Genomic DNA, 254046 nt, shown 5'->3' with positions numbered 1-254046 from the left:
GGACCATAAAGAAAGGGGTGTTAGAGGCGTTGGTTCTACATTACAATTGAAGAGATGGTTGGTGTCATGTGGGGACACGTTGCAAGCGGGGCATACATTTTGTATGTCGGGGTTGATTCTGGATAGGTAAGAGTTTAACCTGTTACAGTATCCAGAACGAAGTAGAACAAGAGTGACACACGTTTCCCTGGGAGTATGCGTTCCTCTTCCGCAAGTTTTGGATAATTTTCGTTAAGCAGTGGATTCACCGGGCAATTCCCGGCATAAAGGTCCGACGCCTGTTTATGGAGTTCACCAAGGACCTGCTTGTGTTTTTTCACTTCATAAGGCTGGGTTCTCAGGTGCCGTATTTCCTCAAAATGCTTACGGAGATGACTCCTTAAGCCCCTAGGCGGTGCTGGTTCATCAATCAGATGTCTGTTGGAATGCCCAGGTTTCTGGGTATTCAACAGGAACTGTTTGGTCAGCATCTCATTTCTCTCCCTGATGGGGAGTATTCTCGCCTCATTATGCAGACGGTGTTCTGGGGACATAAGAAGACAGCCCGTGGCGATTCTGAGAGAAGTATTTTGGCAGGCCTGTAGTTTCTTCCAGTGGGTGATTTTTAGGCTTGGCGACCATATGGGTGACGCGTAGCACGTAATCGGCTGGCTAATTGCTTTGTATGTAGTCATGAGCGTTTCTTTATCTTTTCCCCAAGTACTGCCAGCGAGGGATTTGAGGATTTTGTTACGGCTCTGAATTCTCGGAACAATTGCGGCTGCATGCTCACCAAAATGTAGATCCTGATCAAACGTCACACCCAAGATTTTGGGGTGTATAACAGTCGGTAGCGTAGTGCCATTGACGTGGATGTTCAAAATGGTCGACATTTGGGGCGTCAATGTTGTAAATAAGGTCGCGGAAGATTTAGTCGGCGATAATGCCAGGTTTCGCGAGGCGAAAAAACTGGAGAGATCAGGGAGGTAGCCGTTTATTTTATTGCATAGCGCATCGATCTTTGGGCCTGGGCCTGTGGCCATTATTGTGCAGTCATCGGCGTAGGAAACGATTGTGACTCCTTCCGGTGGTGAAGGTAGCTTAGATATGTAGAAATTAAACAAAAGTGGGGATAGGACACCACCCTGTGGCACCCCTTGTTTAATTCTCCTTGGTTTTGATGTTTCGTTTCTAAATTGCACCGATGCCTGCCGACCACCCAGATAATTTGCTGTCCACCTTTTAAGACATGGGGGAAGGGTAGACCCTTCCAGGTCCTGCAGTAACGAGCCATGGTTGACCGTATCGAAAGCTTTTGATAGGTCTAGCGCTACGAGTACTGTTCTATGGTGGGGGTATTGATTTAAACCGCAATTTATCTGGGTGCTAATGGCATTTAGCGCGGTGGTAGTGCTATGGAGTTTTCTGAAGCCATGCTGATGAGGGGCTAGCTGCAAATTTGCTTGGAAATAAGGGAGCAAAATGGCTTCAAGCGTCTTTGCCACTGGCGATAGGAGAGATATCGGACGATACGACTCACCTATGTTAGCTGGTTTCCCAGGCTTTAGTAGCGGGACCACCTTGGCCATTTTCCATTTCTCAGGTATGACAAAGGTGGAAAGAGACAGATTGAAGACATGCGCTAAATATTTGAAACCCTCTTTCCCTAGGCTTTTAAGCATCGGCATGTCTATGCCGTCTGGGCCCACTGCTTTGGATGGTTTAGCACGACCAATGGCGTCCTCAACCTCTTTAGCGGTGATGGTGATTGGTGACGCGCTGAATTTGTGTTTATGTGCGTGTCTATTGGCTCTCCGTCTATCTTTGTCGACCGTAGGATGCATTATATATTGTCGGCAGAAAGCGCTCGCGCATTTTTTCGCGTCCGACAGCACTTTGTCGCCAAAGGCGATGGAAACTTTGTCTTTGTGCTTAGTCGGATTCGATAGGGACTTTACGGTGGACCAAAGTTTACCCACACCGGTAGAGAGGTTACAACCTCTTAGGTGCTCCTCCCATTTCGCCCGCTTGTGTTCATCCACAAGCAATCTGATGCGTTGGTTTATATCCCTTATTTGGGGGTCGCCTGGATCAAGCTGTCTTATAAGGTCACGTTCTCTCGCTAAGTTTGCGGCCTCCGCCGGGAAGTGGGTCCGAATTTCGGAAATTCTACCGTTGGAAATGAAACGAGCCGAGGCGGATTCAAGGACCTTGCGGGAAGCACGATCCCCTTGGCGGGCATCAGTTGGGATAGGGAGAGCAGCAAAGCGGTTGTCTGTAAAGGATTTTTATTCGTCCCACTTTCCTTTTTTAAAGTTAATGAAAGTGCGTTTTTCTGCGACGATGAAGTCGGCGGAACGCTCGAGCGAAATAAGTATAGGCAGGTGGTCGGATGCCAATGTTACCATCGGCTGCCAGTTGACGCAGTTTACGCGTTCTGCGCTCACAATTGAAATATCCGGCGAACTGTGACAGCTTCCTACCATACGTGTGGGGGCGTCTCCGTTTATTGTGCAGAACGTCGTTTCTTCTATGTGATCCGCCAACATCTCACCCCTACTGTCCGCCCGCAAGTTTGAATGCCATAGATCATGATGGGCATTGAAATCACCTAAGATAATGCGATTGTTGCCAGTGAGTAAGGCCCTGATATTAGGGCGGTATCCACTGGGGCCACAGGTGGCAGGAGGGGTGTAAATGTTGATGATTTCTAGGTTTGCATCGCCTGACCGGACAGATAGGCCTTGACGTTCTAAGACATTGTCCCTGCGGTCGATGCCAGGATCAAATATATAATATTGCACAGAGTGGTGTATGATAAACGCGAGACCGCCTCCATTTCCGCTCTCACGGTCTTTCCTGTGGACGTTATACCCAGAGCAGGTCTGCAATGAAGATCTTGCTGTGAGTTTAGTCTCTTGAATCGCAGCAATGCGGATGTTGTGCCGCTTCATGAAATCGACTATCTCCGTAATCTTCCCAGTTAGTCCATTACAGTTTAACTGCAGGATTCTGAAGTGCATAAGGGGAGACGTCGCCACTCTGGGGGTAAGTGACGGGTGACTACGCCTGGGTTGTGGAAGGCCAGGACGCAATTGCTGTTGTGGCCCTGGGACTGGGCGTCCTTGGGCAAGCATTGGGGTACCCGGATGATTTGGGTTTGCGACCTGGCAACATGGCGCGATGAAACCCGTCGGGGGGTTGCCGTCGCGGAGACCAGAACATCTAGGAAAGTGGCACCACCCAAGGCAGGAGCTGCATTGGGCGGATGTCGCAAACATATATATTCTGTGCTGGCAGACGGTGCAAACGGAGGTAGGGACTAAGAGTCGGTTTCCCTGAACTACACGATTGCTGCCGGAAAAGAGGGGGGGGGGAGAAGACGGGGCAGGGGCTGATGCTCAGCATTGCTACCAGCTCTACTACGAAGGTAGTAGTTATGAGTGGTATCAGCTGACTGAGTTGTTGGCGCCGTGGGGCGCGAGCAGCAGCGGGTACTTGTTGTGGCTTGCTGAGCAGCGAGGCTGCTGGAAGGTAGTGGAGGGGCGCTTAAGCGTAGACTACGGGAAGCCCTTGGGCGTGAACAGCAAGGAGCCACAAAAGATTTATAAAAGTTACGTGGACGTCGGGTTTTGGGATCAAGCCCAGAACAACCTGTCCGATGCAACCATCCCTTGCACGAGACACACTGAACAGAGTATGACCGTCCTAAAAAGATTCTTTTCCGGAAGATGCAGCAAAACCATTTCTCAGGACCGGGGTCAGGAGACGGACCCGGATTGGATTCGATGTCTTCCCGGAGTAAGAGAATATGGAGCAGTCCTGTTGCAAGCAGCTGCTGGGAGGATGACAATTTGTGGGAGGGACGAAACAAATTAGATGGGGTCACACTGAAATGACAGTCCTTGGTCGGGAAAAATCCCGAGTCGCTTCGGTACATAGAACCGACAGCCTTGGGAAGCGTTAGAGGCGTTCGTTCCACACTGTAATTGAAAAGATGGTAGGTGTCATTTACGGACACGTTGCAGCAGGACATACATTATGTATGTCAGATGTCTGTTGGGATTCCCGAGTTTTCAGCAGAAACTTTGTTCAGCATTTCATTTCTCTTCCTAATGGGGAGTACTCTCGGCTCACTGTAAAGGTGGTGTTCTGAGGACATGTCTCCTTATGTCGTAGCAGTTCTGAGAGTTGTGTTTTGCCAGGCCTGTACTTTCATCCAGTGAGTAACCTTTAGGCTTAGCGGCCATATCGGGGACGCGTAGCATGCAAGCAGCCGACCAATCGCTTGTGGTGATGAGCGTCGCTTTGTCCTTACCCCAAGTGCTGCCAAGAGATTTTAGAATTGTTTTACGGCTCTGAATTTCACGTACAATTGCGGATGCATGCTCGCCAAAATAAAAACTGTAAAATCTGTGCTTAGCTGACTGTTCATATTTTCTCTATTTACTAAATTTTTAAAATGAATATATACCGAGTCTGATATTTGGTAGAGAACACAAAAGGGCATTTAATGGCAATTCAATTCATTTACCGAGAGCAAACGTTGACGGGTAGTTGTAATGGCAGAATAAAAAAAAAAGATTCTTCGCCTGTCGCTTTACAAAAGTACCTTTTTTCAGAGGAAAAAGTGTACTTAGACCTATACAAATTAATGTTTCTGAAAATTAAGCAAAGCAACGACTATGATGCAATTACAAGGTGACTGACGTTGGCAGCTTCTCTTTCTAATCCGCCATCTTGAACTCCCACTCTGAAATTCAATTTGCGAAACTACTTTTTCATTCAGAGGAAAAATTGTAGTAAAATGCACACAAATAAATTTTCCTGGAAAATTCTGCAACGGCATCACTTTTTTCTCTAATTCTATTTTGTGTTGACTTTTATATGATTCGAAGTTGTGACAATTTTCATAAATTCATCTAACAAAATTATAGAAATTTAAACATTTTCGATACAAAATGAAGGTATTTTGTTTAAAATAATATTTATGATACATATTTAAATGAGTATCCTAATTTGGGTTATTTGGTTTTCTTTTCCAGGTTTTTTTTTCCTGTTTTCGCTGTTCTAAAGTGCCTTCCGAAAGTACTTTTTCTTCAGCCTGTCGCAACATGGTCGGAAGACGAAACTATCGCCTTGCCAATATTTCAGATGTTGCAAAATTGAATTGCCAATTTATTGGGTGGGATATCGTCCTAGAGGCTATATTTTTATTGGGCCAGGTACACCTTTGATAACCCTCGCGTTAAAGTCGGCAAGTGTGTGGTGTTATATACAAGTAAAAGTGGTGTTATATAGTGGCAGAGGAGCGCTTGTATGTGCATTGCAAGCGCATGTACAATGCAATATGCTTCGTCGGCAGTGCGTAGATTAATGTTATAATGAACTACCCCCGGATCTCACACCAAATTTAAGCTTATCTACCTCGGTCTGGGAGCAATAGTATTATATTACACATTGTAATGCGGTCCATCAGAAAACCTTCAAATAGTTTATGACTGAGTGAACTTGCCTTGTTTTAGCCTTAAACACATTTTCATACTGATGGTCAGTTTACCCGCAGGCTATTCGATGGTGAATGGCGTTTAGAAAGTTTCATACTTGTGTGCACTCTTTTTAGCCCCCTAGTTTAGGGGTTGTTGTTTTTGTACCGATAAGAACACTCCCCGAAGGCCTTGTGAAGTGTTATCGATATTGATGGCCTTTTGCCGGATGCAGATCCCGTACGTTCCGGTAACAAGCACCATTAAGGCACTAGCCCGACCATCTCGGGAACAATTTGGTATGACAACATGAAGCCTGGGCCGTTCCGCCCTCCCTCCCCCTAGATCCATGAGGAACTTTTGGATTGGTTTGGGGTGAATCTCAGATGGGCAGTGAGACGTTCCCCATATGATGTAGCAGTCACATGATTCGGCTGCGTTGGCGACCTTCAGCCGGGCTTATAAAAAATTACCTTGGCCGGTCCACCAATGAGGTGGGATCATAATTAAATGCGTGCAAAATCCCTTTGTACACAATACCTTTTTCAGTGCACAAAAACATTACAAAAATCACATGAAAATTGCCAACTTCAACTGCAAATATCTCCGGACAGAGATACAATTTTTCTTTCCGCCTTCGGATTATTGTTGTCGAGGTCACCTCTCTCGATATTTTTGGACGCGTATTAGCAGTAGACTCCTGTTCTAAACTTTACCTGAATAAGTTAACATGCCCAATGAATACATTTCGTTATGGCATCTCCATTATTTACTAATGACATTTTTACGTGAATCGATTTAATAGTCGAGGTTTTGACGTTGAACGATGAATTTTGAATTCTGGATTGGATAATTGATCTTAGATTATTGATTTGTTGTTCTAGTCGATTTATCTTCCAAAAGGAGATTTTTATTTCCAAGTTAAGTATTTTCCTTCGAAATCTGAAATAAAAATCTCCTTTTGGAAGATAAATCGACTAGAACAACAAATCAATAATCTAAGATCAATTATCCAATCCAGAAGCTTACCTAACACGAATGATTTTTTCCGAACACAAGAAATTAGCTATCAAAATAGACACGAAGTAACCATAAATAACTTGAACACAAAGTACAACAAGCTAGAATCAACTCAAATACAAACACACATCACATCTGACACAACATGCTTTATACACAATGCAACAACTATAAATTTACCAAAAGACGTTATGCTCTTAATGGGCTTAGGCCCAAACTTTGGACTGCCAACAACTCCTAACAAGCTACCAACCAAACAGATAATAGCAGAAGTGGAGTGCATTATGCAAAATTGCGTAGATCCCCAAAACAGAAACGAAATCGGACAAACGGTGACACGCACAATATTACAAGCCAAATCAACAGCAAGAAAATCCAATTTAGAAAACTTCCTACTACAAAAAGAAAAAAGTTGCATACAGTTTTTTAAGAACAATCCTGAAATAATATGCACTAGATCGGATAAAGGAAATAAATCTGTGTTTATGTAAAAAAAAGACCTATTAAAACTTGGAGAGGAGATGCTCAGCGACACTGACACATACAACGCCATAACTGACCCAACAAACAAAATACAAATCAAAAACAATCTGTTTGTAAAAACCCTATTCAATAGAGGTAAAATAGACTCCCTAACTAAACGGAAACTTACAACGTACAACGCAAACCCACCAAGGATATACTTCGCACCAAAACACCACAAAAACGAAATTCCAATGCCACTTAGACCGATCTCCGCCGACTATGATGGACCAACAACAGCACTGTCGAAATATGCAACAGCGATTCTAGCCAAAATACCAAAATCGCAGTTCCACATATGCAATTCATTTGAATTTAAAGCATTCATCGCCCAACAAACACACGAACCGGGCCAAATACAAGTATCATTTGATGTAAAAAGCCTATTTACAAATGCGTCAGTTGATTCTATTTTAAGAATCTTAAACGAGAGGTGGAGGGAAATTGAATCCATCACAAATCTTTCGCAAAGTGAATTTATCGAAATGATTACTCTTTGCACAAAAAACAGCTATTTCCAATTTAACGAACAGTTCTATGCACAGAATTTCGGTTGCCCAATGGGATCACCCATCAGCTGTATTCTAGTAGAAATTCTAATGGACAACGTTTTAGAACGAGCCATTCAGAGAGTAAAAGAAGAACTAGAATTCAACATTAGCATAATTAAGAAATACGTAGACGACCTATACCTACTACTACCTGAACACATCCTTCCATCGGTCTTAAAAATATTCAATGCCATAGAACCAGGAATCGAGTTCACATTTGAAAAAGAACAACAAAATATGCTACCATTCTTGGATATGGTTATTTTCAGAAACGCACAGAACGGAACCTTTAACACGGACTGGTACCGTAAACCAGTCTCATCAGGTCGTATTTTGAATTATAGGTCAATACATCCATTAACCCAAAAAATCAGCACCGCAAAAGGGTTAATAAACAGAGTTCTTAACTTAAGTGATGAAAAATACCACAACAAGAACAAATTAATTATAAAAGGCATCCTCAAAGCGAACGATTATCCGCCAAAATTGGTGTCAAGATTAATAAATCATTATAAAATATCCATCAACAACAAAAACACCGACCCAATATTAACGAGCACCAACGCTCAACAACAATTAGCAGAAATTAAAACTATGACAATTTCATATTTCCCGTATATTACAAAATGTATTACAAACAAATTCAAAGAGTTCACTGCCAACGTCCGTTTTGCGTACAAAAATAAAAACAATGTTGGGAAAATGTACAACAAGATTAAAGACAAAATACCAACAAATAAAGAAAAGAACGTTGTATACAAAATAGATTGTATTGACTGCCAGCGAAGAAAAAGTTACATAGGCACTACATCTCAACATTTATACAAACGCCTAAATCAACATAGAAAAACTGTTGAGAAGAAAGAAACAGAAAAAAGTGCACTCGCCCTCCACGCTATTACTTTTGGACATAGATTTGACTTCGAAGGAACTAAAGTATTGGCTAGAGAGAAAAGTTGGGGAAAAAGAATCCTATTAGAAGAAATATTTATTAAAGCTGATAAAAACTGTGTTAATAAAAGAAGCGTAGAAGCTAAAAACATCAGCGACATCTATACGTGTATTTTCTAACAATGTCAACAATCATCAGCTGCTCTACATAGTACATCAAGCACGAACCGGCTGACAAAATATCAACAAACGTCAAATACGCATATATATATAGTTTGTTGTTTGAATTTTACATTGTGTTCATTTTATTACTTATTTCTTTTAAATTTTATTCAAATTTATAAATAAGTCCTATAATTTAAAAATTTTATATATGACCATTTCTGCACAATGCAGAAAACAAAACATCTATACAAAACAACTGGACAAGGAAGAACGCAGTAATTTTGAGTAAGAATCTGTGATTTCAATAATTGTGTTATATATGTACTTTTGTGTGTATATGTAATTAATAATTATTAACCCTCTTTTGCAATGCAAGGCCTTATATACTAAGTTTTATATTTTTTGTCATTAGACCCTGAAGAAGACCAAAATAAAAGGTCGAAACGTTGGCGATAAAATAAAAAAGGCGTTTTTCTGATTCATTGGACTGTAAACCCGAAACCAAAAAAAAAAATTTACAATAAATAAAGAAAACAGTCGGTAGTACAAAAATATGAATAATACGCCGGGTACACAGCGAAATCCATTCTTTGACAAGATTGGCATACAATATGGCCAAGAAACCAAAACTTTATTTAAGGCTTTCGCAACAAACAACATAAAATTAGCAAAACTTAGGGCGCGGAAATTCTTTTTACTCAAATGTCGGAAAAACAATATCATTCCAAAACATATAATAAATAACGTAAGCTGCACCTTCCAAAGTTTGGAAGATGACACACCATACAACAAACAGATTGGCCAGTTAATTTCAGATTTTCGAAGGAAAATACTTAACTTGGAAATAAAAATCTCCTTTTGGAAGATAAATCGACTAGAACAACAAATCAATAATCTAAGATCAATTATCCAATCCAGAAGCTTACCTAACACGAATGATTTTTTCCGAACACAAGAAATTAGCTATCAAAATAGACACGAAGTAACCATAAATAACTTGAACACAAAGTACAACAAGCTAGAATCAACTCAAATACAAACACACATCACATCTGACACAACATGCTTTATACACAATGCAACAACTATAAATTTACCAAAAGACGTTATGCTCTTAATGGGCTTAGGCCCAAACTTTGGACTGCCAACAACTCCTAACAAGCTACCAACCAAACAGATAATAGCAGAAGTGGAGTGCATTATGCAAAATTGCGTAGATCCCCAAAACAGAAACGAAATCAGACAAACGGTGACACGCACAATATTACAAGCCAAATCAACAGCAAGAAAATCCAATTTAGAAAACTTCCTACTACAAAAAGAAAAAAGTTGCATACAGTTTTTTAAGAACAATCCTGAAATAATATGCACTAGATCGGATAAAGGAAATAAATCTGTGTTTATGTACAAAAAAGACCTATTAAAACTTGGAGAGGAGATGCTCAGCGACACTGACACATACAACGCCATAACTGACCCAACAAACAAAATACAAATCAAAAACAATCTGTTTGTAAAAACCCTATTCAATAGAGGTAAAATAGACTCCCTAACTAAACGGAAACTTACAACGTACAACGCAAACCCACCAAGGATATACTTCGCACCAAAACACCACAAAAACGAAATTCCAATGCCACTTAGACCGATCTCCGCCGACTATGATGGACCAACAACAGCACTGTCGAAATATGCAACAGCGATTCTAGCCAAAATACCAAAATCGCAGTTCCACATATGCAATTCATTTGAATTTAAAGCATTCATCGCCCAACAAACACACGAACCGGGCCAAATACAAGTATCATTTGATGTAAAAAGCCTATTTACAAATGCGTCAGTTGATTCTATTTTAAGAATCTTAAACGAGAGGTGGAGGGAAATTGAATCCATCACAAATCTTTCGCAAAGTGAATTTATCGAAATGATTACTCTTTGCACAAAAAACAGCTATTTCCAATTTAACGAACAGTTCTATGCACAGAATTTCGGTTGCCCAATGGGATCACCCATCAGCTGTATTCTAGTAGAAATTCTAATGGACAACGTTTTAGAACGAGCCATTCAGAGAGTAAAAGAAGAACTAGAATTCAACATTAGCATAATTAAGAAATACGTAGACGACCTATACCTACTACTACCTGAACACATCCTTCCATCGGTCTTAAAAATATTCAATGCCATAGAACCAGGAATCGAGTTCACATTTGAAAAAGAACAACAAAATATGCTACCATTCTTGGATATGGTTATTTTCAGAAACGCACAGAACGGAACCTTTAACACGGACTGGTACCGTAAACCAGTCTCATCAGGTCGTATTTTGAATTATAGGTCAATACATCCATTAACCCAAAAAATCAGCACCGCAAAAGGGTTAATAAACAGAGTTCTTAACTTAAGTGATGAAAAATACCACAACAAGAACAAATTAATTATAAAAGGCATCCTCAAAGCGAACGATTATCCGCCAAAATTGGTGTCAAGATTAATAAATCATTATAAAATATCCATCAACAACAAAAACACCGACCCAATATTAACGAGCACCAACGCTCAACAACAATTAGCAGAAATTAAAACTATGACAATTTCATATTTCCCGTATATTACAAAATGTATTACAAACAAATTCAAAGAGTTCACTGCCAACGTCCGTTTTGCGTACAAAAATAAAAACAATGTTGGGAAAATGTACAACAAGATTAAAGACAAAATACCAACAAATAAAGAAAAGAACGTTGTATACAAAATAGATTGTATTGACTGCCAGCGAAGAAAAAGTTACATAGACACTACATCTCAACATTTATACAAACGCCTAAATCAACATAGAAAAACTGTTGAGAAGAAAGAAACAGAAAAAAGTGCACTCGCCCTCCACGCTATTACTTTTGGACATAGATTTGACTTCGAAGGAACTAAAGTATTGGCTAGAGAGAAAAGTTGGGGAAAAAGAATCCTATTAGAAGAAATATTTATTAAAGCTGATAAAAACTGTGTTAATAAAAGAAGCGTAGAAGCTAAAAACATCAGCGACATCTATACGTGTATTTTCTAACAATGTCAACAATCATCAGCTGCTCTACATAGTCCATCAAGCACGAACCGGCTGACAAAATATCAACAAACGTCAAATACGCATATATATATAGTTTGTTGTTTGAATTTTACATTGTGTTCATTTTATTACTTATTTCTTTTAAATTTTATTCAAATTTATAAATAAGTCCTATAATTTAAAAATTTTATATATGACCATTTCTGCACAATGCAGAAAACAAAACATCTATACAAAACAACTGGACAAGGAAGAACGCAGTAATTTTGAGTAAGAATCTGTGATTTCAATAATTGTGTTATATATGTACTTTTGTGTGTATATGTAATTAATAATTATTAACCCTCTTTTGCAATGCAAGGCCTTATATACTAAGTTTTATATTTTTTGTCATTAGGCCCTGAAGAAGACCAAAATAAAAGGTCGAAACGTTGGCGATAAAATAAAAAAGGCGTTTTTCTGATTCATTGGACTGTAAACCCGAAACCAAAAAAACAAATTTACAAAAAATCATTAAATTACTCAATCGTTTGCGAAATTGAAATATGTATATTGAAATCAAACTATAAATAAATAGTGAATAACATTTCCACAAACATTAACTTTCCTTTTTACATATATTCGGAACACTTGCGGCAGCTTGGTGAAGTCTGCAATATACTAGGGAAATAGCTGAAACAATAACATTTAAGTAATTTTTTTTTAACTTCCTCATCATCTGCTTAGATTAAATTTGAAACGTTTTAAATATTAAAATAGGTATGTCATAAATTTAATGTAAGCATAAATTTTTGGGTATATTTCACTGAGTTATTATCATTCCAATTCAAGGCATTCTTGATAAGTAATAAAACAAATACATTACTAAAAAGGACTGTATAACGATATCAAATGAAATAAATATTATGGACTTTTGTGATGATATCTATTGAGCTTTACGGCAGGTTTCAAATTATAAGGCAAAACACTGATTTTTTCTTTTTCTCCTATGCCTTTCGGTGCTATTTTGCACCTTCTTCAGGGAGCCTAGTTTATTTGACAAAACATAAAACAATTACAAAATAGTCAACAATTTCAAATTAAAATTTCACTTACATATAACATTAAATTATAACATATAAACAAACAACATTGAAAACAATGCACAATTTTTTAATAATAACTTTCGACTATTTCCGTGCGCATACATGTTTCTTCTCCGAAATCGCTGTTGAATGAGCGCAATTTATGTTGTCCACATCTTCTTTGAAATTGGCTGCATCTTTTATTCGTTATTGTATCCTCAGTCCTTCCAGTGTCAGTCGGGTTTTTTTTTTCTTGTTTCTATGTCTAGTATTCGTACATTTGTAAAGACCGCTGAATGTTTATTGTTTGTAAGGTGGTCAGCTAAAGCTGTATTCTTTTTATTATTTCTGGCGTCTGCTTTGTGCTTATTGACTCGAATTCCAAATGCACGTTTTGTTGTACCAATGTATATTTTGTTGCAGTTTTCGCCAACTTTACCATTGCATTTTATCTCATATATGGCATTGTGTTGTTGTTCTTTGTCTATTTTGTCTTTTATTTGTGTAAATATTTTATTTAGGGTACAGGGTTGTATGCAAAGCTTGTGTTGTTGTTCTTCATAATTTTGTTGTCCGTAAGGCCGGGTATATATGTGACTCCTGTGTACACTTTATTTTCCCGTTCTTGGTTTTTTCCCATAGTTCTGTGTTCCTGTTCTAATTTATTAATTGTTTTATGGACTTTTGTTTGATTCAACTCTTCACATTTCCCATCGAGAACAAATGTCTCAAGTCGTTAGGTATGTAGATGTTGATTTTATCAATAAAAAAGTTTCCATTAAGGAATCTTTTTTCGGCTGTATTGAAATACATGCTAAAGATGCTGCCTCGATCGGAAATACAATTTTAGAAAAATTTAAGTCTTACGAAATTTTATTAGCAAACTGCAGATCACAATGTTACGATAATGCTAACGAGATGACAGGTACTATATCTGGCGTTCAACAAAGAATAAAGGAAAAAAATCATAAAGCATTATTTGTAAATTGTGATAACTATTCATTAAATTTAGGCGTTACTGCAGCTAAAAAAGATCCAATAGTTGCGACATGTTTTGGAATAATTGAACACATATATCTTTTTTTCTCACGTTCAACGTCGATTGGCTAGAGAATGTAGGAGAACTCTTCTAGAACAATGAGCAGAGGACACTAACACCACAATGGAAGCTACAATTCCGTTGCAAAATATACTAATTTTTAGTTCATTTCTGGTATGAAATCTTAAGGAGGATTGATCGTGTGCAGCTCAGATTACAAGATCCGGGGATGAATTTTAGAGAAACGTATCATGATCTTAAATCATTAGGGACTGAACTATCCGAAATTCGAGACGCTTTGTGTGAAGAAGCAATAGAAAATATCTTTGTGAAAAATGGGATATTGATATAGTAAAACGGGTAAGAAGGCGCCGCAAAATGCCCGGAGAAAGGGCTAGAGATGTTGGTCTTTCCGCAGATTTTGAAATTTCTCGCGTTATGAAAAGTGTTAAATGACCATAATTTTAAATTTGGTTTTCCCTTAGACGTTGGAAATTTGTTAAACAAGGATTATGTTAAAGACTTATACTAGGTTCAAACACACACAAAATTGGCAATTTATACCATTTGGGCAATTTATTACGCAATTTGTCATATAATAAATTGTAATAATAAATTGCCAATTTAAAAAAAATTGCGCAATAAATTGTTTCAAACTGCAAATGCAACATTGTAAAGTGTGTTTATTGAGTATATTTAAACGTCAGTTACGCATGGCTGAACTATATGGTTGGCTCATCTCATCAGCTGATTTTATGTCTTTCATTTCTCTGGAGTAGGGATTGTCAAAAGAAGATGGCAAACTCAAAATGAAACCAAAACATTGAACACATTTTCTTACAGCACACAAAAATATCAAAGTTTTATGTTTTCATTCCATTCCATTCACCTAATACCAACACGCACATTTTGACAGTCTCAACAAAGACATGTTGTTACTGTAGAGATGAGCCAACCAGATATCAAATTACTATTGTATAAGCTAAATTAAGTTGTATGAACACCACTCAATTTAAATCGAAATTGTCTCAATTTATTTTTCTGTTTGAACTTATTATTAGAAAGAAATTGTAAAAACTTGGGTGAATTTTATAATACAGATTTCGATAGAACAGAACTGTTTATCGAAATATGTGACTGCAAAATATTACTTCGCAGTAGAAAAGAAATTGAACCTAAAACTCCTTTAGAATTACTTACTTTTATAATCTCGTATGGAGAAGATGTTTTTCCAAACTTGCGAGTGGCACTTCAAATACTCTTGACTGTCTCAGTATCAATTGTTAGCTGTGAACGTTCATTAAGCAAATTAAAACTGATTTTGACATATTTACGATCGACGATGGGGCAAGGTCGCTTAAGTGACCTAACATTTTTAAGTGTGGAAAAAGACAAATTGAACAATAAATGTTGATGATATCATTAATATATGTATTTGCTTCTTCAAAGGCAAGGAAAATTTGCACATAGATATTAGTTTTACCAATGTATTATAATCATATTATTATTAAATATGTATTTGAATCTACGTATAGATGATAGCTTCAGCGTACGACTTTATTGGGTTATTGATTTTTGAATATATACAATTATATTGTTTTGGTAATATAGGGGGAGGCGTTCAAAAAAAATAGTTTGCCCGGGCGCAGTAAAACCTCACTACGCCACTGCATGCAACTGCAATTGCATTTAAAGTTCAGAGCTGTAACAAAATCCCCAAGTCCCTCGCTGGCAGCACAAGAGCAAAGGTACTTATAAAGCAATTGGCCAGCCGCTTGTGTGGTACGCGTCTCCATACGGTTGCCAAGCTAAGAAACAAATAGGAAGAAGCTGCAGGCCTGTCAAAACACGGCAGATCATCATCAATACAGTGAGGCGGGAATGCTCCCATAAAGCAGAGAAATAAAAAGCTGAACAAACAACTGTTAAATACTCGGAAAACCTGGGCATACTTAGCCTTATCCACTAAGAGTCAGCAAAGTCGAGTGCCCATAAATTCCCGGCGAACCCCGTTCTCAGAGTCCAATACCCAAAAATTGCAGTTGAGAAAAACACACTTCACAGGCAGACACGTCACACTCGGACGCAAATTCTTAAAGTATACTTATCCTGAATCAACCCATACATACGCAATGTATGTCCAGCATGTAAAGCTCCTTCACATGCCAACAGCAACTTTTTCAATTGCAATGTGGAACCAACATCTCTGACACGCACATATTCTTGCTTCAACCCTATTGAAACTGCAAGTTTCCCTTGACTTCCGTTAGTGTGAATAATTCCCAGAAATAATTGCGATAGGGAAATACATAATTCTATAATGGATCCCCTGTTACATGAAGCGGATGAGCTAGTTAAGGGCACATCCCTGTTGTTGTGTTAACAGTGCTTCACCCCATTCAATGGGTGCGACCACTCACAAATGGTCGTCGAAGACCTCTAGCGGGAATCCCAGGAAACATGCAGTTTCAACAGGCGTGGGCCATAGGAAAGTCAGTGTTAGAGGCGTAGGTTTCACATTGAAATTGAAAAGATGGTTGGTGTTATGCGGGGACGTATCGTATGAAGGGCTTACATTACTTGTGCTGGGATGGATTCTGGAAAAGTAAAGAGTTTTACTTGTTATGGAATTGGTACCTTAACTCTATTGGAGGCGGGCTAGATCAAACAGGCGATTGAGAGGGCGTCCAGGTTTGGACAATTAAGCAAAAGCAGTCTATTCAGCATTCCGTGGCAGTTCTGAGTGCAGCATTTTGGCAGGCCTGCAGCCTTTCCAGTGCGTGCTTTTAAGAAAATAGATGGAATTGGGGATACGACACCATCCTTTGGCACTCCCTGTTAAATTCTTCCAGGTTTTGAGTATCGTTCCTTAATTCAACCGACGCTTTCCGACCATTTAGATACTTTGCAGTCAATCTTTTTAGACAACGCGGAAGGAGTGAGCCTTTTATGTCTTGGAGTAGTGCCGTGGCTGACTTTTTCCTGAGTCTTTGACTGGTCCTTTGATGAGGTTTTTCCTGCTTCAGTCCGTAATTTATCTGGGTGTTTTATGGTGTTTAGCGCGGTGGTAGTGCTATGCATTTTTGCAGTAGCCATGTTGAAGTGGGGCCACGCGAAGATTCGCAGTCAAATGAGGGAGCAGGACGGTTTCGAATGTCTGCGCTACTGGTGAAAGGAGAGACATCAATCGATATAACTCGCCTTCGTTAGCTAGTTTGTCAGGCTTTAGTAGTAAGATTATCCTTGCCATTTCATATCGAGTTGTCGAGTGAACGTGACCTAGCTCTTCCTAAGTTTGCAGCTTAGCCGGGAAATTAGGTATGCTTTCTGGTATTCGACCGGCCAGTATAAAGCGTGCAGAAACTGAAGCGATGATTTTGCGGTTGAAGGTTGTTTAGTCTTCCCAGTTAGCTTTCTTGAAGCGAAACGTGCGCTCGCCTTGTCGGAAATTAGTCGGAATGGGGCGAGCAGCAAGATTGGTTTGTGAGGGTTGTTTAGTCTTCCCAGTTAGCTTGTTTGAAGTTAATAAAAGTCCAATTTTCAGAGCTGATGAAATTGGCTAATCGCTGCGCTGACGACGGAAATGTCGCGAGATGTGACAGTTTCCTGAGTGGGGACATCGCCATTTATCGTGTAGAAAGTCGTATTGTCTATTTGCTGTGCTAGGTCCTTGGCTCTGGTGTCGACTGGTAAACTGCAATGACAGAGGTCGGTTATATCTGGGGGCTAGCCACTTGGACAGCAGATGGCTGGAAGAATATGGCTGTTAATTATTTCTAGGTCAACATCACCTAACCGGGTGGGCGTGTATTGACTTTATAAGGTTTGTCTCTGGGGCTGTTGTTGGGTTGAAATAGACTATATTGCACGGTGTGATGGGTGATAAAGGCAAGGCCTCCACCAATACTCCATGTGCGATCTTTTCTATAGATGTTGTAGCTTTTAGTTTTAGTAGTTAGCTTTGTTGTAATAATAATATGTAATATTAATGTAATTGTTAGCTTTCTTTCTTGAATTACGGCTATACGGATTTTGATTCATGTAATCAACTATCTCCGCGATCTTTTCGGTTAACCCGTTAAAATTTAATTGCAGAAATCTGAAGGGCAGTCGTCACTCTGAAGGATTCAGGCTTTGTAGTGTATGCTGCCCGGCTGCTGTTGGTGTACCTGGTGTTGACGGGCTGGTATTTGTATTTTGGCGGCACGGTGCAACGCCGGTCTGTCGGTTGCCATTGCTAATCTCGGAACATCTATGAAGGTGGCATCGGCCAAGGCATAAATTGCATGAGACCGATGTCGCAATCATAATTGTTCTTAGCTGGCATATGGTGTTGGGCACTAGGAGTTAGTGAATTGTAGTGAATGGTTAGAGCTGCCGCATAAGCTGGAAACGCCGCTTAGTGGGAGGAACAGCGGGTAGTGGATGTAGCCTGCTGGGTTGTTGGTGAATCACGGGGCGTCCTTGGAAGCGAACAGCAGGGAGCCACAAAAATTTTGTAGACATTTCGGGAACGCCGACCTCGCTTGGAAGCGAACAGCCCCAAACATTTTGGGAACGACGAACGTTGGGTTTCAGCCCAGAATATCCCGAAGTATGCAACCATATTTTGCATGTGACACACTGGCAATTTTATGCCTCTCTGAGGTAGATCAGTCTCCGGCATATGCGGCAGAACCGCAGCCTAGGACCGGCGATGGGTTCATGACTTTCACATCATGAACCAAGCAGTCAAGTCGTAGAACAAGGCACAGATCTACAAAGTGTCGAAGATCATGTGCAGGTCCTACGACATTAGTCTATGTTACTCTCATCGCTAAAAGGAGGGCACTGAATGCTCATGATGGGTATTCTGACTGGACTCTGTACTCTGGCGTCACACGCTTTTAAAGTAGGCCTCTCAGCGATAGCAGATGTAGCACAGGTTCTAAAAAGATCCTGGTATTTACCACTTTTTTTATATGGGTTTTCCCCTTACACTATGAAAAACATACTACATATATTGAGGTGTTATATATTTATTTGCTCTTTTTTCAAATAATTTATTTCGATGTTTCTATAATGGTAATACTTTTAAAATTATAATCACCCGCAGGTGAGTCAAGTTTTAGGTTAGAGATTAGTCTGCCCTTTTACTAGTTATTCTTAACTTAGCTTAGGTCTAAGAAACAACCATTTTGTTTAAATCTAATTTTCTTATTCTTAGGTCTTTAGCATAAAAAAGTATGTAAGTATATTTCGTTATTTTAAATACTTGTACACATTTTCTTGATTTACTTAATTTTATTATTCAGCTAAGGATATATAACATAAATATGAGTATACATACATAAATATACACGAATTACGATCATCCAAATACATATGTTAAAAATTGAAAATTATGTCATTCGCAACTTATATCTATTTTTGATAATAATTTTTATTTAAAATATGGCCAAATAAAACATAAATCAATTTTAATACTTATACTAGTTCAGATAAATGTATGTATTTTATTTTTAGGCGATGTTATTGGGTATTTTACAAATATACAGAGAAATTTGCAAAGAAAGTTTTGAGGAAGTTTTAATTTCCATATCGCCATATTTTAATTGAATAGGCTCGCATGCTCGAAAAATTTTGATTAATTTTTGTAGAATGTATGTATGTTTTAAAATTGTGGTTAATATGGTTTCAGCCATACATTAAACTATGTATATTTGAAACGAAAATTAGTAAAAGCTCTAGCTTGTAAGTATTCAATACCGTCCATCGGCAATGCACGTTTAATATACATATAAATAAAATAAAAAATGTAAGGCGCGATAACCTCCGAAGAGATTTTAGGCCGAGCTCCTCTTCCAATTTCATCTAGGACGACCATTGCAAGAAGGGAAATACATTGGTTTCGGCCTCCCAAATGAGCGCATACCGACTGTAAACGCTACAATTTAGATATTTTTTTTTATATTTATTATTATTATATTTTTTTTACTCTTTTTTGACTTAAAATGTTTACTGGGTAAACTTAAATTTTTGCAACGGCATGCACTATTGGCTAAATATTTTTGAAAAACGCTGGATTACAGATTAAAACTAATTGAACCGATAGCGTCATGGATATCTACACATCTATATAGGACAAATTGTGTACATTTTGGATTGAATTTGTGTGTTTGTCCCACATTTTCCAAATGATTATTTTTACCCTTCTTTTTGGTAAATATTTGGGTATTTACCCATTTTTACCATATATAACCAATTTACAGGGTATTTACCCTTTTCCCATCTCTACTCATTGGGTTACTTCTTACCAAAATATATTAAACAAAGTAATATTGAACTTAACAGTTCTCTCCCTCTCTTTCTGTAAGAGTTCTTGCGTCAAATGAAAAAATATTAGCCTTTGTATAATTTTTTTTGGAAATTTAAAAGATTTGAAATACAATAAAAATTAATAACGCATATATGTTCATTAGAGCGGGTAAAATTTTTTTCCATCAGGAGTATAACAAAAACGTAATCTACAGATGATTCTAAGAAAAAATGCTGAAGACACCATAGCTCTAAGTCCAATTTCGAGTCCCCCACTTATGCAAAATAGAAAAATAATCTTCATAGCTTCTTATAGAATCATAGGAAAAATATCATATTGGGCTTACGTATTTTACGTACATTTCAGAATCTGTATTAATATCTATAGTGTTTTTGAATTTTAGTAGAGATATCAGGCTTAAATTATAAGAAATTAGCCTAAAATGAACTTTTAACTACTATATTATCATTTTTAACAAATTTCTTATGGACATTTTTTTTTCTTTACAGCTTTTTGTATTTAAATTTAAAATGGATGAACCAAATCCTTCTACATCATCTGAATCCACTTTATCACATATACTTCAATACGATATTATTGCATTTGGTTTATCAAGTGAATTAAATAATCTGAATTTACCGTCTAGTCGTGACATTTTAAGATTTTATTTCTTTTTAAGTGATCATGCTAAACTTCAAAGTAAAATGTTTTCGCATAAAACTTAACTCCTCATGTAATTGATAAATTGGTTGAAATTTGGATAAATTGAATATTCAACTAATTGATAGACGTAGTATTAAAAGAAAACTAAATGTTTTAATTGAAAAATATCACGAAAGCATTAAACACAGAAAAAAAGTTCAGGAATTTACAGCATTCGTACAATCAACAAATGCATAATTTTATATTTGAAAATGTAAATGCAAGTTAAAAACAACAGAATACTCATGTGGTTTAATACCAAACCATTAAAGAGAATTTATGATGGCCCAACATAATGATAGAAAATTCACAATACCTGAATATATGGATGACATTGTAGAAGAAACACCTACAACAATACCAACAATGCCAACACTTAGTGATGATCCAACATACGAACCACTTGGAAAAGATATGGAAACAGGTCAAGCAAAAAGTGCAAATGAAGCAGTTGCAGAGGTATATATTACAATGAAACGAGGACATTATACTCAACGATACGATGCTATAAATTTTGCTGATGTGTGACAGATTCGGTGTATCAGATAGAGTTGCTTCATATTTAGCAACAGCCCTTTTCGAAGATATACATTTTCGAGATGTTCGTGTTGTCATAATGGATAAATCTAAAGTTGCAAGAGAAAAAATTAAAGCTAGAGATGAAGTGCTTGATACATAACTGCATATTCTTTCGATGGCAGAAAAAATGATTCATTAACTAGAGAGAAAATTAATGAGAAATTTCACACAAATATGGTAAAAGAACCCCATTTAGCTGTTCTAAAAGAGCCTAATGCTGAATTACTTGCATATGTTAATTTGGGTGAAGAAGAAAATGCAAAACACAAATTAAAAAAATTAAATGAATTCTTCAATAGCAAAAAACTGTCAATAGATCAATTAATTGTTGCCTCATTTCAATGAATTACCATTTGGTCATTTATTCAGAGAATTAGATAAAACAGTCACGAATGGACCAAGAGCAGCAAGTGGAAAAATATACAAAGAAATTCAAGATTGTGAAACATTTCATGTATGATCAGTGATGAATAAGAACGAGAATTATCTACAGATGTTAAATATTTATATCAAATGGCCAAAGCAATTTCAAATGGTGCTGTTTCAGTGGATTTAGCTAACATAAAACCAGGATCAGTTGTACATTCTCGATGGCTAACCAAAGCAAGCAGGGTATTACGTCTATATACAACAACTAATACACCATCGGAAAATTTGAAAACTATCAGTTTATATTATTGGAATTTATGTGCCAATGTATTTCAATGTAAAATACTATAATTCTGTTGTATACGGCAGTGTACTTTTTATCAAAGTTTATTCGTTGGACACGATACCTACCACGTAATTTACTTAATATTGTAGATGGTGTAATCCAAAATAATTCATATTACGCTCATCCAAAAAACATTTTATTAATAATGTTATTTGATGATAGAAAAGCCATACGTGATAGAGCTATCAAACAAATTTTATACTATCGAGAAAAAATGCTTGATCCAACTGAACTCAGAGTTTACAAAAAATATAATATCAATTTTAATGCTGCAGATTATACTGATATGATTGATCTGAATGACGATAATTTACTATCTGAACCGGCATTCACAAGAAATATTCCATCTTAATATTCCAATGCATATACAAGGAACAGAAAGATATGTACAGTTGTTAACATCTGTTTCCAAATGTGTTATAGAAAAAAAACGTGAAGGTGTTATGGCTGTTACAGCAGAAAGTCGTGAAAAACATCCACGATTTGAGAGCAAAAAAGATTAAAAAATAATCGAATAATCTTCAGCAAAGTACTATTTAAAGGCCGATGATAAGAATATAATAAAAAATAATAACATAACATTACTTTTATTTTGAAAAATACGTTGAAATGGTCAATTCTAAGTAAAAAAATATTTTTTTAAATAAATTACATTAAAATTATAAAAAATGTGTTTTTTGCTTATAACTTGAATATATAGGTTTTTATTGAACATTTTTTCTACTAAAACGAATTCGAAAAAAGAAAAACTGTCTGAATGAAAGTTGTTGGAAATGTTCTGAACTTATTTTAGCTGTAAAGAAAAAAAAAATGTCCATAAGAAATTTGTTAAAAATGATAATATAGTAGTTAAAAGTTCATACTCCGTATATATCATGTGTTAAAGATATGTTTTTTTGGTGGCAGGTTTAAAAGAAATTGGTATTTTTGCTTTTGTTCTATTTATAGAACTACAAAGAATTAACCAATGTTGTCTATTTGTATGAATTAAGTGGGGATTGCCCTAATTGCTTTTAAATGCATGAACACATTTATTTGAAGAAATTTTTTAGTTTTAGTTATTTATTAATTTGGGAAATATTTAAACAATGTGACATCAGGACGCACAAGGCGACAGCTGTTTCCATTATATGTACCTTGTAGATCTCTTCAGGACTTTATTCTAGTCAGCACACACATGATGCTTGAAACACAATGCCCTGCAGCCGCGAAATATATATACATAGATAGATTTATTTCTTTCGTCGCCACCGGCCAAAACACGTTCAAAAATTTGGGAGGGATATCGAAAGACTTGTTTCGGTATCATTATTAATAAACCGCCAACTATCGATTAATATTATAAAGGTAATTAGCACAAACATTTGTTAAATTTAAGTTTTTTCAATCAATGTTTTCAACTAACCGGCGTACGACGCTGTCAAAAATTTAAGCTCATGCAAGCTTATGGAAACGTACGTAACGTGCGCCGTATATATGTAATTATGTTAACTGTATTTTTAAATTAAAGGGTTATAATATTAATGTTCGCCCCCTGGATTAAGATTCCTGAGAACCAAACGTGTCTTCCGATACAGCTCTTAACACTTTGGGCGTATTTTAGCAGTCAAGGCTAAACAAAGAATTAAAAAATTTTTAATTGTTTTCACCTTTATATCTGTAAATGGCCACTCTAAATAAAAAGCATCAGAAAATTTCGCCCGGCATTGTGTTTTGAGTAGACGAAATATAATTTGAAAAATGTCATCGCCCGACGCGGCGTATATCGTCGTCGCTCGACATTGTGTTTCAAGCATGAGTGTGTCCTAAACCTTTTCTCTGATAGCGAATAGCTCATGTGCATTAGCGAAAAATATAGAAATATGCTGCACGTGTGTGTAAATACGAACCCGGGTTTTTTCAAAAAAATTAATAATATTTTCTAGAAATCTTTCAGTTTCTGTGTTAAATAAGAAGTTAATATTTTGTGCTACACTACTTGGTGTGATAAAGTTTTTGGTTTTGTGCAAATTGTAGTTCATTTTCAAAAATAATTTTGTGTTCTGCAGTTTTTTTACATTGTATATTTGTTGCTGTTGAAAGGCGCTTTTTTTGTTGTTGTATGCACAATTATTGTGTTTTATCTTCTTTTGTTAACACAGCTGTTTGCGTTTTCGGTTGTTGGCCGGCATAATACAGTACATCTAAAACTGCTGGCTCAGGGCTTTGTTGCTTCTTTATTGGTCTCCGCCCTTTTTTTATCATTTTAAATTTGTTTTATTAGTATGTAGTAAAATGTTGTGCTCATTTGAAAATTTCCAAGTAAAAAGCGATTCCCAAGGTTATGTGGTATGCTGGCTTTGTGATGCGCTGGCCCATGTTAAGTGTGCCGGTTTGACATGTAAGATTGGAACATTGGACATCATAAATGATCAAAAGGGTCTACATTGGCCATGTTTGAAATGCCGTTCGCCTGAAGTTTCAGGAAAACAAGCCACTATCTGCTAAAACGTGCGTGTTGTTACCGATCAGCTTACTGGTTATTTTCTACAATGATTGCCGGTTGCCAACACGGATTTCGTAAGGGTACATCAACTGTCACCAATTTACTTGAACTCACAACTCTTGTATCAATTGGATTTAGAAAATGCAAGCATACGGACGTTATTCATACTGATTTCAGTAAAGCGTTTGAAAAACTTTGTCAGTCGTTACTTATCCATAAACTTAACCAGCTTGGATTTTAACCGAGTCTCACTCGGTGGAACTCCTCTTATCTTCTTGGCAGGACCCAACGAGTGATTTTTAAGAATACGCTATCCGATGTCACAGATGTGTCCTCCGAAGTCCCTCAAGGTAGCCATCTTAGCCCAATTCTGTTTTTGTTATTATTAATGCTATCTCTACAATAATTGAATCCTCCACAATTTTGATGTATGCTAATGACGTAACGCTTTTTAAATCCTATTTGTCGTCCGAAGATAGGAAGTTATTACAGTCAGATCTAAACTTCCTAGTTACTATTTAAACAACAACCCTCTAATCTTAAAGAAATGTACATACTTGTGTTTTTCACGTAGCACGCCGCAGCTTTTATACAATTAACAATTATAATCTTGAGCAAGTGTATGAGTTTGCTGACTTAGGGGTTGCGATGGATAGCAAGCTTAGTTTCAACCTTCATATTAATAAGGCTAGAGGTGTGTTAGCATCCGTTTGTCAAAAGAATTTAGCGATCGTTATGTTACGAAAACTCTTTTCCCAACATTCGTTAGACCAATAATAAAATATGGATCGATAGTCTGGCATCCGCGTTATGAAGTTCATGCAGATAGGTAAGAATCAATTCGAAAACAGTTTTTATTTTCGCCTTAAGGGATTTTCAATGGGATTCTTTGTATTATAACCCCTTATACCAATCGGCTAAAACTTGTGAATCTTCCTATCCTTACAAGTGGTAAAGAGATGCTTGGAATAATGTTTATGATCAAATTAGTGAACGACTTGGTTTCTAGTCCCATTTTACTAAGCGAAGTAAACTTTAATGTTCCATCTCGATCAACTAAACATTTAGACCCCTTTTCCTGAAACAATGTAGAACCAATTTTGAATTAAATGGGCCGTTCCGCAGTCTATGTCAGGAATATAACTCTCATTCAAGCATAATCGATAGTTCGGAATCACTTTTTAGCATCAAACAATATATTCTTTCCTCTCTTAATAATTAGCAATTCACATATCTTACTAACCTGATTATTATTCTTTTCTATTTATTTGTCAGTAGTACTAAACCTACCTTTCTGATGTTTTACTTTGCTGATGAGTTTAACAATTCTCTGTAGCTAAGCAGTTTTAGATGTTGACGCTTAACAAATTCCTGCCTTTCAACGACTCGGCAAACAAAGAATACAAATCCGTGCGTCAAGCGGATGCGCCCCTTTGGAAAGTAAAACCAATAGGAATAATAATAACCATTATGAAAAAAGTGGTTTTCAAACTTTTTGAAACCGTAGCCCAAAAATGGGTTCCGAAAAATATGGCGACCCATCACGGCTACCAATATTTCGACATTGATAATATTCTTTCCAGTTCAAGTTACATAAACTTGCAATATTACACACGACTTGGAATGGAGAAAGCGTACTTGCCTAGAAGGTTTAATGTAGTACCTTGATGGTCCTTTGTTACCAGAACGTAACGGCAAAGGACATTAAAATCGACAACACTCACCAAAAACTTTTGGGAATTTCTTTATTGTTAATACAACAACAACAGCTTGAGCTGCAATAATATCGACGTTGAAATGGGCTTATCCAATATTCGATATTTTTTCCTGTTGATACTGTTACGAATATTAGCAAAACTAAGGAGTGCTGCCATCTCCAGGCCGATGCTAAGCAGTGACGTGAATTCACATCAATAATTCAATCATTATGTATCTACATAAACGAATCAATAATTGCGTCTACACATATGTACACATTCCGACGAGCAACATTTACATACAAGGCAGCGAGAGATGAGATGTCACACACAGATGAATTTACTTATACGCTTATGTGTGTGCGGGAGACTGTAAACTACAAACTCACATATGTACATTTGAGAAGCGCTAAAAAGTAGACAATTGTAAACAAGTAGAAACTATATGAGAACTATACACACACGAATATAGTTGGTAAGTTCTGGAAATGGAAGAGCCTAGAAGTATGCAGCGTAAACTATAAAAGCGGGGCAGGCGAGTAAAAAGTAATTCAGTTTGAGTTGAGCTATCAATCAGTTTGATTAAGCACGCGATCTGGCGACCAATAGTAGAGTTTCATTTGAGTTATCAATCAGTTTGGTTATTAAGCCAGCGAGTAGCAAAGTATAAGTGTTATTGTGAAGTACTTAATAAAGGCCATTTTTCCATCATTCAATATTGGAGTTATTTATTCAACAGTTTAGTGATTCGAACTTAGCAGAGGATTGCAAATAAGAGGATTTGCGGCAGATTCGTTACAATACTATTAAAATATTCTAACCTCACAATATTTGTAAACAAAACATCAACAAATTATACCATTTGCAACGTCATGGAAAATACGCAACATCACAAGCCATAGCTTATTTTTTCAACATTGAATTGCAAATCAGCAACTGGCAATACAAAAAAAGGGGAAAGAAAAACTTAAAAAGAAAAAAGTTATTCACATTATAGTAAAAGGTGTGTTTTTGCAGTCTAAGGTTCGAATAACTCAAAAACTTGAAGTGCAGGAACTGTTTTGACTCAGAATCGGTTTCACCACGTCCAAACCTTCCGACATAATATAATCCTGTTTCTGGTGACCAAATTTGTTTGGATTTTTGTCGGCCTTCCATATAGCAGAAAAAGGCGTTCATCGCAGATTTAGACACGAATATCTCGAAACCGTGAACAAATTTAGAAAATCTGATATCCGATTAAGGTTCTGCGCCCTAAGAAACCAATAAAAAAAACTTTGCCACGGACTTGTTATATTTCTTTTCCTTGGTGTAACGCTTATTTTGTTCTTAAAAGGGGGATATTTCTGGAAGATTCAAATTTTTTAAATGTATATCAAAATGTTATTTTCAACAATCCCGGAATTAAAGTCCATATGTGGGACTTAAAAAAGACCAGGATCCCGAGATCATCATCCTTTAAGCGTATCACGATGTATAAACTAAAAAAAAAGTCGAAAATGTGCACCCGGGTTTGAACACTAACCTTATGAGTTCAAGAAATATAAAAAATAAATGTTCGGCAGCCTGTATAAGCAGCGAAATTATGCATTTCTTTATGCTATCTATATCTAATTTTCGATTTTCACTATTGCACTGTGGTAAATACTAAAAAAGTGGAAATTTATTTTTATCTTAATTCGTCTTTTATATATGGCTCGAATGAAGGGCGACCGTTTTAGGAAAGCGTCGACAAAAATTTAACGTGGCTATGTAGGCTAATAACTTATTCGGAAGAATTTTGCCCTCAATGCACACCTTTACAACAATGTAACACTTATTGATCAAAAATTATAAAATAGATAAGTTTAAAGACAAAAATAATTTCGCGGCTTTACACGGTCCTGGGAAAATTTTATTTACATTTTTGAAATCTTGTGGAATTAAGTATTTGAAGTGAGGTATATTTTCAACTTTTTTTTAAGTTATGCGCTATTATGTAGAGATATTATTTGAATAATACGATTTCTTGTATTAGATTCCGCATCGCGATTGTCTTGTTACTTGAAAAATGGGACCGACAAAAAAATTAGTTGATGAACTCTGGCATAGAGTATTACAATTAATTTTCTACAGCTCGTTGTAGCTATCATCGCTTGCTCAAGCAAGAATTATGGATCATTAATTGCTAATGACAGCCCTGCACAGCAAAATAAAAATTTTTTTTTAATGTTAGCTGTGTTTTTTTTTTACATCTATAGACGCTTACGCTTAAACTTTATATGGACTGCTAAGCGTCAAACTTTAAATACACCTCTGAAATTGCTGCGCATAAAATTAGTACTACTAAATTTCAATACGCATTATATTCAGATGTAACTGAAATATGTGTCTATGTTTCACCTCTACACTAATTCTATGTATTTCCTCTTAAAATGGTGCGTGTCCACAATTGTTGTTGTTGTTGTTGTTGTAGCGATAAGGTTGCTCCCCGAAGGCTTTGGGGAGTGTTATCGATGTGATGGTCCGTTGCCGGAAACAGATCCGGTACGCTCCGGTAACACAGCACCATTAAGGTGCTAGTCCCACCATCTCGGGAACGATTTATATGGCCACATTGAACCTTCAGGCCATCCCTCCCTCCCCACCCCAAGTTCCATGAGGAGCTTGGGGTCGCCAGAGCCTCGTCTGTTAGTGAAACAGGATTCGCCGCGGATAGGTGAGGTTGACAATTGGGTTTGGAGAAGCTGTATATTGCGCTGGTATTTTTGTCGTCTTTTACGACAGGCATACCTACCGCGGGTATATTCTGACCCCCTAACCCGCTGGGGAACGTGTCCACAATTCATCGCAACTGATTCAGCTATATGTTATACACTATGGCCATCAGAGGGTTGTGTCTCCGCTTTTCGGTGCACCCTGTGCTGTAACTAGTTGTTTAACCAATGCCGCTAGATGGATCTCCTGAGCATTATCTAAGCGAGGATAAGCGTTTTTTTACGCGCAAACGTAAACATATATGCGTGTAAAAAAACACGTCTGTTATTGACATCAATATTATATATAAAAAAAAATTTGTTACGTTAATATCGAAATCGAAAACACAAAAAAATTAGAATTTTTTGTTGTTATATCGGCCTACTGATTTGTAAGATCGCGGGTTCGAATCGAGCTCAAGGCCTAACAATAATTTTTTATCATTATATTGTTATGATAAATTTTTTCTTAATTGAAAAAATTTTTAAATTAGAATAGAAGAAAGAAAAAATTTTTAGACAACTGCCAAAGCTCGTTGTATAGATCCATTTCGGGAACTGCTAAATTCCTTCATCGGCAATGTTTAGGCTATCCTAAAAAAAATTTAGTGTTTCTTTGATTTTTCGAAGTTTGAGCTTTTTTTTAAAGAAATTTTATATGTAAAAAATACTCAAACTCGAAAACAAAATTTTTTTGAGATTGTTTATTGATATCAGCAAAACAAGGTTAAAGTCAAGACGCAATAAAACCAGACAGGTGATCTCAGTAGTATAACAACCAAAAATTTGACAGCCCTCATAATCTGGTAACAAATTGTATAGTAGGAAGAGAACATTTTTGGTACTATTTTACTACCTTAGCAATGTAATATGCAGAAAAGGGTGAAACTCGATATATATATCAACATTGGAAACGGGAACACTAAAGAAAAGAGAAAACAGTGGAAATGGGAATTTGGAGGCAAGTCGGAAAAGTAAAAAGAACAAGACAAAGATGGAGATTAAGAGTAAAAGTAAGAATAAGGGTAATAGTTTGTGACAAGGTAGTAAAAAGGGGTTAACAGGAAGATTAAAAATAAAGATACGATTAAGGGTATTGGTGAGAGATAGACTTGGATAGGAGCAAGAGCGGGATGAGTGAGAGTAAAAGTGGAAAGATTTACGGAAGAATGAAAGGGGTAAGGAAATTGAATGAGCCGAATAAGGTAAACTAGAAAATGCAGAGGGAGAAGAAATAAGAAGGAGGAAGACGGTTAGATAGAGGAGAGGCGGTGGATAGATAGAGAAATTCAGAACAATGTCTGTTGGGTTTGATCATACGGCTATTTCATGTTTGTCTAAATGTCTCCAAGAATAGCCAGAGATGTTTAAAATAAGCTGATTTTTTTCCATCAGTTAAAGCTCTGATTTATTGAATCATAGTTGCCGTAAAACCTCTTCCGCTTTATATTTTTACAGCATCCACCTCTTTTCTGCTTTGAGCCTACTTCAGCGCTTGGGTTACATAAATAAATGTTGGGTCTTGGGACCCTATACCGCCAATCCCGAGCTTTCGTATATCCTTCACATTACTTCATATTTTAGAAAGGCTTTAATGAATTATTTTTTTATAATACTGAAAAAATCAGTGCTGCAGATAAGTCAAGAAGCAACACTTCAATTTATGAGGGCGAGTTTTGTCAAATTCGTCTCCATTTTGTAACATTGGCTTTAACTGTCTCATTTTATTGCATCATGGGTTAAAATTATTGAAAAACCAATGAAAACAAAAATATTTTGATCCCAATAACCTTATTATGCAGCCTAAGTTCATATACCGTAGAACATTTCCTATTTTTTTTATCCGGCATAGCATAAATTTGTTAAGTTTAATTTCCCCACTGCAGATCTCGGAAGCATAGCCTTCTATTTCTTAATGTAGCGATAAAGACATTGCCCGAAAGTTTTGGAGAGTATTATCCATGATGATGGTCCTTTGTCGGATATTGATCCAGCACAATCCAGAAAGAAGCACCGATATGATAACGTCGAACCTTCTAGGTTTGTGAATTTTAGTCGCCTCCCTTCTTGTGCACGCCTCACACTGCGATGCGGCTATACTTTCTATCTTTGCGTCTGGAAGATAATGGCGTTTCTGCTCTCCAACTGTCAAACACAATATCAGTTACAACATTAAAAGTTTATATACATTTCCGGCCTCCACTAAAGAGTTCAACCAGACAAAGTTTGTCTGCCGATATTATATCATCAATGGATGATAATAACGTCATGTGCGTAAAAAATATAAAAACAAATGTAAGGCGCGATAACCTCCGAACGGATGTTAGGCCTAGCTTCTCTTATAATTTGCGTTGTGCTCCTTTTAATTTTTCCTACAAATTGGCGGGACGGGATCTACTTGTTTTATGCCGACTCCGAACGGCATATGCAAGGCAGATGGGTTTTCACTGAGAGCTTTTCATAGCAGAAATACACCCGGAGCGCTTGCCAAACACTGCCGAGGGGCGACCCCGCTTAGAAAAATTTTCTTATAATTGAAAAACCTTATTTCTAAAAATATTTGATGTTGCTTTTCCCGGGGTTTGAACCCAGGGCATCCGGTGTGGTAGGCGGAGCACGCTACCATCACACCACGGTGGCCGCCGCAAAAAAGATACAAAAGCTAAAAAAAAAGGTTAAAATCGTTCTGGTCCGCTATTAGTTAATCTCTCCACAAAACGTCCAATGCCTAAGTCGATAAAAAATCTACCAATTTTAATGAAATTCATTAAGAACATTGTTTATAGCACAACAACTGTTGTATAGCCTCTTACAGAACTCGATATTTTCATATGTACTAAGAATTTTATTTCAGCTTTTATATCATTTATTGTTTATGACGTTTCTCTTTAAATGTATCTTCAATATATACATACATATATGTTCGGTTACGCCGAAACCTAAAACTTCCTTACTTGCTTTCTACTAAATTTAAAATAAACGATCTCATTAAAAAAAAATTCAAAATATCTTCGCTTTTTGAAAATGTTCCGAAGTACTCACTTAGATCGAGTATACTCAATACTTTTTTCTGAATATACTACCATCGATATTTCGATCCAAGTACTTTAAATGAGTACAGCTATCGATACTTTTTCTAAAAGTTCTACCCCTAGTCTGCCGTCCTAAAAAGGATGTGGGTATGCGTTCTTATTGAAACTGACATATACACTTACGGGCAAAAAAAAACCGAGGAAAATTGTTTCCCTGTTACGCCGTTTCTACAGTAACTACAGCTTCGTAACGAAACTTTTTAGTTATTGTGATTAACATCGACAATTTCTTAACTCATTAGGTGGTATCTTAAGACGAGAAAGCTAGAAAGTCCCTAGCAGTTTCCGTGAGAGCAACAATATTTCATAAAAGTAATAGTTTTATCCTTAATGAAAAAATTTATCCGCGGAATTGAAGGATAGTATAAACATAAAAATTAGAATCGCGACGGTACAGCGTCTCTTGAGGAAAAATAATTTGATGGCCCATGGCTAAAGAAAAAATGCTTTCCACCACAAAAAAGCGATCCCGCACGCTAGCTGATATTACGAAAACATAAATTTGTCAGGGAACGATTGGTTATAATTCATATTCTCTTATGAGTGCAAAATAAATTTTATTCAGTTAAGGTTCGCGATGCGTAGTAAGGCCCAAAATTCAGGAAGATTTAGTTAAAACTGCGTTAAGGCAACAGTGAAGGATTGCGTATATAATGGTGTGGTACACATTAAAAACATAAAGAGTTGTTTAGATTTTGTCAATGGGGAGTTAAGCTAACTCCGCCGCCTACACCCAGCATACACGACGGCATCATACTGTTACGAATATTAGCAAAACTAAGGAGTGCTGCCAGCTCTAAGCCAATGCTAAGCAGTGACGTGAATACACATCAATAATTCAATCATCATGTATCTACATAAACGAAACAATAACTGCGTCTGCATATATGTATCATGTACGTATACGAGCAGCGGAGGGTCAATGCACAAATACATGCATATATGAGATACTCCTATAAGTATGCAATGAGAAAAACTATAAAATTGTGCAATTGTAGTTACAGCTGAGAAGTTTGAGAGCTACTGGACTAGTAGATTCTAGAAGCGACTAGAAGATGCGAAGGTTGAAATCAAAGAGTATAAAAGGCGACAATTGTAGAGGCGCTGGAATTCAGTTTGATTTGAGTTGTCAAGCAGTTTCGACTAAGACGCTATCTAGCGAGCAAGAGCAGTATTATTTTGAATAGTAGAGTTTCATTTGAGCTATCAATCAGTTTGGTTATTAAGCAAGCTATTCGTTGCACAGTTTGAGTGTTATTGTGAAGTACTTTAATAAAGGCCATTTTTCCATTATTCAAAATTGGAGTTATTTATTCAACAGTTTAGCGATACGAACCTAGCAAAACGGCAAATAAGAGGATTGCAAGTAAAATTCGTTACAATTGGTGTCAGAAGAGGAATTGTTGAATAAATTCCGAAGATTGGGAATACAACTTGGACATGGCAAAGTTCAGTGAATTGAAGATCCAGCAACTGAAAAAGGAGTTGGAGAACCGTGGATTAAATAAAACCGGCAATAAGATCGAACTTCAAGCACGGCTACGAGAGGTAATGGAGTCGCAAGGAATTGATGTGGACGAGTTTGTCTTTTATCCTGATGGGGACGAAACAACAACAAAAATTGAAGAGAAAAACGAAACAGCGCAGACAGTTACGAGCACAGACTTGAACATGATATTGGCTGCAATAACTGCTCAAACATCGACAGTGGCATCTCAGCTGGAATCGCAGGAGACACGTTTAACATCCAAGATGGAAGAACAGAAAACGTATATGTCATCACAATTGGAATCACAGGAGGCACGCATTTCAGAAATGTCGACACAGATTACATCCAAGATGGAAACTCAGCTGGAATCGCAGGAGAACCGTATAACAGCGAAGATTGAAGCACAAGAGGCACGTATAACAGAAATGTCATCACAAATATCCACAAATATGTCATCACAGCTGGAAGAACAAAAGACATATATGGCAACCCAACTGAAAGAACAAGAGACGCGCATAACAGTACAAGTAGAAGCACAAGAGGCGCGTATATCATCAAAACTCGAAGCGCGCATGGACGAAAAAATAATGCAGTTTGAAGAAAAATTAGAGGCAGAGGTGGATGCGTTGAGAGGTCGTATACAGGAATTGCAACTTAATCGGCCGGCTGCTTTAGCGAGTAATACGAAGGTAAAAACTCCATCTTTTGACGGTTCTGTTCCTTTCCAGGTCTTCAAGCTACAGTTTGAGAAGACCGCAGTAGTGAACAACTGGAATGCGGTAGATAAAGTTGCTGCACTGTTCGTGGCATTGAAGGGGCCAGCAGTGGAAATCCTACAGACGATTCCCGAAGGAGAGCGGAACAATTATGAAGCATTGATGGCTGCTGTAGAACGACGTTATGGAAGCGAGCATAGAAAACAGATATTCCAAATTGAGTTGCAAAACCGTCACCAAAGAGCGAATGAGACTTTACAGGAGTTTGCCTCGGATGTTGAAAGGTTGGCTCATCTCGCAAATGCGGACGCACCCGTGGAATACACTGAAAGGGTAAAAATCCAGAGTTTCATAAATGGCATACGAGACGTGGAAACGAAGCGAGCTACATACGCAAACCCAAAGCTGACATTTGCTGAAACGGTATCACATGCATTGACTCAGGAAACGGCCTCACTATTGAGTAAACCAGCATACAAAGCTCATCGTGTGGAAGTGGAAAGACCAGATTGGGTAGACACAATTTTGGAAGCACTGAAGGGATCACAACAGAAGAATGCCGGAGTTATTAAATGTTTCAAGTGCGGGAAGACCGGTCACATTGCCCGTCATTGCGATCTTGATCCTAGTAGTTCCAACAATGTGGGTGGCCGTAAACGCAAAGCTGGAGAAGATGAGCAAGAGCGAGTAAGAGGTAGAGATCGAGAGCTAGATCCAGCTATTGAATGCCCTGTGATATCTGTGTTGCAAATTGGTAGAAAATCGAGCAGTCTTACCGTCAGAGGGAATGTGGATGGTAAAGAACGTGTACTGACTGTAGATACGGGCGCATCTCATTCCTTGATCCGATCTGACTTGGTCAACAGGAGAATAAAACCGTTACCTGGAGCAAGCGGTCACTGGCGAGTATAACCAAGTTCAGGGAGAAGTGATATGTGAAGTTTTGATTGGGAAGGTCACGGTTCTACACAAATTCGTTGTGGCGAAGATCGTTGAAGAAGTCATATTGGGAGTGGACTTCTTGGTTGACCATGACATTAAGATCGATATGCAGAGAAGGGTGATGCGTTATGAGAACCAGGATATACCACTTAACTTCAGTTTGCGGAAAGGATTCAGTAGTAATCGAGTACTGGTGGAGAAGACTGGACAAAAACCACGGAAGTCAAAGGCAAAGGTTAATAGGTCGAATGGGCCAAATAAAGCAAAACCAAAAGTACCTGCGAGAGAAACACAGGCATTGACAAAACCTAAAAGACGCAGCAAAACCAAGCAAAAAATTTCCGAGAAAGAATGCGAGGGTAGTTTCAAGCCGAAGCGCACTACTCTTGTGAAACGTGGGAACGATACTGATTATGCGAAGCCAATCCGTCAAGCGCAAGCTCTGCGAAGTAGTTCATTGGCCAAGCAACAGAGTGTGAGGGAACGATCCAGGATAATGAGTAGTAAAGTGAAACACAGGTACGACAAGGAAAATAATTTGGAAGGTTTCCGGGAGGGAGATTTGGTACTGCTATACAACCCTCACCGGCGGAAAGGTGTTCCATCCAAATATCGGTGCAGTTGGGAAGGCCCGTACAGAGTTGTGAAGATGATCAGTGATGTCGTCTACCGCATACAAGCAATTGAGAAATCACGAAAGAGAAGAATGGTACATTTGGCGAGGCTAGCAGCGTTTAGATCGAGAGATTTGTCTGATCGGGACGATCAGACTTAGGTGGAGGGCAGTGTTACGAATATTAGCAAAACTAAGGAGTACTGCCAGCTCTAAGCCGATGCTAAGCAGTGACGTGAATGCACATCAATAATTCAATCATCATGTATCTACATAAACGAAACAATAACTGCGTCTACATATATGTACCATGTACATATACGAGCAGCGGAGAGTCAATGCAGCGATAACAATTATAAACATACTTTCAAATGAATAAGAATATTGACAGTTGTCAAACAAAACATAAAAATCAAATACAACAAAAAATCACATCCTCTTCTTTGTTCATAATATACAGACGGCGGATTGAAATGCAAATGCACCTGTTCGTTGGCTAGTGATTCCGCTACTTCTTTTAAATATGCTTCAGACATAATTAGCTGTTGTAATTCGTTCATCTTTCGTTTAGCACCATGGAATGTAGTACCATTGTCAGAGTACAAATCTGTAGGTTTGCCTCTACGGGCTATGAACCGACGAAAGGCAGCTAAGAAAGCGTCGGCCGTAAGGTCGCTTACTAATTCAATGTGTAGCGCCTTTGTAGAAAAGCAAACAAATATAGAAAACCACGCCTTTCCAACCTTTGGGCTTCGTCCCCGCGAAATCTTAATAGGAACGGGTCCAGCATAGTCGAGTCCACAATGAAGAAAACAACGGCTGGGTTGCACTCGTGGTGAGGGGAGATCTGCCATGAGTTGAGTGCTGGTAATACGTCGCTGCATAAAGCACCTCTTGCATGAGAAAACTACTTTCCTCACCAGATTCCGGACACCAAGTATCCAGTAACGTTGGCGCAGATGTGTGACAGTAGCTTCTACTCCGGTATGGAGGTACGCTTCATGGATGTAGCGAACTAAAAGTAGTGAAACAAAAGAACATTTAGGCAACAAAATAGGATACTTAGTATTATAGTTGACGTCTGCGTGTTTGATGCGTCCACCGACGCGTAATAGGCCGTTCTGATCTATGAACGGTGTGTACCGTATCAACGATGATTTTTGTGTCAATGGTTTTTTATGTTGTAATAATTGATATTCAGCATGAAATATCGTCTGCTGGACGTGCTTAATGACGAGATTGGCTCCGCGTTGTAGCTCAGAAGAACTCAGCCATCCAAGGCGTTCACTTTTTCTGACAGATCCGAAGCGTAGACAATAGGCAACAACGCGAATAAGACGAATCCACGATGATACTCTGTTCAGCAGCTTGTCAATAACGTCGTCTTCGCTCGCTACGAAAAGTGATTGATGTTTTATTGGTTTCTGCTCAGCGAGAACTGATGAATCGTCTTGAGGTAGTGTTATATTTTTAGCTATTGGCCACTCAGCTCTGGGCAGCACAAGCCATGCAGGGCCACTCCACCAAAGTTGATGTGTGATGAGTTTTGATGGTGTTAAACCGCGTGATGCGCAATCGGCTGGGTTATGTTCTGAAGAAACGTGATGCCAATAACTTCGTGGGAAACTTTCCAATATTTCAGCAGTACGATTACATACATAAGTCGTCCATCTGCGCGGGTGTGATGAGAGCCAATGGAGTACTATTTCCGAGTCAGTGTAGCAATATACATCTTCAATGGTTACTGTCAACGAGCTTTGAATTAGCTTGATTAATTTCGTAAGCAATAATGCCGCGTTAAGTTCAAGCCTAGGTATTGATATGGGTTTTAAGGGTGCAACACGCGTCTTCGATGCTATAATGTTTGTGCGATATTCATTATTTCTCTTTATTCGACTGTAAACCACTGCAGCGTATGCAACCGACGATGCGTCCGCAAAACCATGTATTTCGATTGAGCCTTCGCAAGAGGCAATGAGGCGCGGAATTGATATTTGTTTTAATAACTCTAGCTCTTGTACGTATTGCTGCCAGCGAGCGCACACCTCAAGAGGGAGTTTATCGTCCTAATGTAGCCCCAGTAACCACAACTCTTGAAACAATACCTTGAACAAAACCACAGTTGGCGACACTATGCCCAACGGGTCATATATTTTCGACATTTCTGATAACACTAATCGTTTTGTGGGGTGTTCCACAAGCATCACTGGTTTAGTTTTTAAAAATAATTCATCGCTGCATGGATTCCACTGTACTCCTAGTATTTTAAAGAATGCATCAACTGATTGTGATGTCAAATCAACGGGGTTATATTCGCATATTTCTTTAGGAAGAGTATTTAGCAGCGGCCAACAGTTCGAGCTCCATTTTCGCAACGAAAAATTGGCTTTAGATAGCAAAGAAATAATTTCGTCTTTAAGTTGAATTAATTCGTGAGCTGAGCTGCAGCCAGTTAAAATGTCGTCTACATAAGCATCGTTTTGAAGCACAAGCGATGCAGCAGGAAATTCTAATTTATGGTCATCAGCTAGTTGTTTTAAAACACGAACTGCTATAAAAGGTGATGACGTGAGCCCGTATGTTACCGTCAAAAGCCGGTAATGCTCAATTGGCATGGCTTCGTCTGTTCGCTACAAAATCCTTTGAAAATCAGTATGCTTTTTTGAAACTCGAATGCCGCGAAACATTTTTTGTATATCTGCACAAAACACAAAGCGATGCTGTCGAAAACGCAGGGAAACTGTGAAAAGATCTCGTTGTATAGGTGGGCCGACATGTAGGCGCTGGTTGAGGGAGACACCGGACGAATCGTTACTCGAACCATCAAAGACAACCCTACATTGTGTTGTCGTACTTTCCGGTTTCAAGACAGCATGGTGCGGTAAATAAAAAATGTTTTCATGGTCTTGCTCCCCTTCTTCTGTCGACAGCTTTTCCATGTGTCCTAATGTCAAATACTCTCTCATAAATTCCGCGTATTGTTGTTTTAGTTCGGGTATAGTACGAAACCTTTTCTCCATGGCAAATAAACGCATTCGTGCTTGTTGTAGCGTATGATGAATTGGTGGTGCGTCTTCTTTGAACGGGTATTCCACTATATAAGTACTATTTTGGCTACGAGTATGCGTTGCGGAGAAATGTGCCTCTGCTGTGTCCACTCGAATTACAGTAGTTGTGGTGGGTAAACTGACCATTTCCATGAAGGAACGAACGAGCGAATCCAAGTCAACGAGAGCATGATTGATTATTGCTGGTGGTGAGCCTAGTTGAGTTGCATTACATGTACCGGCAATTACCCAACCGAAATTACTATTTAATGCAATAGGCATTGATTTATCAAAATGCTGGCGTTCTCCTGTAAAGATGGCCCATAACTGATCAGCACCAATTATGACATCGACAGATCCCTTGTCGAAAAATGTTGGGTCAGCTAATTGCAAATTCAGAATTCCTTCCCACTCTGAGGTTGAGCAGTCGATGCGGTGTGAAGGTATATCGGTTGTCAATTTAGGTAAAACATATGCGCTTATTTTAAGAAAATAGTCAGACAAGCGCGAGAGTAATTTAAGTTGAACACAGCCTCGTGTAGTTCCTGCAGTACAGGCAGACAAACCAAGCACTGAAATACGTGCATTTGTACGTGGAATTCCGATGCGTTGCGTGAAGTGTTCAGCAATGAATGATACAGTAGACCCTGTGTCAAGTAAAACGCGACAATTCACCACATTCCCCCAACGGTCAACCACGTTCGCCATGATAGTCGGTAAGAGAGTGGTGGGCATGAACGACATTGAGGCATTTTTGTTGTTAGCATGTGCAGAGACAGCCGAAGTACGAGGAGCGTGGTCCGTTGATACTGCAGCTTTGATCGCAATACTTTCTTTTGTTTTCGTGCTTGATTGTTGTTGCAACTGCTGTGTATTCTTCACGGGCTCTTTATGCATATGCACTAACGTGTGGTGCTTTGAGCGACAAAGTTTGAACCGGAAATTGGATGGACATTGATTTACACTATGAGATGAGCGCAAGCAATTGAAGCATAAATGCTTATCTTTTACAAATGCCCTCCTTGTTCCGCTATCCATTTGCTTAAACTTTTGGCATTGAGAAACTGTATGCTGCTCTTCACATACAACACAATAATTTGTTGTTGCTGTTGACTCTCCTGATTGAGCATAATGTACCAATGCTGGGCGCTTTTTGTTGACTAAACGAGATGGACTACACGATTCTAACGCATCACACCGATGTGACAGAAATTTAACAAACTCATCAAATGACCGAACTACATGAGAATCACCTTTCTTTGCCCATTCCCTTTTTGTTTCTTCATCAACTTTGCCCAACAAAATGGCTACCAACCAAGGGTCCCGACTATTGCAATTGAGGGCATCCAAACCGCGTACAGTTTCGTCAGCTTTATCGGTTAAGTTACGAAGAGCTGCTATGTTGGGACTAGTACATGGTGACAAAGACAAAAACTGTTGCACAAGGGAATGAACAATTAGCGGCTTTATGTCATATCGCCCTACTAGCCTGTCCCATGCGTCTTTATAGTTATTGTCAGTCAATGGTATATGTTTAACAAGACTTAATGCTTCATCTTGTAAGTATGACTTTAGGTAATGGAACTTTTGGATGTTGCTCAAATTTGACTTTTCGTCAATTGCGCTTCGAAAAAGGTCGCGAAATGACGGCCAATCTGAATAGTTTCCAGAAAAATTAGGCAGAGAAATTTTAGGGAGATGCACATTTGAATGAGTTACTGCTGCACTGAAGTTATCCAGGAACTTGGCTTGTTGAGTCAGTAACTTATCAATAGAATCATCGGATTCAGTTTCCTTCACGTGTTGGGAACTCAGTTGATCATTGATCAAACGGGATATAGCGGCATGAGCGACGAAGTATTTTTCTTCGTACTCCTCCACATCTTCTGCTGGGTCTATGAAGTTGTCTGCCCCTTCATAATCATACAACGCCTTGCTGATGTCTACAAGTTCATTGTAGGACTCCTCTAACTTATGCAGTCTATTTTTTAAGTGCTCCATCGTAGTGGACATATCAAAGCCCCTAGCGTTTGCACAGGCACGTGTAATAGTGCCTTTAACCCACCCACGTTGTTTTAGTAATTTATCCATTTTGAATTGAATTAAATTATAACACTTGGTACGCGGTATTATTGTTTCAATTCAATCGACCGATATTTGTGATATTATAGTTATTAATTTAACGGAGAAAACACGTGATTCGCGGTGTTTTACGAACAATTAAAAATTTATCCGGCTCGAAGGACCAAAAAATGTATGTCAAATTACAAAATGACCGATGCCGTTTAGAGTTTAACCTTGACTGATTTATTAACAGAATTCATAATCAAAAATGAGTACAAGAAGAAATAAGTAATATATGCACATATGTATGTATGTATATACCTACACAAATATGTATGTACATATCGTATATGAATTACTGTAAGTAGGTAAATCAAGACATAAAGAATAGAAGTTTAGTTATTACAAATATTATTGACCAGCGATAACAATTATCGATTATTACATATCAAAGATTACGATATAAATTTAATGAATAATACTAAGGGAATATCGGTCGCGAACAACATGCATATATCTGAGATACTCCTATAAGTATGCAATGAGAAAAACTATAAAATTGTGCAATTGTAGTTACAGCTGAGAAGTTTGAGAGCTACTGGACTAGTAGATTCTAGAAGCGACTAGAAGATGCGAAGGTTGAAATCAAAGAGTATGAAAGGCGACAATTGTAGAGGCGCTGGAATTCAGTTTGATTTGAGTTGTCAAGCAGTTTCGACTAAGACGCTATCTAGCGAGCAAGAGCAGTATTATTTTGAATAGTAGAGTTTCATTTGAGCTATCAATCAGTTTGGTTATTAAGCAAGCTATTCGTTGCACAGTTTGAGTGTCTTGTGAAGTACTTTAATAAAGGCCATTTTTCCATTATTCAAAATTGGAGTTATTTATTCCACAGTTTAGCGATACGAACCTAGCAAAAGGGCAAATAAGAGATTGCAAGTAAAATTCGTTACAATGCCAAGAATTGGGCGGTTAATCGACCACGGTAATCTGAATCCATTTATTTGTATTTTTGGGGCTAACCACGCATAATAAAACTTAATTGAATATATTTATCTTGCGCTAATCAGAAAATATGACCCGTTCCCAGTCGCTCCGAGGCCAGTTTCTTATTTCGCAGAAGCAGCTTAGTGGGGAAACGGACTTTTGTGGAAAGAAGCTGGTTTTATTCTAGCCAGGGACCATCTAATTATTTCACTTCAAGTGACGGTGGACCAACAATATTATAGTTTTCATGTTTATACTATCCTTCAATTCCGCGGAAGTTTCTGGAGCAGTTTGAAATGTATTCAGAAGACCTATCGTGACGATATTCTTATTAACCCGTTCAGTATACTTTCGTGGTCGTCCACTTCGACAACGAATGGATAAAGTCACCTATTCAATATATTTCGTCCAGAATCTCCTTAGTGATAATTCATTCCTGAATTTGTTCTTTTTAGACAATTATGTAAATATTTTTTTTTCCAGGATAAGACTATTACATACTATTGTGACGAATATTATCATCATAAACTCCCAACACAAAAACATTGAAGCGAGCCACACTGTGTACGTAAACAAATCAATCATCATGTACACACAAGGCAGCAGAGAGATACTCACCATCAGCCGAAGTAGTACTCACATATACACACGCATATGGCTTTGCGAGAGACTATAAATTATAAATATACATGTACATATATGGTTGATAACCAGGCGTGAAGTTCGCGAAGTTACTAGACCTTAGTAGAAATGGGTGAACGAGGCAACAGAGAGTATAAAAGTAGCGAAAGCTGAGTAGTCAGTAATCAGTTTGAATTAAGCACGCTATTGGTTGAGAAGTATAAAGTAGTCTATAAAGGACCATTCTGCATTATTGAATACTGGAGCTATTTATTCAACAATTTAGCGATACGAACGTTAGTAGAAGGTGTAAAATAAGCGGAGTTTCCCTAAATTCGTTACACTATATATAGCTGATTTTACGAAAACTTCTGGGGACTTTCTCGCCATAAGATACCACATAAAGTGTTAAGGAATTATCGATGTCAACCACAATAACTAAAAAGTTTCGTTACGCAGCTGTAGTTACTGTAGAAACGTCGTAACAGCAAAAACATTTTCCTCGGGGTTTTTTTTTTGCCGCAAGTGTAGATAACTTATTTGTAACTTTCCAACAAAAAAAAAGTTCAAATTTGAAGTCCTTATATATATAATTTGCCGCTTTTGTAAACTAAAAAACTGCAGATGCCCATATTCTTTATGAGGACGGCAGTAGTCACACCACGCACATAAACAATAGAGGGACGGTAATATGGGATTCAATAGGATGTGTAGCGCAACCCAACTTAGCAGACGAGGCTCTGGCGAACACAAGTTTCTCACGGAAGGAGTAGGTTTGATGACGTGGTCATATCAAATCGTTCCCGAGGGGTAGTACCATAATTTCGTTATGTATCGGAACGTGCCGCAACAGCATTGACAAAATCCCCAATACCTTCTGGGAGTCACCTTATCGCTACAAGAAGAAGGGAAGGCAATATGTAATCAACCTGGAGGACACATAAACTTCAAAATTTACTCATTCATGGTCCTCAGATATACAATTTGGTTATTTTCACCCATTTTGTCATAAGTTACGAGCCAGAATTCGACTGTTATTTACAAGAATGTGGATGTATTGGTCCAGCCAGCTTTTTAGTAACAACGTTATTTCGTACCCAATTTGTTAAATCTCTAAGCGAAAATAAGTTATTTTTAGCAAGTACAAGTACTTGTGAAAGTCAAAAATGTGCCATTAAACTAACCCAAACGTAAAATTTTACGGCATTTATTTTCACTGTTATCTCGGAAGTTGCTAAAAAACGGTTACATTTATTTAGAGATTTTGGACGATGAAGATTAACCTTTCTGATTAATGCGCTCGGCTTTTTGGCGGATACAGTTTAATAAATAACACTTACACAATCTATTCTATACATATCAGTCCTAGCTCGTTTTTAATTTTCTATCAATATAAGATATAATACTACTTTGACTACTGTCATCTTCCACTGTCGTATCATTCGAAATTTCAATAAATGGTTTGAACAATAAATTTGAGGAAGATGAAAATGTCGGTATTGGGTGGGTTATGCTTTTATCAGCTACCTTTGTGGTTATTACGGTTGGCGACATATTTAATGAAATTTCATTAAATTCTTTTATATTGTTGGGAGTTTGTGAATTTTGATTTGTAAAAGTAGTGTTGTGGGTCTTTATTGCTTCGTAAAGCTCATCAATAGATGGATCATTCTCACTCGATTGCTGCGCCGAATGATAATCCGTTCTCTGTATTTCATCGTCAAAATCATTTAACTTATCATCGATATCGCTTGTACTAGAGGATTGGTAGGGAAATTCCTCAGTTAATGTGATATTAATATCATTATCAGGCTGTGGCTCATACAATCCGTGGCTTCGTATGCTTATTTCAGAATTTTGATAATTTAAATCGCTTTCATTCGTTGGACTAATTGAATGTATTGTGTTTGCATGAGGCAACTTAAAAACATTACTATCACTCGCATATTCAAAATTCTTAGAAAACTCAATTTGTTTTAGTTTAATACTTTTAGGTTTTCTTTGGTAATCATTGACTATAAATGGTATACTAACAGAACTTCCATTCCAAGATGCTACTCTACTGATTTCTAAATTAAGTTTTGATGGATGATTTGAAGGTTTAGATTTAAAAAATTTATTCGAAGGATCGTTAGAATTATGCATATTATTAAGGGACTTGGAATGCTTGGAATTCATCCGAATTGAAAAATTTGTGGCAGAACATTCATCAAATTTAACTTGGTTGGTAACTTGAAGTGCATTTGAAATATATATTTCATTCGTTTTCAAATCAAGCGCAATCTCTGACGCGAGTTTTAGATTTTCTACACTGTTAAATTTTGGCAAGCCAACAATATTCATAGCTTCAACATCGTCACCACCAACTATTTGTTTTGACTGTAACTTCGAAGGACTGGAAATTGTTTCAATTAATGGCGTTTGTTCATTACAAGTAGATTTGATGGTACATGGTACTGCTTGTGTGTTCTGATATAATGGATTTTTTTTCCCATCGGATATTTCTTGTTCATTTTCAATTTCATCTTCATGCTCACTAAGTGTTTCTATATAGGTAGGTTTACAAGAACGATTTGTACCTCTGACTTGAATAATTTCGTGTTTTGGTTCTTTTGTCTCAGTTATATTAGTATAGATATTTGCCACAAAGTCGGAAGCACTAGATCGATTTGGAGTAGAAAAATCGGAATTCGCTCGAAAAGGAATATAATTTTCGTTACGAAAATTTTCCATTGGTATGTGTTGTGGGGCTTTTTGTCTAGCAATGGACGAGCTGTTGTTACTAGATCGAAAATAAATGTTAGTATTATTATTAACTTTGCTACCACCTCTGAGTAGTGTAATAGCATTATGCCTTTTGGAGTAAATATGGGCATTTTCACTCCCGGTTAATGATGAAATATCACTGACATTTTCCATATATTCAGCACGATCTACTTGTCGCTGTAGTTCGAAATTATTACGTTTAGTTAAACGTTTTTGCTTTTTAAAAAATTTTCGTGCCACTATTATTTGATTAGGATTGTAGAAAACTTCGGCACTTGGTATTTCACATGTTATAGGTACAGTACTTAAGCTACTTGTCATATGATGATTGTTAATGACTGATGATGACGATGTTTGATTTACATTTGATGAGACAGTTCCAAGCAAAGGACAATCAATGTTTTGTAAAGCTTGCTCATTTTTATGCGAATTACTTTTCATACTGCGTACACTGCTACTACGATACTTTGAACATTGACTATTTGATCTTGATCCCGACATACTAATATCATAAACCGCTGAAGTTTTATTCACAGGTATAGTGGAAGGCACATTTTTATAGTAATTCTGTTGACAATTTTTTTTTGATATATTTTCAAAATAAAACCTTCGACCCCATGCGCTTCTGGCATCGTTTCTGGATAATGTGTAAAAAATAATTAAAAATAGCCCTAGCAAAGAGCACGATACCACAAAAACTAAACTATACATTCGATGTTTTGGTGTATTTTCAGAATCTGCATAAACATACATGGCTGCTGATATCCACGATGTAATGAATAACACTAAAAATAGTAAATGTGCCCGCAAATGTGTTATATTTGATCTTTCGAAATCATCGATTATACTACTAACTGGATTACTAAGTGTACGACTTCTATATTGTTCGATGTCAATGAAATTATGCTGATTTCCTTGGGGTGATCTACTCTGCTTAAAATCGAGCCAATTTAGGTCAATATTTTCAGTTACAATTGGATTATCTGTAATTTGTTTTTCTGCCAAAACATTTATAGCCCTTTGAGTCATGTAACAGTAAATGCATAGGATTAATATTCCAAGAAATATTAAAAGTATTATAGCAGGAACTAAAAATGCATTAAATGAGGATGAGTTGTGGAGAAAACAAAATGAATATGCCGCATATTCATTAATATTTACAGCTGTTGATATGCCACATATTATCATGCCAATTCCCCACCCGACTAAATATATACTAAATATTGGTTTCCTTAATTTATTTTCTTTAGATACGTCAGATTCAGTTGTAATTCGATAATTTTTTGAAAGACCTTTATACAAATTGCTTAGACATACACACAACCATAACAGTACTGATAGCGAAAAATAATGTAATAAAATTCCAGTAACTCTACATATTTCAGAATATTCAGTTTGATGTATACCAATAATAAAACATGCCGATAAACACGAAACAGAAATCCATATATTCACTAATGAATGTCTTTGTTCTCGATTCATCCTTATCGCTTTACGAAATATAATAAATGTAACAATGTTAATCCATGAACAAAAGAAAACTATAACACCTCCCACATATATACCAGCAGGTGCAAATTTGAAAGTTTCACCTGAACCCTCAATGGCATAATCATTAAGGAATTTACGATTTTGAAGAATGCCATAATATCCCAATTGACTACATGTAAATAATAATAAGCCCCGATGAAAATATATTTTTCGACATTCCTTAGTGTTCCAGTTATTTAGTTCATTGTCCCACCATGCAGGTATTGGCGAACTTATTTCATTATGATAAGGATGCACACGTAACATTATATAAATTTTATCGGTTACATCGATTAAATGTTGATAATGTGTTGTTGTTTCTTTTGATATTTTAGCACCAATAACAACAGATGTTAGACTCAAATCATTTTCTTCAATTAATGTACTATTCTTAACAACATGGTTAAAAAGATTTCCATTTCGAAAAACGGCTATCATAAGTCTAATAGTTTTCTCATCTTCATAAAATAAAGAGTTTACGGGAATCTGAATAGCAGCGTCTATACAACTTTCAAACATTGGGAATGTATCATTAGAAGTACTGCATTCAAAATTACGCCTTCCCATGTTATTGACACTATTTAGCCAGATACATGATATCCCAGTAAAAGAATCTACATGAATATTGAAAAATTCAACAAATATATTTTTGGAGAGTGCCCATGGTTCTTTAGATACTTTATGGGTTGGGGGCAATGATTGAGTTTGTGATGACAATGATTCAATTATATTTAACATGTTATGGCTAGTGCCAAATTGGGCTTGCGCTTGTATAAAGAGGATTTTAGGTAAAACTAAAACTTCAGAAACTAAACATAGTAAAAAATATGCAATATATTGTGAATTTGTTATATGATCCATATACTTTTTTAAGGTACGAGCAATAAACTCCAAATCTATAGGATCCCTCAAATTATTTAGATATATTTGATTACGGGTGAAATTGTATAGGCGATCAGCGATTTCAAAAGAATTTTTGTTTGTTAAAGTAAAGTTCATTTTTGAAAACTGCTCTAGAATTCTTGTTGTTTCACTCTGAAACTGACAAGAGCTCGTATCTAAGTTTTCCCATTCACCATTTTGATTGCAATTGTAAGTAGCTAATAACCCCTCATTTTCATTTTCCACACAGGCTTGTCTCACCACTTCCCCAAGTAAAGCTTGTGGCCAAAAATATGTCCCCTTATTGGTGTGAACTATTGTAGATTTGCAATATTTCATGTCCTTTGTTATTACCGTTAATGTAATCGCGGAAGACAAATTTGCTTGCTGTGAATTAAGTGTACAATCCCACATTCCTGAATGTTGTTTGGATATTTTTCCTATTTTAAGAATGGAGTTAAGTATACCGAAGTCCGAAATATGTCTGGTGGAGATTTCAACATCATCAAATACTTTCAACGCATCATTGAGAACTGTATCTTCACTAGAGTTTGGTCCTCGAACCTTTTGTGCCCAACCCCAGAAAATATGAGCGCGCGTTGATGAGATATCTTCCGATTCTCTGGGGACTCCAATACCAACACGGGGGGCGCGGCATTTCAATACAATCTCATCTCCTTCAAAAACAATCTGAAAAAAAAATAAAAATTAAATACAAGCACTATACGGTTAATAATAGTTTAGAAAGTTTTAATATTTTAAATAAATAACAATTTTACTACAATATTCGAGATCAAAAGATATAAAGTAAGATTTTATAAACGATGCATTTAGAAATTGCAATCACTTTTCAAACTGATGTTAAATAGAGCCAGGTCTAATTTCTTACACGGGACTTTGAGATTTCATGAAAGGGTCTAGAAGGTTCAATGTGATCATATTAAATCGTTCCCGATATTTTCGGGGGCTAGTACCTTAATGGTTTTCGTTACCGGAAAGAACCGGATCTATATCCGGCAAAGGACTATCAACAACTACAACAGAAAAGCTGTACTTGCTATATTCAAATTATGTGCAACTCCTAAACCTTGCCTGCGGTAGATATCAAAAATGCTGCGAAAATGATTCCAACGCACTGCACAATCTAAAATTAATCCTTGTTAAGGAGGAATCAGGTATTATTGAGCAATTGTTTTCGGAGTGGGATTAAAACCCAACTTCTGAATATCGCCCCATAAGGTCAATAAGTCTTTTCAACTGATACTTCCTTATATATAATCTTTTTTCAATAATAGTCTATCGAGGGACACCTCCCGAGTTTTGACCACCCATAATGTCAATAATTGACAACCAAACTAACACAGGGTTGTAAACGGTAATGCCACAAGGTGTAAGATCAGCTTCAACTAAAAATTTGTTTGACAGGTTGAGTTGTAATCGATAATACCAAATGGCAAAAGTTCAACTGAAAGACAGTAGAGTTGTAAACCGTAATAGGGCATTAATAACGTGAACCAATACCTAGCACGTTTTGACGTATGTATTGTTTCCTAACCCTGGTTGGATATTCAAAGTAGCATTGTAAAGCGTAAAACATAACTCCAAAGCGGAATATGTAAACACAGATAGTATTTGCGAAAAAGAGTAAATTTTTTGGTAATAGGAAAGAAAAGCGAAGCTCCTTCATCACCGAACTCATTATTTAGCGCACTACTATGGCAAAAAATGGCGGTAGGGCTATAATAATTTAGTAATGATTCGCACTCATCATCATTAATTATATGGCGCTGAACCGCCTAAGCGGTTTTGGGAGGACAAGTATTCCTGACTTGCATCTCCTAATTGAGTGGATTTCAAACCCGTCCTCTTCTACCAAACTGCGGTGTCGACTGAAATACCTAGCCGGCGAAGCCTTTGGGTTTTTACTCGCTGCACTATCGTCATATCTAAGTAAAGCTCATACAGCTCATCATTATACCTCCTTCGATACTCGCCGTCGGCATCACGGAAAGGACGATCAATTTTCCGGAGAACTTTTCTTTCGAACACTCCAAGATCCCTCTCTTCCTCTATCGACACCGTTCATGATTCCGAGCCATACATCAGGACAGGTATGATGAGCGACTTGTAGAGCATGATTTTTGGTTCGTCAGAGAGGAATTTACTTTTCAATTGCTTACTCAGTTCAAAGTAGCACTTGTCGGCAAGAGTTACTGTACGTTTGATTTCTAAGATGACCATGTTTTTGCTGTTAATACAGGTTCCCAAATAGACGAAATCCTTCATAGTCTCGAATTTATACCCACCAAGAGGGACGTGGCTGCATCGCGAATGCGCCGATTCTTTCTTGGATGACAGCAAGTTCTTCATCTTGTTCTCATTTACAGCAAGACCCACTTTTTTTGCTCCTTCGTCTAATGCAGAGAAGGCAGAACACACACAGCTCGTTCCTTAGGTCCCATAATATCAACATCATAGATTGTACCAACTGCCAAAGCTCGTTGTATAGACCCATTTCGGGAACTGCTAAATTATTTCATCGGCAATGTTTAGGCGCCGCTGCTATAACCATTCTGCTATCACAGCAGTTGTTTGTCTTCATAATTTCGACTTCTCTTCTGTTTCTTGCCAATTGATTTCCACAGCGCTGCGACATCTGTCGAAAAAATTATGAAGACAAACAAACAACCGATGTGTTAGCTGAATGGTTATAACCATGATACAAAAAATGGAGGTAGTTCCATTTAGTGTGACGTTAGCCACTTGACTTTTGCGGGGACAATGACAATTTTACCAAAAACAAGCTACCAGATTGGAAAATGTAACGAATTTTTCTAATTTTGATGGATTTCATATTAACGAATACGACTAAATTACTTTCATAGTTATTTTAAATAAAAAAGAAAAAAAATTGGCCCCATGCCTTGGAAATATTTTAATACGAGATATCAGCATAGAAAAGAAGGTTTTTAATAAGCTTTTCGAGCTCCCGAAAATTGTTTTGGTGGAAGAAACATGGATCGAAGTATGCGAAGCAAGCGAATATAGCCTTCTTAAGTGTCCGTACGTTTGATCAGAACATTTTGACAAAACATACACGTTTGTCAATTGCTTGCTCAAAGGAGGTCCTTATAAACCGACACCGCAATTTCTTGATAAATTGACTACAAGTCCACATTTTTTATTTTTTTATTTATTGTATAATTCAAGCGTTGCGCTTTAGGAGGGAACTGCTACAACTATTTTTTTGTAGCTCTGCAGGTTAGCTACTAGTTATGAGAGTGTTTCTGCCCGTTGTACCAGGGATCACCTTGGGGCAGCCCTGCCTTTACACATTCTGTGCCCTTTTAGCATTGACATAGATGTGCAGACTTTGGAGGTACACTTTTTCCCAACATGCCTTGAGAAATATCCACTGTAGCGGCATGATAATAGGGCCATGCTAGAACAACAGGATTTTTCGTGTATTTCTTTTCTGTCTAGGGGTCAAGCTGCCATAAAGATATGAGTCATTAACCAATGTATGAGGCATTATCCACTATTTTTCAATAAAATTGCATGTTTTACTGTATTCTCAATCAATATATATGCACTTAAATCGTGCTAAAGCATATTATTATTGTCTCAGATGAATTGTGTTTTCATCCTAAAGGAAATTTCCATCTCGAAAACCACAATTTCGCCTTAAACAGTAACGGTATGGCAACGCTTCTGGCAAAACAACAAACATTATGAAACTTCAAAAATGCCCAAATACGTCAAAAAATTTTGAGTGGAGCTACCTTTTTTGTATCATGGTTATAACAGCGGCGCCTAGACATTGCCGATGAAGGAATTTAGCAGTTCCCGAAATGAATCTATATAATAAGCTTTGGCAGTTGTCTAAAATGTTTTCTTCCTTCTACTCTAATTAAAAATTTTTATCATTACCAAAAAGTATTTATCATAACAATAATTGAGGAATTCCAAACCAAAACGCTATAAATGCACCCCTAATTCTTTTGAGGTATGGATGAGATTTGACTTCACTTTCGAAAACCAATGTAATAATCAATAATCCGTAATAAACAAATATCAGTCAACATCCAAGAAATTAGTAAAACTAAAATCTAGCATTAAGTTTTTCATAAAGTGTAGAAAAACTAAGGTCATACCGAATGTAATCAAAAATTCCACAAAATGCAACAATTTATTTGTATTTGACTCAGACACACATTCAAATATATACAGACTCTTGGACAAACACACATAATGTTTTCACACAAAACTATTAAATTTACTAATTAAACATAAGCACAACAAATTGAAGAGACAAAACATGGAAATTGAGGAAGTCACAACAAAGCTAAGGAAACAGCTGGACGCGAAAGAATTCGAAGTTTTCATGGAAAGTGAGAATAATATTACCAATAAGTTAAGAGTGACACTGAAGAAACGACAAGAAATGAAACATGAGAAACTGCGATGCCAACGCAACAGTGCATTAACCACGAATAACAACAACGACTGGTTTGTTAATATTACGAAAACTGAGTTTCCACAAGATATAAAAGCATTGTTAGCTAAAGGGCCGAAGTTCGCGTTACCCATAGAAAAACAACGATTCCCCCTCTTCCAATACATCGCCGACGGAGAGGATCTCATACAAACTCTCAGCGTGAAAGAGAAACAAGAGCAAGCGCGCACAAAGTTCTCATTACTTGTGAAACATCATACGACAACTAATAAAGAAAGTGCAATAGACCGTGCAATATTAGACACATTATTTCGGACGCGGGATTTTCTAAGAAAAAATGAAAATATTAGAATTTTAACTTCGGACAAGGGAAACAAAACCGTCGCAATGGAGATAGATTACTATAATAACAGAATGAGTGATATTTTAAATGACTTGACTACATATAGAATTTTGAGATTTGACCCAACCTCCAAATTACAAAACAAAAATAATACTATAGTCGATAAACTATTTAAAATGGGATATATTTCGAAGTCTGAAAAACACAAACTCACCACAACCACCGCCCTTCCCCCTAGACTATATGGACTTCCAAAAATACACAAAGAAGGAGTACCACTCAGACCAATTTGCTCAGCGATTAATTCCCCATCTTACGGTCTGTGTAAGTTCATAATTAATATTTTAAGGAACATAACAGCCAACTCTCCATATAACATAAAGAACGCACTTGAATTTAAAGAGAGGATTAATAATACCTTGATTTGTGATGATGAAAAACTTATCTCCTTCGACGTGGTTTCTTTGTTTCCTAGCATACCTACACAATTAGCACTTGACATTATACAAGATAAATGGACGATTATAAAAGAACACACCAGGATACCAAAGAAAACGTTTATGGATATACTTAAATTTTGCATCGAAGAAAATAGGTACTTCAAATTTAACGACACAATCTACACACAATTAAATGCCCATGGGATCACCTGCATCGCCAGTCATTGCTGACATAATTATGGAAGAACTTTTGGAAAAAACAATGACAAAACTAAAACATAAACCCAGAGTACTTACAAAATATGTTGATTACCTTTTTGCAATCATACAAGAAAACGAGATTCAAAATACGCTGAATACGCTTAATTCCTTTCACAAGAATATCAAGTTTACTGTAGATTTAGAAGAAGGGGGCAAATTACCTTATCTGGACTTCATTATAATAAAAGATGGTAAGCAGCTAAAATTACGGTGGTATGAGAAACAAACAGCGTCTGGACGAATCATCAATTTTAACTCTAAACATCCTAAAACGATGATCATGAATACAGCAATGGGCTGTATACGACGCATGTTAAATATATCTGACAAAACTTACCACAAGGAGATTACGGACGAAATAAAATATTTATTAAAACAAAATGACTTCCCAGACAACATTATAAACTCCCTAATTAAAAGATCAAAATACAATATTCAGCATCAAATTCAAGACAAACCCAAACTATTCAAATCGGTAACTTACGTACCCCATTTATCTGAACGCTTAATGATGTCAGATTGCTACGACAAAGAGAAAATAAAAATATCTCACAAGCCTACAAGTACCCTTAAAAACATATTTAACAGAACTAAGTCAAAAATACCGGAAATGGACAAAAGTAATGTCATTTATAAAATCCCATGTAATGGAAACCAGAAAGAGCTGTGCAACAAGGTATACGTTGGTACAACCAAATCAAAATTAAAAACGCGATTGGCACAGCACAAATCAGACACCAAACAATGCCAAAATTCTTTTACACATAAAACTGCGCTAATGGCTAACTGTGCATCGAGCGGACACTCTCCCAATTTCGCTAAAGCATCCATCTTACAGCAAGAAGCAAATTATTCCAAGCGTTTCTCACTTGAAATGTTACACATTATAAACACTCCGCCAAATATACGACTGAACTACAAGACTGACACGGACAACGTCGCACATATTTACAGACATTTAATTACAAATAAAGTAGTAACAAACTCCACGCCTAAGCAAGAGGACGTGTAAATTAATGTATGTCATTTGTTGTTACTGTTTCATCAATATTTTGTTTATATAATGTTATTTGTTTGTATAGATTTTGCAGTTTATATCCCTGAGGACGGTTACCGCGGAGTAACCGAAATATATCGGATTTTTAAAGACAACTTGTGTTTATTTTTTAATTGACCTCGAGCCGGCAAAAATATATATTAAATATGAAAGGTCGCCAAACAATTTACTCTACAATGTAATAATCTTTATGAGAAGTAAAAAACAGAACATTCAGCCATTCTGGAACATTTCAAAAAATACGTTTCATAAAAAAACTCAATAATTTCATACAACTTTAACATTCTTTTGGGTTGAAATTTGTTTATGTTTATATGAATGACAATAAGTTGTGAAGTAGTGGTATACTCCATAAGGACGATTTAAGGAGTACTTTAGGAATTTTTAAGAGTATACGAGTACACCACAACTGATCCTCATTCTTATAAAAAATGTGGTCCAAATTACATTGCGTTTTCCTACGCCAGGATTACCTACTTAAGCGCGGAATACTCCTGCAGCTCGGTATACTTCTTCAGAGTACTATATGGAACACCTGGAGGTGAGAACTATGCAAAAAGTCCTCAAAATTATTAATGGACTACTCACAAGCACAGCTGGATCTGGACTATGTATTTCATATTTAAGTATTAATCCAACTAAATGCAATAAATATAATTTTTCAGACCAAAATGCAATAATTAAAATCAACTATCTGTCTTAACTTCAAATATAGTTGCCCGGTATCTGTGAATTTTTGGATATATGTGTGTTCTTTCATAACTGGTATAATATCGTAGGTATTAATCGAAAATGTGCCTCCATTTAAGACTGCGCAGTTTTTCTCATTTATATAGGAACTTGTTACGAGTCACGAATTGTTTTTGGTTTGGAACTCCTCAATTATGGTAATAAATTAATGTTAGGCCTTGAGCTCGATTCGAACTCGCGATTAAAATCAATAGGCTGATAAAAAAACAACATTTTTTTATAAATAATATTGATATAATGTAACAGCGGAAGCATTGCTAAATACGCAATGTTACTTACTAATCAGTTATTTTGGAACGCGCCTGAAAGTAGTCCACACAATTTTAATTAAAATAAAATAATTTAAAAAAAATTTTAAGTTAAACGGTTTTATTGAAAACAATACTTACATGAAGTAATAATAATACTAAAAGCTAGAAAATAATTAGGTAGGTCCTAGGTACTAGTCATCTCACTCCTCATCAATCTAGGGCTTTGATCAGACAATTAAATAAAAGCGTTGGGCATGTGAGGCGTAGCACAACCTTTTTAAGGTTCAGTTGATTTTACTAATGACTATCAATATTTATTTTAAATTTTTTAGTCTTTATTTAATTCCTGTTTTGTCTCATTCTTTTTCCTGACAATTTGTTACAACCTAAATCCTCAATACATAATCCTTCCAAAGACTTTACTCGACTCTGCGCCACGTATGCTTGTCCCTCCTCGAACTCCAAAATGTTGTGATGTCACTTCTACCGGACTATATGTAATATTTGTTCCAAATATGAGCCAAACCTGACATCATAGGTCGCTTTCTATTCATATATGTATTATGTGTTCCAAATATGGACCAAATCGGACCATAAATTCCATTTTTTGGGCCACAAATACGATTTTTTTCAATATATCGATCCTTGCGCCATCTAGCGGAGATTTTTTTCACAGGGCGCTTTCTATTCCTGTGTGTATTATGTGTTCCAAATATGAGCCAACCCGGAGCACAAATACGATTTTTTGAATATCTCGATCCTTGCGCCACCTAGCGGAGATTTTTTTCACAGGACGCTTTCTATTCATGTGTGTATTATGTTCCAAATATGAGCCAAATCGGACCATACATTCCATTTTTTTGGAATATCTCGATCCTTGCGCCACCTAGCTGTCAAGTCAAGCTAAATAAAACCGTCTAAAAAAGACTATAACCAACAGATTTTTCGAAACTGCTTTTTTTTGCAGATTTTAGTATGATATATTAAAAAAAAATTGTATAGTTTAAGAACCAATAACAAGGGAGTTGAGCCACTATTAAAAAGCAATTTCTGTATGTAGTGAATATGAAAAAAATATATATTTTTGCTGCTCCTGTAAATTTGTTTTAATTCGTTGGTTAGGGCCTTTGTAAATTAAGCCAACGATATGTACCGAATTGTGTATAGAAGGCATAGCTAATAGGTTAGGTTGAACTAGCCGGTCAACAAAGACCTCACATAGAATGCATGTGTCCATATTTTTACCAGAATTTGTTTCACGACCAAACGGAGAAACCCCAACTATGTAGTCACCAGACTTATAGAATAAATCAGTCCCCTTGACAAATACAAGAAGTTTTCTAAAACCTAGCTTAACTGCTGCCTCGGAATCTGGCAACTCTGCTGCCCCTAGTAGCTGGGGCCTTAACCTCAAGAGCGCAGGGCACGAACACAGAACGTGCTTAACCGTTTCATCCAGCAACTCGAACTTCCTTCACCTGTTGTTACTGACGAGGCCTAACTTATAAGCATGTGACGCCAGAAGGCAGTGTCCAGTACGCCTATCTTGAAAGACAAGACTTAAGCTCTTTAGAGATATGAGCACCTTTGTGAATATAACGTTGTGGGATTTGCACATGATCTTAGAAATTTTGCAGCCCCGCGCTCCTGGCCACGCATTTCCTGCTTGATGGATCATATGCAGATAAATAAGAGATAGATAGATTGATAATTAATCGAGGATCACACTGCGACCATTGGTCTATTGTGCCCTCATCTCCTTCACAGCACCTCATTCAAGCCGACATCTCTGATGAACCCTAACAGTTCACCTGGCTTGAGGGATTTAATGTGAGAATTCTCTGGCCTGGTGAGCCCATAAACTTAGCCCTGCGTCTTGCGATTGCGTCACATTTCAGGAGGATATGATCCGCCGTCTCCGCTGATCGATCACAAAATCGGCAGTATGCCCAACTTCTGCATGTGGCGGTTCAGTCTAAAATGTCCGGTAAGAATAGCTGTTAGGATTCTGAGGTTATCTTTCGAGAGGCCTTTTAACCTCTGTGCTGTAACCCCCCAACATCAACTTAGATCATATGCAACTCCTGTCTCCTTTTGATTTCTCCCAAACGAATCGGGACGCCTACAGTCGATTCAGCGAGTGCTGCATCTTCCTTTGCCACTCATCAGCCTTTTCGTTAGCTTCTATCCTTTTATGACCGGGAATCCAGTACAGCTGTATTGTCCGGCCAGCGCAAAGTTTTTCCAATGCTTCTTTGCATCCAGGGCACTTCTTTATGAAGTACTCGTAATGTTGTTGAACTGGGAGGTCCATGAGGACCTCATATAGACTGAATGAGTCCGTAGTATTACCAGTAGTTTGTTTAACGACCAAACTGAAAAACCAACCCGGACCCATGTTATAAAATAACATCCTCTTAGTAAATACTAGAAGCTCTCTAGGACCTATGCCACTTGCTGCTACTAGATCTGACAGCTGTATTACTCCTAATAGCTGGAGTCTTAGCCTGGCAAGCACAGGGCATGAGCACAAAAGGTGGTCGATTGTTTCCTCCTCCAACATGCACGTCCTATATCTGCTATCACTGAACAAGCCTAATTTAAAGGCAGTGCCCATTCAGAATACACGTCATGAGTCTACAGTCCTATCTTTTTAATGATACAAGCAACTTTGTTAGTGTAAGCTTGTAAGACCTAAACATAATCTTAGACACTTTACAGCCTCACGTCTTTCACGCTTGGTCTTAATCTCGCCCAATCTAATTGGGGCGTTTACGGAGCAAGCTTCAAGGGATGCTCCCTTTTTAGTTAGCTAATAATAGCTGCTTTGTGGTCAATATAAAAGTTGACTCGGCTGCGGTTTACAGCAGGCCTCACTCCTCCCACTACTTAGGAACTATCGGTGTACACATGTATCGCCTCGTCCATCATTTGGACATTCTTGCGCCAATCATCCATCTCTATTGTGACTCTCTAAGCCCCTTCAAAGCGCAGATACAGAATCAAGTGTTCTCTTCGTCCTGTAATTGATGACGCTATACTACTATCGACGTATAATCGGCGCTCAATGGTGGCAAAAAAAACCTTGGGATGAACCCTTCCAGCGCCGGCTGGTAATAGACACTACAGACACCCCAATGAGGGTATTGCTAGCTAAGTTCAGAAATCAGTGCCATTACTGCCTCAATTACTTAATAGCTCCGGCACATGGAAATGGTTTTTAAACATGGCCTCAAGGTGGGAACCGGGCCCCACTCAGTTGAAATGCGGGCCCTCCTAATCCAGGGTGTTATGCGATTCCGATCCCATTGGATGGTTTGGATACCAGTCCAACCCAGGGAGTAGCGGTGCCTTGTTGAGCCACGGGGCTCTGCGGTGGTCGACCGTTTCTGACCCCCTTTCCCTTTTTTCAGGCTCCCGGACGGTCTCATCTCAGTACGCAAACTAATAACCAGTAGTAATGAAGCAAAATGAAACCCCGCGTCGGATAACTGCACGGGAAAAGATGCCGCCTCTGGAACAGGAGTTATAAAATCCACCAATCCATCGGGAACCGCAAAGACGTTGCCGATTAGGCCTAAACGGCCCCAACAACCTTTTCGGCGACCTATGCAAGCTAGCAGGAGTATGATTAAACCCCTTAAGGGCAAGTCTAAACCTGCAGCAGCCGGCAAAGCTAACCCCACAGAGGGAAAGCAATTCCCGGCTGAACAAGTGCAGGTAGGCCGTCCCATGCCCAGAACGGGCGACAGGAGGTTGAGAGCAGGATCAAGTCCTTCACGGGAAAAAGTACTGCCTCGATCCCTGCAAAGGAACCTCGCACCAGAGCTGGGCTGGACCAGAAAAATTACTGCTGCCAACAACAACAGCAATAGCAGCTGCATCCTCCCCTATCACCACAACTCCGGCCAACCAGAAGGCGCCGGCCTTTAAGGGACAAATATCTCGCAAGCATTCAGCCTCCACCCCTCCTGCCTTACTAACACCTTTAGCGAAGTGGCCAAGGCCAACATCAGGCTGGCGGTCTTGAACTGCGGTCATTAGGATGGGAACATGGCCCCGGATAACTGGGAGGATGTCCTTAATGGTCTTCTAAGGGTATTTAGGGACATAATGGCCAAACATCCGGGGACTGCTCCCACTATCCGCGATGAAGGCCAGAATCAGGGCAGGATAAAATTAATCTCCTGCGACGACGAGCGCATTACTAGTGATAGAACTTTTAGAAGAAGTATCAATACCGGTACTTGTATAAAATACTCGGATCAAAGTATCGATGCTAGTACTCATACTCAGTAAAAGGTATCGAGTATACTCGATCCAAGTAAGTACTTCGTAATTTTTACCAAAATGCCCCTATTACGGTTTCAACTCAACTCTCTTTCAGTTGAAATTTTGCATTTTGGTATTACAGATTACAACTCAACCTGTCAAAATAAATGTCCGTTGAAGTTGTCTAGTCTTGACATTGCCGTTTACAACTTTGTGTTGGTGTAGTTGTCAAAGACATCAAAATCTGACAACTGATTACTACCAATTGTCTCAGAAAAATTTGAAGTGGTTTGGAAAAAATTGCATAAAAAAATGGAAAACGGCTAATTAAACCTTTTAAAATAAATTTAAACAACTTATATAATCGACAATTTTATACGCATTTATTGAAAAAACAAAGTTTTAACGAAGGATTACATTGAAAAACTTATAGACCTTATGGAGCGACATCCCTAAGATGGACGAGGTAAGCCGCAGCTCGGATGCAGCCGAAATATGTAGGCAAAATTATGCGAACGTGAGTCCCATTGATACTACCCACTACTCCTGGAAATCCTGTTTTAGAGTAAAATGCGATTTGTGAAGCGCTTTGGTCCTTTGCAGTCATTTGGGTTTTAATCCACTTCGCACAAATATGCTCCTCAATAATATCTAAAACCTCTATAAATACTGCAGATGTTTTCCAATCCAACACTTAAACCATTTCGAAGCATTTTTGATAGCTGCCGTCAGCAAGGAATCAAAGTGCAGCGCATAATTTTAAAATAGAGGTACAGCCGTATATAGAATGTGTTTGTTTAGTAAGAAACAACCGAAAATAAGAAATCTGCGAAATAACTTCATTAGAAGCTCATAATTTGTCACTAAAACGTTTTCTTACTTGGTGCTTGGTAGTTCCAAGGGATTGGAGTGAGCACGCGAATTTTTTTCCGTATTCGCGACATGTAAATTTTGTCACCAACTTTTTCGTCGTTATAAAATAAATCTATGCTAATATCCATTTTGCTATTAATAAAAAAATCACTTGCAAATGCTTTAATTTTAGCAACAAATTGATCAGCTGTTCATTTATCTGTCAAATAATCACTCTTTTAGGTTGGCAACATCAATTCAACTTCAACTGAAATAAGTTGTAATGAAAGTTGAGTTGCTTTGATTACAACACAACTAAGTTGAGTTGTAAACCGTTATAGGGGCATTAAAATGAGATAGTATGTTTTGAATTTAATAGAAAACAAATAAGGAAGTTTAAGTTTGGACGAAACCGAACATTATATACCCATTTGTGTGCTCTTACATATATTTTATGGACACATTTAAAGAGAAACATCACGAACATTAAATGATTTTAAAATTCAGTTAGAAAAGTTTTTCTAAAATGAGTCGGCCCTGGGCAGTGGTTTGGCAAGCACTCCGAGTGTATTTCTCCCATGAAAAGCTTCCCAGTGAAAATTCATCTGAATTGCAGATGCCGTTCGGAATCGTCAAGAAATATGTAGCTCGAAGCAAATTGGAAGAGCAGCTGGGTCTAAATCTCCTCGCGTCAAGTATTTTTTATGGGATTGAACGTTTTTTGGAAAGATTAACTAAATAGAACTTATGTACTTTGCACTGCCATATCTATACTGGTTGTTGTTGTTGTTGTAACAGTGCTTCGCCCCATCCAATAGGTGCGACAGCTCACAAATTGTCATCAATATCCTCTAACCGGGAATCCAAAGAAACCAGCAGTTTCAATAGGGGTGGACCACAGAGAAAGGGGTGTTAGAGGCGTTGATTCCACATTGCAATTGAAAAGACGGTTGGTGTCATCTGGTTCATTCTGGTATAAGTTTAGCCTGTTACAGTATCGAGATCAAAGTTGAGTTAGAGCGATGCGGGTCTCTCTAGGGAGATCGCTTTCCTCTTCTTCGAGCTCAGAGTATTTAATTTTGAGAATGGGGTTCGCCGGGCAATTCCTGGCATAGAGGTCCGCCGCCTTTTTGTGGATATCACTGAGGACCTTTTTATGTTTTTGTCGTATTTCCTCATATGCTTGCGATGATGACATCTTAAGACCCTGGGGGCGGGGTCCTTTAATTAGATGTCTGTTGGGATGCCCAAGTTTCTACGTATTCAACAGAAACTGTTTGTTCAGCATTTCATTTCTTACCCTAATGAGGAGTAATCTCTCCTCACTATGTAGGTGGTGCTATGGGGACATATGAAGGCAGCACGTATCGGTTCTGAGAGCGGTGTTTTGACAGGCCTGTATTTTCTACCAGTGAGTAACCTTAGCGGCCGGCCAATTGCTTTTTAAGTGGTAATGAGCGTCTCTTTATCTTTACTTCAAGTGCTGCCAGCAAGAGACTTAAGGATTTTGTTGCGGCTCTGGATTCTAGGTACAATCGCGGATGCATGCTCTCCAAAATATAGATCCTGATCGAACGTCATACCCAGTATTTTGGTAGTCGGTAGCGTAATGCCATCGACGTGGATTACTGGACATCAACATTTGTTTTGTGTATGTTGTGAATAAGGCCCCCTATGATTTGGCCGGTGACAATGTGAGGTTTCGCGAGGCGAAAAAACTGGAGAAATCAGGGAGATAATTGTTTATTTTGTTACATAGGTCATCGATGGGTGGGCCGGGACCTGCAGCCATTATCGTGCAGTCATCGGCGTAGGAAACAATCCTTAACTCCTTCTGGTGGTTAAGATATGTGTAGAAGTTAAACAAAAGCGGCGATATAACACCAACGTGTTTAATTCTTCTGGGTTTAGATGTTACGTGTCTGAATTGCACCAATGTCTGCCGACCAGACAGATAATTTGCGGTATACCTTTTGAGACTACGAGGAAGGAAGGACCCTCCCAAGTCTTGCACTAACGTACCGTAGTTGACTGTATCAAAAGCTTTTGATAAGTCTATCTCTTCTGGTAGTATTGTTAATGTGGGCGGCACCACGCCAATTTTACAAAATTGTAAATTATTATTATATAATGTACATCGCAATTTTTTTATCACTCGTCAGGTTTCACCACTTCATCAGTATTTTTTTTAAATATTGTAACGAATTTTTACTGCAAATTCTCTTATTTGCAACCTTCTGCCAAGTTCTAATCACTAAACTGTTGAATAAATAACTCCAATATTTAATAATGCAAAATAACCTTTATTAAAGTACTTCACAATAACACTTATACTTCGCTTACTGATAGCTTGCTTAACTCAACGGATTGATAGCTTAAATGAAACTGACTTCTTTCGCCTCTACTGTCGCGCCTTTTATCCTTTTTGATTTCTCGTTGCATACTTCTAGGCTTTTCCATTCCAGAACTTACTAGTTAGTTATCAGCTACAAAATCACCAGCCACAACTACGTTTATAACTGCTCATATGCGCATGAGTAATACTTGCACAAATTATTGCTCTCTCTTGTGAGCAACTCAGATAAGATATATGCATGTGTTCGTGTGTTGCTTCTCTGCTGCGTGTACGTACATATGTGTAGACATAATGATTGAATTATTGATGTGCATTCACGTCACTGCTTAGCATCGGCTTAGAGATGACAGTACCCTTAGTGTTGCTAATATTCGTTACACTGCCCTCCACCTAAGTCTGATCGTCCCGATCAGACAAATCTCCCGATCTAAACGCCGCTAGCATCTCCAAATGTACCACTCTTCTACTCCGTGGTTTCCCAATGGTTTGTATGCGGTAGATGGTATCACTGACCTTCTTCACAACTTTGTATGGGCCTTTCCAACTGCACCGAATCTTGGATGGAACACCTTTCCGCCGGTGAGGGTTGTATAACAGTACCAAATCTCCCGCCAAGAAACCTTCCGAATTATTGTTCTCATCGTACCTGTGTTTCATCTTTACTCATTATCCTTGATCGTTCCCTCGCACTCTGTTGTTTGGCCAATGAACTGCTTTGTAGAGCTTGCTCTTGACGAATTGGCTTCACATACTCTGTATTGTTCCGACGTTTCCCAACAGAAGTGCGCGCTGGCTTGAAACCACCCTTGCATTCGTTCTGGAACATTCTTTCAGTCGTTTTAGTGCGTCCATTAGGTTTTGTCAATGCCAGTGTTTCTCTCGCAGGTACCTTCGGTTTTGGTTTGTTTAGCCCATTTGTTCCATCGAACTTTACCTTTGAATTTCGTGGTGTTTGTCGAGTCTTCTAAACCAGTACCCGATTACTGCTGAACCCTTTCTCCAAACTAAAGTTAAGTGGTATATCCAGGTTCTTATAGCGCATAATTTTTCTCCGCATATCGATCCTGATGTCATGGTCAACTAAGAAGTCCACTCCCAATATGACTTCATCAACAATCTCCGCCACAACGAATTTGTGTAGAACTGTGACCTTTCCAATCAAGACTTCACATACCACTTTTGCTTGGACTTGGTTATACTCGCCAGTGACCGTACGCAACCTTGATCCAGGTAACGTTTTTACTCTCCTGTTGACCAAGTCAGATCGAATTAAGGAATGAGATGCGCCCGTATCGACAGTCAGTACACGTTCTTTGCCATCCACATTCCATCTGACGATAAGACTGCTCGATTTTCTACCAATTTGCGACACATTGATGTTACTGTCGATGTTTGTGCAGATTTTGCAGCCAAAATCATGTTCAAGTCTGTGCTCGTAACTGTCTGCGATGTTTCGTTTTTCTCTTCAATTTTTGTTGTTGTCTCGTCCCCATCAGGATAAAAGACATACTCGTCCACATCAATTCCTTGCGACTCCATTACATCTCGTAGCCGTGCTTGAAGTTCGACCTTATTGCCGGTTGTACTCAATCCACGGCTCTCCAACTCCTTCAGTTGCTGGATCCTCAACTCACTCAACTTTGCCATGTCCAAGTTGTATTCGCAATCTTCGGAATTTATTCAAAATTCCTCTTCTGACACCAATTGTAACGAATTTACTGCAAATCGCCTTATTTGCAATCTTCTGCTAAGTTCTAATCACTCAACTGTTGAATAAATAACTCCAATATTTAATAATGCAAAATGGCCTTTATTAAAGTACTTCACAATAACACTTATACTTCGCTTACTGATAGCTTGCTTAACTCAACTGATTGATAGCTTAAATGAAACTGACTTCTTTCCCCTCTACTGTCGCGCTTTTTATACTTTTTGATTTCTCGTTGCATACTTCTAGGCTTTTCCATTCCAGAACTTACTAGTTAGTTATCAGCTACAAAATCACCAGCCACAACTACGTTTATAACTGCTCATATGCGCATGAGTAATACTTGCACAAATTATTGCCCTTTCTTGTGAGCAACTCAGATAAGATATATGCATGTATTCGTGTGTTGCTTCTCTGCTGCGTGTACGTACATATGTGTAGACATAATGATTGAATTATTGATGTGCATTCACGTCACTGCTTAGCATCGGCTTAGAGATGACAGTACCCTTAGTGTTGCTAATATTCGTTACAATATTGTTCCTCGTTCCCATTTTTGAAAGTAGACGTGGATATAATCTGATGCCAACCATTTTCAAAACCAATATATACTCGACGATGCTGTAAAAGCTGCTTACTCCATCCATCAAGATTTCACAGTAGAACGAAATAGCTCTATTGCATGACAAGTTAAAATGTATTGAAATTTTATGGAGTAAGCAGCTTTTAATAATTTTGTTGGAGTTAGTGATTCTGGACAATAAACACATACTCTTCTTTTACCACTATATGCAGAAATCGAAGAAAGTCAATTTATGCTCAAGTTGTGGTGTTAATGGACTAAACTTTGTTCATCTTAAACATGTAAACCATCGGCTCTTGGTAAAGTATCGGGGAAATGTATTGAGGTAAAGTATCGATACTTTACTCAGTACTTGGAGAAAAGCATCGAGTACGAAATACTCGAGTATTTTTTGGAAAAGTATCGATACTACTCACTCAGTACTCGTATGTAATGTAAGCATTACATTAATTAAATAATATATAATTGTACTCTGCATAATGTATGTCCAAGTAATTGGTATAGAATTTGAAATTGATTATTTTATTCCCTTTGGGATGATATGAAGTTATCAATCATTGATGTCATGTTGATGGGTATAATTGAGTTTTTAATTTTGATTTTAATGTGAGAATATTGATACTAAGGAAAATATGTAATTAAATTTTTTAAAGAAATCTTTTATTTTTTTTTAAGAAATCTTTAGAGATTTTTTAAAATTAATTGTGGTAATTAGTTTGGTTTTAAAAGTTTAAAGCTATTTCTTTGTTCTGCAGTTCTTTTGCGTTGTTTTCGAGATGAAAATTAAGTTTTTATTTGTATTTTGGATTAGAATATTTGTTGTTGTGAAGGTTTCTATATATATAATTGAAAAATGTACTTAGTTATATACTGGAGAAGGGATGCTCACAATTAAAATATACTTAATTTATTGCAAACTATAATTTTTTCTTTTTAGTTTTAGTAATTTGATAAATAAAATTGGTAACTAATAATTGATTTTAGTTATTTTGCTTAGATTTAAGAAAAGATTCATGAAACAATTAGTATTGGATAGCCAAAATTTTAAAAATTTATATTTTACCCAGGCCCGACGAGAGGGGAGGGGGAATGGGGGATTCCCCCGGCCCGGGGTTTCTAAGGGGGCCCGCGATTTAGAGGAACTAAGAAAATTTTTTTTTAATTCAGAAGGGTCTTTAGTTGTTCCATGTGCAAATTTTAAGCCAAATTTCAAAAGCAACGAATATTGATAATGATTTTTTGCCTGGGCCGTAGAACAGTGAGGAGACAATAAAAACGTCAAACAAAAATGTATGTTTACACGAATCCGAAATCGGAAAGTTTCGTAGTGACACTGATGAAGCTTCATCTTCAAAAAGTCTTCCAACAACACCACCAACTCTGTATCAAAGTCCAGATTATTTAAACGACTTCGATATCGGTACCGTGAATAATGAGTTTTTGCGATCTGAAGAAGTCAACGAAATAATTCGTCGAGGTCATCAAAAGTGTCTTGTTATTTTTCCACGTGATTGTCATGACGAGGCATTTCCTACCTCATTGCTAAACAGAATCTTGCCAAATGGCGAGAAAGTGGAGCGTGACTGGTTAGTGTGAAGTGCCAGTAGCAATGCTTTTTATTGCCTACATTGTCGTCTGTTAAGCACTAATACTTTAAATCTACCTAAAATTTGTTGTTCTGGCGGATATTCCAAATTGCAGGTGTGGAAGATGCTATACGATAAACTGCCATCACACGAAAATACTCAAGATCACATAAAATGTTATATTCAATGGCGATCTTTACAAAATCTAATTCAAAAGGAGGCTGCAATTGATACACTTATCAATGAACAGTTAATCACTGAAACTCAAAAGTGGAAAGAAATTGTATATCGAATTTTGGACACTATTTTATTTTTGGGTGAAACAGGCCTAGCTTTCAAAGGCGAAAGTATATATCTTGGTGAACGAAACAATGGACTTTTTTGGGCATCTAAGATCTCATAAGCCATTATGATCCGATACTTAGAGATCATTTGGAGAAAGTTAGGATTTCACAACGGCAGCACAAACCTTTACAAGTTCACTATCTTTCCCCAGACATTCAGAACGAATTTATAGAAATTTGCGCAAAGCACGTGAGTGAAACTATATTAGATCAAGGTAAGAAAGCCAAGTGTATTTTGCTATTATCGTTGATACTAAGGCTGATGCTAGTCACGTTGTCTACGTTCATTTTGCGTTAACTCCATTTCAATTCGAAGCAACAAAATTTACAATTCAAGAACGGTTCTTGGCTTTCGTGAATTGTAACCAAAAAAACTGGTCAGAAAATCGCTGATCTAATTTGCCATACTCTAGGTATTCATGAAATCCCATTAAAGGATTGTCGTGCACAAGGGTACGATAACGGCGCCAACATGAAAGGAGCTTACAATGGAGCACTACGTCACATTCTCGACAAAAACTCGAATGCTGATTACTCGCCTTGTGCAACCCACAGTCTCAATTTATGATGTGTTGATGCTGCAGAATGCTGTATGGCTGCAATTACTTTCTTCGAAGTTGTACAAAAATGTTTTACTATTTTCAGCAGCAGTTCACAACGATGGGACGTCCTCAAAAAAAATGTACCGAGCTGTCTTCATAGTCTTTCAGACAAAAGCCAAATTTGACTGGCCAAGCATACGGAGATGTTACCTGCATTCTCAAGTACACCAACAAGTTTGAATGTATCTTCCTGTCCTCAATTTGTTTCAAAATACTGACTATTATTAATGATTGAAATGTGGGCCTCCAAGCTAGAGACGCCACCATAGATGTTGAGGTCCGACATCTAGATGCCTCATTAGCTGATTTGAAGTTGATCAGGAACCAATGGGAAACAATTTTAAACGAATGCAAAACAGTTGCTATTCAATTGAACATCTCGCCAAAGTTTCCGGACATTCCAAAGACAAAATCCAAAAGACGTTCTGAAGATAATTTAAATGAGATGATTACGGATGATTCAGAGTCTGATTTTAAACACAATACATTCCTGTGATCTTTGATTCGGTAATCACTGGCATTACTGAACGATTTGCAGCTATGAGAAATTTGAGCGAGACGTTTTCCTTTTTGTGGCAATTTGAGGACATGGATGGAACTACAGTTCGGGCGAGCGCAGCAAAATTTGTCGAAAAATACAAGTCGGTCATTTCTCAAAGCTTAGAATTCGAAATAATTCACTTGAAACACATATATGAAGCAAATTTTGATAAAGGTCTGTCACAATTGGAATTGCTAAATGCCACCTATGTTCAAAATCTCTATACAATTTTCCCCAACATATGTATTGCCTTATGTATCTTTTGCACTATACCTGTCACGGTAGCTAGTGCAGAACGTTCCTTCAGCGTCCTTTCAAGAATCAAATACTTTCATAGATCGTGTTCATCTAAAGTTTTGGCAAGACAGTTAAATTTTGATATTATTATAAACAATTTTGCAGCGAAAAAAGCAAGAAAAGCCGCTCTTCCCAACCTTCTATACTGAATAACTAAAATTTATAATCATTATATTTATCAGAAATGTTCTAAAATGTTACCAAATACATAACTAGAAAAGATTATTTGAGACAATATGTGGCTGTTAAAAGAGAATTTTATTTCTACGTTACAATAAAATAGTATAAATAGTTAATATTCTGTGTTAATTTTATTTTCAGCTCTTAGTCCAAAAACCATTTAGTTGATGTGGCAAAAATATTGTTTAGTCTCCGGCCCGGATTTTCTCTCTACGGCCCTGATTTTACCCAAAGGTTGATCGAAACTAATATTTTGGGGTATATACAAAAATTTAATTATTGTATAACACAAACAACGAAATGTTGATTGTTGTAATTTATTCTTAAATGTTGATTTATTTTCGTTGATGATTTGATTGTTGATAAATCGAAATAAATTTTAAAAAGTTCCAAAAATTTATTTGTAGTTGTAGTATTATTAGACGATGTAATATTTATATTTATTTATTTATTCAATAATAATAATAGTAAAATTTACGCCAATCGGCATTACACAGCATGTATGTTTAGAAACTACGAATTATACGAATGTAAGGTGATACGCTTTTATGTGCATAGGTGGTATGTAAAATTGAGAAAAATGGTAGACTAAATGCTAACAAAATATAACCTCGAACATTAAAGATTAGTAGTAAATTAATGAAAAAGCATTCTTTTAATTGATCCAGAGAATGAATAATGTAGCATTAAAGAAATAGAAGTTGCAGCCGAGACAATTATCCATACTTGCTATTCTATTCATGGGCCCGTGTCTCACATAACATTTTGTTGAGTTTACTGTGTGCCAAAGTCTTCTAGTCCTTAGATGCGGCTTATTGCAAATAAGAGCGAACTGCTCTAATGTTTCTGGATAGTCGACGATACCATTAATCACTTTATAAAAGAATACTAAGTCTTTTGCTTGCCTGCGATCTGCTAATGGCGTGATGTTAAATTGTTTGTAAACTTTTTCTTTCTTTTGTTTGCGAGCGTTTTTGTGTTAGGTGACCAAATCGGTGAGCAATACTCTAATATGGGTAAAGTGTAGTAATAGTGCCAACATAGCAGAAGTCATCACTGGATCTGAAGATGAAACCAAGTACTCTGTACGCTTGTGACGTTATTTTGTCCACATGATTTATGAAGTTTAGTTTGCTGTCAATGTTTACACCTAAGTCTTTTATAGATGTTACGATTGCCAACCTTTCTTCATGCAAATTATACTTAACGTGGTGATTAGAGCGTGATCGGTAGACATTTCCGCGCATTTCTAAAGGTTGAGATTGAGTTTATTCTCTACACACCAGTAATTCAGCTTATCAGTATCATTTTGCAGAACAGAGATATCGTTTTCATTTCTAATATCCCTATATAACTTTAGATCGGCAGCATATAGTAGGTATTCTGACGCAAGATTATCGCTCATGTCGTTAATAAATATATTGAAAAGAATCGGTCCCAAGTGGGAACCCTGTCGGACGCTAGAAAGTACTTCGTATTTACGGGATACCCAACTGTTTACTCGAACCTTTAGTAATCTTTTCGATAAATACGTATGTGCGTATCCAGTCAAGTACTTTCTTTTAACGCCATACCTTATCAGTTTCTTAGTTAGGATTTCGTGATCTACAATATCGAAGGCTTTACTAAAGTCAGTACATATTACATGTACTTCCAGTCCTTGGTTCATAGCGTTTATGATGTAGTTTGTATATAAAAAAAAGACTTGTAGTTGATCTTCCACCGAAGAAACCATGTTGTCTAGTTGAGATGATGTTCTAATGATGATTTTCTTAAATATATTTGCAATCGAAGGCTGTATACAGATAGGCCTGTAATTACATACGTCTGACTTATAGCCTTATTTGTGTATTGGGCTAATACAGGATGACTTCCAAGCTGAAGGAAACACACCTGTCTGGAACGATTTGTCGAAGGTAGCAGTAATTGGCTCGGGAAGTCTAATAGCACAGTTTCTAAGAAATATGTTGGGTAGTCCATCATACCGGCACCCTTTCTATACTCAGCGTGCTTTGCACACAGCGTATATTAACTTTGATTGGATAACGGTTGGTTGTACAGGTATAAAGAAATCGAGATAGATATAGACTTCCATATATCAAAATCATCAGTATCGAAAACAAGTAAGGAAGGCTAAGTTGGGGTGTAACCGAACATTACATACTCAGCTGAGAGCTACGGAGACAAAATAAGGGAAAATCACCGTGTAGGAAAATGAACCTAGGGTAACCCTGGAATGTGTTTGTATGACATGTGTGTCAAATGGAAGGTATTAAAGAGTATTTTAAGAGTATTTAGGGATATCGCCATAAAGGTGGACCAGGGCTGACTCTAGCATTTGTTTGTACGATATGGGTATCAAATGAAGGGTGTTAATGAGTATTTTAAAAGGGCGTGGGCTTAGTTCTATAGGACGCCTTTTCGAGATATCGCCATAAAGGTGGACCAGGGGTGACTCTAGAATTTGTTTGCACGATATGGGTATTAAATGAAAGGTGTTAATGAGTATTTTAAAAGGAAGTGGGCCTTAGTTCTATAGGTGGACGCCTTTTCGAGATATCGCCATAAAGGTGGACCAGGGACGACTCTAGAATTTGTTTGTACGATATGGGTATCAAATGAAAAGTGTTAATGAGTATTTTAAAAGGGAGTGGGCCTTAGTTCTATAGGTGGACGCCTTTTCGAGATATCGCCATAAAGGTGGACCAGCGTGACTCTAGAATTTGTTTGTACGATATGGGTATCAAATGAAAGGTGTTAATGAGTATTTTAAAAGGGCGTGGGCCTTAGTTCTATAGGTGGACACCTTTTCGATATATCGCCATGAAGGTGGACCATTGGTGATTCTAGAATTTGTTTGTACGATATGGGTATCAAATGAAAGGCGCTAATGAGTACTTTAAAAGGGAGTGGTGGTAGTTGTATATGTGAAGGCGTTTTAGAGATATTGACCAAAATGTGGACCAGAACATCATCTGTCGGGTACCGCTAATTTATTTATATATGTCATAACAGAACTTTTTCATTTTCTTCTACTTAATATGGAAGGTGTCACACCCATTTTGCAAATTTTTTTTCTAAAGTTATATTTGGCGTCAATAAACCAATCCAATTACCATGTTTCATCCCTTTTTTCGTATTTGGTATAGAATTATGGTATTTTTTCTCATATTTCATAACTTTCGATATCGAAAAATTGGGCGTGGTCATAGTCGGATTTCGGCCAAGCAATAAAAAGTGAGTTCAGATAAATACGTGAACTGAGTTTAGTAAAGATATATCGATTTTTGCTAAAGTTATCGTGTTAACGGCCGAGCAGAAGGACAGATGTTCGACTGTGTACAAAAACTGGGCGTGGCTTCAACCCTTCGCCCTTTTTAACAGAAAACAGTTATCGTCCTAGAATCTAAGCCCCTACCAAATTTACAAGGAGTGCTAAATTTTTGTTCGACTTATGGCATTAAAAGTATCCTAGAGAAATTAAACGAAAAAGGGCGGAGCCACGCCCATTTTGAAATTTTCTTTTATTTTTGTATTTTATTGCACTATATCATTACTGGGGTCGAATGTTGTCATAATTTACTTATATACTGTAAAGATATTAAATTTTTTGTTAAAATTTGACTAAAAAAATTTTTTTGTTTAAAGTGGGCGTGGTCGTTCTCCGATTTTGCTAATTTTTGTTAAGCGTACATATAGTAATAGGAGTAATGTTCCTGCTAAATTTCATCATGATATCTTCAACGACTGCCAAAATACAGCTTGCTATACTTTTAAATTACCTTATTTTAAAAGTGGACGGTGCCACGCCCATTGTCCAAAATTTTACGAATTTTCTATTCTGCGTCATAAGTTCAACTCATCTACCAAGTTTCATCGCTTTATCCGTCTTTGGTAATGAAATATCGCACTTTTTCGGTTTTTCGAAATTTTCGATATCGAAAAAGTGGGCGTGGTTATAGTCCGATATCATTCATGCCCAGGAACCTACATACCAAATTTCATCTAGATACCTCAAAATTTACTCAAGTTATCGTGTTAACGGACAGACGGACGGACATAGCTCAATCAAATTTTTTTTCGATACTGATGATTTTGATATATGGAAGTCTATATCTATCTCGATTCCTTTATACCTGTACAACCAACCGTTATCCAATCAAAGTTAATATACTCTGTGAGCTCTGCTCAACTGAGTATAAAAATTTGATTGGTCCATATCCGTTAACACGATAACTTGAGTAAATATTGAGATATCTTCACTAAATTTGGTACACGAACTTATCTGGACCCAGAATAGATTAGTATTGAAAATGAGCGAAATCGGATGATAAGCACGCCCACCTTTTATATATATAACATTTTGGAAACACACAAAAAACTTGATTATTTAGTAAATAATACACCTAGAATGTTGAACTTTGACATGTAGACTGATATTGAGACTCTTGATAAAAATTAGAAAAAAAAATTTAAAATAGCCGTGGCACCGCCCACTTGTGATAAAATCAATTTTAAAAATATTATTAATCATAAATCAAAAATCGTTAAACCTATCGTAACAAAATTCGGCAGAGAGGTTGCCTTTATTATAAGGAAAACTTTGAAGAAAAATTAACGAAATCGGTTAACGACCACGTTCACTTTTATATAAAAGATTTTTAAAAGGGTCGTGGATGATAAAAGTAAGCTATATCTTTGCAAAAAAGAGCTTTATATCAATAGTATTTCATTTCCCAAGTGGATTTATAACAATAGAAAAAACTTCAAATTAAAAAAATGGGCGTGGCACGCCCCTTTTATAACTAAACAAGTTTCTATGTTTCGGGAGCCATAACTCGAAGAAAAATTAACGGATCGTAATAAAATTGAGTACACAAATTTTCCCTATAGCAGGAAATATTTCTAGAAAAAATGGACGAGATCGGTTAAAGACCACGCCCACTTTTATATAAAAGATTTTTAAAAGCGTCGTAGACGAAAATAATAAGCTATATTTTAGCGAAAAAGAGCTTTGAATCAAAAGAATTTCACTTTCTAAATTGTATTATAACATTATATTGGAAAACACTAAAATTCTTGAAAATGGGTATGGCACCGCCTCTTTTATGACTAAACAATTTTCTATGTTTCGGGAGCCATAACTGAAGAAAAATTAACATATCATAATGAAATTGTGTACACATATTTTCCTTATAGCAGAAAATATTTCTAGTAAAATGGACGGGATTGGTTAAAGACCACGGCAACTTAGATATAAAACAAGTTTAAAAGGGTCGTAGACTAGAATAATAAGCTATAACTTAGCAAAAAATAGTTTTGAATCAATCATATTTCACTTATCAAGTTTAATTGTAAGAATGCCACGTTTCCAGAATGGAATTGTACGTTGTTATTGTTGTAAATTCTTTTGAAAAATGAATCGAATAAGTTACTTATCTCGTAACCGTCGTTCGCGGATGTATTACTATACGTAACTGATGACGGGACGTCTACATGGTTAGATCTCTTGTTTTTTATAAAACTCTGGAATTGCTTGGCATCTCTCGTTAGAAGTTTTTCAATTTTATATGTATACCTCATCTATCATGTATACCTCATATATCATGCTACAAGATTTTATTTTGCGTTCATGTCTTAATTTGATGAATTTGTGTTGTTGTATGTGTATTTTTGTAATTTTTATGAGCGTTCTTTTACGTTTTATTTTGTTGAGAACCAATTCGGGTAGTAAGTTGCTTTGGGCACATGGATTGGAACATGCAAATCTATTGCTTCTTGGATCTTACTGTAAAAAAAGTCAACTTGATCATCAATCGTGTTTAATTCGTAAAGTTCAACCCAAATAGCTTGTAGAAAAAATTTACTGAGCTCCACATAGTCGGCCTTTTTAAAGGCAAATGTGGGAGCGTTGTTTGGTTTTAGCCTAGGATTAACGTCGATGTCACAACTCAATGCTGGGTGGTATTTATCTTCATCGATTAAAGGCACTACTTATTTCACGATTGCGTCTACATCGCAAAAACAGAAGTCGAGTATTCGACCAATTTCGTAAGCTACTGCGTTATGCCGCTGACATTTCATTAAATAGTATGCTTTGGCAATCACGTTGAGGGTTAGTGCTTGGGAGGTTGTAGTCACCCATAATCAGTATTTTGCAACAAGGAAACTTCGATTTTAAAAATGAGACTGTGGTTGCATGTGTAGTATATACCTCAATGGATGACTGTGGCGGTATGTGTACGCATCCGACTATAAGGTTGTATGAAGTATTCAATATGTAGCACTTCGACTGAGATGTTTCGATTTACAGTGATAGACTATTCCACCGCATTTTAAATTAATTGTTAATTCATTCTTTCTTTCCTATATAGAACTTAATTTTTGCTAACCACCTCACCGTCATAAATGGAGGAATTTAGCCAGGATTCACTTATACAAATTACGCCGCAGAAGTTTAACAATTTTTTAATTTGGTTCTCAGACCTCTAGTATATTGATATGTCACTGTTAATTTATTTATTTTTCTGCTTTTTATTCGCGGGGTGAAAGGTGCGCTTTTCTACTCTTTTGGGGGAACCATTTATATATTTTATTGTTTTATTGGTATCGCCATTTTTTACCACAGTGCCTAATTGAGATCTCAATACATTGAGATGTTATTGTTGCGATCGTGTTAAGTCAGCGTTGAATGTTAGACCGATTCGACGGATTTTTATTTTTATCAATTTTCTAGCTACAGCAACGGATGGAGTGTCAATGAGCAGCGGACGGTGCTTGCCTTCAGCTGGACGGCAGAGTCGGCTTAGTTTAAAAGTCGATACGGCTGTTGCCATATCGTCGGGGGGAAGAGGTCGGCAATTCAGCCACGGTCGTCATTTACGCGATCACTGCCAACAGGTTTTTTTGACTCCGGAACATTCACGACAATTACGTTAGTTTCGCGTTTTTCCGATCGATAGGCTCAGATATGTCGTCCGGGTGAATTTGAGCCTTGTCGGTCGAGTTGATGGTTCTTTCGATCACGGCTACTCTTTGCTCCAATTTGTTGTAGTGTTTGGCGTTTTGCTCAGCCAGTTTGTTTAGGTCCGTTCGAATACCTGCAAAATTCCTCACGATTTTCTCAATTTTTTCCTTAAAAAAACCCAAGTGTTTATTGAACAGTTTCTCAATCTTACTGCTTGTCAATGGCGTATCATCAGTATTCTCCTCGTCATCGGATTCAACAATACTGACCTTGAGCTGGCACAATACACATTGCCACGTATTGCGTACGATTTTTTTTAAGCAGGGGGCTAGTTTTTAAACTCGTCGTCATCAAGGTCACTACATTTCTTGTGGAACCAGTTTTCCACTTGGCACATCTTATACTTGCAGTGTTTTTGCTGATTGGTTTGGCGCATTGTGCACAATCGTGTTTGAGCGGCATTCTTAGTTGGTTCGCAACACTATTATTGTCTTTTGATTATTATAGTTTGGCGCAATTACACACTTACGTGTTATACATGTCGCACGAATTTAAAATTTATGAAAATTATTAAATCAAATCCACCAAGCTTCGAGAAAATTTCATTTAGTTAAGGATACAGGGCGCTAAGTGTCTGCGTTCCGTCGATTTTCCTTATTTATAGTAGAAAATTTGTTCGAAGTTTATATACTTCTCTGCGGACGATGCACATTCACGATACTAACACGCGGCGTTGTCAACGTTACATCGAAATATATAATTATATTTTCATTAGTAGATGCATTATCAATAATTTCTGAACTAGAATTGTAGTTTTCTGAATTTGAATTGAAATTTCTGAACTTGAATTGGAATTTTCTGAACTTGAATTTGAAATTCTTAAATTAAATTGTAATTTTCCGAACTTGAAGTGCGATTTTCTGAACTTGAATTTTAAATTTCTGAACTTACTGGAAAAGGTGTAGAATGATAGTCCAAACATATTATATATAATTAGATGATATTGAATGTTTTTTTTTTTTACACTTTTAACATTTTACGGGTGTAGACGTTTTTTTTCTCTGTAGTTACTTTGGCGCTTTCTACCCCTTTTCGAAAGTATGGACTGTTACTGTTTAGATAGTTTGATGGTGCCGTGCGGTGGATGCTGCAAAAAAACAGCATCGCACCTGCTGTGAGGGCGGTATATCGAAATATGACGTTGGTCTGTTCATAAACAACCATGTGCACTGAATGTGTGAATGCGCATAAGTAAATACTACGACACCCTTTTGGATTCCCTGAAAACTGGCCTCGATTCAATATTGACTACATTTGAGTTAAGGTTTATGGATTTAAGTGCACAAATTGTTGGTATAAATGAGGAAATTAAAACAAATATTAATAATTACAATCACAATTCGAGCAACAACAACGTCATTCAAACAATGGCTGGTGGAGTGAACACACTTAACAATGCTGCTGGTTCGCTCAATGTCGCTAATGCATCGAACATGTATAGCTAGTGATAGAACGATACGAGTACTGAGTGAGCAGTATCCTTCTCCAAAAAATACTCGAGTATTTCGTACTCGATGCTTTTCTCCAAGTACTGAGTAAAGTATCGATACTTTACCTCGATACTTTTACCACTTTACAAGTGCCGATGATCTACATGTTTAAAATCAAAAAAAGTTGAGTCCATTAACGCCACAACTTGAGCATAATTTGAGATAGTGGACGATGCGGTAAAAGGTCCGCATTTAACTTAAACCGACTTTTTGATAATGGTGGAATCGGAGACGACTTCTGCATATGGTGGCAAAGGAAAGTATGTGTTTATTATCCAGAATCACTAACTCCAACAAAATAATGAAAAGCTGCTAACTCTATAAAATTTCAATACATTTTAACTAGTCATGCAATCTAGCATTTTCGTTCTACTGTGAAGTTTTGGTGGATGGAGTTAGCAGCTTTTACAGCATCGTCCACGATATATTGGTTTTGAAAATGGTCTTAGTCACACTATATCCACGAATACTTTCAAAAATGGGAAAAAGGAACAATGCTTTAACAAATACTGATGAAGTGGTGAAACTTGACGAGAGGAAAAAAGAGTTACCATATACAATATAAATTTATCACAAAAAATGCTGGTCGCGAAAACCTCCGAACAGATTTTATGCCGAGCTACTCTTCCAATTTTCGCCAGGCACCTTTTTAATTGTTTCTACAAATTGGCGGGACGGGACCGGCATGTTTTACGTCGGCTCCGAACGGCATCTAGAAGGCAGATGAGTTTTCACTGCGAAGCTTTTCATGGCAGATATCCACACCAAGGCGGCCGCCAATATAAATTTATTACAATTTTGTAAAATTGGCATGGCGCCGCCCATATTAAGCTAAAGAAAATTTAAGTTTTGCAAACCGTTAACCAAAAGCAGTTAATATTACTTTGCAATATGGCGAAAATATGGTACTTGGTATTACAAATAGTCTATATGATATAGATCCGATCAAAAGTGGATAAGGGTTGCTCTTATTCTTTTTTGAATAAATGTACCTAGAATCCAAAATCCTGAAATCTCTTGCCGGCAGTACTTGGGGTAAAGATAAAGAGGCGCTCATTAGCAAAACCAGTAAGGCCTTTTTATACTCAGCGTGCTTTGCACACAGAGTATATTAACTTTGATTGGATAACGGTTGGTTGTACAGGTATAAAGGAATCGAGATAGGTATAGACTTCCATATATCAAAATCATCAGTATCGAAAAAAAATTTGATTGAGCCATATCCGTCCGTCCGTCCGTTAGCACGATAACTTGAGTAAATATTGAGATATCTTCACCAAATTTGGTACACTAGCTTATCTGGACCTAGAATAGATTTGTATTGAAAATGAGCGAAATCGGATGATAACCTAGCCCACTTTTTATATATATAAAATTTTGGAAAACACAAAAAACCTGTTAATTTAGTAAATAATACACCTAGAATGTTGGAATTTGCATGTGGACTGATATTGAGACTGTTGATAAAAATTTGGACGCAATTGATATTGTTTTTGTTGCTTTTTCGGCCTTTGTAATAATTTTAATAATCATAAACGAGCTCTAGGCCACACATCAAATAAAATACACACACTTGTATATATTCAGCAATATATTTAGGTCGATATTTCGATTTCAATTTGAAATCATCTTCAGGACTGGAAAAATGTTGTTATAATATTAATAAATAAACACATAAAACCAAATTGCACAAAATTATATAATCATATACCTACATTCTTGACTTCACCTAATCGACTAACTTAATATTTAAAGTTAAGAACAGGTGAATATGAACACAAGAAAGGTAAACAAGTAAAAGGAAACACCGCTATGGTAAACAAAATTTGATATAAACAACAATACATGAAATGGTAAAAAGCGTATGTACATATATATGTATAAGAGAATCTTCCATATAAATAAGTATAATACAAGACGAAGATGAGGATAAAAACGAATTGATGGCACTATCAGCATTTCTGGTTACTATTCTGCGTTATCAGCTGTCTGTATGCGTGGGCAACTCCACCCTTCAGTGTCGGACTTGAAATTCATGCGATTTTCGTTGTGAGTGCCGATAATATACAACATCTCTAAAATGTAGCGTTTATTGTAATGTGATTCTTGTTGTAAAATTTTTACATCAATAAAATCTGGAGAGTGTTCCAAAGTTTTACAATGCTGAGAAAGAGCTTTTTGGTTGTCATTATAGTGATCGCGATTTTTAATATTGGATTTGTGTGCGGAAATCCTCGTTTTTAGTCTGGATTTAGTGGTCCCAATATATACCTTAGGACAAGGTACCTGGGATCCGTCACCGTTGCATTTAATTTTGTATATAACGTCGGATTTATCGTATTTCCCGATCTTAATCTTAGTGTTGCTATATATTTGTTGCAAAGTGTTGTGATATTTCAAGGCAATTTGAAAATTTTCCCTTTCGTATAGATTTGAATATTTGATTCTGTTAGATAGGCCATGTACGAAAATTGCCGATATATATATCCTTTCGTGCGTAACTGTTTTGTTTTTACTCGGTTCGAAATGATCGCGTATGTACCGATTAATTAGATGAGTGGGAAATTCATTATTTTCTAGGATATTTCTTATTTTTTTTTTTCGCGTAGTACATCTCATCATGATTGAAAGGACTCTTCTTATAAAATTTCGTGCCGTGTTAACTATTATTGCTTTGTCATGTTTGGAATAAAAATTCAATAATCTCCTGAAGGCTGTGGTTTTTTTATACCAATCAAATGTAAGGATGTTATCTTTTCTTACAACGAGTGTATCGAAAAATGGTAACTGTCCATCACTCTCAACTTCTACTGTAAATTTTATGGACTTGTTGTAGCATTTAGTTGGGCCAGCAAAGGCCGAAAAAGCAACAAAAACAATATCAATTATGGAACGGAGAGCACACCGTAACAACAAGAACACGTACAACATCTACGGAAATCTGAAATATAAGTATACAAATAAAACCAACAAATGTACGAAACAGTATCAGCACAACGTACAACAACATAGCAGGTTGACGGAGTCGATCCTTGTTAGATGTAGAAAGAGTGGGATTGTACCAAACTTCATTAACAATGCCACTAAGAACCAGGCATGCTTAACCAACGAACCGATATCATTTCGTTACGATAATTAACGTTAATAAACGAAACGAAATGACTTTGTTTCGTTTATTAACGTTGATTATCGTAACGAAATGATATCGGTTCGTTGGTTAAGCATGCCTGCTAAGAACATAATTTATATCATCAACTGCAACATCAACAATAACAAGATCTCAAATAAAACAACAAATTCAGTATCGAATTATTTAACAAATGTACAAAAAAAGCTCCTTAACCTTATCATCAAAATTAAGCATGAACTACAGAAGCAGAAAACAAGAGAGGTAAATACATTGAAAAGTAAATTACAACAAGAACTTAATGTCGAAGATTCTACCATATTTTTCGAAAGTGAGAAAGTCTTGGCACAAAATCTAACAACAAAAACTAAAAGAATACAAACGAACAAATATGATAAACTTATAGAAAAACAAAAACAATTACTTAACATAAAAAGTGTACCGCAATGGTTTTGCAATACCACACATACCAATATACCCACAGACGTAGAGTGGATTCTCTCACTAGGCCCAAAATGTTCTCTGCCAACAAGAAAAGGCTTTCCTTTATTTAAAATGATTGCAGATGGCTAAGACTGTATACAGACGATTAAAGACAAAGAACAACAAGAAATTAAGCGGAACAACTTCACGACATCAATACGGGACCACCTCAAAAAAACAGATGTTAGCGCGAGAGATAAATTTATATTGAATACCCTAAAGTCAGCAAAGACGTTTCTTAAAAATAACAAAGAGTTGTTGGTTCATAACGCGGACAAAGGAAGCGTGACTGTTATTATGGAAAAGGCTGATTACGAAGCAAAACTGCAAAGCATAGTCAATGACATTTCAGCGTATTGAGTACTAAAACGGGACCCTACTAACAAACTACAAAACAAAAATAATGAAATTGTTGATAAAATATTTAAAAATAAAATGATAGATATGAAAGAAAAATATCGTCTTTTAAGTAGGACAACTAATGCATGCATGGCCTCCCGAAGGTTCATAAAGAAGGTATTCCCCTGAGACCGATATATTCGTCTATTAATTCACCTTCGTACAATTCATGCAAATTTGTTGTAAATATTTTAAAGAATTGTTTTTGTTTTTGAAGAATATAACAAAAACCTCAAAATATAATGTTAAAGATGCGATTGACTTCAAAAATAAAATTCAGAACTCATATATATTTGACGACGAGACCCTGGTATCGTTTGATGTGGCCTCATTATTCCCCAGCATCCCGGTAGATCATGCTTTAGAAATCATTGCGTCAAAATGGAATATTATCAAGATGTACACAAATTTAACCAAAGGACTTTTTCTAGAAGTGGTAAGTTTTTGTATCAAAGAAAATAAATATTTTGAGTTTAATAACAAGATTTACGAACAACGTGCGGTATTGCCTATGGGGTCGCCCGCATCGCCGGTTATAGCAGACATCGTAATGGAAGAATTACTATGCAAATTTGAATAAAAATCACCCCATAAACCACGCCTTCTCAGTAAATATGTAGACGATATTTTTGCTATTGGGCGAACTGACGCGATAGAGGCAATGTTGGCCGAACTAAATGCCTACAAGTCCATAAAATTTACAGTAGAAGTTGAGAGTGATGGACAGTTACCATTTTTGGACACACTCGTTGTAAGAAAAGATAACATCCTTACATTTGATTGGTATAAAAAAACCACAGCCTTCGGGAGATTATTGAATTTTTATTCCAAATATGACAAAGCAACAATAATTAACACGGCAAGAAATTTTATAAGAGTCCTCTCAATCACTGATGAGATGTACCACGCGAAAAATAAAGAAATAATAAGAAATATCCTAGAAAATAATGAATTTCTCACTCATCTAATTAATCGGTACATACGCGACCATTCCGAACCGAGTAAAAACAAAACAATTACGCACGAAAGGATATATAAATCGGCAATTTTCGTACATGGCCTATCTAACCGAATCGAATATTCAAATCTATACGACAGGGAAAAATTTCAAATTGCCTTCAAATATCACAACACTTTGCAAGGTCTCTTAAGCTAGCCCAACCTTTTCAACCCAATCAAAAAACGAGACAGTACTAAATTGCACAACATTTATTACTAATTTAGTACCGGTTAATTAAATTTATTACCCTTGTATTTTAAAAAATAGCGAGGGTTGGGCTAGCTTAAGTTTAAGCCAGCCCAACCCATATGCACAATCAAAAAACGAGACCGTACTAAACTGCACAACATTTATTACTAATTTAGTACCGGTTAATTAAATTTATTAGCCTTGTAGTTTAAAAAATATCGAAGGTTGGGCTAACTTAAGTTTAAGCCAGCCCAACCCATATGCACAATCAAAAAACGAGACCGTACTAAACTGCACAACATTTATTACTAATTTAGTACCGGTTAATGAAATTTATTACCCTTGTATTTTAAAATATATCAAGGGTTGGGCAAGCTTAAGTTTAAGAAAGCCCAACCCATATGCACAATCAAAAAACGAGACCGTACTATACTGCGAAACATTTGTTACTAATTTAGTACCGGTTAATGAAATTTATTACCCTTGTATTTTAAAAAAGATCGAAGGTTGAGGGATCATGTTTAATGCTAATTAAATACCGACCGGGCAGTAATAAAGTTATAAGCAATACTTATGTATATGATTCGATCTATGGAAAGGGGTTTTGGCCCCTAACTCCAAATTTTGGGGATTTTTTGGAAATTATGAAAATGCACTTTTTGTATACTCGAGCAGACCTACAACTTGATGTATAGATCGCAAGAAGCATACTTAAACTTTTTTTATTTTGTCAGAGTTTTGTTTATAAGTTCTTTTATATCAGTAATAAAAATAATTAAATGAATGGTGTTTTGTATTTGTTTTCAAAGTTTTATATCGAATTATGTTGGTGTACATTGTATATGTACATCCAATTTTTCTATAAAATGAAATTTTTAGCCTTTGCTTTAATGGAATATACATATATAACATTCGTAAAAGCAAAAAAAAAACTTAAATAAAATTATTTAAGTAGGTACGTTGTTCGTAATAAAAATTGTAAATGCTTCGAATATTTTTAAACGTCCGGGAGCCCTGAAATGGTGAAATTTGCGGGGCAGATAATTTCTTTAGGTTCCAACTTTTAATTTGGACACACAACTAAGTTCAAATTTTTAGTTCGGACACACCTTCATTGAGCCAGATAATTTGTGCGATTAATTTGAGCAAGATAACTTGCTTAGCTTGGACACTACCAATGATGAAGACTATTTCAAAGATAGATGGCGCTGCTTAATCATGTAGCTAGGTAGTGCCAAATTATGTAAAACGCGGGGAAAGGACTCAATTTTTCTATTCTAAATCAAAGTTAGTATTTTATCACGGCGTTCACACCCCCACTAAATCAGAGTAGCGACAAAATTCTGTCAGAAAAAATCGTCCCATTAAACAGGCCTTTGGGCACCGCCCACCATTTTTTTTTGTGATAGCTGCATGTGTTTTGTGCACGCTCTTTCACGAAGACTTGTACAATCTAAATTTTGAACAAAAATTGATTTAGTAATATATGGAGTACAAAAAATTTTTCAATTTTAGACGTGAACCTATTCGCGAATATTAAATAATTGATGAAATATTTTAAGGAATACATCTTTAATTGGATTGATTCACCCTATACAAATATCAGTTAATCATTTTTTTTTGGCAATACATAGCATTTCCATTTTCTGCGGGAAAAAGGTGAATAGTCAATATTTAGGCGGGAAAAAATAATAATAGGAACAAACGAAACATGTTTGTGATATTGCTGCATGCAATGCGTCATTGCAAACTAACCCTGTTTTGATCTCTAGAAAAATGAAAACGGAATTATATTTATGTGACAAGCCAAACAATATCCCAGAGATTGACAGATGCCACACTTCTTGTCAAAAACTCTAGCAAGGTACCTTACGGGGCATTCAAAACGAGAACAACAGACAACTTCAACAAGCAGGTATAGTTTCTATTATTTTTCCAACCAGCGTTGCGGTTTTGATACACTTTTTGTAAAATTTCGTACTTTGATACTTTTTTATTATGGAATACCCAATTTTTAACCGTTTTCCTAATTGCTATAAATTGCTTGTAAAATCCGGTAGTCGCAGGGACTTATTTTAATAGTTATTTTTCTTGTGACCCGAAAAGGCCCGTGTAAAAAAATAGTCCTAGGTGAAAGTTTACCCTGGATATCCACAGTTTTTCATGACGAATCATGTATCCTTTCTTTTTTTCGGGATTTTTTTTAAGTCCACAAATAAAAGTAAAATCTGGACATTTATTTTATAAGTCCGAAAACAAAAGTTGAATCCGGAATTTATTTTTTAAGGACGAATAAAGGTGCCACCCTATCACTGTAGAACGGCTCGTCCAAAAAATTTTTTACCACTCGATTCTACCTAATATCGGGAATTAAAACCTGTAGAGATACTTCAAAATTTTTGTTAGTTATAATAAAAAATTTTCATTGATATACCATAACTGACTCTCATAGTCCTATTCTTATCCTTTCCACAGTAAGCTTGCACCTGTTTTTTGGCAATAAAGATTGGTTCAATTGAGATATTGCGTTGAAATTTGATACACCGCTTTCTGGTGAAACAGAAGGTTTCTGTATGAAAAAAAAAAAAATCGTTGTATTTGGGTGAGCCCTTCCACAATTATAGAGCTTTTTATAAACTTTTATTAGACTAAAAAATTAAAAGTCCGGAAATGATTTTTCTTTTATGGTAAAAGCAATAACAGTTTGCGTACCTGTTTACAAATTAATATTTTTTTTCTTTTATGTTAGATCACAAAAAATTACGAAAAAGTCCAGAAGTGTATTTTTATGCCAATACTCAGATTTCTTTGTTGAAACAAATTATGACAACAAAATATAAATGCATTTTACTAAAATGAATACCGATTTCATTTAACTATCTTGTATTATTCTTTCTTAAGAGCGGTACGCAGATCACAAGAAAGTAAAAATTCCTTAATAAAAACGCTCAAGAAATGCTCAAGAAAATTCCTTGTGGTAAATTTTCTTGAGGTAGTATGCAGTTTACAAGAAATTTAGTACGATACTTTACTACTATTTTTCCATCAAATTTGCATACGACAACACGGGTTTCCGCAAGAAAAATGTCAAGTGCCATATATTTCTTGAAGAAAAAAGGTAAACAAACTGGAAAAATTAGGTAAGCACATGGTTTTATAATTTTTCTGCAATAAATAATTATTATTTTATTTCTGAAATGGAAATAACAATAGTTGCAGCACCAAAAAGCGCATAGTGAGTTTCACGGCGGAGGAGAAACGGGCACTTATAATGGAAGTGACATTCTTTACATTCCTTTTGTTTATGTGCTCTTCTTCTTGCTTGTTTCACTATTCACCGTGGATTTTTAAAAGTCAAAATTACTTCCATACTACTATTTTTCACCCAAGAAAAAAGGCTAAATTTGTCTTGGGCAATTACTTGCGATCTGCGTACCGCTCTTTAAAGAAAAATATTACTGATTAACTTTATCTGTTTGGAAATTGATAAATTTTTTTCCAAGCTCGCAGCAACACTGTTCCTATTATACGGAGCTTAAAAGAACTACCCTTTGTTATTTTTTGGCACCGATGCTTTAACATGGCGACATCTATTATGGAACGTTCATTTGGAGTGTGCCCAAACTAAACGAAATTATATGACTCAAAAATTGAGTTATCTGGTTGAAGTCGTTGTTGTTGCATTTACATCGAAAATGATCTTTCTGGCACCACGAAATAGCAAAACTATTTCAAATGCAGCAATCAGAAAAAACGGTGACCTGATTTCGTTCGTTTATTTGTTAGTTCGAGTGCAGTGCTTAAACGTATGTAAAATGTTTCAATCAAAATTAGGTCGTCGCCCAAAAATAAGGAAGGATGATTTCCTTAATATATGTGAAAAATACAAAGAAAATATTCTGTCAAACGAAAATAAAAGGGTGGTGTCAAAAGTAAACCCTATATGGGAAGTTATCGCAAGAGAATTGAACGTCGATGTCAAAGCATCGACTGTTTATGTTAAAGTGTCTGAGAATAGTTTTGGGGTGTTGGATATTTTTCGCGGAACAACTGTACGCAGTGAAATGCAAAAAACTAGTTCTGATGGTAAGTGAAAAAATGCTTTCATTAAGGACCTTATTCTGAACGTTGCCGGCAAATTGAAACCGGAGTATTATGTAACTGAAAATCGTTACCAGTGCTAAGAATAAAAAGAAAATGTGAACAAAATTTAGCATAAACAAGTGCTTATATTGTTTTTCAATTCTTATGCACGAGTATGGATCCACAATTTGTTGGTTCAAACAAATAGTAATTAAACACGTGCAATTTTGCGTGGTAACAAAACGTTACCACCTATAGTGCAGGTAACGTTTCTATCCAAAATCATAATACGAAAAATTTCTTGTAATTTTGTAACTGGTAAGACGATTGTTGTTACCAGATTATAATAAAGGCGAAGTTGTTTTAGAACTCTTCAACACTGTGAACACTGTGATAAAATAAACTTTGATTTTGAAGAAGAAAATTGAGTCCTTTCCCCGCGTTTTACATAATTTGGCACTAAATAGCTACATGATTAAGCAGCGCCATCTATCTTTGAAATAGTCTTCATCATTGGTAGTGTCAAAACTAAGCAAGTTATTTTGCTCAAATTATCTCGCACAATTTATCTGGCTCAATGAAGGTGTGTCCGAACTAAAAATTAGAACTTAGTTGTGTGTCCAAATTAAAAGTTGGAACCTAAAGAAATTATCTGCCCCGCAAATTTCACCATTTCAGGGCTCCCGGACGTTTAAAAATATTCGAAGCATTTACAATTTTTATTACGAACAACGTACTTACTTAAATAATTTTATTTGAGTTTTTTTTAGCATTTACGAATGTTATATATGTATATTCCATTAAAACAAAGGCTAAAAATTTCATTTTATAGAAAAATTAGATGTACATATACAATGTACACCAAGTTAATTCGATATAAAACTTTGAAAACAAATACAAAACACCATTCATTTAATTATTTTTATTACTGATATAAAAGAAATTATAAATAAAACTGTGACAAAAAAAAAAAGTTTAAGTATGCTTCTTGCGATCTATACATCAAGTTGTAGGTCTGCTCGAGTATACAAAAAGTGCATTTTCATAATTTCCAAAAAATCCCCAAAATTTAGAGTTAGGGGCCAAAACCCCCTTTCCATAGATCGAATCATATACATAAGTATTGCTTATAACTTTATTACTGCCCGGTCGGTATTTAATTAGCATTAAACGTGATCCCCAACCTTCGATATTTTTTAAAATACAAGGGTAATAGATTTAAATAACCGATACTAAATTAGTAATAAATGTTGTGCAGTTTAGTACGGTCTCGTTTTTTGATGGTGCATATGGGTTGGGCTTTCTTAAACTTAAACTAGCCCAACGCTCGATATTTTTTAAAATACAAGGGTAATAAATTGATATTAACTAAATTAGTAATAAATATAGTGCAATTTAGTACGGTCTCGTTTTTTGATTGTGCATATGGGTTGGGATGGCTTAAACTTAAGCTAGCCCAACCCTCGATATTTTTTAAAATACAAGGGTAATAAATTTAATTAACCGGTACTAAATTAGTAATAAATGTTGTGCAGTTTAGTACGGTCTCGTTTTTTGATTGTGCATATGGCTTGGGCTGGCTTAAACTTAAGCTAGCCCAACCCTCGATATTTTTTAAAATACAAGGGTAATAAATTTAATTAACCGGTACTAAATTAGTAATAAATGTTGTGCAATTTAGTACGGTCTCGTTTTTTGATTGGGCTAGCTTAAGAGACCTCACTTTGCAACAAATATATAGCAACACGAAGAGTAAGATCGGGAAATACGATAAATCCGACGTTATATACACAATTAAATGTAACGGTGACGGATCTCAGGTACCTTGCCCTAAGGTATATATTGGGACCACTAAATCCAGACTAAAAACGAGGATTTACGCGTACAAATGCAATATTAATCACTATAATGACAACCAAACAGCTCTTTCTCAGCATTGTAAAACTTTGGGACACTCTCCAGATTTTGATGATGTAAAAATTGTACAAAAATCACATTACAATAAACGCTACATTTTAGAGATGTTGTATATTATCGGCACTCACAACGAAAATCGCATGAATTTCAAGTCCGACACTTACGGTGGAGTTGCCCACGCATACAGACAGTTGATAACGCAGAACAGTAACCAGAAATGCTGATAGTGCCATCAATTCGTGTTTATCCTCATCTTCGTCTTGTATTATACTTATTTATATGGAAGATTCTCTTATACATATATATTTACATATGTATGCATTTTACCATCTCATGTATTGTTGTTTATACCAAATTTTGTTTACCATAGCGGTGTTTCCTTTTGTTTGTTTACCTTTTTTGTGTTCATATTCCTCTTTTATTAACTTTAAATATTAAGTTAGTCGATTAGGTGAAGTCAAGAATGTAGGTATATGATTATATACATTTGTGCAATTTGGTTTTATGTGTTTATTTATTAATATTATAACATTTTTTCCGTCCTGAAGATGATTTCAAATTGAAATCGAAATATCGACCTAAATATATACAAGTGTGTGTATTTTATTTGATGTGTGGCCTAGAGCTCGTTTAAGATTATTAAAATTTGGAAACAATTTTTAAAATGGGCGTGACACCGCCTACTTATGATAAAATCAATTTTACAAATATTATTAATCATAAATCAAAAATCGTTAAACTTATCGTAACAAAATTCGGCAGAGAGGTTGCCTATACTATAAGGAATGCTTTGAAGAAAAATTAACGAAATCGGTTAATGAACACACCCACTTTCATATAAAAGATTTTTAAAAGGGTCGTGGACGAATAAAATAAGCTATATCTTTGCAAAAAAGAGCTTTATATCAATGGTATTTCATTTCCCAAGTGGGTTTATAACAATAAATAGGAAAAACATCAAATTTAAAAAAATGGGCGTGGCACCGTCCCTTTTATGAAAAGGCAATTTTCTATGTTTCGGGAGCCATAACTCGAAGAAAAATTAACGGATCGTAATAAAATTGGTACACAAATTTTCCCTATAGCAGGAAATATTTCTAGGAAAAATGGACGAAATCGGTTAAAGACCACGCCCACTTTTATATAAAAGATTTTTAAAAGGGTCGTAGACGAAAATAATAAGATATATCATAGCGAAAAAGAGCATTGTGTCAATAGAACTTTACTTCTTCTTAGAAGAAATAGTTCTGATTTCTCAAATCCATATAGATTAAAGTTGCTTTACACCACTTTCGTACGTCCCCTTCTGGAGTATGCAGCCTTTATATGGCGTCCATTTCATCAATTTAGAATAGACAGGATAGAACGTGTTCAAAAAGTGTTTCTTAAATACGCTTTGCTTTGCCTTCGCTTCACGGAACCAGTTCCTTCCTACAGGTCTCGATCATTGTTAATAAATCTTAAATCTTTAGAAAAAAGAAGGTCTGTCCTCTCGTTAACTTTTGTTTTTGGCATTATACAAGGAACTGTTGACTGTACTTATCTTCTGGAGCGCATTTATCTTAAAGTCCCGCAAAGGACACTGCGATTTTCAAATATTTTTTATTGCGAAAACTTTAAGACAAACTATCTTCGGAACGCCCCTTTGTCAAGGGCTGTTAATGAATTCAATATAATCTCTAATTCTATCGATATTGATTTTTCGGTCTCGAAATCATATTTTCTTTATACTTTAAATTTAATACAATCTATTAATTTACTAAATTTTATTTACTCATAGTCTGTAAGAGTGCTTTTCATGTTCGTAGACTAATTCAAATAAATAAATAAATAAATAAATTGGAAAACACTAAAATTTTTGAAAATTTGTGTGGCACCGCCCCTTTTATGACTAAGCAATTTTCTATGTTTCGGAGCATAACTCGAAGAAAAATTAACATATCGTAATAAAATTGTGTACACATATTTTCCTTATAGCAGAAAATATTTCTAGTAAAAATGGACGGGATCGGTTAAAGACCACGACAACTTAGATATAAAACAAGTTTAAAAGGGTCGTAGACTAGAATAATAAGCTATAACTTAGCAAAAAAATAGTTTTGAATCAATGATATTTCACTTATCATGTTTTATTGTAAGAGTAAATGGGGGGACATTTTTTTTAAACGGGCGGTGCCACGTGTTATTTAGAAAAGTAATTTATCTGAAATTAAATGTACAATTGAAGCTCACGCTGAGTATATAATGTTCGGTTACACCCGAACTTAGACATCTTTACTTGTTAAAATAATATTTCTCTGTCCATAAAAAGGGGAAACAATAAACCATTTTATTTCCACATCATTTAGTTTTCGTTACACGGTGGACCTTATTTTGGATTCGCACATATAATATTTACTTAAATGGCGCTAAACCGTTTAATCGGTTATGGCCGTCCAAAAAGGCGCACCTGTCGCTTCCTCGCTCAGCCATCTGGCGCCAATTGATCACACCAAGGGAGTTTAAATTTACCTGATTTTTTGCCGGCACAAGTTCTAAAAGTGTTTGGAGCGGAGACTCACAGTGCAAGTCGACTCCAACCCTGAGCTTTTTCAGAAGTGTACCTTTAAAATAAACCGGTGAGTCACACTTTGGCGAGGGTTGCAACTTAATTGAACGCTCATTGGCCCATGTTATTATCCAAACTAAGTCACAGTTGCAAACTAAGGGATTATTAGATACATCTCTGCAAAGATTAAATGTTGGCAATTAACGGTATGATATACTTGTTTTGAAAACTATTTTTCTACTTACAAATGCTTCAAATATGGCATGGATTCGAATGATCCGAAATAAATATGTCGAATAGCATTGCTGCTCAATTTCAAACGTTCCAGGTTGGGTAAAGCTTTTGAGAATGTCTCTTTGTCAATTTTGCGCAACATATTAGAGGACAAATCTAGTCGCTTTAACTGGGTCAAGTTCTGAAAATCTTCGCTCTGAAGACTTGTGAAAGCATTCTTGCTCAAATCACTGGAATTAAATTATAATTAATTATATAATTGTTATAGAGGATTGGGTTTCAATGAATACGTGTGAACTTTATTATTACAACTTATAAAATATGATATACTAAAAACCATAACAACAAGGAAGGTATCAGTTCATTTTTAAAATTAACTATGATATACTTACATAATTGGCGCTTAACTGTTTAAACGGTTCCTATGATATGGCTTTCGTTAATATAGCAATTAAAAGCAGAGGTGAAATCAAATATAAAAGTTAAATTACTCATTCACAATGAAGATATTGCAATAACACTGTGTGAAAAAATTAAACAAAAAATGTATATATTTTTTACATAACAGATGTGGAGAATATAAAAACTGCATATTCAGAAATTCCAATAGAGCATCAAAATTTGGAGTTAGGAACCAAATTTTGTTTTTAAAAGCCTGCAGTTGTAACAAATCCTTTAAAACTCGTCTGATATATTTCACTTTGATCACGTCTAACCCGCAAATATATTGTGGCGAATAACTTTTAGCAGTTTCGATACGTCACCATAATAATGTATTCAGAGAATATGAGATAGAGATAGATGAGAGAAGTAAATAAATAAATAAAGTCTAGACCCTGGAAGACATAGGCGGACGAGGCAACAGTGATGGAATCGGTTTGATTTAACACGCTTAAAGGTTAAGTACGCGAATACATTTGTGAAGATCTACTATCATAGTAGAGCTGTTGATAAAGGTCATTTTATATACAGAAGTGATTTGAACATAGTAGTTGGCGCAGAATAAAGGAGAATACTTAAGATTCGTTACAAACATAACAAAATTCCAAAATGAAATCAATAAAAAGGAAACCTTAACCTAAGGATATTTGAGGTTCATACCGCGTAGGTAACATAATTCAATTGTTCCTAAATAATATAATATACATATATGGGAACCTCCTGGATTACGGACGCGACATTCGCACGCATTAAAACCTGCATAGAAAGTGTGGATGACAAAACTTTTCCGCAAAAAAATCGTATATTAAAGTAATACTTGCATTAGAAAGCTTTATTTATAAGAATTTATTCGTTTCCACGTTGGCACGTTAAGAAATTTGCAATTATGGGAATGCCAGTAATTCCTGGATATGATCTTCGAAACAATCAAAATCAACGTACGAAGTTTTATTTATTTATTTATTTATAAGTCTACAAATTTAACAATTAATCAGACTAAATATAGTACGGATTACAGATAAATTACAGAAGCATACAAATTGAACAAAATTATATTATAAAATATGTACATATATAAATTATTAAATCAGTTGTCGGGATGGACTGTGATGCCGAGCAACGGGAATTGATTATTAGTGCTGTCGGCATGGACGTGATTTCGAGCAGCTGATGTATATTTGACACATAACCAGTAGGGCTGTGATGTGTGGGAGGTTGGAAAAGACGTGATTCCAAGCCACCCGTCCAAGGTTAGTGGAGCTGGTGATAAGACGTGATTTCGAGCAGCTGATGTATATTTGACACACAACAAGTAGGGCTGCGATGTGTGGGAGGTTGGAAAGGACGTGATTGCAAGCCACCCGCCCAAAGTTACTGGAGCTCATGATAAGAGTGGGAGGTTGGAAAGGACGTGATTCCAAGCCACCCACCCAAATCATTGCGTATTTAATGTAGTCAGCAGATAGTTTTTTATTACGTAGAGTGCGTCACACGTATCAATGTTTTTGCAGTGCTTATTGAAGTCAGTACACAGACAACGAAGAGGTTCGTGCATTTCAAAATTCGATCTGCATGTGCTTATATGAAGCGGTTGAAAATGTCTAGATGGTCGAAAGGGAACATTAAATAAAATTTCACCCAGCAGAAAAGGGCTATTTACCATCCCTCTAACAAGTTTTACTACGACGCTGTAACGTAGGGAGCTGAATAAGTTTTAAACAGCAGGAGTAGGGAGGGGTCCCATCGTAAGTCCCTTAGCGCAAAAATCAGGAATTGCTAATGACTTGGTTAATTGTGTAATCGTCAATCATATATTCGTAGGATTGGTATGACTCCCTTGTAAAGCACATGAACTTGCACTTCGGCAGGTTTAGTGACATAACATTTACACTACACCATTCGACTAGGCTATTCAGATCCGATTGTAGATTTGATCTATCCACAGGTGAGCGGATAGGCATAAGAAGTTTGACATCATCAGCGTACATTAGCGCCTTGCAGTGCTTCTTGAGGAACACCAGAAGTAACATTTATAGCTTCTGACCTACAGTTATTAAATATAACTGTTTGTTTTCTATCCATCAAGTATGAAGATATCCAAGATAGAAGCAAGGGCGGGAAGCCAATACGATCGTGTTTGAACAGAAGAAGTGAATGGGAAACTTTATCAAAAGCTTTACTAAAATCAGTATAAATTACATCAATTTCGCAATTAACCTTAATTCCGTTCATCACATGAGTTGTGAACTCAAGCAAGTTAGTCATGATATATTCACCCGAGCAAAAACCATGTTGAGACAAGTCATGGATTGAGAATACCCTATGATCTAGTTGCTTTGTGACGATCGTTTCAAAAAGTTTGGGTATAGTACTAAGCTTTGCTATTCCTCGATAATTTAAAACGCATGATCTATTCCCATTTTTGTAAAGTGGTATTATAAAAGACTCTTTCCACTTTCTGGGAAATATCCCTAGCTTTAGGGATGCGTTAAAAAGCCATGTAAGAGGTTTATACAGGAATTCAGCACACGTTTTTAGCACAAGAGATGGAATTTCATCAGGACCGCTAGAATAGGACATTTTTAGGCCTTCCAGATGTCTTAGTACGTCTTCCGTATGAATATGCGGAACACATGCTGAATTAAGCGAGGACAGTTTGAATGGATAGTTCAATGGCGGGGAGTCATAGGCAGTGAGTAATTAGATTTAAAGAAGGTGGCAAACATATTGGCAATTTCATTTCATTCATTGACTTAGGTCGTTAAACTTCATTACGGTTGGAAACCTCTTAATTTTTCTTTTCGAGTTGACGAAAGAATAAAACGACTTTGGATTAGAGGAAATTTTATGCTTAATCTTTTTTAAGTAATCCGCATAACATCTTCTCTGTATCCTATTGTACATGTGGCGCAGAATAGAGTTTGCCGCATAGTCACTTCTTGATCCGGATAATTTGAATCTCTTAAAAGAACGCGTTTTTCGATTTGTAAGATATTTGAGCTCTTTAGAGCTCCAAGCAGAAGTTGGAATTGCTGAAGAGAAGTTAGATATAGGTACGCATTTGTGAAATATCGCATACAAAACATTGTTAAAGCGCGTACAACTCCATTCGACATCTCCATCGTAGGCGAGCCACGAAATTTTGGAAACCACCTCAATAAGCACAGACAGATTAGCCTTCCTGAAAGGAAACCGGCCAGAAGACACATTCCTAATAGTTCTACTCTCCGGTGCATGGAGATAATCCAAGTATAAAGCCAAAGCCGGATGGTTTACATCTTCGGGCAGAACTTTTGGATCGCATCGACTCACTGAACAATTCGACGAGTCATCTGAAAAAATTAAGTCTAAGCATTTACCAAAGTCATTATGAATCCTATTCAGTTGATTGAGGTCAATATCTGTAAAGGCATTTAGAAATTCGTAGAATATATCGCGAGATGATGTGGGAACTAACAAACCATCAATAATATTCCAAGACACACAAGGCGAATTAAAATCACCAGCCACAATGGCAGAATCAACAGACCTAGCCAAAGAGAATACCAAGCTCACCAGGGAAGCATGTAATATATATATATAGAAATATCTGACTGGGGCTACAAAATATTTGTAAATAGAAGAAAGTTTTATTCCCACGCAAAGGAACTCAACATCGTTAGAGTCTACGAAATACATTTCCTCCGCAGAGAACCTGGTATGCACGGCAATCAACACGCCACCGCCCACTCTGTTTAGACGATCTTTCCTAAAGATTTCATAAGAATCCGATAAAATTTCAGAATTAAACACCGATGGATTCAGCCATGTCTCGGTAAGAATCAGAACTTTGTAACTGAAGTCATAACTTTGTACGAAAACGTCCACTAATTTAGTATTAAGACGCCTAACATTCTGATAATAAATACAGAGAGTGGTATTGTCTGACAAATTTAGAGGCAATTGCTCGTTAAGACAATTGTTTAGGATTTTCTCTGGGCTTCGGAAAAAAACGGAAGGGTTTAATAGTTACGTTGGTAGGCCACAGCGCACCGTTAAAAAGTTTTCTGTAGTCAGATGCAAACACACGAATTTTAAATGAAACTCTCACCAGAGAGTTTACATCGACGCATATATATAATATCTATATATGATATCTATATCAATACCTTCCTATTTTCCTAATGGGCAAATTTTCTGTCAATCATTATTTGCTGAAACTGTGCAAATGTATGTTCTGCGCATGCGCGGGCTTTGTTAGTGTTAGTGAATTGTAGCAGCGTGTGTAAAAAAAGTATTAAAGGGATCACAACGGGTCACTGCCCCCTTTACCCAACTTCTGCATACTAATTGTTATAAAATCTCAGTTTAGTCGATTAAACAATGAAAAGGCCAACAAATACAATAAAAGGCTTGATGTATTTATTATTTAAACATGGGCTGCAGCCATACAAAGTATATTATTTACATAAATAGGAAAAAAAACAAGGCGAAGAATTCATATTTTTGAAATGAAAAAAATTCAAATATACATGTATAAAAATATACTTATACATACATCCCAACAAGCATTTCTTTAAACGTTTTCAAAAATAATTTTAAGTAAATTAGCTTGAAAGAACGAGTTTTCAAAATTTTACTTATTTTGAGTTTTTTAATGAAGTAAACAAAATATGAATACTGGGCTGGCTGCTATTGGTGTTGAAATAATATCAAGTTTGTAAATTTTTTTTTAACATACTCTTTTTCGTGAGAGTTGGCATTATTTGCCTTTTATGTCGCTTTTTGGTCACTAAGGGCTCATTTATATACGTATATCTGCACCCTCAGCACGAATCGGTAATTCTATTCTGCAGAGTTCTTAAAACAATAAAAATTTTATAATACTAATGGAAAACAAAAGCTTACTTTTTCATTTGGAGAACGAAATAGCATAATGTACAATATTGATAGAAGCAAGACGGCTTGTTGTTGTGGCGGCCACCGTGGTGTGATGGTAGCGTGCTCCGCCTATCACACCGTATGCCCTGGGTTCAACTCCCGGGCAAAGCAACATCAAAATTTTAGAAATAAGATTTTTCAATTAGAAGAAAATTTTTCTAAGCGGGGTCGCCCCTCGGCAGTGTCTGGCAAGCGCTCCGATTGTATTTCTGCCATGAAAAGCTCTCAGTGAAAACTCATCTGCCTTGCAGATGCCGTTCGGAGTCGGCATAAAACATGTAGGTCCCGTCCGGCCAATTTGTAGGGAAGAATCAAGAGGAGCACGACGCAAATTGGAAGAGAAGCTCGGCCTTAGATCTCTTCGGAGGTTATCGCGCCTTACATTTATTTATTTATTTTTTTTTTTAAGACGGCTTGTTGAAATATACATATATTTAAGCCCCTTTTTTCCAAAAATTTAACGGCAGCCTTGAGATTTTGTCTCCTTCTCTCGTTGTACATCTGTACTGTAATGTTTAACAGACTGCATAGTTCAGTAGTAGTGATATAGAAGTATTACATATATGCATCGACGTCTCTCTTAGTTAACTTGAAATAAGCTAATTTTGAGGAAGCAATGTCAAAGTGAAAAGAAATGTATTTAGCAAGACTCTCTTCAGTAACTGACGGCCTAAAATATGAGACATGGATCCACTTATATTTCACAAACACATCCAAATCAGCATTTTCACTAATGCCACTAACAAAAGCACGCAAATTACGATTTAACTCTTTTCCTGCATTCGTTACATGTTTGTGTAGCGATGTGTTATTCGGCGGCTCAGCTGCGTTGTTAGCAGCGCTAGCAGCGACATGAGCAAAAGAATGGGAAGTTGCAGAGTACGATGTCGCAGTATTAGTTGTCGTAATGTTAGCAACAACTGTGGTGTAGAGTTGATAACACTACGACTAACATTGACTGTATATTGCGCAGCTGCAATTGAATCTGATTTATTTGCTGGTTTTGCAATATTATTGTTTTTTTGCAGTGGGTGGGTGTTGAAGTAGACGCCTTTGTGTTTTTATTATTATTTTTAGTTGGTGGTGTAGATGTAGACGTTGTGTTAGATTTATGTGAGGATATAGCAGGCAACGTTGTATGTGTAGATGATTTAGATGTAGAGGCGGTTGAGAGACACTTTTTTGTTGTAGTATTGTTAGATAGCGTATTTGACGATTGCATTTGTTTATTTGCTGCAGGTGTTAATGTTGTTGTAGATATAGATGTTGGAAGCGCATTAACAGTAGAAGTAGAAGTGGAAGACGAAGAAGATAAAGTTGAAGCAATGCCAATGTTGGCACAGAGAGACGATGAATTTGTTTGAGTGCCAACGGTATACGGGTTAGTCGGCATACATTCAAAAGGAGATTGAGAGAATTCCGTGCCTTGAGGGGTAGCGGGAAATTCCATAAGATTGTTTGACAAAGGGTTATTAGTATTGTTGTTGGATATCATAGAAATAGGAGAGATAAATAATGCGCTATTTCTGGCGCCACGCTATTTTTGGCGCAAGAAGATTCAGCAGCAAGAACTTTGTTGTTGGATGACTGCAAAGATGCCATTAATTGGATTTTTAGTTCGTCGAGCTGTTTAGACAGATTATCGAGTTTGCTGTCAAAAGCGCTCGACACTATTTCAAACCCTTGCTTTTGGCCAAATATCGCGTCTAAAGCTTTACCGAGCTTATCCGGCATGTCCACGCATTCTTCACAAAAATACAGCAAGTGAAGATTGTTTTTAATTAATCTAACGTCATAATCAGAAATGCCTTAACTACAGGCTCTATGGAATGTTTTTTTGCAGAAACCATTGCACGGTATTATATCACTATCGACAGATCTCGAAAACCGTCTGTTACACTTTCCACAAAAATCGTCCATTGTAAGAAATTGAAACAAATATTAAGACGAAAACTACGAGAGCGATTAAAAAACACGTCCGCATGCAACGAAAGTCACTGACAATGTTAATAGATACATATATACATTTTTATGTATTTATATGTATTAATACGAGTGCACTAAGCGCTTCAAAGCACATATTTTGGTGGTTGTTTACACCAGCGCACAGTGTTTCGTGTAGAACAAGCTAGCTGGACAAAATTATTTTATGAGATTTTCCGTTTCATATGCAGTCATTTATTACAACTACGTAATTTTTTTCAGCCAAATGTTCTTTTTTTTATTTTTTTCCAAAATTTTACTTCATATGCATACATTTGCTTATTTCATATACAGTAACTCATGTGAATAAGTGACATAGATCCAAAAAAATTTAAAGGACTTAAGAATATTACTTTATTGTACTTAAATTGAATGGAATACAAATCTCAATACTCTAAAAAATTCTAAAAATTCGGAAAAAAAATTAAAATTTTTTATGAAAATTCGTCGAATTTTTTAAATATAATTTCGTTTTTGTTATAGATCGTGACAAATTTTCTCTTAGGATTTTTGAATTTTGACGTCTTATAAAAGCAAGTGAAATGCCTCGGTTATTATTTTTTTATTTTTTTTTTTATTTTATAAATTACTAATATATGTATATATATAATTTTTTTTTTATAAAGTTTTACTTTTTTTTGTATTTATATTTTTTTGTCTTGCTTTTTCCGTTCCAAAAAATTTCCTTTTTTTGCGATTTTCAATATTTTTCGTCATTATATTCTTTTGTATCCGAACTTCTAAATATATTTCGTTCTTATTTTATTTTTTGTTCATTCGAACTTCGACATAATAGTTTATTATTATTCCTTTTTTTCACCAAATATGCCTTTTTTATAACTTTTTGATTCCTTGTTCCCGTGTGGATGTTTCCCGAAATTTAAGATTTTTCATTTCTTCTTGACTTTTTTGTTTTTTTTTTTTTTTTTGTATACAATCAAACTTCCATATAATAAAATTTCCTTAGGTTTTTTCCCCCAAATTTATCTGTTTTTGTATAACTTTTCGGTTCACTTTAGTTGTTTCTTTGAAACTTAATCTTTTAATTTTTTGGTTTTGTTCTTATTATTGTACTGAAATATTCAAGCTTCCTACTAATTAATTTTTTTTCACTAATTAGCTTTTCTTTAAATTTTTTTGTATAATTTTTCGGTTCACTTTTATAAATAAACCTTCCTTTTTTTTTTGATAAATTTTATACAAAAATTTCGTTTTTGTAAGTTTTCAAAGTTTCACTTGTTAAAATTTAGTTTGATTTACTTTTAAAATAAAATGTTTTTCTTAGTTTGACGCGGTGCACGGCCGGGATAAACTTTTGTTTGATTAATATATAATTTTTTTCCTTTTTTTTCAAAAGAGGTTTTTTTCCATCTTTTATTCACTTGTTCACGTGTTGATAAAAATTTTGTTTCTTTTGCGAAATTTTACATAAAATATATTTTTTTTTAAATTTCACTGTAAGTTCTTGATTTTTATTAACTTTAAAAAAAATGTTGTTTTGTTAGTTTTGCACGGAAGGGATTTCAAACGTCTCCCTTGATTTTTTTTTTTTCTTTTTCCTGGACAACCGATCGTCTTACAACTCCTTCAGCAAACGACTTGTCCAACTTTTTGTAATACTTTTCCAAGTTCGGTAACCACCGCAATTAAGCCGCTGGCTCTCCAAAAAATTGTTTTCGAACTATTTTCTACTCAAACAATTGTTGGCGAGCTATTTTTCCCCGTTATTCGGCTGTTTTCGAACTATTTTCCTTTGTATAGTTTTTATATTTTTAGTCTCTTCAAACCTATAGAATTTATATTTTACTCCCATACTTCCCGCTGAGAGATTGCTCTCTCACATAATTTCTGCAACATTTTCCTACAAAACGCCCACAGTGTAAGCCCTGCTGTTATGATGCCTGTAACCATCTGTTCCCACTTCTGTTATTAGAATTTATGTTCGAAATCATTATTGTAACATTAACTTGAACTTCGAAACTGCTCATATGCTGTTAAACCACCATCTCTATTTGGACATACCTTGTTAACATACTACAGGTTTGCTATACCACCTACTAATAAACGAGAAGCATTTCCTATGGCTACCGGAAATAGAATGCTTATGACTGGCGGATATCAGTCGAACCTCACAACACAGATCATTTGCTCCTGCTGATATGAATACACAGAGAGAAAACGGTCTGAAGGCACTAGATTCATAATATTTGAGTATAAAACTACCATACCAGGGAGAGTAAAAAAATGATATCATAACTGTGACTAATTATCACAAATCTTTTGCATGATATGTTCCTACGACGTTGCCATCTAGGTCTTCCAAAAGGTAATAGCAATTTCCCTTCACGGCCTTAACCCTCGCTTTTACTCCAGTAGGTGCTAGCTTAGCATTAAAGTTTTTGATTAGATTGCTCTGTGCAAAGTTTCGACGCGTTACTATTTGACCCACTTGAAAACTTCTAATCCGACTGCGTAGATTATACGAGTTGGCGTTTCGGAGTTGAGCTTTCTCCAGATTTTTTTTATTGCTTCCAATATTAACTGAAAATTGTCGCTACGCTCCAGTTTTACCGTATTGTCACTAAGTAGATACAGATTCCGCAGAAGCTTATAATCAGCGGCGTGTGTAATCATGTGCTGTCCAAACACTGCGAAATACGGCGTATAACCTAAAGATTGGTGCAAGCTGTTTCGGAGCGCACAATTAATGCTGCTGGTAAATGCATCCCAATCTCGATGATCTTTTCGTATATAGCTTGTTAGGGCTTCGTTGATGGATCTGTTAACTCGCTCAGAGCCATTACACTGAGGGGAATAAACAGCTGTTGTGATGTGGGAAACACCATATTTTTGCAAAAAATGCTCAAACTCTTTACTTTTAAACTGGCTACCATTGTCGGTTACGACACTTTCGAGAATACCAAAAAAATCAAAAATATTCTCTTTCAAATATTCTATTATTAAATTCGATGTAAATTTCCTTACGGGCTTCAAAAATACGAACTTCGAGAGATGATCAAGTACAATTAGCAAGCCAATGTTACCCTTTTTGGAACGCGGAAATGGTCCTATCAGATACATATATAAAATTTGAAAAGGCCTCTCTGAAACAATTTGCTGACCCATTGGTGGTCTTAATGGCTTTGAGAGTGTTTTCGACATTTGACAGCTCTCGCAGTTTAGTACATATTCGCGTATCTGTATGACCATGCCGCGCCAATAGAACCGACGTCTAACACGTTCTACAGTTTTGCTATCCCGCCATGCGCTGCTGATGGTTGCTCGTGGGCAGCAGAAATCAAATTGTGACGTAATTCTGTAGGCACATATAATTTCCAAGCATTGTCATCGGTATCGCTGTTTCCAGTTGCGAATTCGGTACGATGAGTAATGTACCCATCAATGACTTAGAAGTCCGGAAAATTTGAGGACGGAAACCGAAGCTTTAACTCATCATATTCAGGCGAGTTAAAGGCATCGGAACCTAAATCAATTTCCGGTAGGACTGGCAGTTCTATTACATTAATTTCGGATTCTGGCACGTCCTCATACATTCGAGACAGGACATCCACGAGTACGTTCTCACTTCCTTTTTTGTGCTCAATTGAAGTGGAAGCCTTGCATTTTTATGGCCCACCTCGCTAGTCTCCCGCTAAGATCCCTTTGTTGCATGAGCCAACGCAAACTAGCATGATCGGCCACAACCTTGAATTCCATTCCTTCTATATACATTCTAAACTTTTTTATTGCAAGAACAACGGCTAGACACTCAAGCTCTGTCACTGAATAATTCCGCTGCGCTTTGTTCAGCTTCTGTGACATGTCTTCCTGTAGCAAACATGCTCCTACTCCTACTTGACTAGCATCAAATTGTAAAATAAAAGGTTTGTTATAGTTAGGGTGTATTAATATAGGTGCTGAAGTCAATTTTTCTTTGAGGTCCTCAAATGCTTGCTGGGCCTCTGAATTCCACACAAGCTGTTTTTTTCTTTGAGTGTAACTCGGTTAAATGAAACGTAGTTGAAGCATAATCATCGATAAATCTTCTATACCATCCGATCATGCCAAGGAGTTTCCGAAGTTGGCGTACAGTCTTTGGGGTAGGATATGTCTGAATCGCAGAAATCTTTTCTTTGTCTACCTGGAGAGATCCGTTCCCCACTACAAAACCTAAATAGTTGACATGGCTTAAACAAAATTTACTCTTTCGAATATTAATGGTCAAGCCAGCCTTTCGCAATAATGCGGAGACTTCGGACAAGTGAACCAAATGTTTATTAAATGAAGACGACACTACTAATAAATCATCCAATATATCCAAACGTGATTTTTCAAGTTATATGGTATCACTTTATGCATAAGTCTACACATAGTTTGTGGCGCTTTGCACAATCCAACAGGCATCCTTTTGAATTGGTACAGTGGCCTGTTAGGAACGGTAAAGGCAGTCTTTTCCCGTGATTGCTTTTCAAGACCAATTTGCCAAAAAGCATCTTTCAAGTCGATCTTGGAAATATAATGCATGGGAGGAAGCCTACTTAGCAATCCCTTAATAATTGGAATAGGATATGCATCATTTAACGTTACCTCGTTTAATTTGCGCGAATCTAAGCAGAACCGAACCTTTCCAGGTTTGACAATTAACACTCCAGGTGAAGACCACGCTGAACTTGGAGCTTCTTCTATCACTCCTAGTTCCAACATTCTATCTATTTCCTGGCATAGCATTTTCTCTACGGCTGGAGATATCGGATAAAATCTCTGCTTTATGGGTTTTGCATCTCCTGTATCTATGACATGCTCCACTAAATTGGTTAATCCCAGCCCCTCTCTCTCGAAGTTAGGAAATGATTCTATTACAATATCTAGTTGCTTTTGTTGCTGGGTATTCAGAGACACCACTCTCTCGGAATTAGTTTTTAATGTATTTATGTGACCGCATTGGGTCTCAATCTTTACTTTTATATCGAACTCATTCCAAAAATCCATACCACAAATGGCTGATTGAGTTATAGATGGGACTATCAAAAAGTGTATGTGTTTAATTTGACCATTATAGTTAAAGCCTACAGTTATTATACCACTTATTTGTTGTCGCTGGCCAAAAGCTGTTTTCACATAGCCACTAAAGGCTGCGGAAGTGGAATTCTGCTCTAAAATGGTTTTGGCCAACTGGCCACCTATCACGCTTTTATTCGCGCCGCTATCTAATAATGCTAACACATTTTTAGCTTTAATGTTAATTTGTATATAAGGCCTAATATCAGAGATTTTGTACCCAATGGCTGAGATGGTAAATTTTCGTAAACGCTTCTTTTTAGCCCAGAAATTCTTCATTCGTCGTGCCGAACGAGATACAATTTTTGGTGGTGCTGAAAAATTTCAGCGCGATGCTGGTTGTACTCGGCTAACCGAACATGGAAAGGTCTTATGGGAGTTAATTTAGGCTGACAAGATGCTTTGGGAATCATGTCGTTGGAGTTCGCGAGACTTGTGCTATTATTTACATCAGAGGCTGGTGGTTCGGATATCCCCTTCTGCGGACATCCTGATTCGCGTTTCCGCAACCCGATTACATTTTGGCCATGTAGGTTTGTACGTGTCTGGTTTCCCACATCCATAACAAAATATTCTTCGCACTGGGTTGGTGCAATCTTGATACCTATGACCTAACACTTCGCAGTTCTAACACTTTAGATTTTCCGCTGATATTTCGGCAACATCTGATGATTCGGATTACCGCGCTCCTGAATTTCCTCAGCAATTACAGATATGTTTCTTCTAGTGGGGAAGTTTCGAATAGGAGCACTATTAATGAAATTAGCCATGAAGTGCTCATGCCTGTGACATTCTCTTCGAAGCATAGATAAGTCGGTTATGTCCAAATGCAAAAGCTCATATCTAAGGTCGGGTTTTAAATTCCTAATCATTTTTTTCTATAAGCTCCCGATCTGTCATGGGAATTCGAAGCCTGTCATTCATGGTTAGCAACTCGTCTCAAAATTGGTCAAATGGTTCGTTGGTTCTCTGTTTTCCTCTACGTAAATTTTCTTTCCGGTCGTAGTCGCTCAACTGGTCCTTATATTTTTGTCTTAATCCTTCACAAATCTCCTCCCAATTTAGTCGATCTGTTTGCCGGTGATGCCTTCAAAACCAAGGTTCCGCATTATCTGCAAAAAGCATGTGGACATATCGACACAATACATTAAAATCTCCGTTCAAAGGTTGACGTGTTAACGCATTAACTCGATATATAAAATCCTCCACCGACATATCATTTGGCTTACCAGTGAAACGTATTCACCAAATGGAAATCATGCTAGAGATCTTAGCCTGAAAATTGCTCCTCAGGGGCAGAGGTTCACTATCACGGTACGGTCGGTTGGGCTCCTCCTCCTGATTAAGTGGCATATCCTGTGCCCGCCTTGGAGTTTTTTGAGTGGATTGGTGATAGCGATTCTATCCTACATTTAATTGTCCCAAGAGGGTGCTAAATTCGCTACCGATTTGAGCGGTTATTTGCTCGCGACAGCCAGTCAAAGATTCCTGAATCATGTTTCGAACTCTAGAATAATCTACATTACTGGATGACATAGGAGCAGTAGCAGTCAATCTGTGGTCGTGTCTAGGTGATATGCGTTCGGTCTATTTAAATCAGTGCCAGTGGTTCGAAGTGCCTGTGTTATTGATCGAGTCGCTACTCTATTTCGGGATACAGCTCGGAATGAAGTAGTTGCTGGTGAGGCTGTCACCCCGCTATGCCAGTAGGGCTTTGTAGATCGGACATGGTTACTGGTTCCCTGCAAGAAGGACATGAGGCGCCACCTACCTAAACATCATCTGTGAAATATTCGCTACAAATGGTGCAGATCATTTCTTCGGCTGCGTTAGTCAAATTCAATTCCTTATTGCTATGTCTCACCGCCATTATGAAAAAAAATTTCTAGTATTTGTATTTGTTTATGTTTATATTTATATATGTGTTTAGTTATTCGTATTTGTAGTTATTTGGTTTTCTATATAAATCCGTGCATTACGAAATTTTCGTTATAAGTATGTTATTTCCATAAAAAAGATGCAACCAATTTATCACCTTGCTTGAAAACGAGTCGATTTACTTATTTTAAACGTTGTGCAAAATGATAGATATGCACACCGTTTCTATTATTGGCGAACATTGAGTTATTTGTTTAGTGTTGATCGTTTTAGGTTTACGTATTTTAGATTTATTATACGTTTACTTATTCTAATTTTATCTTTTTATATATGTATTTTTCTTTTCATTTTGCAAAAAAGATTTATTATCGTGATAATATATTTGTGGCATCGGGGTCTTACATGGGCTTCAGTACATGTATGTACGTACTACCGGTTTAACCCAACCTGGCAACAAAATGACAGTGCAAAAATTTAATTATTTAATGGCTCCGATTTCAAGTTCGGAAAAGTGACGAGAGTCTAGTATCAACTAAAACAACCTCTTGGCCACTTAATATAAAAAAACAAACAAGTAAGGAAAGCTAAGTTCGGGCGTAACCGAACATTACATACTCAGCTGAGAGCTTTGGAGACAAAATAAGGGAAAAGCACCATTTAGCAAAATGAACCTAGGGTAACCCTGGAATGTGTTTGTATGACATGTGTATCAAATGAAAGGTGTTAATGATTATTTAAAACGTAGTGGGCCTTAGTTCTATAGGTGGACGCCTTTTCGAGATATCGCAATAAGGCTGGACCAGGGGTGACTCTAGAATGTGTTTGTACGATTGGGTATCAAATTAAAAGTATTAATGAGGGTTTTAAAAGGGAGTAGCCCTTAGTTGTATATGTGAAGGCATTTTCGAGATATCGACCAAAATGTGGACCAGGTGACCCAGAACATCTTCTGTCGGGTACCGCTAATTTATTTACATATGTCATACCACGAACAGTATTCCTGCCAAGATTCCAAGGGCTTTTGATTTCGCCCTGCAGAACTTTTTCATTTTCTTCTACTTAATATGGTAGGTGTCACACCCATTTGACAAAGTTTTTTCTAAAGTTATATTTTGCGTCAAAAAACCAATCCAATTACCATGTTTCATCTCTTTTTCCATATTTGGTACAGAATTATGACTTTTTTTGTATTTTTCGTAATTTTCGATATCGGAAAAGTGGGCGTGGTCATAGTCGGATTTCGGCCATATTTTATACCAAGATCAAGTGACTTCAGATAAGTACGTGAACTAAGTTTAGTTAAGATATATCGTTTTTTGCGCAAGTTATCGTGTTAACGGCCGAGCAGAAGGACAGAAGGTCGACTGTGTATAAAAACTGGGTGTGTCTTCAACCGATTTCGCCCATTTTCACAGAAAACAGTTATTGTCATAGAATCTATGTCCCTACCGAATTTCACAAGGATTGGTAAATTTTTGTTCGACTTATGGCATTAAAAGTATTCTAGACGAATTAAATGAAAAAGGGCAGAGTTACGCCCATTTCGAAATTTTCTTTTATCTTTGTATTTTATTGCACCATCATTACTGGAGTCGAATGTTGAAATAATTTACTTTTATACTGTAAAGATATTAAATTTTTTGTTAAAATTTGACTTAAAAAAAATTTTTTTTTTAAAGTGGGCGTGTTCGTCATCCGATTTGGCTAATTTTTATTTAGCACACATATACCAATAGGAGTAACGTGCCTACCAAATTTCATCATGATATCTTCAACGACTGCCAAATTACAGGATGCAAAACTTTTAAATTACCTTCTTTTAAAAGTGGGCGGTGCCACGCCCTTTGTCCAAAATTTTTCTATTTTTCGATTTTGTGCCATAAGGTCAACGCACCTACCAAGTTTCATCGCTTTATCCGTCTTTGGTAATGAATTATCGCACTTTTTCGGTTTTTCGAAATTTTCGACATCGAAAAAGTGGGCGTGGTTGTAGTCCGATTTCGTTCATTTTAAATAGCGATCTGAGATGAATGCCCAGGATCCTACATACCAAATTCCATCAAGATACCTCAAATTTACTCAAGTTATCGTGTTTACTGGCGGCCACCGTGGTGTGATGGTAGCGTGCTCCGCCTATCACACCGTATGCCCTGGGTTCAACTCCCGGGCAAAGCAACATCAAAATTTTAGAAATAAAATTTTTCAATTAGAAGAAAATTTTTCTAAGCGGGGTCGCCCCTCGGCAGCGTCTGGCAAGCGCTCCGATTGTATTTCTGCCATGAAAAGCTCTCAGTGAAAACTCATCTGCCTTGCAGATGCCGTTCGGAGTCGGCATAAAACATGTAGGTCCCGTCCGGCCAATTTGTAGGGAAAAATCAAGAGGAGCACGACGCAAATTGGAAGAGAAGCTCGGCCTTAGATCTCTTCGGAGGTTATCGCGCCTTACATTTATTTAAGCGCCAATTAAGTAAGTAAGTATCGTGTTTACAGACGGACGGACGGACGGACATGGCTAAATTAATTTCTTTTTTCACCCAGATCATTTTGATATATAGAAGTCTATATCTGTCTCGATTAGTTTATGCCGTTACGGATTACCTTTATGCGAAAAAAGTTAATATACTCTGTAAGCTCTGCTCAGCTGAGTATAATTATCAAGCGGTACAATTCGTGAGTAATCTACCAAGGTAACCCAGTAGAAAAATCTCTAACGATGTCCGATATAAATTTACGGAAACCACTATAAGGTTTTATCAAAGCTTTGATCGAGTATGACTTCGACATTAGCCAATGACATCTATTTCGCCGAGCAAAGCATACAAAAACTTACACTGATCTAAGAGTTTACCGGTTCACATCCGAAATAATCCAGATGATGACAATCCAAGGCAAAATCTTTAGGAAAACAAAAGAAAGGTTAAACTGCGTTAAAGCAAACAAAAAAATGTAATGAGTTGAAAAACATACTAAAATTAAAAAAAATAATCTTATAAAGTTTACCGGTTCACATCCGAAATTATTCAGATAATGACAATCCAAGGCAAAATTTTTTTTTGTTTTGTTAGTCAAACATATTAATTTGAGATTTCCTCACTAAATACAATTTAAAAAGTTGCTCATTATACAAATTCTCTTATTACCCTACTACTAATTAAAAAAAAAAACCAACAATGTTATTTCTCAATACTATTTCTCTCACATTCAACATAATTCATATAACCTGAGATCTCTGTAGGTTTATATTTAACATAGTTTCAAACATATTTATACATCGCTCTCAGTTTGCGAGTGAGCGAGAATCACCGCTTGCACTTAATATGCAGTATGTTCACACTCGATGTTACGCTCTCATATGTTGTGAGCATATAGCTTAGAATTAATTGAGTTGGTACATGGAGTATGAACCAACAACGAAAGAAAATTGAAGTTAATGAGCAGCTGATTATGAGAAGTTAGGAAACATATTTAAGTAGATCAAATTCTCTTTCATATTAAGAGGAGGAAAACAAAAAAAATCTTTAGCAGAAAATCGAAATTATGTGAACGCTGTAACATAGCCTTCTTGCAACATAATCTGATTTAACGATGTTACATGGCCCAATTAACTGAGCAGCACAAAAAAAAAAACAAACAAAAGAAATTCAAAACCTTTGGCAAAAGTTTATTAATGATAAAAAAAAGAAACACTCTTTATTATTAATACATTTTTTTTTGTACTATTTTTTTAACGTAAAATTTTTAGTAGAATTTTGTGCATTCGAACTTCTACATAATAATTTATTATTATTCCTTTTTTCACCAAATCTGCCTATTTTATAACTTTTCGATTCATTGTTCTCGTGTGGATGTTTTCCGAAATTTAAGATTTTTCATTTTTTCTTGACTTTGTTTTTTTTTTTTTTTGTATGCAATCAAACTTCCATATAATAAAATTTCTTAGGTTTTTTTTTCCAAATTTATCTGTTTTTGTATAAATTTTCGGTTCACTTTAGTTGTTTCTTTGATTCGAAACTTAATCTTTTAATATTTTTGGTTTTGTTCTTATTATTGTACTGAAATATTCAAGCTTCCTACTAATTAATTTTTTTTCACTAATTAACTTTTCTTAAAACTTTTTTTTTGGATAACTTTTCGGTTCACTTTTATAATAAACCTTCCTTTTTTTGATAAATTTTATACAAAAATTTCGTTTTTGTAAGTTTTCAAAGTTTCACTTGTTAAAATTTAATTTGATTTACTTTTAAAATTAAAAATTTTTCTTAGTTTGACGCGGTGCACGGCCGGGATAAACTTTTGTTTAATTAATATATAATTTTTTCCTTTTTTTTCAAAAGAGGTTTTTTTTCCTTCTTTTATTCACTTGTTCACGTGTTGATAAAAATTTTGTTTCTTTTGCGAAATTTTACATAAAATATTTTTTTTTTTTAATTTCACTGTAAGTTCTTGATTTTTATTAACTTTAAAAAAATGTTGTTTTGTTAGTTTTGCACGGAAGGGATTTCAAACGTCTCCCTTGATTTTTTTTTTCTTTTTCCTGGACAACCGATCGTCTTACAACTCCTTCCGCAAACGACTTGTCCAACTTTTTGTAATACTTTTCCAAGTTCGGTAACCACCGCAATTAAGCCGCTGGCTCTCCAAAAAATTGTTTTCGAACTATTTTCTACTCAAACAATTGTTGGCGAGCTATTTTTCCCCGTTATTCGGCTGTTTTCGAACTATTTTCCTTTGTATAGTTTTTATATTTTTAGTCTCTTCAAACCTATAGAATTTATATTTTACTCCCATACTTCCCCAAAATATCAATTTTAATAAGCAATCTCTCACATAATTTCTGCAACATTTTCCTACAAAACCCCCACAGTGTAAGCCCTGCTGTTATGATGCCTGTTACCATCTGTTCCCACTTCATTATTGTAACATTAACTTGAACTTCGAAACTGCTCATATGCGGTTAAACCACGATCTCTATTTGGGCATGCCCTATTAACATACTACAGGTTTGCTATAGCAACTACTAATAAACGAGAAGCATTTCCTATGGCTACCGGAAATAGAATGCTTATGACTGGCGGACATAGATTAGATTGATACGATTCTTTTGCTTACGCTCTCATATTTTCGCTCTCACGAGGGATTTATCTTCTAGTTGTTGCTGGCAACAATCACAGATAAATCCCTCGCGGCAGCTGAAGCGAGTGCCAGAACAAAAAATGTGCCAGCCAAAACGAAAAACGTGCCAAAAATTTTGGTAAACTTTAGTTTGACTTACAACTGTAGAATAGCGTTCAAAAATAATGGGAAAAAGGATAAAAATACTTGTTTTAGTGTAAGTATTATTAGTTCGAAGGCCTAGGGTAAATATTATTTCCCATTCAATAGTTATCACTAAAAATAGGTTTTGTAAATATGAACTCCCGATGCAACCAGCCCATTTTGATCACAGAACCTGGAACGCCAGACATGCAGGATAAGCCCTATCCATTAAATAATGTTAACTATTATATCATAGGTCCGATTTACTGAAATTTCAAAAGAATATATGGTTTTCATTGCGAGTTAAATGCGTTACAATATTTGACTAATTAATTTAATCGAAATGTAAATTTTACTTAGATTTGTTTATATTTAACTCTAACTAGTCGTATTATTGTAAAATAACTTTAAGGAATTAAATATTTTACGACTATCATTTTATTAAGTGATTGAAACTATAATCGCCGAAATGTATGTCAAAAATCCCCATTTTCAGATCTATACATTTTTGTTTGGAGTGGCATCATTGATAAATGTTATAAAAAATGTGCATTTTGACAGCGCTCTCTCGAAACAAAGAGTTGCAAATCCATTCATCTATGCTGGCGGATATCAGTCGAACCTCACAAATTAACAGACAGCTGATATTCAAGACCCATTCCTGGAAACGAATTGAGAGCGAATGAATGTTTCGTATCAGGTCGTCAGTGGTTGTTGATGAAAAATCAATGAGGTAGGACGTATGCACCCATGATTCTTAACACACGAAAAGTAATTCGTAAATATGCCATATATATACTACTGTATTGCTTAAGTCTAAGTAAAAAATTTAAACAAAATAAATTGTTAACATTAAACCATAAAAACATTCTGCGCATGAGCGTTTGTTTGCAAAATATCTTTTCGCAAATGCGCAAATAAACAATAGCCCCACCCGATGTTGCTACTCTGCTTGTTCAGCGACAACTAAAGATGAAAGAAAATAATAATACGTGTGAAGTGGCTCCAATAATTATTTCACTAAATGATGGCCCCTGCATTAAAATGAAGTAAGTGAATATATGTATGTTGCATGTATAAATGACACAAAGTTTCATTCGTAAGACAAGACATGGTCATACTTATAAATACTTTTACATAATTATTTATATTCAGAAAGATTTTCAAATTTACGGTGCACGTTTGTTTTCTGAACAGACTGTCTTCCTCGATTTTACAGCCGCCTTCGACAGCACGAAAAGAGCTGCCTATATGCCGCTATATCTGAATTTGGTTTTCCCGCAAAACTTATACAGCTGTGCAAAATGACTTTAAGCAACGCCTTATAAAAGCAGCGCAAACTGAGTAGTCAGTAATCAGTTTGATTTAAACACGCAATTAGTTCTGAAGTATAAGTGTTATTGTGAAGTGCTCTAAAAGTAGTCTAATAAAGACCATTTTGCATTACTGAATATTGGAGTTATTTATTCAACAATTTAGCGATTCTAACGTTTGCAGAAGGTGTATAATAACAAGGATTTCCCAAAATGCGTTACAATATTTATTATCAGAACGTTAGAGGGTTGAACACCAAACTAAAGGAAATTTTTCTTTAGATTTTTAGTTTAGTTTATTCAGTCTATGATCAAAAAGAATCTTACAGACTACGTACAAAGGAATTAAAAGTTACTAAAACTATATAATCAACTTATAAACGTAATTAATATATGAGTTAAATAAATATATAAAAATAAACTAAAGGCACAATTCCAGAGTAGACTTGAACTTACTTCTCGACAAAGAGAAATCAATCACCCTTATCGCGAGTTTTATTTTCACCCGAAAATATTCACAGTTTTTGTTCAGCCTATCGCAGAGGGTGGCGAAAAAATTTTTCATGTTCGAAAAAGATTTCACCTTATCAGCAACTCTTTGTTCGGGCGAAACGAACAGCGGGGTAACCCAAATTTGTTCACTTATATTTTACAGGCGAACGAGAGGAAAAGAAAATGTAAGTAATTTTTTGTTTTGACATTTGATACTCTTATAATTATATGTACTTTTATTATTAGAAATAAATCAATAAATAATGCACAATCGGAAGCTGATTGGAAAAAGTGAAATTCTTGTATTGCTAAGTACGTAAATTCTATTTTTTATGACAACGTATCAGTCGGCCAAGTTATCCATTGTGGACAAAGCGACGGTTCCAATATGTTGAGCACCTCACTGAAACCAGATTGGCTAAGACCCACTTAATGGTCCTTTCTAACGCCTTTTCCCTATGCGAAAAAACGGAGACATGTACTCAACTTTACAATTGGTGGAACTCCAAATTGTTGCTTCAATGGTGGAAAGGAGTTGGTAAGAATATCTAGCAAATATTAGAATGCCGGTTTGTTTAGCCTGTAATATTGGCGAAAGCTAATTGAAAAAAAATTAACTTGTTATTCAAAAGTGCTGACAATAGTAATTTTTAGCTTACAGTGAATCATTTAGTTTAAAGGGTTAGAACTGTCCCTTTATTGCCTCCGAATCACTTTCACATTTATATTCCCCTTGCGCACAATCAATACCAACCTAAGTGCATTACTAAACATTATTTTATAATTTTTTTATTTCTATTTTTGTTGTATTTTAAGGAAATATATGCTTGGATACAAAATTTACACAATTGTAAGTAAATTATTTGTTCACTGCTAATTCACAATAGAGCATCAGCTGTTTCGAAGTGAACTTTTGTTCGCCCGAAATTGCCGATAGGCGGAAAAAGTTCACCCGAACAAAAGAAGTGAAGGCGAACACTTTTCCGCGTGAACTTCGCGACAGGGGTGAATAAGTAAACTCCCTGAAAGTTTATTAAATTTGGAAAGTGCGTGAAAATCGGGGGGAACATGCAATAATTAGCTCTACAGACACGCAATTAAAAAGGCAAGAATGTACGAACACATATTGGGCACATTAAAAGTAACTTTTGCTAGGAGAGCTGAACAATCCAAAGAGCCAGCGATGAGATCATAAACAAACATTAGTAGATGCACAGCTCTCCTGGTTTCAAGATATTGGAGATTGATAAGCCTGCAGCGCGAGTAATAGGATGGGGTTGGATCGTCAAAGTTAATAGGAAATAAGCAAAATCTAATAAATTTTCTTTGAACCTTTTCTATTCTAGCGGAGTGGCCACTATAGATAGGATTCCAGATAAATGTAGCGTATTCTAATTTTGAGCGAACTAAAGAGCTAAAAAGTGCCTTCCTGGTATAGGGATCCTTAAAGTCTTTTGCATATCTACGAAGGAAGGCAAGCTTTCTGTAAGCCTTCGGAAGAACATAACAGATGTAATTAACGAAAGAGAAAGAAGTGTCGAAGGCAACACCTAGATCAATAAACTCTTTGACAAAAGCAGTTCAACACCTGAAATATCATATGGCGTGGTATGCAAGTTAGACCACTTGGAAAGACATTTGAAAACATTTTTTTACATTTAGGTAGAGATTATTGGCATTACGCCAATCTACAAGATTATTTAGTTCATTTTGTAGAAGCACTGCATCTGAAGGGCCACGAAAAATATTAAGATCGTCTGCATATAAAGGGAAAGCAGACGAATTAAAGCAGAAACCAATGTCGTTAATAAAAAGCAAAAATAAAAGAGGTCCAAGAATGCTACCCTGAGGTACTCCGGACGTTGTCAAGAAAGGTTGGGACTTACAGTCTTCAATTTCGACGCACAGAGACCTATTCGACAATCAAGCTAATAAAAAAACAGAATGAAATGCAATACATTCCAGTTTAAATAATAAGATTTTATGTGAAACTTTATCGAAAGCCTTTGAGAAATCAATGTAAATAGTATCTATATGCCATCTATAGCCATCCTGAAAAGCAGAAATCAGAAAACGACGCTAGGTTCGTAACAGTTGAGCGGCCAGCCACAAACCCATGTTGGAACGGCTCAATAACGCTTTTGATGACACAAGTTAGCTTTTCCTTTATAGTTTTGTCAAAAAGCTTCGAGCATACAGTAAGTTTGGCGATAGGCCTATAGTTAGAGACATCATTTTTATTTCCAGCTTTAAAGATGGGGCATATGGAACTTTTTTCTACCTATCTATAAAAGTTCCGTAAGACAGGGATAAATTGAATATATGCCGAAGAGGGTGCACAAAGACTAAAACTACAGAACTTCCGGACAAAGGCACATAGGCCATCACTGCCACATATAAAGGGAAACGGGGGTTTAACGGAGGGCATAGCATTGCTAACGTCATCATCGTAGATAATGAGGTAGCCAAAGTCTAAACGATCACAAAGCCCCAAGCGCGAATTAGAGTGACTCAGATCTACAGTAGCATCATCAAAGTTTGTTTTAAAAAATTCAGCAAACAGCTCGACGATAAAGTTCCAAAAGGCTTCAGGATTTTCTTTAAGCCCATATACGAGCCCACCTATATAAAGAAATTTGTCGAGGACATAAAAACTGTCGCACACTGATAAAGAACTGTTCTCTAAATGCAAATTTGGTTTAGTCGCGCGGTACACACACATCTGTATTAAATCGTGGGAATTGTGCTATCAGCAAAAATTAGAAAATGCGCCGCTTTGTGTTGATTAAAGTTTAGACTCATTTAGTCACAGGGTGGCACATTAAGTTTGGCAAATTGTTGGCTGTTTAAACTACATCTCCCTTTTTTCCAGAATGCTTATTCATTTGCATGAGCATTCTGTTTTAATTTAAATTTTTATTTAGTTAAATGTAAACAAATTAATTCTATATTTTATATTTTATGTTTAATTTACTTATTCTATTAATTTAAATCTATTTTTGTGTATTATTATTTTCTTATTGCTTATGATATCGCTATTTTCTATGTTATTTGAAAATTTTTGCTTATCATTATTTCCTATTCTAGACGGGATTAAAGTGTAATTATTGGTACTATCGATATTTTTTACTCTATAGGGCCCTTTGTGTCTACTATCTAACTTATGACCTGCTTCATTTTTTACTAACAATTACTAATCTCCTATATTTATTTCCTTACTCTGAATATTTCTATCATAATAGTACTTTTGTCTTTTCTTAGCTTTTTGTACTAATCTATTAGCTCTTTGTTGTGCTATTTGTAACCTATATTTAATTTCTTTATAATAAGCGTCATTATTGTATACCGGGCTAACTGTGTTTTCTTGTAAAAATTCGTAAGTCTGGGCTGTTTTTCCAAAAATTAGTTCAAACGCGCAATAAAAATGAACTGTAGATGGGGTTGTATTATAACAATATGCAAAATATTTAAGATACTCATCCCAATCATCTTTGTTAATGGATATGTAAGAACGCACATATTCATTGAAAGTTCTATGGCTACGTTCAACAGTGCCTAAAGTTTGGTGGTGATACGGCGTAGATGTTTTGTGCTCAATATTGAGAAGCTTACATAGTTCCTCAAACAAGCTATTTTTATATTCAGATCCCATATCCGTTATTATTGTTTTCATACTTCCATAAATTAAGATGAAATTTTCGAATATGGCTCTGGCCACTGTTTTTGCATGTTGTTCTGTATAGGAATTGCAACTAGGCATTTAGTCAAATCACATATCAGGGTAACAGCGTATTCATTTCCATTTAATGATCTCGGTAATGGTCCAATTGTATCTATTTGTACTATTTCGAGCGCCTTCGGTGGTGTTTCAGTCAAAATCATTGGTTCTTTTAAATTTTTATTCATTTTATTTTTATTACAATTTACGCATTTCTTTATATATTTTCTTATATCATTTTTCATATTTTTCCAGTAATATTTTTGTCTAATTTTATTAGTTGTACGATTGATTCCTGGGTGGCCACCATTAACAGGATCATCGTGATATTTTTGCAGAATGTTTTTAATTTTATCATTTTCCCTCACATGCACAACCTCCGAAGTTAATACAATAGTTACATTTCTGAGAACTTTGGTACCAACTCCTTAAAAGTGTTTACTCGAGTATACTTAAACAATTTGCCTCCTAAGGACAACTGCATTTTATTTATTTTTAAATTGCTGGCTTCTTACATAAGCCTGGTAAAGAATTGATCTAGGTCAATCTTAGCCTCAACAATTTGATTATCTATATTTATTTCACTACATATTTTCTTTCCTTTTTGAAATATAATTTCGGAGGATCGAAAACGAGCTGGACTAGTCTTTTTACTTCACATTTATTAAGCGCTTCATATACTATAAAGTTCTCTTTGTGACTTTTCTTCTCTTCATTTTTATTACTGTTATTACTGGAATTCTTTTTAGTTAGATCTTGCCGTAACTTTCATTATTTTGCATGCCTGTACTGACATTTCTTTCAAATCATTGATATATATTCGTGACAGAGCGTCTGCCACGTGATTTTCTTTTCCAGCTATGTACTCCACCCCAAAGTCATACTCTTCCAAATCTAACCTGATTCTAGTTAATTTTGATGAAGGGTTTTTCATTGAAAATAGATATGTTAAGGGTCGATGATCTGTTTTCACTGTGAATCTTCTACCATAAATATATGGTCTAAAATATATAATGGCCCAATGTATGGCCGCCAATTCTTTTTCTATCGTGGCTTTATTTATTTCGCCTTTTGTAAATGATCTTGAGGCATAGGCAATTGGTAATTGTTTTCCTTCATACTCTTGGCTTAGCACAGCACCGCAAGCATAACCACTTGCGTGAGTTGTAATACAGAACTCGTTATCAAAATCGGGATATTGTAGGATATTTGGACTAATAATGCATTTTTTAGGTAGTTAAAAGATTTTTCGCAGTCCTCTGTCGATTTGAAGATGACATTTTTCTTAATAAGCCTTGTTAGTATCCTAGCGTATTCCGCGAAATTTGGTATGAATCTTCTATAATAATTACAAAATGCGACAAATCTGTTTCCTTCATCGGCATTTTTGGCAGTTGGGTAATTTTGAACAATTTTAAATTTATTTGGGTCTGGTAAAATTTCAGTACTTGTGCATTTATGTCCAAGATAAGTAACTTCTTGACTGAAGAATAAACATTTATCGGGATGTAATTTTAAATTATATTTTCTGCAAGTTGAAAAGACATTTCTTCAATTTTGTATCATATGTTTTTCGGAGCAGCCCAATACGACTAAATCGTCCATGTATAGAAATGCTTGTGATGGTTTTAGACCTGCGAATGCCAATGTCATCATCCTCTGGAATGAGTCGAATGAGTTTGGAGCTACTTTGAGGCCATAAGGCAATCTTTTGAAACGATAAGTACCGTTATCCGATGTAAAGGATGTGATATCCCTTGACTCTGTGCTGAGTTCTATTTGGTGAAATCCTGACACTAAATCTAGGCATGAGAAATATTTCGCTCTTCCTAATTGATCCAGAATATCATCTATTTTAGGCAAAGAGAGTTTATCAGCTGTTAATTTTTTATTTATTTGTCTGAAATCAACCACTAATCTCCACCTTTTTTCTTGTTTACCGGGAAGGGATTTTTTAGGTACCAATAAAATAGGGCTGTTATATTCTGAAGTTGATGGCTCCACAATATCATCTTGAATTAATTTGTTTACTTGTTTGTTTATCTCACTCTTATGTGCTTGAGGTAGTCTATAACTTTTAATATAGACAGGAGTATTATCTTTCATATGCAACTTTCGTTTGTAGAGATTGTTGGTCGTGATTGGTTCTGTTTCTAATGAAAATATATCAACGAATTCTGAGCTTAATGTGTTGAGTGATTTACTAGCGAATGGCGGGAAATTTTTATTCAATCTTTCTAATTTTTCTTTATTATTAGCTTTATTGTGAGGTGTATTTTCAATTATTACATTGTTCTCTAAATTTTTTGTTTTTTTTTTTCTCGGACGTTGTAGCAGCGCACTGCCCTCAAGTGACCCGATGGAACGAGGCTAATCTTGTTATTATTATTGTTTTTTTTCTTGTATCCTAATAATTGCTACTTTTTTTTTTTTTTTTTTTTTTGTTACCGAGTCTTTGAGAGGCGGTGGCTTCTTAAGCGCCGAGATCTAAAACCGCTCAGCTACAGAGAAACTCATCAGCTGAGAAATATAGATTCACAAACTACAAAAGATTAAAAGTATTGTAAAGAATTTTCTGCAAATCCTCTTATTTGCCCTTTTGCTAGGTTCGTATCGCTAAATTGTTGAATAAATAACTCCAATATTGAATAATGGAAAAATGGCCTTTATGAAAATATTTCACAATAACACTCAAACTGTGCAACGAAAAGCTTAATAACCAAACTGATAGCTTAAAGGAAACTGACTTTCAAAATAATACTGCTATTGCTCGCTAGATATCGTCTTAGTCGTAACTGCTTGACAACTCAAATCAAACTGAATTCCAGCGCCTCTACATATGCGGCCTTTTATACTCTCTGGTTTCCTCGTTCGCATCTTCTAGAATCTACTAGCATTGTCCATGAGCTCTCAAACTTCTCAGCTGTAACTACAATTGCACAATTTTATACATCTTCTAGGCGCTTCCAGAATCTACTAGTCCAGTAGCTCTCAAACTTCTCAGCTGTAACTACAATTGCACAATTTTATAGTTTTTCTCATTGCATACTTATAGGAGTATCTCAGGGATATGCATGGGTCAGTGCATTGACTCTCCGCTGCTCGTATACGTACATGGTACATATATGTAGACGCAGTTATTGTTTCGTTTATGTAGATACATAATGATTGAGTTATTGATGTGCATTCACGTCGCTGCTTAGCATCGGCTTAGAGACGGCAGCACTCCTTAGTTTTGCTAATATTCGTAACAGTATAAATATAATTTTTTAATTATTAAGAGAAGATAGAACCGTTTTTTTTATGGCAAAGAGCGAGTCCGAAACATCAATTATTCTCGAGTGAGAGTTATAATCTTCACACAAACATAGAAAAGGTTCGTTTAGTTGGAAATTGCTTCTGCGTTGTTTAAGAATTATAGGTGTATAATGCCTTGAAACTCGGCATGGAACATTCAAGTTTACTTCGTTCAAAAGAAATGGGCTTGAAATCGATCCATTTAAAAGTCTAGCTATAAATAGTACACCTAGCATTTCTCTACGACAAGGGTAGAAAGATTTATTAGTTTTAACTAGGGGTGGGCTATTCGAATAAAAATTATTCGCCAGGTATTCGTAATTCGAATAATATTTATTCGAATTTTTTATTCGTTTATTCGCTTTCATTTATTCGAATTCCTTTCCTTGTTGTTCGGATAGTACTATCCGGATAGTGCGCACTATCCGGATACTTCGAATAATAAATGCGTTTATGTTACGCTCATCGCTTGTGCAGATGAGCATGCACATATATGTATACGTACATATATTTATGTGTGTATAGATGCATATGTGCATATATTTTTGTTTGTTTGGGGTTGCTTTGTTAATATTCATTTATTTAGTTACATATATTTACGTAACCAAAGTTGTGCTTGAGTCTTCAGCTAGAATAATAATCGGGGTCGTTTACCACTGTACTGATCATAGAACTTTGTTTATTACCAAAAAAATGTACCTAATTTTAATAAGATTAATATGGTAGGGTTTTTTTCCCATATACATACATACATATGTATGTATGTAAGTTGTATGGAAAAATTTTGTTTTGATATCTTTTGGTTTGTATAAACATCTAATTGGTCACCATTAAACAAATATTTTTACATGTTCCGAGCGAGTTTTCTCAAGTGCTGGTAATATTGTTAAGCCTTCAAGAAGTAAACTTAAACCATATCTTGTATCAGCTTTAATATTTTTACACCAAAGTAAAAAAAAATTAAATATTTACACAGATTTTAGAACTAAGTCTTCATTTACATATATATAAATAAGAAAATCAGCTTAATATGACCCTGAAATGAGTAATTAAGCTAAGATTGTTTTTATTGTATATATGTATATAAAAGAAATAAATAAAAGAAATTTTATCATGAAATTAAAAAAAAATTGTTCACTTTGAAGGGCAAAGGTTAAGGTTTTTCGCTTTTTGAATGTCTTATAACTCGAAATAAACCTCAAAATACTACTGATCATTTGTGATAAGTGATTTGTCTTCTGTTCAATACGGAGTATAGGTACCCACACCATCAACAAAAAGAAGATGGTATCCTCATTTTATACTTTCCATTGTGTCGTTTTTTAATTATGAATAAGTTACGCGATGCAGGATATAAAAGGACAATACTGGTTAATATTTATTGTTAACGAAATTTCCAAGCGCGGCATTTAAAGAAAGACAAAGAACATATACACAATCGATTAAAAACCCACAACTAAAAACCGAAGAAAAAGTTGGCCTGAATATTTCCATCTACGTATATGCAAATGTACGTCTTAGAATTACCTACGCGTATGTATTTATGGTTGTAGGACTGTGATCAGTCAGTAGCAGTAGTTAGGTCAGTCAGTAGCAGGTAGAATACACGAGTATGTACAAATAAAGGTATTGCAAAAACCAAAAGATTTCAAAGAAAAGAATTTCATCCGCAAGCAAGAATACTCAAGGCCGCGGTACAATGACATTTTTCATATAGCTGCGTTTAACACAAGCTTATGCATTCCAATAACATCGCCACAATCAACCAAGATGTTGCGTTTGTAAATATGAAGGAACTTCAGACGTGCCAATTGAAGTTTATTACGCCTTGCCCATTCACATACAAAATTTCGCGAAGCACTGGTATAAACATTATCCCCTTACAACAAAGATACTTGCTAACATATTTTGTGTCGTATTCATTTGTTATATTACAGTTTTTACCTGCGAAAAATGTTAGAAAATTTACCAACCAGTGGGAAAAATAATTTCACTTGCAAAGTGTGTCAACACCCTTAACCAAAACAAATGTCACATTCTTCTGCTTATGCTTTGCTTGTAAAAAAATTTGGGAGAAGGCTACTTTTCAATATCAGATGGCGCCAGCGTCGCTTATTCTACCGTTCTCCATAAAAATGCGTGCAATTTACTCATAATGCATAAGCTTGTGTTAAACTCATCTATATGAAAAAGTGCTTATGTGACGGGGCTTTCAGCTAGTCCAAGCATCAACAAAATGAAATAAATAAAAATAAACATAATACCCACACTAACCGTAAGGGTAGGTGGGATTCTTATTTCATATCACCCTTTGCGCATTTTCTTGAATACATATACATACACATAGAGATACCCACATGCACTTGTATATGAATCTAATTTCAAAGGAATCTGCAAGAATACAACATGTACATATGCACATTTGGGTGTTTATATTACAGCGTTTAACGCGTTCAAGGACAATCAAAATGTTAAGGAGCGGCAAAAACAGACAGACAGCCGTTTTTGAAACTAGTCACTAATTCCACTAGAATTTTGTTACGTTTAAAATGGATTGCTTCAAACTTTATTTTAGGAAATTTTTTTCCAAAGTTTTCATTAAGTTAACATTGACCTTAAATAACTTTTGATTCATCAGACTTCGCCAAAAATGTTGACAATGACATGTAAAAAATATTTTTTTTTTTTGGTAGTAGTGCAGTTTAGGGGCCCACCCTAAAGTTGGGCCAAGATTTTCGAGTGAGGTATCAAAAGGCGCGTATTAATCTCGAGAACAATAATCCGAAGGCGGAAAAGAAAAATTTTATCTCTGTCCGGAGATATTTGCAGTTGAAGTTGGCGATTTTCATGTGGTTGTTGTTGTGTTTTTACCCACAAAAAAAAATTGTGCATCACCGTGGCGGTAGCCACGGTTATACCACACACCCGGACTTGGCATGGCGTAGCCCAGGGTTATTTTTTATAAGCGCGGCCGAAGGCCGCCAACGCAGAAAGGTGTTCTGCGCAAAAATACTATGGATACCACCCCCCCTTTCGGAAGTACCCGCGGGTCTTTTTTCGGTTTTTCGTTAATATCTTTTGAACGGGTAAAAAAAGTTAACTTCCGCTTTCGGATTCTTGATCTAGACGTGATACCTCACGCAAAAAAAAGGCCCAATTTTAGGGTGGGGCCCCTAAACTGCACAATTACCTTTTTTTAATGGTGACCAATTAGATGTTTATACAAACCAAAACATATCAAAACAAAAATTTTCCATACAACTTACATACATATGTATGTATGTATATGGGAAACAAAAATACCTACCATATTAATCTTATTAAAATTAGGTACATATTTTACATGTACCATTATGTATGAACATTTCTACACCTGTTTACTAATAAACAAAGTTCTATGATCAGTACAGTGGTAAACGAGCCCAATAACTATTTCTAGCTTAAGACTGAAGCACAACTTTGGTTACGTAAATATATGTAACTAAATAAATGAATATTAACAAATTAACCCCAAACAAACAAAAATATATGCACATATGCATCTATACGTAGATAAATATATGTAGGTATACATATATGTGCATGCTCATCTGCACAAGCGATGAGCGTAAAATAAACGCAATGTCTTTTATTTTACTATTCGAAGTATCCGGATAGTGCGCACCATTGTGAATACATACAAGTGAAAAATCTTCGCTAATTCCTCCATTCTCACTCCTACCTGTCAAAAATGCTGACAGGGACCAGGGCAGTCAGGCGGCCAGAGTTGCAATAAAATGGATCGAATTTTACATAAGAATGTCAGAAGAATGGGGAATACTACCAAGGTTGTAAAGAAATGCATTGACAGAAAATGTGCTCGGGCTGCCACTGCGTTTATTTCTAACCATTTTTTTTATCTTTTGAATTACATTCAACTAATTTTATGTTATATTAACTACAAAATTCAACATTTTCCGTAAAAATATGATAAATAAAATGATACTAAACTGTAAACAGAAACCTAAAGTATTTGGTCGCATGATTTATGAGATATGCTTCGATAGTGGGAATGCATCAGCCCGAAATCAGAAAATAAAAGTATAAATTGTGCGAAGTAATGCACTGTATTCTGATAAAAGCTGTTTTTGCAATGTGTCAGCTACATTCGTACACATGTAAGTTCGGTCACAATTTTAACCCAAAGTCTTTCGCCTGTGATTTCCACGTATAAAATATTATGAGATTGTAAGACATTTGGCAAATAGTTAGATAATATGAAACAAATGACCTTAATCGAGATTTAACTTCATTTAATGTATATTTAAATGCAGAAATTATTGTTAAAGTCGACTTTGTTACCACAATTAATTTGGGGCAATTATTTAAATCTATATACTAAATGGTTTCAATACGACTGCGGTGTGATAAAAATCATTTTAAAGAACATTTATACTATTATTTACACCGTCTCAGATATATTTCTGCTTTAAATTTCAAATAATATTTAAATTGTGTGGTGCAACGCTGTCAACATTACGCTCAGGCAACCCAGCTGCTTCAATGTAATTGTGAATGAATTAATTGTACGTTTTGCAACGTTTTTTTTTACAAATTTGAAAATTTGCCAAATAATTTCGTAAAAAATAAATTAAACACAAATTGTTCATTTGCTTCAATTGGTAAGTTCTATAAAAATATATATGCACATTAAAAACACATGCGCATGCGATTCTAATATTTATTTCATTGTATTTTTCTTACAGTTTGAAAATGGTCAACAAGACATGCATTTTGGGCTGCCCTCCAGGAATACCGCTCCAAAATTTTCCCACGGAAGCTGAAAGGGCCAGGATGTAAAGTGCTATGTATAGTACATATATACATATGTGGATATAGTCAGTGAAAGTACTCATATGCATATGTACTCAGTGTGACTGCAAGCCGGTAAAAGTGTATAAGAGGGGTCGACTGCTAATACGCGTCCAAAAATATCGAAAGAGGTGTCAAAAGACGCTTATTAATCTCGACAACAATAATCCGAACGCGGGAAAGAAAAATTCTATCACTGTCCGGAGATATTTGCAGTTTAAGTTGGCAATTTTCATGTGGTTTCTTGTAATGTTGTTGTGCACAGAGAAAAATTTTGTGTACGGATTTTGTACGTGTTTAATTTTGATCCCACCCCATTAGTGGACTGGTCAGGGTAATTTTTTATAAACCCAGCAGAAGGCCGCCAATGCAGAAAGGTTTTCCGTGAAAAAATACAATACATTCCACCAACGGTTTCGGACGGACACGGAGAAATTTGTCGGTTTTTCGTTAATATCTTTTGTGCGACTCAAAATTATTATTTTCCGCCTTAGAATTTTTAATACTGATGTCAAATCCATCGTTTTGGACGCATATTAGCAGTCGATCACTGTTTTTTTTGATTTTTGCCGATAGTTTATTTACATATGCATTATGGATTTAATTGCAATCACCTTTTTTTTTTTTTTTTTTGCGGGGAGGCTGAAAAATGCCTAATGCACCATAATTGCTGCCGTCGCAGCAACCGTGTGTCCGTAGACTAAAAAACAGCCCCGTTCTGGAACCGTCGCCCACCCCGGCACCACTTTCGCATTACTTCAGGGTGGCGTTCCATATTTCTCATTTTTTAAGAGCCTACTGTTGTCCCTGCGTCCAGGTTCCCGCTATTTGCTCTGAGTGTCCATTTAATCGCCACTGCTTCGCATGCGCATTTCTCTGCGCTCCCTCTCAGCATCCATCAGGTGTGTCATTACTATAAATGCCATTTTGCTCACTGCAGTCCAGCATTCTTTCCTGTTGCACATATGTGAAACTAAATTTCTCGTGGTAGGTTCCTCCCCAAAGACTCCATGCAAGGTGAGTCTTTCTTCGTGGAAACGGGGGCAGTAGAACATGACGTGTTCTGCGTTTTCTAACTCTGTGGTACACATTGGGCAATGAGGATCTTCCTCTATCCTACGCTTCCATAAATACTCTTTGAAACCGCCATGTCCACTCATTATCTGCGTGAGATGGTAGTTCAGTTCGCCGTGCTTCCGCTCATTCCATTGAGCTACGTTCCAAACTAGTGTGAAAGTCCAACGCCCTTTACTCGAGGCCTCCCACCGTTCTTGCCACTTAGCTATTGTTTGTGTCCTTGCTCTTTTCTTGTCTTCTTCAGATGGTCGCTCGATATTAGTGTTATACAGATCGGCCATTTCGCTTGCCAGTAAGTCCACTGGGATTTTCCGGGTTAGAACCAGGATCGCGTCGTCGGACACCGTCCGATAAGCACTTGCTATTCTTAAAGAAGCAAGTCGGCACGCTGCTAATATATATTTTTGATGGGTCTGTTTAGATCCATACCACACTGGTGCTGCGTATAGTATTATTGAGCTGGTTACTGTGAACAATAGCTGACGTATAGCTTTGCTCGGACCACCAATGTTAGGCATTATTCGCATAAGTGATCCATTAACTTTGGTAATTTTCTCCCCCACCGCTCTGAAGTGCTCTTTGAAAGTTAACTTAGAGTCAATGTGCACTCCTAAGTATTTTAAGGAATCCTTTGAGGTGATTTGATGATCCCCGACAGTTAAGACTAACTCGTTCGCCGACCGTTTGGAGCTTACTAATACCACTTCCGTCTTTTGGCTAGCCAACTCCAGTCCTGTATTGGTCAGCCATTCCTTTATTCTTGCTACGGCGTCATTACATAATGCTTGAAGCAGGTCCAGTTTCTTGGCCACTACTACCACTGCAATATCATCAGCATATCCCACAATTTGCGTGTTTTCTGGTAGATCTATCTTTAGCACCCCGTCATACATTACATTCCAAAGCGTTGGACCAAGAACAGATCCCTGTGGGACGCCTCCTGTGATTTTGTACTCTTTTGCTCCTTGATCCGTGTCAAAAAGAAGTACTCTGTCTTTAAGATAGCTACCTATAATTCTGCATAAGTAAGCTGGAGTGCCGAAGCTTTGCAGCGCTGCCATTATCTGCATCCAGTTCGCAGTGTTAAAAGCATTCTTGATGTCCAACATAATCAGTGCACAGAACTTCCTTTTATTTTGGCCTCCAGAGATAGCTTCTCTAGCTATATTGACGACTGTTTGTATTGCATCTACGGTGGATCTTGATTTGCGAAATCCATATTGACTATTCGATAAGCCACCTGGTCTTTCTAGAGTCAGCTGTAAGCGCTCACTAATTATACGCTCGAAAATCTTCCCTAGGGAATCCAGCATACAAAGTGGCCTATATGAGGATGGTTGGTCCGGCTGTTTACCACGTTTCAGCAATAGGACAAGTCTTTGTCGTTTCCACGGGCGAGGGAACACGCCTTCTTGCATACAGGCATTAAAAAGATCAGTAAATAATGTAACCCTAGTTGTAATCGCGGCTTTAAGGGCTATGTTTGGTATTTCGTCGGGTCCTGGGGATTTGTTATCAGCAACTCTTTTTGCAGCGTCCAGCACCTCTTTCTCTGTAATTTGCGGAATTTCCGTACTTTCTAGATCCTCGCTTGGATAAGTCCAGCGATCTTGCGCCGGGAAAAGTGTTTCAACAATAATATTCATCAGTATCGGGCACGTAGGTTGCTGTGATATCGGTCCTTTAACTTTGGCCATCACAGTTCTGTAGGCTGATTCCCAAGGATCTAGGTCGACAGTATCCAGCAGTTCCCTAAAGCATAACTTCTTGCTCTTTTTTATGGCATTTTAAGTGCCTTTCTTTGTGCGACATAGGTGCTGTGTAGCTCTGCATATCGTGGTGATGAGCGTGCCCTCTGCGCTATTCTTCATGCTTTGTGGCATTTTCTACGCTCTTCCGCAATTTCGTCATTCCACCAATATACCGGAGTGCGCTGTGCTTTTCCGCGACTTCTGGGCATGGCAGCATCACATGCCATACATAGCAACTTAGTGATTTGAACCTTCTTCCGCATGCGATTCTCGTACTATGGCGTCCTTCCAGATAATGTCAAATATTTGTGGGTCGAAAAGGTGCTGTTTCCATTTCCTACTTTGTCGATGTCTTGCTGCTACCGTTCGTGGAGTTTCGAGCAGCTCTACGCTAATAGCTTTATGGTCGCTGTGTGTGTAGACGTTGCTTATGGACCATTTTGCTCGTCTTGCTATTTCGCTGCTAGCGAAGGTGAGATCTATAATGGATCGTCTGGTACCTGTATCGAAGGTATATATCCCTGGTTCATTTAGAGTTCTAGCCTCAAAGAAGTAAGGCTTTCGAGGAGAACTCTCCCTCTTTCGTTGGTTCGTCTACTTCCCCACACAGATGACCATGCATTGAAGTCTCCACACACTAAAAGCGGGTGTTTACCTCGTGCTTCATGGTGATCCCGTATATCATGTCTTCGAACCCGGCGATGGTCATGCTCGGAGGGGCATAGCAACTGAAGACGTATATACCGTTGATTTTTGCCCACGTGAATCCTGCTACCGTTGGCGTCATAATTACCTGTGGGAGAAATTTCCCTGGTGCCCAAATTGAGGCTTTCACTGCTGAATCTGAGAGCCAACCCTGCTCCTGGCGATTTTTGTATTGTTCAGAGAGTACCACTATGTCATATCCTCCTTCATAGACTGTTTGGGATAATAGCTCTTGGGCTGCCTCGCAATGGTTTAAATTGAGCTGCAATACTCTCATGAGACAGTCATTTTGCTGCCCTCTCGTTGTGGGCATTTAAAACTGCCTGCTGAATGTTGTCCCCCACATAGCGCGCATTTCGGTGCATTTTCGAAACTTGCAGCCTTATGACCTTCCTGGCCGCATTTCCTGCATAGGCTAGACCTATCTACAGTCTCCTTACATTTCTGAGCTATATGCCCGTAGCCCCAGCACCTATAACAGCGTTTTTCTTGCTTGAGCTCTCTAATTCGGCAGGAAACCCATCCTACCCGGATTCTTTGCGTATTAAGAACCGCCTTGCAATCACCTTAAAGGCTGTGCTTTCACTCACTGTATATACAGTACATAAATATTTCTATTTTGGCGATGCGCTCAGAAATGTAAAAAAAATTACCCACAGGACACTACACTACGTATTGATAATATAAATTATATATTTTAATTACATATATGCTGCCGGTGTCGATTAGGGTTGGCAAATATTCGTCAAATTTTGTCACAGCTCAGCCACTGTCATTGTGAATGATAATTAAGTGTGATATCTTCTGCATAGACGTCAAAATTCCAAAGTGATTGGATAACCTGATTTGTATTTGACTATCGCTGTCTCATTCTGTATCTCTTTCTATCACCCGCTGAAGATAGGCGCCGTCATATTGAACACCCTGTCAAAACGCTAAAAAGTAGCCATATTGAACATCCTGTCAGGCATTTGACAAATAAGATATCACACTTAGTTATCATTCACAATGGCCACTGTAATATCACATTACTTTTCAGCGACAGCTCGGAAAAAACAACATTCACTGACTGTCTGTCACCATCGCGTTTACAAATAATAGCAATTACAGATCCAAATACAGTTCACGACACAAGATGAGCTCACTGCGATGGTATGAGCTAATGAGCAAGTTTTTTAATCTGCAACTGAATAGCACTAGATGTCCCAGTAAAATATTACAGTAACGACTATGCAAACGCCCCCGCTAACAGTGGATATACACTGTTAAATCAGCGGCTAGAAGCCATACAACCATATATGTAATACTCCTATATTGCTACAAAAAGCTAAGTACATTCCCAAACATCAGAGTGCCGATATATTGCTGTTTAAACGTTTTTGTTTTTGTATTCAATAATCGAATGTACCTAACTTTAAATTTTTTTCTTGTCACACTTATGCTGCTACAATCACAAAAATTTTATAGGCTGTCTTGTTTTGATTTCGAATTCAAAACACATTGCGAGCATTTTCTATTAGCAATATAGGAGTATTACATGTATGTATACAACAATATTAACGCTATATAAAAGTTAATAAGTTTTATTTTATTGTTATGTGGGCATTTGCAGAGGCTGCTCTGTGGGGCTTACTGCGACATCTAGGATTATATATTCCAAATGCAATCAGCAGTCTTTATTCTTTTGTTTGTTTAACAGGCCAACTTAATGAAACGGCATTGTTGCCCTTTTCTGTCAAAAATGTCTCATGCTCATATAAATTATATGAGAGCAGCCGAAATTGAATTTACTTCGTAAAAAGATAAATTACTGTGTGACTTTCGGTTTGGCGTTTGCATACATGGTTTACATTGTCGCAACGCCTACTAATTTCAGTTAAGCTAAGGCCACACTGAGCTGCACTACACTGCGCTTCACTTTTTTGCCTACTTGATTAACATCGCCGCCCCGCGCAGTGTCGCTGCCGCTAGGTGTGAATTGCTTCATAAGAATACATGCGAAGAATATTTTGCAGCGCAGTGTAGTGCAGCTCAGTGTGGCCTCAGCTTTAGGGTAAAAACAGACGTTTTGTGTTCGTGAGCTACTCAAGCGCAATGCGTTTTTATTAGGTTGACCTGTGATATTTGTAAGAAATGTTTAGTTTGAACGCTTTCGTTTTATTTTCGTTTTTGTGTAATTTCTCTTAAATATTTTGGTATTTATATTTTGGAAAATAACTCACTAATTCACCAGCTTTACCTACCTTCGTAATAACTTTTGGTTTTTTGTATAAGGGTTATAGTTGGGCATATATGTAATACCTCTATATTGCTAGTATAGACAGGGCACGCTCGCAAACATCAGAATGACGATATATTGCTGTTAAGATGTCTTTTTTTTCGATAAGGGAATGTACCTAAATCATAAAAACTTTTCTTATCACACTAATGCTGCTACAATCACAACATTTTTCTAGGACGTCTTCTTTTTTTCGATTTCAAAACTAATTGCGAGCATATTGTTATAGCAAAATATTAATATTGTTACGAATATTAGCAAAACTAAGGGGTGCTGCTATCTCTAAGCCGATGCTAAACAGTGATATCATGTACATCCATAGATCAATCATTATGTATCAACATAAACGAAACAATAATTGCGTTTACACATATGTACCATGTACGTATACGAGCAGCGGAGAATCAATGCACAAACACATGCATATATCTGAGATACTCCTGAAAGTATGCAATGAGAGAAGCTATAAAATCGTGAAATTGTAGTTACAGCTGAGAAGTTTGAGAGCTGATGGCATCTAGTAGATTCTGGAAATGGAAGCGCCTAGAAGATGCGAACGTTGAAATCAGAGAGTATAAAAGGCAGCAAATGTAGAGGCGCTGGAATTCAGTTTGATTTGAGCTATCAAGCAGTTTCGATTAAGACGCTATCTAGCGAGCCATAGCAGTATTATTTTGAAAGTCAGTTTCATTTAAGCTATCAGTTTGGTTATTAAGCCAGCTAGTTGCAAAGTATAAGTGTTATTGTGAAGTACTTTAATAAAGGCTATTTTTCCATTATTCAATATTGCACTTATTTATTCAACAGTTTAGTGATACGAACTTAGCAAAAGGGCAAATAAGAGGATTTGCAAGTAAATTCGTTACAGTATTATATATATGTTGGGTAACATACTTTTGGTAATGCTATTCAGGCCGGATTTACACAAAACAATTGACGTGTTGCTTCGATTTACAGTCGACAGGAGAAGCAACACCACAAAGCGTTTTATGTAATTCCGGCATTATTATCTCCTGTGAAGTTTTTCCTCGACTAATGTTGGTTTCACGTGCAAACATTTTAGCATTCACACCGAACAGCATGTTACACGAATGTATGCCCGTTTCGTAGCTAGTAAATATTTCTAACGCCTGAATGTTTTCATTTTAACTAGGCGTCTTGCATGGATGCAACTGTTGGATGTGGTTGGCCCGCCAGCGAAACATATTTTCGCATGCCGAAAGCACTTCTCGAAAAATGACAAGAGGACGGTTTCTTGTGGAAGCGGCAGTTCCCGATATTAATATAAGATTATGGTCGCCCGCAGAGATTTTAGATAGGTCTGTTAACTTAGGAGGTAATATGGAAGTTTTAAGTTTAGTGGAAAATAAAAGTGATACAGTCATAGAGCAAGGTGCTGAAGATTTCGCTTCCGTACTTTGTTCAAGCCAAGCGGTAGACTTAGCTTCGACCTCAGCCAGTAATCTGGAAGTGACTGAAGCTTCTTTAAAGGAGTTCTTTCATCCTTAAGAATACATTGATTCTTCCACTTTAGGGCCTTATAATCTTATACAAACTTGGGCTAATAGTCGGCAAATTCAAACTGATGCGTACTTAACCGATTTCACTCCAGAAAACGAAAGTATCGAGAGGAGCTAGATAGTAAATAGGAAGAATTAGAACTATTGCGTAAGAAGGTAAAAATATTAGAAAGGAGAATCTTAGATTTGGAGTCTCATGAATATTTACCGGTACACAGGGATGACGGTGATTACATCGAAGAGCTATGTAGCAGGTTACCCAAACATTTACAGATATGTGTGAGAAACTGCCTCAAAAACGCTCCCCGAACACCTAAGGGGTATAGATATGACAGGGAGCTAAAAGCATTGTCCCTTGTTGTGAAGTTTTTGTCACCACTTACTTTGAGGTATTTAAAGCCCATTTTCAACTGACCTTCCTAAAGAACCTTAGAGCAATTCGTGCAAGGGTGGCCATGTAACCCTGGCTGTAGCTCTAGCAGCATAAAGACGTTGCAACTCCGAGACAGTGGCTTCTCAGAAGCGCAAAAATACGTTTCCATTTGCTGTGACGAGATGTCTCTGAAAGTCCACTTGCAGTACGATAGAATTAGAGATTGTATTATAGGGTTGGAGGATTATGGTGATGTAAATCGCACCTCCAGAGTAGCTTCTAGTGTTTTAACACTACTTGTCCAAGGAATAGGTGGTAAGTCTTGGACACATCCTTTAGTATACTTTTTTGTGCACAGAATGTGCAGAGGCGAAACTATTAAGCAATATATTTTCGAAGCTATAACGCAGCTTCAGAGTATTGGCCTCCGTCCCTGTCAATTTGTCACCGACCAAGGTAAAATTTTTGTTAGCTTCTCAAATATAGTGGGAGTTACGAAAGATAGGCCCAATTTCGAAGTTAATGGCGATAAAATCATTTACTTCTTCGATTCTCCTCATCTTCTTAAAAGTACCCGAAACTGCTTGGAAAACAGTAAAAACAGAGTCAGTTTTTATGGTCGGCCTGTAGACTGGCTGGATATTGTCCATCTGTACGAGCAAGGTACCCGGTATGATATGTCTTGCACACATAAGCTAACTTAGACGCATATCAGACCTAAAAGTTTTAATAAGATGAGTGTTAAATTAGCTTCCCAAGTTTTTAGTAATTCCGTGGCAAGCGCCATGTTTGCTATATATAGCTCTGGACACCTTAACAACTCTGGTTCAGGAAGACTTTTGAACACGGCTGAATTTGTACTATTTTTTGACAAATTGATTAACATTTTTAATATTCTAGTTTTTGTTGTTGTTGTAGCAATGCTCGCCCCACCTAATAGCCGCGACCGATCACAAATTGTCATCAATATCCTCTAACGGGAGTCCAAGGAAACTTGCCGTTTCAACAGGGGTGGACCATAAGGAAAGGGGTGTTAGAGGCGTTGGTTCCACATTACAATTAAAGAGATGGTTGGTGTCATGTGTGGACACATTGCAAGCAGGGCATACATTTTGTATGTCGGGGTTGATTCTGGATAGGTAAGAGTTTAACCTGTTACAGTATCCAGAACGAAGTTGAGCAAGAGTGACACGCGTTTCCCTGGGGAGTATGCGTTCCTCTTCTGCGAGTTCTGGATATTTTTCTTCAAGTACTGGATTCACCGGGCAATTCCCGACATAAAGGTCCGACGCCTGTCTATGGAGTTCACCAAGGACCTGCTTGTGTTTTTCCGCTTCATACGGCTGGGTTCTCAGGTGCCGTATTTCCTCAAAATGCTTACGGAGATTACTCCTTAGGCCCCTAGGCGGTGCTGGTTCGTCAATCAGATGTCTGTTGGGATGCCCAGGTTTCTGGGTATTCAACAGAAACTGTTTGGTCAGCATCTCATTTCTCTCCCTGATGGGGAGTATTCTCGCCTCATTATGCAGATGGTGTTCTGGGGACATAAGAAGACAGCCCGTGGCGATTCTGAGAGCAGTATTTTGGCAGGCCTGTAGTTTCTTCCAGTGGGTGGTTTTTAGGCTTGGCGACCATATGGGTGACGCGTAGCACGTAATCGGCTGGCTAATTGCTTTGTATGTGGTCAAGAGCGTTTCTTTATCTTTTCCCCAGGTACTGCCAGCAAGGGATTTGAGGATTTTATTACGGCTCTGAATTCTTGGAACAATTGCGGTTGCGTGCGCACCAAAATGTAGATCCTGATCAAACGTCACACCCAAGATTTTGGGGTGTAGGACAGTCGGTAGCGTAGTGCCATTGACGTGGATGTTCAATATGGTCGACATTTGGGGCGTCCATGTTGTAAACAGGGTCGCGGAAGATTTAGTCGGTGACAATGCCAGGTTTCGCGAGGCGAAAAAACTGGAGAGATCAGGGAGATAGCCGTTTATTTTATTGCATAGCTCATCGATCTTTGGGCCTGGGCCTGTGGCCATTATTGTGCATTCATCGGCGTAGGAAACGATTGTGACTCCTTCCGGTGGTGAAGGTAGCTTAGATATGTAGAAATTAAACAAAAGCGGGGATAGGACACCACCCTGTGGCACCCCTTGTTTAATTCTCCTTTGTTTTGATGTTTCGTTTCTGAATTGCACCGATGCCTGCCGACCACCCAGATAATTTGCGGTCCACCTTTTAAGACATGGGGGAAGGGTGGACCCTTCCAGGTCTTGCAGTAACGAGCCATGGTTGACCGTATCAAAAGCTTTTGATAGGTCTAACGCTACGAGTACTGTTCTATGGTGGGGATATTGATTCAAACCGCAATTTATCTGGGTGCTAATGACATTTAGCGCGGAGGTAGTGCTATGGAGTTTTCTGAAGCCATGTTGATGAGGGGCTAGCTGCAAATGTGCTTGGAAATAAGGGAGCAGAATGGCTTCAAGCGTCTTTGCCACTGGCGATAGGAGAGATATCGGACGATATGACTCACCTACGTTAGCTGGTTTCCCAGGCTTTAGTAGCGGGACCACCTTGGCCATTTTCCATTTCTCGGGTATGACAAAGGTGGAAAGAGACAGGTTGAAGACATGCGCTAAATATTTGAAACCCTCTTTCCCTAGGTTTTTAAGCATCGGCATGGCTATGCCGTCTGGGCCCACTGCTTTGGATGGTTTAGCGCGACCAATGGCGTCCTCAACCTCTCTAGCGGTGATGGTAATCGGTGACGCGCTGAGTTTGTGTTTATGTGCGTGTCTATTGGCTCTCCGTCTATCTTTGTCGACCATGGGATGCATTATATATTGTCGGCAGAAAGCGCTCGCGCATTTTTTCGCATCCGACAGCACCTTATCGCCAAAGGCGATGGAAACTTTGTCTTTGTGCTTAGTCGGATTCGATAGGGACTTTACGGTGGACCAAAGTTTACCTACACCGGTAGAGAGGTTACAACCTCTTAGGTGCTCTTCCCATTTCGCCCGCTTGTGTTCGTCCACAAGCAATCTGATGCGTTGGTTTATATCCCTTATTTGGGGGTCGCCTGGATCAAGCTGTCTTATAAGGTCGCGTTCCCTCGCTAAGCTCGCGGCCTCCGCCGGGAAGTGGGGCCGGATTTCGGGAATTCTCCCGGCGGGAATGAAATGTGCCGAGGCGGATTCAATGACCTAACGGAAGGCACGCTCCCCTTGGCGGGCATCAGTCAGGATAGGGAGGGCAGCAAAGCTGCTGTCTGTTGCAGATTTATAATCTTCCCACTTTCCTTTTTTGAAGTTTATGAAAGTGCGTTTTTCTGTGACGATGAAGTCGGCGGTACGCTCGAACGAAATAAGTATGGGCAGGTGGTCGGATGCCAATGTTACCATCGGCTTAATATTCTAGTCTTTGAAGCGGTTGGAAATTTTAAGAAACCCTTCACAGCTTCTCCTGATCAAATAAGTTTTCTTGGGGAAGCCGAGCAACTTTTGAATTCTATGGAAGTTTACGATGACAAAGGAAATAACATCACAAACAATTTTTCCTTTATCAAAGGGTGGATCCAAAATATTAACAGTTTGCAGTATTTGTGGAATATTTTGTCAAATGCAGGCTTCGCCCACTTGATTACTAGAAAGTTAAGCTCAGACAAGATAGAAAACTTCTTTGGTCATATACGTAGAGGTGGAGGATTTGATTTAAGAATAACTCCTCAGCGATTTTCATACCTTTTCCGGCAAGCTTGGGGGGATAGGATATATTCGCGGTGTTGATAAAGGAAATTGTGAACTTTTGCCTGAAGGTAATATGGAATCGTTTGCAAATAATGTAATTACTACTGCTTGCAATGATAATTTAGTTATAGATACTTCTTGGCAAACTGTTCACGGATTGCGCGAGTCCTCCACGAGTTCATTTCAAAATTTACAATTCGATATATTTGTTGCAGTCAATGAGAGTAGTTTTCTTCGTCGTAGTGCTTTTGTGTACTTTTGCGGGTACATGTACTTTAAATACTATAAGCTCCACAACTGTTTAATGCCTTTTCCGAGATTTGATAGCGGAATCTCAGAAAAAGATTTTCTATTTACTGCCGAGAAACAATTTAGTAATAGTTCGAGAAACTGCTGAAGGAGCCTTATTTTTAGCTAGATTCGCAATAAATTTTCATCGGATTTGAATCTCATTTAATTCGAGACCTCCCAATGAATTTATTTCTTTTATAAGTAAACTTGAAAAAATATATGCAGATCACTTTGATCTAAACTGCCATAAAGTTGGTATCTCCCAAATACTTTTTGAGGAAATGATCCAGCCTTATTTTTGTTGTGAAAATTGTAGTCTTGATACGATAAAATACATTTTTATTAAAATAAGAACATATTTTTTAATCAATTGTTTTGATAAGGAGGCAAGAAACCCATATTTAGAAAACAAAAAATGTTTAGGTATGAAATACTAATATTATCTTTCACATTTTCTTTGCTATCATTTAGTTAAACTGACACTGGTTGTTTATCCTTTTTTATGCTAGATTTCGGGTATTTTTTCTAGACTTAGGCCCTTATGCCCACCGCACCTCTTTCTCTTATTAAATCCTAGCTCTTAGGAAAGATATCTCTACGGGTGACTACCAATTTTTGTAAATTTTTTTTTATTTTGTAAATATTATTTTTATTTTGTAAATATTATTTCTATGTATGATATACTAATTGCATACTTTATTGATGTACCTGAATTATGAACTGTAGTATTTTCGTTTGTATTTTAAATAAAAAATATATTATATGGGTGAAAATAGGCCTCCAGAGGAACCGAACACCAAAAAAAATCGGTAGTGCGCCTGTATTGCGACCCCTTGGGTGGTGTGGAAGGGCGATATCGTATGAAGCATATGCTGCGAGTGACAAGAAATTTTTCCTAATATTATTTACATACATGTACATATTAATTTTCATTTCTATGCTCTTGTAAATATTATTTCTATGTATGATATACTAATTGCATACTTTATTGATGTACCTGAATTATTTTCGTTTGTATTTTAAATAAAAGCTATATTTATGAGTGAAAATAGGCCTCCAGGGGAACCGAACACCCAAAAAAAAAATCGGTAACGTGCCTAATTTGTAACCACGAGTGTGATGTGGAAGGGTAACCTCAAATTTCGAGAAACTGCTGAAGGAGCCTTATTTTTAACTAGATTCGAAATAAATTTTCATCGGATTTGAATCTCATTTAATTCGAATCGAGTTACAGAATATGCCCCCTGGCCGTTTCTGTAAAAAATAGACAAATGTGACATCCAAGTGTTCAGCATAGTAACATTACTATGCTTTCAAGTCGCATATTTTATAGAAGTTCGTGAGAGTTATATTTTCTTTCACTTATGCATATATGCAGATTTGGTCGCGAACCGAAGTTTTCTAATGGTAACTATACTAGGTCGCCGATTTTTTTTTTTAATTTACATACCAATTAAACTAAATTTTTCCTACTAATAATTGCAACTCTATGAAAAAAGCGACTGCGCAATCAGGTGAGCGCAGCTGTTTACTATTGTGACCTTTTTTCAGACATTCGCCACTTGTATGAATTCACAATGGTGCGCACTATCCGAATAATAAAGAAGGAATTCGAATAAATGAAAGCGAATAAACGAATAAAAAATTTGAATAAATATTATTAGGATTATTTGAAACGGATAAATTTATTCGTTTACTCGATTAACGTTTATTCGAATATAATTCGAAAATAATCCCACCACTAGTTTTAACCGATTAGTGTAAGGAGGAAGATTATACGGAGAGTCCCATTGAAGATTTCTCAAGGCGAAATCCACATGAGCTTGATAACGCGGATACCAAATTATCGATCCATATTCTAATATCGGCCTCACCAATGATGTAAAAAGGGTTTTTGTAACGTAAGGATCAGTAAACTCTTTTGCCCATCTTTTCACAAATGCTAAAACTACTCTTGCTTTATTGACTGTTGGCATTAATATGAGGGCTGAAACTAAGTTTGCAATCATTGTAACTCCTAAGTCGACAAAAACATCAACGCTTTCCAGAGTTTGGCCATTAATTGTGTAAGAAGCTGGCTGTACCTGTATGTGAAAAACAGATTAATTTACATTTTTCTATGTTGACGGCATAAAATTCGCATTACACGAAGTAACTAAACAATTTAAATCCGCCTGGAGTACAGAACGCTCTTCAACCGACGCGTATGACTTAAAAAGTTTTACGTCGTCGGCATACATTAAAATTTTAGAATATTTTATAATTGTGGAAATATCGTTTATAAAGAGCAAAAACCCGAGAGCAAGACCGAGATGGCTGCCCTGAGGCACACCGGAGGGACGTGAGTTGTAAATTCAAGCAAATTGGTTGTGGTTGATTTGGCTCTACAAAAGCCATGCTGAGAACTATCTATGAATGTTGAAATGGAAAATGTAAGGTGATTAATAACGATTGCTTCGAAAAGCTTAGGGATAGCGGAGAGCTTTTCTATTCCACGATAGTTTTCAATAGCCGACTTGCTTCCTTTTTTATGGAGTGGGATAAGAAAAGAGTCCTTCCAAGCCGTCGGGAAAATTCCATTTTTTAAAGAGAGGTTAAACAGATCAGTAAGGGGCTGGTAAATGTATTCCGCACATTTTTTAAGAAAACATGTTGGGATCAAATCGGGACCGTATTTGAAGGATTATTTTAGAGTCTTTAGATGTAATAGAACCTCTTCAGGCAAGAAATGAGGAGCACATATTGAGTTACTAGAATGGAGCTCATATGGATAATTTGTAGGTGATGAATCAACCACAGCAGAGTAATTAGAGTGAAAGAATTGAGCGAAGAAATTTGCAATCTCTTGATTGTCGCTGGAAATGCTATTTCTAAACTTCATGGCAGAAGGAAACCCGTTAGTTCTGCGTTTAGAATTTACGAAATCATAAAAAGACTTGGGGTTGCAAATAATGTTTCTTTTAATTTTACATATGTAGGTAGGTTGAACTGGCCGGTCCATGAGGACCTCACATAGACTGATTGAGTCCGTAGTGTTACCAGAAGTTTGTTTTAACGACCAAACTGAAAAACCCTATCAAAAACCAGGACCTATGTTATAAAATAACTCCGTCCTCTTGGCAAATACTAGAAGCTTCCTAGGACTTAAGCCACTTGCTGCTTCTAGATCTGACAGCTGTATCACTCCTAATAGCTGGAGTCTTAGCCTGGCAAGTGCAGGGCACGAGCACAGAACGTGCTCGATCGTTTCCTCCTCCAACCCGCACTTCCTACACCTGCTATCACTGACCAAGCCTAATTTAAAGGCATGTGACGCCAGAAGGCAGTGTCCAGTCAGAATACCCGTCATGAGTCTACAGTCCTCTCTTTTTAATGATAGAAGCAACTGTGTTAGTCTAAGGTTGTAAGACCTACACATAATCTTCGACACTTTACAGCCCCGCGCTTGAACCCACGCCTTTTCTGCTTGGTCGATCATGTGCACCTCTCGCCTTCGCTTAATCTCGCCCAATCTAATTGGGACGTCTACGGAGCAAGCTTCAAGGGATGCGCCCTTTTTAGCTAATTCGTCCGCTTTTTCATTCCCATCTATTCCCATATGCCCTGGGACCCAATATAGATGTATGCTTCTCCCTGTCCCGATTCTCTCCAGAGACTGCTTACACTCTAACACGCATTTAGATGCTGTGCTATGCGAGATTATTGCCTTAATTGCTGCTTGACTGTCAATATAAAAGTTAACACGGTTGCAGCTTAAGCTATTCTCTTCCAGGGTTTCTACTGCTTTGGTTACGGCTAATATTTCCGCTTGGAAAACGCTACAGTAATCCGGCAGCCTGTAGGATCTGCTTAATTCCGGATCAGCGCAGTATACCGCAGACCCTACTCCTTCCACTATTTTGGAACCATCGGTGTACACATGTATCGCCTCGTCCGCCATTTGCGCACCCTTGCGCCAACCGTCCACCTCTATTGTGGCCTTAAGATCTCCCTCAAAGTGCAGGTAGGGAATCATGTAGTCTGTTCGTCTTGTGACTGAGGACGCTATACTACTATGGCCATATGGTCGGCGCTCAAGCTGCCCCGAAGCATCGAGCCTGGTTGCGGTCGTTAACGCTTTGTTCTTTGCTACCAGGTCTACAGGTGGAATGTGCAGAATGGCATACAGTGCAGCCGTCGGGGTTGTTTTCAGGGCTCCCGTAATGCAAAGCATCGATAGTCTGCATACCCCCTCTAATTTTTTGAGGTATGTTGTTTTTTGTGTGGCTTTCCACCAAACAAGAACTCCATAGTATAGAATAGGGCTTACAATCGCTGTAAAAACCCAATGAGAAAGAGAGGGCGATAGGCCCCACGTACACCCCAGCATTCTTTTACATGCATAGAGTGCCGTTGAGGCCTTCTTGACCCTCTCCTCCACGTTGAGCTTCCATGACAGCTTACTGTCTAGGATGATTCCTAGATATTTTGTGCAAGGTTTCTCCTGTAAGGTCACCGCTCCTAACTTAGGCCTGGTCCAATTTGGGACCTTGTACCTCTTTGTAAACAAGACCATATCCGTCTTCTCCGCATTGACTTTCAGCCCGACATTAGATGCCCAGGTATGAATATCCCGAAGCGCCCGATCCATCAAAGAACTAATCGTTGGAAGGCATTTTCCACTTATGACAATTGCAACGTCATCTGCGTAAGCCGTAAGTTTTACGGGTCCCTCATCGAATTGCCTGAGCAGTTGGTTGATGACCAGTGTCCACAGCAGAGGTGATAGCACCCCTCCCTGCGGCGTGCCCCTGTCCACTGATTTCGTGGCCTCGTACAATCCCCATTGTGATGTAATCTTCCTGCAATTTAACATGCAGCCGATCCATCTGATTAAGGCAGGATGTACTTTAATGTAATTAAGACCATCCATAATCGCCCATATTGCAACATTATTGAAAGCCCCGGCAATGTCCAAGAAGACTCCTAGAGCATACTCCTTATATTCCAGGGATTTCTCTATGCTTATTACCACCCTATGCAATGCGGTGTCTACCGACTTGCCTTTGGTGTACGCATGCTGTGTTGTGGAGAGCAGCTTTTCATCCACGTTGGACTTTATGTACACATCTATCAGCCTCTCAAAGGTTTTGAGCAGAAATGATGTTAAGCTAATGGGTCTATAGTCTTTGGGATACACGTGACCGATCTTCCCCGCCTTTGGTAGAAAAGCTACACGAGCAGTTCTCCAAGAGTGCGGTACATGATTCAGTCTTATGCACCCATCGAATATTATTTGAAGCCATTCCACGACCGCCCTACTTGAGACTTGTAGCATGGCCGGGAATATACCATCTGGGCCCGGCGATTTAAACTTAGAAAACGTCTTCACTGCCCACTCGATCTTGGTATCGGTCACCAAGCCCGGCACCACTAGCTCCGTGATCGAAGTGTGAGTGATGTCTGCTGGTTCTTCTAAACCGTCTCCCGATGGGAAATGTGTATCGAGAAGCACCTCAAGGGATTCCTCACTATCACGTGACCATTCCCCGTTCTCTTTCTTTATTAGTCCCTGGACTATGTTTCCCTTTGCTAGGACTTTTTTCAACCGTGCTGTTTCACTGGAGCACTCTATGTCCGTACAGAAACTTTTCCATGAGTTTCTCTTCGCCCTGGTAATTTCACGCTTGTAGATCCTCAGTAGATCCCTGTACTCGTCCCGACACGCTTCGCTTTCCGCGGTCTTTGCGAGTTTAAACATTTCTTTTACCTGTCTTCTTAGAAGACTCAGCTCATTGCTCCACCATGGCGGCTTTGCTATTCCTCTGAATCTTCTTAGAGGGAAAGCTTTGTTATACGCAGTCATAAGCGTCCTTGTTAGGAATTCATTCGACTCCTCCAGTTCCTCTACATTAGCAACCTCTTTGGGTTGTCCGAGTTTTGTTTCTACATGTTTCTGGAATTTAGTCCAATTCGTTGCCCTAGGGTTTCTAAAGGTTCTTCCCTTCTCTACCCTCTTTAGTGGGATGATGAAGCTTATATACGCATGGTCGGAGAAGGATGGTCTATCGAGAACCATCCAATCATACCTTGATATATCACGCTCGGAGCTCAATGTAATATCCAGAACATTGCTGGATGTTGGACCAATGTATGTAGGAACATTTCCCCTGTTGGCTATCTGCAAATTGGTTTGCAGGATGTAACAAAATAGAGATTCGCCTCTCTCGTTCGTATCTGCTCCTCCCCACGCATTGTGGTGCGCATTTGCATCTGCGCCTATGACCAACCGCCCTTTGCGCCCTTCCTCCTGTACTAGCCTTTTGCACTCCATCGGTGGAACCTCCGCAGCATGGGCCATGTAGCAGGACGCCAGGATAAATGCCTGCTTATTCTTTTGCTCAACGGCCACCGCTACGAGATCCTCGGTGGTGTAATTAGGCAGCATATATGAATGCAGCTGTTTCCTTACCATTACTACAGCTCGCACCCGTCCTTCCGTTTGTGCGTAGTAAACGCCAAACCCGCGCGCGCTAAGTCCAGAAACCTTTCCTCCCGATGAGAGCCACGGCTCTTGGATCAGCGCCACGTCAAACGAACCCTCCTCAAGGGTTAGGAGGAGTTCGCTCGACGCCACTTTACTGTGTTGGAGGTTTATCTGTAGGACTCGCAGCACCATTGGGCTGTTTGTCCCCCTCCAGCACCTTCGTCTTGACGTCGTCGTCCTCCTCTTGCCCTTTTGGTTTAGAGTATTCGAGGCGCCCTTCAGCCCCTCGTGAATGTTGTGCCGTGTGTTCCTCTGTGCGAGTCACAGCACCATTTAGCGTTTGGTCCTCTTCTAGCACGTTCGTGGTGACGTCGGGGACCTCCACCTGTCTTTTTTCCCTTAGGCTTCTGAGGTCCTTTTCGACTTCGCCCACTTCCAGCGTGTTAGGATTTTTATCCTCGGGACTTCTTTTCCTGAGTCGCATGTAAATTTTGCCAGTGCCAAAGGACATTTTGCCAAGCTGCGTGTACAAAATATCCTCCGCCTGCTTGTTTATTTGGAAGATGTAGAACTGACCATCCTCGGTAGGCCGAGATACAGTAAGTACCTTCCAATCCTGTGTCGGTATGTTCGGATTCTGATTCTGCAGAAGTCGCAGTGTATCCTCCGACTTCATCACGCATGGTATCCATACCTTAACTTTTGGTACCGTGGGGATTTGCGCTTTATCCACCACCTCAAACCGCGCGTTCGTGCCTTGCCTTTGGAGGTTTGGAACGACTTCCTCCAGCCACCGCAAGCTCGCGATGTTGTCGCACGCTATCATCTTCACACCATTATACCATCCCCCCGAATCAAAGGTTGGAAGGGGCTTACTTGGTTGTTCCCGCATCATCTTAAGCATTAAGCTAATAAGCTCCCTTTCCACAGATCTCCACCTTTCAGTAGTCATTTGTCCGAACGGACTGCTACGATCAACCAGCGCCACAGTCAGTGACTGCTTTGCCACATCACTCATCTTCTCGGGAAAAGCAGGAGTCTTAGTGTTATCTCCCTTTGGAACCTCCGAGAACACCGGAGTCTTCGCGTTAACTCCCTTTAGCGCCTCCGAGAAAGCCGGAGTCTTAGCGTTATCTCCCTTTGGCTTATCTCCTACTTCCGTAGTTGGAACTTCCCTCTGACTGGCAGCTTTCGAGGTAGTTGCTACCTCGCTATTGGAACCCATCTGTCTTACAGCTTTGGGCCTACTTGTCTTGTCTATGCGACTGCCCTGCCTCGCGGCTCTAGGACTGGGTCCTTTCTGCCTCTTGAAAGCAGGCTTGTCGCCTTCTGCCGAACGTTGCCTCTTCATTCTGCCATTCGACGCTTCTTCCTCCTCGTACCGGTTGCAGAACCGAGGGTTTCTCGCAGCAAACCTTTTGAACTGCCTTCGACCTACTTCTACCGCTTCATGGGCCCATTCCAAGCGCTCGATCTCCACTTCTGTTGGGTCGACCACTGCTCCCAAGCGTTGTACAATTCTTAGTGCTGCACGGTACTGCGAGAGAGCTCTTTTACTTCCTCTGCTCCGTACCCTTCTCCACTTTTCTACTCCGTTTTCATTTGTGTGCTTCTCCAACACGGAGTTCATTGAATCAGCACTACTCTCGCTCCCCGAGTCCGACGCATCGCTTAATTCGTATTTGTCGTCCCTGGATTGCGACTCAGTCCTCCTCTTTACATCCTCCTTATTACGTTCAGGTAATGAGTTGTTCATCTTGGTCGTACGACCACCTGCCCGACAAGGCGGGCTCAGCGGTCCAGTATTATATACGGGGAAAGAACCGTCCGCCACAGCAGCGCCCCTTACTGCGGTAAGGCCATATATACTTCCCGAGATGGCCCGGTATCGGGAAGGCTCCGTTCGAATACAGCCGAATTTATCCCCTGGCTGCAAATCGTCCAATAGGCACGGTCCGCATAACACCCTGGATTAGGGGTTGGCAGTTCTTGGTCACCGACATCCCGCCGCCCTCCTATGAGGCGAAACGGCGTAGATGTCAGTCCTAAACAGCTCCGCCTCATAGTCGGGCGCTATGGAGTTCGGCTAAGCCCTCACACCAACGACAAGGTGCCTACCCTAGTTACATATGTAAGCTTTATAACACTTTTTATTAAGTTGAAAATACTTATGACGGAAAATAGCGTACTGTGCATAATCAGAGTGTAAACCGGTTCTCTTAAATAATTTGAATAAACGTGATTTCTTATTTTTTAAAGCTTGTAGCTCTTTAGTAAACCAGGCTTGCACTGGTTCAGTGTACGAGCATGTGCGTTTGGGCACATGTTTTTCAAATAAAGTATAAATGGTTTTATTAAAGTGTAAAACGTTTTGCTCTACATCCTCTTTATATCGAGGCCACGTTATCTCAGAAAGCTCTTTATTTAAATTGTTAAAATTAGTTTTGGAAAAATCAAAGCACCTGGTAGAGACACGTGTTTTGTTAGTGCAGCCGAGTTCCTTGCTTATGATTTCGTAAGTTATCTCAAGAGAAGGAGGTAAACGTCTTCCGGCAAAAATGTCATAATGTTGAATGCTTGCATATTTATCTGTTGTATTTATTATTCTTATTAAAGCTTGATTTGAGTTTACTATCGTGTTGGCTACAAAAATGCCATTAGTGAATTATTAATGAGGTACTAATCGTTCATTATAGTTACTGTTGATTTGAACCTGTCAAATTACTTCGGATCTTGCGGGCATAGTGTACCTATACAAGTGTGTCAACTAAGCGATAAACGTCAAAACTACAAACAGCCTCGCTCACCTGATGCAAATCTCAGGTCTAGAGTTGCATTTTTTGTACTTAAGAGTATTTCAAGCTGAGTTGCATTTGATAGTTTAATAAAACTGTGTAGTATTTACAGATGAAATAGTTGCATATATTTCCGCGGAAATAAGAATACTAGAAGATTTGTAGCCTGCAACAATGCGGAAACATACGGAAAGTAAAATTTATTTAAACTAGAGTCAAAATATAAAGCGGCACACGTGTAACATGGAAAAATTTCACTTCTAGCAGAGCTGTAAAAAGATTGAATCAATTGAGTGTGCATTCTCTCAGCATTCTTTCAAAAAATTGTGATTTATTGGTTGCATATTATAAATCTCCATTCCTGAATGGCTGAAAATACCTTAACTCAAATCTAAAGTGTGTGTGTTATTGAATGGTAAAATATAATTCAATATAGTGTGGGAATGTAGGAACCATTCCCAATCTTTAATGAATGTAAACTTGAAATGAATGCACACTTTTTTTCCATACAGTACTAAATACTTTTTCCCCAGGGTTCTTTTTTTGTATACTTTCATTACCATCAGATATGTTAAATCAATTTAGGAGTTGGGTGCAAAAAAAGGCTTAAAATTTATCAATAGAAATAATAGCCCCTTCTAATTATTCAAGCAGTTTAATATTTAAGAATTCATGAGCTTAACACCGGCTTATAATAATTGAATATTCAATCATTATTTTTGAAAAGAAAGAAAAATTTACTGGCATACTGCGATTTTAACATTTCGAAAACCACCACATAATCATCATTAGTCAATTTCGAATGTTATCAAAGGCTTCACTGATATTCGAACCGCGAATCACACGGTGAAACTGCAGTTGCCTTAAATCCTCGAAATATGCCAGTAAATGTTTCTTTCTTTTCAGTTTCTCTTTAAACTTCGCAAAGACAATCTATTGCGTTCTTGCTATATGTCAAAATGGTTCTATATGTCCTACTTATTTTGCTATTGTAGTAAAATGGATATTGTAAATGAAGACATTGTGCATTGATCAAATAGAGTAAATTGTTGATATTTTTTGCCGACAATATAACAAAAACAGATACATGAGTTTAAGTCGTTTAAATTTAAATACATCAAAGTACATAGGTCTATCGGCGATTTCGTTGGAGCTTCCTAATTCCCAGAATTTCGATAAATATATGTCTAATTCCATGGCATTGTCCTACAGCGATTCAGGCTTTTTCTATTCACCTGAGTCACCTTCCCAGTTTTCCTTCATATGTGCCACGAAAAAAAAATTTTTTTCATTGGGAGAAACTCTTCATAGGTTATTAATTTCCCTCCCCACAAAGAGATTGACTGGCTCCATCGGATTACAGTTTTTTACAGCTGATGTTTTGACAGTGTTTGACGGAATATAAATATAGGACCCGAGTGACTGAGAAGGACCATTAGTCTCTCTGCCTATTTGCATGGCATTTGTAGGTTGAATTCTATCTTACTTGAGCAGATTCGTATTCAAAGTTAATTTTCTTTGCTATCAACAAAGCTACAACTACCTATAGAGTCTACTTTAAATGATGTAATTACAAACTATTGTGTTTAGAAGAATATTTTTCTTAGAAAATAGAGAAAAATAGTATATTGCTGTTGCAATTTGGAAACTCAGAAACCATTATCTATACAGTATTTGACCATAAACCGCTAGGAAGAATATATGAAGGAACTTAAGAGCTTTTATAATATATATCTTTCAATTGTTTAATCAATAATTGAGGACGTTCAAATGTAGATTAGTACTTTTTCCTGCAAGCCTTTTATATGCCACATTGGCAACACTTATTTAGAACGATGACAATTTTCGGAACAGGGATGTTGAAATCTTTGTCATTTGCTTTTTTTATTATTAAGTTTTTAAGAAAATTTCAATAAGAATACTTTTCTAGTTAACTTCTTTGTGCTTTATTACCATTTAAATAACGAAAAAAACTGGTCATTACGGACAATAATTAAATTTGTTTATAGATATTTTGAAGTGGCTTTAATTCAATGCAACCATGTGATATTGAGCGGGTTTTGTGCATGTACGACATTTTCCATAACTGATTGGTACTAGAAAAGTGTGTGCACACTCAGCAAAGGCTGCATTCATTTGATTGCTTATTCTGTGTTGAAAAATTTTTGTGTTTCATTCAATTACTTCATTCTTTCTTCGAATGAGTTCAAGAGTGCATTCATTTTTTCCCACTACTGAATGAAGAATGGGTTGACTTTTAAGCCACATTCCTTAACAAGGAATGAAAGAATGAAGAAACGGCATTCTTCAATCAATGATTTAAAATTTCAAATGAATGCACACTTTTACAGCTCTGGCTTCTAGGGCTGTTTACACAAATGCATAAGGGCAAAATTATATAAACGCTTTGGTCGCTTCAAAGCAAAGATAACGTACGGCGTTTCATTTTTTTTTCGTATGGCGTTGTCAAAGCGTAGGCACGCAACCAAAGCAATTATGTAAATTTTTCGATACTTCGCCCGACAATTGAATTAATGAATGCAACAGAACCAAAGCGTCTGTGTAAATCCGCCTTAATTTTTGTAGTTGTGAAAGTCTCCTGCAAATAAAATGGTGCTGTTAGTGCAAACAAATCAAACTCCTATATGACACTACTTTATTTTCTATGTATTTTTCTTGTATTTTCTCTTATATTTTTTGTCGAGGGAGCCAATAAGGTTTCAGTACTGGTGTAAGTGTGTGAACTATATTTAAAAAAAGCTAACGAAATACAAGAAAAATACAACGTAGTTCATTAAAAACAAACAAGCCAGTTTGTATTTCGATAGGGTTTTTTAACATTAGGCCGTTTTTTCTTTATTGTTTCTGAAAAATGAAAATTTTGTTTTTAATTTCGAAATTTTGTGCACAAAAACACAACTAAATTCAAAGTGTAAATTGTGTGTGAAAATGAGTTTTCAATAAGTGTACATTTTTCAGTTTTTCATAGTTAAGGAATTGACCTCCAGATTCTTGTGTTACACAAATATATTGAACTTGGGTACAGAAATTGAACTTAAAAAGTTTTTCACAATAATTTGAAAAACTCTACGTTTTCTCTGCTTTTTACACTTAAAGGAGTAACCCTCCGTAATAAATTAAACTTTTGATGAAAATCAATCTCTGAACTGACCACTTTTCGCCATGATATAAAATTAAAACGCTGTGGAACAGGAGCAACACTTTTGTGACTACATAAACTCTGTTTCAATCTTTTACGTCTCTGCACAGAACCCTAATTGACCGTTTTCAACCGAAACAACAATGGCAACCCAGATTTTCCCGTTATGCTCACTTAAGCGAGTGCCTGTCAGAAAGAAGTCAACACCCTTGTACTTGTACACTATGCTTGCGGGTATTGTAATGCTATTGATTGATTTGTATAACTATAGATTCTGGGTAATCATATGGTCGTAGTATTAGGCTGTCCACATTTTTATTATAATCTAAAATGCAATTATATTTTTTAACGAAATCGAGTCCCAAAATTCCATCACATGGGATTGGGAAATCATTTTCTACTATGTGAAATTTGTGTCGTATTAAAAGACTATCATCTGCTAGATCTGCTTTTGCTGTTCCAAGTGTGCTTGGTATGCCTCGACCAATACGTTTTTAATTTTATTAGTTGTACGATTGATTCCTGGGTGGCCACCATTAACAGGATCATCGTGATATTTTTGAAGAATCTTTTTAATTTTATCATTTTCCGTCACATGCACAACCTCCGGTGTTAATATTTCATATTTCATATTTATTTGTTTGTTTACTCCCTTAGCACATTAAGACGCTGAGTCTTTTTTTGTACGTTTTAAATATAAATTACAGAGTTTACTGATATTCGAATATAACGTAACTTAAATTAGAAGAAACCTCACGAACGAGGCAGAGCGGGATGTAAGAGACATCCCTATGAGAAATGATTTGCAACTGCCGCCTTAAAGCATCTATCTGATTTAATACATTTAATTGACATTGGCAATGAGTTCCATAGTCGCACAGCACTAACAAAGAACAATCTAGACCCCGGTAGAGATACAAATCGTGGTACTACAATATTATTAGTACGGGAAGATGTTACAAAGCTGAGTTTTTCATAAAGATAGCCGGGTTTCTGGTACCTAATAATTTTAAATAAAAAAATTACGTTCCTAGTCTGAAGGTAATTTTCCAAGCTCCTTCCAAGAATATTTTTTGTGTAGATGGAGATGTGATCAAACTTTCTCTTACCGTATATAAACCTCGCAGCATTATTCAGGGCTAGGTTTAATTTCCTATTGGATTCTGAGTCAAGATCTCCATATACAAGTTCGAAATAGGTGATTTGTGGGACAACGAGAGCCTTTACTAGTTTAATTTTTGTGTTAACTGGAAGATAAGAACAGGCAAGCCACAACCTCCTAAGAACATAATATATTTTCGAGACAGCAAAATTAATGTGGTTTATGCAAGTAAGCCGGTAGTTCATCCTAAACCAAAGATTAGTCACAGCCGGAAGGAAAGGTATTTTGGTTTCATCCAGTACTATAGACGGCAATTCATTTAGGTCATGGGAGTTGAAGGATATTGGCAGGACTTGTGTTTTTGCCGGATTTAGGCTAAGTCCATTCACCTTGGCCCAATTTGATATAGCTTTTAGGTCATCATTCATTCTACATACTAAATCTTCGTATAGACCAATAGGACGCGAAAGGTAGATCTGAGTGTCATCCGCATACAAGTATAGATGTATTTTGGCAACAGCTGACAATGTCATTTATAAAAATAGTAAATAAAATGGGGCCTAGGATAGAACCTTGAGGCACACCAGAAGATACTACGCTCCGTTGCGAGATGTTATTGCCACACACAGTCTGTTGTAACCTATCTGAAAGATAACTCCTAATTAATTTTATAGACGTTGTGTCGAATCCAAAATAATGTTGTAATTTATGTAATAAAATCTTATGGTTGACAGTGTCGAACGCTTTCGAAAAATCTAAGAGGGCTAAGATCGTTACCATTTTATTTTCAAAAGCAGGACGGATATCATCTGTTACTTTAAGTAGTGCAGTGAAGCAGCTGTGCCCAGACCTAAAGCCAGATTGGTACTCAGATAAAAGGTTATACTTCTTTAGGTGCAACACTACTTGGCATGAGATTAACTTTTCAAAGACTTTCGACAGTGATGACAAGATACTGATAGGTCTGTAATTTCCTGGGGAGTCATACGCATTTCCTTTTGCGGTCGGAGTGACATTTGATACTTTCCACTGTGAAGGAAAGGTAGATGACGTTAAAATAAAATTAAAAATATGCGTAAGTGAGGAAATCGCACAAGGCAGAATTAGCTTTAAAAAGCGTAGATTAATACCGTCCACACCAACAGCGTTTGATTTGATGGCGTAAGGGCACCTAACTACATCCTCTTCGGTTACTGAATTAAAAGTAAACTCTACAGAACGATCGCATACGAGATCTTCATTTATTTCATACAATGACTCGTGTCCATGCGTCCTATTCATCCCGATAAAGTAACAGTTCATATCGTCTGCGTCAATCGTACATGTTACTCTGTCTTTTACGCCAACTCCTAGTGACTTAAGGTTTTTCCATAAGTTTTCAGTGGAAATAATATCAGCAAATTTGTTCTTAAAATATAACGATTTAGCTTGGCGAATTTTCGTCGTTGTCTTGTTTCGCAAACTACTATATGCGCTCCACCGTTCCCGAGTAGGATTACGCTTCTAGTACTTGTACGCTTTTTCTCGATCCTTAATGAGGTTTAAAATGGGTTTAGTGAACCACGGCTTTCTACTATCGGTGATTCTTATACACCGAGTAGGTACATATTTTTCGAATAAGCTTGTAATCATTGTTGTGAAATAACTTATTTTTTCATCAACACTTGGGAGGAACCAGCAGAAAGTCCAATCCATTGTACTAGCTACACTTACTAAGGCAGGCATATTTATATTCTTAAAATCACGAAAAGTCAAGTTGGTCATTTGACGCGCCTTATTAAACATAATATCGTAACACAAAAATATGAATTCATGATCTGCCAAAGGAAATTGATCAATGTGGTTTACTTTATCAACATCACTGACACCAAAAATATCTAACATGGATGGTTTGTTTTGATATGCAAAACGGGTAGCATATTTATTCACGATCGAAATGCCTACACTATTTAAGCTATTTTGTAGACTTTTGGATTTATTATCCTCATTTAAAATATCAATGTTAAAATCTCCGCATACAATGAAATGAACATAATTAACACATAGCTCATTAATTTTTGCAAATGTTGATGTTAAGTCATTAGACTTATGCGGGTTGTAAATACAAGCAACTGTGCACTTATAAGTATTATCGCTGAATTCAACGAACATACATTCAACAACATCAGTACAAGTGGACACATGTAAAACTTTACACTTTAGCTTGGACTTAAAATAAATAGCTATACCGCCACCTCTGCACCCAGTAGACCTGTCATTTCTCAAGAGGGAAAATTCGCAAAGAGCATACCCTGAATTCGGGATATCTGCTTTAAAATAGGTCTGAGTTACACAAACCACATCAATTTCCGTTTTATTAAATATATGACTCAAATAGTCGAGTTTGGCCACCGTCAAACTGCGAACATTAAAATGGCAGAACCTCGGTGATAATCGCATACTAACTTAAGTGCCACCCTAAGACTTTCCTTGTTAGTGTGTACGCTACTGTCATTGTCCAAACCGAGAGCAAATAAGAGATGCTTGTAAGTTGGCAGTTTTTAAGGGAAACTGTAGACTAAGGAAAGGGGTGAGAAGAATAGTAAAAGAAAGCACCGTAAATACATTTTTCCTCTTGAAAATATACATAAATATAGTTTGAATAATAACACTAGATCTTTGCTCATGTAGCTGCTGCAATACAATCAATGGTTGTTGTATCATACACTCTCACGGCTTCAGCATTTGGATGCTTTCTCACATAAACATGCCCATGTATTGAAAATGCGCTCACCAAGCGCTTTTGTTTTTTCAGCTGTGATGCGTGATACATAACATTCCTGTTCTTTTTCGTCAAGCATTCATGCACGAAGAGCTTCCTATCACCTATAACACCAACATCGCGGAGAACAAGCTCTTTCCTCCTAGTTTTATATACTCTGCTGATAGCTTTAAATAGCAGTGAACGATCATAGGCAGAATTTAATTTGTAAATAATAGGGGAGTGATTATTGTTGGCTTTGTTTTTGCGCGTACGAAAAGCTGAGCGAATGGAAAGTGGAGTCAAATTTATGTTGGCGCACAGCTGTGAGAAGATCGCTGTTAGGTTTTCGTCACTTTGCTGTGGTACGCCAAACACAATAACATCTGTCGACACCAACGCATTTTCAAACTCATCAACTTGTTCACAAAGAGTTTGGATGTTTGTTGTTCTCTTAACATTTTCGCAATTATGTTTCTCAAGCTTGCTAACTCGGTCATCCAAATTCCTTATATCTGTTTTCATATTTTTCAACTCATCAGCAACATCAGAAATTCTTTGCGTCAGTCGCTCTTCGCTCTCCTTCAGCTTCACGAGAATGCTGTTCATGGCATCTTCCACTTGTTTTTCAATTCTCTTTAGCAAACTCATCGCTGTCGAACTGCTAACTTCCAACACTAGATTTTGTTCTTGTGCTGATTTTTGTTGTGCGGATAGAATATTGCGCGCACTTTTTCTTGGTGGTGTCATGTTTTAATTTTGATTTTTTTTTTGCTTTATAAAAATTAATGCGTGATGAACAGTACTTGTGAGCGTTTGCACAAATTACTATTACGTATCTCCCACAAATACTTGAATTAAAAGACCGGGAATTACGATTTAAAGGCACGAACTTCAGCAGCATTACAAAACACGTCTGATCACATTGACATTTGATTTGATGAAAAACGCAATAGTTAAATTTCTGACAACTTTGGTACCAATATCTTTAAATGTGCTTACTCGAGTATACTTAAACAATTTGTCTCCTAAGGACAACTGCATTTTATTTATTTTTAAATTGCTGGCTTATTTCATAAGCCTGGTAAAGAATTGATCTATGCCAATCTTCGCCTCAACAATTTGATTATATATATTTATTTCACTACAAATTTTCTTTCCTTTTTGGAAAAATAATTTTGGAGGGTCGAAAACGAGCTGGACTAGTCTTTTTACATCACATTTATTAAGCGCTTCATATACTATATAGTTCTCTTTGTGACTTTTCTTCTCTTCATTTTTATTACTGTTATTACTGGAATTCTTTTTAGTATCCGATCTTGTCGTAACTTTCATTATTTTACATGCCTGTACTGACATTTCTTTCAAATCATTAATATCTATTCGTGACAGAGCGTCTGCCACGTAATTTTCTTTTCAAGCTATGTACTCCACCCCAAAGTCATACTCCTCCAAATCTAACCTGATTCTAGTTAATTTCGATGAAGGGGTTTTCATTGAAAATAAATATGTTAAGGGTCGATGATCTGTTTTCATTGTGAATCTTCTGCCATAAACATATGTTCTAAAATATATTATGGCCCAATGTATGGCCGCCAATTCTTTTTCGATCGTACCTTTATTTCGCCTTTTGTAAATGATCTTGAGGCATAGGCAATTGGTAATTGTTTTCCTTCATAATCTTGGCTTAGCACAGCACCGCAAGCATAACCACTTGCGTTAGTTGTAATACAGGACTCTTTATCAAAATCGGGATATTGTAGGATATTTGGACTAATTAATGCATTTTTTAGGCAGTTAAAAGATTTTTCACAGTCCTCTGTCCATTTGAAGATGACATTTTTCTTAATAAGCCTTGTTAGTATCCTAGCGTATTCCGCGAAATTTGGTATGAATCTTCTATAATAATTACAAAAAGGACGTGTGGCACTCGGGGACTGCCGCGGTAAAGCTATTGCATATTATCAACTTATGCAATTATAATATTTATGCAACATTTTGTTTTCTTTGATATTAATTCATGTTTTGTCTTTGATATTAATTCAAGTTAACCTTTTTAATCGTGGTGACCGATAAGAAAACAAATTTTTTACTTTTATTGAATAAATGAGAAGTTAATATTTAACTTTCACTTTAACTTTATTCTTAACTTTAAATTTAACTTCATTTTTAATTTTAACTTTAACTTTAACATTCACTTTAACTTTAACTTTAACATTAACTGTAACTTTAACTTTAAATTTAACTTTAACTTTAAACTTAACTTTAACTTTAACCTTAACTTTAACTTTGACTTTAACTTTAACCTTAACTTTAACTTTAACTTTAACTTTGACTTTAACTTTAACCTTCATTTTAACTTTAACTTTATTTTTAATTTTCACTTTAGCTTTCTCTTTAACTTTAACATTCACTTTAACTTTAACTTTAACCTTAACTTTAACTTTAACTTTAACTTTGACTTTAACTTTAACTTTGACTTTAACTTTAGCTTTAACTTTAACTTTAACTTTAACCTTAACTTTAACTTTGACTTTGACCTTAACTTTAACTTTGACTTTAACTTTAGCTTTAACTTTAACTTTAACTTCAACTTTAACTTTAACTTTAACTTTAACCTTGACTTTAACTTTAACTTCAACTTCAACTTTAACTTTAACTTTAACCTTAACTTTAACTTTCACTTTAACTTTAACTTTAACTTTAACCTTAACTTTAACTTTAACTTTAACTTTAACCTTAACTTTAACTTTAACTTTAACTTTAACTTTGACTTTGACTTTAACTTTAGCTTTAACTTTAACTTTAACCTTGAGTTTAACTTTAACTTTAACTTTAACCTAAACTTTGACTTTAACTTTAACTTTAACTTCAACTTCAACTTTAACTTAAACTTTAACCTTAACTTTAACTTTCACTTTCACTTTAACTTTAACTTTAACCTTAACTTTAACTTTAAATTTAACCTTAACTTTAACTTTGACTTTAACTTTAACTTTAACTTTAACTTTAGCTTTAACTTTAACTTTAACTTTAACCTTGACTTTAACTTTAACTTTAACTTCAACTTTAACTTTAACCTTAACTTTAACTTTAACTTTAACTTTAACCTTAACTTTAACTATAACTTTAACCTTAACTTTAACTTTAACTTTGACTTTAACTTTAACTTTAACCTTAACCTTAACTTTAACTTTAACTTTAATTTCCAATTTAACTTTAACTTTAACTTTAACCTTCATTTTAACTTTAACTTTAACTTTATTTTTAACTTTAACTTTAGCTTTCTCTTTAACATTCACTTTAACTTTAACTTTAACTTTAACTTCAACTTCAACTTCAACTTTAACTTTAACCTTAACTTTAACTTTAACTTTGACTTTGACTTTAACTTTAACCTTAAATTTAACTTTAACTTTAACTGTAACTTCAACTTCAACTTCAACTTTAACTTTAACTTTAACTTTAAATTTAACTTTAACTTTAACTTTAACTTTAACTTCAACTTTAACTTTAACTTTAACTTTAACTTTAACTTTAACCTTAACTTTAACTTTTACTTTCGCTTTAACTTTAACATTCACTTTAACTTTAACTTTAACTTTAGCTTTAACTTTAACTCTCACTTTAACTTTAACTTCCACTTTAACTTTAACTTTATTTTTAACTTTAACTTTCGCTTTAACTTTAACATTCACTTTAACTTTAACTTTAACCTTAACTTTAACTTTAACCTTAACTTTAACTTTAACTTTAACCTTAACTTTAACTTTAACAACCGATGCCATAGCAGAAGTTATAGACGCAGTCAAGAAAGCCGAGACAGCGTGCCACAGAGCAAGACCTATAGTGTTGCTGGTCACGCTGGACGTCAAAAACGCTTTTAACTCAGCTAGGTGGGAGGACATGCTTGAGGCACTAGAAAGCACTTTCAAAGTACCGCAATATTTGTTAGAAATTTTAAGGGACTACCTAAGAGAGAGGTATTTAATATATGAAAGTACTCACGGTCAAAAAAAGGTAAAAATAACAGGTGGAGCAGCCCAGGGTTCGGTACTAGGTCCCGATCTCTGGAATATAACTTACGACAGTCTTCTTCGATTAGACATGCCAGAAAGCACCTTCCTCGTTGCATTTGCAGACGACGTGGCAGCTGTGATAACAGCACCAAGCTACGAGCTGGCACAGCTAAAATTAAACCAGGTCATGCGTAATGTAAATAGGTGGATGGCTGAGCACGGTCTCCAGTTAGCAACAGCCAAAACGGAGATCGTCATCCTCACAAAGAGACGTATTCCCACTACCAGGAACATGATGGTTGGGGACCAGCCAATAGAAACACTCGCTTCAACGAAATATCTGGGAGTGAGGTTAGACAGCAAACTCAACTTCTCGGATCACATACGAGGGGCCTGCGAAAGAGCTGCGCGCATAATAGCGCAGTTGAGTAGATTAATGGCAAACACAGGTGGCCCAAAGCCATGCACAAGGAAGTTGCTTGCATCAGCCTCGGATTCTATACTCTTATATGGTGCAGAAATCTGGGCGGACGCAATGAAATACCGGAAGAACCGAGTCGCCCTCACCGCGGTCCAACGCAGAGGGGCGCTGCGAATATCTTCGGCTTACCGCACGGTATCAGCTGAAGCTGTCCTGGTCGGTGCGGGAACCATACCGATATATCTTCTCGTTGAGGAAAGAAAAACAATATATGACAACGGATCGCAAGCAAGTAGAGCTGCTGTTGCCATGCAGGCGCGTGAAGAATCGATCCGATGTTGGCAAGATCAGTGGAGCAACAGCATCGTAGGAAAGTGGACTAGGGAACTAATCCCTGAACTGAATCCATGGTTGAAGCGACCGCACGGAGAGGTAGACTTTTACCTGACCCAGTTTCTAACGGGACATGGTTACTTCCGCATATACCTACACAGAATGGGTAAGGTTGATAGCCCGAGCTGCCTGTACTGTGGGGAAATAGACGATGTACGCCACACCTTCTTCGAATGCAGGCACTTCTCCCATCAGCGAAGGAGGGTAGAAGAGGTACTTGGCGACCTATCCCCGGGCAGTGTCATTAATAACATGACCTGTCGAAGAGACAGATGGGATACGGTCAGCACATATGTGAGGCATATACTTACCAGTAAACGAGAAGACGGATGCCTAGCCCATTAGCGTGAGAGTAGCCATAGAGCTCACGTAGCGCGCACCCGTACCCGAAGTAATGCTAAACGCGGTCCCAGGTACGGGGATTTGCGCGGGCCGTGGGAGGTTAGGTTTTAGTGGGTAGGCCTTCATGGAAGAAGGGAGTCCTACACTCGGAGAGTCTCGCAGTGAGGCTTAAATATCCCGGTCAGTGCATAAAGCATTTCCTCCTTCCACGAAACACAAAAAAAAAAAAAAAAAAAAAAAAAAATTTAACTTTAACCTTAACTTTAACTTTAAATTTCACTTTAACCTTAACTTTAACTTTAACTTCAACTTTAACTTTAACTTTAACTTTAACTTTAACCTTAACTTTAACCTTAACTTTAACTTTAACTTTAACCTTAACTTTAACTTTAACTTTAACTTTAACTTTAACTTCAACTTTAACTTTAACTTTAACTTTAACTTTAACCTTAACTTTAACTTTAACCTTAACTTTAACTTTAACCTTAACTTTAACTTTAACTTCAACTTTAACTTTAACTTTAACTTTAACTTTAACCTTAACTTTAACTTTAACCTTAACTTTAACTTTAACCTTAACTTTAACTTTAACCTTAACTTTAACTTTAACTTTAACCTTAAATTTCACTTTAACCTTAACTTTAACTTTAACTTCAACTTCAACTTTAACTTTAACTTTAACTTTAACTTTAACCTTAACTTTAACCTTAACTTTAACTTTAACTTTAACCTTAACTTTAACTTTAACTTTAACTTTAACTTCAACTTTAACTTTAACTTTAACTTTAACTTTAACCTTAACTTTAACTTTAACCTTAACTTTAACTTTAACCTTAACTTTAACTTTAACCTTAACTTTAACTTTAACTTTAACCTTAAATTTAACTTTAACCTTAACTTTAACTTTAACTTTAACCTTAAATTTAACTTTAACCTTAACTTTAACTTTAACTTTAACTTTAACTTTAACTTTAACTTTAACTTTAACTTTAACTTTAACTTTAACATTAACTTTAACTTTAACTTTAACTTTAACTTTAACTTTAACTTTAACTTTAACTTTAACTTTAACTTTAACTTTAACTTTAACTTTAACTTTAACTTTAACTTTAACTTTAACTTTAACTTTAACTTTAACTTTAACTTTAACTTTAACTTTAACTTTAACTTTAACTTTAACTTCAACTTTAACTTTAACTTTAACTTTAACTTTAACTTTAACTTTAACTTTAACTTTAACTTTAACTTTAACTTCAACTTTAACTTTAACTTTAACCTTAACTTTAACTTTAACCTTAACTTTAACTTTAACCTTAACTTTAACTTTAACTTTAACTTTAACTTTAACTTCAACTTTAACTTTAACTTTAACCTTAACTTTAACTTTAACTTTAACTTTAACTTTGACTTTAACTTTAACTTTAACTTTAACCTTAACCTTAACTTTAACTTTAACTTTAACTTCCACTTTAATTTTAAATTTAACCTTCATTTTAACTTTAACTTTATTTTTAACTTTAACTTTAGCTTTCTCTTTAACTTTAACATTCACTTTAACTTTAACTTTAACTTCAACTTTAACTTTAACCTTAACCTTAACTTTAACTTTAACTTTGACTTTAACTTTAACTTTAACTTTGACTTTAACTTTAACTTTAACTTTAACTTCAACTTCAACTTTAACCTTAACTTTAACTTTAACTTCAACTTTAACTTTAACTTTAACTTTAACTTCAACTTTAACGTTAACCTTAACTATAACTTTAACTTTGACTTTGACTTTAACTTTAACTTTAACCTTAACTTTAACTTTAACTTTAACTTCCACTTTAACTTTAACTTTCTTTTTAACTTTAACTTTCGCTTTAACTTTAACATTCACTTTAACTTTAACTTTAACCTTAACTTTAACTTTAACTTTAACTTTAACTTTAACTTTAACTTTAACTTTAACTTTAACTTTAACTTTAACTTTAACTTTAACTTTAACTTTAACTTTAACTTTAACTTTAACTTTAACTTTAACTTTAACTTTAACTTTAACTTTAACTTTAACTTTAACTTTAACTTTAACTTTAACTTTAACTTTAACTTTAACTTTAACTTTAACTTTAACTTTAACTTTAACTTTAACTTTAACTTTAACTTTAACTTTAACTTTAACTTTAACTTTAACTTTAACTTTAACTTTAACTTTAACTTCAACTTTAACTTTAACTTTAACTTTAACTTTAACTTTAACTTTAACTTTAACTTTAACTTTAACTTTAACTTTAACTTTAACTTTAACTTTAACTTCAACTTCAACTTTAACCTTAACTTTAACTTTAACTTTAACTTTAACTTTAACTTCAACTTTAACTTTAACTTTAACTTTAACTTTAACTTTAACTTTAACTTTAACTTCAACTTTAACGTTAACCTTAACTATAACTTTAACTTTGACTTTGACTTTAACTTTAACTTTAACCTTAACTTTAACTTTAACTTTAACTTCCACTTTAACTTTAACTTTATTTTTAACTTTAACTTTCGCTTTAACTTTAACATTCACTTTAACTTTAACTTTAACCTTAACTTTAACTTTAACTTTAACTTTAACTTTAACTTTAACTTTAACTTTAACTTTAACTTTAACTTTAACTTTAACTTTAACTTTAACTTTAACTTTAACTTTAACTTTAACTTTAACTTTAACTTCAACTTTAACTTTAACTTTAACCTTAACTTTAACCTTAACTTTAACTTTAACTTTAACTTTAACTTTAACTTTAACTTTAACTTTAACTTTAACTTCAACTTCAACTTTAACCTTAACTTTAACTTTAACTTCAACTTTAACTTTAACTTTAACTTTAACTTCAACTTTAACGTTAACCTTAGCTATAACTTTAACTTTGACTTTGACTTTAACTTTAACTTTAACCTTAACTTTAACTTTAACTTCCACTTTAACTTTAACTTTATTTTTAACTTTAACTTTCGCTTTAACTTTAACATTCACTTTAACTTTAACTTTAACCTTAACTTTAACTTTAACTTTAACTTTAACTTTAACTTTAACTTTAACTTTAACTTTAACTTTAACTTTAACTTTAACTTTAACTTTAACTTTAACTTTAACTTTAACTTTAACTTTAACTTTAACTTTAACTTTAACTTCAACTTTAACTTTAACTTTAACCTTAACTTTAACCTTAACTTTAACTTTAACTTTAACTTTAACTTCAACTTCAACTTTAACCTTAACTTTAACTTTAACTTTAACTTTAACTTCAACTTTAACGTTAACCTTAGCTATAACTTTAACTTTGACTTTGACTTTAACTTAACTTTAACCTTAACTTTAACTTTAACTTTAACTTCAACTTTAACTTTAACTTTAACCTTAACTTTAACCTTAACTTTAACTTTAACTTTAACTTTAACTTTAACTTTAACTTCAACTTCAACTTTAACCTTAACTTTAACTTTAACTTCAACTTTAACTTTAACTTTAACTTTAACTTCAACTTTAACGTTAACCTTAGCTATAACTTTAACTTTGACTTTGACTTTAACTTTAACTTTAACCTTAACTTTAACTTTAACTTCCACTTTAACTTTAACTTTATTTTTAACTTTAACTTTCGCTTTAATTTTAACATTCACTTTAACTTTAACTTTAACCTTAACTTTAACTTTAACTTTAACTTTAACTTTAACTTCAACTTTAACTTTAACTTTAACCTTAACTTTAACCTTAACTTTAACTTTAACTTTAACTTTAACTTTAACTTTAACTTCAACTCCAACTTTAACCTTAACTTTAACTTTAACTTTAACTTTAACTTTAACTTCAACTTTAACTTTAACTTTAACTTTAACTTTAACTTTAACTTTAACTTTAACTTTAACTTTAACTTTAACTTTAACTTTAACTTTAACTTTAACTTTAACTTTAACTTAACCTTCAACTTTAACTTCAACTTTAACTTTAACTTTAACCTTAACTTTAACCTTAACTTTAACTTTAACTTTAACTTTAACTTTAACTTTAACTTTAACTTTAACTTCAACTTTAACTTTAACCTTAACTTTAACCTTAACTTTAACTTCAACTTTAACCTTAACTTTAACTTTAACTTTAACTTTAACTTCAACTTTAACTTTAACTTCAACTTCAACTTTAACTTTAACTTTAACCTTAACTTTAACTTTAACTTTAACTTTAACTTTAACTTTAACTTTAACTTTAACTTTAACTTTAACTTTAACTTTAACTTTAACTTTAACTTCAACTTTAACTTCAACTTTAACTTTAACTTTAACCTTAACTTTAACTTTAACTTCAACTTTAACTTTAACTTTAACTTTAACTTTAACTTTAACTTTAACTTTAACTTTAACTTTAACTTCAACTTTAACTTCAACCTTAACTTTAACTTTAACTTTAACTTCAACTTCAACTTTAACTTTAACCTTAACTTTAACTTTAACTTTGACTTTGACTTTAACTTTAACCTTAAATTTAACTTTAACTTTAACTGTAACTTCAACTTCAACTTCAACTTTAACTTTAACTTTAACTTTAAATTTAACTTCCACTTTAACTTTAACTTTATTTTTAACTTTAACTTTCGCTTTAACTTTAACATTCACTTTAACTTTAACTTTAACCTTAACTTTAACTTTAACTTTAACTTTAACTTTAACTTTAACTTTAACTTTAACTTCAACTTTAACTTTAACTTTAACTTTAACTTTAACTTTAACTTTAACTTCAACTTTAACTTTAACTTTAACCTTAACTTTAACTTTAACTTTAACTTTAACTTTAACTTTAACTTTAACTTTAACTTTAACTTTAACTTCAACTTTAACTTCAACTTTAACTTTAACTTTAACCTTCATTTTAACTTTAACTTTAACTTTATTTTTAACTTTAACTTTAGCTTTCTCTTTAACATTCACTTTAACTTTAACTTTAACTTTAACTTCAACTTCAACTTCAACTTTAACTTTAACCTTAACTTTAACTTTAACTTTGACTTTGACTTTAACTTTAACCTTAAATTTAACTTTAACTTTAACTGTAACTTCAACTTCAACTTTAACTTTAACTTTAAATTTAACTTCCACTTTAACTTTAACTTTATTTTTAACTTTAACTTTCGCTTTAACTTTAACATTCACTTTAACTTTAACTTTAACCTTAACTTTAACTTTAACTTTAACTTTAACTTTAACTTTAACTTTAACTTTAACTTTAACTTTAACTTTAACTTTAACTTTAACTTTAACTTTAACTTCAACTTTAACTTTAACTTTAACCTTAACTTTAACTTTAACTTTAACTTTAACTTTAACTTTAACTTTAACTTTAACTTTAACTTTAACTTTAACTTTAACTTTAACTTTAACTTCAACTTCAACTTTAACTTTAACTTTAACCTTAACTTTAACTTTAACTTTAACTTTAACTTTAACTTTAACTTTAACTTTAACTTTAACTTTAACTTTAACTTTAACTTTAACTTTAACTTTAACTTTAACTTTAACTTTAACTTCAACTTTAACTTTAACTTTAACTTTAACTTTAACTTTAACTTTAACTTTAACTTTAACTTTAACTTTAACTTTAACTTTAACTTTAACTTCAACTTTAACTTCAACTTTAACTTTAACTTTAACCTTAACTTTAACCTTAACTTTAACTTTGACTTTGACTTTAACTTAAACTTTAACCTTAACTTTAACTTTAACTTTAACTTCAACTTTAACTTTAACTTTAACCTTAACTTTAACCTTAACTTTAACTTTAACTTTAACTTTAACTTTAACTTTAACTTCAACTTCAACTTTAACCTTAACTTTAACTTTAACTGCAACTTTAACTTTAACTTTAACTTTAACTTCAACTTTAACGTTAACCTTAGCTATAACTTTAACTTTGACTTTGACTTTAACTTTAACCTTAACTTTAACTTTAACTTCCACTTTAACTTTAACTTTATTTTTAACTTTAACTTTCGCTTTAACTTTAACATTCACTTTAACTTTAACTTTAACCTTAACTTTAACTTTAACTTTAACTTTAACTTTAACTTTAACTTCAACTTTAACTTTAACTTTAACTTTAACTTTAACCTTAACTTTAACCTTAACTTTAACTTTAACTTTAACTTTAACTTTAACTTTAACTTCAACTTCAACTTTAACCTTAACTTTAACTTTAACTTTAACTTTAACTTTAACTTTAACTTCAACTTTAACTTTAACTTTAACTTTAACTTTAACTTTAACTTTAACTTTAACTTTAACTTTAACTTTAACTTTAACTTCAACTTTAACTTTAACTTTAACTTTAACTTCAACTTTAACTTTAACTTTAACCTTAACTTTAACCTTAACTTTAACTTTAACTTTAACTTTAACTTTAACTTTAACTTTAACTTCAACTTTAACTTTAACCTTAACTTTAACTTTAACTTTAACCTTAACTTTAACTTTAACTTTAACTTTAACTTTAACTTTAACTTTAACTTTAACTTTAACTTTAACTTTAACTTTAACTTTAACTTTAACTTTAACTTTAACTTTAACTTTAACTTTAACTTTAACTTTAACTTTAACTTCAACTTCAACTTTAACTTTAACTTTAACTTTAACTTCAACTTTAACTTTAACTTTAACCTTAACTTTAACCTTAACTTTAACTTTAACTTTAACTTTAACTTCAACTTTAACTTTAACCTTAACTTTAACTTTAACTTTAACTTTAACTTTAACTTTAACTTTAACTTTAACTTTAACTTTAACTTCAACTTTAACTTTAACTTTAACTTCAACTTTAACTTTAACGTTAACCTTAACTATAACTTTAACTTTAACTTTAACTTCAACTTTAACTTTAACTTTAACTTTAACTTTAACTTTAACTTTAACCTTAACTTTAACCTTAACTTTAACCTTAACTTTAACTTTAACCTTAACTTTAACTTTAACCTTAACTTTAACTTTAACTTTAACTTTAACTTTAACCTTAACTTTAACTTTAACTTTAACTTTAACTTTAACTTTAACTTTAACTTTAACTTCAACTTTAACTTTAACCTTAACTTTAACCTTAACTTTAACTTTAACTTTAACTTTAACTTTAACTTTAACTTTAACTTTAACTTTAACTTTAACTTCAACTTTAACTTTAACCTTAACTTTAACTTTAACTTTAACTTTAACTTTAACTTTAACTTTAACGTTAACCTTAACTATAACTTTAACTTTAACTTTAACTTTAACTTTAACTTCAACTTTAACTTTAACTTTAACTTTAACTTTAACTTTAACTTTAACTTTAACTTTAACTTCAACTTTAACTTTAACTTTAACCTTAACTTTAACTTTAACTTTAACCTTAACTTTAACTTTAACCTTAACTTTAACTTTAACTTTAACTTTAACTTCAACTTTAACTTTAACTTTAACCTTAACTTTAACTTTAACTTTAACTTTGACTTAAACTTTAACTTTAACTTTAACCTTAACCTTAACTTTAACTTTAACTTCCACTTTAACTTTAAATTTAACCTTCATTTTAACTTTAACTTTATTTTTAACTTTAACTTTAGCTTTCTCTTTAACTTTAACATTCACTTTAACTTTAACTTTAACTTCAACTCCAACTTTAACTTTAACCTTAACTTTAACTTTAACTTTAACCTTAACCTTAACTTTAACTTTGACTTTAACTTTAACTTTAACTTTGACTTTAACTTTAACTTTGACTTTAACTTTAACTTTAACTTTAACTTTAACTTTAACTTCAACTTCAACTTCAACTTTAACCTTAACTTTAACTTTAACTTTAACTTTAACTTTAACTTTAACTTTAACCTTAACTTTAACTTTAACTTTAACTTTAACTTTAACTTTAACTTTAACTTCAACTTTAACTTTAACCTTAACTTTAACCTTAACTTTAACTTTAACTTTAACTTTAACTTTAACTTCAACTTTAACTTTAACCTTAACTTTAACTTTAACTTTAACTTTAACTTTAACTTTAACTTTAACTTTAACGTTAACCTTAACTATAACTTTAACTTTAACTTTAACTTTAACTTTAACTTCAACTTCAACTTTAACTTTAACTTTAACTTTAACTTTAACTTTAACTTCAACTTTAACTTTAACTTTAACCTTAACTTTAACTTTAACCTTAACTTTAACTTTAACCTTAACTTTAACTTTAACTTTAACTTCAACTTTAACTTTAACTTTAACCTTAACTTTAACTTTAACTTTAACTTTGACTTTAACTTTAACTTTAACTTTAACCTTAACCTTAACTTTAACTTTAACTTTAACTTCCACTTTAACTTTAAATTTAACCTTCATTTTAACTTTAACTTTATTTTTAACTTTAACTTTAGCTTTCTCTTTAACTTTAACATTCACTTTAACTTTAACTTTAACTTTAACTTCAACTTTAACTTTAACTTTAACTTTAACCTTAACTTTAACTTTAACCTTAACCTTAACCTTAACTTTAACTTTAACTTTGACTTTAACTTTAACTTTAACTTTGACTTTAACTTTAACTTTGACTTTAACTTTAACTTTAACTTTAACTTCAACTTCAACTTCAACTTTAACCTTAACTTTAACTTTAACTTTAACTTCAACTTTAACTTTAACTTTAACTTTAACTTCAACTTTAACTTTAACTTTAACCTTAACTTTAACTTTGACTTTAACTTTAACTTTAACTTTAACCTTAACTTTAACTTTAACTTCCACTTTAACTTTAACTTTAACTTTATTTTTAACTTTAACTTTAACTTCAACTTCAACTTTAACTTTTACTTCAACTTTAACGTTAACCTTAACTATAACTTTAACTTTGACTTTGACTTTAATTTTAACTTTAACTTTAACTTTAACTTTAACTTCCACTTTAACTTTAACTTTATTTTTAACTTTAACTTTCGCTTTAACTTTAACATTCACTTTAACTTTAACTTTAACCTTAACTTTAACCTTAACTTTAACTTTAACCTTAACTTTAACTTTAACTTTCACTTTAACTTTAACTTTATTTTTAACTTTAACTTTAACTTTCGCTTTAACTTTAACATTCACTTTAACTTTAACTTTAACTTTAGCTTTAACTTTAACTCTCACTTTAACTTTAACTTTAACGTTAACTTAAACTTTCACTTTAACTTTAAATTTAACTTCAACTTTAACTTTATCTTTAACTTTAACCTTAACTTTAACTTTCGCTTTAATTTTAACATTCACTTTAACTTTAACTTTATGATCCGGGCTGGGCGTGAGGTTAGCACCTACTAACAGGCCAACCTAATATAAAAGCACGCAAGTCATTTTCTGTCAAAAATGTCTCACATACAACTTGTATGAGAGCAACTCAAATTGAATTTGCTGCGTGAAAACCTAACTCGATTTCCAATTTTTTTTCTGCGTGACATTTAGATTTGACGTTTGCACACATGCTTTACATTGTCGCAACGCATGCTTATTTGGGTTAGGGCAAAAAACGCCGGTTGGTTGCGTGCGCTAAAAAAACGCTGTGCGGTTTTATTAGGTTGGCTTGTAAGGGACCATATATGTATACGATAAGCGATAGCACAATGGCTACTTCGTGAAAATCAACGACAGCTCTTTTAGTTTGATTTCGATGGTCGTACGGTGAGGAAGTGTCGCACGCGCGCTTAAAACAGAGTACCAAAGAGTGCGTGTGACACATGTTCACCGTTCAAGCATTGAAATCAAACTAAATAAATAATTGATTTTGCTTTCGTGCTCGCTACGCGTTTGTGTTTACTAACACATTCTCAATTTGGTAACCTGCCCACCGCTGATTATGAGATCCAATATTATGTATTTGGCCTGTTGCTAACACCGAACCTTTACGAACGTTTTCGAATCTTTTCGAGCCTTTTCGGATCTTTTTTGGCAAATATCCGTTACGGTTTTTTTTGATTTAGTCGCCAAGCCCGCGATAAAATCTATGCAATAGCTTAAAATGCGACAAATCTTTTTGCTTCATCTGCATTTTTGGGAGTTGGGTAGTTTTGAACAATTTTAAATTTATTTGGGTCTGGTAAAATTTCAGTACTTGTGCATTTATGTCCAAGATAAGTAACTTCTTGACTGAAGAATAAACATTTATCGGGATGTAATTTTAAATTATATTTTCTGCAAGTTGAAAAGACATTTCTTAAATTGTGTATCATATGTTTTTCGGAGCAGCCCAATACGACTAAATCGTCCAAAATGGTCGACATTTGGGACGTCCATGTTGTAAATAAGGTCGCGGAAGATTTAGTCGGTGATAATGCATGGTTTCGCGAGGTGAAAAAACTGGAGAGATCAGGGAGGTAGCCGTTTATTCTATTGCAAAGCTCATCGATCTGTGGGCCTGGGCCTGTGGCCATTATTGTGCAGTCATCGGCGTAGGCAACGATTGTAATTCCTTCCGGTGATGAAGGTAACTTAGATATGTAGAAATTAAACAAAAGTGGGGACAGGACACCACCCCTTGTTTAATTCTTCTTGGTTTTGATGTTTCGTTTCTAAATTGCACCGATGCCTGCCGACCACCCAGATAATTTGCGGTCCACATTTTAAGACTTGGGGGGAGGGTAGACCCTTCCAGGTCTTGCAGTAACGAGCCATGGCTGACCGTATCAAAAGCTTTTGGTAGGTCTAGCGCTGCGAGTACTGTTCTATGGTGGGGATTTTGATTTAAACCGCAATTTATCTGGGTGCTAATGGCATTTAGCGTGCTATGGAGTTTTCTGAAGCCATGCTGATGACAGGCTGGCTGCAAATTTGCTTGGAAATAGGGGAGCAAAATGGCTTCAAGCGTCTTTGGTTCTGGCGATAGGAGAGATATCGGACGATATGACTCACCTACGTTAGCTGGTTTCCCAGGCTTTAGTAGCGGGACCACCTTGGCCATTTTCCATTTTTCGGGTATGACAAAGGTGGAAAGAGAGAGGTTGAAGAAATGCGTTAAATATTTGAAACCCTCTTTCCCTAGGCTTTTAAGCATCGGCATGGATATGCCGTCTGGGCCCACTGCTTTGGATGGTTTAGCGTGACCAATGGCGTCCTCAACCTCTTTAGCGGTGATGGTGATTGGTGACGCGCTGAATTTGTGTTTATGTGCGTGTCTGTTGGCCCTCCGTCTATCTTTGTCGACCGTAGAATGCATTATATATTGTCCGCAGAAAGCGCTCGCGCATTTTTTCGCATCCGACAGCACTTTATCGCCAAAGGCGATGGAAACTTGGTCTTTGTGCTTAGACGGATTCGATAAGGACTTAACGGTGGACCAAAGTTTACCCACACCGGTAGAGAGGTTACAACCTCTTAGGTGCTCCTCCCATTTCGCAAGCTTGTGCTCATCCACAAGCAATCGGATGCGTTGGTTTATATCCCTTATTTGGGGGTCGCCTGGATCAAGCTGTCTTATAAGGTCACGTTCTCTCGCTAAGTTTGCGGCCTCCGCCGGGAAGTGGGGCCGAATTTCGGGAATTCTCCCGGCGGGAATGAAACGAGCCGAGGCGGATTCAATGACCTTGCGGAAGGCACGCTCCCCTTGGCGGCCATCAGTCGGGATAGGGAGGGCAGCAAGGAGGTTGTCTGTAAAAGATTTATATTCGTCCCACTTTCCTTTTTTGAAGTTTATGAAAGTGCGTCTTCGTTTATTGTGCAGAACGTCGTTTCTTCTATTTGATCCGCCAACATCTCACCCCTACTGTCCGCCCGCAAATTTGAATGCCATAGATCGTGATGGACATTGAAATCGCCTAAGATAATGCGATTGTTGCCAGTGAGTAAGGCGCTGATATTAGGGCGGTATCCACTGAGGCAACAGGTGGCAGGAGGGATGTAGATGTTGATGATTTCTAGGTTTGCATCGCCTGACCGGACAGATAGGCCTTGACGTTCTAAGACATTGTCCCTGCTGTAGATGCCAGGATCAAATATATAATATTGCACAGAGTGGTGTATGATAAACGCAAGGCCGCCTCCATTTCCGCTCTCGCGATCTTTTCTGTGGACATTATACCCAGAGCAGATCTGCAATGCAGATCTTGCTGTGAGTTTAGTCTCTTGAATCGCAGCAATGCGGATGTTGTGCCGCTTCATGAAATCGACTAGCTTTATTGTGAGGTGTATTTCCAATTATTACATAGTCCTCTAAATTTTCTATTTTGATGTCATAATCTTGAATGCTTGCATATTTATCTGTTGTATTAGGATTCTTATTAAAGCTTGATTTGAGTTTACTATCGTCTGTGCTACAAAAATGCCATCAGTAAATTCTTGATGAGGTACTAATAGTTCATTATTATTACTGTTGATTTCAACCTGTCTAATTACTTCGGATCTTGCGGGAATTGTAATGCTATTGATTGCTGGTTTATTCGTCATTTGTATAACTATATCTTCTGTGTAATCATACGGTCGTAGTTTTAGGCTGTCCCCATTTTTATTATAATCTAAAATGCAATTATATTTTTTTAACGAAATCGAGTCCCAAAATTCCATCACATGGGATTGGGAAATCATTTTCCACTATGTGAAATTTATGTCGTATTAAAAGACTATCATCTGCTAGATCTGCTTTTACTGTTCCAAGTGTGCTTGTTATGCTTCGACCAATACGTTTTTAATTTTATTAGTTGTACGATTGATTCCTGGGTGGCCACCATTAACACGATCATCGTGATATTTTTGAAGAATCTTTATAATTTTACCATTTTCCGTCACATGCACAACCTTCGGTGTTAATGCAATAGTTAAATTTCTGACAACTTTGGTACCAATCTCTTTAAATGTGTTTTTTCGAGTATACTTAAACAATTTGTCTCCCAAGGACAACTGCATTTTATTAATTTTTAAGTTGCTGGCTTATTTCATAAGCCTGGTAAAGAATTGATCTAGGTCAATCTTCGCCTCAAAAATTTGATTATCTATATTTATTTCACTACAAATTTTCTTTTCTTTTTTGAAAAATAATTTTGGAGGGTCGAAAACGAGCTGGACTAGTCTTTTTACTTCACATTTATTAAGCGCTTCATAAACTATAGAGTTCTCTTTGTGACTTTTCTTCTCTTCATTTTTATTACTGTTATTACTGGAATTCTTTTTAGTATCCGATCTTGTAGTAACTTTCATTATTTTACATGCCTGTACTGACATTTCTTTCAAATCATTGATATCTATTCGTGACAGAGCGTCTGCCACGTAATTTTCTTTTCAAGCTATGTACTCCACCCCAAAGTCATACTCTTCCAAATCTAACCTGATTCTAGTTAATTTCGATGAAGGGGTTTTCATTGAAAATAAATATGTTAAGGGTCGATGATCTGTTTTCATTGTGAATCTTCTGCCATAAACATATGTTCTAAAATATATTATGGCCCAATGTATGGCCGCCAATTCTTTTTCGATCGTACCTTTATTTCGCCTTTTGTAAATGATCTTGAGGCATAGGCAATTGGTAATTGTTTTCCTTCATACTCTTGGCTTAGCACAGCACCGCAAGCATAACCACTTGCGTTAGTTGTAATACAGGACTCTTTATCAAAATCGGGATATTGTAGGATATTTGGACTAATTAATGCATTTTTTAGGTAGTTAAAAGATTTTTCGCAGTCCTCTGTCCATTTGAAGATGACATTTTTCTTAATTAGCCTTGTTAGTATCCTAGCGTATTCCGCGAAATTTGGTATGTATCTTCTATAATAATTACAAAATGCGACAAATCTTTTTGCTTCATCTGCATTTTTGGGAGTTGGGTAGTTTTGAACAATTTTAAATTTATTGGGTCTGGTAAAATTTCAGTACTTGTGCATTTATGTCCAAGATAAGTAACTTCTTGACTGAAGAATAAACATTTATCGGGATGTAATTTTAAATTATATTTTCTGCAAGTTGAAAAGACATTTCTTAAATGTTGTATCATATGTTTTTCGGAGCAGCCCAATACGACTAAGTCGTCCAAAATGGTCGACATTTGGCACTCCATGTTGTAAATGAGGTCGCGGAAGCTTTGGTCGGTGATAATGCCAGGTTTCGCGAGGTGAACAAACTGGAGAGATCAGGGAGGTAGCCGTTTATTCTATTGCAAAGCTCATCGATCTGTGGGCCTGGGCCTGTGGCCATTATTGTGCAGTCATCGGCGTAGGAAACGATTGTAACTCCTTCCGGTAGTGAAGGTAGCTTAGATATGTAGAAATTAAACAAAAGTGGGGACAGGACACCACCCTGTGGCACCCCTTGTTTAATTCTTCTTGGTTTTGATGTTTCGCTTCTAAATTGCACCGATGCCTGCCGACCACCCAGATAATTTGCGGTCCACCTTTTAAGACATGGGGGAAGGGTAGACCCTTCCAGGTCTTGCAGTAACGAGCCATGGTTGACCGTATCAAAAGCTTTTGATAGGTCTAGCGCTACGAGTACTGTTCTATGGTGGGGATTTTGATTTAAACCGCAATTTATCTGGGTGCCAATGGCATTTAGCGCGGTGGAAGTGCTATGGAGTTTTCTGAAGCCATGCTGATGACAGGCTGGCTGCAAATTTGCTTGGAAATAGGGGAGCAAAATGGCTTCAAGCGTCTTTGCTACTGGCGATAGGAGAGATATCGGACGATACGACTCTCCTATGTTAGCTGGTTTCCCAGGCTTTAGTAGCGGGACCACCTTGGCCATTTTCCATTTTTCGGGTATGACAAAGGTGGAAAGAGAGAGGTTGAAGACATGCGCTAAATATTTTAAACCCTCTTTCCCTAGGCTTTTAAGCATCGGCATGGCTATGCCGTCTGGGCCCACTGCTTTGGATGGTTTAGCGTGACCAATGGCGTCCTCAACCTCTTTAGCGGTGATGGTGATTGGTGACGCGCTGAATTTGTGTTTATGTGCGTGTCTGTTGGCCCCCCGTCTATCTTTGTCGACCGTAGTTATATATTGTCGGCAGAAAGCGCTCACGCATTTTTTCGCATCCGACAGCACTTTATCGCCAAAGGCGATGGAAACTTTGTCTTTGTGCTTAGACGGATTCGATAGGGACTTTACGGTGGACCAAAGTTTACCCACACCGGTAGAGAGGTTACAACCTCTTAGGTGCTCCTCCCATTTCGCCCGCTTGTGTTCATCCACAAGCAATCGGATGCGTTGGTTTATATCCCTTATTTGGGGTCGCCTGGATCAAGCTGTCTTATAAGGTCACGTTCTCTCGCTAAGTTTGCGGCCTCCGCCGGGAAGTGGGGCCGAATTTCGCGAATTCTCCCGGCGGGAATGAAACGAGCCGAGGCGGATTCAATGACCTTGCGGAAGGCACGCTCCCCTTGGCGGGCATCGGTCGGGATAGGGAGGGATGCAAAGAGGTTGTCTGTAAAAGATTTATATTCGTCCCACTTTCCTTTTTTGAAGTTTATGAAAGTGCGTCTCCGTTTATTGTGCAGAACGTCGTTTCTTCTATTTGATCCGCCAACATCCCACCTCTACTGTCCGCCCGCAAATTTGAATGCCATAGATCGTGATGGGCATTGAAATCGCCTAAGATAATGCGACTGTTGCCAGAGAGTAAGGCGCTGATATTAGGGCGGTATCCACTGGGCAACAGGTGGCAGGAGGGATGTAGATGTTGATGATTTCTAGGTTTGCATCGCCTGACCGGACAGATATGCCTTGACGTTCTAAGACATTGTCCCTGCGGTCGATGCCAGGATCTAATATATAATATTGCACAGAGTGGTGTATGATAAACGCAAGGCCGCCTCCATTTCCGCTCTCGCGATCTTTTCTGTGGACATTATACCCAGAGCAGGTCTACACTGCAGATCTTGCTGTGAGTTTAGCCTCTTGAATCGCAGCAATGCGGATGTTGTGCCGCTTCATGAAATCGACTATCTCCGTGATCTTCCCAGTTAGTACATTACAGTTTAACTGCAGAATTCTGAAGTGCATAGGGGGAGATGTCGCCACTCCGAGAATTCAGAGTCGTAACAAAATCCTCAAATCCCTCGCTGGCAGTACTTGGGGAAAAGATAAAGAAACGATTATGACTACATACAAAGCAATTAGCCAGCCGATTTCGTGCTACGCGTCACCCATATGGTCGCCAAGCCTAAAAATTACCCACTGAAAGAAGCTACAGGCCTGCCAAAATACTGCCCTCATAATCGCCACGGGCTGTCTTCTTATGTCCCCAGAACACCATCTGCATAATGAGGCGAGAATACTCTCCATCAGGGAGAGAAATGAGATGCTGACCAAACAGTTCCTGTTGAATACCCAGAAACCTGAGCATCCCAACAGACATCTGATTGATGAGCCAGCATCGCCTAGGGGCTTAAGGAGTCATCTCCGTAAGCATTTTGAGGAAATACGGCACCTGAGAACCCAGCCGTATGAAGCGAAAAAACACAAGCAGGTCCTTGGTGAACTCCACAAACAGGCGTCGGACCTTTATGCCGGGAATTTCCCGGTGAATCCAGTACTCAAAGAAAAGTATCCAAAACTCGCGGAAGAGGAACGCATACTCCCCAGGGAAACGCGTGTCACTCTTGCTCAACTTCGTTCTGGTTACTGTAACAGGTTAAACTCTTACCTATCCAGAATCAACCCCGACATACAAAATGTATGCCCCGCTTGCAATGTGTCCCCACATGACACCAACCATCTCTTTAATTGTAATGTGGAACCAACGCCTCTAACACCCCTTTCCTTATGGTCCACCCCGGTTGAAACAGCAAGTTTCCTTGGACTCCCGTTAGAGGATATTGATGACAATTTGTGATCGGTCGCGGCTGTTAGGTGGGGCGAAGCACTGCTACAACAACAACAACACTAAATCGTGCATGTATAGAAATGCTTGTGATGGTTTTAGACCTGCGAATGTCAATGTCATCATCCTCTGGAATGAGTTTGGAGCTACTTTGAGGCCATAAGGCAATCTTTTGAAACGATAAGTACCGTTATCCGCTGTAAAGGATGTGATATCCCTTGACTCTGTGCTGAGTTCTATTTGGTGAAATCCTGAAATTAAATCTAGGCATGAGAAATATTTCGCTCTTCCTAATTGATCCAGAATATCATCTATTCTAGGCAAAGGGAATTTATCAGCTGTTAATTTTTTATTTATTTGTCTGAAATCAACAACTAATCTCCACCTTTTTTCTTGTTTACCGGGAAGGGATTTTTTAGGTACCAATAAAATAGGGCTGTTATATTCTGAAGTTCATGGCTCCACAATATCATCTTGAATTAATTTGTTTACTTGTTTGTTTATCTCACTCTTATGTGCTTGAGGTAGTCTATAATTTTTAATATAGACAGGAGTATTATCTTTCATATGCAACTTTTGTTTGTAAAAATTGTTGGTCGTGATTGGTTCTGTTTCTAATGAAAATATATCAACGAATTCTGAGCATAATGTGTTGAGTGATTTACTAGCGAATGGCGTGAAATTTTTATCCAATCTTACTAATTTTTCTTTATTATTAGCTTTATTGTGAGGTGTATTTCCAATTATTACATAGTCCTCTAAATTTTCTATTTTGATGTCATAATCTTGAATGCTTTCATATTTATCTGTTGTATTAGGATTCTTATTAAAGCTTGATTTGAGTTTATTATCGTCTGTGCTACAAAAATGTCATCAGTAAATTCTTGATGAGGTACTAATAGTTCATTATTATTACTGTTGATTTCAACCTGTTTAATTACTTCGGATCTTGCGGGAATTGTAATGCTATTGATTGCTTGTTTATTCGTCATTTTTATAACTATATCTTCTGGGTAATCATATGGTCGTAGTATTAGGTTGTCCCCATTTTTATTATAATCTAAAATGCAATTATATTTTTTAATGAAATCGAGTCCAAAAATTCATCACATGGGATTGGGATATCATTTTCTACTATGTGTAATTTGTGTCGTATTAAAAGACTATCATCTGTTAGATCTGCTTTTACTGTTCGAAGTGTGCTTGTTATGCCTCGACCAATACTTTTAAATCTGTGATCAATTTGACCCTTCTTTATAATTGAAATATCCGCCCGTGTATCTATGAGAAATGTTGAAGTTGACTTATTTAGGGTGGTATTGGAAGATATGTAGCTGTTCAGATGCAAGTTAAATGTACATACTTTATTACCCTTGGAGTTTACTGTTGGAGTGGAGTTCGCTGGTTTTCTTGTTGGTTTATATTACGGAGATTTCGCGTGTTACTTTGATTATATGATCTTGACTGGCCTCCAAAATTGCGTGTTGGGAAATTATTATTTTGTCTATTGTTATTATTATTATACCGGTTAGAGTTATTATAATATCTTCGGTTTTGGTTACCTCGATAATTATTATTTTGGCAGCTTCTTCGGAAGTTACCCCGGTAATTGCCTTGTGAGCGCGTCAGGCGTAACACTGTATTTGAGTTACCCGTGACTACCGTACAGCTATTCGTAAATTTTGAAATAGCCTCGTTGATAGATATGAACGTACCTGCTTGCATTATCAATTTAACTCTTTCGTTAGCCGAGTTCTTACACATAGCCTTTACAGCTGATTGTGTGGCATATTTGGTTGCCAAATCAGGTGCAGGACCATCAGATGTGTAAACACCCGCCAACGATTTTGTCAATTTTTCGATTTCTGCAGTGTACTGGTTAGCTGTTTTACTGCGCTGTTGGACGTTTAAGAGTTTTGCTGTCAAAACCTCTACAGATTCACCTTTAATTGCTGAACTCAACTTTTGCCTTATTGCTAGTATTGAATTTTCAGTGCTTAAGAGGTTTCTAGCTGTTCCCTTCAGCTTAGTTTTTATCATGGAGACTACTACGGTCTCATGAGTATCCTTAATTTGTTCTAGGATATCTAGTCCGTCTAAGAAACCATGCAAGTTTTCAGGCTTACCATCAAACTCAGGCAGAATCGACGAAGCCGTTTTCAAAAATTTCTACTGTTGTTTGCGCCATCTTTTTAGTTTGCAAATCTTGTGTTTGGGAATTTTTGTGTTGGGTTTCAATTTTCGTAGTGTCCTCCAAATTGGATCGAGATTCCAAGAGGGTACTTAAGTATATTTCTATTACGTTTTTAAATGTGATTGGGACGGTTGCCTCTATATTATATCTTTCTAGTGAAGATACTAATTTATCCCTAACACTGGAAAAAATTGTATGTGCTTCCAGCTGATGATTGTCTGTTAATAGGCTATTTACCTCTTGTACAGCTTTGCCCATGTTATTCAACGACTGTAATATTATCGTGAGATGCTTCAACATAGTTTCATTTCTTATGCTTGAATTTTGATTAATGCATTTATGAGGCTTTTCGGCCAAAGATTTTTCTACCACAAGTGTGTTGAAAATGGTTTCCCATTTACCCATTGAGGTAAAGAGAGAAAAAAGTTAGGTTTTTATATTTTATCTATGCCGTCAGCACGGCTCTGATACCTCTTCTTCAAAATTTTGTTATGTATTGAATAACATCTCAAAAATAAGTTCACAGCGCCAATAATGGCAATAGCCAGAAGATAAATTTGTATGGTTTCCAAGGCTTCAGTGTGGTCTATTATTTGGACTGTGTTTACCACGTTAGCATTTGGATTAGTGACTTTCGATTCCCATTGTGAAAAGATAGATATAAAAATTGTTGTATTTTTTTTTTTTTTGTTTTGTTTATTTATTTATTATCTGTAGTATTATACAATATCATCATATGCCTAGTTTCCTCCTCTCTAGTTGTAGGTTTAATAACATCATTAATAGTTGGATCCCTAGACATTCCTATAGTTTTCCAGAATTCGTTTAGCCATTTTAATTCTTTATTGTAATCTATTACTTCTAATTCGTCTTCAATTGGGCCTTTAGTGGGCATTATTTAACAATCCTTTTTAATTAATAGCAATTCTATTATTATTTAATTTTGCTTTTTAGTATTATAATTCCTTAACCCTTGTATTTCCGTCTTTAATTTAATTTTTTCTTCCCTATTTGTACTTAAATTTAATCTTTCATAAATCTTAGCTATTGATTTTCTAACGTTAAATTGTTTCCCTCCTCTTTTCCTTTTTAACTTTATTGGGCTTGGGATTTTTGGTTCTTAAATTTTTTGGATCCTATTCCTTTTTTTATATTCTTCGATTGTCAGCGGCTTAGGGCCTTCACTGATCTCTTCGGCTACTTTATTTTTCTTTGTTAATTCCAAAGTCAATGCAGTTAAACTATCGAAAATTTGGTCAAACTGCTCTTGGGTTTTTATGTCCTCTTCTGGGAACATAATTAAAGGGGAAAAAAATATATGTATTTTACAGCAAAAATTTAAATTTTTGTTCGTCAATAGGCAGTCGTTAGGTTGCCCTAATATTTTTATGGTTATCTTACTTAAGAATAATGTCTAAATTGTTGTATGTGTCTGTTGTTGCCGCGGTTGCACTGGATAAAGTATTTGGAGCACTGTCGATTTCTTGTTGCTGTTGTGTGATTTCCTGCTTGTGTTATTTTTTTTTTTCTTGCAATGTATTTGTCAAACCGACTTCATTAATTTCTTCCCAATTATCTAGCACCTCATCACCATTGGACATTTCTGGCTGGCTAAGGACGTAGATTTGTGTTTAGCACCAACTTCCTTTGCTGTGACTCCTCTTGTATACCAATTCAGACGATATTATGTTGTTATGTAGATAATGCCTTTGGCTGGAATATTGCTGGTGCCGCTGGTTGTTCTCCGCCTTGCCTCCCACTTTCTTCCTTTCCGTCTACTGCTGCTCGCACTGTTCCGTTTAGTTTTATTCATGAATAATCCATGAGTAAATTTAGAAAAACTATTGTGTTTGGCAAATTCGTTTCCTTATAGGGCTTAGGCTGGAAAATCAGCCTGCAGAATCAAGGGCAGGATCGCCATATAAAAGGTGTGTTTTGAAGTTTAAGTATGAATTGCCTTTATTCAAATATTGTCAGCTTATTTGTACTAAATTATTCTAAACATATTCTTACATACATATTTACTTTACACTTTACATACTTATTCTAAACATATTCTTACATACATATTTACTTTAAACTTTACATACTTACATATCTACATACAAATCGATACAAATATGTACCTTCATATTTGTGTTGATTTGTGTCGTCTGTGGGAAATGCAGTATCAGCAAATTTGCCTAAATGCAAATTTGGTTTATTCGCGCGGTACACACACATCCGTATTAAATCGTGGGAATTGCGCTATCAGCAACAATTAGAAAATGCGCCGCTTTGTGTTGATTAAAGTTTAGACTAAAATAGTTCGAATAGTAAAATAAAAGAATTCTGTTTTTCTTACGCTCATCTCTTGTACATATGAGCATGCACATGTATGTATACATACATATATTTATCTGTGTATAGATGTATATGTGCATATATTTTTGTATGTTTGGGGTTGCTTTGTTTATATTCACTTATTTAGTTATATTTATATAACCAGTTGTGTCCTAAAATAAAGTGTGAAGCAATCCATTTTAAACGTAACAAAACGTAACGTAGTGGAACTAGTGACTAATTTCAAAAACGACTGCCTGTCTGTTTTTGCCGCTCCTTAAAATTTTGATTGTCCTTGAACGCGTTAAACGCTGTAATATAAATACCCAAATGTGCATATAAGCATATTGTAACATATGTACATGTTGTATTCTTGCAGATTCTTTTAAAATCAGATTCATATACAAGTACATGTGGGTGGTTGGCGGCCACCGTGGTGTGATGGTAGCGTGCTCCGCCTACCACACCGAATACCCTGGGTTCACACCCCGAGCAAAGCAACATCAAAATTTTAGAAATAAGGTTTTTCAATTAAAAGAAAATTTGTCTAAGCGGGGTCGCTCGTCGGCAGTGTTTGGCAAGCACTCCGAGTGTATTTCTGCCATGAAAAGCTCTCAGTGAAAACTCATCTGCCTCGCAGATGCCGTTCGGAGTCGGTATAAAACAAGTAGGTCCCGTCCCGCCAATTTGTAGGAAAAATTAAAAAGGAGCACGACGTAAATTGGAAGAGAATCTCGGCCTAAAATCTCTTCGGAGGTTATCGCGCCTTACATTTATTTTTATTTTTACATGTGGGTATCTCTATATATACATAGGTAGATATGTAAATTCAAGAAACTGCGCAAGAGGTGATATGAAATAAAAATCCCACCTACTTACAACATATGTACTTATGTATGTATATGGGAAACAAAAATCCATACCATATTAATTTTATTAAAATACATGTACATTTATGTATCAACATTTACACATTCGTTTACTAATAAACAAAGTTCAATGATCAGCACAGTGGATAACGACCCTGATATTTCCAGGTTAAAACTCAAGCACAACTTTGGTTACATAAATATAACTAAATAAATGAATATTAAATAGGCAACCCAAAAAAAAAAAACAAAAATATATGCACATATGGATCTATACACATGCATGCTCATATGTAAAGGCGATGAGAGATAAAAGAGTTTATTATTCGAATAATTTTTATTCGAATAGTCCCACCCCTACTAGCCAGAGTTGGTGGAGGTGTGTTAATAGCCGTTCACACTAGGTTTTATGCGGAGGAAGTACATTTTGCATACTTCGAGGATGCTGCGTTTCTTTGTGTGAGAGTAAAATTTTCTTCAACCTACAAATATTTTATAGCAAGTTATATTCCCCCACATTCTGACATTTCTTTATATTTAAAACATTCCTCAATCATGAAATCTGTGTTCAGTACTGCCAGGGCTTGTGATTCTGTCATTGTACTTGGCGATTTTAATCTGCCATGTGTGACGAGGAGTCTTATAGAAGGAATACTAGTCCCTACTTCTTCTCGCGCTATCTTCTACGAGTTCCTGAAAGACTTATCTGATGCTGGACTTTTTCAAGTGAAAAACATTCAGAATAAGTTTGGTAAATGCTTGGATTTAATTTTTGCTGGCGATTCATCCAATTGTTTTGTAAATCGATGCAATCCCTTTGCCCTGCCTGAAGATGCTCTTGCGAGCTTACCACCAGTGCGAAATACCCCTCACCGATTTCTGTTTAGTAAAGCTAACGCCTCTAAAGTAATACTCGAAGTGTCGAAAATAAATTGGCCTGAGTACGATGGGGATATTTATAAGAGTATATCTCATTTTAATAATGTATTATAAGGAATATTCCAAAAATGCATGCCTATGTCCGGCTTGGAGCACTAAAGAACTGAAACGCCAGAAAAATCAAAAGACGCGTTCATTCACACAATACAAACATCATGAGTCAATGACTGCCTATGCCGCCTACTGAATTTTACGTTACAAGTATAACACGTTAGATAGAAGTTGTCACAAGAACTATATCAGTAGGGTTAAGAGCCAACTTTTTGACAATCCTAAGTCGTTTTACAGCTTCGTTAATTCCAAAAGGAAGATACACGGGTTTCCTTCTACAATGAAGCAAAATGATCACATTTCTAACGATAGCCCCAAAATTGCTAATATGTTTGCGGATTTCTTCGAATCTAATTATTCAAATACCTCTGATTACCCGCCATTGAATTATCTTTTCAAATTGTCGCCCCTGAATTCCCAGGCAGTCCCATATATATGTACTGATGATGTTTTAACTCATCTGGAAAATCAAAAATTTCTTACTGTAGTGGTCCGGATGAAATTCCGTCAGTTGTGCTGAAATCTTGTGCTCGATACTTTTATCGAACTCTAGCCTGTTTTTTCAATTCCTTCCTGAAGCAAGGGATATTTCCCAGGAAGTTGAAAGAATCATTTATAATACCACTGCATAAAAGTGGAATATAAATTATAGAGGAATAGCTAAACTCAACACTATTCCTAAGCTACTTCAATCGGCTATCACAAAACAACTTGCTTTTAGAGTATCTTCATTAGTTGACTTTTCACAACATGGCCTTGGCAAGGGCAAGTCTACGGTAACCAACAGTTTTAAGACTAATTGTGAAGTTGATGTTATTTATACTGATTTTAGTAAGGCATTTGAAAAAGTTCCCCATTCCATACTTTTATTCAAACTCCATCGGTTAGGATTTCCTCCATTATTCCTCTCTTGGGTTTCTTCTTATTTGATGGAAAGAAAACAAACTGTTATATTTAATAATTGTTGGTCTCGGCTGATAAACGTATGTTGTTGTTGTTGTAGCGATAAGGGCACTCCCCGAAAACCTTGGGGATGCAAATCACATTCCGGTACCAAGCCCGACCATCTCGGGAACGATTTGTAATGACCACATGCGACCTTCTAGGCCATAGCGCCCTCCCACCACCTAGATCCATGAGCATTTCGGGGTCGCCAGAGCCTCTGCTGTTAATGAAACAGGATTCGCCACGAATATGTGAGGTTGGCAATTGGGTTTGGAGAAGCTATGTATTGCGCTGGTAACCTGAAAGGGCAGCACTACACAAACCTCTTGAATCCGGTGTTTTAGTCGCCTCTTACGACAGGCATACCTACCGCGGGACCGTTTATAAACGTATCTTTTGGTGTTCCACAAGGCAGCCACCTTGGTCCAGTTTTGTTCCTGTTGTTCATTAATGACCTTCCAAGTGTTTTGAAGCGCTTCAACCCGTTGATATACGTATGATGTCAAACATGTAATGCATATCCGCTTACCCGTGGATAGGGCATTTCTTCAGGCGTAACTGAATAGTCTAGTTGATTGGTGTAATGTAAACGTCTTGTCACTAAACCTACCCAAGTGTAAGTTCATGTGTTTTACAAGAAAGTCCTTCCAATCCCATTATTATGCTATTGGCGATTATATAATCAAGCAAGACACTAACTTTATTTATTTGGGCGTTACAATTGACCCAAAACTGGATTTTAAATTTCATATTGAATCTTGCGTGAATAGGTTAAAAGTACTTTGGCTTTCGCTAATCGTTGGTCTAAAGAATTCAATGACCCATACTTTACAAAACTCTTTTTATATCATTGGTCAGGCCTATTTTGGAATATTTATTTATTTATTTATTTATTATTACGGTCTTTAAGACCTAGTTTAGGTTAAAATAAGAGATTAACATAAATACTCATGTCACATTTAGTGACGTACAATATAAAAACAGTAACTCATTATACATTTTATACCCTAAATATTCAAGAGACCTTTTGGCGAACTCAGTTCTTATTCTAGGCAGTCTTATATTATTGCAATTTATAGTTCCATAATTGTGGATTTCATGATTATAATGTATTTTAATACTCAGGTAATTCGGTAACATTCCTAACCTAAGTTGGTGTATAAATCTCAATGTGAAATGACTAACTGACTGTTTAATACTAAGGAAGTTTAATCTATTGAGCATTACAATTTTTGGCGTTCTTGGAGGACATTTTAAAATAAATCGCATTGCCTTGTTTTGCTGTATTTGAAGTTTCTTAATATATATATCATTACTTAATAGCAGAATAGTAGGACAATAAATAAAGTGTGGTTCAATAATTGAACGATATACCAATATTTTATGGCTTTCAGTGATATGTTTACATGTTCTATACATGAAGCCTATTTTCTGTGCAATTTTTCTTTCCAGATAAGTTACATGCTCTCCAAAATTTAGATTATCATCAATCAAAACTCCTAAATACTTAATTTTGTCTACTCTTTGGATTTCCATGTTTTTTACCTTCAGCGTAATATTATTTAAAATATTGTTACTTATGATATTAGTGTTTTTACAAAATATCATAAACTTAGTTTTTTCGACATTTAATTTCAGTTTTCTAAGGCATAACCATTTGTATAGCGATTCCAGGTCTTCTTGTACTTTCAGCATGGCACATTCTGCATATTTTTCACTTATGATAAGCAATGCATCATCCGCAAATAGACGTATTTTACAATATTTTAAGCATCTTTTGATATCATTGATATACAATGTAAACAATATTGGCGCCAAGACCGAGCCTTGTGGTAAACCAATGTTAACATCCACCACTGATGAAACCTCCTTTCCAATTATCGTTCTCTGTTTTCTGTCACCCAAATAACTCCGGAACCATTCCAACGCCTTTCCTCTTATACCAATTTTATATATAACGTCCAATAGCTCATATCTATCAACAGTTTCAAAAGCCCGTTTTAAATCCAAGAAGACAGACACCGTAAATTTTTTGTCCGTCATGTCTTCTTTCCAATCTGCAATTACCATATTCAACGCTGTTTCACAAGAATGGCTCCTCCTGAATCCCGGTTGTTCTCGGATAATCACATTGTGCTTCTCTAAGTATGCCACAAGTTGATCCTTCACCACTGTCTCCATAATTTTTTCATCTGTAGTTAACGTGTTAATTGGACGTAGTTCCTCAGGTTTCATTGTATTTTTTACTTTTTCCACAGGTATTATTGTTGAAATTTTCCAGTACCTAGGTACAATACCGCTGTTTAAGGATTTGTTAATTATATCTTTGTAGAAATTAGCAGTATATGTCATGGCATCTTTAACGACACCCTCCGATAAAAGCTTGTCGCCGCCATATTTGTTTTTAAGTGATTTTGTGATAATAATAATATCGTCCACTACAATGTCAGTAAATTTAAATGTTTCAAATGGATTACTATGATTTGCGCTTATTTCATCCCCATTTACAATTTCTTCGATGCTATCATTAATTTCAACAATACTTTGTATAAAAAAGTTATTTAGGGCATTAGCTATATCATATTCATTATCCAGGCATTCACCGTTAATTACAATTTTAGTGATATGTTTTTTAACATCATTAAGCTCTACGAGGTCTTTTAGACACTTCCACATACGTTTCATATCGCCATTGTTATTATTTACTCTATCTTCCATGTATTTCTTTTTTTTATAAATTATGGTTCTTTTATATATTTTCTTAATGACGTTATATTCGTCCCAAAATTCAGTATTTCGATCAGTTTTATAAGATTATATTTTTCTTTTATGCAGGTTTGTTAATTCTCGGTCGTACCACTTATTTCTTATCTGTGTTTGGGTCCTCTTTATATAAGTCAGTGCTTGCATAGCCTCAGTTAAAACTTCGTTCAGGGCTTTAGTTTTAGTTTGTATTCCGGAAAATGACATAAAGCTGTAATCGCATGTTCGTAGCAAAGTTAAAAGATTTTCAGCACTATAGTACTTCAATAATTGGAATCCGCGTAATCAGGTTCATTCTGAAAATCTGGAATCGGTCCAGGAACAATTTTCGCTTTTTGCCTTAAAACACTTACCGTGGGATCTTTCAAAAAATCTTCCCCTACTGCAACCGGTGAAAACTACTACAGTTACCCACTTTACAGGCCGCAGGGAGATACTTGGCGTCATATTTATGGACATACATACTTGCCCTCGGCTTGGTTAGTCGGAACCTCCTTCAGGTTGACTTGGATTCATTTCAGAGTTGGTGCACATCGAACCTACTCGCTGAACGATCCTTATCTCACGAAGGTCCTATACACTTCCTTGGTCCGACCAGTACTTGAATATTGCCGTCGCACAGTGAAACTTTTTTCACTTTTAGGATGCCAAAAGTCCAAAAAAAAATGTTCTCCAATCTCAAAAATGTTTTGACATGCAACAGATTAATAAACAACTGTTAAGAAAATGTATACAAAGCAAAGTAAAAAACCCTTGATAAGCATTATGAAACAAGTGTAAAAATCCTTTCACAGTCCAAAATTTTTGACCAACTTTGTGGCCACGTGGTGGATTTTACGATAACTGTTTTGACTTCAAACTATTTTATTTAACATACTTGGGTAGTTTATAACAGCATTGGTAAGTTTCAGCCTCGAACGAATACATACACATTAAAGGGAATTTCATATCATCACTACTGCTGTTTTTTAATATTTATTAATTACTTTTCTTTAGTTTTAAGATTTACATTTACATACATAAATATTTCACTATTGTCCGTTATATTTAATTTAATTTGATTAATCTAATTTATTATTATTATAAATGTTCAATTTTTATAGCTCATGCTATTCATGACTAGCACTGTTAAATAATTTGTCAAAATTGTTGTGCTAGGAAAAAATTTTCAAATAAATACATACATACATACATATAGTTTCAGACAAAAGAAAAAAACTATTGCGAAATTTTGCGATTTTCTTTGTAATCGCCAACTTAAGGTCTCTATGCCCTCGCTCACGTATGAAGGGCAGTGACCTAACAATGGAATGTCCTCAATTCAAGTCTACTATACTAGATCCCAAAAAAAGACAGTTATACCTGAAATGGTAAAAACCCAGAAAAAGGAAAATTGTGCACCGAATAGCCTTCATTGTTTGTCATATGAGTTTTCCCATAGTTAACGAGTTGTGCACTTATCCCATCAACTTATGTTATGTATGCACACCTACCTGAGGGTCGTATATTATGGGTGATACTTCTATAGAATATTATGTTTATTATTCTATAGTTATTAACTCATCTAAAACTAAACTAAAAGAACAATGTCTTGTCTTAAAAGGTGTTACGGTCTGCTGTTATGGTCTACGGTTACGGTTGACTTGGGAGCGTGTTCGCGCGAACACACCTAGTGACTGGTGATGGGGCGAAAGTTGCGATACAAAAGTATCGAAAAACAAGAAAAAAACAGACCGGCCATCACTAGAGAAAAGATTGGTAATGAGTTTCCGGAAAAGTGTGATTGGCTTCAGCTGAAATTTGTGGCGGCCCGGCGATTATTAAAAGGATCGTGTAACATCTGTTGGCACAACTTCAACAGCAAGGCGCCAACTTCTTCATTAACATTATTGCTACATTAACTACACATCCCCACTTATATTCAGGTGAGTTTCCGGAAAAGTGTGATTGGCTTCAGCTGAAGTTTGTGGCGGCCCGGCGATTATAAAAAGGATCGTGTAACATCTGTTGGCACAACTTCACAGCAAGGCGCCAACTGCTTCATTAACATTATTGCTACATTAACTACACATCCCCACTTATATTCAGGTGAGTTTCCGGAAAAAAGTGTGATTGGCTGGAGCTAAAATTGAGGCGGCCTGGCGATATATAAAAAAAAGGGATCGTGTAACATCGGTTGACACAACTTCAATAGCAAGACGCCAACTGCTGTATTAACATTATTGCTACGTCAACTGCACATCCCCACTTATATTTAACGAATCGCCAAACACCCTAGCCGGCTGTGCACGTATTCAACGAGCATTGTGGAAGAACCAAAAGACTGCAACGAGGAATTGCAGGCCCAACTACTAGAAGAACAAACAAGTGGGAATAAACCTTATCACGGTGGTGTTGTGTTGACACAAGCGCAACGTATATAATATCTAGTGAGGTAGGTCGGCGTTTCACAGCCACACTTAGTGAGGAAAGTGTTAGTGATTCCGATACGGATTCGGACAGCACTGAGCTAAATGTTGATGAGAACCATTGCATTCCGAAGATAAACCCCTTTCTCTACGTTACGAAGTACCCTACCACCTTCGGAAAAGCGTCCGACCACCAATTCCGCCTCCAGGGCCAGCAGTACGCTGCCGCGTAATACAACTAACGTCAGAATGGCCAAGTCATCCAGATCGTAAAGGCCAGCACGGAGCTTTATCGCCACCAGGTTCATTCGATTGCCTCGGACCAGAGCGCAACAACCACCAACAGTACCAACACGGCGCGCCCAAGACCGCGCACCACAACCAACAACAGCGTCGGCTTCACCGGCAAAGTCACCTTCACCAGCGACAACACGCCGGCAGAGAACCATGGTACGTACTCTGTCGGCCATGTAAGTACCAGCAAGGTATAACTTTAGATATAATTACCCTACAAAAAATTCTGGTCACGAAACTTACCCACGCCCATGCAAATGTGACTAGGAATATAACCTATGACTGTATAATAAATAGTCAAACGGCGTGGAATGACGAGAGCATTTTTGCAGAGTAGTTAAAGGAACTTCCAAGTGGTACTTAGGGGGTAAACCATTCGACAAGGATCGATCTTTTTTTCGTCAAAATTGCGACATTTTTTTAGAATTATCAACATAAAAGATGAAAGGATAGTTTAACTTATTATAGAAAAAAAAAGTTACACATAAATGATTTCCACTATTTAAGTTTAGCTTGTATTAATTATCTAACCAAAAGAATTACTACATGAACACTTATGTTATGCAAAATTAATTACACATTTTAAAAGGGGTGTTCACAAATAAACAGGCAGTTTTGTCTCGGTCAGGTCAAGCAGCACTTACCTGTTAGAACGCTCAACACTAATTCCAACATACGCCGTTTATTTGAGAATGCATCTTATATACATTATATTGAACAAAACTCTTTAAATATAACTAAAATTGTATTCAGCAATTTACGAGTATAATTCCATTTACCTAATACCTACCTAAGCATTAGCTTTACAAAAAAAATAAAAGGCATACATTTTTTTTATCATTTTAAAAATATATTTTGTCGCTTTAAAATGTTTGAAGTTAGCTCTATAAAATTTATTGATAATAAGCCGTCGCTATCACGTGAAACATTTTAGCGATTAATTTTTGGGAGCTCAACCATAAATTTAAAGAATTTTTTTTTGCGACAGCAGCCATTCGTCGATTATGCACGAATTGGCGAAAGGATTTTGGATTAAATTTTTTTTTCTTATATCTTACAAATGCAATATATATATATATATATACATATGAATCCCTATTGCGGGCAATATCTTTCGAACAACAAGACGAAAGTAATTTACGTGCACGTAATACATATTGCTATTGCAATTTTATCTTTATTGCTTTTGTAAACACTTTTCTTAGTACATATTAGATATTAGTATCATTATACTATGCGAATTATACCGAATTGATATTTTGTTATACCCAAAAATAAGTTCTACTACGACCACATAATAATTTTGTAAGAGAGCCGCAAATATCGAAATTTGTATCCAAACTTTATAGTCTTAAAATATGTTTTGTGAATGTGAATGAAAAAGAAAAAAAATTCAACCAAATTCTTACTCTGCAGGTAGTATATTTACAATACATAAGTACATTTAATTACATATTTTTCTCACACATAGCGTTTATAACGATTATCAAAAAAAAGGGGAGACATAAATAATTGTATAATTTAAAATATTACGAGCAAAAGTAAGAGAAAAGAAAAGAACCCCCAACAGAACAAGCTTAGTCAGACTTAAGTATTCATATTAGATTTCGTTTCGATTTCGGCCCAATAAAGTGTGATCTGTTGGATCATTTTTTTTTTCTCTCACTTATGCACACCACACACTTACCTACATTTTTATAGTGTAATTAGCTATTCGTAGTTCAACAATGCTGTAGCCCTGGTTAAGAAACCTGCACTATCGCATTTTTTTGTTGCATACATACGTTAATATGAATTGTGAATAAACTGTGTAATTTATAATGGGAATGCTGACGTCGCCCTTTATTTAGAAGGCATAGGGTAAAGCAGGTAAGGGGCCACCGAAAATTTAGGTGCGTCGGTGGCCATGGTTTTTGAGGGCGGGGATATGCACCGGGCGTCGCAACAACACCCGCGGCGCCCCCAAGTTATATTCGGCCCTTTTCCTTTTTGTTCTTCTTATTTTAATTTTCAGCGTTTTTTTTGCATTTCAGCGTTAGTAACCGGCCATGTCCGGTTCGGTAATTTTTTTGCGTTTGATTTTCAAAGTATTACTAGACGTTGGCTGTAGTTGCTAAAACTCAGCTGTTCTTTGATGTTGCCACATATTGCGGCAGGGTTCGATTTGGGTAGTCACTACACCACCCCCTTTCCAGAAAATCCGCCGATTTGCTGGCATCAATACTTGTGGTTTCTGTTATTGCTGTTAATTCATCTCTAGGGAAATAAGTTGGTTTAAGTCCATCGATGGATACGGTTACCGGCCTCGAACCAATCATTATCGTATATGTCTTGGGGTATCTGTTAACAACGAGATATGGCCCGTCGTAAGGTGCTTTCAATGGCTTTTTAATTGTATCGTCGCGTAGAAAAACATGACTACAAAAGCGCAGATCCTTGGGAACAAATACCGCAGGTTTAACATGCTGTGACGTTTGTATTGGTCGAACAATCTCGAAATGCCGTCGTAGTTCTCGTAAAAAATTATGTTGGTCCACGGGACCCTCCTCCTCCCAGTCCATTATGTCACTAGGAAGCCAAATAGGTTGGCCATAAATCATCTCTGCCACAGATACTCCCAAGTCTTCCTTAACAGCTGTTCTTAACCCCAGAAGGACGAGAGGCAGGACTTCCACCCAGTTTGAATCCACTGCATGACATCTAAGGGCTGGCTTTACAACTCGGTGTCATCTTTCCACCATACCGTTTGCTTGTGGATGGTAGCTGGTGGTGTGTATATGCTTGACTCCTAAAAGTGCGAACCCATTCTCTTCCATACATAGCTTTTCGTTATCAATTTAATAGTTAATTTCGCCCCTGGGTGGGCGAAAACGTGACAAGCATTAAATACCACTTGTCGTAACACTTTTGGCACGTATGGTCGCAGTGTGCCTGTTGATTTATCACAAATAATTACGATGCCCGATTGTTGATGTCGGTGTTCCACTAGGATAGGATAGGTTAGGTGGTAGCTGCCCTGATAAGGATAGCTCACTTGGACAACACGAAGGTCCGTTGTGATACCACATACACCAAAAATAACGGTGACTTAGATCTAGCTACTTAGAGAATCGTTGGGCAGCAACGATAAAGCTCCGAATGATACCGATCTCAACTTTGGATAAATCCTCGGGAGATCCAAGTGAGTCGCGACCGAAGTACTTTCACCTAGTTCTGGCAAAAGCTGGGCAATCAAGCATAAAGTGATTTGGTGATTTCACCTCATCATCCTCCATGCAGCTGCAGCAGGATGGAGTTTCCAGTATATTGAGACGTACCGCATGGATACCCATGGGACAGTGCCCTGTCAAAACCCCAATGACAATTGATAGCTGAGCCTTAGTGAACCCAATTATTTCAGCAGACCTCCTGCCATCCACTTTCGGCCAGAAAGATCTTTCTACCCTGCAAGACGTGGTGTCCGCCCAACATTTGCTGAGCTGACTCGAGGCCCAGCTATGGAGGAGCAATCCACAGGTGGTCAGCGGGATCCCGAAATCCCTACAGCCATCTTCATCCGGTTCAGTTGTACCGATGCGGGCTAAGAGATCCGCTTGACAGTTACCCGGGATATCACTATGGCCCGGGACCCAGATAATCTTAATTGTAAAATAATTCGATGCAATCGCAAGCTAGGTCAGACACTCCCAGACCACCCTCGATCGCACTTTAGTTGAGCTCAAGGCCTTGATAGCCGCTTGGCTATCAGAGTAGATGTTAAATTCCCTAACCGTAGTAGCACTGGATAGCATTCCATCCACCGCATCCTTAATCGCAGCAACTTCCGCTTGGAATACACTGCAGTGATCAGGCAACTTAAACTTGCGGCTTAAATTTAGCTCTTGACAAAAGACCCCCCCCCCCCCCCCCCCCCCCCCCAACCTTTACATCCAGCTTCGACCCATCCGTGAACAAGTTAACCGGTCCAAAGTCGAAACTGGTAAGAAGGCTAGAGTGTCCGCGGTCAGAAAGTCCATATCCTATATCACGAAGCCTGACCAACGACCTTGCCGCGGCCGCCTTTCCCGCAATATCTAGTGGGTATATGTTCAGCATGACGTACAGTGCCAAGGTAGGTGTTGTACTGAGAGCGCCACTGATACCGATCAGCACCGTCCTTTGCACTGATATTAACATTTTGGAGGTGCTCGCCGTGTCCAGTGCTTTCCACCAGACCAGCACCCCATATAGCAGAATCGGTTTGACCACCATCTCATAAAGCCAGTGTACTACTCTTGGCGAGAGTCCCCATCTCTTTCCTATAGCCCCTCTGCAGCAGTACAAGGCAATGGCGGCCTTCCTGGCCCGATCTTCCACATTGGGTCTCCAGGACAATTTCTTGTCCAAAACAACCCGAGGTTTGTTCGCCCTCAAGTTCGCTACATTCTGTTTGCTCGCCATGCAATTGTTGTATATCTACTGGCGTCGGTAGCGAAAAGGTCTCGAACCTTGAGAACATATCGGCTACAATATTATCCGCGCCGCTGATGTGTCGTATGTCCGAAGAAAACTGGCTAATGAAATTAAGCTGACGTGTCTGCCGTGGTGAAAGTTTCTCCCACTTCTGTTCCAATGCATGTGCCAACGGTTTGTGATCCGTGAAAATAATGAAAGCTGATAACGGAAATGCCGTATTGCCTTGTAAATTGCTGTTAGTTCATGATCATATCCGCTATAGCGTTGTTCTGTTGGGGTAAACTTCTGTGAGAAAACCCCTAATGGCATCCACTTACTTACTTACTTACTTAATTGGCGCTTAACCGTTTAAACGGTTATGGCCGTCCAACAAGGCGCGCCAGTCGCTCCTTCGCTCCGCGCCAATTGGTCACACCAAGGGAGTTTAAATCGTTTTCCACCTGGTCCTTCCAACGGAGTGGGGGCCGCCCTCTACCTCTGCTTCCATAGGCGGGTTCCGATAGAAACACTTTCTTGGCCGGAGCATCATCTTTCATTCGCATAACATGGCCTAGCCAGCGCAGCCGCTGCGTTTTAATTCGCTGGACTATGTTGATGTCTGCGTATAGCTCGTACAGCTCATAATTAAATCTTCTTCGGTACTGGCATCCACTTACCCTTACTAATTGCTGTAGCACGGCACCAACTGCGACGTCGGAGATGTCAGTCATTAAAGCGGTTGTGGCATCTTTCATGGGGAACGCAAGAAGGGCCGCTTCTGCCAATTTTTGTTTCAGTCTCTCGAACGCTTCTGTTGTTTCTCTCGTCCAACAGATCACGGTTTTATCTCTTTTCTTACATGGTCCCATTAATTTCTGTAAGGGTGCCTCGGTGGCCGCAGCATGGGGCAAAAATCGCCTATAAAAATTTACTGTCCCCAGAAACCTTCTCAACTCTGCACTTCCTTCGGCTTTTTGCACTGTAGAATACCTTTGACCTTCTGTGGCAGCGGTCTGATACCATCCACCGAGACTAGGTGTCCTAAAAGCTCCACTTTTTTTAAACCCAGTTGATATTTTTCGCCGTTGATAACTAACCCCCTCTCGCGGTAACGATCAAACAGCTGTTTGAGATGCTCCGCATGTTCCTCTGGGGACGTGGAAGCTACGAGTACATCATCTAGGCATGGAAATACAAAAGATAAACCTTTTACTGTTTCGTCAATGTAGCGTTGGAACGTTTGGGCAGCATTCCTTAACCCGAAAATCATATATTTAAACTCAAATAGTCCGAACGGCGTTAAAATAGCTGTCTTTGGCACGTCTGCCGGGTGCACTGGGATCTGGTGGTATGCCTTCTTGCAATTTATTACCGAAAAAAAATTTTTTTCCGAACAATTCACCACTTAAGTTCTGTATATGCCGAATTAGATAGCTATCTGGCACTGTTTTCGCGTTCAATCCCCTATAATCGCCACGTCCCGTTTGATTTCTGCACCATGTGCAACGGGCTCGCCCATTGACTACTTGAGCGCTGACAAATCCCGCGTTCGATTAGGTACTCAAACTCTTTCTTCGCACGTTCCATTTTTTCAGGAGAGTCGTCGCACCATTTGCGCTACCGGTGCCCCTCGTGTCTCCATATTACTTACTTACTTAATTGGCGCTTAACCGTCTAAACGGTTATGGCCGTCCAACAAGGCGCGCCAGTCGCTCCTTCGCTCCGCCAACCGGCGCCAATTGGTCACACCAAGGGAGTTTAAATCGTTTTCCACCTGGTCCTTCCAACGGAGTGGGGGCCGCCCTCTACCTCTGCTTCCATAGGCGGGTTCCGATAGAAACACTTTCTTGGCCGGAGCATCATCTTTCATTCGCATAACATGGCCTAGCCAGCGCAGCCGCTGCGTTTTAATTCGCTGGACTATGTTGATGTCTGCGTACAGCTCATCATTAAATCTTCTTCGGTACTCGCCATCGCCAACGCGTAGAGGTCCATAAATCTTTCGAAGAACTTTTCTCTCGAACACTCCCAAAGCCGCTTCATCTGCTGTTGTCATGGTCCATGCTTCTGCCCCATATTGCAGGACGGGTACGATAAGTGACTTGTAGAGTAGGATTTTCCTTCGCCGAGAGAGGACTTTACTTTTCAATTGCCTACCTAGTCCAAAGTAGCATTTATTGGCAAGATTGATTCTTCGCTGGATTTCAGTGCTGATGTTGATGCTGGTTCCCAAATAAACGAAGTCTTTTACTATTTCGAAATTATGGCTGCCAACAGTAGCGTGGTTGCCAATGCGCATATGCGCTGACTCTTTGCTCCATGACAGCAGGTACTTCGTTTTGTCCTCATTCACCATCAAACCCATCTTTACCGCTTCTTTTTCCAGCTTGGAGTAAGCAGAACTAACAGCGCGGGTGGTTAGGCCGATGATATCAATGTCATCAGCATATGCCAGTAATTGCACGCTTTTATAGTATATTGTTCCAGTGCGGTTAAGTTCTGCAGCTAGTATAATTTTCTCCAGCATCAAATTAAAGAAATCGCACGATAGGGGGTCACCCTGTGTGAAACCTCGTTTAGTTTCGAACGGCTCGGAGAGGTCCTTCCCAATTCTGACTGAGCTGATGGTGTTGCTTAACGTCATTTTGCACAGCCGTATAAGTTTTGCGGGGAAACCAAATTCAGACATAGCGGCATATAGGCAGCTCCTTTTCGTGCTGTCGAAGGCGGCTTTAAAGTCGACGAAGAGGTGATGTGTGTCGATTCTCTTTTCACGGGTTTTTTCCAAGATTTGGCGCATTGTGAAAATCTGGTCGATGGTAGATTTACCAGGTCTGAAGCCGCACTGATAAGGTCCAATCAGCCGGTTCACGGTGGGCTTCAATCTTTCGCACAATACACTTGAAAGGACCTTATATGCGATATTAAGAAGGCTGATTCCACGATAGTTGGTGCATTTTGCAGTATTCCCCTTCTTGTGGACTGGGCAAAGAACACTTAGATTCCAACCGTCGGGCATGCTTTCGTCCGCCCATATTTTGCTAAGAAGCTGCTGCATGCGCCTTACCAACTCCTCGCCGCCGAACTTGAATAGCTCCGCAGGCAATCCATCAGCGCCCACGGCCTTGTTGTTTTTCAATCTGGTTATTGCTATTCTAACTTCGTCATAATCGGGCGGGGGGACATATATTCCATCATCATCGATTGCGGGATCGGGTTCTTCATCTCTGCGCGGTGAATTGCTGCCTCCATTTAGGAGAGCAGAGAAGTGTTCCCTCCATAATCTAAGCACTCTCTGGACATCAGTTACAAGGTCGCCGTTTTCATTCCTACAGGAGTTTGCCCCGGTCTTAAAACCTTCCGTCTGTCGCCGTATTTTTTGGTAGAATTTTCGGGCGTTATTCCTGGTGGCTAGCAGCTCAAGCTCCTCGCACTCACGCCTTTCTGCTTCTGCTTTTTTCTTCCTGAAAAGGCGTCTCGCTTCCCTTTTCAACTCACGATAGCGTTCACACACTCCTCTTGTCGCGCTCGCTTTTAACGTAGCCCTGTAGGCAGCGTCTTTTCTTTCGGTTGCAACGCGGCATTCTTCATCATACCAGTTGTTTTTTCGTGGCCGCCGGTAACCAATTTTTTCCTTCGCGGCAGTATGAAGTGCTTTGGAGATATGCTCCCACTGCTCCTGTATTCCTTCAGGATGAGTTGTGCCCTCAGAGAGCAGGTGTGAGAGTCGAGTTGCGAAATCATGTCTCCATATGGTGACCACTTATACAATATTATGTTTATTATTCTATATTTATTAACTAAAACTAAACTAAAAGAACAATGTTGTGTTAAAAGGGAAAGTCCCAAATTATATATGCGTTGAAATTCAAAGTATTACTAGACGTTGGCTGTAGTTGCTAAAACTCAGCTGTTCTATGATGTTGCCACATATTGCGGCAGGGTTCGATTTGGGTAGTCACTACACTTCTAAGCAATTGAGTGCTTCGGGAATATACAGATGTATGTATACATCACATAAACGCCTACTTAAAGCTCGCTCGGAGTTTGAGATCTTAGGTAGATCTTTTAAACAAAGAAATGGGTAAGTATATTTTTGTTAAGCATTAGAAGGTATTATTTTCCCGTAAAACACAGTTTCTTATTCTATGACCAGTGATATAATAAAACGCTTGGGCTAAGACTATATAAATAGATAACAAAGCTAAAAATGAATCATACCAAAGACCAACTGCACGGTACAAAATTTTCCTATATCAACTAGTTATGGCTATTTCACGAAATGCACTCTTTGAAGTTTGGCTAAAAGGCAAAGATGTATATACGGACAACGCCATACTAAACCATATTTTGAGTATAATTGGAAGAGATGTGGATCATTCAAAATTAAAAAAATACATCATCAAGATAACTTATAATATTCGTAAGAGATGGGCATGTTGTTTTCGATCTACAAGTAGATTTATTGAGAAAAACTCTGAATGGTTATCGGAAAATCTGGATTCTTTTGAAAAGTTTTCAAATAAATTCTGAAGCTTTTGATCACTATGTGACGGAGACAAGGGTACTATATTTATCGGAATATGCTTGGTACAATATGCCAGTGAGCGTACCTAAAATTCTGTTTCATGGAAAAAGTATAATCGTGTCTGCTATTCTTCCTATTGGTCAACTTTCGGAAGAAGCTCAAGAGTCCAGAAACAAAGATGCACGAAACTATCGTGAACTTTTCACCACAAAAAGTCAAGAATTTGTAGTAATTTGGATTTAGTGCACAGATTGCTGATATCGTCAGACCTGTTCATAAACAGTTTGCGGAAAACCCCTAGGTCACAGCGGCGACCATTAACGAGTGAAGTTGTTGGCTTATTATCTGAACCAGAGCATGTCGACGATATTGACTCCGACTAACTTTATACCAGTTAAAATTCAATTTTTATTTATAATTATGTATTTCGATTCACTTTTTACAAATATATGTACCTATGTTGTGTATGACTATGAAAATAAAATTTTTTAAATATTAATCAAAAGCCTCTAAGCTAAGGTAAAGAAATCTAAACAATTTTTATTTATATAGGCACTGGAAAATTCTTTTAAAGTAGGAAATATGATTATGTGAAATTTCACCTTATATGAGGGCAAGGAGAAAAAGTGGGCGGATCACGCCCATTTTTATTCTCAAATCAGATTTAGGTATCTGCAACCACACTGCAAATACCTACAAAAATATAAAAAAAAATCGGCCCACTCCGGGATTAGTGGGGATGATTGCAGAATTGATTGAAGTTTTTTATGAGAAAAAAAATGGCTAAATTCGAAAAATCTCGAAAAACTAAAAAATTAAAAAAACAAAAAAACTGTACAAATTTTTTTGTATTTTTCCGAAAAGTACATTTAAAAACAAATTTAAAAAAAAAAGATCCCAAACGGTAAATTTTTGAAAAAGTGTTAGCATTTTGAAAACAAAAACGGTATTTTTTTAAAATTCATAACTTTTTTTGAGTTGGATGAAAAAATTTGAAAAAATTCTGAAAAACGTCTTTCGTAAGCTAGAAAAAGAAGAAAAACTTTCAGCCAATTCTAAAGAGGTCGGGTTCAAAATTGGTCGAAATGGGATGGAATACCCCATATATAAAAAGAAGTGTACATTTTGATTGTCACTCCATAACTCGAGAACGGATAGAAAGATTGCCATGAAATTTTTAGGATAACTTAATAGGAACCTGGAAAGTGTTTGTGAAAAGTTTTTTTTTCGGGAAGTGGACCAGGACCGATTTATTCTAAACTGTCGTATATATGGCTCGATTTGCCTGAAATTTGGTATGTGGTAGCGTTATATCTAGAATAAAATGTCGGATAATTTTTCTTCCGGGAAGTGAACCAGGATACATATTGGTGACTAGGGCCTCGAGAAATAGGACAAAAAGTGGACCCGGGCGCCCCTAGAATGTGTTTATACAATATGGATATCAAATGAAAGCTGCTGAGGAGTGCTTTAGTACAGGGTAGTTTTCATACCTATTGGTGACTAGGGTCCCGAGATATAGGCCAAAACGTGCACCCGGGCAGCCCTGTTGTTGTTGTAGCAATTCTTCGCCCCACCTAACAGCCGCGACAAATTGTCATCAATATCCTCTAACGGGAGTCCAAGGAAACTTGCCGTTTCAACAGGGGTGGACCATAAGGAAAGGGGTGTTAGAGGCGTTGGTTCCACATTACAATTAAAGAGATGGTTGATGTCATGTGGGGACACATTTCAAGCGGGGCATACATTTTGTATGTCGGGGTTGATTCTGGATAGGTAAGACCTTAACCTGTTACAGTATCCAGAACGAAGTTGAGCAAGAGTGACACGCGTTTCCCTAGGGAGTATGCGTTCCTCTTCCGCAAGTTTTGGATACTTTTCTTTAAGTACTGGATTCACCGGGCAATTCCCGGCATAAAGGTCCGACGCCTGTTTATGGAGTTAACCAAGGTCCTGCTTGTGTTTTTTCGCTTCATACGGCTGGGTTCTCAGGTGCCGTATTTCTTCAAAATGCTTACGGAGATGACTCCTTATGCCCCTGGGCGGTGCTGGTTCATCAATCAGATGTCTGTTGGGATGCTCAGGTTTCTGGGTATTCAACAGGAACTGTTTGGTCAGCATCTCATTTCTCTCCCTGATGGGGAGTATTCTCGCCTCACTATGCAGATGGTGTTTTGGGGACATAAGAAGAGAGCCCGTGGCGATTCTGAGAGCAATATTTTGGCAGGCCTTCTTCAAGTGGGTAATTTTTAGGCTTGGCGACCATATGGGTGACGCGTAGCACGTAATCGGCTGGCTAATTGCTTTGTATGTAGTTATGAGCGTTTCTTTATCTTTTCCCCAGGTACTGCCAGCGAGGGATTTGAGGATTTTGTTACGGCTCTGAATTCTCGGAACAATTGCGGCTGCGTGCTCACCAAAATGTAGATCCTGATCAAATGTCACACCCAAGATTTTGGGGTGTAGGACAGTCGGCAGCGTAGTGCCATCGACGTGGATGTTCAAAATGGTCGACATTTGGGACGTCCATGTTGTAAATAAGGTCGCTGAAGATTTAGTCGGTGATAATGCCAGGTTACGCGAGGCGAAAAAACTGGAGAGATCTGGGAGGTAGCCGTTTATTTTATTGCATAGCGCATCGATTTTGGGCCTGGGTCTGTGGCCATTATTGTGCAGTCATCGGCGTAGGAAACGATTGTGACTCCTTCCGGTGGTGAAGGTAGCTTAGATATGTAGAAATTAAACAAAAGTGGGGATAGGACACCACCCTGTGGCACCCCTTGTTTAATTCTCCTTGGTTTTGATGTTTCGTTTCTAAATTGCACCGATGCCTGCCGACCACCCAGATAATTTGCGGTCCACTTTTTAAGACATGGGGGAAGGGTAGACCCTTCCAGGTCTTGCAGTAACGAGCCATGGTTGACCGTATCAAAAGCTTTTGATAGGTCTAGCGCTACGAGTACTGTTCTATGGTGGGGGTATTGATTTAAACCGCAATTTATCTGGGTGCTGATGGCATTTAGCGCGGTGGTAGTGCTATGGAGTTTTCTGAAGCCATGCTGATGAGAGGCTAGCTGCAAATTTGCTTGGAAATAAGGGAGCAAAATGGCTTCAAGCGTCTTTGCTACTGGCGATAGGAGAGATATCGGACGATACGACTCACCTATGTTAGCTGGTTTCCCAGGCTTTAGTAGCGGGACCACCTTGGCCATTTTCCATTTCTCGGGTATGACAAAGGTGGAAAGGTGGAAACCCTCTTTCCCTAGGCTTTTATGCATCGGCATGGCTATGCCGTCTGGGCCCACTGCTTTGGATGGTTTACCGCAACCAATGGCAGTGCCGTGAATATAATTCTAGAGACGCTAAACAAATACCACCACAAAATCCAGTTCACCATGGAAATGGAGAAAAAGCGAACATTCCTTTCCTTGATGTTACGTATACACAGAGGAAACAATAATATTAAATTAGATTGGTACTCAAAACCAACGTCCTCTGGTCGTCTAATTAACTTTTTCTCCTCCCAACCAACCAAATACAAAAGCAACACAGCGAAGAATCTGATAAATAAAATACTAACCATAAGCCATCAAGATTTCCATGACGCCAACAAAGAGAAGATACATTTCATTTTATGAAATAATAATTACCCCAACCACCTAATACGCGAGTTGATCAACCATGCGATCATGAAAACCAGTAACCACCTCAAAAAATTACCAGACGCAGCAACAACAGACACTAAGAAATACCACAGTGTGACATAAATTCCTAAGCTAAGTCCCATAGTCGATCACAACATAATTAAACAACAAAACACCACTCTAGCTTACAAGTCCAACAATACATTGTCCAAATTATACACAAAAAAAAAGACTCCAATAGACAAGCAACAACAAAACAACGTGATATACAAAATAGAATGTAAAAGAAAGGAGAACGAGAACTGTTATAAAACATATATTGGAACGACAAAGCGGGTGCTAGGTGTTCGCATTGCCGAACACGCAACTGATATTAAAAAACAAAAACATAGCACGGCACTCTCACAGCACACACTCAACTGTGGCCATACAGCAGATTTCACGAACACTAAAATTATTGATAAGGAAAAAAGGGAGATGGTGAGGTACACACTTGAAAGCTTACACATTTTAAACAACAGACAAAAGACGATGAACAGAAAGGAGGACAGCGACAATATCGCCGCTGCATATATGCTATGCTTGATTAAATAAATTAGTAATGTGAACCGTAGTACAATGCCTCAAAACATTTTTCCTAATTTCTATTTTTTTGTTTGCAGCCGACTTTAGATTTTTTTTGTTCACATACATAGTTTTATTTTGCCACCACTGTCCTTACTTCAAAACACTAACTAACACCGCCATGTCAAAAACATATTGTAACGAATGTTAGCAGCACTGAGCGATGCTATCGTCTCTAAGCCGATGCTAACCAGTGACGTGAATGCACATCAATAATTCATCATTATGTATCTACATAAACGAATAAATAATTGCGTCTACACATATGTACGTATACGAACATCTGAGCGGCAATGCACAAATACATGCATATATCTTATCTGAGTTGTCACAAGAGAGAGCAATAATTTGTGCACGTAGTTGTGGCTGGCGATTTTGTAGCCGAAACAACTAGTAACTTCTGGAAATCGAAGAGCCTAGAAGTATGCAGCGTAAACTATAAAAGCAGTGCAGGCGAGTAAGAAGTAATTCAGTTTGATTTGAATTGTCAAGCAGTTACGAGTAAGACGATATCTAGCGAGCAATAGCACTATTATTTTGAAAGTCAGTTTCCTTTAAGATATCAGTTTGGTTATTAAGCTATTCGTTGTACAGTTGGAGTGTTATTGTGAAGTACTTTAATAAAGGCCATTTTGCATTACTACAAATTGGAGTTATTTATTCAACAGTTTAGTGATTCGAACTTAGCAGAGGATTGCAAATAAGAGGATTTGCAAGTAAATTCGTTACAATTGGTGTCAGAAGAGGAATTGTTGAATAAATTCCGGAGGACAACAAGGACATGGCAAAGTTCAGTGAATTGAAGATCCAGCAACTAAAGAAGGAGTTGGAGAGCCGTGGATTGAATACAAGCGGCGTTAAACTTGAACTTCAGGCACGGCTACGAGAGGCAATGGAAGCGGAAGGAATTGATGTGGAAGAGTATGACTTTCATCTTGATGGCGAGGAAGTAACAAAAATTGAAGAGAAAAACGAAACATCGCAGACGGTTACCAGCACAGACTTGAACATGATATTGGCTGCAATATCTGCACAAACATCGACTGTAGCATCAATGTCGTCACAAATGTCATCACAACTGGAAGAGCAGAAGACATATATGGCATCACAACTGGAAGAACAAAAAACGTATATGTCATCTCAACTGGAAGAACAGAAAACGTATATGTCATCTCAACTGGAATCACAGGAGACACGTATTACATCCAAGATGGAAACTCAACTGGCAGAGCAGAAGACATATATGGCATCCCAACTGGAATCACAGGAGGCACGTATTTCAGAAATGACGTCGCAAGTGTCATCTCAACTGGAAGACCAAAAGACATATATGGCATCTCAATTGGAAGCGCAAGAGGCACGTATGTCTGAAATTTCGGCAGAAATTTTGGAACAGGTATCATCAAAACTGGAAGCGCAGGATGCAAAAATGGCTCAATTTCAGGCAGAAGTAGATGATTTAAAAGGTCGTATGGAGCAGTTACAACTAAATCGCCCAGCTGTTTCAGCGAGTAATCCAAAGGTAAAGACACCATCCTTTGACGGTTCTGTTCCTTTTCAGGTCTTTAAGCTACAGTTTGAGAAGACCGCAGCAGTGAACCAATGGAATGCTGAAGATAAAGTTGCAGCTCTGTTCGTGGCACTGAAAGGGCCTGCCGCGGAAATCTTACAGACCATCCCAGAGTACGAGCGGAACCATTACGAAACATTGATGAGCGCTTTAGAGAGACGTTACGGAAGCGAGCATAGGAAACAGATATTCCAAATTGAGTTGCAAAACCGCTACCAAAAAGCAAATGAGACATTGCAGGAGTTTGCTTCAGATATTGAAAGATTGGCTCATCTTGCAAATGCGGACGCACCTGTGGAATACACCGAGAGGGTAAAAATCCAGAGTTTTATAAACGGCATACGGGACGTAGAAACGAAACGAGCGACATATGCAAACCCAAAACCCACATTCGCAGAAACGGTATCGCATGCTCTGATTCAGGAAACAGCGTCGCTTTTGTGTAAGCCAGTCTTCAAAGCACGCCGTGTGGAAGTAGAAAGGCCAGAGTGGGTAGACACAATTTTGGAAGCACTAAAGGGATCTCAACAGAAGAATGCCGCAGTTATTAAATGTCTCAAGTGCGGCAACCCAGGTCACATTGCACGTCATTGCGATCTTGGTCCTAATAGTTCCAACAATGTGGGTGGCCGTAAACGCAAAGCTGGCGGAAATGAGCAAGAGCGTGTCGAAAGTAAAGAACGAAAACTTGCCCCGGCTGTTGAATGTCCTGTGATATCTGTGTTGCAAATTGGTAGAAAATCGAGCAGTCTTACCGTCAGAGGCAATGTCGATGGCAAGGAGCGTGTACTGACTGTAGATACGGGCGCATCTCATTCCTTGATTCGATCTGAATTAGTCAACAGGAGAGTTAAACCGTTACCTGGAGCAAGGTTGCGTACGGTCACAGGCGAGTATAACCAAGTCCAGGGAGAAGTGATATGTGAAGTACTGATTGGGAAGGTCATGGTTTTACACAAATTCGTTGTGGCGGAGATCGTTGATGAAGTCATATTGGGAGTGGACTTCTTGGTTGACCATGACATCAAGATCGATATGCAGAAAAGGGTGATGCTTTATAAGAACCAGGATGTGCCAATTAACTTCAGTCTGGAAAAAGGTTTCAGCAGTAATCGAGTACTGGTGGAGAAAAGTCGACAAAGGCCACGAAAGTCAAAGGTAAAGGTTGATGAAACGAATGGGCCAAACAAAGCGAAATCAAAAGTACCTGCGACAAAAACACCGGCATTGACAAACCCTAATGGACGCACTAAAACAACTGCAAGAATTTTGCAGGAAGCATGCAAGGGTGGTTTCAAGCCATCGCGCACTTCTGTTGGGAAACGGCGGAACGATATTGTCAAGCCAATCCGTAAAGCGCAAGCTCTGCGAAGTAGTTCATTGGTCAAACAACAGAGTGTGAGGAAACGACTAAGGATAATTAGTAGTAAGATCAAACGCAGGTACAATGAGAACAATAATTCGGAAGGGTTCTTGGAGGGAGATTTGGTACTGTTAAACAACCCTCACCGGCGGAAAGGTGTTCCAGCCAAAATTCGGTGCATTTGGGAAGGCCCGTACAAGGTTGTGAAGAAGATCAGTAATTCCATCTACCGCATACAAACCATTGGGAAACCACGAAATAGAAAGGTGGTTCATTTGGAGATGCTAGCGGCGTTTAGATCGAGAGATTTGTCTGATCGGGACGATCAGACTTAGGTGGAGGGCAGTGTAACGAATGTTAGCAGCACTGAGCGATGCTATCGTCTCTAAGCCGATGCTAACCAGTGACGTGAATGCACATCAATAATTCATCATTATGTATCTACATAAACGAATAAATAATTGCGTCTACACATATGTACGTATACGAACATCTGAGCGGCAATGCACAAATACATGCATATATCTTATCTGAGTTGTCACAAGAGAGAGCAATAATTTGTGCACGTAGTTGTGGCTGGCGATTTTGTAGCCGAAACAACTAGTAACTTCTGGAAATCGAAGAGCCTAGAAGTATGCAGCGTAAACTATAAAAGCAGTGCAGGCGAGTAAGAAGTAATTCAGTTTGATTTGAATTGTCAAGCAGTTACGAGTAAGACGATATCTAGCGAGCAATAGCACTATTATTTTGAAAGTCAGTTTCTTTTAAGATATCAGTTTGGTTATTAAGCTATTCGTTGTACAGTTGGAGTGTTATTGTGAAGTACTTTAATAAAGGCCATTTTGCATTACTACAAATTGGAGTTATTTATTCAACAGTTTAGTGATTCGAACTTAGCAGAGGATTGCAAATAAGAGGATTTGCAAGTAAATTCGTTACAATTGGTGTCAGAAGAGGAATTGTTGAATAAATTCCGGAGGACAACAAGGACATGGCAAAGTTCAGTGAATTGAAGATCCAGCAACTAAAGAAGGAGTTGGAGAGCCGTGGATTGAATACAAGCGGCGTTAAACTTGAACTTCAGGCACGGCTACGAGAGGCAATGGAAGCGGAAGGAATTGATGTGGAAGAGTATGACTTTCATCTTGATGGCGAGGAAGTAACAAAAATTGAAGAGAAAAACGAAACATCGCAGACGGTTACCAGCACAGACTTGAACATGATATTGGCTGCAATATCTGCACAAACATCGACTGTAGCATCAATGTCGTCACAAATGTCATCACAACTGGAAGAGCAGAAGACATATATGGCATCACAACTGGAAGAACAAAAAACGTATATGTCATCTCAACTGGAAGAACAGAAAACGTATATGTCATCTCAACTGGAATCACAGGAGACACGTATTACATCCAAGATGGAAACTCAACTGGCAGAGCAGAAGACATATATGGCATCCCAACTGGAATCACAGGAGGCACGTATTTCAGAAATGACGTCGCAAGTGTCATCTCAACTGGAAGACCAAAAGACATATATGGCATCTCAATTGGAAGCGCAAGAGGCACGTATGTCTGAAATTTCGGCAGAAATTTTGGAACAGGTATCATCAAAACTGGAAGCGCAGGATGCAAAAATGGCTCAATTTCAGGCAGAAGTAGATGATTTAAAAGGTCGTATGGAGCAGTTACAACTAAATCGCCCAGCTGTTTCAGCGAGTAATCCAAAGGTAAAGACACCATCCTTTGACGGTTCTGTTCCTTTTCAGGTCTTTAAGCTACAGTTTGAGAAGACCGCAGCAGTGAACCAATGGAATGCTGAAGATAAAGTTGCAGCTCTGTTCGTGGCACTGAAAGGGCCTGCCGCGGAAATCTTACAGACCATCCCAGAGTACGAGCGGAACCATTACGAAACATTGATGAGCGCTTTAGAGAGACGTTACGGAAGCGAGCATAGGAAACATATATTCCAAATTGAGTTGCAAAACCGCTACCAAAAAGCAAATGAGACATTGCAGGAGTTTGCTTCAGATATTGAAAGATTGGCTCATCTTGCAAATGCGGACGCACCTGTGGAATACACTGAGAGGGTAAAAATCCAGAGTTTTATAAACGGCATACGGGACGTAGAAACGAAACGAGCGACATATGCAAACCCAAAACCCACATTCGCAGAAACGGTATCGCATGCTCTGATTCAGGAAACAGCGTCGCTTTTGTGTAAGCCAGTCTTCAAAGCACGCCGTGTGGAAGTAGAAAGGCCAGAGTGGGTAGACACAATTTTGGAAGCACTAAAGGGATCTCAACAGAAGAATGCCGCAGTTATTAAATGTCTCAAGTGCGGCAACCCAGGTCACATTGCACGTCATTGCGATCTTGGTCCTAATAGTTCCAACAATGTGGGTGGCCGTAAACGCAAAGCTGGCGGAAATGAGCAAGAGCGTGTCGAAAGTAAAGAACGAAAACTTGCCCCGGCTGTTGAATGTCCTGTGATATCTGTGTTGCAAATTGGTAGAAAATCGAGCAGTCTTACCCTCAGAGGCAATGTCGATGGCAAGGAGCGTGTACTGACTGTAGATACGGGCGCATCTCATTCCTTGATTCGATCTGAATTAGTCAACAGGAGAGTTAAACCGTTACCTGGAGCAAGGTTGCGTACGGTCACAGGCGAGTATAACCAAGTCCAGGGAGAAGTGATATGTGAAGTACTGATTGGGAAGGTCATGGTTTTACACAAATTAGTTGTGGCGGAGATCGTTGATGAAGTCATATTGGGAGTGGACTTCTTGGTTGACCATGACATCAAGATCGATATGCAGAAAAGGGTGATGCTTTATAAGAACCAGGATGTGCCAATTAACTTCAGTCTGGAAAAAGGTTTCAGCAGTAATCGAGTACTGGTGGAGAAAAGTCGACAAAGGCCACGAAAGTCAAAGGTAAAGGTTGATGAAACGAATGGGCCAAACAAAGCGAAATCAAAAGTACCTGCGACAAAAACACCGGCATTGACAAACCCTAATGGACGCACTAAAACAACTGCAAGAATTTTGCAGGAAGCATGCAAGGGTGGTTTCAAGCCATCGCGCACTTCTGTTGGGAAACGGCGGAACGATATTGTCAAGCCAATCCGTAAAGCGCAAGCTATGCGAAGTAGTTCATTGGTCAAACAACAGAGTGTGAGGAAACGACTAAGGATAATTAGTAGTAAGATCAAACGCAGGTACAATGAGAACAATAATTCGGAAGGGTTCTTGGAGGGAGATTTGGTACTGTTAAACAACCCTCACCGGCGGAAAGGTGTTCCAGCCAAAATTCGGTGCATTTGGGAAGGCCCGTACAAGGTTGTGAAGAAGATCAGTAATTCCATCTACCGCATACAAACCATTGGGAAACCACGAAATAGAAAGGTGGTTCATTTGGAGATGCTAGCGGCGTTTAGATCGAGAGATTTGTCTGATCGGGACGATCAGACTTAGGTGGAGGGCAGTGTAACGAATGTTAGCAGCACTGAGCGATGCTATCGTCTCTAAGCCGATGCTAACCAGTGACGTGAATGCACATCAATAATTCATCATTATGTATCTACATAAACGAATAAATAATTGCGTCTACACATATGTACGTATACGAACATCTGAGCGGCAATGCACAAATACATGCATATATCTTATCTGAGTTGTCACAAGAGAGAGCAATAATTTGTGCACGTAGTTGTGGCTGGCGATTTTGTAGCCGAAACAACTAGTAACTTCTGGAAATCGAAGAGCCTAGAAGTATGCAGCGTAAACTATAAAAGCAGTGCAGGCGAGTAAGAAGTAATTCAGTTTGATTTGAATTGTCAAGCAGTTACGAGTAAGACGATATCTAGCGAGCAATAGCACTATTATTTTGAAAGTCAGTTTCCTTTAAGATATCAGTTTGGTTATTAAGCTATTCGTTGTACAGTTGGAGTGTTATTGTGAAGTACTTTAATAAAGGCCATTTTGCATTACTACAAATTGGAGTTATTTATTCAACAGTTTAGTGATTCGAACTTAGCAGAGGATTGCAAATAAGAGGATTTGCAAGTAAATTCGTTACAATATGTTTCTCGAACCGATTTATCTAATTATCTGAGCAACATGCGGCTCTAAAGCTATTTCCGAAAAGAATTCTCCTTCCTTTCCTTTTGGACTTCAACACTGAACAGTCGTGATCTTAAGCCGTCAAAAAAATTTGCAGTCTAGTTGTTCGGGTAAATTTTCAAAGTATAAAATTTTTAAGTTTTTAAAATCATAGTTCAGTGATTAATATACTTGTGACAGATTTGTCAATATCAAATACGCCTTTTCACGCCGAGTGTTAAAAAGTTATAATTTTTTTTATAACCACTATGGCACATCTTTTTGAAGCTATATAAAGCTTATAATTTGTGATTTCACATCAAGGTTCACAGATTAATCCGACACCCGTGCGAATTAAAACTTTATATTATCTCATAAATCTGCCTCCGGTAACCAGCATATTTTGAGCCAAAACTTATAAGGAGATATACATGGTAAGTGGTCACATTTTGATTAAATGATAGAACTCCCTTTATCCCTCTTATTGTGATATACCTATATGTGGTGCAAATAATATAAACATAAATCTAAAAGAGCGGTATCTTTTTCATCCGCAGATTTTCCGTAAAAACCACATTTTCTGCAAATTCATTTGCCATCAATTTTGTATCATATGCATGTGGGTTGCTGGTGTGAATCACAAGCAACCCCCCCCCCCCCCCTTTTACGTAACCCCGCTTTTACGATCACGGCATAAATCTCAAAATCTCCAGTTGCTGATAATCCAGTAAGGCATATTTTAAACAAGCCAGAACACCCAAAATGGCCAGTTTTCATCATCGTCGGTGGTTTCTAACATAATCCCAAAACATGTCAGGAAATTTGAATAATTTAATTTAAAATTTAAATTCGTTTTAGTAATATACATAATAGATTAGTATATATATAGATACATAAAATGTATGTAGAAATATAGAAAGCGAACTCGAACTCAAAATAAGTATTGGTAATACGTAGCACCTTACCAAAAATTCAACTAGCCAAGCCGCAAAATATCATATTTTTGTTGTTATTGTTGCACAGCATTCTCTTGCACCTGTGCGCGATCACATACATGCATACATGTGAGTGAAGTGGACATGTTCTAGAGATCTGTGTGATGCGTTTGAGAGAGCTTTATGATGCCAGCTAAAGAAATATTGTTCGATGGAATTATGCATTTATGGGAATTTGTATGATTTTCGACGCGAATATTTATACATATGCATTCTTCTTTATTGAGAGTGATTTAAAATATTTTTTACATTTTTAAACATGATTGCCAATATTTGCGGTTTGGTAATGTTTTAAGTGGTTTCCTTTTGCAAATTAAAAACCATTAATTGTGTTAGTTGGTTTAGAAAATATTTTGATTCTTGTTTAAGGAATGATAACCCCTTTCCCCAAGCAAGAAGCTAGGTGGAAATGCTATATACTTGTAAAATGAATTTAGTTACTCACGTATATATGTCCCTAAATATATTCACCTATTTGCAACATGTTATTTTGTTAACAAGTTTTTTTTCTTTATTGCACATTTATACAATGATGTGTATTTACATACATATGTATGTACATATGTGAGTTGACATACATATATGTACATATATTGGACTTAGTCGTCTTTTCAACTTAATTTTTATTGTTGATATTACTTTTTTATATATGCGTACATAAAGGCACACATACAAATTTACATACATACGTATATCAAAATAAATTTTGTTGAGTTCTAAGATATGAAACTAGGATTTTTTATACCTTTTTATAATGATTCTCTTGGATTATGAATCAAAATAAATCTCACAAATTAAGTGTAGGCCAACTAAACTAAGCAAACGTTTACCAAAAATATTTTTTTTATTCAGTAATATTAATGTACATACCCATGTATGTACATACGTACATGAGCTGATATATATATAAAGTGTAGTTTTCCTTATTACTTAAATTTTTTTTGATTGATAATTTGTAACTTTTATACATGTGTATATATTAACGTAAATACATATTTACATACATGTGTATAACTATTTGATTTTTGAATTGCCATATGCAATTAATGTCTAGGGAGACTAACTAAAGTTCCACTATATAACTTCTCATTGAGCTGTTTTGTTTTTAGTGATTTTCTTCGTTTAAAAATCAAAGTAAATTCCATTAATTAAGTTTAGGTTAACTAAACTAAAACAAAAACGAAATGTATAATGGATTGAATTAGTTTTAAATAATAATAATTTATAATGGGTAACTAATTTGTTTGATTTGGTTTGAGACACCGGAGTTGATGGTAATGTATTGTACAGAGGCAGCCACCAAATGTTGCAACAACGAGCTGCCAGGCGTAAGGGTAAGTTGAGGTTGTCGTATTAGTGAAGTGTGGCATGCAAATGCGTAGGTTTGTTTTCTTTTTTTTTCTTCGGTGTGAATATCCCCAGTGTGCAAAAATAATTATCGTGTTTGACCATTGACTGGGGAGAGCAGTGCTGTGCAGTGACCGCGTTATGGAATCCACGAAGCTGAAGCTCCGGGCTTAAACGCCAGTGCACACGCCGTGGTCGTTGCACCTTGCCACAAGCACTGCAGCTCTTTCGTCCTTGAAGGTGCCTGTTGCACACTCAGTCAATGAAGATCATAACAGATAAAAATGGCGCCCAACGTGCAGCCCGATAGAGGAAAGCAACTTTTGTGTGCTTTTGTTAAATATTGGCTCCACATGCATGATTCACTCCTTGAATCAAATAGTCTGTCTGCTTTTGGAATTTTTTTATTAGATTAACATTTTATACATTTTTGAATTTTTTTTTCGACTGTTGTTGTGTTCAAACATGTCTGTATGGATGCGAAGAATTTTCGCTGGAATTGACCATCCTATAGGCTAGATGCCTTGAAATGCGTACCGCGTTAAAACTTCGTGTTTAGGGAATTATTTGAGCATAGCACTTCTTTTGGTTTTGTTGCAAAAATACGTTATACGCTTTTTGGAAATTTTTGTCATTAAGGCTAAATGTCAATTGACTTACCGGGTGTTCACGTTTCCTACAATCCAATAGAAAAAGTATAAAAGTTTTCAAATAGTAAGTATATCTCAAACCCATTGTCGAGATGCCACCTCAATTTAATACCTTTTTTTATTTTCGTTTAGTATTTGGGAAAGAGTGAATATTTCGGAAATTGTGATTGTAAATCAAATAAGTCACAACCGATCTTTCTTTCTCAAAATGTTGCATGTCACAGCACAATATGACTATATGCCGAATTTAACCTTTATGCCACATTACCACTACAGAGACTCCCCTGGTCTCAAACCCAATGGCGAATACAGGGGGGGAGGGGGATCGCCCCATCGCCCCCCCCCCCCCCCCCCAGACCTACCTGAATAAATATTGGGCGTGCTTAATGAAGAAAGAAAAGATACCATCATGCTCAAAATCAAATTTGGGCATTTCAGAATAACTTTGGGGTATTTTACATGGTAAAGGTTTAACTTATAATTTTCACCGAAAACTTACTCAAGATTGTCAAATGGGATATCAAAAAACTCGAATTTTTGCCAGGATTACAAATCCGAAGAAAAAATAACTATTTTTCACCCGTGGAAAATTTATCAGGGACAACACCTTTCATCGAAGGGCTGCACACGAAACGGGTTTTGATAGCAGCTTTCGATTGGAGAAAAAGTCAGCTTCTTAGTCTTCGCATTGATCTAAATGGATGCATAAAGGCCAGGTTTTTGTGGAGCGTTGCAACATTCCATTTTTGACAGCTGAGATAAATTGTAGCTATACGTATAGGTTAACGCAACATGTTTAATTAATAGCTTTTTGCGGACGACAACGCAGATACTTAACCAAGTGATATAATTTCCTAATTTCTTATACATTTTTTGCGTTTTTTATTGTATGTGGATATACATATGTATGTACATAAACGTTTTGGTCGCATCAAAGTGAAAAAAGGGACTAGCCGCTTATTGTTATATTATGGCGGTGCCAGAGCAACAAAGCAAAGCAACGCAATCGAAATATATTATTTCATATTTTTTCACTTATCTACCACAAAATATTTCTACAAAACTTTGCCTTTTTTATAAATTTTAATAAGTTTTTATCACCTTGCTGATTTTTTTGAAAATAATGAAACCGAACGGATTTTTTGGAGTTTTTTTTGGGTAGTTTAGGCAACTCTATAGCCATCTGATGTTCTGGGAAACGAATGAACTTTTGTTTACAATCGAATGAACTTCAAGACCCATTCCTGGAAACGAATTGAGAGAGAATAAATGTTTCGTATCATGTCATCAGTGGTTTCTATGCTACAGACAAATATATGTACATATATACGCAATGTATGACAACAATGCTGCATACACAACTATACATACGTATGCACTTGTTAAGCCAACAGTAAAATAGATTTTTGAATTTTGATTGGCAGTTGTCTTTCGTCCGCGTCCTGCCGCAGTTGAAATAAAGGGAAAATTGGTTTTAAATCGCCTACTAACACTTTTATTTGTTTACAGTCGTTCCGAAATGGTATGTTTGATTGTTCCTATATATTCAATTCACAGAGATTTTCATAGCCAATTCGGGTTTATTTTCTAACACCCAATTTGGGTTTGCCAGTATGTCAAATTAGGTCAAGTCTTCAAAAAAACCTAATTTGGTTTCAAGAACTGTGGAAATTCAGATTTGAATTGGGCGTTCGAATATAAACCCAAATGAGAATTTTTTTCGTGAAGGCAGGCTCAAAAATTATTAAGATATCAAATATTGAGGGAATTAACTAGATAAATGATATGTATGAAAACCATTCGAAATGTTTTGTTTTTAGGATGATGATTCAGTGAGAAAGAACAACAAAAGACCAGCTGCAAGAAGTATTGAATCGTATTTTTTTAAGCTTCCAAATTTGCAAAATGCAGTTAAAGAAGAAACTAATGTCACGGCAGAAGCAATTAATTTTGTTAAAGGCGATTGTGTTAATAATAACGCGGTCATCGACGTACAGCCTTCGGCAACTCTAACAATTGCATCAGGTCAACACTCAGTTCAGAATAAATTCGATATAGGTTTTTTTGTAGAGAACAAACATTTGATGGATGATTATACAAAATTCAAATTACTGAAAGAACCATGGTCACCACCGAATGATTACGTATTTCCTTTTTCAAATCATAATAAGAAAGGAAAAATTGAAAAACGATACTTTCGACATCACTATTTGATCGAAAACGAGTGGTTGGTTTACTCGGACATTTCGAAAGGCTGTTTTTGTAAGTATTGCTTCATATTTGCAAGTGACACTGGGAATCCGCGATTTAATATGTATTTGAATAAACTTGTAAAGTTACCGTTGTGTTCATTTGCTAAATTATCTGGTAAAGATGGTGCTATAGCATGCCACGCATCTAATAAATATCACATCGAAGCCGTTCTTGCTGCTTCTGATTTTATTAAGTCATATGAAAATCCCGAAAAAGATATTTCAAATATACTCAACTCTCATCGCGTTGCTCAAATTCAAAAGAACAGAAACTTATTGCGTGTTATGATCCAGAATGTAATATTTTTGGGGCGTCAAAATCTTGCATTCAGAGGTCATCGAGATGATGGTCCACTGGATCCTCATGAATCTTCAGTGAATCAGGGAAATTTTCACGCTCTACTTCAGTACCGAGTCGCTGCTAGTGATACTGTATTAGAAAATCATTTACAAACTGCATCTTCTAAAGCCACGTATATAAGCAAAACCACGCAAAATGAGTTAATAAACTGTTGCAAAGAAGAAATTCAAGATATTTTGATATACAGGATAAGGAATGCAGACTGTTATGCAATTGAATTTGATGAGACAACAGATTCAGGACATATTGAACAACTCAGCCTTTGTTTGCGTTATATTCATGAAGGTAGAATTCGGGAAGATTTTTTAACATTCGTGGACGCTTTTGATTCAATCTGTCAAGAAGATGTTCATAATGAAGAGAAACGGCTCACAGGAATAGCATTAGGTCATATAGTTGTTGATATTCTGAAACAATTCGGGCTCGATTTCCTTAAGTGCGTTGGCATCGGAACAGATAGCTGTTCAGTCATGGTTTCAGAAATAAAAGGGGCTGTTCAAGAAATTGTTAAATTTTGTGTATACGCTAGATCTTGTCCGTGTTTCAATCATGCACTCAATAACTCACTTGCAAAAACCTCAAATGTTCCTTAAACAAGAGATTGCATGGCTTTGATGAAAAAAATTATAAGTTTTGCTAATTCTTCAGGTAAACGTCACCTGGTTTTCAAAAAGCATCTCAATGAATCTTTGAGTGGACTGTGTGAGACACGTTGGTCAAAAAGACACGATGGTGTTATACAATTTGAAGACAGTATCACAGAAATTGTAAATGCTTTGAAGGAATTCACAACATGGCAGGACTCGAAAACGACTTCAGAAGCTCGTTCGTTGATAAAGGCAATTTGCGACACAGAATTCATAATATCAATGATTTTTTTGAGCAATGTTCTTTCAGTAACGAGACCATTGAGTCTACTTTTACAATCTCCTTCTATTGATTTGAATCATGCTACTGAAGCTTTGAATAGCACACTCAATGTACTCCAGAATTATAGAGCGAATGCAGATGGTAAGTTTTCGGAATTGTTTGAAAAAATTACGAGTTTGGCTGATCAATTAGATTTTGAGATTCATATTCCCCGTCTAATAAGTAGACAAATATATCGCTCGAACTTTACCGCATCTACTACCGAAAAGTATTATCGAAAAGCGATTTTTATTCCTTTATTAGACCATATTATAATTGACCTTCAAGAAAGATTGCCAGAAGAAACGTTGGACGTTTTTAATTTGAATTTACTTCTGCCGTCGAAAATTGTACAAAATGATACTCTTTCAAAGAAAAAAATGCTTTGAAACTGGTGAAATCTATAGGCGAACGATACTCATATTTCTTGAAGAAAAACGAAAAAAATACCGTCCATTTGACAGGAGAGTATGAAGTTTGGTCCGAACTCTGGACAAAAAAGCTCGAGCAAAAATCGATACCAAAATCGGCAGTAGAAGTTCTAGATCACTGCGACGAAAATGCTTTTCCACTGATAAGGATTCTATTGAACATTTTGGCTACATTGCCGGTCAGTAATGCTGAAAGAAGCTTTTCTACCCTTCGGCGATTAAAAACATGGTTACGAACAACTATGACTGAAGATAGGCTCACTGGCTTAACACTTTTACACGTACATTATGATATTAAAATCGACGTTGAAAACATAATAGAAAGATACGCAAAAAAAGGGAAGCGAAAAATTGATTTTATTATATAGAACTGTTTCATAACAGCTTGACGTTAATTTATGAAAAATAATAACGTATACCGTTTCAAAAACATCTTTGTAACAAAGCTACATATTTATTCTGCCGACGAATATATTGAAATAAACTTAATATCAATAAACAAAATTATTCATTTCTTTTTTCCTTTTTTGATTGCTGCAATAGATATAGATTCAAAATAACTCCATTTAGTTATAGCCACAAGTGAAACTCTCTTATCAGAAAGAACTAGCTTCTACCTTTGAGCTGTATAAAATCATTTCTTGATTGTTTTTTGTTCGAATTCTTTCAATTAGTTGAGCTAATTTGAGTGCTTAAAGATAGATTCGATACGTTTATTTGTAATTATGTCAAAATGGTGTTCTGAAGTTAATCAGTAATTTATATTACTGACTTCCATGGCAAAAATGGATTTTGAGCTTTCGGCCATGATCGCCCCCCCTCATCTGGAGACCTGTATCCGCCCCTGCTCAAACCAAGTTTATTTTTGATGATTGTTTTGTTTTTTGATAAAGAACCTTTTTTTGCGTTGATTACCGAGCGAAAAAGCTTTTAATATTTTTGGTGATTTTGTTTTGGTTTTCTTAAAAACAATTTTGTTTGCGTTAAACTACTTTTTTAACACTGCGTTAAAGGGTCATATCTTTTTTTGCTAGTGCAAATATACATATACCGTTTTTTTACTTTTTTGGGAACATGCCATTGCGTCACAGCGACGAACACGCTCCTTTGCAGGCTGGATGTTTTCTATGTAGGAAGGCTTTTACGAATAGGGATAACATACTAACTACCGCGTGTGACCACCGCTTTCACCGAAATTGCCTATTGCCGTAGCTTAAGAACAATTCTTCTTGTCCACTTTGTAGAGCTCCTTGCCGCAGTAGGGAGTTTAATCAGAATATATATAACACTAGATTATTGAAGACGATGTCTCAGGGCAACGCAGGTAATACCAGTGGAAGTGGGAACCTACAAAAATCCAATAGGGAAGAACAACAAGAGCTGCAACAAGGAGCAGCAAATGGTAGTAGCTTGTCAGCTGAAGGAGCGCATGGAGGTGACGTACCACCAGTAAATGATGACGAAGCTCGTATTAGGAATATGGTCTCGGCTATTGTATCAGCGAGGTCAGCAACCGTTTTTGAAGATTTAGAAAATCGCGTAGCACAAATGGTAGAACAGCGGATAGAAAACACTTTATCCAGTTTTTTAGAACGGTTAAACATTAACCCTACACAAGCAGTTCCTGTAGGCAATGACATAAGCCAACCAACTAATTTGTCCACAACTCTACACCCACCAAATAGGTCTACTCCAGTGTGGCCTAGAGATGTACCTCCATTCCCAAATAATACCAATACCAATTTTCATAACCAGATTGACTAAATACGGCTAAGTGATATGTCAACCGTGCCGTACATGGGTAGAATAGCCCAATTAATTTCAAGTTGGGACGTAAAGTTTGACGGTACGTCTCGTTTATCTGTAGATAGTTTCTTATCGAGAATAGAATTGTTAGTTATCGATACGCTTAACGGCAATTTTAACCTTTTGTGTGAACACATACAAAGCCTTTTTATTAATGAAGCCAAAGACTGGTACTGGCGATACCGTAGGTCTGTCGAACGTGTCACCTGGCCAGCTCTTTGCCAAGCGTTAAGAACAAATTTTCAACAACATAAGAGTGACTTCGAAATTAAAGAATCGATTCGTGCTCGAAAGCAGGGTCAAAATGAATGTTTTGATGAATTTCGTAACGCCATATTGAAAATCGCGGAAACCTCTTGAAACCCCACTTTCAGAGGTAGAGTTACTTGAAATTTTAAAACATAATTTGCGACCACGTCTTCGGCAACAATTTCTTTTTGTACCAATAATTTCTGTAGCAGAGTTGCGCCGACTCTGTTTGAAAGGTGAGAGTCTTGCTAACGAAATTGCTAAGACCACACCCTTTTATCCAACAAACAGCTCTCGACCATTACCAAGAAGGCAAGTGAATGAAACCTACCTTGACCTAGACCTAGATGGGGAAGCAATAGCGCAAAGCGAATTTGCTCAAGTAGAAGCTGTTTCTCAGCTAGCAACCTTTAATTTGGTTGCTGGAACTGCAATAAAGAGGGGCATAGATATTATGATTGCCTTGAGAAGCGTACGGTGTTTTGCTACGGCTGTGGCGCACCAAACACGTATCGTCCAAAATGCCCAAAGTGTAGTCCGGGAAACTGCAAAGCTAGCGAGGAATCTCGACAGATCTCTCGCAACGACAGCAAACGCTAGACAGCAATAAAACAAACATACATACACAACATCAAACCAGCCTCGCGTCAAGTACACGCAGTGGTGACTCTAAGATTTTTACAACTCCGCTAAGAAAAGAAATTATTCCATACGAAGAACGGTTGAAAAGATATACGGAAGCTAGAAATAGAATATTTAGTACCGATGATGTTACTTCCGAAAGTCCAAAACGATCTACTATTCGTATGAGAGACTTTTGGACAAAAATAAGAGCAAACAAAAGAAATTTAAAGAAAGTCATCTGTTCGTTGCTGCAGAAAGAAAATGATTTAAGGCCATATTCCAAGGTTAGGCTTTTGGAAAGCGACTACCTAGGCTTATTAGACAGCGGAGCACAAGTGTCTTGCTTAGGACGTTTTCTTGAAAAGGAGGTTTCCAAACAGCCATTGCGAAAGCATAAAATTCCCATTTGCACAGCTGATGGGAAAATTCAAGTTGTTTTCGGTACAATAGACATTAGTGTCCAATATAGAGACAAAATAGAAATTATAACTTTTTTTGCTGTGCCAAGTATGTCCCAAGATTTGATATTGGGAATTGACTTTTGGCATAAGTTCCGAATATTATTTCGGAAATTAATGACGAAAACTCGCTTTCGTTGAATGTTGAGCAACAGCATCAGTTAAGTTTAGTTAAAAATAGATTTCCAAGCTTCGAAAAAGAAGGCTTAGGAAAAACTTCTTTATTGGAGTACGAGATCCAGCTCGAACCCAACGTCCGTCCGATAAAGCAGCGTTATTTCCCAATTTCACCAGCTGTCGAGAAACTCGTACATGCCGAAATTGATGAAATGATAAAGTTAGGTGTAATCGAGGAAGCTCCAAATAGTCCATGGTCCAGTCCGGTTGTATTAGTGAAAAAGCCAGGTAAAGTCCGTCTGTGCCTTGATTCTAGGAAAGTCAACAGCGTTACCGTCAAGGACGCGTATCCCCTTCCCCATATTGATGGGATTCTTAGCAGAATACCCAAGGCAAAATTCATAAGTTCACTAAACTTAAGGCGTGCCTTTTGGCAAATTCCCCTAGCCGAACAATCCCGAGATTACACCTGTTTCACCGTCCCTAATCGTCTACTTTACCGATACCGTGTCATGCCTTTCGGTCTTTGTAACGCCCCACAAGCACTTTGTCGCTTGATGGATCGCGTAATTGCACCCAATTTAAGAGATCAAGTTTTCGTTTATTTAGACGATTTATTAATTGTGTCAGAAGATTTTGACACACATATGTCCGTCCTTGCTGAAGTTGCTCTACATTTAAGGAAAGCGGGGTTGACCATAAACGTCAACAAAAGTAAATTTTGCATAAAGGAAGTGAGGTATCTGGGGTATATCGTGGGAAACGGGACTATACGTACCGACCCCGAAAAGATTTCGGCTGTTACGCAATATCCGGTTCCAACAAACGTCAAGCAAGTTAGACGGTTCTTGGGAATGGCGAGTTGGTATCGCCGATTTGTGGATAACTTTGCTGCAGTGGCAACCCCTCTTACTAATTTACTAAAGAAGTCCAAAAGTTTTGAATGGAACGACGACGCCCAACTAGCTTTCGAAACACTGAAAGAGAAACTCTGTACAGCACCAGTACTGGCTAGTCCAGACTACAAAAAACCTTTCATCATACAATGTGATGCGAGCAAGTTAGGAGTTGGTGCGGTGTTGGTTCAAAAGAATGCCGACGATGTTGAGGTTCCTATAGCATACTTTTCGCAAAAGTTGAACAAAGCGCAAAGTAACTATAGCGTGACGGAGCTCGAGTGTTTAGCAGCTCTGCTAAGTTTAAAGAAATGTAGAGCTTATGTCGAGGGGCAGGAGTTCACTATAGTTACTGACCACGCTAGCTTGCAGTGGCTTATGCGACAAACCGATTTATTCAGCCGACTAGCACGTTGGTCTATGAAATTGCAAGGATTTAAGTTTAACATCGAACACAGGAAAGGTTCGCTTAATGTAGTGCCTGATTGTCCGTCCGTTAGTTGATTTGCAGTCGTCCGAGTTTTTGTCCGAAGATTATCAAAAGTTGATAAGTCAGGTCCGTCAAAATGAGAGCCGCTTGCCTGATCTTCAGGTAATCGACAATCTGGTTTATAAAAGAACCGAGCACCCCGATGGCAATCCTGAAAGGGAATCATTTAATTGGAAGCTTTGGATTCCCACATCTCTAGTTCCAGGTGTCATCGAAAACGCGCACTGTCACCAAATAAATGTCATGGTGGTATTGCCAAAACATTGGAGCGATTGCGCAATAATTTGTATTGGCCAAATATGACGGTTGATGTTAAAAACTACGTCAGTCGATGCGAAACATGTAAGCAAAGCAAATCGCCCAATGTTACGCTAAGACCACCAATGTCCGCACAGTATACGGTACAACGACCGTTTCAGAAGTTATACGTTGACTTCCTTGGACCATATCCAAGATCCAAGCAAGGAAACATAGGAATATTTATCGTACTAGACCATTTGACAAAGTTCGCCCTCTTAAAAACTGTTAAAAAGTTCAACACTTCCTCTATTTGTGACTATTTGCGTGACAATGTTTTTAATATTTTCGGAACTCCCGAAATTGTAATGAGTGACAATGGAAAACAGTTCAGATCCTCGCGATTTAACACGTTGTTGTCGGACCGTGGAATTAGACATGTTTATACCGCTTTGTACAGTCCGCAATCCAATGCAAGTGAACGTGTCAACCGTTCAATAATCGCTGGTATCAGAGCTTACCTGAAGAAGGATCAGTCACACTGGGACAGATATATCTCCGAAATCGCTGCTCAAAACATTGGATGATACCGTACTCGACAGAAGAGACACCCTGAAACTAATAAGACGAAATATTACCGAAAACATCACCAAAACTTTTGAAAACTCGTCAAAGCGTTACAATCTTCGTAGCACTGACAAACGCTTTGAAATTGGTGATTTTGTTTTTCGTCGTAATTTTGTCTTAAGCGATGCCTCAAAGAAATTTTCCGCAAAACTAGCTGCAAAGTTCGTTAAATGTAGGGTGGTTTCCATAAAAGGCAACTGCATGTACGAATTGGAAGACGTCGACACAGGCAGAAAAGAAGTTTATCACAGAAAAGACATCCAACATAGCACCTAGGCCACACCGTACCAACTCTCTAGGTGGGGGGATGTGTACTGTAGTACAATGCCTCAAAACATTTTTCCTAATTTCTATTTTTTTTGTTTGCAGCCGACTTTAGATTTTTTTTGTTCACATACATAGTTTTATTTTGCCACCACTGTCCTTACTTCAAAACACTAACTAACACCGCCATGTCAAAAACATATGTTTCTCGAACCGATTTATCTAATTATCTGAGCAACATGCGGCTCTAAAGCTATTTCCGAAAAGAATTCTCCTTCCTTTCCTTTTGGACTTCAACACTGAACAGTCGTGATCTTAAGCCGTCAAAAAAATTTGCAGTCTAGTTGTTCGGGTAAATTTTCAAAGTATAAAATTTTTAAGTTTTTAAAATCATAGTTCAGTGATTAATATACTTGTGACAGATTTGTCAATATCAAATACGCCTTTTCACGCCGAGTGTTAAAAAGTTAAAATTTTTTTATAACCACTATGGCACATCTTTTTGAAGCTATATAAAGCTAATAATTTGTGATTTCACATCAAGGTTCACAGATTAATCCGACACCCGTGCGAATTAAAACTTTATATTATCTCATAAATCTGCCTCCGGTAACCAGCATATTTTGAGCCAAAACTTATAAGGAGATATCCATGGTAAGTGGTCACATTTTGATTAAATGATAGAACTCCCATTATCCCTCTTATTGTGATATACCTATATGTGGTGCAAATAATATAAACATAAATCTAAAAGAGCGGTATCTTTTTCATCCGCAGATTTTCCGTAAAAACCACATTTTCTGCAAATTCATTTGCCATCAATTTTGTATCATATGCATGTGGGTTGCTTGTGAATCACAAGCAACCCCCCCTTTTAGGTATCCCCGCTTTTACGATCACGGCATAAATCTCAAAATATCCAGTTGCTGATAATCCAGTAAGGCATATTTTAAACAAGCCAGAACACCCAAAATGGCCAGTTTTCATCATCGTCGGAGGTTTCTAACATAATCCCAAAACAGGAAAAATTTGAATAATTTAATTTAAAATTTAAATTCGTTTTAGTAATATACATAATAGATTAGTAATACATATAGATACATAAAATGTATGTAGAAATATAGAAAGCGAACTCGAACTCAAAATAAGTATGAATAAGAATCAAGTTATGTTTAGAAACATTGAAGCGTATGCCTAAAATGTTGCTAAGAAATAGTAAATTCTAATTGAATTCTTCTCATAAAAAAATTAATGACATCCCTAACTGTGTTCAATATAAGCAATTAGGTTAAAAGAAAACCCCTAATGCACTTTAGGCCCCTTATTTTGAATATTCACTGTAGTTTGAATTAGCCAAATTTGAATAGTTGGTAATACGTAGCACCTTACCCAAAAATCAACTAGCCAAGCCGCAAAATATCATATTTTTGTTGTTATTGTTGCACAGCATTCTCTTGAACCTGTGCGCGATCACATACATGCATACATGTGAGTGAAGTGGACATGTTCTAGAGATCTGTGTGATGCGTTTGAGAGAGCTTTATGATGCCAGCTAAAGAAATATTGTTCGATGGAATTATGCATTTATGGGAATTTGTATGATTTTCGACGCGAATATTTATACATATGCATTCTTCTTTATTGAGAGTGATTTAAAATATTTTTTACATTTTTAAACATGATTGCCAATATTTGCGGTTTGGTAATGTTTTAAGTGGTTTCCTTTTGCAAATTAAAAACCATTAATTGTGTTGGTTTAGAAAATATTTTGATTCTTGTTTAAGGAATGATAACCCCTTTCCCCAAGCAAGAAGGCCTTCGAAGCTAGGTAGAAATGCTATATACTTGTAAAATGAATTTAGTTACTCACGTATATATGTACCTAAATATATTCACCTATTTGCAACATATTATTTTGTTAACAATTTTTTTTTCTTTATTGCACATTTATACAATGATGTGCATTTACATACATATGTATGCACATATGTGAGTTTCCATACATATATGTACATATATTGGACTTAGTCGTCTTTTCAACTTAATTTTTATTGTTGATATTACTTTTTTATATATGCGTACATAAAGGCACACATACAAATTTACATACATACGTATATCAAAATAAATTTTGTTGAGTTCTAAGATATGAAACTAGGATTTTTTATACCTTTTTATAATGATTCTCTTGGATTATGAATCAAAATAAATCTCACAAATTAAGTGTAGGCCAACTAAACTAAGCAAACGTTTACCAAAAATATTTTTTTTATTCAGTAATATTAATGTACATACCCATGTATGTACATACGTACATGAGCTGATATATATATAAAGTGTAGTTTTCCTTATTACTTAAATTTTTTTTGATTGATAATTTGTAACTTTTATACATGTGTATATATTAACGTAAATACATATTTACATACATGTGTATAACTATTTGATTTTTGAATTGCCATATGCAATTAATGTCTAGGGAGACTAACTAAAGTTCCACTATATAACTTCTCATTGAGCTGTTTTGTTTTTAGTGATTTTCTTCGTTTAAAAATCAAAGTAAATTCCATTAATTAAGTTTAGGTTAACTAAACTAAAACAAAAACGAAATGTATAATGGATTGAATTAGTTTTAAATAATAATAATTTATAATGGGTAACTAATTTGTTTGATTTGGTTTGAGACACCGGAGTTGATGGTAATGTATTGGGGCCTCAAAAACATCAATGAGGCCAAAGGTAGGGTGGGTACAGAGGCAGCCACCAAATGTTGCAACAACGAGCTGCCAGGCGTAAGGGTAAGTTGAGGGTGTCGTATTAGTGAAGTGTGGCATGCAAATGCGTAGGTTTGTTTTCTTTTTTTTCTTCGGTGTGAATATCCCCAGTGTGCAAAAATAATTATCGTGTTTGACCATTGACTGGGGAGAGCAGTGCTGTGCAGTGACCGCGTTATCGAATCCACGAAGCTGAAGCTCCGGACCTAAACGCCAGTGCACACGCCGTGGTCGTTGCACCTTGCCACAAGCACTGCAGCTCTTTCGTCCTTGAAGGTGCCTGTTGCACACTCAGTCAATGAAGATCATAACAAATGACAAGACTACCACGCAGAGTGGTACCGATTTTTTACCTTTATATGTATGTTCATATTGTCCTATATTGTTGTAAGTGTAATTTAATGTTTTCATGTTAACTTCTATGTGTTGTGACATTTTATTTCTTTATTTATTTGAAAATAAAAATAGTGCAGCCCCTGAAGAGGCTGAAATATTCGGCGAAACTTCGGGCGACAGGTAAAATAAATCTTTATTTGTACCAGGAAATATTAGATCAGACTAGCCTACTCAAAAAATACAAGTACATAATCAAACTGATCGCAAAAATACAACTAAATTTAATTACGGAAGGCCTGCTGATATAACGCACACCATTTATTATTTTCCAAAAACAACACAAATTCAATATGAAAAACTTCTACAAACATATGAAGTTTAAACATGGAGAAGATACATGTATTACATTGAAACACTACAGCAAACAGAAACACAAATTGGCGAAAAAAATAGAGCAACTAAAATTTCTACTGCGTTGTAAACAGTACGGACTTATACCCAACTACCGCACAAATTCAATGAGGAATGTAACAATTAACACAACATCCGAAAAAATTAAAAAACAAATGGAAAACTGCAAACGTCTATTTCTAACAAAAATACTTAACATTGACATAACACAAACAAATATCAACATAAAAACAACGAAAGATCTACTACATCATGCACAACAACAACTCAAAGCAAATGTAAACCCTTTAGAGTTTGACGATTTTATGATAAAGCAACACATCCAAAGCCAGAAGACTGCAAAAGAAACCGAAGCAACACAAAATTCAAAGCTAGAAAGACTGAAACAGGAGCAGATGAGGAAACTGGGAATAAGTAAAAACAACATTTGGTTCTTGAACAAAACCAACATCGTTTTTCCTGAGGAAGTAAGGTGGTTACTTTCGCTCGGAAAAAAGTTGGCGATACCAACAACAAGTAAGAGTTTCTCACCAATACGTATCATAGCGGAAATGGAACAAATAATCATGGGAATAAAAGACGAAAAAGAAAAAGATATAGCGAGAAACAAGGTGAGCAACAGCATATTACTTTTTAAACGAAACATGAAACACAACTCCGCGGAAAAATTCATACTCGCAGCATTTAATAAAACAAAAGCGTTTCTCAAATCCCATACTAACATTGTTATCACAGACGCCGACAAGGGAAACAAGACGGTAGCAATGTACGAATCCCAATACAAAGACAAAATGAACAAATTATTAGAAGACACCAATACATACAAACCCATAAGAGCAGATCCAACAGATATGCTACAAAGGAAAAACAACAAAATAGTAGACGAACTTTACAAAACAAAACAAATCAATAAAAGAGAGAAGCACCAATTAACTAGCACGGCCGCGGCGGCGCCAAGGCTGTATGGTATGCCAAAAATTCATAAACCACAGATTCCCTTGCGGCCGATTACCTCATCGTTCATGATTCCCTGTTACAATCTGTCGACATACATAGGACAAATACTTAAAACAATCATATCTGAAGAACATAATGTAAAAAATGCGTTTAATTTAAAATACTGATTGGCCAATATTAATTTGTGTGTCCTTATTTACAAATATACTGACAATGTTAGTTACAAAAATTATAATGAGAAAATGGAACCAAATAGAAAGCACAACAAAAATAACAAAAGGAAAGTTTCAACAAATTTTAGATTTTTGTCTGAGAGAAAATAATTACTTCATGTGCAATAATAAACTATACAGTCAGACTCATGGTATGCCAATGGGCAACCCGCTTTCACCGACAATCGCTGATATTGTTATGGACGACCTTTTTGACAACACCATTTCGAAGCTCAAACAACAACACAATATTGACTTGACATTTATTATTAAATATGTAGACGATGTTTTCGCAATAGCAAAACGCAGTGACGTGAATATAATTCTAGAGACGCTAAACAAATACCACCACAAAATCCAGTTCACCATGGAAATGGAGGAAAACGCGAACATTACTTTCCTTGATGTTCGTATAAACAGAGGAAACAATAATATTAAATTAGATTGGTACTCAAAACCAATGTCCTCTGGCCGCCTAATTAACTTTTTCTCCTCCCAACCAACCAAATACAAAATCAACACAGCGAAGAATCTGATAAATAAAATACTAACCATAAGCCATCAAGATTTCCATGACGCCAACAAAGAGAAGATACAATTCATTTTAAGAAATAATAATTACCCCAACCACCTAATACGTGAATTGATCAACCAGGCGATCATGAAAACCAGTAACCACCTCAAAAAATTACCAGACGCAGCAACAACAGGCACACAGTGTGACATACATTCCTAAGCTAAGTCCTATAGTCGATCACAACATAATTAAACAACAAAACATCACTCTAGCTTACAAGTCCAACAATACATTGTCTAAATTATACACAAAAACAAAGACTCCAATAGATAAGCAACAACAAAACAACGTGATATACAAAATAGAATGTAAAGGAAAGGAGAACGAGAACTGTGATAAAACATATATTGGGACGACAAAGCGGGCGCTAGGTGTTCGCATTGCCGAACACGCAACTGATGTTAAAAAACAAAAACACAGCACGGCACTCTCACAGCACATACTCAACTGTGGCCATACAGCAGATTTCACGAACACTAAAATTAGTGATAAGGAAAAAGGGAGATGGTGAGATACACACTTGAAAGCTTACACATTTTAAACAACAGACAAAAGACGATGAACAGAAAGGAGGACAGCGACAATATCGCCGCTGCATATATGCTATGCCTGATTAAATAAATTAGTAATGACAAGACTACCACGCAGGGTGGTACCTATTTTTTACCTTTATATGTATGTTCATATTGTCCTATATTGTTGTAAGTGTAATTTAATGTTTTCATGTTAACTTCTATGTGTTGTGACATTTTATTTCTTTATTTATTTGAAAATAAAAATAGTGTAGCCCCTGAAGAGGCTGAAATATTCAGCGAAACGTCGGGCGAAAGGTAAAATAAATCTTTATTTGTACCAGGAAATATTAGATCAGACTAGCCTACTCAAAGAATACAAGTACATAATCGAACTGATCGCAAAAATACAACTAAATTTTTACTTTAACCTACACATATAATTCATAAGAATAGGTTTAAAACAGTATAGAACATTTGCTAATAACCACAATGGATTTGAAAAAAAAAAAACCAAAACTATCACACTATAAATATTCCAATTTACTCGTCATCAATAATGTAAACAAACAAAAAAAAAACATAAATTGTATTTTTTGGCGACCTTATTCTTCAAATAACTATCTTATTTAGCTGGATCGAGGTCTGTGTTGTAAAATAAAACACCGTTGATGATTTTTTCTTTTCTCTCAACCAATATATTTCGACTGCTCTGCGGCAATCGTCATCAGGGTTACAAAACTAATAAAAACAAAAATAATAATAAACAATTAACAAATTATCACCAAAAAATTTTATCATTTTACATCTGCACATACGTTTCTTAGCACGTCTGCCCTGTGTGACGTGGAGTATGGTACTGTCTTCTTCTAAGCAAGTGTTTGTATATATGCGCGGAATTGTCCACGTCGCTCTTAAAGTTGAGTCGTATGTTAGTCGGTACGTTGATAATGTGTAACATTTCAAGAGTGAATCGTTTACTGTAGTGTTGTTCTTGTTGCAGTATTTTGGTTTCGTCAAAGTTGGGTATGTGCCCACTAGCTGCACAGTGTGCCATGAGTGCTGTTTTCTGGTTATTTTGTTGATGGCATTGTTTTAGATCGGATTTATGTTGTGATAGTCTTGTTTTTATTTTGGACTTAGTTGTACCGACATAAATACTATTGCAAGCTTCCTCAACCTTGCCTTTACAGGGGATTTTATACACAACGTTGCTTTTGTCCATATTTGGTATAGTTGACTTCGTTTTATTGAAAAATTGTTTTAAAGTATTAGACGGCTTATGTGCTATTTTTGTGTTATCCTTGTTGTAACAATCAGATTTAACCAAACGTTCTGATAATTGAGGTACATAGGCCAGCGACTTAAAATTTAATGGTTTTCCGGGTTTTTGTGTGTTATTTGGCAATTTAGCTTTTTTGATTAACCTTCTTATTGTGTGTTTAGGAAAATCATTATTTCTTAACAATATGACTATTTCTTTCTTTATTTCCTTGTGGTACACTTCGTCTGATGTAAGTACCATTTTCCGTATACAGCCCAATGCTGTATTTACAATCATGGATTTGGGATGCTTAGAATTAAAATTTATAATTCGTCCTGAAGCTATTTCTTTTTTATAACACTTAAGTTTTAGTCGATTGCCTCGTCTGTTTATTTTAGAGTCTAAATAAGCTAATTTTCCGTTATTTTCTACTTCTACAGTAAATTTTATATTCTTGTCAAAATTGTTGAGTGTGTCAAGTGTATTTTGTATCTCATTTTCACGTACTATGGCAAAGAGGTCATCGACGTATTTCGTAAGTATCCTAGGTTTATACCGCAATTTTTCCATACTACTATCCAAAATTTTCTCCATTATTATATCCGCTATGATTGGGGATGTGGGCGCTCCCATCGGCATTCCTTACAAGTGCCATAGTACGTGAAAATGAGATACAAAACACACTTGACACACTCAACAATTTTGACAAGAATATAAAATTTACTGTAGAAGTAGAAAATAACGGAAAATTAGCTTATTTAGACTCTGAAATAAACAGATGAGGCAATCGACTAAAACTTAAGTGGTATAAAAAAGAAATAGCTTCAGGACGAATTATAAATTTTAATTCTAAGCATCCCAAATCCATGATTGTAAATACAGCATTGGGCTGTATACGGAAAATGCTACTTACATCAGACGAAGTGTACCACAAGGAAATAAAGAAAGAAATATTCATATTGTTAAGAAATAATGATTTTCCTAAACACACAATAAGAAGGTTAACCAAAAAAGCTAAATTGCCAAATAACACACAAAAACCCGGAAAACCATTAAATTTTAAATCGCTGGCCTATGTACCTCAATTATCAGAACGTTTGGCTAAATCTGATTGTTACAACAAGGATAACACAAAAATAGCACATAAGCCGTCTAATACTTTAAAACAATTTTTCAATAAAACGAAGTCAACTATACCAAATATGGACAAAAGCAACGTTGTGTATAAAATCCCCTATAAAGGCAAGGTTGAGGAAGCTTGCAATAGTATTTATGTCGGTACAACTAAGTCCAAACTAAAAACAAGGCTATCACAACATAAATCCGATCTAAAACAATGCCATCAACAAAATAACCAGAAAACAGCACTCATGGCACACTGTGCAGCTAGTGGGCACATACCCAACTTTGACGAAACCAAAATACTGCAACAAGAACAACACTACAGTAAACGATTCACTCTTGAAATGTTACACATTATCAACGTACCGACTAACATACGACTCAACTTTAAGAGCGACGTGGACAATTCCGCGCATATATACAAACACTTGCTTAGAGGAAGACAGTACCATACTCCACGTCACACAGGGCAGACGTGCTAAGAAACGTATGTGCAGATGTAAAATGATAAAATTTTTTGGTGATAATTTGTTAATTGTTTATTTATTATTATTTTTGTTTTTATTAGTTTTGTAACCCTGATGACGATTGCCGCAGAACAGTCGAAATATATTGGTTGAGAGAAAAGAAAAAATCATCAACGGTATTTTATTTTACAACACAGACCTCGAGCCAGCTAAATAAGATAGTTATTTGAAGAATATTGTAGCCAAAAAATACAATTTACATAGACGGAAGGCACGCCGTGAGCATAAATCAGCAAACATGGGATATGCTAATATAAAAAACTACAATGAAAACGCTAAATCAACAATCAACAAATTGCAGCTAATGTCAAGGAAATTGGTAAAAGTTAAATCAAGTTTGGAGTTCCTTATGAAATGTAGAAAGTCAAAAATTTTCCCTAAGTTTATAAGTAATTCAACTAAATGTAAGCAATTATTTGTATCTGACTCGGACAAAAACACGGACATAGAAAAATTAGTACACAGACATACGCAGTTTTACCTTATGAAAATTTTAAGCCTGCTGATAAAACAAAAACACAATATATTGCAACGATTAAACCATCGAATAGATCAAGTAACACAAAAACTTAGAGAACAATTGGGTGAGAAAGAATTTATTGAGCTAATGGAAAGGGAGAGTAATGTCGCGAACAAAACAACAACAACACTAAAAAAAGCGCCAAGAGTTAAAATTTAACAAAATGCGAGCAAAACGAAACGAAATACTTACTAGTAACAAAAAACATGAAGAGTGGTTTATAAATAAAACGAAATTAGAATTTCCACAAGATATAAAAGCGTTGTTGGCGAAGGGGCCGAAGTTCGGACTACCGGTCGATAATAAGAGCTTCCCGCTGTTTCAATACATTGCGGATGGAGAGGATTTGTTACAAACTATAAAGAATAAAGATCAGCAAGAGGAGCCACGCACAAAACTCTCGCTGATGATAAAAAGTCACACAACAACAAACAAGACAAGTGCAATAGACAGTGCAATTGCAGATTCAGTGGAGCAAACAAAGAAATTTCTTAAACAAAATAGTAACATACGAATTTTAACTTCAGACAAAGGTAATAAAACGGTAGCAATGGAAGTCGACGATTACAATAAGAAAATGGAAGAAATTTTAATGGATTTAACTACATATAGGGTTCAAAGACAGGACCCAACCTCACGATTGCAGAATAAGAACAACTGCCTAGTAGATAAGCTTTTTAAAATGGATTTAATCACGAAGTCTGAGAGAAATAGACTTACAACAACAACTGCGCTTCCACCCAGAATATATGGCCTCCCTAAGATCCATAAGGAAGGCACTCCATTAAGGCCAATTTGTTCAGCGATTGGATCACCCTCATATGGTTTGTGCAAATATATTGCTGAAATATTAAAAAACATAACGTCAAATTCTATATATAACATCAAAAACACGCTCGAGTTTAAAGAAAGGGTAAATAACACTTATGTATTTGACGACGAAAAACTTATTTCGTTCGACGTGTTATCACTTTTTCCGAGTATACCAATACAGCTGGTACTCGATACAATACAAGAAAAGTGGGTAATGATTAAAGAGTTCACAAAGATACCCAAACAGCTGTTTATGGAGATAACAACATTCTGTATAAAAGAGAGCAGATATTTTAAGTTTAATAATACCATATACACGCAATTGAAAGGAATGCCGATGGAAGCGCCCACATCCCCAATCATAGCGGATATAATAATGGAGAAAAATTTGGATAGTAGTATGGAAAAATTGCGGTATAAACCTAGGATACTTACGAAATACGTCGATGACCTCTTTGCCATAGTACGTGAAAATGAGATACAAAATACACTTGACACACTCAACAATTTTGACAAGAATATAAAATTTACTGTAGAAGTAGAAAATAACGGAAAATTAGCTTATTTAGACTCTGAAATAAACAGACGAGGCAATCGACTAAAACTTAAGTGGTATAAAAAAGAAATAGCTTCAGGACGAATTATAAATTTTAATTCTAAGCATCCCAAATCCATGATTGTAAATACAGCATTGGGCTGTATACGGAAAATGCTACTTACATCAGACGAAGTGTACCACAAGGAAATAAAGAAAGAAATAGTCATATTGTTAAGAAATAATGATTTTCCTAAACACACAATAAGAAGGTTAATCAGAAAAGCTAAATTGCCAAATAACACACAAAAACCCGGAAAACCATTAAATTTTAAGTCGCTGGCCTATGTACCTCAATTATCAGAACGTTTGGCTAAATCTGATTGTTACAACAAGGATAACACAAAAATAGCACATAAGCCGTCTAATACTTTAAAACAATTTTTCAATAAAACGAAGTCAACTATACCAAATATGGACAAAAGCAACGTTGTGCATAAAATCCCCTGTAAAGGCAAGGTTGAGGAAGCTTGCAATAGTATTTATGTCGGTACAACTAAGTCCAAACTAAAAACAAGACTATCACAACATAAATCCGATCTAAAACAATGCCATCAACAAAATAACCAGAAAACAGCACTCATGGCACACTGTGCAGCTAGTGGGCACATACCCAACTTTGACGAAACCAAAATACTGCAACAAGAACAACACTACAGTAAACGATTCACTCTTGAAATGTTACACATTATCAACGTACCGACTAACATACGACTCAACTTTAAGAGCGACGTGGACAATTCCGCGCATATATACAAACACTTGCTTAGAGGAAGACAGTACCATACTCCACGTCACACAGGGCAGACGTGCTAAGAAACGTATGTGCAGATGTAAAATGATAAAATTTGTTGGTGATAATTTGTTAATTGTTTATTTATTATTATTTTTGTTTTTATTAGTTTTGTAACCCTGATGACGATTGCCGCAGAGCAGTCGAAATATATTGGTTGAGAGAAAAGAAAAAATCATCAACGGTGTTTTATTTTACAACACAGACCTCGAGCCAGCTAAATAAGATAGTTAAAAAGAACATATATAAATATAAAGTCACGCTGGCATCAAGTTACGGTTACTCCAAAATAATTTGTAAACACATGCCGATTTTTAAGCGAGTCGACGCTGTGCAAAATACACTTAAAATTCTGATATGTAAAACCAAACATCAATAACACTTGATGCAAAACATTATTCATAATCACAAACACATAACCATACAAATATACATATATACATTATACTTCAAAACATAAAAAAAAAATATACAAACAAAAGAGCAAAAAAAAAAATATGTCAGCGCAAAAAATCACACAGGTCAAAAATAAATAAGCAAACTCCTCATGCTCAATATAAAGTTACCGCAATACAATAAATTACAATAGAAAACTAAAAGCAATTAAAATTTTGTAAACTCTAAATGGGTCATTAAGTCACTTTAAGGATCACAAACAATTGTTCTCAAGTGTATGTGACCCTTCTTAAAGGTGGATGGTGTAGCATTACCCCTTTTTATGCCAATGCATTTCAGCATGTGCATCTTGACCTCCTATGCGAATGCATTCTTATGCATTAGGGCGGGTCGATTTAAAAATCGCTCAATGACCCGTGAAAATCTTATTCTAGGGATCAAAATAAGAAACTTTGCCGAAGGAACCATACCTCTAAAACGAATTCTGATGTCCCCCCTTTGGGTCGAACTTTTGGGTAGGGGCAATTTCAATTCTATCTGCTGTGTCTTGTGGTGGCTTAAAAAAAACAACACAAGCAATTTTACGATCTGCATCATTTTTTAAAACGGTTGAATAAAAAACCCACACAACTATGTTTACGACATGATGCCTTGGTTTTAAAAGGGGGTTGTTAAAACGCTAATTTCTAATAATTTTTTTTAATTTCTTTTCTATTACTAAGTTAAATTCATTTTTTCATTTACATATGTTCTGACTAAATAAATTTCTAAAGAGAAAAATAAACTCCTTAAAGAAAAAACATAGGCATTTCAAAGTGGGGGACATCAAAATTCGTGTTAGAGGTATGGTTCCTTCGGCAAAGTTTCTTATTTTGATCCCTAGAATATGATTTACACAGAGCAATGGCCGATTTTTTAGCCTCCCCACAAATCGACCCGGCCTATTATGCATATTTAAATACCGACCATACACAGTCATATTGCACTCATATTACAATGTTGACCCACATAAATTACGTTCACTCCAACAACAAGCATATCCATTTGCATTTGTTTGTAAACCCTTGCTCAATGAGTCACACTAACAAGCACACGTGCCTGTTAGAATGCCCGATCGCCAGTGTCAGTTTGTCAATGGGACGTCATAAGAAATATTCGCTGACTTGACACATATGAAATAGAATGTAGTTATTTCTAGTATGTAATTATGTGAATGTTGTAATAGTATTGTAAGTAATTTTACTATAAAATAGAAAGTATTCATGAATAAAAATCAATCTGATGTCTGCGCTGACGATAAGCGCTATTCAACTTATATTTTTGTTTAATTTTACAAAGAAGTCACCAAAATACCTAATGCGCATTGACGCCATATTTGGATGATGATGGTTTACTACGAATCTATGTAAGAATCGATGCAGCTTACTGTTTGCCAATGTCTGCGCGTCGTCCGATTATTTTTCCATCGAATCACTACGTCACTAAATTAATTGTTACGCAACATCACATAAAGCAAAACCACCAGAACGAATGTCTAACAATCAACGAAATTCGTCAGCGATATTGGATCCCAGCAATTCGCAACGTTTTAAAGTCCGTTAAGAAAAGATGCTCAGAGTGCATATACGATAGAGCAAAGCCGGCCGCACCATTAATGGATCAGCTGCCAGTGGACCGTTTAACACCGTATGTTCGGCCTTTTACATACAGTGGAGTCGACTATTGTGGACCGTTTCATGTTGTCATTGGTCGCAGGAGAGAAAAACGCTGGATTGCCTTATTTACGTGTATGACAACGAGGGCGGTGCACCTGGAACTATCAGAGAGCCTGTCTACGGATGCCTTCATCCTATGTCTTAGCAATCTCATAAATCGTCGCGGGGTGGCAATACGTATGTGCAGCGACAATGGCACTAATTTCGTTGGGGCGCAAAGGGAGATGCCGACAGAATGTTTGATTTCAACTCCATTGATCGTGAAATGGCTATACAGAAAATTGAATGGGTTTTCAATTGCCCTATAGATCCGGAGAGCGGAGGCTGTTGGCAACGCCTTATCCAATGTACTAAGGGACTATTACACAAGGTTTTGAAAGAAGAAGCACCTAGGGTGGAGACATTTCATAGCGTTATCATAGAGATTGAAAACATCATCAACAGCCGACCATTGACCGACAAGCCTATTTCGCCGACAGATGAAGAACCTCTCACACCAAATCATTTCCTGTTAGGCTGTCTACACTCGACGCAGACACCGCATCCCGACGAAGAGCGGCTATGTTTTCGTGAGCAATGGAGGATTGCTCAAAATTTAAAAGATCGCGCATGGAAAAGATGGACAATAGAGTATTTACCCCGACTCCTATGTAGGTCCAAGTGGAGAGATGATGTGGACACGGTCAAGCCTGGGACGATTGTTATCGTGTGAGATCCTTCAGTACCTCGTAGTCATTGGGAGAAGGGCAGAATTGTCGAGCCCGGAGTGCGAATGTACAGACGTCACATGTAATCATCCGCAGAACTATCCGCAGGCTTGCCATGCGAACCCTCACATGATTCGCCAGGAGGTGGAATGTTGCAATAACGTAATAAGACGACACGGTCTGGCAGCGTCAACGACTATACAAATAAAAGACCAATCTGGTAGCGCCCGTATAGAGAACAGCAGCCAACCAGACAGAATTGAAGAAAAAGCCACTGAGAAAAGACACCAAATTTTCAGTACTTTGCTACTTACTTGCCTTTTTCGATTTATTGTACTTGACTAATCTAAATGGTTTATAATCGTTATAAATGTAACTTCAATGGTATAAATGAAATTCATTGGTTCCGCTTCATTAAATGTATTAAAAACTAAGTGTTTGAAGTTTTCTCTTTGCCGGTCGTCACACAACATAGATGATGAAGAAGTGCTTGTGTCATTTGATGTCGTGATGTCACTAATATCCCCACCAATCTCGCCATCCGAATACTAATGCAAAAATGGGACCAAATAAAATCCATAACAAATATACCAAAAATCAAATTCGATGACATATTAAAATTCTGCTTATTAGATAACAATTATTTTAAATACAATGACACAATTTATGCAAAATCGTTTGGCATGCCAATGGGTAACCCTCTCTCCCCGACAATAGCTGTTATAATTATGGACGAACTACTTGACAACACACTTAAGGAAAAACTTAGCATAAATATAAAATTTCTAGTCAAATATGTCGACGATATCTTCGCGATAGTTAAAACAAATGACGTGAAACAGATCCTAGAAGCCCTAAACAATTAGCATAATAATATTCAATTTACATACGAAGTGGAAAAAGAATGCATTCCTCGACGTCAAAATACACAAATGTAATGGAAATATCGTTTTTGATTGGTATGCAAAACCTCTATCTTCTGGACGTCTGATAAACTTTTTCTCATAACAACCCCTAACATATAAAATAAACACGGCGAAAAATCTTATAAGCAAAGTTCTAACAACAATCCATGAACAATTTTAAGATAAAACCTTAAGGAAAATTAACGAAATCCTTAAAAACAATCTAACATCTAACAACAAATCTATCTGGGCACTCTAATAAAGAATCTAGTTGATCACAAAATAATGGAAATAAAAGCCGAACAAAATAAAACAACAATACAAACGTAACGTTCAACGTAACATACATACCCAAACTTACGGAGAACTTCAGCAAAACGCTAACCAACAACAAACACAAAATTGCACTTGCCTAAAAATCCAATCATACATTATCGACGCTATTCACAAAAACAAAAAGCCGTATTGAGAAGCTCCAATAAAACAACGTTATATATGAAATAACATGTAAACGCGGCGAAAATGAAGAATGCAAGAAAATATACATAGGAACAACAAAACGGCCACTAGGCACGCTGCTGAATTATAGACAAAAATAAACAAGGAAAAGCCAGGTACACATTGGAAAGCCTGCGAACATTGCAAAGAAGAGACATAACAATAAACGAAAAGGAAGATACAGATGATGTTGCTCCTGCGCTTCCCAAGGCAGTCGGTTCTATGAACCGGAGCGACTCGGGATTTTTCCCGACCAAGGACTGTCATTTCAGTGTAACCCCATTTAATTTGTTTCGTCCCTCCCACAAATTGTCATCCTCCCAGCAGCTCCTTGCAGCAGGACTGCTCCATATTCTCTTGCTCCGGGAAGGTATCGAATCCAATCCGGGTCCGTCTCCTGGCCCCGGTCCTGAGAAATGGTTTTGCTGCATCTGCCGGAAAAGAATCTTTTTAGGACGGTCATACTCTGTTCAGTGTGTCTCGTGTAAGGGATGGTTGCATCGGACAGGTTGTTCTGGGCTTGATCCCAAAACCCGACGTCCACGTAACTTTTATAAATCTTTTGTGGCTCCTTGCTGTTCACGCCCAAGGGCGCCCTGTAGTCTACGTCTAAGCGCCCCCCCATTACCTTCCAGCAGCCCCGCTGCTCAGCAAGCCACAACAAGTACCCGCTGCTGCTCGCGCCTTACGGCGCCAACAACTCAAACAGCTGCTACCACTCATAACTACAATCTTCGTAGTAGAGTCGGAAGCAATGCTGAGCAACAGCCCCTGCCCCCGTCTTCTCCCCCCCCTATTTTCCGGCAGCAATCGTGTAGGTCAGGGAAACAGACTCTTAGTCCCTACCTCCGTTTGCACCGTTTGCCAGCACAGAATATATATGTTTGCGACATCCGCCCAATGCAGCTCCTGCCTTGAGTGGTGCCACTTTCCTAGATGTTCTGGTCTCCGCGACGGCAACCCCTCGACGGGTTTCATCGCGCCATGTTGCCAGGTCGCAAACCCAAATCATCCGGGTACCCCAATGCTTGCCCAAGGACGCCCAGTCCCAGGGCCACAACAGCAATTGCGTCCTGGCCTTCCTCAACCCAGGCGTAGTCACCCGTCACTTACCCCCAGAGTGGCGACGTCTCCCCTCATGCACTTCAGAATTCTGCACTTAACCTTTAATGGACTAACTGGGAAGATTACGGAGATATTCAATTTCATGAAGCAGCACAACATCCGCATTGGTGCGATTCAAGAGACTAAACTCACAGCACGATCTGCATTGCAGACCTGCTCTGGGTATAATGTCCACAGAAAAGATCGCGAGAGCGGAAATGGAGGCGGCCTCGCGTTTATAACACACCACTCTGTGCAATATCACATATTTGATCCTGGCATCGACCGCAGGGACAACGTCTTAGAACGTCAAGGCCTATCTGTCCGGTCAGGCGATGCAAACCTAGAAATCATCAACATCTACATCCCCCCTGCCACCTGTTGCCCCGGTGGATACCGCCCTAATATCAGAGCCTTACTCACTGGAAACAATCGCATTATTTTAGGCGACTTCAATGCCCATCATGATTTATGGCATTCAAATTTGCGGGCGGACAGTAGGGGCGAGATGTTGGCGGATCAAATAGAAGAAACGACGTTCTGCACAATAAACGGAGACGCCCCCACACGTATGGTAGGAAGCTGTCACAGTTCGCCAATCGTGAGCGCAGAACTCGTAAACTGCGTCAACTGGCAGCCGATGGTATCATTGGCATCCGACCACCTGCCTATACTTGTTTCGCTCGAGCGTACCGCCGACTTCATCGTCACCGAAAAACGCACTTTCATAAACTTTAAAAAAGGAAAGTGGGAAGAATATAAATCCTTTACAGACAACCTCTTTGCTGCCCTCCCTATCCCGACTGATGCCCGCCAAGGGGAGCGTGCCTTCCGCAAGGTCATTGAATCCGCCTCGGCACGTTTCATTCCCGCCGGGAGAATTCCCGAAATCCGGCCCCACTTCCCGGCGGAGGCCGCAAACTTAGCGAGAGAACGTGACCTTATAAGGCAGCTTGATCCAGGCGACCCCCAAATAAGGGATATAAACCATTGCATGAGATTGCTTGTGGATGAACACAAGCGGGCGAAATGGGAGGAGCACCTAAGAGGTTGTAACCTCTCTACCGGTGTGGGTAAACTTTGGTCCACCGTAAAGTCCCTATCGAATCCGACTAAGCACAAAGACAAAGTTTCCATCGCCTTTGGCGACAAAGTGCTGTCGGATGCGAAAAAATGCGCGAGCGCTTTCTGCCGACAATATATAATGCATTCTACGGTCGACAAAGTTAGACGGAGGGCCAACAGACACGCACATAAACACAAATTCAGCGCGTCGCCAATCACCATCACCGCTAAAGAGGTTGAGGACGCCATTGGTCGCGCTAAACCATCCAAAGCAGTGGGCCCAGACGGCATAGCCATGCCGATGCTTAAAAGCCTAGGGAAAGAGGGTTTCAAATATTTAGCGCAGGTCTTCAACCTGTCTTTTTCCACCTTTGTCATACCCGAGAAATGGAGAATGGCCAAGGTGGTCCCGCTACTAAAGCCTGGTAAACCAGCTAACATAGGAGAGTCGTATCGTCCGATATCTCTCCTATCGCCAGTAGCAAAGACGCTCGAAGCCATTTTGCTCCCTTATTTCCAAGCAAATTTGCAACTAGCCTCCCATCAGCATGGCTTCAGAAAACTCCATAGCACTACCTCCGCGCTAAATGCCATTAGCACCCAGATAAATTGCGGTTTAAATCAAAACCCCCACCATAGAACAGTACTCGTAGCGCTAGACCTATCAAAAGCTTTTGATACGGTCAACCATGGCTCGTTACTGCAAGACCTGGAAGGGTCTACCCTTCCCCCATGTCTTAAAAGGTGGACCGCAGGCATCGGTGCTATTTAGAAACGAAACATCAAAGCCAAGGAGAATTAAACAAGGGGTGCCACAGGGTGGTGTCCTATCCCCACTTTTGTTTAATTTCTACATATCTAAGCTACCTTCACCACCGGAAGGAGTCACAATCGTTTCCTACGCCGATGACTGCACAGTAATGGCCACAGGCCCAGGCCCACAGATCGATGAGCTATGCAATAAAATAAACGGCTACCTCCCTGATCTCTCCAGTTTTTTCGCCTCGCGAAACCTGGCATTATCACCGACTAAATCTTCCGCGACCTTATTTATAACATGGACGTCCCAAATGTCGACCATTTTGAACATCCACGTCGATGGCTCTACGCTACCGACTGTCCTACACCCCAAAATCTTGGGTGTGACGTTTGATCAGGATCTACATTTTGGTGAGCACGCAGCCGCAATTGTTCCGAGAATTCAGAGCCGTAACAAAATCCTCAAATCCCTTGCTGGCAGTACCTGGGGAAAAGATAAAGAAACGCTCATGACTACATACAAAGCAATTAGCCAGCCGATTACGTGCTACGCGTCACCCATATGGTCGCCAAGCCTAAAAATTACCCACTGGAAGAAGCTACAGGCCTGCCAAAATACTGCTCTCAGAATTGCCACGGGCTGTCTTCTTATGTCCCCAGAACACCATCTACATAATGAGGCGAGAATACTCCCCATCAGGGAAAGAAACGAGATGCTGACCAAACAGTTCCTGTTGAATACCCAGAAACCTGGGCATCCCAAAAGACATCTGATTGACGAGCCAGCTCCGCCTAGGGGCTTAAGGAGTCATCTCCGTAAGCATTTTGAGGAAATACGGCATCTGAGAACACAGCCGTATGAAGCGAAAAAACACAAGCAGGTCCTTGGTGAACTCCACAAACAGGCGTCGGACCTTTATGCCGGGAATTGCCCGGTGAACCCAGTACTCAAAGTAAAGTATCCAAAACTTGCGGAAGAGGAACGCATACTCCCCAGGGAAACGCGTGTCACTCTGGCTCAACTTCGTTCTGGATACTGTAACAGGTTAAACTCTTACCTATCCAGAATCAACCCCGACATACAAAATGTATGCCCCGCTTGCAATGTGTCCCCACATGACACCAACCATCTCTTTAATTGTAATGTGGAACCAACGCCTCTAACACCCCTTTCCCTATGGTCCACCCCTGTTGAAACAGCAAGTTTCCTTGGACTCCCGTTAGAGGATATTGATGACAGTTTGTGATCGGTCGCGTCTGTTAGGTGGGGCGAAGCACTGCTACAACAACAACAACAACATGTTGCTCCTGCCTACAGCTTCTGTCTCTAACATTAATTCGTTTCAGTATGACAATGATACCACTATAGGATGGTACCGAAAATAGTTTAAGATCTAAGAAAATTATTTAAATAGTCCAATTATGTGAATGTTTCTATGTAAATCGTGTTATAAGAATTATTTAAGGTGTTCTTTGCCTCTTGTTTTGCGATATTTGTTTGCATGTAATACTGTGATTTAAATGTTATGCACTTATGCCTTCCCTGTTTTTTATATTAATGTATTATTTTTATATTAATGTTATTGCTTTTGATGTACATTGGATCGATTTTCCGTCATCCCTTGTCAAATTTGGTTTCGAGACAAACCGGTTTCGGCGAGAACGAAAAACGACACTGATAATGGCACAACGCTGAAACCGGTTACTCTCGAAACCAAATTTGACAAGGGATCAAAATCGTTCCAATATACATCATTTATCCACCCTGTCGGAAAATAAACAAAACAAAATAAGTCAGTTATTGCTTTTGTTATTAAATTCACAGATCACCCTTGAAAAAGCTATAGAGACTAGCGAAATGTCGGGTTTGAATGGTGAAATGAGTTGTTTTTATTTGCACCAAACGCTAATGGTCAAAAGTATTGAAAAGCCGAGATCTTTCTTTAATTGCGTTCTTTATTGAAGCAGTAACAAATTCGAAGTAAGAAGTTTTTCACAAGAAATTAGACGCTTATATATATATATATATATATATATATATATATATATATATTGCAGAGTTGCCATGTGTATAAAATTGAATAAAGTAGATTTGTAATTTCAACACTCCTCTTTGATACATTTTTCTAAACCACACATTTTCCTGAAATTTTCTAACTTTGTCTTCGCAAGCGGTTTAGTTAATAAATTTGCTATCATTTCTTCAGAAGCACAATACTTAACCTTAATTATATTTTTAGAAACAAAGTCTTTGATAAAATGATAATTTATGTCTATATGCTTAGACCTTCCATTAAAGTTTTCATTATGAAGCATTTTAATGCTACTTTGATTGTCTTCTTATATTTTAACTGGTAACTTTGTTTCGTAACCCATGTCATGTAAAAGCTCATATAACCATCTCATTTCTTTATTGGCTTCAGCAAATGCAATATATTCTGCTTCAGTAGAAGCGAAACACAATTTTGTTTACGACATGCCCGGCTTATAAGTCCTCCATTTAAATAGAAAACATAACCACTATGTGATTTCCTATCTGGACTATTTTCACCCCAATCAGCATCAGCGTACCCGTGAAATTCAAGATCGGTTGCATTAACGTTGCTTAATCGCAAAACATAATCAATTGTGCCTTTTAAATATTTCATGACGCGCTTAACCTCATTCCAATCGTTTTTAGTCGGACTACAAGTTTTCTGCGCTAAAATCGAAATACTAGCTGTTGTTGTTGTTGTTGTTGTAGCAATGCTCGCCCCACCTAATAGCCGCGACCGATCACAAATTGTCATCAATATCCTCTAATGGGAGTCCAAGGAAACTTGCCGTTTCAACAGGGGTGGACCATAAGGAACGGGGTGTTAGAGGCGTTGGTTCCACATTACAATTAAAGAGATGGTTGGTGTCATGTGGGGACACATTGCAAGCAGGGCATACATTTTGTATGTCGGGGTTGATTCTGGATAGGTAAGAGTTTAACCTGTTACAGTATCCAGAACGAAGTTGAGCAAGAGTGACACGCGTTTCCCTGGGGAGTATGCGTTCCTCTTCTGCGAGTTCTGGATATTTTTCTTCAAGTACTGGATTCACCGGGCAATTCCCGACATAAAGGTCCGACGCCTGTCTATGGAGTTCACCAAGGACCTGCTTGTGTTTTTCCGCTTCATACGGCTGGGTTCTCAGGTGCCGTATTTCCTCAAAATGCTTACGGAGATGACTCCTTAGGCCCCTAGGCGGTGCTGGTTCGTCAATCAGGTGTCTGTTGGGATGCCCAGGTTTCTGGGTATTCAACAGAAACTGTTTGGTCAGCATCTCATTTCTCTCCCTGATGGGGAGTATTCTCGCCTCATTATGCAGATGGTGTTCTGGGGACATAAGAAGACAGCCCGTGGCGATTCTGAGAGCAGTATTTTGGCAGGCCTGTAGTTTCTTCCAGTGGGTGGTTTTTAGGCTTGGCGACCATATGGGTGACGCGTAGCACGTAATCGGCTGGCTAATTGCTTTGTATGTGGTCAAGAGCGTTTCTTTATCTTTTCCCCAGGTACTGCCAGCAAGGGATTTGAGGATTTTATTACGGCTCTGAATTCTTGGAACAATTGCGGTTGCGTGCGCACCAAAATGTAGATCCTGATCAAACGTCACACCCAAGATTTTGGGGTGTAGGACAGTCGGTAGCGTAGTGCCATCGACGTGGATGTTCAATATGGTCGACATTTGGGGCGTCCATGTTGTAAATAAGGTCGCGGAAGATTTAGTCGGTGACAATGCCAGGTTTCGCGAGGCGAAAAAACTGGAGAGATCAGGGAGATAGCCGTTTATTTTATTGCATAGCTCATCGATCTTTGGGCCTGGGCCTGTGGCCATTATTGTGCATTCATCGGCGTAGGAAACGATTGTGACTCCTTCCGGTGGTGAAGGTAGCTTAGATATGTAGAAATTAAACAAAAGCGGGGATAGGACACCACCCTGTGGCACCCCTTGTTTAATTCTCCTTTGTTTTGATGTTTCGTTTCTGAATTGCACCTATGCCTGCCGACCACCCAGATAATTTGCGGTCCACCTTTTAAGACATGGGGGAAGGGTGGACCCTTCCAGGTCTTGCAGTAACGAGCCATGGTTGACCGTATCAAAAGCTTTTGATAGGTCTAACGCTACGATTACTGTTCTATGGTGGGGATATTGATTCAAACCGCAATCGCTTCCCAAGGCAGTCGGTTCTATGTACCGGAGCGACTCGGGATTTTTCCCGACCAAGGACTGTCATTTCAGTGTGACCCCATTTAATTTGTTTCGTCCCTCCCACAAATACTAGCTGTAATATCTGGTCGCGCGTTGAGCGCCAAGTACAATAAACTACCAATAGCCTTTTGATATAATTTATTATCTGGAAGTTTTTCATCACAGGGATTTTCGAATATGAAACTGATGACGGAATTTCTGATATTTTTGAGTCTTGTAACCCAAAACAACTTAAAATATTTTTAATATAATTTCTTTGACTTAGTAAATAATTTCCGTTTGAATCTTTGTTTATTTCCATTCCTAAATAATGCTTGATCGGTCCCAAATTATTCATTTCAAATTCTTGACTAAGACTTTTAAAAACTTCAACGATGTGAAGAAAAAACATTTCACCTTCTGCTATCTTACTTACTATAGAAGCATTGATCAACTTTACTTTGCCGGAAGTTTATATCTAAAAGTGCTTTATGTATGGTTTGATTCCATGCTCTTGCTGATTGTTTTAGCCCGTAAAGAGCTTTACTTAGCAGACAAACCCTACTTTCCTACTTCAAATCCTGGAGGCTATTTCATGTTAACAACTTCGTTGAGATCACCTTTCAAAAATGCTGTTTTTACATCAAAATGATGTATAACCATTTGCTCTTTTCCTGCAACTGAAAATAAAGTTCTTATAGTACTTTGCCTAACTACTGGAGCAAATACAGCATCATAGTCAATCCCAAGCTTCTGATTAAATCCTTGTGCAACTAACCTTGCTTTAAATCGTTCAACACTTCCGTTTACATCTATCTTTTTCTTGAATACCCATTTACAACCAATAGCTTTCTTGCCTTTTGGCAGATCTACAAGCTTCCATGTTTTATTATGTTGTAAAGAATTTAACTCCTGCATCGCATCACTCCAATAATTCTTCTCATCCTTAATTTTAATAGCCTCATTAAAATTATTTTGATCTGGAGTGAAAGATGTCAAGCTAACATTTTCTTGAATTAATCTTTTTGGTGGAATACCTTTATTAACACGAATAGATGTTCTACGAATAGGTTCTTCGACAACATCACTAGCATCCAAAAACTCTTCCTCTGTATTTGAACTAGACCCAATTTCCAAATACGACACATCAACATCCATATTTTCCACACTAATTTTATCCTTGTCAACTACTCCATCTTCATGCATTGAATATACATTTCCGATAGAATTAGGTAAAAATATATGAGTATCCCTCTTCTGAATATCTAAACTAGAATCATCATTTTTATAATTTTTCTCATCCATGAAAGCTACATCTGGAGACACAACCACTTTAAAATTATTTCTGTCTTTGAGCTATTCTCTAATTTGCTCCTTTTTTCTTTAGGGATGTATACATAATATTCCGAACCAAATAAATGTTATTTCGAATGTCCATAGTTCAAACGGTGTTTTGCTTACGCTACGGCTAGGCAAGCAGTTCTGTAAACGATTGGCATAAATTATTGCTTCACCCCACATACATTTTGGTAAGTTAGCATCCAAAATCATACATTTGACCATTTCAATTAACGATCGGTTTTTCTTTTAGCTACTCCATTTTGCTGAGGACTACATGGTGTTGTATACTGAACTTGCGTACCACAGCTAGCTAGCAAATCTTTGACATAAAGTCCCATATATTCCCCTCTACGATCCGACCTCATTACTTTCGGATATTGATTGAATTGATTTTTTAATAAAATCCAATACTCTTTAATTTTACTAAACACTTCATCCTTAGATTTCAATAAAAATATTTCGCAATAACGTGTGTGATCATCAATAAAAGTAATAAAGTATTTGTAACCCCTATTAGTAGCCGGTGAAATAGGACCACACACGTCCGTATGAATAAGGTCAAATTTACTAGCACGTCTATCTTGGCGCTCTTTTGGAAATGGCAGTCTTGAAAACTTTCCCTGAACACATACCTCACATTTAATATTATCAGAGCAATGTGCTATTTTCATATTTTGTGCTAATTTGTCACAATGAACTTCTCGAATAGCCTCAAAATCTCTATGTCCAAAAACACGATGCCATAAATGAACACAATTTAGTCTACAATGATTCGCATACATAACTTGATTAAATTTAGTGTTTAGAACATACAAATCGTTATATATACTAGCTGTACACGCAATAGTATTACACTTTTCTATAATACACAAGACTTTTTTAAAAGAAATTTTACATCCATTTTCAACCATTTTTCTTACCGAAAGAAGGTTTGAATTGAAATCCGGCACATAGTATACATCTTTAATCCTGAGGGTTTTTCCATCAACTTCAACTTTGCATATACCTTTACCTTGGGAGAGGGAAATTTTTCCATTGGCCACAGAAATTGATTGCTGTCACGCATTCACATCCAGTTTGTTAAACATTCTTTTGTCGTTAGCAATATGACAGGTGCAACATCCTGAATCGATTACCCAATTTTGTTGATTGCTGCATTTTTCGGGCACACACCACAAAGTAATTTCTTCTACAGCTTTATTCACGTCCTGTTTTGTCTTTGTCTTATTGTTTGACAACCATGCCTTGTATTTTAAAAGAATTTTCTTGATATGCACCGATTTGTTACAAAAATAGCATTTCCTTTTTCCGTCGTTTGCATTATTTACAGCCTTTAGCGCAGAAGTCAATTCTACACTCTTACGATCATTTCTTTTTTCGATACTCTTCAATCATCTTATTTTGTACCGCACTCTTTGTTAATTCTGTATCAGAGCGGACCTCAAGCGCCGTAATAAGTCCAATAAGTCCAGCTTGCTGGAAGACTGCTTAGCAACATTGAATCTTGCCACTGCGCGGAAATGTCTTTTGCACCCATTGTCATCAGCTTGTCGAATAGTTCATTAATCACATCCATATGTTTTTCCAAATTGCCTTCTTCACGTAATTGAGTGCTGCATATTTGTCTCATCAAATGAAACCTTGAACTTAGATTTGGCTTTTCATGCTGGTCCTTTGACTTTAACCATGCACCTTTTGCATCAATTTCATTTCGTATGTAAATCAGCTGGCTATCGTCAACACACAAACTAATGATTGCAAATGCATTTTTATCTTTCTTTATAAGTGTCTCTGCACTGCCTCCCGAAACACCAGTTTCCACAACGCTCCATAAATCCTCTTTTTGAAGATACATACGCATTTTAAATTTCCAATTGTAGTAATTATCCGCATTGAGTTTTTCAACTCCGAAAAAACCTTTATCCGCCATCACATTGTGCATTAATTTCACAAATCGTACTACACAAAGACCTCGTTTAATTCTTTAAATTAATAATGCTGGAATTCATAGGCCCATAACCTATTGAAAAGCCGAGATCTTTCTTTAATTACGGTTTTTTTTTTGAAGCAGTAACAGCTCCGACACATAAGCAGTTTTCCATATAGATGAGTTTAACACAAGCTTGTTCATTAAAAGTAGATTGCACGTATTTTTATAGAGATGATATGGTGAAGATAAATGGCTACCAACTTTTCAGAGTTGATAGAAGTGGTCATGGTGGTGGTGTTGCGATATATGTAAAAAGTAGTGTGTCCTGTAAATTGTGTTCTTGTTCTAGTCCAGGTGATCCTGTGGAATATGTGTTTGTTCATATGTTTTCTGATAATAATAGTAGGCTTCTTATCGGCTGTGCATATAGACCGAATCGACTAGTATATTTTTCCGCGTTTATTGAATTTCTTCAATCGTTACTATTAGACTATGACAATATTATCATCGCTGGAGATTTTAATAGTAACCTACTGGTGGATGCCACTTTAAAACAAAACATGGAATCTCTGGGACTTTTTCCCACAAACTGTGCTATACCAACGCATTTCACAAATACTAACTCTTCTCTATTAGATTTATTTTTTGTCAATGATCTTCATAAAATGATTCACTACACGCAACTATCCGCCTCCTGCTTCTCAAAACACGACCTGATATTCCTAAACTACAACTTCCAAACATCATGTAGGCCAAGTTCGTTCGCGTATCGCGATTACAGAAGTATAGATTATTATTCCCTTGCTGAGTCCGTTGAGTCGGTTGAATGGAGCTTGATTCGTACGTTAACATCGGTTGATGACCAGACAAAGTTTCTGCAGGATAATATAAATAAGTTATTCGATGATCACGTTCCACTAAAAATAAAAACACTTAAATACAAGAATAGCCCTTGGTTCAATGCTACATTAAAACACCTTATCCACCTTCGTAACCAAGCCTACTCACGGTGGAAAAGGTAAAAAACAGTCGAAGCGCATAGCTGCTTTAAAACAGCTCGGCTTATTGCAAACAAAGCCATAAGGCTGGCCAAGGCAAATTATTTTAAGTATAAGTTTAGTTCTGCTTTGAATACAAAGGAAAAGTGGAACAAAATCAAACAAATAGGAATTGGTAAGCCCAAAAGTGACCTGTCTCATCCCCCTGATGTCGACATCAACGAAATAAATAATACTTTTGTAAGACTACCAAACTCAGCCGACAATGTGTGTATTGATAAATACTCCGTGCATGTTAATGTTGACACTAGCCCTTTCGAGTTTGTTTGTGTCGATAATTGTGACGTTATCCAAGCCATACTTTCTGTGAAGTCTAACGCAATGGGGCTTGATGGTATATGTTCAAAGTTTTTAAAAGTCATTCTTCCCAAAATCCTTCCCCACATTACTTACTTGGTCAACTCAATTTTGACGACCGGTGTCTTCCCAATATACTGGAAAGCTGCAAAAGTTATTCCAATCCGTAAACAAAATAATGAGTATCGACCAATAGCCATACTCCCTTTCCTCTCTAAGGTCGTTGAACGTATTCTACATGGGCAAATCGTATCATATGTACATGAATACAAGCTCCTGTCAGATAGTCAGTCCGGTTTCAGGTCAAAGCGGAGCTGTACAACGGCACTATTATCTGTGACAGAAGAAATTCGTGAGCGAGTGGATGAAAGTTACATTGCCTTCTTAACACTTCTTGACCACTCCAAAGCTTTCGATTCTGTAGACCACACTCTGCTCTGTAGGAAGCTGGAAAACCTATTTAACTTCTCTGGTCATGCAGTTGCCCTTATAAGATCATATCTTGGCGATAGGACTCAAGCAGTATGTATAGATGGTGAAAAGTCTGACTTCCTTCATGCCTTAAGAGGCGTCCCTCAAGGCTCTATCCTGGGTCCTCTGTTATTTGTTCTGTACATCAATGACTTACCCGATGTCCTTAAGTATTGTAATGTTCATATCTACGCTGATGATGTGCAGTTATTTACGTGTTGTCCTCGTGATCAAACTAGCTTGTGCATAAGTAACTTAAACCACGATTTGAATCAAATATTTTCATGGGCTGCTATGAATGGCTTATGTATAAACCCGAATAAGTCAAAATGTATTGTTATTCATAGAAGGTCTTTTCCCACTAATGATTTAGAGAATGTAGTGTTCGACAATTCCGTTATAGAATACGTAGATACGGCGAAAAACTTAGGTGTAATTTTTAACAAAACATTGACATGGAAAGACCATATTTTTAGAACGGTTGGGAAAGTGTATGGAATGCTTCGTACACTATGGTTAACACAGTATTTCACGCCTTTGCACATACGACTACTTCTGGCTAAAGCGTACTTAATACCTACGCTACTCCATGGTTGTGTGATTTACTCAAACTGTGACTATCTGTGCAAGAACCAACTAAATGTTGTTTACAACAACATTGCTAGATATGTTTATGGGTTGAAAAGATTTGACCACGTATCTCAACATGCTGAAAGGTTGCTAAACATTTCTTTCGAAAATCTTTTAAAAGTCAAAACACTGTCCTTCCTCCATAAATTGATACACACGAAGGAACCTGACTATCTATATCGTAAGCTTATTTTTCTGCAATCATCAAGATCGGTGCTTCTTCTTAAGCACATCAGATACCGCTCGCTAACCTCTGAGCGCCAATTCTTTGTTACTGCAATACGTCTTTGGAACTCGCTACCTACTAGTCTTCGACTCTTAAGTAATGCTCTGCACTTCAGAAAAGAGCTAACATCATTTTTTAACGACTCTTAAACTGGATCTCAAATTGTTGTTGTTAAAATGTTCATTTCTAAGTCCTTTTCCTTTCTCTGTGTCTTCTTTCTTTGTTTGTTAAATACTATTCAATCTATAACCAGCCAAAGGTTATCATCACTACTGCTGTCTTTTAATATTTATTAACTACTTTTCTTTAGTTTTAAGATTTACATTTACATACATAAATATTTCACTATTGTCCGCTATATTTAATTTAATTTGATTAATCTAATTTATTATTATAAATCTTCAATTTTTATAGCTCATGCTATTCATGACTAGCACTGTTAAATAATTTGTCAAAATTGTTGTGCTAGGAACAAATTTTCAAATAAATACATACATACAATAGTAGAATGAGCGACACTGGCGCCATCTGATATTAAAAAGTTGCCAACTCCCCAATTTTGATCCAAGCAAATCATAAGAAGAATTTGACATTTGCTTTGGCTAAGGGTGTTGGCACACTTTGCAAGTGAAATTATTTTTCCCACTGGTTGTTAAATTTTCTAACATTTTTCACAATTAAAAACTGCAATATAACAATCGAATATGACACAAAATGTTAGCAAGTATTTTTGTTGTATAGGGAGAATGTTAACAACAGTGCTTCGCGAAATTTTGTATGTGAATGGGCAAGGCGTAATAAACTTCAATTGCCAAGTCTGAAGATCCTTCATATTTACAAACGCAACATCTTGGTTGATTGTGGCGATTTATTGGAATGCATTAGCTTGTGTTAAACGCATCTATATGAAAAATGTCATTGTACCGCGGCCTTTAAGTGTCTGTATATTTGGTCTGTATAATTAATTTGTAGACTGATAAATAAAAATTAAAATTAAACCCAATTGTCAACCTCACCTACGCAGGGGGAATCCTGTTACAAATATGAACGTCTCATACTCATGTTGAGCATGCCAATCTTTGGCGACCCCAATCCAGCATCGGCTGCCTTAAGAAGCGTTGAGACTATCCATGATTTTTTTCGAGACGTTGTTGAAAGTTCCTGTTCCATGTCCAGAAAAATACCTTGGGAATATTCCTGGTGTTCCAGAGCTTTCACGCTATCGACCGACTTGCCATTTGCTGAATAGAATACTGCCTCGTTCATATTTGATTTTAGATACACATCTATTAGTCTAGCTAGAGTTTTGACCAGAAAAGATGTCAAACTAAATGGCCTATAGTTTTTCGGGTGCAGATGACTGGCTTCTCCCGCTCTCGGTATGAAGACTACCCGAGCAGTACTCCCGAGATTGCGGGACGTTATTCAGTAATATGCAACTCTTAAAGATGGTAGTAGTGCAGTTTACGGTACCCACCGAAATTTGGGCCAAGATTTTCAAGTGAGGTATCAAAAGACGCGTATTAATCTCGAGAACAATAATCCGAAGGCGGAAAGAAAAATTGTATCTCTGTCCGGAGATATTTTCAGTTGAAGTTGGCGATTTTAATGTGGTAGTTGTTGTGTTTATACCCACAAAAAAAATTGTGCATCACCGTGGCGGTAGCCACGGTTATACCACACACCCGGAATTGGCATGGCTTAGCCCAGGGTTATTTTTTATAAGCGCGGCCGAAGGCCGCTAACGCAGAAAGATGTTCTGCGCAAAAATACTATGGATCCCACCCCCGGTTTCGGAGGGACCCGCGGGTCTTTTTTCGGTTTTTCGTTAATATTTTTTGAACGGGTAACGGGGTTTTTCGGATTCTTGATCTAGACGTGAATACGCGTCGTTTGATACCTCATTCGAAAGTTTTGGCCCAAATTTGGGTGGGTACCGTAAACTGCACTATTACCTTAAAGATTATTCTTAGCCATTCTATAATTGTTCTACGGCCATCTGTAGCATAGCAGGGAATATCCCATCTGGACCCGGCGATTTGAGCATAGCATATGTTTTGGATACTTTTTGATAAAAAACGTCACCCAATCTTGTTGTTATGGACTTTTACACCGATAAAATGTTCTTCTTCAACCCGGTGTTGGACCCGAAATAAGCAGAACCCCCACACCCCCCCCCCCCCCCGCCCCCACGCGCTTTTCAATATAAATAATATATGTTTTTACCGTACACTTATAATAACGGACAAAGTGGGAATCATGCTTCTTTTGTCTACTTACAGTGTTAATATCTGCATAGCATCATCCATCAAATCTATTTGTTTCCAATTTGATACAAGCCTTTCTGGAACACCACCACATTTAACCCGTATATTGGAGCTATTTTCCGATGCCGATTTGCACTGACATATATCCGGACAATGAGCATAATAGTTTGCAAATATTGGCAGGAGTGGCCATATTAAGGAAAATACACAAATTTCCCCCAGAAACATCTTAAACCTTTTGAAAAATTCAGTATTCACAAACTATTTCGGTTGGAATTGCAAAACTATTATGTGATAATAGTGTTTCTTTGCAATTTTTATTTTGAACACAAATTCTCTTTACATTTTCACAAAAGATGACATGTTCACACAGAAACATCTATCGATTTATACTTTCTTAAGGCCAATTTACATTCAATTTAAGTGCCCATTTGATTTTTTTTTATTTGCCGTCCCTGCAAAAATTCTTGCATTACTTGTTCTATTTTCTTCATGTTGAAGTACAAAAAACGCTAGTATAGGAGTGTTCCTAAACTAATCTGTATTCATACAAAAAATGTGCTCCAATTAACATTGCGATGTCCTAGGAGAGGAGTAGGTGATCTCTCTCTCGCTTTGTTTGTGAGTATTGCATAGAGAACATACGGGAGAGTACTTTCCAAAGTACTTTCACTGCAGTACTCCATGGAGCACCCACAGAGGATCATATGCCAAAGTACTAAAGAGGAATTGTGTCGGAAAGAATTATCGGAGTGAAGTTAATTTAAAATAAAAGTAAATGAAGAGGGGCTATATAACTTTTATATTTTATACTACGAATTATTTAGCATTTGCGTGAATAAAGAAACTAATCAGCCCTATTCTTGAATCCATCGTAGAAAATCTACGAACACAACCCTCCGCTACGAATACGAAGAATTTGCTATCACTGAACGCATGTGAAATCGAAAAAAGTGCTGCCAAGATAAAATGTCAAATTTTGGTTATTCGAAGTAAGCTGAGCGATTGTAAATAAAAAATTTCAACTAAAATTTTAGTTTAAAATTGCATTATATTATTTAAAATAAAAGTTTAGTGCTTAACATGGATTCCATATCATTTGCAGCTTTGTTAGAAGAAAATGAGCAAGAAAGGCGTGATTTAAAAATTGCGAGGAGTCTTGAAATTAGAAGAGGCTATGCATGTGAAAGGATCCGTGTTTTAATGAACTTATAAAGGTTTTAAAAAAATTGTGTTTTTCAAAAACTTTCCACCTAAACAAGGCTGCGTTTACCTACGTGCTCGATATTATAAATGAAGGAAGTACACCGTTCGGTGGGTCATCTTCAATGACTCCTATAATACGCTTAGCCTCGGTATTACGTTTTTTTTTTTTGCGGAAGGTAGCTATCAGCACGGAGTTGGAAAATATTTTGACTCTCCGATGTGTCAGACCACATTTTCCAAAGTTTTGAAAGATGCCTTACTCATTTTCCAAACGCGGCTATGTCCACAACTGATAAACTTAGATATGACCAACGAAGAGAAACGTAGCGTAAAAAGAGATTTCTACGAAAAATATAGGTTTCAATGTGTAATCATGTTTTATAGTTTTTGTAATAATTGTCATTATTATAAGACCCTTAAAAATTTAAATAAATATTTTAGTAATTTAATTTTAATTTAATTCTTTTAAGCTTTCTTCCAAATCTGTGAAGCTCTGTTGCCGATATGCATACATGCATACATATTACAAAACCATTACTTTTTTCTAGGTAGTTGCATCTTTGGTTTGTGGCGTAATACTATTTGCAATGTTTTCCCAAAATTTGTTAACCTCCTCCTTTGGGCATTTTTTAAAGCCTAGCACCATTTCAGGGTGCTGCTGCAATAGGTCAAGTAAGCGGGAACATTGTTGGCGAGTTGTGACAATTTTGGACCTATTATAACAATATATTTCAATTTAATTATTATAAATATCACTTTTAATAATATACTTACATTTTATTTGTTTAATATTCCTTTTTATTCTGAATTTGAGATAATTTCACTTTTTTCCGCAAGCTGATACGCGTCGTAGAAAATTTGTACGAAATTCTACGATTTGACAGTTCGAGTGAGTTCAGTGAAGGCTTTCTACGAATTTCGAACTTACGATGGATTCAGTGAACGGAATTTCGTAGAATCTACGAAAATCGAACATACGATGGATTCAAGAATAGGGTTGAATATTACTCTTTACTATAGTATGTATACATAAAAGCAGTGCGCGGTTGCATTTTATCTGAGTTGCCATAGTAAAATTTTATTATCAGTTATTTGTATACAATATTTTACTTTTGGCAACTCTGTTCGATCGTCATCGTGTCGTGATCACGGTCGTTAAAAAACGAGCAATGATCGGTTGATGGTGGTCCGCAAACGTAATGCAAAGGAGTATTGTTAGAGTACTCCAACATGAAGAAAATGGAACACATAATCCTACAATTTTTGCAGAACCCTTCAAAAACGCGTGTACTCTATAAATAATGTAAGGAATACTCCTTTGGGAGTATAGGAGTATTCCAAAACTAATCTGTATTCATACAAAAATGTGCTCCAATTAACATTGCGATCATTGTGAATGATGACTAAGTGTGATATCTTCTGCATAAACGTCAAAATTCCAAAGTGATTGGATCACCTGATTTGTAAATTACTATCGCTGTCTCATTCTGTATCTCTTTTTATCACCCGCTGAAGATAGGCGCCGCCATATTGAACAGCCTGTCAAAACGCTGAAAAGTAGCCATATTGAACAGCCTGTCAGGCAGTTGACAGATAAGATAACACACTTAGTCATCATTCACAATGATTGCGATGTCCTAGAAGAGGAGTAGGTGATCCCTCTCTCGCTTTGTTTGTGAGTATTCCATAGAGTACATACGTGAGAGTACTTTCCAAAGTACTTTCACTGTAGTACTCCATGGAGCGCCCACAGAGGATCATATGCCA

At 36.9% G+C, this 254046-nt stretch overlaps 3 protein-coding genes across 4 annotated transcripts; 2 read left to right on the top strand and 1 right to left on the bottom strand.

The window, feature by feature from the left end:
* The first annotated feature begins 6462 nt into the window (after positions 1–6462).
* Positions 6463–19537, top strand: LOC137250095 (uncharacterized). The gene is made up of 2 exons (XM_067782381.1): positions 6463–11945; positions 12073–19537. The coding sequence occupies exon 1, from the start codon at positions 9168–9170 to the stop codon at positions 11673–11675; it is 2508 nt and encodes an 835-aa protein (XP_067638482.1). The 5' UTR covers positions 6463–9167; the 3' UTR covers positions 11676–11945; positions 12073–19537.
* A 24049-nt stretch (positions 19538–43586) lies between these two features.
* Positions 43587–251734, bottom strand: Remo (Remoulade). Its single transcript, XM_067782380.1, has 4 exons — positions 251087–251734; positions 91126–91344; positions 90844–91057; positions 43587–48428 (listed from the first exon to the last, which is right to left on the bottom strand). Exons 1-4 carry the CDS (start codon positions 251299–251301, stop codon positions 43926–43928), a joined length of 5151 nt encoding a protein of 1716 aa, XP_067638481.1. The 5' UTR covers positions 251302–251734; the 3' UTR covers positions 43587–43925.
* On the top strand, positions 228447–231729 carry LOC137248105 (uncharacterized). 2 transcript variants are annotated; one of them, XM_067778984.1, is made up of 3 exons: positions 228447–228728; positions 228810–231517; positions 231599–231729. In XM_067778984.1, the coding sequence occupies exon 2, from the start codon at positions 229452–229454 to the stop codon at positions 231510–231512; it is 2061 nt and encodes a 686-aa protein (XP_067635085.1). In that variant the 5' UTR covers positions 228447–228728; positions 228810–229451; the 3' UTR covers positions 231513–231517; positions 231599–231729. The 2 variants fall into 2 exon arrangements, with proteins under 2 accessions (XP_067635085.1, XP_067635084.1); XM_067778983.1 differs by having other exon boundaries at positions 228810–231651.
* Positions 251735–254046: the final 2312 nt, after the last annotated feature.

The sequence above is a fragment of the Eurosta solidaginis genome, chromosome 4 (assembly GCF_040869045.1).
Source record: "Eurosta solidaginis isolate ZX-2024a chromosome 4, ASM4086904v1, whole genome shotgun sequence".
Taxonomy (NCBI): domain Eukaryota; kingdom Metazoa; phylum Arthropoda; class Insecta; order Diptera; family Tephritidae; genus Eurosta; species Eurosta solidaginis.
Note: the sequence above shows the minus strand (reverse complement) of the source record. Positions and strands in the feature narration are given on the sequence as shown.

Bases quoted from the DNA above. Each gene is read 5' to 3' on its own strand.
- LOC137250095 (XM_067782381.1), top strand. From the start codon at position 9,168: ATGAATAATACGCCGGGTACACAGCGAAATCCATTCTTTGACAAGATT.
- LOC137248105 (XM_067778984.1), top strand. From the start codon at position 229,452: ATGCGAGCAAAACGAAACGAAATACTTACTAGTAACAAAAAACATGAA.
- Remo (XM_067782380.1), bottom strand. From the start codon at position 251,301: ATGTTTCTGGGGGAAATTTGTGTATTTTCCTTAATATGGCCACTCCTG. The intron at 91,058-91,125 runs GTAAGTAGAAAA...TAATCTTTGCAG, and splicing joins ATGCCATATTTGAAGCATTT to AGATGTATCTAATAATCCCT. The intron at 48,429-90,843 runs GTAAATTTAAAC...TTTTTTTTTCAG, and splicing joins TTGTGCCGGCAAAAAATCAG to ATTGTTTTTGAAGGAGATGA.